This window comes from Pristiophorus japonicus, chromosome 3 (genome assembly GCF_044704955.1).
Source record: "Pristiophorus japonicus isolate sPriJap1 chromosome 3, sPriJap1.hap1, whole genome shotgun sequence".
NCBI lineage: Eukaryota > Metazoa > Chordata > Chondrichthyes > Pristiophoridae > Pristiophorus > Pristiophorus japonicus.
The window spans coordinates 249,868,699-250,157,056 of record NC_091979.1 but is presented as its reverse complement, the minus strand read 5'-3'; the positions used below and the strand labels follow the sequence as shown (position 1 = coordinate 250,157,056).

The 288,358-nt window shown below is 45.0% G+C and overlaps 1 protein-coding gene across 1 annotated transcript; it reads left to right on the top strand.

Annotated features, from left to right (window-relative positions):
- The first annotated feature begins 79,787 nt into the window (after window positions 1-79,787).
- On the top strand, window positions 79,788-251,183 carry cusr (Copper-only SOD repeat protein). The gene is made up of 10 exons (XM_070876507.1): window positions 79,788-79,839; window positions 80,053-82,135; window positions 93,584-93,683; window positions 204,661-204,744; window positions 205,969-206,070; window positions 212,292-212,430; window positions 224,096-224,219; window positions 230,712-230,836; window positions 242,845-242,928; window positions 247,137-251,183. Exons 1-10 carry the CDS (start codon window positions 79,800-79,802, stop codon window positions 247,238-247,240), a joined length of 2,985 nt encoding a protein of 994 aa, XP_070732608.1. The 5' UTR covers window positions 79,788-79,799; the 3' UTR covers window positions 247,241-251,183.
- Window positions 251,184-288,358: the final 37,175 nt, after the last annotated feature.

The window sequence follows — 288,358 nt, the reverse complement described above, 5'->3', positions numbered from 1 at the left end:
GGGGGCAGGCGGTCAAGTGGTCAAGAGAATGGTTTGTGAAACATGATGGCCTGGAGTTTCAGAGAGGTGCGCTGGGTTTTTTCAGCACAATTTTCCCGAACTCAGCCAAATCAGCACAAAAGATCGAGGAATTTCAAGCGCAAATTACGTTCAGCGCAATTTGAGTTTCCGTGATCTTTTGGGCTAGTTTAAAAAACATCACACTGGAAGCTGGCCCCGCCCACAAAGCTGGCCATGTTCATAGATCAAATTAATCATGTTGGCGAGTTTCTGCTTATTGTGCCCGTTTGCAGGCCTTCGAGAAGGCTCTTCACATTAAACTGTTAATTTTAGGTGCCAGAGCATTAATAGGCACCTCTGAAAAGCTTTTAAATATAAAAACAATAACATATTAAGGAACTGACTTCTGTACACTAATGAAACTAGTAAATGGTTTTGTATAGTTTTTTAAAGTCATTTTCAGTTATTTAAAATCAGGTTACTCACAGGTGGTGGATTGACACTCTGATTAAAAGTGCTTATTTTTGTGATCAACCCATTTTCAGCTGTGTTACCACTCTTAAATATATCAAGGATTATTTTTGAATGCAAATACATTTTTTTAAATTAAGTTCTAAAATGCTGCCTGATTGCGTTGGTTCATGGCAGATTTTATGTTCAGCAATATGCAAGTGATTTGAGCGGACACTTGAGCAAAAAAAAAATCACTTCTGAAAACTAGCGCAGTTTTGACCGCAATTTTCACCCAGATTTGCAATTGTGCCCAAAGTGGAAACTCCACCCCATGTCTTAATTGAGGGTGGTAAGGAGGAGGAAGGTTTGGCATTGTAACAATGGTAGTTAGGATGCAGTTTCTTTCTATGGTTCCTAATATTGGTGGAATGATGAAAAAAGGAGACATTGCACTTGCTGCTGGCATTATTGCCAAAATGCTGTCAGTTGGACATTGATGGCTGCATTCGGAAAAGCATTGAGACCGCAGTATATGCATTTGGAACATTGGCAGTTGTTTGTTAGAGGTACCTTTTTTGCAGCTGTTAACTCATTTTTGGTACATATACAAAAGCAATAATATTCATAGGAGGGCTGTATGCTCCACTGAAAAGTGCTGTGTAAATATTTCCTATGGCATTTCCAATGTAAAAATGTCTCCATTTTATGGTTACTTTTTCTTGTAGGTGACAGTTTAATAGGATTTCCAATGTTAATCTAATTACTGACCTGTAACAACTCATTGTTGCACCTAATGTACTACCATGTGGTGCTTTATTTTGTCTTCCTCAGAAATCACTCAAATTATCATTCACTCAAATTATCGTTCACTATTTTTGTTAAGAAACTTTTAATCTCCAAAATGAGGTCTTAAAAAAAAACTAGAAAATTCAAAAAATTACACAGTTCACAATAACATGATTAAATGTCTCCTTAGTTTATTATTGTGTTATAATTTGTATTTTTAATGCATTCATTAAACTTTTTGCTTGAAGGCTTCAGTCTCTCACAAAAGTCTGGGCTTGGACTTGTTATTTTTGCCCAGATATGTGACTCCGTTAGTTGAATACAGATTGTGCAATCTGAGAATGTGCAGTGTACCCAATTTTTTAGGATGCAGCAGTGTGATTTTGTCAACTGAACTGTTGTTTATTTTTTAGCTTCTGGAAGCTTCTGCTCACATTTATTTGAAAAAAGCTAGAGCAAAAATTTCAAAATCTTTACTCAATATAAGTTTATGTGAGATTTTTTAAACCCAGTCTGCCTTAAATAGCCTTTATTTAGAGAACACCGGACCCAAGCCAAACTAGAACATATCATCATCTTTCGGTATCCCTTCATTAATTCATGTTAATGTGGGAGCTTGCTGTGTGAAAATTGGCTGCTGCGATCTGTCAATGGTAGGAGAGCTTGCACCAAGGAGGTGACAGTGGATATAGAGTTTACTCCAAATACTTCCAACCTGCATAAAGTTGAAAAGTGCATTTCAAATCCTGAAGGCTCCAGCTTCTATGATTTAAAGGTGAACAGCTATGAAATGGTAGCTTTTATACCACTTTTGCAGCTGTCAACTATTCAGAGGAATGGAGAGTTATTGAAAACCTGACCAACATACCTGACGTGATCCACGAGCGCCAGGAGCCTCGTGAAAAAGCTGGAAAAATGGTTCGTACAGGTACATGGTAAAATGCTGCTTAAATACCTTTTAACAGGCTTTTAACTATGTCAATTGGCTGCCCCGCTGCTTGGTATCATGACTGTAAAGCGCAGGCAGACCCGGAATTAACATGGAGGCAGGTTGACAACGGGAGGGGGAAGGTCATGGCCTGTAGTGCCTGTCAGGAGTACTGTGTAGACAGAAGGAGCACTGGGTCCACAATAAAAAAAAATGTTGCCGACCTTTTCGGTGGCACCAGCTGGGCTAGGCCGCATCCACATCCATAAAACTGGAGTGGTGTGAGGTAAATGATTAATATATTCAAGGGGGTTAACGCCTGTTTAGGGCAGCCTCCTAGATGTCACCTGATAATTTGGTATGCCCAAAAAGCAGATGTAACATATATCAATTACTAAGGGGTGATTTGATTGAGGATTTTAGGATTTTGAAAGGAATTGTTAGGGTAGATAGAGAAACTATTTACGCTGGTGGGGAGTCTAGGACAAAGAGACATAATCAGGTCAAAATCAGAGCCTAGTCATCGGGAGAGAAGTTAGGAAACACATCTTCACACAAAGGTTGGTAGAAGTGTGGAACTCTTTCCCACAAAAAGTGATAGATGCTAGCTCAATTAATAATTTTAAATCTGAAATCAGTAGATTTTTGCTAGCCAAGGGTATTAAGAGATATGGAGCCAAGGTGAGTAGATACAGTTGGGATACAGATCAGCCATGATATCATTGAATGGCGGAACAGGCTCAAGGGACTGAATGACCTACTTATGTTCCTAAGTACCCCCTGATCTACAGATCGCAGATTGCATTCTGAATGCAGGATTCTATGGTTTGAGTCTTAAAAGATAAAATTGAGCAGGGCAACAGAAGAAAATATTTTAATCAGACCTAAGCTTTTTAGTATCCCTTCTGGGGATAATGTTAATAATATGCTTAATGCCGCCAAAATTAAAATTACTGTTTTATACAAATGCCCTATGATGTCACCATGCAAACATCATGATATGATGAAATCGCTAATTAATCTCAACAAACTCAGATCGGGTTTTGGAGGTACCAATATAAATCAGCCCTCAAAATATGAAGCAATTTACTCCGAGTTTGATTGATGGCTCCAACTCTTTTGTCATTAGGATATATTCATTAATATTAATTTGTCCCTATAAATTTGCTGATGAGGCATTAAATTAAAAATATGGTTATTTAAAATTATACCATTTCAGCGAAATGTAAATGCAAACATTACTGTTATGTCATTGTCTAAAGTTCATCATCTCAAAGTCAGTTTATCTGAAATTTGACAAATACCTCCTGGTGAAAGAATAGTCCAGTTATTACAGCACTGGCTAACCAACCAGATGATAATGGGTTTGAGTCAATGGGCCCAAGTTTCCACATGATTCGCGCCTGATTTTTAGGAGCAACTGGTGGAGAACGGACTATCTTAGAAATCGCAATTCTCCACATTTTTTTTTCTGCAGTTCTAGTTAGGTAGAACAGTTCTAGTTTAGAACAGAATTTTTTCTTCAAAAGGGGGCGTGTCCGGCCACTGACGCCTGATTTGAAAGTTTCCACAGTGAAAATGTACTCCAAACTAAAGTAGAATGGCGCCAGTGAAGATTTTTGTAGAACTGAAAAAACCTGTTCTACACATTAAAAAATCAGGCGCAGGTTACAAATTAGGCGTCCAGAACGAGGTGGGGGGGAAGGGAACTCATTAAATTTGACAATAAATCCTTATTTATACTTCTACAAATATTATACAAATAAATCCAACCTGAATAAACATTTATAAGCCAAGAAAAGATTAAATAAACCATCTTCCTACCTGTGTGAAAGTGCTTCAGCCAGGGAGAATTCTGCAGCTGTTCGTGCTGCTGAGCGAGGGAGGGAGAGAGAGGGAAGGGAGAGGGAGGGAGAGAGGGGAGAGAGGGAGGGAGGGAGAGAGAGAGAGAGAGAGAGAGAGAGAGGGGAGCGGGTGTCGGGTCGGGGGGAGGGAGCGGGTGTCGGGTCGGGGGGCGGGGGGGGGAGAGCGGGCCTCGGGTCGGGGAGCGGGCCTCGGGTTGGGGCGAGGGGGGGAGAGCGGGTCTCGGGTGTCGGGTCGGGGCGGGGGGGGGGGGGGGGAGAGCGGGTGTCGGGTCGGGTCAGGGCGGGGGGGGGAGCGGGTCTCGGGTGTCGGCGGGGGGGGGAGCGGGTGTCGGGTCGGGTAGGGTCTGGTCGGCGGGGGGGGGGGGGAGCGAGTGTCGGGTCTGGTCGGGCGGGGAGTAGGAGCTGGCCGTGGGAGGAGCCTCATTCACGCAGCCCCAGTGAGGCCATTGGGCCAGGGCTGGGGGCTGCGTGCTTCGGGCCCCTCCCACACAGTTCGGCGCCTGGAGCTACTGCACTTGCGTGCCGACTGTAGCGCGCATGTGCAGAGGTCCCGGCACTGTTTTCAGCGCAGGGACCTGGCTCCGCCCCCCCCACAGCTCGTGCCGGCTGCGCTGAGTGCCACAGGACCTGTAAGCCGGTGGAGACTACCGAGGATTTTTTAGGCCCAGCTCGGAGGGGCGCCCGTTTTTTTTCTTGTGGAAACTTGGGCCCAATGGGCTGCCTGATTTTCAATCTGTTATTGTAGTAAGGTAAGTGTTGTTAAATTATGGCTGCGCTGGTAGGTGAAGTCTTTATTATATTGTACTCTATTTTGTCGAGAAGATTGTAATTTTCTATGCTGTTATTTCTCAGCACACCGCAAGTTGACTGATCATAGAATAGCACTGATTATATTCATTAGATATTTGCGGAATGGATTTTTTTCTATTCCAACTGAAAGAGGTCGCGTGCAATCATTGGCCATGCATTGGTAAACATTGTAGGGTTGATTTTAACTTGCCCCACCTGGCAGAAATGGGGCAGTAGCTGAGTTGAAATTGCTGTGCACCATTTACTGCCTCATAACCGCTCCGCCATCATATTTTCTGGGCCTTCTGCTGGGCTGGTCAGCGCAGGCGCCCACCTGAATCAGCTGGGAGCCTTGTTTCATAGGATCAACTGGGTGGAACGTATACCATGCACACTCAACCCAGTTAAATTGGATGGTAAATAATGTGGGCCACTGCCACCCTCCCTGATCGCCTGCTTCCCCGGGCATACCTGCCTGCCACCTGGATCATTCTCCATGTCGCCCGATATTGTGCCGGACCAAAACCTCTGCTCTGCAGCAGGACGCCTGTTCGGAGCATGCAGCTTGCCAGCGGCATGATAATAAGGCTTACACCGCAAAATGTGTTGGGTGTTCTGTCCCCTGCCACTTCGTTCCATGCCTGGAGTTAAAATCTATCACTGTGTATTTTAACTTTATGTCCATGTGCAGCATTTTTTAAGTTTTACATGCGTACTACAGAATTTGCAGTGGGTGTGATAGCATACTCTGAGAGCACATAGTCATACCATCTTTGAAATGGACAGCAAGTTCAAGCTTTCCCGCATGTGCTAAATCCCGAACTTGCAATTGGTCAAGTTCTGACTTGACAGATTATCCACACCGACACTGCACTAGCACTGAAACCCTAATTGCTGGCGCAGATTTGGGCTAATTGCTCACAAACAGCCGAGCAATTACGTATGAAAATTTTACGGCCTGTTTCCACAGAGTAAGGAGTATAAAAAACCTTCATCTGATGCCTTATTGGATGCTTTTTTTTTCAATTCAGTGTCATACAGGAATGTTGTCGAACCTGAGGGGCCGATTTTGATGAACTTACTGCCCACTGCTGCCGACTGCCGCCGACATTCCTCTGCTCGAACCGCCCAGTGCCACTTTCGATGTGGCCTGGAGCGGGCGGGAAGGGAGAGCCGCCGGGAAGCGCCTGCCGACGTCAGCGGACAGCCGTTGCATGTAAGTAGGCTCCTGCCTGCCGAGATGCCAGATTGGTGCGGGCGGGAGTTGCGGCAGGACGGCGGTGGACTGCTGCAGGGAGGCTGCTCTGTCCTGAATGGTGAGTGTCAAGATCCTGTTAAAAAAAGAGATTGTGTGTGTGTAAGCTAAGGTAAAAAAGTGTAAAAAAGGTAAAAAAGTGAGAAAAAGGACAGTATTGATTACACACCTGTTGTAGGTTTTGCTTTGTATTCTACAAACTTCAGAAAGCATATAAAGCTGAGAGAGAAAGCAACAGAGTGTCGCCCCTTACTCTTGAAGTTCATTGTTAAAAAAGCACATGCTGAATTTTGAAGCAAACAGAGAGCCTCTATATTTTGTTGAGTTAGAAAATGTAAACATTGTAATGATTGACACTTGAAAAAGAAATTGACAGTTATAAAATAGAACTTTCTTACTGACACCTATGAGTGAGAGACTTGGGGCTCAATTTTCCCCAATGCCGTTTTTTTGCATATTTCCAGAGTCATGCCTGTTTTTTCTTGGCCCCAACTACTCCAAAAAAATAAGTAGTAGCACATTTCCCCATTCTATTTTTTGAAATTGGCGCCACGCAGCCTATCCTGCAGCTTAATGTCTGCACCGAAAAAATGATGTCCCCCTTCTGTGATTGCTATTGGCGCGCATGCCCAATACAGCTCCCGGTCTGCATTTGGCCATTTTAAAAGAGCCAGTTGTGTCTGCGAACTTTAATTCTCATTGGAAAAATCGGAGCTGCAATACAATATGCAACACGGCTCAAGGACCAAGAATTTCTTACAGGATGAAGTGGAGGCGCTAGTTACTGTGATTGAGACCAGATAACACGAGCTGGACACCAGCAGAGGTCACACAAAAGTTTCACCAAAAGAAATGAAGAAACGCTGGAACCAACTTGCAGACGATTACTGTGCAATGGTGACCACCCTGAGGTTTGGAGACCAGTGTAAAAAGAAGTGGCAGGACTTCGGTCAAGTAGTTAGTGCAAGTAATATTTTCATTTATTCAATGGAATTGCAATTGTAAATATGATCATCTGTATATGTCCCACCCAGCAGAAAGGCACTCTCCCTTAAAAAGTTATATTTTCATCTTTGTAGAGGAAGGTGGCACACAACAAATGGGAAAGAACTCGAACAGGAGGAGGCCCAGCAAATCTGTACCCACTGACATCCTTGGAAGAGAGGGTTGCTGCTTTGATGGGTCCTGCCTGGAGAAAAGCAACCACCTGGGCCCACACTCGAGGGAGAGGGTAAGTCCTGCAAATTCCACAGTCTGGCTTTGCTAAATGTTAAATACTACGCGGGCTAGCCATGCTTCGGTTCATGGGGATGTCTCCGTCAGCTACGTTTCGGTTGATGCAATGTGCTATCATTTATCGTGGTCTTCAAATCAGCCTGCTGCCTGCGCTGTGTGAGCTTACTCATGCCACCCACCCTGCCCCCTCCTCTGCTGCTAAGCATTTGTCTGTTCTGTTATATTTTGTAGAACTTGAGGCCAACCCTGGCAATGCAGAACAAGATTCAGATGCGGACAAGCCTGAAGAGGAGAACATCTTCCAATCCCACCTTCCAGACCAAGAGCATGGGGGTGAGGGAGAAGGTTGAGGGGGGGGGGGGTGATGAATGAAGCCCATTGAGGTGCCAGCCCTTTCCTGAGAGGTACGAGTGTTGTTGGGACATTCCATGGTTTCCCACAGTCCGAGGCTGGGGATTCCAGTGGGGTGCAGCGAGGCACACCCAAGGCCCCACCGTCCGAGGCTGCACGTCCCAATCGGATGCAGCGAGCCACACCCAGGATGATGAGGGTAAGGAGAGCTCGACAACGCTCTCCTGAGGTGCAGGATCTAATAGATGTGGTTCAGATGATGGCAATGAGTGCGGAGAGAACTGACCTCACACGATCACTCCTGGACACATCAGTGGGGTGGCTGATGAGGTATCGGGACTGTCGGGAGAAGTAACAACACTCTCTCATGAGAAATGAAAACACTGTCCGGGAACATGAGGGGGGGAAGGTCTCAGACAGCAGATACAATGTCGGTGCATGAGGAAGGGAATGTCGCAGGTAGCTGATGCGCTGTCAATGAACATGAGGGAGGGAATGTCGCAGGTAGTTGACACAGTGTCAGGGCACATGAGGGAGGGAATGTCGGAGTTAGCTGCTGCAATAAGGGAACATGCCCAGACCCTGCGGCCATTGACAGAATCAACTGCCACACCCACTCCAATCCCCAGACCAGCCTCTGAAAAGGCCCAAGCCAGGCCCTCCACATTACCCGCCTACCCACCCCCCCGCCCCCCCCCCCGCTCCAATCAAGAAGTGCGCATTAGCCGAGATGCTTGGGAGAATAAGCTTGGTACCAACCCGAGAAATGCTGCGCCACCGCCTGCGGGCAGGGGTGGATTCAACAAGACCAAGCGCAGCGGGCGGTCTTAGATTAAAGAGGAGAGATGGGTGCAGTCTTTCTTTGCTGCTGCTGTTGTTATTATTATTGTTACTGTTGTAACTGTTCTGAAATTAAAAGTTTTTTGTAACTTAGGTAAATTTACAAGTTTAAAAGTTTGTAAGTGGTCTTAGAGTTTGTAAGTGAAAGTTTGTAAGAGATCTTAATATTTTACATTATAACTGAATCACTTCCATAATTTTTCCATTATTAACACAACTTTTTGAAGTAAAGAGGAATCATTTCCATGATTTGTTCCATTAACACAACACAACTTTATGGAACAGGTCCAAACAGTAAACATGGTCCATTTGGAATAGTTGCCGCTGACCTTCAGGCAGCAAAGCGTTCACGGATGAGCTGCTGGCGCAAGGCTCAAGCAATCGTTAAAGGGGCACAACGGCCTGCCCTCCTCCGCCGTCGTAATTTGGGTTCAGGTAATTGCATGGGTTCCTTGTTCTCCTCCTCCTCCAAGTCATCTGCATCTTCCTCATCATCATCAGCCACTCTCACCTCAGGTGGGTCTTCTACTACCAGCTGCTGCTGCTTCATGATGGCTAAGCTATACAGCATGCAGCACACAATAGTGGACTGACCGACAATGTTAGGAGTATTGCAAGTAGCCTCTGGAATGGTCCAGGCATCGGAAACGCTGTTTCAAGATGCCAATGTTCCTCTCTATTATGTTGTGCGTCGCAATGTGCAACATATATTCCTGGTCAGCTTTCGTCCAGGTTATGTGTAGGGGTGTCATGAGCCAGGTGGTGAGGCCGTACTCTTTGTTTCCAACTCTTAGTAGCTAACTCTGCCCTTCTGGCAACTGCTGAAACATGGCAGATATAGCGCTCTCGCGTAGGATGAACGCATCATGGGTGCTCCCAGAGTATCTTGCATTAACTGACATGTCGTCACACAAGAGTTGCACATTAATGTAGTGGAAGCCTTTTCTGTTCCTGCACATCTTGGAATCCTCCAAAGGTGCTCACAAGGTGATGTGGATACAATCAATGCAGCCCTGTAACTTTCGGAAGCCAGCAATCCTGAAGAAGCCCACAGCCCTTTCACGCATTGCCTGGGTGGTCATGGGGAACTTTATGTAGTCAATCCTCTGGGCATATAGTGCAGCAGTCACCTGCTGAATGCAGATGTTGTGTTACATGTTGAGAAATGGAGCACACATCCTCAGTTGTGGCCTGAAACGATCGAAATACATAGAATGAAAGTGCAGCTGTAAGCGTCACTTCAACTGACAAAGCAGTCCTCCTGGCACTTCTAGGTTGTAGGTCTGCTTTTATTAACTCACAGATCTCAGTTACAACTTCTTTGCGGAAACACAGCATTCTGACACAGTCTGCATCACTCGGGTGCAGGTACGAACGTCTGTCTCGATATACCCTGTCATGTATTCACCTATCATTGTAACCCATGTATAAGCTGACCAAAGTTGTACACCTTGAGAACATTGACCACAAGAGGATGAACTTGTGGGAGACACTCCTAACCTGGACTTTCAGGTATAAAAGGGGAAGCTCCACCCACCTTCATCACTTGAGGTCTTGGTAATAAAGGTAACTGGTCACAGAGTGACCTTCTCTCGAGTATGGGCCTCGAGTGTATTTATACTATATAGTAAGGACATATCATTGGTGACGAGAAACTGGGATTTTAAACCACGCGAGCATGGCCACGAGCAGCACAGAAGAGAGGTACTGTGTTGGTGATGATTGGGATGACTTTATTGAGAGACGACAGCAAAGTTTTGTCACTAAGGAATGGTTGGGACAGTATTTGGCCGACAAACACAGGGCTCATCTCCTGACGGTTTGTGGATCCAGAACGTACTCCCTGATGAAGGACCTTCTAGCGCCAGAGAGGCCAGGGGACAAGACATTCGAAGAGCTCAGTAAGTTGATCGGGGAACACCTTAAGCCGGCGAGCAGCATGCACATGGCAAGACACCGGTTTTACATGCACCAGCGGCGAGAAGGGCAAAGCGTTCCAGACTTCGTGGCAGATCTCCGGCGACTGGCGAGCCTATGTAAGTTCACAGATGCATGCAGAGCGGAGATGCTGCGAGACTTTTTTATTGAGGGCATCGGGTACGCTGGGGTTTTCAGGAAACTGATTGAGACCAAAGACTTGACCTTGAAAGCGGCGGCTCTGATAGCCCAGACATTTATCTCAGAGGAGGAAGAGACCAGAATGATGTATGACACGAATCTTGGCTCAACTGCGGCAAATGACCAGGGAGTCAACATTGTTAATGCGGCACACAGTTCTCTAGGCAGACAAGGGCAATTGGACATGCCCCAGCATGTAGTCGAACCCAAAGGGGGAATTCAACAGAGACAATGGCTAGCTGAATGGTGATTCATGCCATCGCAAGGGACAATGCGGCCAGTAATGAGGCCATCAACACCTGTTAATGGTGCGCTTAAGGACAGTTACAGAGACAGTCAGAGACGATCGACTGGTAATGGACCTTTTGTTTCCAACAACGGGGCCTCCAGCTCATGCTGGAGATGTGGAGGCAAACACCCAACCAGAGCTTGCAGGTATCAGCAATATACCTGCAGAAACTGCAACGTCAGCGGTCACTTGGTGCGTATGTGCAGGAAGCCTGCAGCCAGGTTGATGTACGGGGAGGACGGGCCCAATGTAAGCCCTACGAGGCCAAATGAATACTGGAGGAAATCGCTGGAAGCTGAAGTTCAGCGAGTTCATGTGGAGCACATATACAGTTCATAAACCAGGACTCCACCAATAATGATGAAAGTGCTCCTCAATGGCATCACAGTATTAATGGAGCTAGATACGGGGGCCAGCCAGTCCCTGATGAGTATCAAACAGTTCGAAAGGTTGTGGGTGTCCAGGGCCAGGAGGCCAACATTATTGTCGATTGACGCACAGCTATGGACATATTCAAAGGAGATCATTCCGATGCTAGGAAGTGCCACGGTAGTTGTGACCCACAAAGATTCGGAGAACAGTTTGCCACTCTGGATTGTCCCGGAGGATGGTCCCGCACTACTGGGGAGGAGTTGGCTTGCTGTCATGAACTGGAAATGTGGCGATATCAATGCAATTTCTGTCCAGGTATCATGCTCACAGGTCCTGGACAAATTTGACTCATTTTTTCAACCCGGCATCGGCACTTTCATGGGGGCCAAGGTAGTGATTCACATAAACCTGGACAACAGACAGTTACACCACAAGGCCAGAGCGGTGCCGTACGTGATGCGGGAAAAGATAGAATGCGAATTGGACCGCCTGCTGAGGGAAGGCATCATCTCGCCAGTTGAATTCAGTGACTGGGCGAGCCCGATCGTGCCGGTGCTCAAGGCGGATGGGTCAGTCAGAATATGTGGCGATTGCAAGGCCACCATCAATCGGGTGTCACTCCAAGACCAGTAACCGCTACCGAGAGCGGAGGACCTCTTTGTGACGCTATCCGCTGGCAAACTTTTTTCAAAATTCAACCTGACCTCAGCTTACATGACCCAGGAGCTGGTGAGTGAGTCGAAGAAGCTGACCACCATCACAACATACAAGGGGTTGTTTGAGTATAACGGATGTTCGTTCAGGATTAGTTCGGCCGCGCGATCTTTCAGCGAAATATGGAAAGCCTCCTCAAGTCGATTCCAGGGACGGTGGTTTTTCAAGACGACATCCTCATCATGGGTCGCAATACTGAAGAACACCTCCACAACCTGGAGGAGGTGCTACGCAGACTGGACCATGTAGGGCTGCGACTGAAAAAGGCAAAGTGCGTCTTCTTAGCTCCAGAGGCAGAATTCCTGGGGAGGAGGGTATCAGCAGATGGGATCAGACCCACTGCGTCCAAAACGGAAGCAACCCAGAGAGCACCCAGACCCCATAACACAACAGAGCTGCATTCATTCCTGGGGCTCCTGAACTATTTTGGTAACTTTCTTCCCAAATTGAGCACGCTGTTCGAGCCGCTACACGTGCTCCTATGCAAAGGTCGCGATTAGGCCTGGGGGGACAGCCAGGAAAGGGCTTTTGATAGAGCACGCAACTTGTTGTGCTCCAACAAACTGTTAACGTTATATGACCCGTGTAAGAAACTTGTTCTAACGTGCGATGTGTCATCCTATGGGGGGTCGGGTGTGTGTTGCAGCATGTGAATGCCAATGGTCAGTTACAGCCGCTAACTTATGCCTCCAGAAGTCTGTGCCAGGCAGAAAGGGGCTGCGGGATGGTAGAAAAGGAAGCGCTAGCATGTGTATATGCAGTAAAAAAAAATGCAGCAGTACCTGTTTGGCAGGCAATTTGAGCTGGAGACAGATCACAAACCCTTAACGTCCCTTTTGGCCGACAAAAAGGACATAAATGCGAATGCATCGGCCCGCATACAGAGGTGAGCACTTACGTTATGACTACACAATTCGGCACAGACCGGGCACTGAAAACTGCGTCGATGCACTCAGCAGGCTCCCACTAGCCACAACTGAGGGGGAAACTGAGCATGATGCTGAGATGGTCATGGCTGTTGAAGCTTTCGAAAGCGAAGGCTGACCTGTGACAGCCCGTCAGTTTAAAGTCTGGACAAATAAAGACCCGCTACTGTCTTTACTTAAGAAATGTGTCCTGAATTGGGTCTGGGCAGCAACGTACAGGGCATGCCCTGAGGAATTTAAACTGTTTCATAGGCGCAAGGATGAACTCTTGATTCAGGCCGATTGCCTACTGTGGGGAAACCGAGTAGTCATGCCCCAGAGGGGCAGTGAGGTGTTTATCAGAGAACTTCACAATGAGCACCCGGGCATTGTCATGATGAAGGCAATTGCCAGGTCACACATTTGGTGGCCAGGGATAGATGCAGACCTGGAATTTTGTGTTCGCAGGTGCAACACGTGCTCAGCTGGGCAACGCACCCAGGGAAGCCCCCCTTAGCCCCTGGTCCTGGCCCGCCAAGCCATGGTCATGCATCCATGTGGGCTACGCAGGTCCATTCATGGGAAAAATTTTTTTGATTGCGGTAGATGCCTACTCCAAATGGATCGAGTGTGCCATTTTAAATTCAAGCACATCCTCTGCCATGATAGAAAGTCCACGGGCAACGTTCGCCGCCCATGGTCTACCGGATGTCTTGGTCAGCGACAATGGCCCGTGCTTCACAAGCACTGAATTCCAGGACTTCATGGCAGGCAATGGAATCAACCATGTCAGAATAGCACCGTTCAAGCCGGCCTCAAATGGCCAGGCGGAACAAGCAGTGCAGATAATCAAACAGGGGATGCACAGAATCCAAGGGGATTCCCTACAAAGCCGCTTATCACGCCTCCTGTTGGCCAATAGATCCCGACCACACTCGCTCACAGGGGTTCCACCCACAGAGCTGCTAATGAACAGGATGCTCAAAACCAGGTTATCCCTTATACACCCTACTCTGAAAGGAATGTGAGGACGTGATGTATTGATGTCAATGACCCTGTTTTTGTCCTTAATTACGCTGTAGGGCCCAAATGGCTTGCAGGCACTGATTGCCAAAGAGGGGAATAGGGTTTTGGTAGTTAAACTTACCAATGGACAAATCTGCTACAAACACGTGGATCAAACTAAAAGGAGGTTCAGCAACCCCATAGAAGCAGCAGAGGAAGAACACGACATAGAGTTTACTCCACCACAGGTGACTGAACACCGAAACCAAGTGAAGGAGAGCCCAGTCACTGTGGGCAGTCCGGACAAGCCTGAGGCACCGCAAACAGCAGACACTCAGGCCAGCGCCCAACAACCGGAGCCCCAACTCAGGCGCTCTACAAGGGAGCGTAAACCACCAGAGAGACTTAACCTGTGATCTCAATAAGACTTTGAGGGGGACGTGATGTCATGTATTCAACTATCATTGTAACCCATGTATAAGCTGACCTAAGTTGTACACCTTGAAAACATTGACCACAAGGGGGCGAACTTGTGGGAGACACTCCTAACCTGGACTTTCAGGTATAAAAGGGGAAGCTCCACCCACCTTCATCACTTGAGGTCTTGGTAATAAAGGTAACTGGTCACAGAGTGACCTTGTCTCGAGTATGGGCCTCGTGTGCATTTATACTGTATAGTAAGGACATATCATACCCAATGTGGGTAAGGCTTCCTGCCAGTTAAAGGTAACTATCCAGCTCTGAGATTCCTCATGCGATGACATCGAATCAATTGTCTGTTCCGTAGCACCATCATGCAAAAGGCTTGCACGAGGTAAGGCATTGTCAGTATTGCCCTCATGATTAAATTGTACCTTTGCAAAAAGCTCAAAACGGCAGGCAGGACAAGGTTCTTTGTTCTTTCTCTCCCCAAGGTCAATGCCCTATACGGACCACACCCAGGTTTGAGCATGCGCAACGATCGGGAACCCCCTGGGGCTTCATTTGATGCATAGTGTCATATTATAAGGCTTTTCATGCTTTCAGTTCGCCTTCCACACCACCTCTTCCCCCACCAATCCCCCCTCCGCCCCCCCCCGCCCTGCCCACCAGCTTCATTTGATGCATAGTGGCATAGTGTAAGGCTTCTCATGCCTTCAGTTCGCCTTCCACATCCCCCACCACCCCCCAGGCTTCTATTGAGCCCCCAGCCCCTGTGTCCAGGCGAGGGACCAATTCTGCCGGCCGACGCTCTGACCCTCGAGCCCGGTTTGGAGATGTTCGGTGATGGCGTGGCATTTTGAAAAAAAAATCCAAATTTAATGAATTGCATTACTATTCCATTTTCTACATTTTAAATTTAAAGAAATTAAGCTTCATGATGCATATTTATTGTGTTCTTGACTCTCTTCAAAACTTCGCCTAAAAACAATGGAAAGTAGGATCCTGAACTTAAGGAAAGGTAACTTCGATGGTATGAGGCGCGAATTGGCTAGAATAGACCGGCCAAGGATACTTAAAGGGTTGATGGTGGATAAGCAATGGCAAACATTTAAAGATCACATGGATGAACTTCAGCAATTGTACATCCCTGTGTAGAGTAAAAATAAAATGGGGAAGGTGGCTCAACCGTGGCTAACAAGAGAATTTAAGGATAGTGTTAAAACCAAGGAAGAGGCATATAAATTGGCTAGAAAAAGTAACAAACCTGAGGACTGGGAGAAAATTAGAATTCAACAGAGGAGGACTAAGGGTTTAATTAAGAGGAGGAAAATAGAGTACGAGAGGAAACTTGCAGGGAACATAAAAATTGACTGTAAAAGCTTCTATAAATATGTGAAGAGAAAAAGATTAGTAAAGACAAATGTAGGTCCCTTGCAGTCGGATTCAGATGAATTTATAATGGGGAACAAAGAAATGGCAGACCAATTGAACAAATAATTTGGTTCTGTCTTCACGAAGGAAGACACGACTAACCTTCTAATGTACTGGGGGACAGTGGGTCTAGTGAGAAGGAGGAACTGAGGGATATCCTTATTAGGCGGTAAATTGTGTTTGGGAAATTGATGGGCTTGAAGGCTGATAAATCCCCGGGGCCTGATAGTCTGCATCCCAGAGTACTTAAGGAAGTGGCCCTAGAAATAGTGGATGTATTGGTGATCATTTTCCAACAGTCTTATCGACTCTGGATCAGTTCCTATGGACTGGAGGGTAACTAATGCAACACCACTTTTTAAAAAAGAAGGGAGAGAGAAAATGGGTAATTATAGACCGGTTAGCCTGACATCAGTAGTGGGGAAAATGTTGGAATCAATCATTAAGGATGAAATAGCAGTGCATTTGGAAAGCAGTGACAGGATCGGTCCAAATCAGCATGGATTTATGAAGGGGAAATCATGCTTGACGAATCTTCTGGAATTTTTTGAGGATGTAACTAGCAGAGTGGACAAGGGAGAACCAGTGGATGTGGTGTATTTGGACTATCAAAAGGCTTTTGACAAAGTCCCGCACAAGAGATTGGTGTGCAAAGTCAAAGCGCATGGTATTGGGGGTAATATACTGACGTGGATAGAGAACTGGTTGGCAGACAGGAAGCAGAGAACCGGGATAAACAGGGCCTTTTCAGAATGGCAGGGAGTGACTAGTGGAGTGCCGCAGAGCTCAGTGCTGGGACCCCAGCTCTTTACAATATACATTAACGATTTGGATGAAGGAATTGAGTATAATATCTCCAAGTTTGCAGATGACACTAAACTGGGTGGTGGTGTGAGCTGTGAGGAGGACGCTAAGAGGCTGCAGGGTGACTTGGACAGGTTAGGTGAGTGGGCAAATGCATGGCAGATGTAGTATAATGTGGATAAATGTGAGGTTATCCATTTTGGGGGCAAAAACACAAAGGCAGAATATTATCTGAATGGCGGCAGATTAGGAAAAGGGGAGGTGCAATGAGACCTGGGTGTCATGGTTCATCAGTCATTGAAGGTTGGCATGCAGGTACAGGCAGTGAAGAAGCCAAATGGTATGTTGGCCTTCATAGATTGGAGATTTGAGTATAGGAGCTGGGAGGTCTTACTGTAGTTGTACAGGGCCTTTGTGAGGCCTCACCTGCAATATTGTGTTAGTTTTGGTCCCCTAATCTGAGGAAGGACGTTCTTGCTATTGAGGGAGTGCAGCGAAGGTTCACCAGATTAATTCCAGGGACGGCTGGACTGTCATATGAGGAGAGACTGGATCAACTGGGCCTTTATTCACTGGAGTTTAGAAGGATGAGAGGGGATCTCATAGAAACGTATAAGATTCTGACGGGATTGGACAGGTTAGATGCGGGAAGAATGTTCCCGATGTTGGGGAGGTCCAGAACCAGGGGACATAGTCTTACGATAAGGGTAGGCCATTTATGACTGAGATGAGGAGAAACTTCTTCACTCAGAGAGTTGTTAACCTATGGAATTCGCTGCCGCAGTGAGTTGTTGATGCCAGTTCATTGGATATATTCAAGAGAGAGTTAGATATGGCCCTTACGGTTAAGGGGATCAAGGGGTATGGAGAGAAAGCAGGAAAGGGGTACTGAGGGAATGATCAGCCATGATCTTATTGAATGGCGGTGCAGGCCCGAAGGGCTGAATGGCCTACTGCTGCACCTATTTTCTATGTTTCTATGTCTTTCTGTGCCAATTTTTTTGATGTGCGCTGGGGTTTTTTTAAGTGACCAGAAGGTTTTTCAGGACTGGTCACATATCCTGCCATAGGAGAAATGTAAGTTGACCAAACTTGCATAATTGTGAAAAACTGGCGCAGACATCAGGGTACGCCCCCATGGCGCAAAAAAAAAAACCTAACCTTAAAAAATCATAACTAACTGAGTTACACTGGTGCACAATCTTTGGGGAAACTTGGATTTTTAAATTTAAGCCAAAAAAAGCGGCATGCGCCAAAAAAAGGTACAAATCACTGGGGATAATTGAGCCCTATATAGATAGAGAAGTATATAGATTGTCTATCTTCATTTTAATTTGAAACCTGACAAAAAGTTGAACTTTGAGAGCAAACAAAGGGAGACAGGTAGGACAGGAAGATAGCAGAAAACAGCGTGAGAGTGGGGACCTCTGGCCTCTTTCCATCCACCCTTGCAGAAAGTCATTGGGAATGAGGGGTGTGTACATGGAAGGTTAAGTGTGAGGTTAATACCTGGGCAATTTTCCACTTTATTGGATAGATATCAGTGTTGTAGCTGTACTGGAATAGCTTGGCTGGAGACATATGACATATGACAAACTTGTAATCTAATGGCAAGCGAACTAGCCACAAGGCATGATTACATCAAGATTTTTAATGTATGCCAGCTATTAATTGAGCACACAGGATTGTCAAATGCATTTATTTTCACCAAATAGCACTATTGCCTCTATAGACAACCAAATGCATTTTTGACTACCACACATGCACTGATTCACAATCCATTCACACTATGATTTTCGGCTCTTTTGTGCCTCTGTTTGCGCCCCGCTAGGGCGGTAAATGCTGTTTCTGGGTGTAATGCCAGGCGTCTAGTATTTACCGCTTGGCCGGTAGATTCGGCTACTGTTTAGCGCTGGCGCAAAAACTTACCGCCTCGCCGTCCATTTTTACTGTGATGATGAAGTCAATCGTTGCGCTAGCACCCCAGATGGAACCTTCAGCCTTAATGCCTCATTTAACGCCCGTCCCAGGAAGCGCCTGAAAAAAACAGGCAGTCCTAGAGTGCAGCAGGCACAATTGAAGGCATATTTAAACGGAGGCTGGAGGATCAGACATCGCAGTTGTCAGTGACTGCTACGGTTGCGCACAGCACGCTGTGTGAGGCTCCGAATTTCAAATGGCACTTTTATGTGCCATGACAGTTTCAGTGCTGTGACAAGGTCAGTGAGAGAGTTGAATGGGAGCAATATTAGTTCACCAGCTGGTTGCTATTGACAGGCGCTTCAAGCTAGGAGAAGGATTCTTGTCCATGTCGGGCCACGGATTAGAAGAGGTCACAGACGTCTGGGGAGGAAGCGTTACCCGCCCCTCCCCCATGGGCTTACAGGAACCATCTCTCATACCTCCAGCTCTCTGAGGCGCAGTGCATTAGAAAGCTGCACTTCTGAAAGGAAGTGCTGACAGAGATATGCCAGCTTCTACACGCAGACCTACAGCCCACCAGCGCCAACAGGACTGTGCTGCCCGTCGAAGTGAAGATTGGCCTTATATCCCTCTGAGACCTTCCAGGCAGCAGCAGGGGACATATGCAGCATCTCTCAACACGCTGCACATAGCTGCATTCACCAGGTTACAAGGGCTCTGTACACCCGCAGAATGAACTTCATAAAGTTCCCAATGAGTCGGGACAGCCAGAATGAGAGGGTTTTAAGATTTGGAAGAATTGCAGGTTTCCTGAAGGTTCAAGGAGCCAACGCCTGCACATACGTTGTAATGCAAGCACCATTAAACAACGCAGAGGTATTCAGAAACCAGAAGAGATACCATTCCCTAAACGTCCAGCTGGTGTGCGACCACACGCAGCACTTCCTCATAGTGAATGTCCGCTATCCAGGGAGTGCACATGATGCTTTCATCTTGTGAGCAGTTTCTCACGAATGTTTCAGCGACAAAGGCAAGAGCAGGGCTGGCTGATCGGTGACAAAGGTTATGGCCTAGCCACTGGGCTCATGACACGCCTCCGCAACCCCACCACAGAAGCCGTGCAGCGCTACACTTAGAGCCATGCAGCCACCTACAACATCATTGAACAGACAATTGGCGTGTTCACGCATCGCTTCCGATGCCTGGACCGCTCTGGAGGCAGCCTTCAATGCTCCCCTCAACAGGTCTCTGAATTCATTGTAGTGTGCTGCATGCTGCACAATTTAGCCATCATGAGGGGCCAGGCATTCCCAGTGCGGATTGCAGGCCCACCTCAGGCGAGGGAGGACAATGAAGACGAGCCTGGTGCGGAACCGATTGCAGAGCCACCACATCAATGGGGAGGCAGTGTGGAGATGCTGCCGCAGCAAGAACCATACGTCTCCAGCTCATAATTGACTGGTTTGCTTGAATGGAAAGGTGGGGATGCAGAGAAGAACTGATACTCTGTACCACCATAAAGGCTCATCTACACTGAATTCTGGAATGAGACACATGACACAAATGGCAATGGTCAAATTAACATTTTTATAAAAATTAATAAAGAAACAATGCCCCCCCACAACAGCCCCAAACGATACAATGATCAAACAAAAACAAACTAAACAATAAACTGCGTTCAGCAGCAAGTCATTCCAAAAGAAGTAAATTGTTAAGAGACAGCTGTTTACATGTCTACTCATTGTACATCTATGCGTTAGCACAAGCTTGTGCCACACTTTAATGGCTCTTTCACAGATGTTCCCCTCTCTCCTTCCCAGCATCCCCCCCTGCCCCCCGCCACGCCTGCTCAATGAGACCTCAGTGCCTACAGCAAGGCTGCTAGAGGGCTGCTGTGTGGTGCGTGGGGGGGGGGCGGTACAGACAATGCAGACGGCGTATCAGGATGCCCTGGACCAGCTCTTGGCCTGGAAGCTTGACTGCGGACTGCTGCGCCTCACCATCGGTGGATGGAGTCACTGGTGTGTACCGTGTATGGTGCATTGTTGGAGAGTCAGTGGTGGGAGTCGGAATTCTGTCATCCTGAGGAAGGACAGCATCTTCCATTTCCTGGGAGCCACTGACATTCCAACGGGGTTGGACCTCAGCATCCGGAGCATGATGTGTCTCCACCACTTGCTGGTCTGCTTCAGCACTGTCCCTTCCCCTTTGGACAGTGGGAATGCAGAGAGGATGGCAGCAGTCATTGACTGCATCACATCAACAAGCTGCAGCGGAGCTTGTGCCTGCGATGCGCTCAAGGCTGCGACATGATCAAGAGCATGTGCCACGCACTCTGGAACTTCACTGTTGCTGCTGGAGGCCACCAGCCTTTGTGTGTGCAATGATGGCCTCTCTGAAATCCTGAGTCGCACCGACAATGCGTGACGCTGCCTCCGCAACAGTCGCAGAAAGCTTTTCGATGCTCTCTGGGATCCGTCCCAATGCATCCATGAGCTTATGGTGCATGCCTGTGTTGTCCCTGGACATTTACACCAAGTCCAGTTCCATGTGAGCCTTTCGTTGAGCAGTCCTACTTTGCCGACTCTCCTTCTGGATAGCTGGTCTGCGAGATTCCCCTCTTGCACTCCGTTGCTTTAGGCGACTGGAGACAGGAGCCTCTGAAGACTCAAACCCAGGAAAATTTACATTGTCCCCAGATGTCGTGTCTTGAGTCGGGGCAACTGGTGGGCTCTGCAGCCTCGTCATCACCGCCATGGCCAGATGTCGATGCATCACGGGAAGGCTGGTGCAATTGTGGCTGTTCTTCTGCAAGCACAAAAAATCATACGTGTGGTTAGCAGCAGGGGAGGGGGCAGAGTGATAAGAGGAAGGTGGCATTGTACATGTTCATTTGAAGACCTGGCGCCACTTCCTTATACGTATCAATGCAGTCTCTTCAGTTGCGCAATCCATTTACAAACTCTCACTATCCGAAGGGGGCTCAGCATCACCCCTGGCAACTGTCTAAGCTGTGCTCCTATAAGTGCCGACACCCATTCCTCAGCATCAGTGAGTGACAGAATTTGTGGTGGACCCCGCCCTGTGCGCAGCTGCTCCCTCCTGTTATGAGAGTGCTTCGACTGCAAAGACAAAAATAGTCGGGGTTCAGAAGGGTTCCTTTCCCGTTATGCCACGTATGCCTAACATACAGGTGAGACAGTGTGGATGTTCTAATGACTCCACTTCAATCTGTGTGAATGTTGCATGAGCTTTGTGAGTGATTTTTAGGAGGTGAGAGGGATGTAACATAGAGGCTGCAGGTGATCTTTATGAAACCCATAGCAGCAGCGGGAGTGTATTGCGAGGAAGGTTCTCAATGATTAAGGACCAGGTTTATGTGATCATTAGGAGGCAATGGGTAGAGAAGTCATCCTTCATCTTTCTTATGCATTGTGAAACCCACCCCACAGACTGCAAGACTTTTGGGAGGGACTATATGCATGAAAAACTTCACAAAGTAACTGAGATTCGTGATGGAAGGATGGGAGGCATACATAAATGTGAATGATACTCACCCTGATGACTTGGTAAGGTCATTGAACTAATTCCGACATTGTGTCCCAGTTCTGGGCAGTGTCTGCTGCAGAGATCTCCTGGGAAATCTCCTTCCACAGCTATTTAAAGATTGGTGGCAGTGGTCTGGCTCCCTCCGCAAGGTGGAGTGAGAACCATCTCCTCTCGACAGAGTGCACTAATCCCTCTGTAGCCTCATTTGAGAAGCGCCTGACACCCTGCCTTCCCTCCTGCTCCTCCATCTCTGCAGAAGTGGCTGAAATGGGGCCGTTCATATGTGCATGCGCGCAAGAAGCTGATGCACCCTATATTAGCATTTGCGCCTAGGAAAACAAAACTGTGCATGCACAAAATGGCCGCCTCCTTTACCGTCGCGAGTTTCGGCTCGGGCACACAAAATACGTTGTGCAACGTCTGAGTTAACATCAACGCTCCTCCATCTTAAATTTTAGACAAATCTTGCAGTCGAGGGTGCAAACTATTTTACCGCCCTGCCGCTATTAACGGCATGAAATTGCAAAAGCCCAATATCCAACCCAATGGCCCTGAAATTCCGGTTGGCAGCTTCTTTCGGCCGAACGCCTCCGACCGAAGAAATTTTACGAAATTACCTGGTGATCCCGGAGGCTTCTGGGATTCTGGTGAGGAGGCCTTCTCTTTCTGCGCTGCGGAATGTGCTCCCGTCCTCCAGGTTCCAACGCAGACGGGGCAATCAGGTACAGTATTCTCATTAATAGCAATGAGAACTCCGTATCTACGAATTCTCATTGCTATTAATGAGAAACAAAAACCCAAACCCACTAAACACCATACTAAAAAATAAAAAACACACCTCACATAATTAAAATTAATTGAAATGAAAGTTAATAAATGTCTCAGGAAAAAAATATATATTTTTCCAATTTTTAAAAATGTTTTGTAATTAGGGTTTAAAATAGATTTACCTTAGTGGACAGGGTTTTTAAACAGAAAAATGTGGTTTTAAATTTTATTTTTATATGTTTTTCATATGTTTTAAAACTCTTATGCTGGTAAAAGTAGGCTATGCGCCTGCTTTTACCAGGCGCAAGAGTTTTAAGGACATTTGCTGGGCAAGAGATGGGCAAATACCGCAGTCTTGCCTATGCGACTGCCCTTGCTGCTGAGATGCATGCGATCTGTCAAGCCAGAGCTTGACAGATCGGGAAAGCTGGTTTTTGGCGCATGCGCATTGCGCGCCGAAAACCGGCTTTTGCGATGCCTTCCTGGATCCGTACACACTCCGTACAAATCCAGGGAGGTCGGAATTTCAGGGCCAATTATTTAAAGAAACGAGAAACAGCATTACAATGAGTTTTTTAAAATGAGTTTTGTTGCATTTTCAACAAACAGTGGTTTGGGTGGACCATTTTGGAAATTAAACTAAGCTGAGTATTGAATGTACAATTTTATTAGATGCATTCTTGATTTAGAGAAATGGATAACCTGAAGTGCTGGCACCACCTGTGAGAAGCACCTGGACCTTGATTGTGTACATTGGGAAAGCACATTCTGTAGCAATAGCAGAAACATGAAACCACATAAAGGTTTAAATGGGATTAATTTGAAAAAATTAGTAATTTCAAGTGAAACGCAACACTGTTCAGTATGTTGACTTCATTCATCACCAGTATAATTTGTTCAGCAGTTTAATTTTGTGAGAAGTATTTTCCTCTATCCTGTTTTGAATGTCATATTTGTTTTATTACATAGAGATTTTAGGTTGTCATACATCATTATCTTTCAGAACTGCTGTTCCTTTTATTGTAATGAACCAGTAATACCGCAAATCTTATGTCAGTAGGAAATTTCACATTACACCTATTGTACTTCGCCAGTTTAATGATGTTACCAAGAACATGGGAGTAGACAAAGCAACTTGCTAGCCTGAAAAAAACCACATGCATACTGTTGGCACAATTCCTTTTATTAGCTGGTCATCTACAACAACAACTTGCATTTCTTTAGCACCTTAACTTAGTAAAGTGTCCCACGTCGCCTCACAGGAGCGTTATCAAACAAAATTTGACACCGAACCACATAGGAGATATTAGGACAGGTGACCAAAAGCTTGGTCAAAGAGGTAGGTTTTAAGGAGAGTTTTAAAGGAGGAGAGGTAGCGAGGTGGAGAAGTTTAGGGAGGGAATTCTAGAGCTTAGAGCCTAGGCAGCTGAAGGTATGGCTGCCAATGGAGGAGTGATGAAAATTGGGGATCTGCAAGAGACCAGAATTTGAGAGGAACACCGACATCTCGGAGGGTTGCAGGGTTGTAGGAGGGGCAAGTCCATGGAGGGATTTGAAAATAAGGATGAGAATTTTAAAATTGAGATATTGCTGGACCAGGAGCCAATGTAAGTCTGCGAGCACAAGGATGATGGGTAAATGGAACTTAGTGCGAATTAGTATGCAGTTTTGGATGAGCTCAAGTTTACCATAGATGCAAGGTGGAAGGCCGGCCAGGAAATTGTTATATATGCAGACTATAGAAAAACTCCCTGTGTAGTCACTGTATAGTTGCATAAGATGGAGACTTGTTACCTGATGTACTATCAATAAGGTTTACACTGTGTATATACAATGCTGGCACCACTAGAGGGTGCAACTGGTGGAGACCAGGGTTTCCTGCCCCTGTGGCAGGGGCTGTCCACCAGAGGGCACTGCGGTGGGAGACCTGAGGGTCTCCTGCATAGGTGTGCAGGGCCCAGTATAAAAGGTTGGCCACCATACTTGTGCCTCACTCTGGAGTTACGAATAAAGGACCAAGGTCACTACAGTTTGAGTACAATACATTGCCTCGTGGGGTCATTCATGAGTGCATTACAGACATAACAGAAAGCATTGGAATAGTCGAGTCTGGAGGTAACAAAGGCATGGATGAGTGTTTCAGCAGAAGATGAGCTGAGGTAGGAGCGGAGACGGGTGATGTTACGGAGGTGGAAGTTGGCAGTCTTGGTGATGGAGAGGATATGGGTTCGGAAGCTGAGATCAGCGCCAAATAGGACACTAAGGCTGTGAATGGTCTGGGAGTTCAGCCTCAGATAGTTGTCGGAGTGGGATGGAGTTGATGGCTAGGGAATAGAGTTTGTGGCAGGGACCGAAGATGTTAGCTTTGGTCTTTCCAATATTTAATTGGAGGACATTTCTGCTCATTCAATATTGATGATATTTAATTGTATGTATGTAACAAATTGTATAGATGAAGGCCTGAAACATTTTTAACCTCCCTTACCCCTGCACTGAGGGCAGTAGTCCATAATAGGATATAGTTGGCAGACAGGAAGCAGAGAGTTGGGATAAACGGGTCCTTTTTCAGAATGGCAGCCAGTGACTAGTGGGGTGCCACAGGGCTCACTGCTGGGACCCCAGCTATTTACAATATACATTAATGATTTAGATGAAGGAATTGAGTGTAATATCTCCAAGTTTGCGGAAGACACTAAGCTGGGTGATGGTGTGAGCTGTGAGGAGGATGCTAAGAGGCTGCAGGGTGACTTGGACACATTAGATGAGTGGGCAAATGCATGGCAGATGCAGTATAATGTGGATAAATGTGAGGTTATCCACTTTGGTGGCAAAAACACAAAGGCAGAATATTACCTGAATGGCGGCAGATTAGGAAAAGGGGAGGTGCAATGAGACCTGGGTGTCATGGTACATCAGTCATTGAAAGTTGGCATGCAGGTACAGCAGGCGGTGAAGAAGGCAAATGGTATGGTATGGTATGTATAGCTAGGGGATTTGAGTATAGGAGCAGGGAGGTCTTACTGCAGTTGTACAGGGCCTTAGTGAGGCCTCACCTGGAATATTGTGTTCAGTTTTGGTCTCCTAATTTGAGGAAGGACGTTCTTGCTATTGAGGGAGTGCAGCGAAGGTTCACCAGACTGATTCCCGTGATGGCAGGACTGACATATGAGGAGAGACTGGATCGACTGGGCCTGTATTCACTGGAGTTTAGAAGGATGAGAGGGGATCTCATAGAAACATATAAAATTCTGATGGGACAGGACGGGTTAGATGCAGGAAGAATGTTCCTGATGTTGGGGAAGTCCAGAACCAGGGGACACAGTCTAAGGATAAGGGGTAAGCCATTTAGGACTGAGATGAGGAGAAACTTCTTCACTCAGTGAGTTGTTAACCTGTGGAATTCCCTACCGCAGAGAGTTGTTCATGCCAGTTCATTGGATATATTCAAGAGGGAGTTAGATATGGCCCTTATGGCTAAAGGAATCAAGGGGTATGGAGAGAAAGCAGGAAAGGGGTACTGAGGTGAATGATCAGCCATGATCTTATTGAATGGTGGTGCAGGCTCGAAGGGTGAATGGCCTACTCCTGCACCTATTTTCTATGTTTCCATGTGTCACAGAGGTCTACAATCCTTCAATACCTCGTCCAAGTATCTTCACATATGAGCCTACCTAGTGTTTGTTGGTTAGTTATTTGACCATAGGACCATCAGAACGAGTCAGTTCCATGTCACCCAATATCCACACATGGATACTTGCAGCAGGATTAAACCTAGGACCTTCATGAGCTCCTTGATTTTAATTCCCTAAATAAATGTATGTATGGTGTTACACTGAGACATATAGGGGTCGAAATTTGGTTGTTACTGCCAGCTGATACTGCCTGGTAGAGGCGGCAACAGGGCATAAACGGCTAGGCGCTGGCATTAGACGGTGGTGCCACCTGATGGGAACTTTATTCTGCTTTTTCAAGGGTGCAAAGAATTGCCGCCTTGCCGACTACCGCCATGCAAATCCTGACATCAGTACACGAGCAACATTTCCTTGATGCCGGATTCGCCAAATTCACTTTTACCGCCTTACTTACCAGCTGGCAGGGAACATGCCACAAAAAGTTGCCGTTCACAAGTGAAGCTAAAGATTCTAGGGTGGTATTTAAAGGGAGTTGTAGCTAGACCGCAGAGGTCATGGTCAGTGCTGCCTTCTCTCCTCGCTGAGTGCATAGGTTGGTGTGCTGCGACTACTCAGTTTCACAACTAGCATTTCGCAAACATTGCTGGCTTTTGGTCGGATCCATTGGCGACTAGCATATTGCGGCTACCTTCTGCAACTTAATGGGGGCAGTGATGGCTCACCATGTCATCCAGTGGCAAAGACTTCAAATGTGCCGGCTACAGAGACGGCTTCAAGCCATTGTGGGTCCAGGCCAGAGGAGAGACCCCAGACCTCGGGGCAGGAGGCCGTACAGACGCAGGGTTTACTCTTACCTTGATATGTCCGAGGAGCAGTGCATAAGAAGGCTGCGGTTCCGCAAGGAGGTGGTCACCCAGCTCTGCCACCTCCTGCAGACATACCTCGAAGCTGACATCAGCACCAGGACCGTGCTGTCAGTGGCACTGAAAGTGACAGTAGCCCTCAACTTCTATGCAACTGGCTCCTTCCAGTCCTCTGTAGGCGATATATGCAACATCTCACAGTTTGCAGTACATTGCTGCATTCGCCAGGTGACCGACGCTCTCTACATCCGACGAATGGATTACATAAAGTTCAGCATGTCCAGGGAGAACCAGGATGAGCGCCTCCGTGGCTTTGCCAGGATAGCGCACTTCCCCATGGTTCAGGGGGCCATTGTTTGTATGCCCCGCCTCACAATGGAGAGGTGTTTCACAATCGAAAGGGCTACCACTCCCTCAAAGTTTAGCTGGTCTGAGATCATAGGCAGATTATCCTAGCTGTCAATGTACACTATCCTGGCAGCTGCCACGATGCCTTCACCTGCGGGAGATCAGTGTGCCACGACTGTTCCAGCCACTGCATGAAGGGCGTGGCTGGTTCATCGGCGACAAAGGATATGGTCTCGCCACCTGGCTGATGACACCCATCTGCAATCCCATCACACCTGCTGAGCAGCGCTAAAACATCAGCCATATCACAACCAGGACCATTTTAGAGCAAACTATCAGGGTTCTGAAGCAGCGTTTCCACTGCCCTGACAGCTCTGGAGGGGCATTTCAGTACTTACCTGATAAAGTCTCCATCTTCACCGTTGTGTACTGCATGCTGCACATCATGGCCATCATGAGACGTCAGCCATTACCAGCAGGGATGGGTGATGCACCTCAAGTGGATGACAAGATGTTGAGGAAGACGAAGAGCTTCAGCTAAGGAAGAGGAAGCCTGACACTATTGCGGCTGCAAGGGCTGCTAGACAGAGACTCATCATGCATTGATTCTCGTGAATGATGCGAGATGTGCCCAATGGCCAGCCTATTCACCTGGTGATCTGCTAAAGACATCGCACCCCACCCTCCAAGCATCCGTATATATAAATGGCAAGACAAAAATGTGATAAATTAAAATAATTTTTATTCACAACAAAACCATAATGTGCTGTAAAGAAGCACAAAAGGACGCCATCATCCACAGCAAAGAATAATGGAAACAAGACTGCTTGAAAAATTCTCACTCACATCCAAGTGCAACTATTTACATGAGTTCATATTTGAGCAAGATTACCATCTCTAGCCACTATCACACACATCTTTAGTGGGTCTTTCTGAGTGCTTTCCCACCCCTTCCCTTCTCCACCCTCCGATGCCTACTCCTCAATGGGGTCTCAGTACTTGCAGCAAGGCTGGCAGAAGGTTGACACCACTGCCACACTTGATGGCCTAGCAGGATGTTCCCCACCAGCTTGGGACCTGGAAGGCCCGGCTGCGGACTGCATCACCTCAGCTTGGGTGACAGCATTCTGTGGTAGATGGGTTGCAGAGAACGGAAGGGGCAAAAGTGGAATGATGTCATCCTGAGAGAGGCCATCAGGTTCCAACAGGTCCAACATGCTGCTACTTCCCCAGGGCAGAGCCTCAGCATCTGGAGCAAACTGGGTGAGCACAGATTGCTTACGCGCTTCGGCAATGTTGGGTCCCCATTGAACTGATGGGCCCCTTACACAATGGCAGCGGTCAGTACGTGCATGGCATCAAGTTGACGCTGCATGAGCACATTGATGCACAGAGCTGATTGATGCCACCATGCACTGACGACATGACAGTATGCAGGCCTACCATAGCGTCAGCCTGGTGCTCAATGGCCACTGCCACGTCAGCCATAGCCCATGCTACCATGTCTGGGGCCCCATGATCACTTGTCGCATCCAACATCCATTGGCATCTACCAAGGATGGGTTCCACAAGCTGCTGAGAGGCATGTGCAATAGTTGAGGTGGACTCCTCCATCCTCACAGCTAATGTATCAAGACTCTTGGGCACCCTTGCCAGTGCACCTAGTAGATCGCTCTGCATCCGCAATGACTGTCTTGCGTATCCTCTAATTCGGGCTCATCATCAGAGTGCTACTGAGCATCACTCAGGCGTGCACTCACCCTCCTGGTTTCCCCTCCCCCGTTGCTGCTGGCCACTGGGTCCTGGAGCATCACCTACCTCCATCTTTCCGACCACGTCTTCTGCCAAAAAACTGCTGTCCCCGCTCTCTGAGGCCGCTGGATCCTCTGTCACATCCAAAGAGGTATCCTCTGTCTCTTCCTCCTCTCCACCATCACCCGCAGTCGAAGGCTGATGTGCAGGCCCCTGGCCGTCTGAGTCATCATCTTAAAGCACAAAGCCAGCGAAGATTGTTTACCTGCAGGGGAGGGGGCCAGGACTGGGAAATGCATTGGGAACTGCCAGTCTCATGGAAAGTGGTGAAGGATTGTGGTGTCAGAGCTAAGTGGCCTGCTAGAGGCTGCAAAAGAACTCAATATACCGTCACTGTCCGGAAGGGGATCGCCTGACCCACTGCCACCGCACCGACTTGTGCGCTCATCAAGGCCAAGACGCGTTCCTCCACCGCAGTTATGAGTAGAGCTTAGAGTCCCCTCCCCTGGTCCACATTTGCTCTCTTCTATTGTGTGCAAGCTTGGCCTACAAGATTAAAGAGGATGTCAGAGTTAGTACCCTTACGTCCGTCTGTCTGAAGTGCCTTACATAGTTCGGAACATGTTAGTGTATGAAAGTCTTTAAAGGGCGATGTAACTTCCATTAGCTGCGAGTAATTGTGGCAATGCTTGAATGAGGAGGCGAGGACCTAACAGTAATGGTAAGATAGATAGATTTTTAACCAATAAGGGAATTACGGGTTACGGGGAGCGGGCGGGTAAGTGGAGCTGAGTCCACGGCCAGATCAGCCATGATCTTATTGAATGGCGGAGCAGGCTCGAGGGGCTAGATGGCCTACTCCTGTTCCTAATTCTTATGTTCTTATGTGTCTTCCAGACGGATATGAAGACTGATGAGGTAACAACATGAGGGGTGGGTCTCCACAACGGAGTAGGTAGGTTAACAGCGCATGCAGGCCCTTAGAGTGGGTGAGGCTGCAAATGCGAACCTTGCATTTGGCCTCAACCACATAGAGCATGGGGTCAGACACATTCACATTGAGGAGAAACTGCACACTGAGCTCAAAGCATGGCATGCTCAGGTTAATTTAAAATATACTCACCAAATTAGCCTAACATCTGTTGTTGGGAAAATGCTGGAGTCCATTATTAAGGAAACAGTAGGAGGACCTTTGGAAAAGCATAATTCAATCAAACATAGTCAACATAGTTTTATGAAAGGGAAATCATGCTTGACAAATTTGCTGGAGTTCTTTGAAGATGTAACGAGCAGGTGGCTAAGGGGGAACCAGTGGATGTGGTCTATTTGGATTTCCAGAAGGCATTCAATAATGTGCCACGTAAAAGGTTACTGCACAAGATAAAAGTTCACAGGGTTGGGGGTAATGCATGGTATTGTGTTCCTAACACAGATGAGACTGCACACAGTGAGGTTAAAGTAACAGTGACCTCAGTCTTTATTAAGACACTCCAGAGTGAGGAACAGGCCTTAGGGGCCGGCTTATATACAGTGCTCCCAAGGGATGCTGGGATCCCTTGGGACTTCAGGGGATGTGCTCCCTGGTGGCGGAACATGGGAATGCATGCTTTACAGATACACAACACATGGATAGTGGATTGGCTAACTAACAGAAAACAGAGAGTCGGGATAAATGGGTCATTTTCTGGTTGGCAAACAGTGACTAGTGGGGTGCTACAGGGATCGGTGCTGGGGCCTCAACTATTTACAGTCTACATTAATGACTTGGATGAAGGGACCGAGTGTAATGTAGCCAAGTTTGCTGATGATACAAAGATGGGTGGGAGAGCAAATTGTGAGGAGGACAGAAGAAATCTGCAAAAGGATATAGACAGGCTGTGAGTGGGCAAACATTTGGCAGATGGAGTATGTGGAAAAATGTGAGGTTATCCACTTTGGCAGAAAAAATAGAAAAGCAAATTATAATTTAAATGGAGAAAAATTGCAAAGTGCTGCAGTATAGAGGGATCTGGGGGTCCTTGTGCATGAAACACAAAACATTAGTATGCAGGGTACAGTAAGTAATCAGGAAGGCAAATAGAATGTTGGCTTTCATTGCAAGGTGGATGGAGTATAAAAGCAGAGAAGTCCTGCTTCGATTTGATTTTCGGGTTTGATTTTGATAATTTCCCATCGATAAATAGCCTGCTGCCACTCACTGTCAAGACTCTCGTATGAAGAATGGCCATCTACGTGAGGTAACTTGCACTTACAAGACTGTATTTTAACAATTATATGGCTTTGGAAAGGAATGGAGAACCATTAGTGGAAAGCTTAGGTCTTCTTAGTCTGTTTGACTCAGTACCATACCACTCACAGTTCACTTGACCATGGAACTACCAGGGGAGCCTAGTGAATGTCTGTGTAAAGGCAGGAACATGAACGTTGCTGACTACTGTCACTTTAAGGGTGACTGACAGTACAGGAAAATTTGACACTGTTATTTTCACTCACTTAACAATTTCTAACATAATTTAGCCAAGAAATGTTTACTAAGTCTGAGAACCTTTGGCACTACTCTCATTCAGAGTCACGTACTTCATAGGGGCATTGTAAATTGGTATTTTCACCTCTTTTTGGGTTCATTTTTCTGTGTATCATCTTGTTGGTGAACAGTTGCTGCTACATGCAAGGCTCAAATGCAATACAAGACGCTCCTCAGAGAGCTTGAGAGGCATTCAATAAAACTTCAACCTGGGCAAAATGCTGCTTTTTGTTAATGCTGGAATTTGTCATTGCTAATTGCAGGTCTTTCTGGTTCCTTGCATTTTGCTTCCTTTTTAGTTTAATTGCTGCTTAGTCACTCTAATTACTTTTGTTGAGCTAGTGTTCTGAACTGGCAGCAGATACACCAATCTGCAATTTTACTGCCCCCGAAAGTTGTAATTATTAATGTTAAATCCACCCAGCTTCTGGAAACATAAGAACATTTGAGACCATAGTGCTGTGTTCTGCTATGAACTTTTTGCAGAACTTCATGCCGAATACAAAAGTAGCACAGCCAAGACTACCTTCAGACACACACCACAGGTAAATGATCTGATGTTGGAGTAGAATTTTTTTATTGATTCCAATATAACAGCTTGAACTGGCACAGCACACCAAAAACTAATGAGCAGTATAGCAATATGTGTGTTGCAGGTTGAAATCGGCCATGCACAATTTGACGCTCTGGCTTCTTCTAAAATTCAGAGTGTTCCTGTACATATGCATGTATGGTAAGTACCAACACTTTTACACTGACTGTGCACAAGTGCTTAACCTTAACTATTAGAATCCAAGTGGAATATGTGTTGCATGTTGAGAAATGGTGCACACATCCCTAGTTGTGGCCTGGAATGATCCAGATGCATAGAATGAAAGTGCAGCTGTAACCTTCACTTCAACTGACAAAGCAATCCTCCTGACGCTTCTAGGTTGCAAATCTACTTTTACTAACTCACAGAACTCGGTTACAACTTCTTGCAGAAACGCAGCTTTCTCACACAGTCTGCATCATTCAGGTGCAGTTATGAATGCCTGTCTCGATATACCCGTCATCCTAAGTGCTCTGAGGTTCCTCATGTGATGATGTTGAATCAATTGTCTCCTCCGCAGCACCATGATGCAGAAGGCTTGCACAAGGTATGGCATTGTCAATATTGCCCCCATTAATTAAATTGTAGCTTTGCAAGAAACTCAAAACAACAGGACAAAGGACTTAAAGCTTCTTTCCGCTCTCTCTCCCCAAGGTCGACGCCTTAATATGGACCACACCCTGGTCTGCGCATGCGCAATAGTCTTGCTTAGAACCGGAAGCTAGGCATTCAATGAAGACATTTGGGGCAATGAAGTCTAATGCAATTCTTTAATTTTTGATTTTTTTCAAAGTACCACCTCACCACCGATCGAACGTCTCCTCAAAGGTCGGCCGGCAGAATCGCTCCCTCACCCGGACACAGGAGCTCGACGTCCACCCCCCGGGCTTCTTTTAAAGCTGCTATATAGGCTAAGGGTTCTCATCTCTTCAGTTCAGCTGACACCCCCCCCCCCCCACTCTCCCCACACTCCCAGGCTTCTTTTGAAGCTCCTGTTTAATCTAAGGGTTTTCATCCCTTCAGTTCGGCTTCCACACCTCCGCACCGCCCCCGCCCCCCAAACGGGCTTCTTTTGAAGCCGAACCTCTGTGTCCGGGCGAGGGAGCGATTCTGCCGGCCAATGCTCTGACCCTCGAGCCCGGTGAGGAGATGTTCGGTGATGGCATGATACTTTGAAAAAAAACTAAAATTAAAGAATTGCGTTAGACTTCCATTTTCCCCCTTTTGAGTTTGAAAAAATTAAGCTTCATGATGCATATTCTTTGTCTTCTTAACTCCCTCCAAAACTTCACCTAAAAACAATGGCATTATTCTTCACTGATTTTTTGATGTGCGCTGGTTTTTCTTAAGTGCGCAGAAGGTTTTTTGGGAGTAGTCACATCCGCCGTCCTAGGAAAAATGTAAGTTGGCCAAACTTGCTTAAATGTGAAAAACTGGCGCAGACATCTGGTTATGCCCCCTATGACGCAAAAAAATCCTAACCAAAAAAATCGTAACTAACTGAGTTACGCTGGCGCAGAAACTTTGGGGAAACGTGGATATTTTAATTTACACCAAAAAAAGCGGCGCACGCCAAAAAAACAACGCAGATAACTGGGGAAAATTGAGCCCCGTGAAAGTAAGAGTAAACTTGCTAAGAATCACAAGGAAAGAACTAGTAAATAAGCAGTGAGAGATATGGGAAGTTAGCGAGCTAGAGCTTGCAAAATAATTTTAATGGGCTCAAAAGAGGAAGCATAAAACCGTATTGTTGTTAGAATGTGTGCCAAAGGAGAAAATGTTTACACAGATGTTGGAGTCATTGACCATTTCAAAAGCAAAAGTATACTTTATAGGAGGCTGCTCCAGTAAATAAAATAGAAATTGTGTTATATATTTAAGAATTTTGGGGCAATTTTTAACTTCCACTTGCTCGTTCCTTGCCTGAAAAATGAGCGACTGGCAAAGGAAAATTTCGTGGTCACCTTGGAAACACCTTTGATGCCCAAGATCTGCCTGAATCAATTTTCAGGCAGGCCTTTAATAAGGTGCTAAACATTCTTGTCCAGATCGGGTGGGAAGCTGTTTAAATATGCAAATGAAAATCATACACCGGTTGGAGGACCCCGATTGCCATTTTCATTGACAAATAGAGGGAGGGTAGACTTTGCCCACAAGGCTCAGTTGTACCAGGTGTTGAGCGATTTAACCAGCGGTCCTTAAAGGGACTGCTGGAGGCTGCTCCAAAACAGCCTGTGAAATTTTTGTGGGGCCTGGAAGAGCAGGATTGCGGCCCCACAAATCTACAGCGGCTCGCTGCCAGTCCACTCTCATTCTCCCAGGGATAAACACGGCCCCCCGCCCCTACCACCAATCACCACCCAACAGGCCTGACCTGCCAGCCACCTCCTGTGCAGAAGCCGGATGATTTTCCGCCTTCTAAAAGCAGGGAGCTGCAGCAGAGAATCCATTTGGTGCCTGCAGCTTGGTGGTTGAATTTAAATGCTACCCGAACCTGTATCAAGTATTCAAAGGAGGGCCCAAGCCGTCAATATGAATACAAGTGTTCTGTGGGTTTTGTTTGAATATATGTTTGATTTGCAACTCTATTTAAGTTTACAAAATACATATTTAAATTTCCTTTCGCCCAGTCAAAATGTGAACATTTTTGTCTGAATTCTCTTCCTGGTGGCTAGTTAGCTGTGGGGCAGAACTTCAACCTGACCATGTGTCTCCACTACTGACCTGCTGAAATTTACTCTTGGCGCAGTCATTTGGTCATGCAGCTGACAGGGTTACAACCACTGGAGAGTGTGCTGGTGCAGACTTTAAAAGAGTGCAGCCAGTCAAAGGGGGCCATTACTTTTTCAGCAGCGCGAAGCACAACTGCTCGGATGGCTAATGGAGCAGTAGACTTGGGGGAAGGAAGGTCAGCAGCAGCGAGGACTCCCAGATTCACAGTTACATCTACAGAGGTGTTGCTGGCTGAAGTCCGGATCAATAGAGTTTGCCTGTTTGGCACTGAGGGCAGGAAGCCCCAAAAGAGGGTGATTCAGGTTGTTTGGGGGGAAGTTTCAGAAGCAGTCAGTACAACTTCCACCACCCCAAGAACTGCTACACAATGCAGGAAGAGGGTCAATGACCTCTCATTGATGGCTAAGGTACGGCAGGCACTTGTTTGTTAATCCACATGCTGTAATGCTGCTAGAAGCTTTACTCACCTCATTACTGTTCAAATACCTGGGTGTCAGGAAAATTCACTTATGCAAAGCACCAGCTAAACTCACAATCACAGTCACAAAGGCTTCTGTTAGTCTTTAAGGATAGTTCATATAAAGGGACATTTCTCATTATACATGCATTCATATGGAGCAAAAGCAAATCTCCATGACACTCAAGTTCCTTTAATATTGTCTTCTCTCTCCATAAGCAAAAGGTGGTGCACAATCGCTGACAGAGAATTGTAATTGGGGGAAGGAACATCACTATTGAAAACTACTGAGGCCACGTGAGCATGAAGCTCTACAAATAATTGACAGACAGGATAGATAGCAGCTCAAAACTGGGCATCCATGAGGCACTGTGGGTCATCAGCAGTAGCAGAATTGTATCCCATCACAATCTGTAACCTGGCATATCCCTACCATTGCCATCAAGCCAGGGGACCAACCCTGGTTCAATGAAGAGTGTAGAAAAACATGCCAGGAGCAACACCAGGTGTACCTGAAAATGAGGTGCCAACCTGGGGAAGCTGCAAGACAGGACTACATGCATGCTAAAAAGCAGAAGCAGTATGCTGTAGATAAGGCTAAGTGATCCCACAACCAATGGATTAGATTAAAGCTCTGTAGTTCTGCCACATCCAGTTGTGAATGGTGGTGGACAATTAAACAATTAACGGGAGGAGGAGGCTCCATGAATATCCCCATCCTCAATGATGATGAGTGCAAAAGAAAAGGCTGAAGTGTTTACAACTATCTTCAGCCAGAAGTGCCGAGTGGATGATCCATATCGGCCTCCTCCTAAGACCCCCCACTATTACAGAAGCCAGTCTTCAGCCAATTTGATTCACTCCATGTGATATCAAGAAACTGCTGAACGCAATGGATACAGCAAAGGCTATGGGCCCCGACAACATCCCAGCTGTTGTGCTGAAGACTTGTGCTCCAGAACTTGCCACGCCTCTAGCCAAGCTGTTCCACCCCATCCAACACCTTAAACATCCACTCCCTCCACCACCAACAATGTGGAAAACAGCCCAGGTATGCCCTGTCCACAAAAAGCAGGACAAATCCAATCCGGCCAATTACTGCCACATCAGTATACTCTCAATCATCAGCAAAGTGAAGTAAGGTGTCATCAACAGTGCTATCAAGTGGCACTTACTCACCAATAACTTGCTCACTGATGCCCAGTTTGAGTTCTGCTCCAGACCTCATTACAGCCTTGGTCCAAGCATGGACAAAAGAGCTGAATTCCAGAGGTGAGGTGAGTGTACCCTCGACATCAAGGCAGTATTTGACCGAGTGTGGCGTCAAGGAACCCCAGTAAAACTAAAGTCAATGGGAATCGGGGGGAAAACTCTCCACTGGCTGGAGTCATATCTAGCACAAAGGAATATGGTTGTGGTGGTTGGAGGTCAATCATCCCAGCCCCATGACATCGCTGCAGGAGTTCCTCAGGGCAGTGTCCTTGGCCCAACCATCTTCAGTTGCTTCATCAATGACATTCCTTCCATCATAAGGTCAGTAGTGGGAATGTTCGCTGATGACTGCACAATGTTCAATTTGCAACTCCTCAGATAATGAAGCACTCCATGGCTGCACACTGCAAGACTTGGACAACATTTAGGCTTGGGCTGATAAGTGGCAAATCACATTCACGCCACACAAATGCAAGGCAATGACTATCTCCAATGAGCGAGAGTCTAACCACTGCCCCATAACATTTAAAGGCATTACCATCGCCGAATCCCCTACCATCAACATCCTGGGGGTCACCATTGACGGAAACTTAACTGGACCAGCCACATAAACACTGTGGCAACAAGAGCCTGTCAGAGGCTGGGTATTCTGCGGTGCGTGTCTCATCTTCTGACTCCCCAAAGCCCTTCCACCATCTACAAGGCACAAGTCAGGAGTGTGATGGAATACTCTCCACTTGCTTGGATGATTGCAGTTTCAACAACACTCGAGAAGCTCAACACCAGGACAAAGCAGCCTGCTTGATTGGCACCCATCCAACACTTTAAACATTCACTCCCTCCACCACCGGCGTACCGTGGCTGCAGTGTGCAACATCTACAAGATGTACTGTAGCAACTCGCCAAGGCTTCTTTGACAGCACCTCCCAAACCCTCAAACTCTACCACCTAGAGGGCTGAGGGCAGCAAGCACATGGAAACACCACCATCTCCAAGTTCCCCTTCAAGTCACAACACCATCCTGATTTGGAAGCATATCGCTGTTCACTGGGTCAAAATCCTGGAACTCCCTCCCTAACAGCACTGTGGGAGTACCTTCACCACAAGGACTGCAGCGGTTCAAGAAGGTGGCTCGCCACCATCTTCTGAAAGGTAATTAGGGATGGGCAATAAATGCTGGCCTTGCTGGCGAAGCCCACATCCCAGGAACTAATTTAAAAAAAAAGAGGCTGTGGGAAACAGCGAGGCGACATCAGAAAGTTGGTCAAGGCAAGGCTCTTCGTAAGTAATGTCAGCTTCATGTGCTTTCCCAAAGTATTGCAGTATTGTATTTTCAAGTGCACTTGTCATTGCTTGCACAATTAAATAAGCTCAGCTCTGTTTTACATCATATGGAGTGACTTGGAGGAAAAAGCTGTCCACTCTGACAATCAATTTCTTGGACTTCCAGAGCCGTAGATAGTTCCATTTCCAGATTCTTAATTTCTGCCATTTAATCCCTACTCCATCTGGCATCTTTTAGTTGAGAGAAAGTAGTTAGTGAGTTACTTAACTGCTTGCTAATTCTGTTTGGCAGTTTACAATTTATGCTAGAGTCTAATGGAGTGTCTTCCAAACTCAAACATCATGTCAGCTGAAATATAGTGATGAGGGTTTTCTCTTTGAACTGTGCAGTTGCTACAGATTATTGAGATACTGAGGAAGGAGAGACATTCTGTGTGGTTCATGGGAAGTGAGGGATTGTCTATGAGAATTGTCTGAGATTCTAAATCCAAGAAAAATACATGGAGTAAAAATCCAAACTGATTGTTCCTGCCCACAATCTGAAAACACTTGTTAATACCTGCAGATGCATGTAAGCACACTATGTAAAATTCTCTTATAGCAGCAGGAGTATAGATTTGGAATGATCTGCCTGTAGTATAAATGTGGTGCTGCAAACCACTAGTCTCAGAATAGTCAGACAGTATAAAGGCAGTCTATCCAATGTGTAAGACATAGACTGAAGCTACTGTTTGCAGTGGTGAGTCATCTCTCTGAGGACACAATTATTTATTTACTCCATCGGTGACTTCAGTTACATGAACAGGATGTCAATTTTTTGAGCTGTTTAGAACTGATATTTGTATATTGAGAGAATTTCTTGGACTAAACTTACAAAAGTGAGCTACGTCAGAAATAAAACTGGATTGCTGTAGGTCTGTTAAAAATATTGAAATTGTTTTAGGTTTTGACTAAATATATTTGGCAACAAAGCAGAATTTTATTGAATTGTTGCCAAAAATAGTTAGTTTTTTGATGAGATAACAGAGAGGGTTAATGAGGGCAATGCGGTTGACGTGTACATGGATTTCCAAAAGGCATTTGATAAAGTGCCACATAATAGGCTTGCCAGCAAAGTTGAAGCCCATGCAATAAAGGGACAGTGGCAGCATGGATACGAAATTGGCTAAGTGACAGGAAACAGAGAGTATTGGTGAATGGTTGTTTTTCGGACTGGAGGAAGGTATATAGTGGTGTTCCCCAGAGATTGGTACTAGGGGACAACTGCTTTTCTTGTTATATTAATGACTTGGACTTGGGTGTGCAGTACACAATTTCAAAATTTGCAGATGACACAAATAGACTGAACAATGTCATCATCATCATCATAGGCAGTCCCTCGGAATCGAGGAAGACTTGTTTCCACTCCTGAAGTGAGTTCTTTGGTGCCTGAACAGTCCCAATATGAGAGCCACAGACTCTGTCACAGGGGGGCAGACAGTCGCCGAGGAAAGGGGTGGGTGGGACTGGTTTGCCACACGCTCCTTCTGCTGCCTACGCTTGACCTCTTCGCGCTCTCGGCGTTGAGACTCGAAGTGCTCCACTTAGGATGGTCTTTGGCCAGGGATTCCCAGATGTCAGTGGTAATGTTGCAGTTTATCAGGGAGGCTTTGAGGGTGTCCTTGTAACGTTTCCGCTGCCCACCTTTGGATCGTTTGCCATGAAGGAGTTCCGCATAAAGCCCTTGCTTTGGGAGTCTCGTGTCTGGTATGCGAACTGTGTGGCCTGTCCAGCGAAGCTGATCGAGTGTGGTCAGTGCTTCGATGCTGGGGATGTTGGCTTGGACGAGGACACTGATGTTGGTGCACCTGTCCTCCCAGGGGATTTGCAGGATCTTGTGGAGTGATACCGTGATAGACTTCAAGAAGTCATAGATAGGCTGGTGAAATGGGTGGGCACGCGGCAGATGAAATTTAATGCAGGAAGGTGCAAAGTGATACATGTTGGTAGGAAGAACGAGGAGAGAGGCAATATAAACTAAAGGGTACAATCCTAAAGGGGGTGCATGAACAGAGAGACCTGGGGATATATGTGCACAAATTGTTGAAGGTGACAGGGCAGGTAGAGAAAGTAGTTAAAAAAGCATACGGGTTCTTGAACTTTATAAATAGAGGCAGAGAGTACAAAACCAAGAAAGTTATGATGAACCTTTATAAAACACTCGTTCGGCCTTAGCTGGAGTATTGTGTCCAATTCTGGGCACCGCTCTTTAATAAGGATGTGAAAGCCTGAGAAAAGGTACAAAAAAGATTTACAAAAATGGTTCCAGGGATGAGGAAATTGAGTTACGTGGGTAGACTGGAGAAGCTGGAGTTACTCTCCTGGAGCAAAGAAGGTTGAGAGGAGATTTGATAGAGGTGTTCAAAATCACAAGGGGTCGAGACAGAGTAAATGGAGAGAAACTGATTCCGTTGGCAGAAGGGTCTTGAACTACAGGACACAGATTTAAGGTGATTGGCAAAAAAACCGAAGGCGATATGAGGAAGAACATTTTTACGCAGCAAGTGGTTAGGATCTGGAATTCACTGCCTGATAGAATGGTGGAGGCAGACTCAATCATGGCTTTCAAAAAAGAAAGGGATAAGAATATGAAGGAAAAAAAATTGCAGGGCTACGAGGATAGGGCAGGGAAGTGGGGACGAGCTGAAGTGCTCTTGCAGAGAGCCGGCACAGGCTCGACGGGCAGAATGGCCTCCTTCTGTGCTGTAACCATTCTATGATTCTATTCTATGATTCTGTTAGAAACATAGAAACATAGAAAATAGGTGCAGGAGTAGGCCATTCGGCCCTTCGAGCCTGCACCGCCATTCAATAAGATCATGGCTGATCATTCCCTCAGTATCCCTTTCTTGCTTTCTCTCCATAACCTTTGATCCCCTTAGCCGTAAGGGCCATATCTAACTCCCTCTTGAATATATCCAATGAACTGGCATCAACAACTCTCTGCGGCAGGGGAATTCCACAGGTTAACAACTCTCTGAGTGAAGAAGTTTCTCCTCATCTCAGTCCTTAATGGCCTACCCCTTATCCTAAGACAATGCCCCTAGTTCTGGACTTCCCCAACATCGGAACATTCTACCCGCATCTAACCTGTCCCATCCGATCAGAATCTTATACGTTTCTATGAGGTCCCCTCTCATCCTTCTAAACTCCAATGTATAAAGACCCAGTTGATCCAGTCTCTCCTCATATGTCAGTCCTGCCATCCCAGGAATCAGTCTGGTGAACCTTCGCTGCACTCCCTCAATAGCAAGAACGTCCTTCCTCAGATTAGGAGACCAAAACTGAACACAATATTCCAGGTGAGGCCTCACCAAGGCCCTGTACAACTGCAGTAAGACCTTCCTGCTCCTATACTCAAATCCCCGAGCTATGAAGGCCAACATACCATTTGCCTTCTTCACCGCCTGCTGTACCTGTGTGCCAACTTTCAATGACTGATGAACCAGGTCTCGTTGCACCTCCCCTTTTCCTAATCTGCCGCCATTTAGATAATATTCTGTCTTCGTGTTTTTGCCCCCAAAGTGGATAACCTCACATTTATCCACATTATACTGCATCTGTCATGCATTTGTCCACTCACCTGATAGAGAATTCAAACAGGCTGCATTTAGACAGACTGTGAAAATTCACAGACCCCCAAGTCAAGGCTGCTACATGCAATTCAGCATGTTGCATTAAGGCATCAATCAACTTGACATTTTAGGACCCTTGGGTAGCGAGCCAATTAAAAGGTTAAAAGACTATTAATTGAGCCAATAAGGTCAAAGAAGGCGAGTTCTTTTCTGTAAATTGATCCAGGTATAAGTACAGCCATTTTGACCATGTGGTCTCAGAAGGACAAAGACCTGGCTTAAAGCCAAGAGCTTGTTGCTGTCTGCCAAGAAATAAAGTGACATTAAAACTACAATTGGAGTTCGTATTTCATTGGAAATTAAGAGATCTAACACACCTAACATGTCCAAGTCACCCTGCAGCCTCCAAGCATCCCCCTCACAGCTCACATCGCCACCCAGTTTAGAGTCATCTGCAAACTTGGAGATATTACACTCAATTCCTTCATCCAAATCATTGATGTATATTGTAAAGAGCTGGGGTCCCAGCACTGAGCCCTACAGCACTCCACTAGTCACTGCCTGCCATTCTGAAATGGGCCCGTTTATCCTGACTCTCTGCTTCCTGTCTGCCAACCAGTTCTCTATCCACATCAGTATATTACCCCCAATACCATGTGTTTTAATTTTGCACACCAATCTCTTGTGTGGGACCTTGTCAAAAGCCTTTTGAAAGTCCAAATACACCATATCCACTGGTTCTCCCTTGTCCACTCTATTAGTTACATCCTCAAAAAATTCCAGAAGATTTGTCAAGCATGATTTCCCTTTCATAAATCCATGCTGACTTGGACCGATCCTGTCACTGCTTTCCAAATGCACTGCGATTTCATCCTTAATAATTGATTCCAACATTTTCCACACTACTGATATCAGGCTAACTGGTCTATAATTACCCGCTTTCTCTCTCCCTCCCTTTTTAAAAAGTGGTGTTACATTAGCTACCCTCCAGTCCATAGGAACTGATCCAGAATCTATAGAATGTTGGAAAATGATCACCAATGCATTCATTATTTCTAGGGCCACTTCCTTAAGTACTCTGGGATGCAGACTATCAGGCCCCAGGGATTTAGCGGCCTTCAATCCCATCAATTTCCCTAACACAATTTCCCGCCTAATAAGGATATCCTGCAGTTCCTCCTTCTCACTAGACACTCGGTCCCCTAGTACTTCCGGAAGGTTAGTTGTGTTTTCCTTCGTGAAGACAGAACCAAAGTATTTGTTCAATTGGTCTGTCATTTCTTTGTTCCCCATTATAAATTCACCTGAATCCGACTGCAAGGGACCTACGTTTGTCTTCACTAATCTTTTTCTCTTCACATATCTATAGAAGCTTTTGCAGTCAGTTTTTATGTTCCTGGCAAGCTTCCTCTCGTACTCTATTTTCCCCCTCTTAATTAAACCCTTTGTCGTCCTCTGCTGAATTCTAAATTTCTCCCAGTCCTCAGGTTTGCTGCTTTTTCTGGCCAATTTCTTGGATTTAACACTATCCTTAATTTCCTTGTTCGTCAAGGTTGAGCCACCTTCCCCATTTATTTTTTACTCCAGACAGGGATGTACAAACGCTGAAGTTCATCCATGTGATCTTTAAATGTTTGCCATTGCCTATCCACCGTCAACCCTTTAAGTATCATTTGCCAGTCTATTCTAGCCAATTCACGCTCAAACCATCGAAGTTACCTTTCCTTAAGTTCAGGACCCTAGTTTCTGAATTAACTGTCACTCTCCATCTTAATGAAGAATTCTACCATGTTATGGTCACTCTTCCCCAAGGGGCCTCGCACAATAAGATTGCTAATTAGTCCTTCCTCATTACACATCACCCAGTCTAGGATGGCCAGCTCCCTAGTTGGTTCCTCGACATATTGGTCTTGAAAACCATCCCTAATACACTCCAGGAAATCCTCCTCCACTGCATTGCTACCAGTTTGGTTAACCCAATCAATATGTAGATTCAAGTCACCCATGATAACTGCTGTAGCTTTATTGCATGCATCCCTAATTTCTTGTTTGATGCTGTCCCCAACCTTACTACTACTGTTTAGTGGTCTGTACACAACTCCCACTAGCGTTTTCTGCCCCTTGGTATTCCGTAGCTCCACCCATACCAATTCCACATCGTCCAAGCTTATGTCCTTTCTTACTATTGCATTAATTTCCTCTTTAACCAGCAATGCCACCCCGCCTCCTTTTCCTTTTTGTCTATCCTTCCTAAATGTTGAATAACCCTGGATGTTGAGTTCCCAGCCTTGGTCACCCTGGAGCCATGTCTCCGTGATGCCAATTACATCATACCCGTTAACTGCTATCTGCGCAGTTAATTTGTCCACCTTATTCCGAATACTCCTAGCATTGAGGCACAGAGCCTTCAGGCTTGCCTTTCTAACACACTTTGCTCTTTTAGAATTTTGGTATAATGTGGCCCTTTTAGCTTTTTGCCTTAGGTTTCTCTGCCCTGCACTTTTACTTTTCTTCTTTCTATCTTTTGCTTCTGCCCCCATTCTACTTCCCTCTGTCTCCCTGCATAGGTTCCCACCCCCCTGCCATATTAGTTTAACTCCTCCCCAACAGCACTAGCAAACAGTCCCCCTAGGATGTTGGTTCCGGTCCTGCCCAGGTGCAGACCATCTGGTTTGTACTGGTCCCCCAGAACCAGTTCCAATGTCCCAGGAATTTGAATCCCTCCCTTGTGCACCACTCCTAAAGCCACGTGTTCATCTGAGCTATCCTGTGATTCCTACTCTGATTAGCACGTGGCACTGGTAGCAATCCTGAGATTACTACTTTTGAGATCCCCCTTTTTAATTTAGCTCCGAGCTCCCTAAATTCGTCTTGGAGGACCTCATCACGTTTTTTACCTATATCGTTGCTACCTATATGCATCACGACAACTGGCTGTTCACCCTCCCTTTTCAGAATGCCCTGCACCCGCTCCGAGACATCCTTAACCCTTGCACCAGGGAGGCAACATACCATCCTGGAGTCTCGGTTGCGGCCGCAGAAACATCTATAATTGAATCCCCTGTCACTATAGCTCTCCCACTCTTTTTCCTGCCCTCCTGTGCAGCAGAGCCACCCAAGGTGCCATGAACCTGGCTGCTGCTGCCCTCCCCTGATGAGTCATCCCCCTCAACAGTACCCAAAGCGGTGTATCTGTTTTGCAGGGGGATGACCGCAGGGGACTCCTGCACTACCTTCCTTGCACTGTTCTTCCTGTTGGTCATCCATTCCCTATCTGGCTGTGTACCCTTTACCTGCGGTAAGACCAACTCACTAAACGTGCTATTCACATCATTCTCAGCATCGTGGATGCTCCAGAGTGAATCCACCCACAGCTCCAGTGCCGCAATGCGATCCGTCAGGAGCTGCAGGTGGATGCATTTCCCGCACACGTGGTCGTCAGGGACACCGGAAGCGTCCCTGACTTCCCACATAGTACAGGAGGAGCATAACACATGTCCGAGCTGTCCTGTCATGACTTAACCCTTAGATAAACTTAAATTGGCAACAACAATGTTAAAGGTTACTTACTGATATAGAAAAGAAAAAGAAATACTACTTGCCAATCACCAGCCAATCACTTACCCCCTTGGCTGTGATGTCACCTTTCGATTTGTTTCTACTTTTTTGCCTTCTCTCCCCGCTGCAACTGCACCAGCTGGCCTCTTGTAGGCCTCACCACGCTGCCGCTCTGCCTCCCGACTCCCTGCTGGGCCTCCTCTCCGACAGTTGCAACAGTTGCTATAACTGTTGCAAAAAAAAGTTCATTTCCAAAGGTGAAATACATTGAATACTGTTTTAAGAGTTAGCATTTATTTAGTGCCTTTACACATCTCAGAAATGTCCTAAAGCCTTTTACAATGAACTGCAGTCATTGTTGTCATGTAGGGAAACACAGCGGTGTTCCACAAACTGCTACGGATTGAATAATCTGCTCATCTGTTTTTTTGGTGCTGTTGGTTGAGAGAGGAAGGCTAGCCAGGATATCAAATCTCTCTCCTCCTCTTCGAATATTGCCATGGGATTTTTTACATCCAGTATGAACCACCAGAACCCATATACGAGGTCTCAGTTTAATATCTCATCTGAAGGATGGCACTTCCGACAATGCAGCAGTCACTCAGCATGGCATGTAAGTGTTTGTATCGATGAAGTGTTCAGTCCTGGAGTGGGGATTGAACCAATAAACTTCTGATTCAGAAGGTACCAACTGAGCCAATCTGACACCTGACTTGAGAGATGTATTGTTATACGCATGATGTTACATTGGTGAAATGCAATTCACTACAAAGGAGGTCAAAAATCTTTATTTGTCATTGGGTAAATGGACTGTGTGATTTGGTACTGTGCTACTCAGACTAGGAAAGTTCCAAAGTTTGATCCTGGGTTTTTGTTGCATCAGGTATGGAAGATTGAGCATTCTGATCACTCTGCCAGTTGTCTGCATGATGTATGTTGAAGACAAAAATTGGGGTCACGAAAGGCAAAGACAGCATCGGGCTTGGCCATAACAGCACCCACAATTTGTCAGCCAATACTCAGTACCTGAGCTTGCTAGGGAGAGTTATCGGAGGGTTGCTAGGATAGATGGAGAAATGAGAAAATTGATAAACATAACTAGAAATCAGTTACTTTCATGTTTAGGAATTGCAAGCATTTTATGCAGGATTTACCAGCAGATGTCACTCTTTGCATTTTCTTGACAATCTCTCACTTCTCAATATGCGGTTGAACTTAAAATACAGAGCTCCCTCACTGAAAGAAATGATTTTCTTGAGTTTACTAGAATAGGAGACAGATTATTTCTATAACATTCCTCAAATAAATAATAGTGGGAAACGTTATTGAATAAATTATATTTCAAAAACGAGGGAGTAGAAGTGACTCATAAGTGCACAAAATGCTGAAAATACTCTGCATGGTCAGGCAGCAACTGTGTCGAGAGAAACAAAGTTAATGTTTCAGGTCGATGACCTTTCATGAGAACTGGTAAAAAGTTAGAGATGTGACAGGTTTTAAGCCAATACAGAGGCAGGGAAAGGGTGGAGGGGAGGAAAGAACAAAAGGGAAAATCTGTGATAGGGTGGAAAGCAGGAGAGATTAAATGACAAAAGGGGTGATGATGCAAGGCAAAAGGGGGTGGTAATGGGACAAGTAAAGAAACAAAAGATGGGTCTAGAGGTGTAAATGGGAATATCAGAATCATTACCAACAGCTGCTCTCCAAAATGGAGGCAGTGATTATGATCTGAAATTGTTGAACTTATCGTTGAGCCCAGATGACTTTAGAGTGCCCAATTGAAAAATGAGGTGCTGTTCCTCAAGCTTACATTGAGCTTTATTGGAACATTGTAGGAGGCCGAGGACAGAGAGGTTAGAATGGAAGTGCGGCAGAAGCTCAGGTTCGCGCTTGCGGACTAAATGGAGGTATTCCGCAATAGCGATCACCCAATCTGTGTTTGGTCTCCCCAATGTAGAAGGACTGTATCATGAGCAGCAAATACAGCATATTATATTGAAAGAAGCGCAAGTAACTTGCTGTTTCACCTGGAAGGAGTGTTTGGGATCCTGGACGGTGGGAAGGGAGGAAGTAAAAGAGCAGGTGTTGCATCTCGTGCACTTGCATATAGAGGTGAGAGCAGAAGTGCTGGAAATGGGACAAACATGGTCGAGGACCTGTCAACCACGGTGGAGGGGAATCCTCGATTGAGAAAATGGAAAAACATATCGGAAGCACTGGTATGGAAGATGGCATCGTCAGAACAGATGCAACTGAGATGGCGAAATGCGGAGAATGGAATAGAGTCCTTAGAGGAAGCAGGATATGAAGTCAATGTAGCTGTGGGAGTCAGTGGGCTTATAGTGGTTATTGGTCGATAGCCTAGACCCAGAAATTGAGATAGATACGTCGAGGAAGGGAAGGCAAAAGTCAGAGATGAACCTTATGAAGATGAGGGAAAATTGGAAGCAAAGTTGATGAAATTTTCAAGTTCGGTGCGAGAGCAAGAAAAGACACCGATACAGTCATCAATGTACCAGATAAAGAAGTGAGGGAGTGGTTCTGAGTAGGACTGGAACAATGAATGTTCCACATATTCCACGAAAAGGCTGGCACAGCTAAGAACCATATGGGTTCCCATAGCAACATCTTTTATTTGGAGGAAGTGGGTGGAGTCAAAGGCATACTTGTTCAATATGAGAACCAAGTTCAGCCAGGCGGAGTAGGGTGGTGATGGACAGGAAGAAGCTCAGGGCACGTTCCCTATAAACTCCGCAGCCCGGAACTGGTCTTTGCAATGCAATTTTGCATGCGCAAAACTTTGAATGGGTCGCGTGGCCCCTTAAAGGGGCTGTGCACCCCCCAAAATTAGAGGGAACATTGTCCTCAGGCCATCCTGGTGGCGGGGGGGGGGGGGGGGTGTAAAGGGACTGGATGTCCATAGTGAAAAGGAAACTATTAAAGTGGCAGACGATGTCGGAAGAGTTGCGGATATAGGTGGGAAGAGTCTGGACAAGGGGAGAAAAAATGGAGTCCAGTTAGGAAGAAAGGTGGGTCAAGAACAGGCTGAAGCAATGGGTCTACCAGGCAGTCCTGTTTATGGATCTTGGGAAGGAGGTAGAAGCGGGCTCTGCAGGGTTGGAGGGCTCTGAGGTTGGAGGCTCTGGAGGGAAGATCTCCAGAGATGAGGTCAGTGACAATCTGGGAAAGGATGGCTTTATGGGATTATGGTCCAGGGGGTGGTAGGAGAGATGTCAGAGAGTTGGGCTAAAATTTTCTGTATCTGAGTAGGCTGGATGCGGGTGGTCTTCGTGGCAAGTCGTGACCCCATTGTTGCTTCCATCCTGCTGCATAAATCAACTTTGCGCAATACCTGGTCCTATACAGTATACTAAATTGAAAGAAATACAAGTAAATCGGTGTTTCACCTGGAAGAAGTGTTTGGGGCGGTGGGAAGGGAGGAGGTAAAAGGGCAGGTGTTGCATCTCCTGCGCTTGCGCGGGAAGGGAAGGGAGTGCTGGAGGTGATTGAGGAATGGACCTGAGTGTCGCGGAGGGAGATAGAGTAATGTTATCACTGGGTCTGTCACAAGTGAGCAAGAGCAGATGGAAGAGACAGGGACAGCAGTGGAAAGTCCTCTCCGGAGAGCGCGGGATGTTCCCAGCTCTGCTCAGCTGCATGCAGATGCTGAGCCTCGAGGGCCATCCAGAAAGAGGTGATCCTGTAGGTGTAGGAAGAAGTGTAAGAGGCTCTGACAGGTTTTGCGAGTGTGATGTCTGTAAATGTTCAGAGAATGGAGTGGTCCATCGCCAACATGAGCATCACCGTGTCGCAGGTGATGGTGACTGTAGGCTCTTCCATGGATAGGATAGGTCACAGACCTGAAATGTTAACAAATGCTGCCTGATTTGATGAGATTTCCAGCATTTTCTGTTTTTATTTCAGATTCCAGTATCCGCAGTATTTATCTTTTGTATTCGTAATCCAGAGGCCTGGACTAATGATCCAAAGATGTGAGTTCAAATCCCACCATGGCAATGGGGAATTTAAATTCAGATAATTAAATAAATCTGGAATAAAAAACTTGTATCAGTAATGGTGACCATGAAACTATTGGATTGTCGTAAAAGCCAATGTGGTTCACCCTAACATCCTTTAGGGAGGAAATCTGCTCTGGCCTATATGTGACTCCAGACCTACAGCAATGTGGTTGACTCTTAACTGCCCTCTGAAATGGCAGTAAAACACTCAATTGTAATAAACTGTTATAGAAAACAATAAGAGTAAAACTAGACGGACCACTCAGCATCGACCTTGGCACCGACTTCGGACACAACAAAGGCACACTCAGCCAAGTCCCCCTCACTTGTGTCAAAATTGGGACAGCTGTCAAGCAACAATCTGACATAGTCATACTCACAGAAACATACCTTTCAGCCAATGTCCCAGACTCCTCCATCATCATCCCTGGTTATGTCCTGTTCCACTGGCAGGACAGACCCATCAGAAGTGGCAGTACAGTGGTATACATTCGGGAGGGAGTGGCCCTGGGAGACCACAACATTGACTCCGAACCCCATGAAGTCTCATGGCTTCAGATCAAGCATGAGCAAGGAAACCTCCTGCTGATTATCACATACCGCCCTCCCTCAACTGATAAACCATGTTGAATACCACTTGAAAGAAGCACAGAATGTACTCTGGGTGAGGGACATCAATGTCCATCACCAAGAATGGCTCGGTGGCACCAATACTGACCAAGCTGGCAGAGTCCTGAAGGACATAGCTGCCAGACTGGGCCTGCGGCAGGTGGTGGGAGAACCAACACGAGGGAAAAACCGACTTGACCTCGTCCCCACCAATCTATCTGTCGCAGATACATCTGTCCATGACAGCATTGGTAGCAGTGACCAGCGCACAGTCCTTGTGGAGACGAAAACCTGTCTTCACACTGAGGACACTTGCCATTCTGTTGTGTAGCACTAGCACCATGCTAAATGGGATAGATTCCGATCAGAACTAGCAGCTCACAGCTGGGCATCCATGAGGCACTGTAGGCCATCAGCAGCAGCAGAATTGTACTCCACCACAATCTGTAACCTCATGGCCCTCACTCTACCGTTACCATCAAGCCAGGGGACCAACCCTGGTTCAATGAGGAGTGTAGAAGAGCATGCCAGGAGCAGCACCAGGCGTACCTAAAAATGAAGTACCAACCTGGGGAATCTACAACACATGCATGCTATAGACAGAGCTAAGCGATCCCGCAACCAATGGATCAAATCAAAGCTCTGCAGTCCTGCCAGATTCAACTGTGAATTAACAACTAACGGGAGGAGGAGACTCCATGAATATCCCCATTATCAATGATGGTGGAGCCCAGCATGCGAGTGCAAAAGACAACGCTGAAGGAAAAGCCAACCATCTTCAGCCAGATGATCCATATCGGCCTCCTCCTAACATCCCTACCATCACTGAAGCCAGGCTTCAGCCAATTTGGTTCATCACGTGATATCAAGAAACGGCTGAGTGCACTGGATACACCAAAGTCTACGGGCCCCGACAACATCCCGCTATCGTGCTGAAGACGGGCTCCAGAACTAGCCGCACCTTTAGCCAAGCTGTTCCAGTACAAATACAACACTGGCATTTACCCGAAAATGTGCATAATGCTCCCAAAAAGCAGGACAAATCAAATCCGGCCAATTACTGCCCCATCAGTCTACTCTCAATCATCAGCAAAATAAAGGAAGGTGTCGTCCACAGTGCTATCAAGTGGCACTTACTCACCAATAACCTACTCACCGATGCCCAGTATGGGTTCCGCCAGGACCACTCGGTTCCAGACCTCACTATAGTCTTGGTCCAAACAAGGACTAAAGGAGCTGAATTCCAAAGGTGAGGTGAGAGTGACTGCCCTTGACATCAAGGCAACATTTGACCGAGTGTGGCATCAAGGAGCCCTAGTAAAATTGTAGACAGGGGGAAAGCTCTCCACTGGCTGGAGTCATACCTAGCACAAAGGAAGATGGTTGTGATTGTTGGAGGTAAATCATCTCAGCCCCAGGACATCGCTGCAGGAGTTCCTCAGGGCAGTGTCCTCGGCTCAACATCTTCAGTTGCTTGACCTTCCCTCCATCATAAAGTCAGAAGTGGGGATTTTCACTGATGATTGCACAGTGTTTAATTCCATTCACAATTCCCCAGATATTGAAGTAATTCATGGCCGCACACAGCAAGACCTGGATAACATTCAAGCTTGGGCTGCTAAGTGGCAAGTAACATTCACGCCACACAACTGCCAGGCAATGACAATCTTCAACAAGCAAGAGTCTAACCATCGCCCCTTGACATTCAATGACATTACTGTTGCCGAATCCCACACGATCATCATCCTAGGGGTCACCATTGACCAGAAACCTAACTGGACCGGTTATGTATGAATAAAGAGTCTGACCAGATACTGTGAGCTCAAAGTAAAGTGTGACCGTAGTCTTTTATTACAGGTCTCCAGATACCTCTCCAGCCTGTGAGGCCTCCTTAAGTACAGGTGCTCCCAAGGGATTGTGGGATCCCTTGGGACTCCAGGGGATGAGCCCTCTGGTGGTTACTCAAGGAATTGACAGGTTTACATCGAAACATAGAAAATAGATGCAGGAGTAGACCATTCAGCCCTTCGAGCCTGCACCGCCATCTTTACATATATAACAGAACCAGCTCCACATAAATACTGTGGCTACAAGAGCAGATCAGAGGCTGGGTATTCAACGGTGAGTGTCTCACCTCCTGACTCCCCAATACCTTTCCACAATCTACAAGGCCCAAGTCAGGAGTGTGATGAATTACTCTTCACTTGCCTGGATGAGCACAGCTCCAACTATACTCAAGGTGCTTGACACCATCCAGGACAAAGTAGCACACTAGATTGACACCCCATCCACCACCTTAAACATTCACTCCCTCCACCACTGATGCACCATGTCTGCAGTGTGTCCCATCTACAAGATACACTGTAGCAACTCAACATGGCTTCGATAGCATCTCCCAAACCCGCAACCTCTACCACCTAGATAGACAAGGGCAGCAGGTGCATGGGAACACCATCACCTTCAAGTTCCCCTCCAAGTTACAAAACATTCTGACTTCGAAATATATCGCCATTCCTTCATCGCTGGGTCAAAATCCTGCAACTCCCTCCCTAACAGCACTGTGGGAGTACCTTTACCACACATACTGCAGCAATTCAATAAGGCAGCTCACTAGCATCTTCTCAAGGGCAATTAGGAGTGGGCAATAAATGCTGGCCTTGCCAGCGACGCCCACATCCCAGGAATGAATAAAATAAAATGGAGCACTCAGAAAGGAATGAGCAGGACTTTGCTTTTATGAGGAATCTTTATGACAAATTGTGGCTTTACATTGACTTGCAGAACATTGTAAAGCTTAGGGGAACTCTACTTACACCGCTTTCATCAATTTTCTTAAGGCTTTCGACCAAGTGTCTCATGTGGTCCTCATGATGAAGTTGGAAGCTTTAAAAGTACAAGGCCAAATCTTGGACTTTTTAATACCTAGATTTAGGAATGGGTATAGAACATGTCCAGAAAATTATAGTCCAGTCAGCTTAACATTGGTGGTAGGAAAAATAATGGAATCCCTAGTAAAGGACAAAATAGAATATCTAGAAACCAAAAATATAATAATGAATAGTCAGCATGGATTTCAAAGGGAAAGGTCTTGCTTGATCAATCTCATTAGATTTTTTGAAGAGGTAACAGAGAGAGTAGACAATGGTACTGAAGTAGATGTAATTTATCTAGATTTTCAAAAGGCCTTCGATAAAGTACCCCATAATAGACTGATGAACAAGATCCGAGAATGCAGAGTCAGGGAACAAGTAGCAGAATGGGATAGCTGGCTGGCTTCAAGACAGAAAGCGGAGAGTAGTGGTAAAAAGTAACTATTCACAGTGGCAGAAGGTGGGTAGTGGTGTTCCAAAAGGATCAGTGCTGGAAGCACTGTTGTTCACAATTTATGTTAACGATTTAGACTTTGGAATTTCTAATTTTGCTGATGACACTAAATTGGGAGCGATAGTCAATACTGAGGAGGACTACAACAAATTACAGGAGGACATTAATAAACTTGCAGAATAGGCATATAATTGCCAACTGAACTTCAACACAGATAAATGTGAGGTATTACATTTTGGTAGAAAGAATAGGGTGGTCACTTATTACTTGGAGGGTGAGAGTCTAGGTGGGATAGAGGAACAAAGGGATCTCGGAGTACAAATACACAAATCGCTAAATGTTGCGACAAAGGTTAGCAAGGCCATTAAAAAAAAAGCAAACCAAGCACTAGGATTTATTTCTAGAGGTATAGAATTGAAAAATAGGGAAGTTATGCTAAATCTGTATCGAACCTTGGTTAAACCACACTTAGAGTACTGTGTACAGTTCTGGTCGCCATATTATAAAAAGGATATAGAGGCACTGGAGTGAGTGCAGAGAAGATTTACAAGGATGATACCAGAAATGCGAGAGCATACATATCAGGAAAGGATGAACAGGCTGGGTCTCTTTTGTCTTGAAAAAAGAAGGCCGAGGGGTGATCTAATAGAGGTTATTAAAATTATGAAAGGTTTTGATAGAGTGGATACAGAGAGAATGTTTCTACTTGTGGGGAAGAGCATAACTAGAGGCCATCAATATAAGATAGTCACCAAGAAATCCAAAAGGTAATTCAGAAGAAAATTCTTTACCCAAAGAGTGGTGAGAATGTGGAACTCGCTACCACAGGGAGTGGTTGAAGTGAATAGTATAGATGCATTTAAGGGGAGGCTAGATAAGCATATGAGGGAGATGGGAATAGAGGGTTATGTGGATAGATTTCGATGAGGAAAGACGGGAGGAGGCTTAAGTGGACTGGTTGGGCCGAATGGCCTGTTTCTGTGCTGCATTTCCTATGCAATCCTAAATATTTAGCATCTTTAATACAGCTCCAAGATCCATATTAGGGTAGATTGGAGACTTAGTGAACCTATCTCACATTACATCAGTGACTACACTCCAAAAGTACTTCATTGGTTATAAAGCGCACTGAGATGTCCGATGGTCGTGAAAGGCGCTATATAAATGCAAGTCTTTCTTTTATCTTGAAAGAGGAATAAGGCAAGGTTGTACACTGTTGCCCATCCTATTCAATGTCTTCATTAAAGATGTTGTGGGTGGTGTTGTACAACATGTTTGGCCTCAGAGTTTTTGTTTCAGGCATATCTGACAATATTGCAGCATTCCTTTTCGCAGATGCTATTATGCGCCCTATTCACCATCATGAGCAATGGGCTAATGAGTGGGATATGGTGGATGTCGCCAAGTACAGTATTATGTCTTTGCATTGTTTGAGAAGGAACTTCAAAAGTATTGTTTGGAATTTATAAGTAACACATGCCTTAATTGTTGATTCCTGTCAGTACCTAGTTTGATGGGACAGGAGCAAGCTGAAACAATAGGCCTACCAGGCCACACCAGAAATGTAAACTTACCTGTTCGCTTTACAGAATCTGCCTGACCTGCTGAATCTATCCAGCATTTTCTGTTTTTGTTTCACATGTGCAGTTTTTTGCTTCTTATTCATACTGGGTAACGGAGCTATGCCCCTAAGGGTATAAAGTGAGTATTTCTAACTGTGCATACAAAAACACTATGGATATGCGTAGATTTATAAGTAGCTTGATTTCAGACTGTTAAACATAATGGGGCTTGTAATATCTTCAAGAAAGCACACAACACACAACCTGTAAGATGGCTGCAGGTTCCGGAGTCTTCTGACCTGCTGGTCAGGTGACCTGCTCTTTATTAAACAGCACTAGTTGCAGTAACACAGGCGTCCACAGTGTGGAGCTACAGACACTACACTTCTCCCTCCTTAAAGAGTTACTATAACAAACAATCATCATACATAACTTGCATGATTATACATAACAAAGGATATGGAATTATTTTGCCATATTTACAAATCAAGCTTATTTTCTGTTTCAAAGAGGATACCTTCGCTCTCGAACAGAACCTTCCAAACATGGTGTCGAATTTAAACTCATTCGAGGCTGATCCTGAGGGAAGTTTTCCTCCAAGGGATGCCCTTGATTTCCATTTGAACTCTCTCTAACTTCAGACTGTTTGTTTTTCTGACTCGGACTCAGATTTAAATTCTGACTTTCTCTTGGATTTGTTTCCAGTACTTTGGATGTAGGATATGCTACTAGTGTATCAAAACTATCTGATAAGTCAGAAATAATTGAATCACTCCCATCTTCAACTACTTCCATGTCTGTGGGTAAAATATGATCTATGTGAACAAACCTAACCTGTTCATTATCAAACATCTTGACCAAATATGTGCGAGGACCACATATCTTCACCATTCTTCCTGGTAACCACTTTACCCATTTATGGTGATGGTTCTTCACTCTCACCTTCTGATTTAATTTCACACTTCTCTCTTTTACTCTACCTCTGTCATGATTCTCTTTCTGTCTTAATTGTGTCTCTTCTACGGACTGTGCCAAGTTTGGTTTTAACAACGAGAATCTGGTTCGTGGCTGTTGTTTGAGAAACAACTCTGCTGGTGTTCTACCAGTAGTTCTGTGAGGTGTATTGCGATACCTTATTAGAAAATTAGCCAATTTGTGGTCCAATGACAACTGTTGTTTCTTTGGATTTAGATCCAACGTTTGTTGAATGAGGGCACGTTTTACAATTTGTACAGTACGCTCTGCTGCACCATTCGAAGCAGGGTGGTACGGTGGAACCTTGGTGTGTTTCACACCATTTTTGCTCGTGAACTGTGCAAATTCTTCTGAACAAATTGTGGTCCATTATCCAAAAAAAAAATTTTCTTCTGGGAGGCCAAATTAAGAAAATAATCTTCGCAAAATGTCAAATGTTTTACTTGTTGTTATTTTCCACATTGGAAACACCTCGACCCACTTCGAATGGCTATCAATCACAATGAACAATTGTTGTCGTTTTAGCTCAGCAAAATCGATATATAGCCTTTGCCACATCCTGGGAGGCCATTTCCATGGCTGTAATGGTACTGATGGTGGTTGCTTGCTTATCGATTGACATGTCGTACACTGACTGACAATGTACTCTATATCTTTATCAAGACCTGGCCACCATAAGTAACTGCGTGCAAAACTCTTGGTGAAGCACATTCCCAAGTGCTGGTCATGGAGGTCTCCTAATAATTTGGACCTGAATTTATTTGGTATAACCACTCTTGCACCCCACATGATACAATCTTTATCGACTGATAATTCATTCCTACAAATGAAGAATGGATGAATATCATTGTCTGTTACCTGGTTTGGCCATCCGTTTGCAATAAAGTCATACACCTTTGATATAATTGGGTCATGTTTGGTTGCCCTCCCAATCTCTTCAGCTGTGACTGGCAGTTCATTGATGTATGAAAAATAGAACACCTCGTCCCTATCGGGTGTAACTTGTGATGGGAAAGGCAATCTACACATAGCATCAGCATTACTGTGATCAGCTGATCATCTGTATTCAATATCATATGTATATGCTGACAAAATCAAAGCCCATCTCTGCATTCAGGCTGCAGCTAATGTTGGAACTGGGGACTTTGGATGGAGCATTGCTGTCAGGGACGTATGGTCCATAACGAGAGTAAACTTCCGATCATACAAATATTTGTGGAACTTCTTGACCCCAAAAATTAATGCCAAAGCTTCCCTTTCGATTTGCACATAATTACGCTCACTGGCAGTGAGAGTGCGTGAAGCAAAAGCAATTGGTCTCTCCTCCTCACAACGTAATACATGAGAGATTACTGTCCCAACTCCATATGGAGAGACATCACATGCTAGCTTGATCTCCTGAGATACGTCATAGTGAATTAGCATGGTGCTCTCTACCAAGTTGCTTTTACACTCCTTGAATGCTGTATCGCATTCTTCTGACCACTTCCAATGGACCTGTTTTTTCAATAGGTCATTCAGTGGATGTAATACTGTAGCCAAATTTGGTAGGAACTTCCCATAATAGTTCAAAAGACCCCAAAATGATCGAAGTTCAGTGACATTCTTGGGAGTGGGTACATTTGTGATTGCATCCAGCTTTCCCTTGGTTGGATGTAAACCATCTTTGTCTACTCTGTACCCTAAGTACTCCACTGAGTTATGAAATAACTCACACTTGCGAGCAGACACTTGTACTCTGTGCTTCTCTAGCCGTTTCAGGACTTCATTCAGTATGTTATTATGAATTTGCCTATTTGGTGCTGAAATTAGTATGTCATCTAAATAACATACTACCCCTTCAATACCTTGCAAAATCTGGTTCATTACCCTTTGGAATATGGCAGGGGCGGAAGACACTCCAAATGGTGTTGATATAGGCCTAGATAGGTATTTGTAGTCAAGCATGCCTTCGACTCCTCATCTAGTTCAAGCTGTAAGTAAGCATTCGTAAGATCCAACTTTGAGAAAATCTGCCCCCCTGTCAGTGTTGTGAACAAATCTTCTATATTTGGCAATGTATTGGGGACATTACCCTCTAGAACTTGGTTTACGGTTACTTTATAATCACCACACAATCTTATCTAACCATCGGACTTAGGTACAACAACAATGGGTGTAGCCCAATTACATCGATTTATCTTATAAATAAAGTTCTCAGTCTCTAGTCTTTTGAGTTCTTGCTCAACTTTCTCCTTGAGTGCATATGGTATGGAACGTGGCTTGCAGTAAACCGATCTCACGTCCTTCTGTACCCTGACACTCGCCTTGAAGCCTTAGATCAGACTGCCCGTTTCGCAGAACACCTTCGGATAATTCTTGATGACATCATCCTTTGACACAAATCTAATTTCAACACAAAAAATCTCACTCCAATCCAGCGTCAGTCATCCCAACCAATTTCTTCCTAGTAAGGCAGGCGTGTCTCCTGCCACAACTATTAGAGGCAAGCTCTGAACTTGATCCTTGTATTTCACTGGTACGGTGATACAACCCACCAACGGAATGTTCTCTCCCCAGTAGCCTCGCAACTCTATCTTGGCTTTCTCCAATGAGAAATCCCACAATTTGTCAAGGTATAGCGACTCCGGTCATCATCATCTTAGGCAGTCCCTCGAAGTGAGGATGACTTGCTTCCATGCCAAAAAGGAATGAATTCACAGGTGTTTCAATTAAGGCCCTAATATTCCAGATCTCGAACTCTTGGAGGGTGGAAGATGCCTGTGCTTGGATCTTTTTAACGTGGTGTTGTGGCCGTTGCACACCAGCCACAACATGGGCTTGACAGAACTTGGTCTTTGTCCAGTGGCAAGGATTACCCAAGACGACTGGTACTGCACACACGGATGCACCAGTGTCGATTTCCATGGGTATCTTGTATCCGGCAACATCTATGTGGATTATGATACTTTTCGAATCGCCGTCCGTTAACCTCGTGCTCCTGATGACGTTTAACTCTAACATCTCCTCATCCTGTTGTTGTTCTTCCATGCTATGTAGTCTCTGGGGATTTCTACTCATAGCTTTGAAAGCTGGTTTACCCTTCAGTCGGCATGCCTTCGCAAGATGCCCAGTTTTCCTGCAGATGAAACACTCTGCCTTCACATATGGACAACTTTGAGCAATGTGTTGTCCCAGGCACCGATAGTATGACATCAATGCTCTGTTCCCATTTCCAGTTTCTGAGACTTTGGGGCCCCACCGCCTTTTACTTTGAACCTGCAGGTGATTCACCTCGGTTGTCTGATGACTGAAATTAGTATAAAATTCTTGGGAATTTTGGTCGGCCATGCTCATCGACCTCGCTGTCTGACAAGTTAAATCAAAAGTCAAGTTAGGCGTCGTCAATAACTTTCTTCTGATCGCATCATTTTTCATCCCACAAACAAAGTGGTCTCACAATGCTCAGTTCTGAAAGTCTCTGAAATTACAGTGAATAGATAGCTTTTTTAATGCGACAATGTACTCACTGATATTTTCTTCGGCCTTCTGATTTCGTATTCCGAAACGATAACTTTCAGCAATTTCTAACGGAAAGGGGCTGTAATGTTGTTCTAACTTGGTTAGAATTTGTTTCAGCGTTGTATCCTTTGGCTTGTCTGGTACAAGCAAATTTATCAGCGTTTCATACAACCTGCGCCCGGCCTCAGTTAAGAATATAGCTCTTTTTTGTTCCAACACCGCCCGGTTATTGTCTTCATTACTGGGAATTTCGATGATATTTGCAGTGAAAAGCATTTCTAGCCGATCCACATACGCTCTGAAACTTTCACGGTCGCGTTGAAATGCCCCCAAATGTCCCATAACTCCCATGGGGCAACCATTTTGACTCTGGCAGTTTAACCAAGTGTGCTCATAATTTACCTCGGATTTGTAGTTGTTTCCAAAAACAGAGAAGCTCTCAAAGTCTCTCTGTCGGCTGGCTGAATCCTTCACCTACAAAAATTTCAGCTCTGTATCATCCGATTACATCCCATTCTCATCGCCAAATGTAATATCTTCAAGAGAGCACACAACACACAACCTGTAAGATGGCTGCATGTTCCAGAATCTTCTGACCTGCTGGTCAGGTGACCTGCTCTTTATTAAATAGCACTAGCTGCAGTAACACAGGCATCCACAGTGTGGAGCTACAGACATTACAGGGCTAGAATTCCTCAAGATTCAATCCTGGCACACTGGACTTTGCAGTCGATGGGAGGGCACCTAATTTTCATGGGACAGGCAGATGGAAGCACCCATCTAGGCCAACTCTAGCACCTGTCTGTCCCATGCAGCCAGAAACTTCAACACCTATTCATCATTGGCAGGAGGGTTGCCTGATCCCCGCCTTGCCACCCCCTCCCCACCCAACAATCCTACTCATGTTTGTCTCAGGGGGCCGATCGGCAAAAGTTAAAAATAAATTGCTTATGTTTCTTTTGGGCTGCTTCTTTCTGCATTTTAATTGGTATGATAGTGGACTTTGCTATTACAAGCAGAGAATATTTTCTTACATTTAGTTAATAGGTTATAGGATTAGAAACATAGAAAATAGGTGCAGGAGCAGGCCATTCGGCCCTTCGAGCATGCACCGCCGTTCAATATGATCATGGCTGATCACGCAACCTCAGTACCCCACCCCTGTCTTCTCTCCATACCCCCGATCCCTTTAGCTGTAAGGGCCACATCTAACTCCCTTTTGAATATGTCCAACGAACTGGACTCACCAACTTTCTGTGGCAGAGAATTCCACAGGTTCACAACTCTCTGGGTGAAAAAGTTTCTCTTCATCTCGGTTCTATATGGCTTACCCCTTATCTTTAGACTGTGACCCCTGGTTCTGGACTTTCCCAACATTCTTCCTGCATCTAACCTGTCCAGTCCCGTCAGAATTTTATATGTTTCTCTGAGATCCCTTCTCATTCTTCTAAATTCCAGTGGGTATAAGCCCAGCCGATCCAGTCTTTCCTCATATGTCAGTCTTGCCCTCTCGGGAATCAGTCTGGTGAACCTTCGCTGCACTCCCTCAATAGCAAGCACGTCCTTCCTCAGAGTAGGAGACCAAAACTGCACACAATACTCAAGGTGTGGTCTCACCAAGGCACTGTACAACTGCAGTAAGACCTCCCTGCACCTATACTCAAATCCCCTCGCTATGAAGGCCAGCATGCCATTTGCCTTCTTTACTGCCTGCTGTACCTGCATGCCTACCTTCAATGACTGATGAACCATGACACCCAGGTCTCGTTGCACCTCCCCTTTTACTAATCTGCCACCATTCAGATAATAATCTGCTTTCCTGTTTTTGCCACCAAAGTGGATAACCTCACATTTATCCACATTATACTGCATCTGCCATGCATTTGCCCATTCACCTAACCTGTCCAAGTCCCCCTACAGCCTCTTAGCATCCTCTTCGCAGCTCATACGGCCACCCAGCTTAGTGTCATCTGCAAACTTGGAGATATTACATTCAATTCTTTCATCTAAATCATTGATGTATATTGTAAATAGCTGGGGTCACAGCACTGAACCCTGTGGCACACCACTAGTCACTGCCTGCCATTCTGAAAAGGACCCGCTTATTCCCACTCTTTGCTTCCTGTCAGCCAACCAGTTCTCTATCCACGTCAATACATTACCCCCAATACTATGTGCCTTAATTTTGCACACTAATCTCTTGTGTTGGACCTTGTCAAAAGCCTTTTGAAAGTCCAAATACACCACATCAACTGGTTCTCCCTTATCCACTCTACTAGTTACATCCTCAAAAAGCTCTAGAAGATTTGTCAAGCATGATTTCCCTTTCATAAATCCATGCTGACTTGGACCGATCCTGTCACTGCTTTCCAAATGCGCTGCTATTACATCTTTAATAATTGATTACAGCATTTTCCCCACCACCAATGTCAGGCTAACCGGTCTATAATTCCCTGTTTTCTCTCTCCCTCCTTTTTTAAAAAGTGGGTTTATATTAGCTACCCTCCAATCCATAGGAACTGAACCAGAGTCCATGGAATGTTGGAAAATGACCACCAATGCATCTACTATTTCTCGGGCCACTTCCTTAAGTACTCTGGGATGCAGACTATCAGGCCCAGGGGATTTATCGGCTTTCAGTCCCTTCAATTTCCCTAACACTATTTCCTGACTAATAATGATTTCCCTCAGCTAGACCCTTGGTCCCCTAGTATTTTCGGGAGGTTATTCATGTCTTCCTACGTGAAGACAGAACCCAAGTATTTGTTCAATTGGTCTGCCATTTCCTTGTTCCCCATTATGAATTCACCTGATTCTGACTGCAAGGGACCTACATTAGTCTTCACGGATTATTTTCTCTTCACATATCTATAGAAGCTTTTGCAGTCAGTTTTTATGTTCCCTGCAAGCTTACTCTCGTACTCGATTTTCCCCCTCCTAATTAAACCCTTAGTCCTCCTCTGCTGAATTCTAAATTTCTCCCAGTCCTGAGGTTTGCTGCTTTTTTTGGCCAATTTATATGCCTCTTCTTTGGATTTAACACTATCTTTAATTTCCCTTGTTAGCCATGGTTGAGCCACCTTCCCTTTTTTATTCTTACGCCGCACAGGGATGTACAATTGTTATAGTTCATCCATGTGATGTTTAAATGTCTGCCACTGCCTATCCACCGTCAACCCTTTAAGTATCATTCTCCAGTCTATCCTAGCCAATTCACGTCTCATACCGTCGAAATTTCCTTTCTTTAAGTTCAGGACCCTAGTCTCTGAATTAACTGTGTCACTCTCCATCTTAATGAAGAATTCTACCATATTATGGTCACTCTTTTCCAAGGACCCCGCATGACCAGATTGCTAATTAATCCTCTCTCGTTACACAAGACCCAACCTAGAATGGCCTGCTCTCTAGTTGGTTCCTCGACATATTGGTCTAGAAAACTATCCCTTATACACTCCAGGAAATCCTCCTCCATAGTATTGCTACCAGTTTGGTTAGCCCAATCAATATGTAGATTAAAGTCACCCATAACTGCTGTACCCTTATTGCACGCGTCCCTAATTAACTGAATAGAATGGATACCAGAAATGTTTGTCAACCAAAATTGTTCTCAAGCAAATTTATGATTGAGACCAGTGCAGAGTTTATGAAGAAGCCCGCTCAGGATTGTACAACATATATCTATGCTCCATAAAACTGAAGCCAGTGATGCAGGTTACCAAAACCAACTAGGAATAAGAACTTGCTTTCATCACCTCAGAATATCCCAAAGCACTTTTGAAGTGTAGTCACTGTTCTAAGACAGGGACACATAGCAGCCAGTTTGTACACAGAAGTGAGATAATCGACCAGCTCATGGCCTAGAAATTGGTTCGAGTACCCGGAAAACGAATTAGGTCCCTATATAGCGGGCAGGAAGCTTGTGCACATTTCTGGCATGAAGTGGGGCGCCATATTGGGTAAGGACAAAAAATATGCATCCTCACCCGATAACTCCTTTGCATATGCAAAATAATGCACCCATCATCTAATTGAGGTCCCCTCGCCAAGACTGGATTGCCTTGCGGCAGCGTCCCAGAGCAAGTGCTGCCTCCCCTAGCCGAAGTCATTATCCCGGCGCAAGTGCTGCCTCCCCCAGCCGATGTCCGTTACCCCATCGCAAGTGCATGCCCTTACACCACTCCCCAGGCTCGGAGAAACAAAGTGGCCAGATAATTGCGGGGCCCCACTTCCGGTTCCGGTTTCAGGTGCGAGGCGGAGTCCAGAGGACGCAGACGCAGAAGGAACCGAAAAGTGTTAGTACAAATAGTCACTTCATACAGTCATTAGAAGCTCCTCTCAGTTCATTGTCTTTAGTTATTTAGCCCGGTAATCTGCTACATCTGCAAAAAAAGTGTGCCAGAGAGAATAAATGTGACTCTGGCATTGATCTTTAGAAGCTTATGGCACAGAAGGTGGCCATTTGGCTCATCATACCTGTGCTGCCTCTTGAAAGAGCAGTCTTGCTTAGTCTCTGCACATTTTGTCTGTAACCCTGTAAGTTCCTCATCCTTAAGTCCCTGTCCAACTCACTTTTAAAATAATTTGTGTAATCAGCTTCCAACACTTTTTCAGGTAGCGTGTTCCAGATCCCAAGAACTGTCTGAGTAAATATATTTCTCTTCATCTCTCCACTTTTGCCAATGATTTTGAATGCATGACCTCTAGTTAATGGCCCATTTACCAGAGGGAATCATTTTGTTCTATCTACTCTATCAAAAGCTCTCATCTTGAAAACCTCTATTAGGTCACCTCTTAACCTTTTCTGTTCCAAGGAGAACAGTCCTAACTTTTCCAACCTCTCTTCATAATGGGAGTCCTTCATCCCTGGTAGCATCCTGGTAAACCTTCTCTGCATCCTTTCTAAAGCCTTTACATCTTTCCTAAAGTATGGTTCTCAGAATTGTCCACAATACTCCAGCAGCTGAGCCTTAACCAGTGATTCATAAAGTTCGAGCATGAACTCTGCTTTTATATTTGATTCCTCTATTTATAAACCCAAGTAACCCATATGCCCTTTCAACTTGCCCTATCACCTTTAAGGATTTATGTATATGGACATCAAGGTCTCTCTGCTCATCTATACTTTTCCAAATCGTGGCATTTATAGTATATTGTCTTTCCATATTAGTCCTCCCAAAGTGCATCACTTTACACTTCTCCGCATTGAACTCCATCTGCCATGCTTCTGCCCATTTCACCATCCTATCTATGTCATCCTGAAGCCTATAAGTATCCTCATCACTATCTAGTATTTTGCCAAGTTTCATATCATTTGCAAACTTTATAATGCTGCTCCCTACTCCTGAGTCTAGGTTGTTTATCAAAATTACAAAGAGTTATAGACCAGAACTGACCCTTGGTGGGGGCACCACTGCACACTACCTCCCAATCTGGAAAAACATCCAATCACCACCACCCTTTGCTTACTGTCACTGAGCCAATTTTGTATCCTTTGGGATAGTTCCCATTTTTCCCTTAATTCCATGGGCTTCCATCTTCTTAATAATCCTCCTGTGTGACACATTGTCAAATGCCTTGCAAACGTTCATGGGCCCGAAATTCAGTACCGCTGGAAAGCTGGTGCTCTCCCCACCTTTTTGTGGCCATTAACGCCAAAATGTTTTTGTTGCTAGGCCACCCCACATTGAGCTCCAAAAGTGAACAAATGAGTTCTAGTGCTAATGAACCCTTCCAAAGTGGATTTTTCAGCGGCGTGGCTGTTAGCGTTATCACCGCTGAGAAATTCAGCATGCAAGTAAGGGTTTCTAACGAGCCAACTGCTCTCGGGCCTTTTTAAAGGCCAGGGTTTGCAGCAAGGCCCTGAGGGGGGATGGAGTTTGGAAAGATGGCTAGTGTAAGAGGTGCAAGGAGAGCTAACAGGTTCACTGATATGGAGCTGGAGACATTGATGGACGGTGTGGAAGACAGAAGAAGAATACTGTTTTCTGACATGGGGAGACCTGGCAGACAGGCAGTACATAATGCATGCAGGGAGATTGCAGGGGAGATGTCAGACACCTCCATATATGTGAGGACGCACCCTCCCAGGAGGGTGCTGGCCAGTCTGCACCCAGCCCTTCCAGCTCTGGGACGACAGGGATCGTCCTTCTCTTCCTGCGCCTCCTCCTCCTCAGGTGGTACTGCTGGCTCAACCTCCAGCGGCTGTTCCCTCATGGTGGCCAGGTTGTGCAGCATGCAGCAGACCATGACAATTATGGAGACCCATTGAAGAGAGTACTGCAAGGTGTCACCAGAGTGGTGCAGGCACTGGAGCCTCTGCTTAAGGTTGCCTGCGCACTGGCGATGATGCACCTGGTGGCACAATGGACATCATTGTATGCATGCTCTGGCGGTGTCCTGGGGTTCTGCAGTGAAGTGAGCAGCCAAGTAGACAGGGGATATCCCTTGTCCCCAAGCAGCCAACCGCAATCCTGATTCGGACCGGTGAAGACGGCGGGCACACTGGTCTGGTGCAGAATGAACGAATCATGGCTGCTGCCTCCCTCGCTGCCTGTCTGTGTGGTGCTGACGGCGGCGCCTTCTCCTGCATGCCATCCTGCTTCTGACCAGGTGTCGCCCTCCCAACACTCTTCCCTTCCTCAGGGTGAACCCTGCCAAGCAGGTCTCAACAACCCACAGGACTCCACTAAAGAGTCAGACCTGAAAGTATGTGAAAACTCTCATTCAGCAGGTTTAATGGAGCCAAAACAATGAATAAAACTATTTTAAAAGCAAAATACTGCGGATGATGGAATCTGACATAAAACACTAATAATTAATAAAACTATATGAAAACATAAATACTACGGATGATGCAATCTAAACTAAAAACACTAACAGTTAATAAAACTATATGAAAACATAAATACTACAGATGACACAATCTGAAATAAAAACACTAAAATTAATAAAACTATTTCCCTACCAAAGGGCCCTGATTGTGGCAACACTTCAGCGCTGTTGTGTACTTCGCGGGGGCACTGCCTGAAGCACTCCTATCTTTTTGGAGCTGAAAATCTCTGTCCTGGCTGCTTTCCAGCGGCCCGCATGCTGCAGACCTCACCGCTGTTTCCGGCGGAAGTGAGCATCGCTCTAACCCACCCAACCACCCAGCTGAATATGGCTCGGGGAGGGAAAAGATTTTTTTCGATCGGCCGCCCAAACCCTGCGGTAGCCGTTTCTTCGGGGACGGTGAATTTCGGCCCCCATATATACAACAACTGCTGCCTAGTTCAATCTTTTCTGTTACCGCATCAAAGAATTCAATCATGTTAATCAGACACGATTCGCCTTTCACAAATCCATATTACTGTTACTTCTTTCAATTTAGTATACTGTATTTGCTGTTCACGATGCAGTCTCCTCTACAATGGGGAGACCAAACAGATTGGGTGATCGCTTTGCTGAACACCTCCATTCAGTCTGCAAGCGTGACCTTGAGCTTCCGGTTACTTGCCATTTTAATTCTTCATCCTGCTCCCACATTGATCTCTTTGTCCTTAGCCTCCTACACTGTGCGATGAAACTCAACGGAAGCTTGAGAAACTGTACCTCATCTTTCGATTCGGCACTTTACAACCTTCTGGACTTAACACCGAGTTCAACAATTTCAGATCATAACAACTGCTATTTTTTTGGACAGCAGGTCTTGGTAATGGTTCTGCTGTTGCCATTTACAACACCTCTGTACAAAGAGGGATCAGGTCTTCACCCAGCAACTCTTGTGATTATGTAGCTGTCTGAGGACAGGAACCTCCTATGTATGGGATCAAAAGTGATGCTATTCTAAGATACTGAATATTTGCAATGATGGCGTCACTCATAGCTTCAGCTATTTCGACCCTAGTTTTCTTCAGCAATCTGGGATGCCGACCTATTTAGTATCTTCTTTCTATCCTATCCAATATCTCTACTTCCCCCTCCTCTACTGCAACATCATCTTCTTTTGTGAAGATAGATGCAAAGTACTAATTCAGTACTTCAGTCATGCCCTCTGCCTTCACAAGAAAATTTCCTTTTTTGTACCTATTTGGCCCCACTATTTCTTTAACTAACTGTTTACTTTTTATATATTTAAAAAATGTCTTTGGATTCCCTTTTGTGTTACCCACTAATCTTTTCTCATACTCTCTCTTTTTTCCTTTTTGTATCCTTTTTCAATTTCCCCTGATATTCTGCCTGGTTTTCAATTATATTTTGTACCTGACATTTATCATAAACCTTTTTCTGTTTTATTTTAACCTCTATTTCTTTTGTCATTCAGGGAGCTCTAGCTTTGAAATATCTGCACCTTGAAGGCCTGTTGTTGCTCATTTATTGTTTTCCTGGCCAATCTTTGTTTCCAGCCCACCTGTGATAGATCCCTTCTCAAATCAAACTAATTATATTATGATCACTATTACCCAGATGTTCTCCCACTACAATAAGCTCCACTTGCCCTACCTCACTCCCCAGAACTAAATCCAGCACTGCTTTCTTCCTCATTGGGCTAGATCCATACTGATTAAGGAAGTTCTCCTGTACACATTTTAGGAATTCTTCACCCACTTTGCTCTTTACTCTGTTTCCCCCTCCTGTCTAAATTAGGGTAATTGACATCCCCTACTATTGCTGCTCTATTATTTTCACATTTCTCTGAAATGTGCCTACAGATTTGCTCCTCTATCTCCTTCTCACTATTTGTGGGTCCATTGTAAACACCCAGCAATGTAACAGCTCATTTTCTGTTCCTTAACTCTAATCAAATAGATTCAGTCTTTGAACCCTCTGGTATATCGTTCCTCTGTATAACTGTAATATTATCCTTGATTAATACTGCCACTCCTCCTCTTGTCTTTTTTACTTCCCTATTTAGTTCATATTTCTGCCCATGTTTAAGCCAGGTCTCCATTATAGCAACTATGTCATAACCCCATGTGGCAACTTGCACCTGTAACTTGTCTACCTTATTTCCGTCACATTAACACCCATGCATTCCAATGCCATGATAGTTTACTTTGCTTCTTCCTCCATCTAATTCTTGCTCTTTCTACACTATTCTTTGTTCTATTTCTGTTCGTCCCTCCTAGCTTTCTATTCACCTTGTTGTTGTCATCTCTCTACTGCTGCATCCTAGTGCCACTCACCCCCCACCCCTACCAAATTAGTTTAAACCCTCTCTCATTGCACTAGTTAATCTCCCTGCTAGGACAATGGTCCCAGCCATGTTTCGGAACAACACATCCACCTTGTAATGGTCTCTCCTGCCCCAAAACGGGTCCCAATCCCACAGGAATCTGAAGCCCTCCCTCCTGCACCACTTCTCCAGCCATGCTTTCACCTACACTATCTTCCTGTTTCTGTACACACTAGTACATGGCACTGGGAGTAATCCAGAGATTACACCTTTGAGGTCCCGTTCTATAATCTTTTTCCAAGCTCCTGAAACTCAACCCTTTTCCTTTCTATGTCATTGGTTCTAACATGCACCATGACTTCTGGCTGTTCCCCTTCCTCTTGCAGAATGTCCCGCACCCGTTTAGTGATAATCGTTCTCAGGGAGGCAACACACTATTCAGGACTCGCATCTGCAGTTGGACAAACAACTGTCTATTCTCCAAACTATCGAATCCCCTATTAAATGTAGTATCTCCAAATTTGCGGATGACACTAAGTTGGGTGGCAGTGTGAGCTGCGAGGAGGAGGCTATGAGGCTGCAGAGTGACTTGGATAGGTTAGGTGAGTGGGCAAATGCATGGCAGATGAAGTATAATGTGGATAATTGTGAGGTTATCCACTTTGGTGGTAAAAACAGAGAGACAGACTATTATCTGAATGGTGACAGATTAGGAAAAGGGGAGGTGCAACGAGACCTAGGTGTCATGGTACATCAGTCATTGAAGGTTGGCATGCAGGTATAGCAGGCGGTTAAGAAAGCAAATGGCATGTTGGCCTTCATAGCGAGGGGATTTGAGTACAGGGGCAGGGAGGTGTTGCTACAGTTGTACAGGGCCTTGGTGAGGCCACACCTGGAGTATTGTGTACAATTTTGGTCTCCTAACCTGAGGAAGGACATTCTTGCTATTGAGGGAGTGCAGCGAAGGTTCACCAGACTGATTCCCGGGATGGTGGGACTGACCTATCAAGAAAGACTGGATCAACTGGGCTTGTATTCACTGGAGTTCAGAAGAATGAGAGGGGACCTCATAGAAACGTTTAAAATTCTGATGGGTTTAGAAAGGTTAGATGCAGGAAGAATGTTCCCAATGTTGGGGAAGTCCAGAACCAGGGGTCACAGTCTAAGAATAAAGGGTAAGCCACTTAGGACCGAGATGACGAGAAACTTCTTCACCCAGAGAGTGGTGAACCTGTGGAATTCTCTACCACAGAAAGTTGTTGAGGCCAATTCACTAAATATATTCAAAAAGGAGTTAGATGAAGTCCTTACTACTAGGGGAATCAAGGGGTATGGTGAGAAAGCAGGAATGGGGTACTGAAGTTGCATGTTCAGCCATGAACTCATTGAATGGCGGTGCAGGCTAGAAGGGCCGAATGGCCTACTCCTGCACCTATTTTTTATGTTTCTATGTTTCTAACAGCTGCATTTCTACACTTCCTTGTGTCCCCTGTGCAGCTGAATCTTCCAAGGTGCCATGGATTTTCTTCTGACTGTTTTACTCCGAGGTGTCATCACCTTCACTAGTGTTCAACATCAAATACAGGTTTGTGAGTGCTACATTCCCAGAGGACTCTTGCACTGCCTGCTTGTTCCTCCTGGTCTGCCTTGTGGTCACCGACTCCATCTCCTCCTGAACTCTCTGTAGCTGCAGGTTGACCACCTCCTGAAAAGTGCTAGCATCGAAACTCTCAGCTTTCTGTATGCACAATAGTGATGCCAACCTCCCTTGATCTCGAACTCGGGCATTTGGTGGTACTTCTTTCATATGTGATTTTCCAGGATGCAAAAACTGTTCTGGAGTTCCCACATGGCACAGGATATGCATGCAACGGGCTCCAGCTGTCCTGTCATGTTAGTTAACAGTTATTTCAAACTTTTTTTTAGGTTAAAGGCTATGGGCTAGATTTTCCATTATTTTGTCATGCATAACGCTCACTTATTGTCCATTTTAACGCTGAAATGAGGTGTAACGTCCAGATATCGCCCATTTAGCCACAAAATGGAAACTGACGCCCATTTTTTGGACACTTATTGCCGAGCATTAATGCCGGGAAAAAATATATATTGCCCGCCCACTTTTTTTGGGCAGAATCATCAGAATGGGCAAACCTAACGTCCGTAATATCACCCAGCGTTACTTTCGGCATGTAATTAACGCCGAGATTTAATAATACCAACCGTCCACTGTTTTTTGACGTAAAGATCACATTTGCCAAAACTAACGCCCAGTATATCGCCCAGTATATTACTTTCGGCACCTCGCACACATCTCGCTAGCAATATCACTTGCCGAGAAAAACGCTGGGAAAACTAACCGGAACTACTCACAGTGGTATGGCTGCCATGTTCTAAATCGCAGGTCGCATCATTTAAAAGGCTGCTCTGCTTCAACCTCGGGGGAGTTCGGATATACTCGGGAAGTGTTTGGAGCTGATGTGAACATCTGAACAAACATCTTTTGATACTGTGGACGATTGGAATTTACTAAGTGTCTTAGTGGGGACATTCATTTTTTGTGAACAATCAGTGGAAAACATAGCTATTGGAATGGGGCCTGTTATTTCTTACCCTCTCTTGATGACCACTCATATGCTGCAGACACGAGATGGCAGAAGGTACACTCAACAGCATCATGTGCCCAATGTAAGACGTGACAGACTGATGAGGAGGACCAGATGTTACACCCCCTGCAAATACAGGGAGAAGCAGTCTTACCTCAACTTGTGCGACACCACCTGCTTTAGGAGACTGCGCTTCCACAAAGAGGTTAGCAGTGAGATATGCCAGCTCATAAGAGGAGATCTGCAGTCTGCCAGCACCATCAGGACTGCACTGTCCGTCGAGGTCAAGGTCACCCCAGCACTTTCGTTCTACATGTCAGGTTCCTTTCAGGCTTCAGCTGGCAACATTTGCTGTATATCACAGCATGCCACACATTGCTGCATTAGACAGGTCACTGAAGTCCTGTACGCACGCAAGATGGATTTTATCAGCTTCCTTATGACCAGGGAAGCTCAGACTGAGAGGGCTTTAGGATTCTACCAAATTGCTAACTTCCCCAAAGTGCAGGGAGCAATAGACTGTAGATCGTGATGCGGGCACCTTTTCAGGATGCAGAGGTTTTCAGGAACTGCAAGGGATTCCACTCCCTGAATGTGCAACTCATTGTCGACCACCAGCAAATTATTATGGCAGTGAATGCTAAATTTCCAGACAGCATCCATGATGCTCACATCCTGCATGAGAGCACTGTATCTGACTTGTTTACCAATCAGGCACAAGGTCAATGCTGGATGCTTGGTGACAAAGGATATGGCCTCGCCACCTGGCTGATGACCCCACTGCCTGACACCCACACTGAAGCCGAGAAGCGATACAATGAGAGCCATACAGCCACTCGCAATATCGTCGAGAAAACCATTGGAGTGATTAAGCAGCGTTTTGGATGCCTGGACCACTCAGGAGGCGAGCTCCAATACCACCCTGAGCAGCTAGCTCAATTCATGGTGGTGTGCTCCATGCTGTACAACTTGGCTATCAGGAGGAGACAAGAATTGCCAGAAGGGTCTAACGATCCACCTCAGGAGAGAGAGAAAGAGGAGGACGAGGAGGTGGATGCTGACATCGGGCCAGACAATCAGGCTGATGCTGAAGCCATGCCCCCACCCCCCTGTAGACCACAGGAAAGGTCCCATGGTGGCATCATAGCTGCAATACTCTTACGTCAGGAGCTCATAAATGAGTGCTTTGCTTGAAAGAATGTTGGTGGTATTTACAAAGCTGACACACTGCTGGGTGTGCAAGTCATACATCAATGGTGGGCATCACCTTGGTGACAGTAAAGTTTAAGTTGATTCAAGTTAAATGTAATTATACCCTTTGATGTTAAGGAATCACCAGTGTGTAATGGTGCAGCTATCTGAGACAATGCGCAACAAGGTTATGTTAAATAAAAAACATTTAATCCGACCATTTGTCTGTACCATCATAAGTGTATCTGTAAAAACCACCCACCCCACCCCCACCCCAGCCCACAACAAATTTATCATATTTACATCGTTACAATGGTCCCCATTTCCAGCAAAACAGAACACAAATGCAAACCAACAAGGTAGCCCCCTCGCCCCGACCCTCCCATCAAAATAGGAGCAGCAACCTAAAAATATGCCCCAGACAACACCTGCGGCCGTGCACCTCACTTTCCTTCCCCCTCCCCCCCCCTGCTTCTCCTCCCCAACTCTACCCCTTCGCCTCCTGACCCCAAGCTGCCTGGCTGAGGAGCTCCTCAGGCAATGCTTCATTGGCAGGGGGGATGATGGCAGAACCGCTGCTTGGATGGATACGGGAGAGGGCGGTCCCGAGGTGGGAACGTGCTCCGAGCCAGAAGCAAGATTTTGCTCCTGGCTCTCATGTGTTGTTGGCAATGGGGGTGCAGCACCTTGGGGTGCAGTGCTGCGCTCTGGGACCACTGGGAGCCCTCTGCCACCAGTGTTCCTGGCTAACAGCTCCAGGGCCTCCTCCATCCCTTCCATGTTATGTATTATTTGTTGGACAAAAACTCGGTGCCAACTATGTTCTTGGTGCTTAGTAGGCTTTTTGCAATCTCCTTTGTGCCTCCCACAACAGCCAAACAAGCACACACCACACCCACACATGTTTTCAGTCCCTCTCTGCTCCCTCTCTCTCTGTCTCCTCTTCGGCACATGTAATGATGACCCCTGACCTCCTGAATTGCAGGAATCGAGTGTTGCCATGCCGTTGCTAAGGACAGTGACATTTTATGGCAGAAGGTCAGAGAGATTTAACGCTAACTCCCATTTAATTTCACTCGCGGTAACGCCCAATTTTTAAAATGGAGACTAGAGGCTTTGAAAATGGGCGACAGGCTGGCGATCTGAAAACCCATTTTACCGCCCATGCTGGAAATAACACCCATTTTTGAGCAATATGCACAAAAGTGTAAAATCTAGCCCTATGTAACTGTTTAGCTAACACATTGGGCCCAAGATTCCACATGATTTGCGCCTGATTTTTAGGAGCAACTGGTGGAGAACGGACTATCTTAGAAATCGCAATTCTCCACATTTTTTTTCTGCAGTTCTAGTCAGGTAGAACAGTTCTACTTTGGAACAGAATTTTTTCTTCAAAAGGGGGCGTGTCCGGCCACTGATGCCTGATTTGAAAGTTTCCACAGTGAAAACGTACTCCAAACTAAAGTAGAATGGAGCAAGTGAAGATTTTTGCAGAACTGAAAAAACCTGTTCTACACATTAAAAAATCAGGCGCAGGTTACAAATTAGGCGTCCAGAACGAGGTGGGGGGGAAGGGAAGTCATTAAATTCTATAATAAATCCTTATTTATACTTATACAAATATTATACAAATAAATCCAACCTGAATAAACATTTATAAGCAAAAAAAAGATTAAATAAACCATCTTCCTACCTGTGTGAAAGTGCTTCAGCCAGGGAGAATTCTGCAGCCGTTCGTGCCGCTGAGCGGGAGGGGGGGGGGGAGGAGAAAGCTGTTTGTTGCCGCGGAGGGGAGGGAGGGGAAGGAGACAGTGAGAAGGGTAGCCTCAGTGCTGATGGCAATGTGATTTTATTAAAAAATGTTCAAAAATTAAACAGCGACAAAGAACTACAAAAATGGCCGAGAGCCAATGTTTTTTTCACACTGAGCATGCGCGAACGCTCCAACGCGCACGTGCAGCGTTGCCGGCAGGAAAAAAGCTAATTTAAATAGTACCCGCCCCCTCCCGCTTACAAAATCGGTGCGAGTGTAGGCTCCGCCCCCCTGGGCGCTGCGCCAAACAGACAAGGAGCTGCAAAGCGCTCGAGAATAGCGCGGTTTTTTTCTGGCGCCGTTTTAGGCGCGAAAAACGGGCGCCCAGCTCGGAGCGGCGCCCGTTTTTTATCCTGTGGAAACTTGGGCCCTAAAACTCTAAAACGGCCACTAATCACTAAAAACACAACCAATAAATTAAATACTTACATTAACCATCATCATCATCATCATCATAGATAGTCCCTCGGAATTGAGGAAGACTTGCTTCTGAAGTGAGTTCTTTGGCAGCTGAACAGTCCAATACGAGAGCCACAGACTTTGTCACAGGTGGGACAGATAGTTGTTGAGGGACGGGTTGGGTGGAACTGGTTTGTCGCACGCTCTTTCCGCCATCTGCGTTTGATTTCTGCATACTCTCGCCGTTGAGACTCGAGGTGCTCAGCGCCCTCTCGGATGCACTTCCTCCGCTTTGGGCGGTCTTGGGCCAGGGATTCCCAGGTGTCAGTGGGGATGTTGCTCTTTATCAGGGAGGCTTTGAGGGTGTCCTTGTAGCGTTTCCGCTGCCCATCTTTGGCTCGTTTTCCATGAGAGAGCTCCAAGTAGAGCACTTGCTTTGGCATGCGGACTATGTGGCCTGCCTAGCAGAATTGATCAAGTGTGGTCAGTGCTTCAATGCTGGGGATGTTAGCCTGAATGTGGACGCTGATGTTGGTGCACCTGTCTCCCAGGGGATTTGTAGGATCTTGCGGAGACATCGTTGGTGATATTTCTCCAGCAACTTGAGGTGTCTACTGTACATGGTCCATGTCTCTAAGCCATACAGGAGGGCAGGTATTACTACAGCCCTGTAGACCATGAGCTTGGTGGCAGTTTTGAGGGCCTGGTCTTCAAACACTCTTTTCCTCAGGCGGCCGAAGGCTGCACTGGCGCACTGGAGGCGGTGTTGGATCTCATCGTCAATGTCTGCTCTTGTTGATAGGAGGCTCCCTAGATATGGGAAATGGTCCACGGTGTCCAGGGCCATGCCGTAGATCATGACGACTGGGGGGCAGTGCTGTGCGGTGAGGACAGGCTGGTGGAGGACCTTTGTCTTACGGATGTTTAGCGTAAGGCCCATGCTTTCGTATGCCTCAGTAAATACGTCGACTATGTCCTGGAGTGCAACACATTAACCAATAAACAAAATACTTACCTGCAACTTGCCTGCTCACTCCACGCTCTGTGCTGACAATTATGTCTCTTTTTGAGTTTTTCCCTCTGTTTGTCTGATATCTGCCGCTTTGCTTCTGGCTCTCCCACGCTGTTTAAACACAGGTTAGCAAGGCCATACAAAAAGCAAACCAAACATGAGGGTTTATTTCTAGAGGAATAGAATTGAAAAGTAGGGAAGTTATGCTGTATCGAACCTTGGTCAGACCACATGGAGTACTGCGTGCAGTTCTGATCACCATATCGTAAAAAGGATAAAGAGGCACTGGAGAGGATGAAGAGAAGATTTACAAGGATGATATCAGAAATGTGAGGGTATACATATGAGGAAAGGATGAACAGGCTGGGTCTCCAAAGCTCCATAAAATGAAATCACTACCAAAACTTTGCTTGGCTGCATTTAATGCTAAAGGCCTAATTTGTTTATTTAAACAAATTGAAGATTACTAGCTTTAAAGAACTGCAGTTCAACATGGGCAGTCCCTCGAAATCGAGGAAGACTTGTTTCCACTCTAAAAGTGAGTTCACAGATGACTGTACAGTCCAATACGAGAATTACAGTCACTGTCACAGGTGGGTACAGACAGTCGTTGAAGGAAAGGGTGGGTGGGAAGTCTGGTTTGCCGCACGCTCCTTCCGTTGCCTGCGCTTGTTTTCTGCATGCTCTCGGCGACGAGACTCGAGGTGCTCAGCGAACTGCAGTTAAAATGCTGTTGAGCATAGTTAGCCAGTGTCAGCTTGGGCTGAAGGTTGTTATAAAATCTCTCTCACAAAGGTGATGTCATTATACAGAATTAAAGCCCAAAGCTGCCAATTCTAATTTATTTGAAGTGAAACTCACTCATTTTTTGTTTAAAAATATGGCCTATTTTCATGTTTAGTGCTCCTAAGTGTTTCCAGTCTACTTCATTCTTTTCAGTGGTAAATCTCATCCATATCATAGAAACATAGAAACATAAAAAATAGGTGCAGGTGTAGGCCATTCGGCCCTTCGAGCCTGCACCTCTATTCAATAAGATCATGGCTGATCATTCCCTCAGTACCCCTTTCCTGCTTTCTCTCCATACCCCTTGATTCCTTTAGCCGTAAGGGCCATATCTAACTCCCTCTTGAATATATCCAATGAACTGGCATCAATAGCTCTCTGCGGTAGGGAATTCCACAGGTTAATAACTCTCTGAGTGAAGAAGTTTCTCCTCATCTCAGTCATAAATGGCCTACCCCTTATCCTAAGACAGTGTCCCCTGGTTTTGGACTTCCTCATCATCGGGAACATTCTTCCCGCATCTAACCTGTCCAGTTCCATCAGAATCTTTTAAGTTTCTATGAGATCCCCTCTCATCCTTCTAAACTCCAGTGTATAAAGGCCCAGTTGATCCAGTCTCTCCTCATATGTCAGTCCCGCCATCCCGGGAATCAGTCTGGTGAACCTTCGCTGCACTCCCTCAATAACAAGAATGTCCTTCCTCAGATTAGGAGACCAATACTGAACACAATATTCCAGGTGAGGCCTCACCAAGGCCCTGTGCAACTGCATTAAGCTCCCTGCTCCGATACTCAAATCCCCGAGCTATGAAGGCCAACATTACATTTGCCTTCTTCACAGCCTGCTGTACCTGTATGCCAACTTTCAATGACTGATGAACCATGACCCCCAGGTCTCATTGCACCTCCCCCTTTCCTAATCTGCCGCCATTCAGATAATATTCTGCCTTCGTGTTTTTGGCCCCAAAGTGGATAACCTCACATTTATCCACATTATACTGCATCTGCCATGCATTTGCCCACTCACCTAACCTGTCCAAGTCACTCTGCAGCCTTTTAGCGTCCTTCTCACAGCTCACACCGCCACCCACTTTAGTGTCATCTGCAAACGTGGAGATATTACACTCAATTCCTTCATCTAAATCATTAATGTATATTGTAAAGAGCTGGGGTCTCAGCACTGAGCACTGTGGTACTCCACTAGTCACTGCCTGCCATTCTGAAAAGGACCCATTTATCCCGACTCTCTGCTTCCTGTCTGCCAGCCAGTTCTCTATCCACGTCAGTACATTACCCCCAATACCATGTGCTTTGATTTTGCACACCAATCTCTTGTGTGGGACCTTGTCAAAAGCCTTTTGAAAGTCAAAATACATCACATCCACTGGTTCTCCCTTGTCCACTCTACTAGTTACATCCTCAAAAAATTCCAGAAGATTTGTCAAGCATGATTTCTCTTTCATAAATTCATGCTGACTTGGACCGATCCTGTCACTGCTTTCCAAATGCACTGCTATTTCATCTTTAATAATTGATTCCAGCATTTTCCCCACTACTGATGTCAGGCTAACTGGTCTATAATTACCTATTTTCTCTCTCCCTCCTTTTTTAAAAAGTGGGGTTATATTAGCTACCCTCCAATCCATAGGAACTGATCCAGAGTCTATAGAATGTTGGAAAATGACCACCAATGCATCCACTATTTCTAGGGCCACTTCCTTAAGTACTCTGGGATGCAGACTATCAGGCCCCGGGGATTTATCAGCCTTCAATCCCATCAATTTCCCTAACACAAGTTTCCGCTTTATAAGGATATCCTTCAATTCCTCCTTCTCACTAGACCCTCAGTCCCCTAGTATTTCCAGAAGGTTATTTGTGTCTTCCTTCGTGAAAACAGAACCAAAGTATTTGTTTAACTGGTCCGCCATTTCTTTGTTCCCCATTATAAATTCACCTGAATCTGACTGCAAGGGACCTACGTTTGTTTTCACTAAGCTTTTTCTCTTCACATATCTATAGAAGCTTTTGCAGTCAGTTTTAATGTTCCCAGCAAGCTTCCTCTCATAATCTATTTCCCCCCTCCTAATTAAACCCTTTGTCCTCCTCTGCTGTATTACAAAATTCTCCCAGTCCTCAGGTTTGCTGCTTTTTCTGGACAATTTATATGCCTCTTCCTTGGATTTAACACTATCCTTAATTTCCCTTGTTAGCCACGGTTGAGCCATCTTCCCCGTTTTATTTTTACTCCAGACAGGGATCTACAATTATTGAAGTTTATCCATGTGATCTTTAAATGTTTGCCATTGCCTATCCACCGTCAACCCTTTAAGTATCACTCACCAGTCTATTCTAGCCAATTCACGTCTCATACTATCGAAGTTACCTTTCCCCAAGTTCAGGACCCTGAATTAACTGTGTCATTCCCCATCTTAATAAAGAATTCTACCATATTATGGTCACTCTTCCCCAAAGGGTCTCGCACAACAAGATTTCCTAGATTGACAGCTCTGAAACAAAGAAAATAACTTGCATTTACCTTTCACGACCTCAGGACATCCCAATCCTGTTGCAGCCAATGAAGTACTTTTGAAGTATGGTCCCTGTTGTAATGTAGCAATTTGCACACAGCAAGCTCTCACAAACAGCAGTGGAATAAATTACCAGATCATCTGTTTTTGGTGTTGGTTGAGGGATAAATGTTGACCAAGTCACCAGGAGAACTCCCCTGCTCGTCTTGGTGTGGGGCTATAGGATCTTTTAAGTCTATCTGAGAGGGTGGACGGGACCTCCGTTTAACATCCCATCGCAAAGGTGACAGTATTGCACTAGATTATGTGTTTAAGTGGGGTTTGAATACATGACTTTTTGTTCCAGAGGTGAGAATGTTATCTTATGGCAAGGCTAATACTTTGCATCACGCTCCCTTTTGCAACCGCATGAAGAAAAATACAAATATATTTCCCTGAAACGCAGATTTCATGGTGATGTTCTGCATGCATGTCTGCCGTCCGTTTTCATTCTGTCTGGTTTAATGATTCATGCAGCGCGCAGCCCAGCATAACCTGGAAATCAGCCCCACAGAAAGTTATGAGCCACTGGTGACTTAATTCACAGCTGGAGTTACTGTTAAACTACAAAAAAACAACAGTATTCAACGGTTCAGAAAAAACGGGGGCACTGGCAATTCTACCAATATTGGGTTGACATAAATGAACATATCCTTGTATGAAAAAATATGTTTTCCAATAAAAAAAAGGCACAGGTTATGTTAAATTAAATTAAACAACATAAAAACAAGCTTTAAAATCTTCCATCTTTGAAAACCACATACAGATAGCCACAGCCACCGAAGTGGGCTGAGCAATATTTCAGCGACCCAATCGCAAGACAGTTATTCGAATGAGCCGAGCTATAAAACCGACTCGTGAAAGTTACGTCGAGTCCACATACATTGTATGATTCATTGGAGCCCCGTGGTCATGGCTTTAATATGGAGTGTGCTGTTTGTTGCAGCGTTCGGTAAGTAATCTTTATTCTTGACAGTACTTCAACTTGATTTTACAATACTTTTCTTTGAGATGCCTTGCCTTGTCAGGAATAAAACAATACTTCAGTGTTGCTTCCTTTCAGACTATTTTTGAACAGTTAACGTGAATGGATGTTGTTTTGTCAAGGAAGCTTTTATACCACAGCGCCAGGACGGAAAATAATTCCATTTTACTTTTTTTAAAGGATTGGTATCTTCCGAACGCTACATCGCTGATATAAACATGGTAGGAATTCGGGGAACAGTGGAGTTTAACACCACTTCTCAGTGGATCATAATAAATTTGCCGGCGACTTGCGGCCAATTTAACATTTCCTTGCATGAATTCCCAGTCATGTACGGCAATTCCGAGGACCCCTGCAACGAGTCAAACATCGGTGAGAAAATTTATGGATTCATGGCGAACAGTTCGAATGAGGCACTGATGGAGAGCCGGCTTTTTCAGCTCAAATCTAACCTCTCCGATCTGTCAGTCATTATCGAGGGCTGTGGAAACGCAAGTAAAGCGTGCGGCACTGTAAGGAAAGTTGGGAACACCAAGACCTGGCAGGGGAAATTTTTCTCCTCCATAGCCGGAGACGTCTACATCCGCCAGAATGATGGAGAGAGCTGGGCAAGGATACTGACCGATCTGATGGCGATTAACGACAGCGAGTTGGAAATGAACGTGTCTCTCTACCTGCAAGTCGGGGCAGCGAGCTGTACCCCACCAGCACAGATCAACGGGCCAAACAATTGGACATTGCTTGGCACGTTCAAAGTGGGCACCCCTTTAAATCCTGTAAAAAGTCGCAGTGATGGAGTCACACTACTAGACAGGAACCCCAAACAATTCCTGTACATGTACGATGGCACCGAGTGGTCTTGCACTGAAGTTCGGGCGGTAGAAGTAAAGCAGGTCTGGGCTTACATAGATATGAATGCTGTCAAAGGAATTTTCAAGTTTCGTCAAGTTTCCCCATTTGACACCACGGACTACACTGTGTCTCTGATGAATCTGCGGCAGCAGGCTAGTGCTTATCATGTCCACAATTTCCCAGTGCCTCAGCGCCGTACTCGAGATGATCAGCTTTGTGGAAATGATAATGTAGGAGGGCACTGGGATCCATTTGGGAAGGTTTCTTCCAGTCCTTCCTATCCCCGACACACAAATGAAACGCATGATCAGTATGAAATAGGGGACTTGAGTGGAAGACATGGCTTTTTAAAAGGACTGGACAAGTTTGAAAGCACTTTTCAGGACTGGAATCTCCCATTGTTTGGGCAGAATAGCATTGTTGGACGTTCTGTAGTTGTCCACCACCCCAATTCAACTCGATGGCTGTGTGCTACAATTGGATACCCTGGAGAAGTCATAACAGCAGTAGCCATATTTAAGAGCCCAGTGGCAGGAAGAATCATTTTTCGACAGCTGAAAAATAATCCCTATTCAGATTTATCCATTTTTATGGACCTTTCTTATGCCAGCTCATCTGTCGCTACAACAGTTGATCACCTTTGGCACGTTCATGAATATCCCATCAGTTCTGAGTTGGATTCTGACTCAAACATTTGCTTAAGTACCAAGGCTCATTTTAACCCTTTCAAAGTAGATGTTGGTAGTAAGTATAACATGGAGTGTAGCCCGGACTGCCCTTTCCGATGTGAAGTTGGTGACTATGCTAAGAAACATAAAACAATAAAACTCACCAACCTTACCGGAGCAGTAGACACCAAGTACTTCTTTACTGATCGTACTTCAGCACTTGCTGGGCCACTGTCCATTGTTCCTCGGTCAGTGGTCATTCATGGAAAAAATCACGTATCCTCTCGCTTAGCTTGTGCTAATGTAACTTTTCTTCGTCCAGCTTCAGTGGACATAGATTCATGGAAGGGTGTTGGAACAGTAAATGGAAATGTGAGATTTGAACAACTTTCTGATTTGGACCGTACTATTGTGTATGTTAAACTAACAGATCTGAATGGTGAAGCAGGAACTTACAACATCCACACACTTCCCATCAAAACCGATTCATCCAGCACCAATGCTTGTTCTGACACTAGTCTTAATGGCCGTTACAACCCATTCCCTGTGAATAGATCTTTGTACCCTGAGCCAGGCAATGGTACAGTTGATCAGTATGATGTTGGTGATATCAGTGGGAAATTTGGAACACTGACTGGTCTGAACCAAACAACTGAAAAGTACATGGACAGGAACATGCCCTTGTTTGGAACTCACAGCATTGTAAGACGCTCATTGGTTATTTATCAAGCAAACGGATCACGGTAAGTTCTACAAACATCAATTTTCCTGCTGCTTGAGGCTGATTCACTACTCTTCTCAATACTCTAGACATTTTAGGCTTTGAATTTTAGGTATCCAAAAGTATATTTTCGTTTCTCCCAATTTACTTCTCTCTTCAAAAAGGTGTCTTAAACAGGGATACCATTCCATGGGCACTGGCAGCTAGCTACTCACTACCTTGCCCAAGTGGCTGGTCTTTTTATGTGTAAGCCCAGATAGTGAGTGACAGCAACTGACTGAACTTTGGGCCGTGTTCTAGCCCAATCCTGTTTTGATCCAACCATGCATACTTTCCATCAGAGATCACTGGATGGAGATTTGGAATGAAAGCCCTGGCTGATAGGTCTCCTGCTAACTTTGAAGCATTGGTTCAACTGTGCTGCCATCCTGTGAAATCTGATAACAACACAAACTAGGGATCAATCATCGGACTTTCTTGATCTGTATGGCTCAATGGATTTCAAAGTTGGGGAGAAGTTAAACGAAAAGGTGGGAGTTTAGCATTGCAGGTACAGCAAGTGATCAGGAAGGCCAATGGAATCTTGGTCTTTATTGCAAAGGGGATGGAGTATAAAAGCAGGCAAGTCTTGGTACAGTTATACAGGGTATTGGTGAGGCCACACCTGGAATACTGCATGCAGTTTTGGTTTCCATACTTACGAAAGGACATACTTGCTTTCGAGATAGTTTAGAGAAGGTTCACTAGGTTGATTCTGGAGACGAGGGGGTTGACTTATGAGGAAAGGTTGAGTAGATTGGGCCTCTACTCATTGGAATTCAGAAGAATGCGAGGTGATCTTATTGAAATGTATAAGATTATGAGGGGGATTGAGAAGGTGGATGCAGAGAGGATGTTTTCGCTGATGAGGGAGACTAGAACTAGAGGGCATAATCTTAGAATAAGGTGCCGCCCATTTAAAACCGAGATGAGGAGAAATTTCTTCTGAGTTGTAAATCTGTGGAATTCGCTGCCTCAGAGAGCTGTGGAAGCTAAGACATTGAATAAATTTAAGACAGAAATAGACAGTTTCTTAAACGATAAGAGGTTACGGGTAGCGGGCAAGGAAGTGGATCTGAGTCCATCAGTCAGATCAGCCATGATCTTATTGAATGGCGGAGCAGGCTCAAGGGGCCATATGGCCTACTCCTGTTCCTATTTCTTACATTCTGGAATAAGAACATAAGAATATAATGCAGATCACTTGGCCTTGCATTCTGGAATGCTAAACTCCTACCTTTTTGCTTAACTTCTCCCCAACTTTGAAAAGCCTACAATCTAATTCTTCTAACGTGCCATTTGTTAACTCCTCTAATTATTTTCCTGTTGCTCTTTGGTGTCTGTTTATGAATCTGTGATGTGTCATGGGATATTTACTATGTTAACTGTTGTAATGTTGTAATTCCACTCCCTGTATCTAATTTTAAATCAACAACAGCATAAGCCTGCATTCGAGCCAGGAGGGAAAGTTGCCTTCAGCTGATTTGCACATATTTTATAAGGCTGAGTTCACCTGTTTGAACTGGGCAGACCTAGTGGTTTGAAATGACTGTTTTCAAGGCTGCTCCCATTGTCAGATGTAGGACTTATCCACTAATAACAATGTAAGTACTGACTGTGAGATGGAGACTGGCACTAGTGAGTTAAAAGCAATAGGTCAGTGTGGTCCGTAATATGATGGACCTATTCTACCTGTACCCCTCAAAAGATAAGTTCAAACTGCTGCTATCATGTGTTTTACTCACTAGCACCTTAAATGCTGGCTTTAAACAGGAATGTATTTAACATGTTATCGAATGAAGTGCTTGCTAATTGTGATACCAGCTGTTAACTTTCGCTATGGGTGGGGAGGTGAGGACTGGCAGAGATTCCATTAGATAGAGAGAGTCAAGGAATTGGGTGAAGACCGACACAGACTTGGGGTGCAGAGTATGCATGCACAGTGCATCTCTATGCTTCTTCCTCAGTGTCTAATAAAACTCTGGCAATGTCTTTCTAAAATGCTGACCATGCCTTCTGTCTAAAAATTGTTAAATATTAAGTGGGATCACGACTAGAATCTAACACTAAAATACAAGAACATTTGTTGCTCGATGATCATGTTTCCTTTTCCTGAAGAACAGAGACTGGTTCTTAAGCTCGTAAATCCATGTAATACTGCAGTTCTAGGCCAGAAGGTAATAAATTATTTAGAAAGATTACTTTGATATAGGTGGATCAATTGGTTGGGTTGACATCTTTAATGTTGATGTGTCACGTATTATATTTAGTGTCTTCTATTATTTCCCAAGAAGACATACTTTGCCTGTGATACAAAGTGAAAGTTTTGGGAGACTAGATATCATGGTCAAGAAATTGAATTGCGCCCGAATTGGGGCTTGACCCTGGTGCTGCACACTCTGTCCGCACCTGATAACCATGGAAAATAGGTCCGCTGGTCTCGTTCGTTTATTATCGGCAAGTGCTAATTGCAGCACTAGACATAACCAAGATCAGGCACATCCTGGATGCCTACGCAAGAAACTTTACTACTAAGGCGGGTGGCTCACTTCCACCGTGTAATAGTACACATACGCCGTCCGCCATAATCCAGAATGATACCAGGGCTTATGGGGTTAAACTATGAGGATAGGTTTGGCCTGTATTCCCTTGCGTATAGAAGATTGAGGGGTGATCTGATTGAGATGTTAAAGGATCTGATAGGCTAGATACGGAGAAACTATTTCCTCTGGCGAAAGAATCAGGAACAAGGGGGCATAACCTTAAAATTAGAGAGAGGTTATTGAGCAGCGAAATTAGAAAGCACTTTTTCACATGCTACGACAATTGGATCTGTCCAGACTGAGAGACACATTTTTGTTAGATAGGGGTATCAGGGATATGGAGTTGAAGTGCAGATCAGCCATTATCTAATTGAATGGTGAAGCAGGCTTGGGGGGCTGATTGGTCTACTCCTCTTCCTGTGGCCGGCAGCAGCCCGCAGATTTAATGCAGAGCTGGGAGGGGCACGAGTGCTTCTGCCGGCTCCCCAATAAGGTAAGCAAAATAGTCCAAAGTTACCCTGCTGGTGGCGGCCTCGGACCACTGATTTGACTGCCAACTGCCTGAAGAAACTGATAGCACATGATAGTTATGCACAACCAAATTTTGCAAAGGGGACTCAAACAGATGATAGGCCCTTTGCATATGCAAAAATGGGGCCGAATATCTGGTGCCACCCTGGTGCCTATGGAGGAGCCTGTACCACTTCTGATGTGGAATGAGCATACACCCACTATATTAATTAGATGCTTGACTGCCTGTTTTATACCTGTAAAACAGGTGTAGCGTGATCCAATTTATTGACCCATAATAGTAGTAGAAGTGATTTCACTGCCGTCGCTCTCCTGCACCAGCTTGAGCTGCTCCCTGGAGTGGTACAGGAGAGCGACGGCAGCGAAGAGGGCGACTGAATTGGACGTCATTAAGGTCCAGGTCGGTGATTGGAGCGTGGGCAGGTACAGCAGGAGCAGCGAGGTCGGGGCGAAGGAGTGGCGAGAGATCATGAAGCGACGTGATCGGGGCCCAGGAGAGGCATGAGTTCGAAGCCCAGAAGAGGCGTGGGCCCAGGGGCAGCACGGGCCAGCCCACATTACGATATGTGTGCGCACTAGGTCTGTGCAGCAGAGCTGGTCTCCAGTCGTTTTGGTTAATCCTTGCCACTGGACCAAGACCTAGCTCTGTCAAGCCCATATGGTAGCTGGTGTGCAGCGGCCACCACACGTTAAAAAGATCCACGCACAGGCATCTTCCAGCCTTCAACATGTAATTCAGGACCTGGAATATTAGGTCCTTCATTGAAACACCTGTGAACTCATCCCTTTCACAATACATCTCAGACGTCAGATGATATTGACAAATCACACGAGCACAGAATCAATACGTCACTATCTCCCACATTACAACAGTGACTACAAAAGTACTCCAATGGCTGTCATTCTCCAATACGACGACTGCCTACGATAAGTGATTTGTACTAAGGAGATATAAACCTATGTTTATGGAAAATCCTCTCACTTCCCTCCCCACCCCCGTTGTGATGTTGATGTGTCCTTTGTGTTTAATGCTTCCCACCCGCCGTCTCTGGCTGTGCCTGCACTAAACTTAACTCTAGGTAAGGTTTTTCAGAGCTTACAAAAGTGGACACTTACCCCATTCTAAGTTAGTTTCGCAGCCGAAACTTGCAAAACAGGCTTAAGTGGCTGGACACACCCCGTTTTGAAAAAAAATATCTGAACTAAAATGAACCTAAACTAACTCACTCGAACTGGAGTAAACTAAGTGCCTAGAATTGTAATTTCTAAGATACTCCAAACTAAACTAGTTGCTCCAAGAAAATTGGAGCAACTCCACCCGAAACTTGGACCCTCAGTGTGTGAATGCAGCTGGGATAACCTTGATTCTCAACAGTATTTCTTGGATCTGTTTCAATATATATATAAGAGGAAAGAGTAATAGTTGTGACACACCTAAAAGCTAGAAAGGGAAACGTGAAGGCTTATTGAATGGGGAGAAACTTGAGGTAACTTAGTGGTAAGATGAATATAGAAATTTCTTTGGCAGGAAACTCCCTGGAAAGGTATCTGGCATCAGCACCCAAGGATGTTAATATTCAGTTGTGCCCAGAAGTTCTTCCTATTGGCTAGTTGCCACGATGCTTAACTGCTGCCATGTAGTCTGACGTGCACAATATTACATAACCACTGCCAATTTCATACTCTGAGTTAATAAGGGATGTAACCGAATACTTCTCTTATTACAAATGTCACCTTGACATTACACGCCACAGGGAACTGAAATAAAATTCTGTCATTATTTTGCTCAATTGGAGCAATTTTCCTGGTCCGGCCTCAATAAATTAAAATTGCTGATCTGTCGGCAGTATAGTATAGTAGTATAGTATTAGGCAGTCCCTCCTATCGAGGTTGACCCGCTTCCACACCAAAAAGGGATGAGTTCACAGGTATTTCAATGAGAGACCTGACACTCTAGGTCTCGAACTACATATTGAAGGGTGGAAGATGCCCGTGCGTAGATTTTTTTAACATGGGGTGGCCGTTGCACACCAGCTACCACACGGGCTTGACCGAGCTAGGTCTTGATCCAGTGGCAAGGGTTAACCAAGACCACTGGAGACCAAGCTCTGCTGCACGGAACTAGTGCGCACACATGCTCCTACTATCCATAGATCGCCTACTATCCGTAGATCGCAGTGTGGGCTGGCCCATGCTGCTCCTGGGCCCTCGCCTTTCCTGGGCCCCGAACCCTCACCTCTCCTGGGCCCCGATCACGACGCACTTGGGCCCTGATCTCTCTCTGCTCCTTGCACCTGCTCCATGTGTGGGAAGGGATTCACAGATTCATCCAACCTGCTGACTCACCAGCGAGTTCACACTGGGGAGAGACCGTTCACCTGCTCAGTGTGTGGGAAGGGATTCATTCAGTCATCCGCCCTACTGACACACCAGCGAGTTCACAAGTGACTGCAGGGTTTGGATTCTGCTGTTATTCACATCCCTACTGAATTGTGTTCATTCTGTTAGTTGGCATTTGTTTCTGTTGTTAATAACCCTTCAACTCGGCTGGAGTTTAATATTTTGATATTTCAAATAACTGTCCATATTTGATGTCTCCAAGATAAGAGGAGACTAATTGATGTCCTGTTACTGACTGCTCCATTTTTGCCAGTGGTAAAGGAGCACTGTTAAGCAGCTCGCTGGCTGGAGGCGCGGGAAATCCAGCTGCTCCTCTCTGGAACTGACGGATCTTGATTTGCATACATTAATGAGGTTGCTATCTATTTTCGGCTTTTGTCACCTATTTCCCAGCCCACTTAACGGCAGATCACATGTCAATGGGATTGGAGCAATAGTCCTTCACTTTAATCTTGGTCTCGCTACTACCTACTCCTGCTAAAAAAAAATAGGACAGGAGCAAGACCCAACGTGTCTTCTGGAAAAGAAGGTTGTATCTTACTAATTTGATTGAATTTTTTGAACAAGTCACCAGGTTAGTTGATGATTGTAGCCGGGTAGACATTGTCTAGCTGGATTTTCAGAAAGTATTTGATAAGCTACCTCGCAATGGGTTACTCCACAATATAACATCATGTGGATTTAGTGGGATGCTGCTACAGGGGAACGCACACCAATTTCTATCCCAGAAATTATATCATTCAATTCACCTTCACCACTTTCTGAACTAAAATTATATTTTGTTTCTGTCAATATTCACCTTCCCATCTGGTTCCAGGTATTCCTGCCTACCCTCCTTTTGGGTGTTGCCATCAGCTGGTAAATGCAGTAGTATTGTAGGTGCACACATTTGCACAAATACAGCGTGAAGTTTACAGCATACACAACCTTGCAGGGTTGAAATAGTGCCTTTTGTGATCCCGAGTAAGTTTATCACACTGAAAAAATACAAGTAGCATTAACTGACCCAAAAATAAAGCAATATTTGGGCTGTTTTTTAATTCATTCTTGGGATATGGCAAGACCAGCATTTATTGCTCAACCCTTTTTCTTGAACTGTTGCAGGTTTTGTGGTGAAGTGTGTTGAAACAACCTATGGCGCAAACCACAACAGCATTTTTAAAAAAATGGTTCATTTGGAATGAACCAGTTGGGAGAAACATGTTAAATTATTCCACTTACAGTTTGGTGCAAAGAACTAATGCCCCCATTGTACATGATTTTCACACTGGGTGTAAATTCAGTATGAAAACTGGTGTCTATACCATTCCCTTTTGGTTTCACTATCTTCACCAAGCTCTTTTACATTGGTGTCAGTGGGGCTTTGTGCCACTGGATCCTGAAACACTGGTCTTGAGCAGGTAACAGCAATACTAATATAGGGCCCAAATTTCTCCAGGAGTTGCTCCGCTTTTTTTGGAGCAACTAAATTTTTTTTGGAGTAACTTAAAAATCACAATTCCCTCCATTTAATCTGCTCCAGTGTAAGTGAGTTAGTTAGGTTTTTTTAGTTTAGTTTTTTTTTCAAAAGGGGGTGTAACCAGGCATTTAAACCTGTTTTGGCCATTTAAGCAAGTTTAGCCAGCTCAAAGTTACTCTAAACTAACTTAGGCCAGCTTGTGTCCACTCTGAAAAACCTTGTGCTCTGAAAAAATAAGAAATCAGCGCAGGTAGCCAGAGATGGGCGGAGGGGGGGGCGGGGGGCGGTGTGGTGTGGTGAGAGGATTCTGAAATGTACTAATCACCTTCACAACATCAATAATAAATGAAAAATAAATCAACTACTAAAAAATAAAGCCCTACCTCGCCAATTGCAACGCACCGGCAAGCCCTTCAGCCAGGGCTAGGGGCGGGAGGCTTGCTCCTGCTCCCCCAGGCTCATCCAGCTCCTGCTCCCCAGGGCTCCTCCAGCTCCAGTTCTTGCTCCTCCAGTTCCAGCTCCCCCAAGCACCTCCTGCTCCTGCTCCCCCGGGCTGCTCCTGCTCCCTCGGGCAAATCTAAGTGAGCGCGGAAAGGCAGTGGCTGGCCTGTGCAGCAGGCCACTTGGCCCGGGATAGGGGCAATGTGCTTCGGGCCCCTCCCACACAGCCTGCAGAGCGTCACAGAGATACGGGCTGCGAGGAGCTACTGCACATGTGCGCACACTCTAGCGCGCATTTGCAGAGGTCCTGGCACTGTTTTCAGCGCCGGGACCTGGCGCCGACCCCAAATCCAGTTGCCACGCTGCGCCACCATCGAGGAGAGGCTGGGGAGTGGCCAAACTCGGCCTGAAGATTTTTGGTGCCTTTTTTGTTCCAGAAAAGAGGCGCACCTCTGGTGAGGGCGCCAGAAATCTGGACTGGCCAAATTTTGGCCCATAAATTGGTAACTCTGGCTGCCAGAAGGTACTTTTTTAGCTATGGTGAAGCAGATTAAGTGGGGCTGAAGCAATTGTATTGTGTTGGTTCAAATCTAAATGTTAATTTTTTCAGAATTGCTATTAATTGTTCTGCATGTTTGGAAAAGGTAAAAAATTCAGACTGCATTGATACCAGCAGCAGACATTGTTGCCAGTTTTCCACTACATCATATTGCACTATTTTATGGTTGCTAACTTTATACACCCAGCAGAAAACATGGGTCTTAGTGATTAGTATGTATGGACTTGGAAAGATTGCAGTAGCTCTGAGTGGTACCGGAGTTGGAATCATTCAACTGCAAAATTTTACACTCGCATAAATCTCTGGAATGAAACCATTAAACCCTTAATCTTTCTTTAATGAGGCATATTTGTCAGCTATGTAAAATATGCACAACTGTTATTCATCCTTTGCTATATTAACTGACAATTAGTGGAGTCTATCAAATAAGGTTACTTAACTCATAGTGATCAGGTCTCAGAGTTGTTCTCATTTCCTCTGAAATTAACAGCATCATGAAACATGTTCAGGATGCAACGCATGATGCAGCATGTACATGTGCAAATTCAGGAAAAGGTTGACATTTTTTAAGGTCATGGAAAATAGTGCAGCTTCCAACTGGGAGAAATTAACAAACACTCTGATCTAGATTCACATAACGGTATAGCAACAGGTTAAGGTATCACCAAGCCTTCAGGGAGTAAACCTTGAACGTTTGCATAATGAGCCATATCCTTCATAGCAACCCAGGACAACAGACTTCATAGAACAATAGCCATAAAGAACAAAACCTATCCCAGGGATTGGGTTAACCACAATAGAAGTAGTCACCTTGATCTTGCAGAGAAAAGGTTGCTGATCAGGCTCTGACTTAATGGGGGGAACTTTAATCCCCAAAATGGGTGTGTTGGGGTCAGGTGAGAGGTTAGAGTTAAAAATCTGAATCCTGACCCCAACCTGCCCACTTCTGGGTTTAATGAAGGCAGGATGGGGAGTGGGCAGCCAACCTGCTCGCAGGAGGCAGGTTGTCATTTAAATTATTATATTAAGGCCGTGTGCTTCATGGTGATCCATGTTTTAAAATTGAACTGCGGATGGGTTTCCCAGGCTTTGGGAAACCCGCCAACTGAAGGAAGTCGAGGACTGCTGGAGCCAGGATTTAAGTGCCTTTCCACTGACCTGCTGGATCCAGTGTTCCTTCCTCGCCAACCCAGCACGATCGGATATCAACCCACCCTTCCGACTTCGCTTCCCCACCTCTCTTTTTTTCCACCACCCCTGCCCCCCCTCCCGCCAACCCCCATATGGCCTCTGATCTCCTGTAATTGATTACATTTATTGTACTTTGATCAGCTAGTCAAAAACAAAGTAAAGTTATCTTTAGAACTGAAGCAACACAGTAGTCCTCAACTTCTGAAACAAATATTGGAAATTGAAACTAACAAGTCTCGTCATTCAAGTGTCAGTTTATTATTTCCAAACATTGCTTTTAACTTGTGTGAGACGTGAAACAGTTTGTCATTATTTTAAAACCTAGATTTTGAAATAATTCGTGAAAAGCTAGAGCAAAAATATAAATAGCAAAAATTAAATTTTTCTAAGAGTAAAACTAAAATACGACAACATTTGGTAAATTTCTTCTGAAGATGAGAAATAAAATTAAAACTCATGGGGCACAGATGAGACTAAAACTAAAACTAATTCAATGTCTAAAACAACTCTGGTTTTGAAGCATCTGACAAAGGGAATCGTCCACTACACCGTCTGCTGCTGCAGTAAGAATGTCACTGATGCACTGTTTTGCCATGCATGCAACTACATCAAGTTGAGCAATGGCGAACAGCGTGAACTCAAAAGATTCAACTCTTTTTTTTTATATTGTTGGGTTTCCTAAGGCGCAGGGCATTAATTGCTGTACTCGTGTAATCATCTGCATGCTTATCAACCATCCAGTATGCTGGAATAGGAAGGCTACTATACCATCAATTGGTGATTGCTTACAAGATAAATGTGCATCAGTGCACTCTTCCCAGGGAATATGTATAACACCTACATTATGAGCATATAAACATATGAAAATGATTGACGTATTCTAAAATTATATTTTATAAATTCAAGCTCTGGACTGCCATGCTTCACCTGCTGGAAGTGCACATCAGGAATTCTAATGGAGTGAATATCTGGGATACTTAAACAATGCTTCAGGCTCATTTAGAGTTGCATAATACCTTCCAAAGAAATGAGACAAAATAGTGACCATGCTGCACAATATGGACAGGGAGACTACCATGGGCATGAATTAGGGCAAGCCATGGAAGAGAATCAGAAGATAGAGGTATTGGACTATCAGCTGCAGTTAAGCACAGTCAAGGATTTGATTGGCTGTTTTTGGGATGCTTGGCATGGGGACATATGCCAAGTGATTGTAGTGCCTTTTGTCTTAACTGAAGTTTTATGACAAAGACCATCATTGGATCACAGTGGTTTTTGTAGCTAACTGGTGCTGCCTCTTGAGCTTAAATTAAGAAATATTGACCACATCTGAAAGGGCAATCACATTTATTCCCTTTGTAACTGTCTGAATGAATAATTTTTATGAGCTGTTCAAATGCCATACTGCCCATAATTATCTCTGGCTTCACAGCTTATCCTGGATCCATTACAGCATCTAACATTGACTAGCTACATATGTATAAGAGTGTACTATATTTTACTGAGTGTGCTGTTTCTGTCATCTGTGCATAACTACTGACTTCTATCTCTGCTATCCTATCTGTGTGTTTCCCTTGATGGAGTGAGACAAAGTTAAGGGGAGGATGGATAAAGAGCTTTCGGAGATATCAGTGGGTTCAGAAGGGTCTCTACTTTGATCACTGATCAGCATCAGTGTCTTGTGATGTTGCTGCACTAAACACTATGCTTTCTGTGAAGTACTTCACAAATGCTGCTGATATCAGTGCCAGCTGGCACTTCCTCCTTTATCTGACGCATGCCACATTCTCTTATTCTCCAGTGATCTCTGTGAATAGATTCCATGATCTCTGAGTAGAGCCCACCAGACAATGATGAGTTCTGCAAAGTCCTTGTAGTTGTCTTTAATCTTTAATCAAGAGAATCAAATCCAGCCCTCAGGACTTTGCATCAACGCTAAAACAAGAGTATAAATCAAATTTCAAGGTAATTTCTGCTTTGTACTAATGCTAAACTTGTGGAGTAAACATCCTAAAATTGTATTCACGTTGGATCAATTTTATACTTTAAGTCGTAGATTTAATTTCTTTGAGACTATAAGAGTAAGTCAAACTATACTCCATAGAATCCTACAGTTTCAGTCTTATCAAAATCTTGATATTGAGAAGTTTATTCTGTAGTTGACTTGGAGAGTCGGCACACTTTATAAAAGAAAATCTAGACATGAAGACTAATTGGAAGGTGAACTGTTGTACTGATTTTGACATGCTTCTCTTTTTTTTTTTCATCTTTTGGTTGCCACGATAATGCTGATGTTGGGGGGAAAAGTTTACAATGTGCAAATCTGCTTGCTGTGAAGGCTACAGATGGAGAGTATATTCGAGCCAAGGCAGTGTTTAATGGCATGGTGATGGGAACAATTACTCTGGTAAGGCTGTATATTTTTTTCAATTACTTTTTTTTCACATTTAAAGGTAAGATGGTTCCCTGTCCTGCTGGAGCAACATTGTAGAATTAAGGACCGGCACATTGTGATCATTTACATTTTCGTGATTGGTTTAATAATGTACATGAAGTTGCTCCTATTAAAAAAAAACACATATGCAATTCAGAATTCCCATAGCGCTCAGAAAAATGTCCAAAAAAGACACACATTTATCCTGAATTAACATAATGCTACATTTATGATTGTCTTCTACTGGTACTGTGTCCAAAGGGCCTAAAATTCTGCTATTGTTTTGGGCATTTCCAGTGCAGGGCGTTAGAATTTGGATGAAAAGTCAGATGTGCTAGACTTACACACTTTCTAAAAACATATGAGAAATTCTGATGGAACTAAGTGCTAGCAGAAGCTGTGCCCACACTAAAGTGGAGCATTTATGGAAATTACACGATAATGACAGCTGCTGTCCCAGAAATCCTGTCATTTACTCCAGAATTACACGTGACTTAACTTACACCTGTAGAAACAGAAGGTCACATTTTATGTGTGACTTTATCAAACTCATGATGTAACTGTACACAGTACTCCAACTAATAAGGTTTTATATAGGTTCACCATTACACCTCTACTTTTATATTCCATTGGTTAGAAATACACAACCAGTGTACACCTGAACCAAGAGGCCCAAGGATCGCTAGAAATTGGCTCTCTGGCCTGATCAGCATTCTCTGAGCAAGCTGCCAATGCTGCTTGCTCAGTCAGCAAGAAAAAACAATTTTGGGCTACCTAGCATACTGGCAGTGTCCTTGGATAATTTCTGGGGGGCAGGGAAGTTTGGAGTGTGTTATGGAGGGAAGGGGGAATTCGTGCATCCAATGGAGCACTGTTAGTCCTCCTGACTCCAAATGATGCTTATCTAGAAATATAGGATAGGTGTGATTCCTTGAAATATGCTGCACTTGTCTTGGCTTTTGCTGCCCTCTTTCTCTCCCAGGTTGCCTGCTTCTGTCAGTGCTGCCATTTATCAGAATCCTGGCTTTGGTCATGAAAAGGCTGATTTACAAGCTTGTAGACATTTTGGAGCTTATAATCCTTGGCTCCAATGGTTGTCCTGTAGCATGTCAGGCACAGGAGACCTGACTGAGGCAGGAATTCTGTCGAGACCCTGGAATGCTGGGTTTCTGCTTGGAATCCCACTGGTAGGAAATTTGTGCAGGGGACTGGGATAGGTTCAACTTTTTGTCTGCCCAAGCATGTCAAGGAGCGGAATCAAGAGAAGGGAAGTTTCTTGGCCTCAGTTACCTTATCAACCTAGTTGGATTCTGGACTGAACTTGGCATGCAGGTCTACTCTCGATGGAAATGGGAATACCCAGGGACCTATCCTGGATTACCCTGAAGAAAGTTGGCACCTTGGTCATTTTTGGCCCCCTTTTAAAGGCGGCTGACTGGGTTGCTTTTTTAAAAATTACCCTGGCTGCTGGTACCCGCTGTTAAGTAAATAGCTTGTCAGCACCCTTCTTCTGTGTCATAGTGGCTCAGGAACCTGCCACTGGCATTCAAATTAAGTGACTCTCTCCTGAGCTCCGATACTCTGCCTGAGTCAGCTGCATTGGGACCTGCTGCATTGCACTTTGACTGATGGAGTGTGACACTGGATTTCAGCCCCCTGTGCTTTTGGTATTTACTGTTCCTAGAGTTTTTCTGAAAATGCAAATAAATGCCTTTGACTCTTTTCACACTTTTTAAAAAGTGTGATACGGAAATTAAGAGTAGTGCATGACAAACACTGGCGATGTGACCGATAGGAAGCATAGGAGTTCAGAAGAATGAGAGGTGATCTTATCGAAAGATACAAGATAATAAGGAGGCGCGACAAGGTGGATGCAGAGGATATTTCCACTCATAGGGGAAACTAAAACTGGGGGACATAGTCTCAGAATAAGGGGCCGCCCATTTAAAACTGATGAGAAATTTCTTCTCTGAGTTGTAAATCTATGGAATTCTCTGCCCCAGAGAACTGTGGAGGCTAGGTCATTGAATATAGTTAAGGTGGAGTTAGACAGATTTTTGAGCGACAAGGGAATAAAGGGTTATGGGGAGTGGTCAGGGAAGTGGAGCTGAATCCAGGATCAGATCAGCCATAATCTTATTAAATGGCGGAGCAGGCTCGAGGGGCCAGGTGGCCTACTCCTGATCCTATTTCGTATGTGCTTAGATAAAGTTTTTAATATTACTAGCAGATCATCTGTGGCATTGCTTACTGAGAGTCAATGTTGCTTTGCTTTGTTGTGTTGTGTATATTATGAACAGTGATTTATGGTAATGAATAAGTCAAGTTATCATTTTTATAAAGACTATTTTGAGAGTGATAGTGAAATTTTTGCGCTTGAATTCTGTGGTCATACACATTTTTCCTTGCACACTAAATCAGTGGCCTTGATTATTGTTTCATTTTCAATTATCTATGTAATGTTTATCTTTTTTTGAAAATGCCAATATACATTGAAAAATGGTATGGGAGATAGAGTAGATTGCAGATATTTAGAAGTTGTGGAGACCATTCCATTTGATGTACTGTAGTAAAGATGCTGGAGCTGTCGAATAGTGTGACGGGAGTGGTAAAGTTTTGCAGGAATTAGGCATTTCCTGGTAGCTTAGGCATACAAGAGGATTCCTGGGAATATCGGGGGAGGAGGGTGCCAGGGTATGGCAGCAGTAAGAACTTTTGAAGTACTGTGGGATGGAGGTTTTGGGGCTTTTGGGAGGTTAGTGTAAAAAGGATGGTCCCAGATCCTCAAAACAGCAGGAAGTTCCTGGGATATGGCAGAGTTTAAGTTAACGCCTAGCAACTGGGAAGGGAATCTGTTGTTTGGAAGTGGGGGGGTGGGGGGCAGGATGGGTCCTAGGGTCTACAAACATTGACAAGATCTGTAACCAGAGGGGATACCATTTATAGGGTTGTGAGCATTAGTTGGCAGTGAGCCATGGGATATGGGAGTACTAGGACAGGGTCTCTGAGCATTGGGGATCTGGTAGTTGGGAGAGGAAGGTCCTGTGGTATGGTTGCGTTTAGAGCAGTGGTTTGGGGATCTGGAAGCACTAGGAGGGAGATGTCGGGGACTAGGATAGGGTGACTGTGTATGGAAGCATTGGGGAGGAGGGTGTAGAGATACCAGGAGGTGGATCATGGGGTCTTTGAGATCTGCTAGGTGTACATTTGGGTGCAGTAGCTCTGGGAGTCTTCGGGTGTGAGAAGACTGAGGGGTGCCAGATCTGCGAGCAGTGCAGGGTATCCCAATTTTATTAGGATAAAGAGGGGGATTCCAGTGTGTGGTAATACTAGGAAGTGAGATCCGATTGGAAGCAGCGAGTGGCAGCTGGGGAAGGAAGGTGAGAACAGGATGGAACCAAGACTGGCCAGAGAGGGGGAGAGAAAGCAGATGAAAAGCTGGGCTGGGAGACCAGGGCTAGCAGTCAACTGCATGTTTGAATCAGCCAAGTAGACAATATTTGGCTGGCATAAAGTTGGATATGATTGTGACATCAAGCATTACATGGGAGCATTAAAAAGTACATTAAAGGAAGTGTATAATTTGCACTACATACAATCTTTTAAATCGATCATATTATAGATAGAAATGTATTCCATGTTTGTTCTAACCTAAACTTGATGGTCAGCACCTACCAGTGCAGTACCCGTTCATGCTCATCAGCATAGTATGATACTTGGTATCACTTGAGATGATCTATTTTTTTGATGCACAGTTGCACGCAGCATAGCATCCATTGGCACATGATGCCACATATCAGTACGCCCACTGCTAATGTTGCTGAAGTGTTTAAACATTGCCTTAGTACAGCAGTGCCTTCACAATAACCGATGGACATAAGTGTCTAAGGTGCTTTTCTTTGAAACTCCAATTTCACAAAGTCCCAGTGTTATGTATGTATGTAGACTTTACCCAAATGTAAGACTTGCCACCAGGGGGCACACCTGTGGGAGACCTAAGGGTCACCTGTGCACCCTGGGGCAAGCAGGTATAAAAGGTGACTCACCATGCTGCTTCCTCACTCTCGAGTCTGAAATAAAGAGACCAAGGTCACAACAGTTTGAGCTTGCGATATAGTCCTGTGGGTTTATTTTGAACATAACAAATTGGCAATGAGTAATGGATCATGAACTTTCTCACGGTAATGGCTGCCATTGGTATTTTTGAGAGATTAGTTGAGGGTGATGATTGGGAAGCCTTCATTGAGTGCCTCGACTGGTACTTTGTGGCCAACGAATTGGACAAGGCTGAGATGGAAGCCAAGTGCAGGATGATTCTCCTCACCGTATGTAGGTCATCGGTATACGGCCTCCTAAAAACCTTGCTGGCACCGGTCAAAATAATGGACAAATCTTACGCAGAGCTCTGTACGCTGACTAAGGAACATCTCAAGCCAAAGGAGAGCATCCTGATGGCCAGGGTACCGCTTTTACACACACCGTCGCTCAGAGGGCCGGAACGTGGTGAGTTTTGTTGCTGACCTAAGACACCTTGCGGGGCAGTGCGACTTTGCAGGATCCTTGGGGGAAATGTTATGAGAGTTTTTCGTGCTTGGAATTGGCCACGAGGTCATCCTTTGCAAACTGCTGTCTGCCGAATCCCTAGATCTGAGCAAGGCCATCACGATAGCCCAAGCCTTTATATCCACGAGTGATAACACAAAACAGATATCTTCACAGAATCGAAGCTCACCGGCAAGCACCATGCACAAACTAATGTTTACAGCAGGCAGAACGGCACAGGGCAGGGCCCACATGGTTGCAGAGGCCAGACCTAGTCCTAGAGTGATTCAGAGTCTGCCGTGGGGCGTGAATGCGTATCACTTAGCACCATGTTGGCGCTGCGGGGACAGCCATAGAGCTCATCAATGTCTATTCAAGCTTAATGTGTGCAAGGGCTGTGGAACAATGGGGCACCTGCAGCAAATGTGCAAATGATCTCTGACTCACCACGTGGCAGAGTCAGGAGAGAACGACCGATCCAGCAAGGATCATGATGAACGAGCAGAAGAGGCAATTGAACCTGAGGGTGAAGAGGAAGTATATGGGATACATACCTTCACCACCAAAAGCCCTCCGATAATGTTAAAAGTTGAACTTAACGGCACTCCAGTCTCCATGGAACTTGACTTGCCCCCGTATCTATCAGTCATGAGCCAGAAGGCTTTCGAGAGGCTGTGGAGTGACGAGGCCAAGCGACCTGAGCTGATCCCGATTCAGGCAAAGCTGCGCAGCTACACCAAAGAACTGATACCAGTTACATAGAAACATAGAAAATAGGTGCAGGAGTAGGCCATTCAGCCCTTCTAGCCTGCACCGCCATTCAATGAGTTCATGGCTGAACATGCAACTTCAGTACCCACTTCCTGCTTTCTCGCCATACCCCTTGATCCCCCGAGTAGTAAGGACTTCACCTAACTTCCTTTTGAATATATTTAGTGAATTGGCCTCAACTACTTTCTGTGGTAGAGAATTCCACAGGTTCACCACTCTCTGGGTGAAGAAGTTTCTCCTCATCTCAGTCCTAAATGGCTTACCCCTTATCCTTAGACTGTGACCCCTGGTTCTGGACTTCCCCAACATTGGGAACATTCTTCCTGCATCTAACCTGTCTAAACCCATCAGAATTTTAAACGTTTCTATGAGGTCCCCTCTCATTCTTCTGAACTCCAGTGAATACAAGCCCAGTTGATCCAGTCTTTCTTGATAGGTCAGTCCCACCATCCCAGGAATCAGTCTGATGAATCTTCGCTGCACTCCCTCAATAGCAAGAATGTCCTTAAGTTAGGAGACCAAAACTGTACACAATACTCCAGGTGTGGCCTCACCAAGGCCCTGTACAACTGTAGCAACACCTCCCTGCCCCTGTACTCAAATCCCCTCGCTATGAAGGCCAACATGCCATTTGCTTTCTTATACCTGCATGCCAACCTTCAATGACTGATGTACCATGACACCCAGATCTCGTTGCACCTCCCCTTTTCCTAATCTGTCACCATTCAGATAATAGTCTGTCTCTCTGTTTTTACCACCAAAGTAGATAACCTCACATTTATCCACATTATACTTCATCTGCCATGCATTTGCCCACTCACCTAACCTATCCAAGTCACTCTGCAGCCTCATAGCATCCTCCTCGCAGCTCACACTGCCACCCAACTTGGTGTCATCCGCAAATTTGGAGATACTACATTTAATCCCCTTGCCTAAATCATTAATGTACAATGTAAACAGCTGGGGCCCCAGCACAGAACCTTGCGGTACCCCACTAGTCACTGCCTGCCATTCTGAAAAGTCCCCATTTACTCCTACTCTTTGCTTCCTGTCTGACAACCAGTTCTCAATCCATGTCAGCACACTACCCCCAATCTCATGTGCTTTAACTTTGCACATTAATCTCTTGTGTGGGACCTTGTCGAAAGCCTTCTGAAAGTCCAAATATACCACATCAACTGGTTCTCCCTTGTCCACTTTACTGGAAACATCCTCACAAAATTCCAGAAGGTTTGTCAAGCATGATTTCCCTTTCACAAATCCATGCTGACTTGGACCTATCATGTCACCATTTTCCAAATGCACTGCTATGACATCCTTAATAATTGATTCCATCATTTTACCCACTACTGAGGTCAGGCTGACCGGTCTATAATTCCCTGTTTTCTCTCTCCCTCCTTTTTTAAAAAGTGGGGTTACATTGGCTACCCTCCACTCCATAGGAACTGATCCAGAGTCAATGGAATGTTGGAAAATGACTGTCAATGCATCCGCTATTTCCAAGGCCACCTCCTTAAGTACTCTGGGATGCAGTCCACCAGGCCCTGGGGATTTATCGGCCTTCAATCCCATCAATTTCCCCAACACAATTTCCTGACTAATAAAGATTTCTCTCAGTTCCTCCTCCTTTACTAGACCCTCTGACCCCTTTTATATCCGGAAGGTTGTTGGTGTCCTCCTTAGTGAATACTGAACCAAAGTACTTGTTTAATTGGTCTGCCATTTCTTTGTTCCCCGTTATGACTTCCCCTGATTCTGACTGCAGGGGACCTATGTTTGTCTTTACTAACCTTTTTCTCTTTACATATCTATAGAAACTTTTGCAATCCGCCTTAATGTTCCCTGCAAGCTTCTTCTCGTACTCCATTTTCCCTGCCCTAATCAAACCCTTTGTCCTCCTCTGCTGAGTTCTAAATTTCTCCCAGTCCCCGGGTTCGCTGCTATTTCTGGCCAATTTGTATGCCACTTCCTTGGCTTTAATACTATCCCTGATTTCCCTAGATAGCCACGGTTGAGCCACCTTCCCTTTTTTATTTTTACGCCAGACAGGAATGTACAATTGTTGTAGTTCATCCATGCGGTCTCTAAATGTCTGCCATTGCCCATCCACAGTCAACCCCTTCAGTATCATTCGCCAATCTATCCTAGCCAATTCACACCTCATACCTTCAAAGTTGCCCTTCTTTAAGTTCTAGACCATGGTCTCTGAATTAACTGTTTCATTCTCCATCCTAATGCAGAATTCCACCATATTATGGTCACTCTTCCCCAAGGGGCCTCGCACAATGAGATTGCTAATTAATCCTCTCTCATTACACAACACCCAGTCTAAGATGGCCTCCCCCCTAGTTGGTTCCTCGACATATTGGTCTAGAAAACCATCCCTTATGCACTCCAGGAAATCCTCCTCCACCGTATTGCTTCCAGTTTGGCTCGCCCAATCTATGTGCATATTAAAGTCACCCATTATAACTGCTGCACCTTTATTGCATGCGCCCCTAATTTCCTGTTTGATACCCTCCCCAACATCAGTACTACTGTTTGGAGGTCTGTACACAACTCCCACTAATGTTTTTTGCCCTTTGGTGTTCTGCAGCTCTACCCATATAGATTCCACATCATCCAAGCTAATGTCCTTCCTAACTATTGCATTAATCTCCTCTTATTGGTAGTGCGGACATAAGAGTATTCCATGAGGGAGCAGTGCACGAATTACCACTGTGGATTGTTTCAGGTGATGGGCCAATGCTGCTTGGCAGGAGGTGGATGGGGAAGATTCGATGGAACTGGGAAGACCTCTGCGTACCCTCCGGCGAACGATGCCTCCTTTTCTCAAAGGCCGAGCAAACCCCCTCTTCCAGCTGAACACGCCATCGAAGTGCAGATCCCCGAGGCACAGGCCGTTCATCAGCACAAAGAAGTAAAGTTCAACCGAGTAGAGGTACAGGCGCGGTACCCACCATTGAAGCCGACGACCCCTTTCGCGACGGTGGAAGAGGCTCCAGGTCGACCATGCGGAGTGGGACTCTGGCCGAAATGATCCGAATGTGTCTTCCCGATGCCAGAGGCAAAATACCTGGGGAAGAAGATCACAGCAATCGGCATCATGGACACGGACGAAGGTGCGTCCAGGCCACGGGACGAGAGAGCACCCAGACCACGGGACGAGAGAGCGTCCAGACCACGGAAGGTCGCTGCAACGGAACGGAGGAATGTGTCGCCCAGCAAGGAAGATGACTGGGTTTGGGGCAAAGGTAAAGGGGCGGCCGTGGTGAAGGCCAGGAACCCACCACGCTCAAATAAATTGTGTACACCATGTAACCCGTGCGAGTGGTCTTTCGCAGTCATTGATGTACCATTGTATGGGGTTGGGGGTACCTCACAACAAGCCCAAGTAGCAGGCGAACACCAACCGGTCATATATGTATCTGACAAAGTACTTGTAACAAGTGATGTGTTATCACACGGGGTTGGGTGTGTTGTACAGCAAGCCAAAGCAGCGGGCGAACCCCAACCAGTTGTATATGTATCTAGCAAAGCATTCGTTGCAAGTGAGATGTTACCGGGAGTGTTGTGCAGCGAGCAAAAGTAGCGGGCAAGCCTCAAACGATTGAACACGTATCAAATAAGTTGAACAAAGCAGCAGCCTGTGTTCATGGGACTAAAGAGACGTACCAAAGAGTGTCCCAATATGTGCTCGAGTCAGACAAGCTGCTCATCCCACAAGCTTGGGAGAGCAGAGGCACCATTATTGATGCGTTGTTTCGAGAATGTCCAACACTGTGCACTGTAACATGATCCGCCATGGGCCAGGCACAGAGAGCGGCACCCATGCTCTCAGTTGGCCACCGTTGCCCACCCCGGGTGGAAACGGCACAGCCTGCAGACCCACTTGTGGTCGTGGAATTGCTAGAAAGCGAGGGGTCAACCGTAACGGCCCCCCAGCTTAGGACCTGGACCAGCCAGGATCCCATGTTACCGCCTGCCAAAGGTGAACTGCTAGACGGGATGTGACAACCTATCCGCCAAAAAGACGATAGACCCATCCTACGTTGCAAAGCAAGGCAGGGCGACTGCAAGCAGACGGTGATCCGGGGCCCCCATACTATGGCCCAATGTCCATGGGGACCACTAGGGCCACTACCGAAAGACTCAAGGCCATTGCGGCCATCCTGGGCTTACCAGACCTCAGGGTCAGCGCCCAAATCACTAAACCTAGCACCATGCATGCCATGGTAGACTCTCTACAGACCCTGCTATCCTGCGTGTTACGCAGACTAAATCACTCAGAACCGAGCCTTCTGCATTCCATCAGCAGAGAATGCCCCATAAGTGCACGGCCCCTCCACGCGACATCAGAATAAGTGATGTAGATCATGTTCAGGGCCCCAATCGGATCGCTAGCACCGCATTAGCCATGGGGGGGGTGGGGGGAATGGAGTGTATGTGATGAAAATGGAGTGTTTGATTATGAAACCATGTACCGGGCTAACGAGTAGAGCAGTGGGATGAGACCAAACGGCGAGCGACCAGGAACCACACTGTAAGGACCTGGCCCCCAGTGACCCACCAACATGATCAACTTTGCCGTCAACCACAAGGACAAACCCACCATGTCAAGACTTCAACCCAGGCGATCGACCCGGGGGTGCGGGGCGCCAGATCGCCTTAACTTGCATAATAAGACTTTGGGGGGGGGGGAGTGATGTTATGTATGGATGTAAGACTTGCCACCGGGGGCACACCTGTGGGAGACCTAAGGGTCACCTGTGCACCCTGTGGCAAGCAGGTATAAAAGGTGATTCACCATGCTGCTTCCTCACTCTAGAGTCTGAAATAAAGAGACCAAGGTCACAACAGTTTGAGCTTGCGATATAGTCCTGTGGATTTATTCTGAACATAACACCCAGATATATAGTCTAGCTACACAATAACATTTAGTGACACAAACATGCATCGAGGTTTTCCATCAATCTTACCATGTCAATGTGCGGCATTTCTGTAACCTTGGCAGTAGTTGGTCATCAAGTAGCCTTATTTCATTTGGCCGTCTGAAAAAACTGTTCTTGGCACGTGTGGGCTATCTCTCAAGGAGAGCAATTCATTTTTAATTTCGAACAAGCAATTGTAATTTCTAAATTCTTTTCACCTCACAAATATAGACAAACAAAATTACCGTAGGGTACACAGCAAAATTACATGAGTATCAGTTTTTTTTTGTGTTGTTGGTTGAGGGAATAGTGTACAGCAGGATCATTCTCTGCTCTTCAAATAATGCCACTGGATTTTATTATTGATTGAAACATCCCATGAAGGACAATACCATTGACAATGTAGAACTCCATTAGCACTGCATTGGGGTGTTAATTTAGATTATGTGCTTCAACATGTTGGCTCAAATGGCCTCCTTCTGGATAGCAGAGTGCATTGTTAACTGGCGCCATCTCTCTGGAAGGAAACCTGATAGCTCCACAAGAGAGAATTCTCCCCATTCCATTGCTGCTACTTGACTTTCCTCAAAACATGTATATAATTAAAGTTTATGTAAAGGTGCGAGGTGGAGTAATTTAGATTAATTTACTAAGCTTCACTGTTTGCATTTACTGTGTGTAGTTGGTGCCACTTTGGCCAATCTTTCCTGCCAGTTGAGCAATCTTGTGTCCCACAAGAGCCTTTCTACTCTTTCTCCTGAATATTATCGGATTAATTTCCAATGATATGTAGAGATTGCTGAATTTTGAAGGAAAATGATCTCCCATCTAGCACCCTTTGTACACTTAATCTCAGCAAAACTCTGCTGCCTCTATCATAACTCTCTCCAAGCTCCATGTCTGATAATGCTTCGCTTTAAAAATTTTCAGTCTTGTTTTCAAAACCCTCCATGGCTTCGCCTCCTCCCTACCTCTGTAACCTCTTCTAGCCCTCCAACCATCTGAGATCTCTGCTCTCCTCCAATTCTGAGCTCTTGCGCATCCCCGATTTTAATCACTCCACCGTTGGCAGCCGTGCCTTCAGAATTCAGTAACCTCTACATATCACTGGACTTCTCTACCTCTCTTTTCTCCTTTAAGATGCTCCTTAAAGCCTACCTCTTTGACCAAGCTTTTGGAAATTTGCCGTAATTTCTTATGTGGCTTGGTGTCAAATTTATTTGTTTTGTTTTAAAACACTTCTGCGAAGCGCCTTGGGATGTTTTACTACGTTAAAGGTGCTATATAAATGCAAGTTGTTGCTGTCTTGTAGGGTCTTCTTCATTATTTGAAGAAACATTCTCCACACGCTATACTCCCATCTGACCATTCCTTCAGGCAATGCGGAAAGTGCATGTGATATTTCATTTCAACTAGTTCTCAATAATACACAGCTACTCAAATATACAGCTCGTGCTTTTATGCCTTGTAGGAAGCCATCATCTGATGCTGGCATGCAGTGTTTTAAAAATTCATCTTCCCATTTCCTGATGCTCTACTGTTGATGATTCTTCTTTCTTTTTCTTTCATGACTTCAAGATGTTGAAAGAAGGGGGGAGGGATCTACGAGAAATGAAACCAGCCTAAATATTTTTTAAACAGGAAAGGATAGCAGGGAAAGAGTAAAGTAAGGGAGGACATTGATGGCCAGGGAATAGATAGTTAGAGAACTGAATCAGATGCCTGTGAAGATTTGTAAAAATAATTAGAGAACTGAATCAGATGACTGGCTTCCAACTAGAGTTGAGTAACGACACAACAGAGAGTCATGGTGAGTTACTTAAAACGACTTCCCTACTGTGAAAGAAAACCACTGGAGTGTGCCCACATCATACTCCCACATCATTTCTTAATAATTGTCATTGTGATTCATAACAATGGACACAAGAATATAACATTTGTAGGAACAGGGAAGGCCTTTAGAACATAAGAATTAGGAGCAGGAGTAGGCCATTCGGCCCCTCAAGCCTGCTCTGCCATTCAGTGAGATCATGGCTGATCTTCTACCTCAACTCCACTTTGCTGCACTATCCCCATATCCCTTGATTCCCATAATATCCAAAATCTATCTACCTCTGTCTTGAATTACTCAACGACTGAACCTTTACAGCCCTCTGGGGTAGAGAATTCCAAAGATTCACCACTCTCTGAGTGAAGAAGCTGCTCCTCATCTTAGTCCTAAATGGCCAACCCCTTATTCTGAAACTGTGACCCCTGGTTCTCGACTTCCACGACGACATACAAGCCATGATCCTGATGAACAGATCCACCACAGACCCAATCCACGTCCGGACGGGGATCAAGCAGGGCTGCGTCATTGTGTCAACCCTCTTCTTGATCTTCTTCGCTGCAATGCTTCATTTCACGCTCAACAAGCTCCCTGCTGGAGTGGAACTAAACTATAGAACTAGTGGGAACCTGTTCAACCTTTGTCACCTCCAGGCTAGATCCAAGACCGTCTGATCCTCTGTCATCGACCTACAGTATGCGGATGATGCTTGAGTCTGCACACATTCAGAGGCTGATCTCCAAGCCATCGTCAACATCTTCACCGAGGCATACAAAAGCATGGGCTTTACACTAAACATCCGTAAGACATAGATCCTCCACCAACCTAACCCTCCACACAGCACTACCCCCCCGGTCATCAGAATCCACGGCGCGGCCTTGGACAAGGTGGACCACTTTCCAGACCTCAGAAGCCTACTATCAGCAAGGGCAGGCATCGACGACTAGATCCAACACTGCCTCCAGTGCAGCCTTCGGTTGCCTGAGGAAGAGAGTGTTTGAGGATTAGGCCCTCAAATCTGGCACCAAGCTTATGTGCTACTGGACTGTAGTGATACCCGCCCTCCTGTATAGCTCAGGGACATGGACCATATACAGACACCTCAAATCGCTGGAGAAATACCACCAACGATATCTCTGCAAGATCCTGCAAATCCCCTGAGAGGATAGATGCACCAACGTCAGTGTTCTCGATCAGGCCCAGATCCCCAGCATCGAAGCACTGGCCACACTCGACCAGCGCCATTGGGCGGACCACATTGTCTGCATGCCTGACACAAGACTTTGAACGCAGGCGCTCTACTCTGAGCACCAGATGGGCAGAGGAGGTGTTTCAGGAACACCCTCAAAGCCTCCTTGATAAAGTGGAACATCCCCACCGACACCTGGGAATCCCTGGCCAAAGACCACCCTAAATGGAGGAAGAGCATCCAGGAGGGGCTGAGCACCTCGAGTCTCGTTACCGGGAGCATGCAGTAACCAAGCGCATGCAACCGAAGGAGCGTGCGGCAAACCAGACTCCCCACCCACCCTTTCCTTCAACGACTGTCTGTCCCACCTGTGACAGACTGTAATTCCCGTATTGGACTGTACAGTCACCTAAGAACTCCCTTTTAGAGTGGAAGCAAGTCTTCCTCGATTTCGAGGAACTGCTTATGATGATGACTCCCCAGTCAGAGGAAAGATCCTCCCTGCATCTACCCGGTCAAGCCATGTAAGAATTTTGTATCTATCAATGAGATCACCTCTCATTCATCTAAACTCTGGAGAATATAGGCCTAGTCTACACAATCTCTCCTCATCGGACAATCCCTCCATCCCATTTGGTAAACCTTCGTTGCAATCCCTCAATGGCAAGTATATCTTTCCTTTATATAACGAGACCAAACCTGTACACAATACTCCAGGTGTGGTCTCACCAGGGCCCTATATAATTGCAGTACAATGTCTTTACCCTTATTCTCAAATCCTCTTGTAATAAAGACCAACATTCTATTTGCTTTCTTAATTGCTTGCTGTACCTGCATGTTAACTTTGTGATTCGTGTACAAGGACCCTCTAAACAACAACATTTCCCAATCTCTCATCATTTTAAAAAATACTCTGCTTTTCTATTTTTCCTACCAAAATGGATAACTTCACATTTCTTCACATTATATTCCATTTGCCATGTTCTTGCCCACTCACTTAGCCTGTCTTTATCCCTTGAGATCTCTTTGCATCCTCCTCACAACTTACATTCCCACCTAACTTTGTTTCATCAGAAAACTTGGATATATTACATTTGTTCCCCTCATCTAAATCATTGATATAGATTGTGAATTGCTAGGGCCCAAGCACTGATCCTTGCGGCACCCCACCAATTACAGCCTGCCAATCCAAAAATGACCCGTTTATTCCTACTCTCTGTTTTCTGTCTGTTAACCAGTTCTCAATTCATGCTAGTATATTGTCCCAATCCCATGAGCCCTAATTTTGTTCAATAACCTCTTGTATGGCACCTTATCGAATGCCTTCTGAAAATCCAAATATACCACATCCCCTGGTTCTCCCTTATCTATTCTACTAGTTACAACCTCTAACTGATTTGTCAAAAGTGATTTCCCTTTCATAAATCCATGTTGACTCTGTCCAATCCTATTATTTTCTAGTGCCCTGTTACCATGTCTTAATACTATTTTCAAGCATTTTCCCTACTACTGATGTTAGGCTAGCTGGTCTGTAGTTTCTTGTTTTCTCTCGCCCCTCTTTCTTAAATAGCAGGGTTACATTAGCTCCCTTCCAATCTGCAGGAACCGTTCCAGAATTTATGGAATTTTGGAAGATGACAACCAGTGCATCCACTATCTCTATAGCCACCTCTTTATCACATCATTAGCCACATCAGTAGGTCGGGGCTCTTGGCGGGAGCAGCATGCGGAGGCCCGGCCTGGAAATCGGCACGGTCCCGGCCTGCAAGACCATCAGCCGGGGCTATTGGAGGGAGCAGCGTGCGGTGGCATACCACTGCAGGGAGCAGCACATTCTGCTGCAGGAGGGCGACGGCTGCGAAGCCAAGTCGCTGACTGCAGTGCGGGCAGGCACAGCAGGAGGAGTGAAGGAGCGCCAAGAGTTTGCAGAGGGAAGTGTCGAAATCTCGACCTCCGAAAAGAATGACTCCGACACTTACAGCTCCGGTAGAAGTTTCCTTTTTAATTTACTTGCTCGCAAGGGGTAGGTCACACTCAGTCAAGGGCTAAATGAACACCTCCGAAATGGTTCAGTTTAACAAGATATTTATACAGTAAAACCAAAATTATGGCCTCTCCCTGTGTATTGCTCTGTCTCACAGTCAGTGAATACAGATAAAGAGTTAATTACTATATCCTGGTCCTGACATGGTATCCAAATATTTCTTTTTTGTCAGGGTTATCAGAAAGCCAAACGGCCATTACTCCATGAGTCATAGGTAATGGGCTATCATCTGTCTTGTATTGTGTCAGGACTGTTCCAATTTCCTGGTCAGTTTATCTGTTTGCATCAAATGGATGAGGTCTCGGAAAGAGATAATGGCTAGAAGATAAGGGTGGGGTGACATGGAACTCCTGTAGTGTAGACAATAGGAGAGCACCATGGGGGGTTACTTGTCTCAGCATGACTTGTCTCCTAGCTGTCTGATGGCCATCAGCCATCTAACAGCAGGTTTAGCTGTTTATGCAAGCTGACTGCTAAAATGCAGAAAGTTCTGGAAGGGCCAGGACTCCATTTTAATCAAAAGGCACACAAATACCGTATGGTATCAGCTTAGATAAAAAATACTTTCCACAGAAGTGACCAGGGCCCAGGAGAGGCGTGAGTTTGGGGCTCAGAAGGGGCGAGGGCCCTGGGGCAGCACGGACCAGCCCACACTGTGATATGTGTGTGCGCTAGGTCCGTGCAGCAGAGCTGATCTCCAGTCGTCTTGGGTAATCCTTGCCACTGGACCAAGACCTAGCTCTGTCAAGCCTGTGTGGTGGCTGGTGCAATGGCCACCACACGTTAAAAAAAATCCATGCACTGGTACCTTCCACCTTTCAAGATGTAGTTCGGGATCAGGAATATTAGGTCCTTCATTGAAACACCTGTGAACGCATCCCTTTTTGGCGTGGAAGCAAGTCATCCTCACGTCAAGGGACTGCCTATGATGATGAAGATGATGAGCCACCTCTTTAAACCTTAGGATGTAGGCCATTAGGTCCAAGGGATTTATTGGCTTTCAGTCCCATTAATTTCACCAGTACTATTTTTTTACTAATACTAATTTCTTTCAGTTCCTCATTCTCACAAGACCCTTGGTACTCCACTATTTCCGGGAGGTTTCTTGTGTCTTCTTTGAAAACAGACACAAAGTATTTGTTTAATTTCTCTGCCATTTCCTTATTCTCCATTATAATTTCTCCTGTCTCAGCCTGTCGGGGACCCACATTTACTTTTGCTAATCTTTTCCTTTTTACATACCTATAGAAGCTTTTACAATCTGTTTTTATGTCTCTCGCTAGTTTACTCTCATTCTATTTTTCTTTTTTTAATCCATTTTTTGGTCCTCCTTTGCTGAATTCTAAAATCCTCCCAATCCTCAGGCAACATGTTCTTTTTGGCAACATTATAAGGCTTCCTTTGATCTAATACTTTCTTTAACTTCTGTTGTTAGCCATGGTTGGACCACTTTTCCTGTGGGGTTTTTTGTACCTTAAAGGAAAGTATGTTTGTTGTAAATGATGTATTAATTCTTTAAATGCTAACCATTGCTTGTCTACCATCATACCCTTTTAATGTAGTTTCCCAGTCTACCTTAGCCAACTCTCCCCTCATGCCTATGTAGTTTCCGTTGTTTAGATTCAAAACCCTAGTTTCGTATTTAACTAAATCACTTTCAAACGTAATGTGAAGTTCTATCATATTATGGTCACTCTCCCCTAAGGGCCCCTTTACCACAAGATTATTAATGAACCCTTTCTCATTGCACAATAGTAGATCTAAAATAGCCTGTTCTCTAGTTGGTTCCTCAACATACTGATCTAGAAAACCATTTTGTGTACATTCCATGAATTCGTCCTCCGCACTATTATTGCAAATTTAGTTTGCCCAGTCTATATATAGATTAAAGTCCCGCATGATTATTGTATTACCTTTGTTACATGCACCTCTACTTTCCTGATTTATACCGGTAGTGGGCCTATAAACCACTCCCACCAAATTTTTCTGCTCCTTTTTCTTAGGTCCACGCAAACTGATTCTACTTCTTGATTTTCAGAACTAAGCTCCTTTCTCTCTACTGTCTTTATCCCATCCTTTATTATCAGGGTTACCCCTCCTCCGTTTCCATTTTGCCTATCTCTTCGAAATGTTAAGTATCCTGCAATATTGATTCCCAACCTTGGACACTTTGTAACCATGTCTCCGTAATGACTTTTAGATCAAACATATTCATTTCTATCTGCGCTATTAATTCATCTATTTTGTTGTGAATGCTTCACGCAATCAGATATAGTGTCTTTAGCTTTGACTTTTTTTTCTTAATGTCATCTTAGTCAGTAATGCCCTATTACCTTTGTTATTCTCTCTGTCCCTTCCTGATCCACTCTGCTTATTATTACCCAAAACTCTGCTCTGTTCTGGAGCCTTGACATTTTCTCTTGCTGCTTTTAAGTTTACTCTTTCCTGAATCCTCCCTTTAGGTCTGACAAACTCTTCCATTTTATCCATCTTCCTTCTCACCATAATCTTTAACTCCTTGGGGTAAATTTTCAACTTGCTGCCCTGGCATGAAACTGGCATTCTGGATCGGCTTCTTATTATTGATACTGCCTGGTTTTAATTTCCAACTGGATAAAAAATAATAAAGGATCAATCACACTCATAGTGGTAGTTTGCAAACCATCTAATAGTGGAAGCGAGGTGCAGGAAGAAATATGCAAACAAATTAGGAAAATGAGTAAAAAAAACATAGAATAATATTCATGGGGGAATTTCAACTAACCAGATATTAATTGGACAGAAGAGGTAGGTAAAGGGATGGAGTTCCTACAGTGTGTGCAGGACTCCTTTCTAACCCAATATGTAAAAAGCCCAACAAGGGCGGATTTGCTATTGGGGAATGAACCAGAGCAGATAAGAGTGTAAAAGTAGGGCAGCATCTAGGCAATTGTGACCATAATAATTGAGAAAGACCTAAGTATAACAAAGACAAGGGAAATAGATAGGAGAAAAACTGATTTTGAGGGGTTGAGAATAGAACTTGGGAAATTAAAATGGATAACACTATTGGCAAACAGTGACATAGAACAGCAATGGGAAACATTTAATGTAGTGTTCAACAGAGTCCAGGAAAAAATATATTCCGCTAAAAAAACAAGAACAAACTAAATGCTAATGAGACATCATGGATGAATAAAGCAATAAGGGAGCAATTGAGGGTAAGGGAAGAGGCATACATTAAGTACATTCAGAGAAGAGCATGATTAGAGAGTATATAAAGGGATTAGGAGATAAGTAGAAAAAAACAATTAGGAAGGCAAAGGGGAACTATGAAATTAAATTATCAAGGAACATTAAAAAAATAGTAAAATATTTTACAGGCACGTAAATAAGGAGGGTTGGAATAGGATTTGGACCAATAAGAGATGGCCAGGATAATACCACAGGCAGCGATAGAGAGATGGCAGAGATATTAAATAATTACTTTGCTTCAGTATTTACCAGGGAGATAGAACAAGTGGACATCGGATGATGTGATTAGTAATGAGATAAGTGCATTTAAAATAAAACAAGGAGATACATTAAATAAACTAATGAAACTTTGAGGATAAAACCTCTGGGATGGACAGATTACATCCGTGCATTTTAAAAGAATCTTGGAAGAGATAGCAGAGCTTTACTACACATACTTAGTAATTCGTTAGAAAAAGGTATAGTGCCAGAGGACTGGTAGGTAGCTAACGTAATACCTATATTTAAGAAGGGAGATAAAATATTGTTGGAGTAAAAAAGGAGGCTTCTCTCTTTCAAGGTGGACTAACTGATATAGTTAATCAACACCCCGCCCAGCTCCCACTGAATAACGACCATGGAAGTAAACAAACGAAATCCCAGGTTCAATCGGCTATTAATTCGAGCAATTGCAAGGGAAGGTTCAGTCGTGGAACCTCTGAAATACAAGAGTTTTCAAGCATAATTTATACAGGTTTTGGAGAGGACCTATCCTCCTACAAAATCATCAATAGGTCTATTGTTATCAGTGAAGTTACATTGATTTGTCGACTCTTATCAGACGGGCTCTGAGTGGTACATGCAGCTGTCCATCTCTCATCATTGTTTTGTTCCATTTTGCCCTCTATCCCAGTCTACCCGACGCCTAGAGTGGTTGTACTGGCTTCTTTATCTCTTCCTCAGGGATCTTTAAACAAAACTGCTGACATCAGCTGTTTAAGTGTTACTAAGGTTAAGCTATAGTTTAATGCATATAAGTGTGCTATCCCTATATAAGCAAGTGTTACATACATAGGCAATTATACAGACCCGCCTAATACTGATAAGTTCACTATCTTCAGCATAATTCTGACCACCTATTTACAACCTTACAATTTATCCCTTACAAACATGTCCAGGGAACTATAGACCAATCAACTTAACATCGGTGGTTGGAAAAATAATGGAATCCCTACTAAAGGAGAAAATAGAAGAACATCTAGAAACCAAAAATATAATAATAAATAGTCAGCATGGATTTCAAAAGGGAAAATGTTGCTTGACCAACATCATTGAATTTTTTGAAGAGGTAACAGAGAGTAGACAAGGCAGTAGCTATAATTGATCTAGATTTTCACAAGTCCTTTGATAAGGTACCACATAATAGCCGAATGAATAAGGTCGGGGAATGCGGAGTCGGAGGACAAGTAGCAGAATGAATTGTTAACTGGCTTCAAGACAGAAAGGGTAGCCCTCACCATGCACTATTAAGCACTCAACCCTCTGCCACCATGTACACTGTTAAAACTATTAAAATTTCATTACACTACTTCAGTTTGATTCTTCTGCTAGTACCTCTTGACAGAAGCTTACAAAGTGTACCATTAGGTTTCAGAACAAGTTTCTTCCTCCTCCTGGCCAGGGCATAGACATAACTTGGAATATCGGATGGTCTATATATTAGATCAAGGATAAACCAAACATGAAACTTGATTATAAGAATAATTGCTTGCTGTTATCACAAATAACTGTGAATGAATATTGAAAAAAGTTGCTGTGTAAAACAAGTTTGCCTTTTCAAGAATTCTCTTTGGAATTGTCTGTATCATAACATTCCACCCTCTGAGTATAACCACAGTCGTGATTATGTGGTAGTTTCTCATTTTTAAAGGGGTTTTATCACCTCCTGGAGCACCTCTTTTGTAAGACGTCACTGCTAAGCTGCTCCTTTGGCATCAGTAACAAGTTTTCACATGTACTAGTGTTACCTTTTATTCCATGTGAAAGTTTTTACCATTTTTGTAATGGAACACAATTTTAAAAATATATATATGTATTATGTAGTGGCTGAGACATTTAAGCGCTACCCTTCATGCACAAAGTAACATTTTTTCCAAGGCACATCAGCTTCATTTCTATACACTCCAGCTACTACTGGAGTCCTAGTGGAGTTTTACTCAGCGTGACTTGACTTAATTATTGTAACCACAGTGCCTGTGAAGATTTGTAAAAATAATTAGAGAACTGAATCAGACGACTGGCTCCCAACCAGAGTTGAGCATACACCAGATAGTCATGGTGAGTTATTTAAAATGACTTCTCTTCTGAGAAAGAAAACCCCTGCAGTTTGCCCACATCATACTCCCACATCATTTCTTAATAATTGTCATTGTGATTCATAAGAATGGACACCAGAATATAACATTTTTAGGAACAGGAAAGGCCCTTAGAGCATAAGAATTAGGAGCAGGAGTCGGCCATTCGGCCCCTCGAGCCTGCTCTGCCATTCAATATTATGGCTGATGATCTACCTCAACTCCACTTTGCTGCACTATCCCCATATCCCTTGATTCCCTTAATATCCAAAATCTATCTATCTCTGTCTTGAATATACTTGACTGAGCCTCCACAGCCCTTGGGGGTAGAGAATTCCAAAGATTCACCACTCTCTGAGTGAAGAAGGTTCTCCTCATCTTAGTCCTAAATGGCTAACCTCTTATTCTGAGACTATGACCCTTGGTTCTAGACTTCCATGATGACTTGCAAGCCGTGATCCTGACAAATGGATCCACCACAGACCCAATCCACGTCTGGACCGGGGTCAAGCAGGGCTGCGTCATTGCGCCAACCCTCTTGATCTTCCTTGCTGCAATGCTCCATTTCACGCTCAACAAGCTCCCCACTGGAGTGGAACTAAACTATAGAACAAGTGGGAACCTGTTCAACCTTTGTTGCCTGCAGGCTAGATCCAAGACTGTCCCATCCTCTGTCGTCGAACTACAGTATGCGGATGACGCTTGCGTCTGCGCACATTCAGAGGCTGAACTGCAAGCTATTGTCAACATCTTCACCGAGGTGTACGAAAGCATGGGCCTTATACTAAACATCCGTAAGGCAACCCGACCTCGCCATATAGCACTGCCCCCCCGGTCATCAAAAGGGGCCTTGGACAACGTGGACCACTTTCCATACCTCGGAAGCCTACTATCAGCAAGGGCAGGCATTGATGACGAGATCCAACACTGCCTCCAGTGCGCCAGTGCAGCCTTCGTTCGCCTGATGAAGAGAGTGTTTGAGGATCAGGCCCTCAAATCTGGCACCAAGCTAATGGTCTAGTGATACCCGCCCTCCTGTATGGCTCAGAGACATGGACCATATACAGCAGACAGCTCAAATCACTGGAGAAATACCACCAATGATGACTCTGCAAGATCCTGCAAATCCCCTGGGAGAATAGATGCACTAATGTCAGTGTTCTCGATCAGGCCCAGATCTCCAGCATCGAAGCACTGACCACAATCAATCAGCTCCATTGGGCGGGCCACATTGTCCGCATGCCCGACACAAGACTTCCAAAGCAGGTGCTCTACTCTGAACTCCTGCACGGCAAACGAGCACCAGGTGGGCAGAGGAGGCATTTCAGGAACACCCTCAAAGCCTCCTTGATAAAGTGCAACATCCCCACTGACACCTGGAATCCCTGGCCAAAGACTGCCCTAAGTGGAGGAAGAGCATCCGGGAGGGCGCTGAGCACCTCGAGTCTCATCGCCGAGAGCATGCAGAAAACCAGTGCAGGCAGCGGAAGGAGCGTGCAGCAAACCAGAAAGGTACCCACCCTTTCCTTCAACAAATGTCTGTCCCACCCGTGACAGAGACTGTAATTCCCATATTGGACTGTACAGTCACCTGAGAATTAACTTTTTTAGAGTGGAAGCAAGCCTTCCTCGATTTTGAGGGACTGCCTATGATGATGACTCCCTAGTCAGAGGAAAGATCCTCCCTGCATCTACCCGGTCAAGCCCTGTAAGAATTTTGTATCTATCAATGAGATCGCCTCTCATTCTTCTAAACTCTCGAGAATATAGGCCTAGCCTACTCAATCTCTCCTCATCGGACAATCCCTCCATCCCATCTGGTAAACCTTTGTTGCAATCCCTCAATGGCAGATATATCTTTCCTTATGTAACGAGACTAAAACTGTACACAATACTCCAGGTGTGGTCTCACCAGGACCCTATATAATTGCAGTAAGACGTTTTTACTCTTATTCTCAAATCCTCTTGGAATAAAGGCCAACATTCTATTTGCTTTCTTAATTGTTTGCTGTACCTGCATGTTAACTTTGTGATGTGTACAAGGACATCCAGGTCCCTCTAAACAACAACATTTCCCAATCTCTCTCCATTTAAAAAATACTCTGCTTTTCTATTTTTCCAACCAAAATGGATAACTTCACATTATATTCCATTTGCCATGTTCTTGCCCACTCACTTAGCCTGTCTATATCCCCTTGAGGTCTCTTTGCATCCTCCTCACAACTTACATTCCCACCTAACTTTGTTTCATCAGAAAACTTGGATATATTACATTTGATTCCCTCATCCAAATGATTGATATAGATTGTGAATAGCTGGGGCCCAAGCACCGATCCTTGCGGCATCCAACCAGTTACAGCCTGCCAACCCGAAAATGATCCATTTATTCCTACTCTCTGTTTTCTGTCTGTTAACCAATCCTCAATGCATGCTAGTATATTGCCCCAATCCCATGAGCCCTAATTTTGTTCAATAACCTCTTGTATGGCATCTTATCGAATGCCTTCTGAAAATCCAAATACACCACATCCACTGGTTCTCCCTTATCTATTCTACTGGTTACAACCTCTAACAGATTTGTCAAAAATGATTTCTCTTTCCGAGTTGACTCTGTCCAATCCTATTATTTTCTAAGTGCCCTGTTACCATGTCTTAATCCTATATTCTAGCATTTTCCCTACTACTGGTCTGTACTTTACCGTTTTCTCTCGCCCTTCTTTCTTAAATAGCAGGGTTACATTAACTATCTTCCAATCTGTGGGAACTGTTCCCGAATCTATGGAATTTTGGAAGATGACAACCAGTATCCACTATCTTCTTGCAGTGGCTGATCGGGAGAAATTTACTCCCAAGCTCTCTTTTTGATTTCTTACTCGTACAATTACTTATCCACACTGAATTGCAAGTAGCATCTGCTGGCTCACTTCAATGTCCTGTCCAACACTTAGTCCTCAATCAACAGCACACTTTAAAAAAAAAACAGATGATCTGATCATTTTCACATTGCTGTCTGTGGAACTTTGCAGTGACTACACTTCAGTAGTAGTTAATTGGCTGTAAAGCACTTTGGAACGTCCTGTGGTTATGAAAGGCACTACATACATGCAAGTAATTCTTTCCAGTCCATCAATAGAAACAATATTTCCATTTCTGTCTCCGCTTTATTGCAATGTTTGCTTTTCTTTGACCCAGTTTACACGAATGTGTCAAAATTATCTCAGCTGTTAATCTGTGGAATTCTTTTACTTTACGAGCAATAGTGACATATATTACATATCAGTTTAAAAAAAAAATACTGTTCATTGCTTGTCAGTTTAAGACTTATTAATCTAAAATGCCAGACATTTCTGTAAACCAGTAAGACAATGGAGTATATTCATGGGTCTTGAAATGTTACTCTGTCATTTTAGGCAACATTTCGACACTGAATTGCTTTTTGTCTAATTTCAAATTGAACTGATCTTCTGATTCATCATACAAGACATTTTACCAATTATCCAGCTTTTGCTTCAAATACATTTGCAATTTAGCTGACAGGCAACAAAACAATAGGAAAACATCTCTTCTGAGAACACCTGCGTAAGCAGGGTCAGTGAGAAAACCGTCATCCATGTGGAGGAGACAGAGTCGAGCGTCAAAAGCAACTACATTGATTCAAGTTGCCCAACACCCAAGCTCGCAAAAATATCCCATTATCTACGTTCAGCTTAGCAGCAAACAGATTTGATGATTTCCATGGGAATGAGAAAATTGATATTTAAAAAAAAATCAGTGGATCGTTTTGTATTTGTAATCATTTTTCACCTTAAAATGGCAGTGTATCTTGAATAAATTGGGGCTGAAAATCTGCGGCCTTTGATCTCTGCATAAATGCTAGGATCGGCCCACTGGGAATCTCCACTGCTGACCCCACCAGACTCTCTGTGGTGGAGGAAGTTCCCTAATTTTAATAATCAAGATGGTGTCCACGGCACTATGATAAGGGAGGCTGCAAAATGTGGTGGGGGCTACCTGCTCCAAGATGAGTGTGGTGGTTACCAGGGCCCCCTTGGAAACATCCCACAGCATGGTCCATTGCTCGCTCTTTGTGAGGAGGCCAAGAAAATTAAGTGAGGGAAATTTATTCATGGGGTGCACATCATCACCCAGGCCTAGACATCTACATGATTCCCGCTTGTGCTCCTCTAATGGCTGGTAAACCTCCTATCACTATGCGTGCCAGCTGCTGCTGTTTCACCAGGCGGGGGATGAGGAGACTCGCATCTTGGAAATCCCTCCCCTTGGCCCCACCCCTCTGATGTGGGTGATCTTGTTTGGAATGGTAGAAGGATATCCCCTCCAAACAAGGCCCCACGGAAATGATGCCAGCAGGATTCCATTGGAAGGGCCATGGATTTTCAGACTTGGTGTATATCCCCTGAGACGTTCCTTCCCCTTTAAATGGAAAAAATCTCCTGTACAAAAAAAGATACAAATGAAATTCAGAAAGTATTTACAGAAACCATTATGCACATTCAATACATTTAAACTTAGACTGCTCCAATAGATTCTAGAATCAGTTTTGACATAGTACTGTGGTAATCCAGTAGTTATCTTACTAAAAAGAATATTGAAGGTAAAGTATTTTCAAAGATATTGCAGTCCAATTTAACTGATAGTTCAGTTGTGTTTTTAGTTCAATAACTTTATACGAGTTAATCCAGTAAAGGTTTAGAGATTCATTACAAATTGATTCCTGCCTGAGGGGGTTTATGGGTTCAACTTGCTACAGGAGACAGAATGAGTACATTGAAAATAAAAAGTAATATGATTGGTGATATGTCAGTCTTAATTTACTGATGGCATAAAGTTATTATTCATTTTTTTTTCAAATTCCGATAATTAGCTGATGGGCTAAGTTCCATCATACAATACACCACCAGGATTGATTTAAGGTAGGTGAGAATATTAGGTTGAATCAAGAATTGATTATTAGGTGATACAAGCTTGAATTTAAAAGATAATTGACTATTTGAATGTTTTTTTAATTCATTCGTGGGCGATCACTTTTATTGCCCATCCTAATTGCCATTGAGAAAATGGTGGTGAGCTACCTTCTTGAGCCACTGCGGTTAGTATGGTGAAGGTACTACCACTGTGCTGTTAGGTAGGGAGTTTCAGGATTTTGACCTACCACCGAGATGTCGTCTGGGCCTCTAGCTTTTTCTGTATCCAGTGTATTCAGCAGTTTCCTGATCTCACGTGGGAGTGAATTGAATTGGCTGGAGACTGGCTTCAGTGATGGTGAGAACCTCTGGAGGAGGTCGAGATGGATCATCCACTCTGCATTTTTGGCTGAAGATAGTTGCAAATGCTTGAGCCTTGTCTTTTGCACTCGTGAGCTGTGCTACAAAAATCATTAGGATGGGGATGTTCATGAAACCTCCTCCCGTTAGTTGTTTAATTGTCCACCAGCATTCACGACTAGATGTGGCAGGACAGCGGAGCTTTGATCTGATCTGTTGGTTGTGGGATCACTTTTGCTCTGTCTATAGTATGCTGCTTCCACTGTTTAGCATGCATGTAGTCCTGTATTGCATCTTCTCCAGGTTGGCATCTCATTTTTAGGTATGCCTGGTGCTGCTCCTGGTATGCTCTTCTACACTCCTCATTGAACCAGGGTTGGTCCCCTGGCTTGAAGGCAGTGGTAACGTGAGGGATATGCCAGACCATGAGGTTACAGATGGTGGTGGAATACAATTCTGCTGCTGTTGCTGCTGATGGCCCATGGCCCACAGTTAGGTCTGTTCTGAATTTATCACAGTGGTAGTGCCACACAACACAACGAGGGCATCCTCCGTGTGAAGATAAATCATTGTCTCTACATGGACTGTGTGGTGTGTCACTCTTATAGGGGCCAAGTTTCGGCCTGAGTTGCTCCTGTTTTTTTTGGAGCAACTGGTTTAGAATGGAGTATCTTAGAAATTTGAATTCTCGGCATTTAGTTTGCTCCAGCTCTAGTCAGTTAGAACAGTTTTCAAAGTTTAGGCAGTGAAAACTTACTCCAAACTAACTTAGGATGGAGTAAGTGAAGAATTTTGTATGTTCGAAAAAACCTTGTCTACACTTTAGAAAATGAGGAGTAGGGAACGAGGGAGGTGCGGTGGGGGGGGGGGGGGGGGAGGGAAGTAATTAAATTCTACAATCAATCAGCAGTCATACTTATACAAATATTATACAAATAAATCCAACCTGAATAAAAATTTATAAGCAAAGAAAAGATTAAATAATCCATGTTCCTACCTGTGTGAAACAGCAGCAGCCTGCGAGCTGCTGTGCTTCAGGCAGGCCTTTCATGTTGGAGAGAGGCAGGGGTGGCGTCAGTGTCTCGACGGCAGCCCCAACAGCGGCACCAAGCAGCCTTTGAGCTGAGCTGCGGTGCTTCAGGCAGGCCTTCATTCCGTCAGTGGCTGGCCGGCAGCCGAGGAATCAACACTCACGCAGCTTTCGAAGGGGGTTGAGGTTATTCGGCCATGCAATAGGAGCGGAGTCAGTGGCTGGCTGGCAGCCGAAGAATCAACACTCACGCAGCTTTCGAAGGGGGTTGAGGCCATTTGGCCACGTGATAGGGGCGGCGTCAGTGGCTCAATGGCAGTCGAAGATACAGCAGCAGCCTTTGAGCTGTGAGGGGACTGAGGCCATTTGGCCACGGGATAGGGGCATCGTCAGTGACTGGATGGCAGGCAAAGACACAGGAATCAAGCAGCTTTCGAGCTGCGAGGGGGACTGAGGCCATTTGGACGGAGAGGCAGCCACATAGACAGTTTTATACTTAAATTTTCATAATGGGTGCTGCATTGTCAACACCACGTATTATGCAATGGTTCGCCATCAATTCACTGCATAGGAGAGAACTGATTAGAGCTCACCACACCAGGAACGTCGTAGCCCGTAGGTTGATGGGCAGGAGACCTTACCCACGTCGACAATATCGAGCCAGGCGCTCGTACCTGGACATGAGCGAGGCCGATTTTGTGAAAAGGCTGCGTTTTCGCAGAGAAGTTGTCGCTGAGATCTGTGATATGGTGAGAGCAGATTTGCAGCCCAGAAGCAGAACGGCAACTGCCCTGTCTGTTGCAGTGAAGGTAACAGCTGCACTTTCTTTCTATGCTTCGGGATCGTTTCAGGCTACAACTGGAGATGTGTGCGCCATCTCTCAACGTGCAATACATGCCTGCATTTACCAGGTCACGGCTCTGTATGCACGAAGGAATGACTTCATCAATTTCCCAATGACCGCACAAGCAATCCATGAGAGGGCTGTGGGCTTCTTCAGGATTGCCAGCTTCCCAAAGGTACAGGGCTGCATTGATTGTACCCACATAGCCTTGCGAGCACCTGTGGAGGATTCTGAGCAGTACCGAAATAGGAAAGGTTTCCACTCTATCAATGTGCAGCTCGTGTGTGACGACAAGCAGCGCATCATGTCAGTCGATGCGAGATACCCTGGCAGCACCCACGATGCGTTCATCCTATGCGACAGCATTATATCGGACATGTTTGAGCAGCAGCTAGAAGGGTAGAGCTGGCTACTGGGAGACAAAGGGTACGGCCTGACCACCTGGCTCATGACGCCCCTACGTGTGACACGGACAGAAGCTGACCGTCAATACAACATGGCGCACATTGCGATGCGCAGCATCATTGAGAGGACCATTGGCATATTGAAACAGCGATTCTGATGCCTGGACCATTCTGGAGGATAGTTGCTATACTCTCCTCAGATTGTCGGTCACTTCACTGTTGTGTGCTGCATGCTTCATAACTTAGCCATCATGAGGCAGCAGGAGCTGGTAGTGGAACCAGAAGACCTATGTGACGGTCCAGTGCATGATAATATTACTGAAGAGCAGGATGTGGATGATAAAGATGATCAGGAAAGCATGCAAGTGCCTGATGCCGGAGCACGCGGTCGGAGGAGGGCCGTCCATCGTGCTCCTTTAACGATTGCTCGAGCCTTGCGCCAGCAGCTCATCCGTGAACGCTTCAACTACTGATGCCTGAGGGCTCTGCGACCACTTTTGCGCATGAACGTGTTTATTCTTTGCAGTTGTTCCTACATTGTGTTATATTAATGGAACATGAAACAGTTTTAATGAAAAATATTTTATTGAAAAGTTAACGTCACTGTAATAAAATATTTGTTGTATCAGACTATTCTTTTTAATATGACTCTTGAAGATCACTTAAAAACTTTAAGATCACTTATAAACTTGTAAAGTTACAAAAGTTACAAAACAATCGCAATGTAAAAAATCTTACACTCTTAAGATCACTTAAACTTCAAGATCACTTTTTAGGTGCAAAATTAAATAAGATACAAAAAAATGTGAGAGCATTTACACTATAAGATCACTTAAAAACCATAAGATCACTTATAAGTTGTAAAGTTACAAAACTTACAAAACAATTTCAATTTGAAAAACGCTACTACAGCTACATCAAGAACAAGAACAAAAGCAGCAAAGAAAGGCTGCAACCATCTCTCATCTATATCTCAGTGAATGTTCACTTCTTCATGGGGGTGTCATTTGATTGGCGGGGCTGTGTGCCCTTATTGCAGCAGCTACCTCAACCAGGCCCTCCCTGATGGCCTGTGCCGTCATTTGCATGCCCTCCCTGACGGCCTGTGCCGTCGATTGCACTCCCTCGGACATTCCCTCCCTAAGTTCCCTTGTCATTACTGCTATTTCTCCCATCAGGACCGTCAACTCTTCACCCACTGCACTGACGCCATCGATGAGTGATCGGGTAAGCTCATTGGTCTCCATACCCAACGCCACACACAACCTGATCCGCATCTGTTGCACGCTGCATCTCAGGAGAGCGTGTCTCCAATCTCCTTCTCCTCTGCCTGGGTCTGCCTCGTGGCACCACTACACTGGGAGGCGCGGGCACGGACGGTGGGACGCTCTGTGTTCCAGATGGCAGAACTAGAGGGAGAGGCTCGGGCTGGGATGGTGGGGTGCTCGGTGTTCCAGACGACAGCACTCGAGTGCGAGCCGTGGGCTGGGATGTTGGACGAATGGGTGTAAACTGCTCCATAATATCAGCAGCAGCACTGGGACCTGCAGTGTTGGAATCAAAACCATAGTAGGTGGAACCAGAACCTATGCGAGAGGGAGGCGTAGGCTCGGACGGTAGTGCACTGACTGTAGAATGCTGCATTATACCAGCAGCACCACTGGGACCCACAACATTGGAATCAAAACCATGGAAGGTGGAACCAAGATCTATGCTAGGGGTTGAAACTCTGATGCCCCTTGATGGGGGCTCATAAACATTAATTTGGAAGCTCTCCCCTGCAGACATTTCAGTCATCGCTGCCATCATCCAGTCTGGATCGTCCGCATCTGGTTGCACTGGTTCTTGTTCTGTACCCTCAGGATCCTCAGCAGCAGCATCGTCATCATCGTCATCATCATCTTCATCATGTTCTGCAAAATACATCAGAACAGTCAAATGTTTAACAGCAAGGGAGGGGACTGCATGGGTGGCATGAGTACTCTCACACATAGCAGGTCAGGCAGCAGGTTGATTTAAAGGGCCACGATGCATTTTCAGGACTTACCCTCTTCCTCGCGTGCGGGGCCAGCGTGTGCTGTACTGATTGTTTTTCTCCATGTACGACTCATCATAGCAGCTACCCTTTGTTCCAAGGGTGTCAGTGGATGCAGATTGGGTGTGCTTCCTCCTGTCCGAGTTGCCTCCCTTTTGTTGTGGGCCAATTTCTTCTGCAAAGAGTAAAATATAACTTTTTACAGAGTGTGTCAGTCTGCAAGGTGGGACATACAGATAGCCAGGTCACAATTACGATTAAATTAAAAATGGGAAATATTACTTACACTAACTACTTGACCAAGGTCGTGCCATTTCTTTTTACACTGGCTTCCAGATCTCATGGTATGAACCACTGCGCAGTAATCTTCTGCAACTTGGTTCCACCGTTTCTTCATTTCTTTGGGTGGCACTTTTATGCAACCTCTGTTGCTGGTATCTAGCTCCTGCCATCTCTGTTCAATGACATTGACTAATATCTCTACTTCCTCATGCAAGAAATTCTTTGTTCTTGGTGGACATTGATCCATTGCAAAATTGAATCGGCACTCCTATTTCTCAAAACACACAGTCCTTAATTTGCATGCACCAATGCAGCACCGGTTCTGCAAGTTTAGCAGTGAAAAGCTGAACTCACTGATTTCAGCAGGTGATTTATTCAACAGTGCTGCTAAAAGCACTCCCTCATACACAAAAATATCACAAACCTTTCCAGGGGTCCAAGAGACAAATCTTCACTTTTCCTCCAGTCCCTTTAAAAATAGCCGAGTGCCAATGTTTGTTTCACACTGCGCGTGCGCGCACGCTCCAACCCACACATGCAGGGTTGCCAGCAGGACATTGCCTCATTTAAATTAGACCCGCCCCCCACTGCTTACAGAATCGGCGCGAGTGTCTGGCTCCGTCCCCCGCTGTGATCTGCGCGCCGCGCCAAGCTGAGTTAGAGCTCCGAGGAGCAGGAGAATCTCGCAGTTTTTTTCCTGCGCACTTTTGAGCGCGAAGAACAGGCGTCCAGCTCTGGGCTGCACCGTTCTCAGCGCGGCCCGAAACTTGGGGCCAATAATACTGTCATTTTGACAAATGCATCTGCGACAGGTAGATTGGTGAGGATGATGTCAAAGTAGGATTTTCCCTTGTGTACGTTCTCTCACCACCTGCCACAAGCCTAGTCTGGCAGCTATGTCCTATGTCCTCAGCCAGCTCGGTCACTATTGGTGCTACTGAGCCACTCTTGGTGATGGACATTGAAGACCCCACCCAGAGTATTCTGTGCCCTTTCTATTCTCAGTGCTTTTTCTAAGTGGTGTTCAACATGGATGGTAGGAGGTAATCAGCAGGAGGTTTCCTTGCCCGTGTTTTACCTGATGCCATGAGACTTCATGGGGTCCGGAGTCAATGTTGAGGACTCCAAAGGCATCTCCCTCCCTCCCATATACCACTATGCTGCCACCTATGGTGAGTCTGTCCTACTGATGGTTTAGGACAATTTTTTATTCGTTCTAGAATGTGGGCATTGCTTGCAAGGCTGGCATTTATTGCCCATCCCTAATTACTCTTGAGAAAGTGGTGGTGAGCCACCTTTTTGAACCACTGCAGTCACTGTGGTGAAGAACATAAGAAATAGGAGCAGGAGTAGGCCACCTGCTCCGCCATTTAACAAGATCATGGCTGATCTGATCATGGACTCAGCTCCATTTCCCTGCCCGCTACCATAACCCTTTATTCCCTTATCCCCAAATGCCAGACACAAGACTCCCAAAGCAAGCGCTCTACTCGGAACTCCTTCACGGCAAGCAAGCCAAAGGTGGGCAGAGAAAATGTTACAAGGACACCCTCAAAGCCTCCCTGATAAAGTGCAACATCCCCACCGACACCTGGGAGTCCCTGGCCAAAGACCGCCCTAAGTTGAGGGAGTGCATCCGGGAGGGCGCTGAGCACCTCGAGTCTCATCGCCGAGAGCATGCAGAAATCAAGCGCAGGCAGCGGAAAGAGCGTGCGGCTTTTCTATTATTTCTGCCAAAGTGGATAACCTCACATTTTCCCACATTTTATACTCCATCTGCCAGATTTTTGCCCACTCACTTAGCCTGTCTATATCCCTTTGCAGATTTTTTGTGTCCTCCTCACAATTTGCTTTCCCACCCATCATTGTATCATCAGCAAACTTGGCTACATTACACTCGGTCCCTTCATCCACAGCATTAATATAGATTGTAAATAGTTGAGGTCCCAGCACAGATTCCTGCGGCAGCCCACTCGTTAATGTTTGCCAACCGGAAAATGACCCATTTATCACGTCTCTCTGTTTTTTGTTCGTTAGCCGATACTCTATCCATGCTAATCCCATGAACTTTTATCTTGTGCAGTAATCTTTTATGTGGCATCTTGTCAAATGCCTTCTGGAAATCCAAATACATCACATCCACTAGTTTCCCCCTTATCCACCCTGCTCGTTACATCCTCAAAGAACTCCAGTAAATTTGTCAAACATGATTTCCTTTTCATAAAACCATGCTGACTCTGCTTGATTGATTTATGCTTTTACAAATATCCCGCTATTGCTTCCTTAATAATGGACACCAGCATTTTCCCAATGACAGATGTTAGGCTAACTGGTCTATAGTTTCCTGCTTTTTGTCTGCCTCTTTTTTTAAATAGGGACATTACATTTGTGGTTTTCGAATCCACTGGGACCGCCCCAGAATCCAGGGTATTTTGGTAGATTACAACCAATGCATCCACTATCTCTGCAACCACTTCTTTTAAGACTCTAGGATGTAAGCCATCAGGTCCAGGGGACTTGTCCATCTTTAGTCCCATTATTTTACCGAGTACTACTTCATTAGTGACAGTGATTGTATTAAGTTCCTCCCTCCCTAGAGCCCCTTGATTATCCACTATTGGGATGTTTTTAATGTCTTCTACCGTGAAGACCGATATTTGTTCAATATCTCTGCCATTTCCCTGTTCTCCATTATTAATTCTCCAGTCTCATCCCCTAGGGGACCAACATTTACTTTAGCCACTCTTTCCCTTTTTATGTACCTGTAGAAACTCTTGCTATCTGTTTTTATATTTCGTGCTAGTTTACTTTCATAATCTATCTTCCTTTTCTTTAGTTGTTCTTTGTTGGCTTTTAAAAGTTTCCCAATCCTCTGGCCTCCCACTAGTCTTGGCCACATTGTATGCCCTTGTTTTCAATTTGATACCATCCCTTATTTCCTTAGTTAGCCACGGATGATTATCCCTTCTCTTACATCTTTCTTTCTCTTTCGGATATATTTTTGTTGTGAGTTATGAAATGTCTCCTTAAATGTCTGCCACTGCTCATCAACCGTCCCATACTTTAATCTATTTTCCCAGTCCACTTTAGCCAACTCGCCCTCAAACCTTTGTTGTCTCCTTTTTTTAAGCTTAGGGCACTGGTTAGAGATCCAATTTTTTCACTCTCCAATTAAATTTGAAATTCAACCATGTTATGGTCACTCATTCCTAGGAGATCATTTATTAATCCTGCCTCATTACACAGTACCAGATCTAAGATAGCCTGCTCCCTGGTTGGTTCCGCAATGTACTGTACAAGGAAACTATCCTGGATGCACTCTATGAACTCTTCCTCATGGCTACCCTGGCCAATTTGCTTTGTTGAATCAATTTGAAGGTTAAAATCGCCCATGATTATTGCCATTCCTTTTTTTACAAGCCTCCATTAGTTCTTGATTTATACTCTGTCCAACAGTGTAGCTACTGTTAGGGGGCCTATAGATTACGCCCACCAATGACTTTTTCCCCTTATTATTCTTCATCTTGTGTACGGAGAGAGGATTAATTAGCAATCTCATTGTGCGAGGCCCTTGGGGAAGAGTGACCATAATATGGTGGAATTCTGCATTAGGATGGAGAATGAAACAGTTAATTCAGAGACCATGGTCCAGAACTTAAAGAAGGGTAACTTTGAAGGTATGAGGCGTGAATTAGCTAGGATAGATTGGCGAATGATACTGAAGGGGTTGACTGTGGATGGGCAATGGCAGACATTTAGAGACCACATGGATGAACTACAACAATTGTACATTCCTGTCTGGCGTAAAAATAAAAAAGGGAAGGTGGCTCAACCGTGGCTATCAAGGGAAATCAGGGAAAGCATTAAAGCCAAGGAAGTGGCATACAAATTGGCCAGAAATAGCAGCGAACCCGGGGACTGGGAGAAATTTAGAACTCAGCAGAGGAGGACAAAGGGTTTGATTAGGGCAGGGAAAATGGGGTACGAGAAGCAGCTTGCAGGGAACATTAAGACGGATTGCAAAAGTTTCTATAGATATGTAAAGAGAAAAAGGTTAGTAAAGACAAACGTAGGTCCCCTGCAGTCAGAATCAGGGGAAGTCATAACGGGGAACAAAGAAATGGCGGACCAATTGAACAAGTACTTTGGTTCGGTATTCACTGAGGAGGACACAAACAACCTTCCGGATATAAAAGGGGTCGGAGGGTCTAGTAAGGAGGAGGAACTGAGGGAAATCCTTATTAGTCGGGAAATTGTGTTGGGGAAATTGATGGGATTGAAGGCCGATAAATCCCCAGGGCCTGATGGACTGCATCCCAGAGTACTTAAGGAGGTGGCCTTGGAAATAGTGGATGCATTGACAGTCATTTTCCAACATTCCATTGACTCTGGATCAGTTCCTATGGAGTGGAGGGTAGCCAATGTAACCCCACTTTTTAAAAAAGGAGGGAGAGAGAAAACAGGGAATTATAGACCGGTCAGCCTGACATCGGTAGTGGGTAAAATGATGGAATCAATTATTAAGGATGTCATAGCAGTGCATTTGGAAAGAGGTAATATGATAGGTCCAAGTCAGCATGGATTTGTGAAAGGGAAATCATGCTTGACAAATCTTCTGGAATTTTTTGAGGATGTTTCCAGTAGAGTGGACAAGGGAGAACCAGTTGATGTGGTATATTTGGACTTTCAGAAGGCTTTCGACAAGGTCCCACACAAGAGATTAGTGTGCAAAGTTAAAGCACATGGGATTGGGGGTAGTGTGCTGACATGGATTGAGAACTGGTTGTCAGACAGGAAGCAAAGAGTAGGAGTAAATGCGGACTTTTCAGAATGGCAGGCAGTGACTAGTGGGGTACCGCAAGGTTCTGTGCTGGGGCCCCAGCTGTTTACACTGTACATTAATGATTTAGACGAGGGGATTAAATGTAGTATCTCCAAATTTGCGGATGACACTAAGTTGGGTGGCAGTGTGAGCTGCGAGGAGGATGCTATGAGGCTGCAGAGCGACTTGGATAAGTTAGGTGAGTGGGCAAATGCATGGCAGATGAAGTATAATGTGGATAAATGTGAGGTTATCCACTTTGGTGGTAAAAATAGAGAGACAGACTATTATCTGAATGGTGACAGATTAGGAAAAGGGGAGGTGCAAAGAGACCTGGGTGTCATGGTACATCAGTCATTGAAGGTTGGCATGCAGGTACAGCAGGCGGTTAGGAAAGCAAATGGCATGTTGGCCTTCATAGCGAGGGGATTTGAGTACAGGGGCAGGGAGGTGTTGCTACAATTGTACAGGGCCTTGGTGAGGCCACACCTGGAGTATTGTGTACAGTTTTGGTCTCCTAACCTGAGGAAGGACATTCTTGCTATTGAGGGAGTGCAGCGAAGGTTCACCAGACTGATTCCCGGGATGGCGGGACTGACCTATCAAGAAAGACTGGATCAACTGGGCTTGTATTCACTGGAGTTCAGAAGAATGAGAGGGGACCTCATAGAAACGTTTAAAATTCTGACGGGGTTAGACAGGTTAGATGCAGGAAGAATGTTCCCAATGTTGGGGAAGTCCAGAACCAGGGGACACAGTCTAAGGATAAGGGGGAAGCCATTTAGGACCGAGATGAGGAGGAATTTCTTCACCCAGAGAGTGGTGAACCTGTGGAATTCTCTACCACAGAAAGTTGTTGAGGCCAATTCACTAAATATATTCAAAAAGGAGTTAGATGAAGTCCTTACTACTAGGGGAATCAAGGGGTAGGGTGAGAAAGCAGGAATGGGGTACTGAAGTTGCATGTTCAGCCATGAACTCATTGAATGGCGGTGCAGGCTAGAAGGGCCGAATGGCCTACTCCTGCACCTATTTTTTATGTTTCTATCTCTACCCAAACTGATTCAACATCTTGATCTTCTGAGCCAATATCTTTTCTCACTAACTGACTGATCTCATCCTTTATTAACAGTGCTACCCCACCTCCTTTACCTTTCTGTCTGTCCTTCCGAATTGTCAAATATTTAATTCCTGGTCACCTTGCAACAACGTCTCTGTAATGGCGAGCAGATCATACCCATTTGTGTCTATTTGTGCCGTCAACTCATTTATTTTGTTACGAATGCTACATGCATTCAGATAAAGAGCTTTTAAAATTTGGTTTTTTACCATTTTTTCAAGCTTTGAACCCACTTTCTGATTCACCTTTATGTTCATACATTCTGTCCTTTCTGGGCATGCTTTGGTTTTCATTTCCCCCAGTGCTACCCTGCTTTATTGCCTCCCATAGGTACTCCTTTAGGGCTAGATTTTCCCCAACAAGTTTTGTTGGCGCACTGACCTCAAGTGCGCTGACTTTGCATGCTGGAAACGGCGCTGGCAAAAACCCGTCCCATCCTGGCCGCTGCATGTTGAAGTGGGGGGGGCCGGAGCCAAACGCCTGCACCGAAAACACTGCCAGCACCTTCGTGCATGCGCAGTGGTGCCGGCCTCGACGTGCGCGCATGCGCAATAGACAGAAAAAGAAAACTTGGCTCCAGCAGCTGCAACTTCCCTCCCCTATTCCAGGCTGAATGGCCTCACACACAGGCCGGCCTGCTGCCTTTCCTGGGCAGACCTCGGCTGGCTCGGCGGGCTCTCCCCCCACCCCCCCCACATTAAATGCAACACCAGCAGCTTCTCGGGTAGCTCGGTGGGCTCTCTCTCCGTCCCCCGCCAAGCGATTAAATGCGCAGCAACTCCAGCAGCTGTAACTTCTCCGGTGGGTCTTCCCTCCCCTATCCCCGGCCGAATGGCCTCACACACAGGTCGGCCCGCTGCCTTTCCCGGGCAGACCTTCTTGGGTAACTCAGCAGGCTCTCCCCCGCCCTTTCCCTCCGATTAAACGCGCAGATCCAGCAACTGCAACTTCTCCGGTGGGTCTTCCCTCCCCTATCCCAGGCCGAATGGCCTCACACAGAGGCCGGCCGCCTTTCCCGGGCAGACTTTAAAGATAAGGTAGGATTTACTTCTTTTTTTATTGTATTTTATTGGTTTGAGCTTTTCCTTAATGTTTGCTGCTTGTATGTTGAGGTCCTTTCCAGTTCTCTTTTCTCCCCTATCCCTGCCCTACTGTCTGTTGAATGTGCGTTGCTTTTGCTTAACTACCCGCAAGGTTTTTAAAAGCTGGCCACATACGCTGACCTAAGTGGATCTGGAGTACTTTTTTGCTGGCCAAAGTGGCATAAATGGCCAAAACTGACGTAAGTGTCTGGGAATGCCCCTTTTTGAAAAAAAAACTGACCTAAAAAAAATTGTACCTAACTGACTTACTCAGGAGCAAATTTTTGGGGGAACATGGCATTTTCTTACTTACGCCAGAAAAAACAACTTACTCCAAAAAAATTGATGCAAGTCATGGCCAAAATTGGGCCCATAGGGCCCAAGTTTCAACCGGATTTGCTCCAATTTTTTTAGCAACTGGATTTGCTCCAATTTTTTTTGGAGTATCCTAGAAATTGCAATTCTCCACATTTAGTTTGCTCCAGTTCTAGTGAATTAGTTTAGTTTTGTTTTAGTTAAGTTTTTTATCAAAAGGGGGCGTGTCCAGCCACTTATGCCTGTTTTGCAAGTTTGAACTGCGTAAAGTTACTCCAAACTAAATTAGAACGAAGTGTCCACTTTTGTACGCCAGGAAAAACCTTATGAAGAAATCAGCGCAGCTAGCCAGAGATTGCTAGGGGGGGGGGGGACGGGAAGAAAGAGCAGTAATACCTTCACTTTTAAAAATAAAGAATCATAATCAATCAATCGGTCAATCAATAAAAGTTCTTACCTCACCTACTGCAGCACGCAACGCGTATCCGTTTGGCCAGGGGCTGGAAATCTTTCACCCAGCAGCAAAGAAAATCACGCAGCAACATGTCTTTGGCCGATCGGCCAGTGGCTAGGGGCGGGAAATCGATCACCCAGCAGCTCACTAAAGCACGCAGCAACATGTCTTTGGCCAATCGGCCAGTGGCTAGGGGCGGGAAATCGATTACCCAGCAGCTCACTAAAGCACGCAGCAGCATATCTTTGGCCGATCGGCCAGTAGCTGGGGCGGGAAATCGAACACCCAGCAGCTAAGTAAATCATGTGGCAGCATATCTTCGGGCATTCGGCCAGGGGCTCGGGGTGGGAAATCGATCACCCAGTAGCAAAGTAAATCACGCAGCAGCATATCTTTGGGCATTCGACTGGGGGCTAGGGGTGGGAAATCGATCACTCAGCAGCTCACCAAAGCACGCAGCAGCTTATCTTCGGCCGTTCGCCCAGGGGCTGGGTGCGGGAAATCGATCACCCAACAGTAAAATAAATCACGCAGCAGCATATCTTCAGCCGTTCGGCCAGTGGCTAAGGGCGGGAAATCGATCACCCAGCAGCAAAGTAAATCACGCAGCAGCATATCTTCGGGCATTCGGCCAGGGGCTAGGGGGCGGGAAAGCACTCACCCAGCAGCAAAATAAATCACGCAGCAGCATATCTTCGGCCGTTCGGCTAGGGGCTAGGGGGAGAAAGAAGTGACTTCACTGAAGGGGGGAGGGGGAGTGAACAAAAGATCTTTGGGTGTGGTCCATGTACCTTGTGTAGAGGGAGAAGGAGAAGTGGTGTGCTGCCATTTTGCACCATTGAACTTTGAAAGTTTAAGTTGTACTTCAAGTATGGGTGCTGCATTGCCAACACCTCAGATTTTGCAATGGTTCTGCATCAATGTGCTACGTAGGAGAGAATTGATTGGAGCTCATCGCATCAGGAACGTCATAGCCCGTAGGCTGTTGGCAGGAGGCCTTACCCACCTCAGCAGTTTCACGTCAGGCGTTCGTACCTGGACCTGAGTGAGGCTGATTATGTCAAAAGGCTGCGTTTCCGCAGAGAAGTTGTCGTTAAGATCTGTGAGTTGCTGAGACCAGATTTACAGGCGAGAACCAGAAGGTGGACTGCTTTGTCTGTTGAAGTGAAGGTTACAGCTGCACTTTCCTTTTATGCCTCGGAGTCGTTTCAAGCTACAACTGGAGATGTGTGTGCCATCTCTCAATGTGCAATACATGTCTGCATTCACCAGGTTACGGCTGCACTGTATGTCTGGAGGAATGACTTCATCAAGTTCCCAATGACCACCCAAGCAATTCATGACAGGGCTGTGGGGTTCTCAAGGATTGCTGGCTTCCCAAGGGTACAGGGCTGCATTGATTGCACCCACATCACCTTTCAAGCACCTGTGGAGGATCCCGAACAGTTCAGGAATAGCAAAGGCTTCCACTCCATTAATGTGCAGCTTGTGTGTGACAACATGCAGCGCATCATGTCAGTCGATGCAAGATACCCTGACAGCACCCATGATGTGTTCATCCTACGTGACAGCATTATATCTGACATGTTTGAGCAGCAGCCAGAAGGTCAGAGCTGGCAACTGGGAGACAAAGGGTACGGCCTGGCCACCTGGCTCATGATGCCCCTACACATAGCCCAGACGGAAGCTGACCAATACAACATGGCGCACATTACGACATGCAGCATTATAGAGAGGACCATTGGTATCTTGAAACATAGTTTCCGATACCGGGACCATTCCGGAGGCCACTTGCAATATTCTCTAGAGATTGTCGGCGAGTTCACTGTTGTGTGCTGCATGCTGCATAACTTGGCCATCATGAGGCAGCAGCAGCTGGTAGTGGAACAAGAAAAACCAGCTGCGGTGAGAGTGCCTGATGATACTGATCTGGATGATGACGATGATCAGGAAACCATGCAAGTGCCTGAGGCTGGAGCACGACGTCGGAGGAGGGCGGCCCATCGTGGTCCTTTAATGATTGCTCGAGCCTTGCGCCAGCAGCTCATCCTTGAACACCTGGGGGCTCAGCGACAACTGTTCCGCATGGACATGTTTATTTTTTGCAGTTGTTTCTAAATGTTGATTTGTGATAATGGAACATGATTCAGTTTTAATGTAAAATATATTTTATTGAAAAATTTACAATGTACTTCACTTTAGTATAATAAAATAATTCTTGTATCAAACTTTACTTTAATATGACTCTTTAAGATCACTTAAAAACTTTAAGATCACTTTTTTGCTGTATATTTAAATAACGTACAAAATGTGAGAGCATTTAGATTCGGAGATCACTTAAAAACCCTAAGATCACTTATAAAGTTGTAAAGTTACAAAACTTACAAAACAATTTCAATTTGAAAACAGTAACAACAGAAACATCAAAAACACAAACCAACAGCAGCAAAGAAAGGCTGCACCCATCTCTCATCCACATCTCGGTGAATGTGCACTTCTTTATGAGGGTGGCATTTGATTGGCCGGGCAGTGTGCCCTTATTGCAGCAGCTACCTCCATGAGGGCCTGTGCCGTCACTTGCATGCCCTCCTGATGGCCTGTGTCGTCACTTGCATGCCCTCCCTGATGGCCTGTGCCGTCATTTGCACTCCCTCTGACATTCCCTCCTTCAGTTCTCATGTCATTACTGCTAATTCCTATGGACTGGAGAGTAGCTAATGTAGCACCACTTTTTAAGAAAGGAGGGAAGAGAGAAAACGGGGAATTATAGACCGGTTCGTCTGACATCAGTGATGGAGAAAATGTTGGAATCAATTATTAAAGATGAAATAGCAGCGCATTTGGAAAGCAGTGACAGGATCGCTCCAAGTCAGCATGGATTTATGAAAGGGAAATCATGCTTAACAAATCTTCTAGAATTTTTTGAGGATGTAACTCGTAGAGTGGACAGGGGAGAACCAGTGGATGTGGTGTATTTGGACTTTCAAAAGGCTTTTGACAAGGTCCCACACAAGAGATTGGTGTGCAAAATTAAAGCACATGGTATTGGGAGTAATGTATTGACGTGGATAGAGAACTGGCTGGCAAACATGAAGCAGAGAGTCGCGATAAACGGGTCCTTTTCAAAATAGCAGGCAGTGACTAGTGGGGTGCCGCTGGGCTAAGTGCTGGGACCCCAGCTATTTACAATATATATCAATGATTTAGATGAAGGAATTGAGTGTAATGTCTCCAAGTTTGCAGATGACACTAAGCTGGGTGGCGGTGTGAGCTGTGAGGAGGATGCTAAGAGGCTGCAGGGTGACTTGGACAGGTTAGGTGAGTGGGCAAATGCATGGCAGATGCAGTATAATGTGGATAAATGTGAGGTTATCCACTTTGATGGCAAAAACACAAAGGCAGAATATTATCTGAATGGTGGCAGATTAAGAAAAGGGGAGGTGCAACGAGACCTGGGTGCCTTGGTACATCAGTCATTGAAAGTTGGCATGCAGGTACAGCAGGCGGTGAAGAAGGCAAATGGCATGTTCGCCTTCATAGCTAGGGGATTTGAATATTGGAGCAGGGAGGTCTTACTGCAGTTGTACAGGGCCTTGGTGAGGCCTCACCTGGAATATTGTGTTCAGTTTTGGTCTCCTAATCTGAGGAAGGACGTTCTTGCTATTGAGGGAGTGCAGCGAAGATTCACCAGACTGATTCCTGAGATGGCAGGACTGACATATGAGGCGAGACTGGATCGACTGGGCCTGTATTCACTGGAGTTTAGATGAATGAGAGGGGATCTCATAGAAACATATAAAATTCTGACGGGACTGGACAGGTTAGATGCAGGAAGAATGTTCCCGATGTTGGGGAAGTCCAGAACCTGGGGACACAGTCTAAGGATAAAGGGTAAGCCATTTATGATTGAGTTGAGGAGAAACTTCTTCACTCAGAGAGTTGTTAACCTGTGGAATTCCCTACCGCAGAGAGTTGTTGATGCCAGTTCGTTGGATATATTCAAGAGGGTGTTAGATATGGCCCTTACGGCTAAAGGGATCAAGGGGTATGGAGAGAAAGCAGGAAAGGGGTACTGAGGTGATGATCAACCATGATCTTATTGAATGGTGGTTCAGGCTCGAAGGGCCAAATGGCCTACTCCTGCACCTTTTTTTAATGTTTCTAATTCTCCCGACAGTCCCATTACTTCATCACCCACCGCATTGACGGTCTGCACGAGTGATCGGGTAAGGTCATTGGTCTCCACACCCAATGCCACAACCTCAACCACATCTGTTGAACGCTGCATCTCAGGAGAATGTGGTCGGATTCTCCTTCCCCTTGGCATGGGTCTGCCTTGCGGCACCCCTCCAGTGGAAGGCTCAGGCTGGTACAGTGGGGCCCTGGTTCTTTCAAGCAGAACCCCTCCAGTGGGAGGCACAGGCTGGGACGGTGGGGCCCGGGTGTTTCAAGCGGCACTCCTACAGTGGTAGGCGCAGGCTGGGATAGTGGGACACTGGGTGTTTCAAGCGGCACCCTACAGTGGTAGGCGCAGGCTGGGATGGTGGGACACTGGGTGTTTCAAGCTGCATTCCACCACTGCCGCCATCACCACCACCACCACTGGGACCCGCAGCCTCGGAAGGTATGAAACCAAGGAATGTCACATCAGAACTTAAAGCACTACGGAAGGATGAGGAGCTGCCGAAACCACGGAATGTCGGACCAGAACCAATGCAAATGTTTGGTAGACTGAGGTCCTGTAATATGGACTGATCCATATTACGATCAACATTCTCCCCGAACACATACCAATGAGCCCAGCATCCCAGCCTTGGTCTGGATCGTCCGCATCTGAATCTTCCTCTGCATCTTCAAGATATTCAGGATTGGCATCATGTTCTGCAAAATATAACAGAACAGTCAAATGGTTAGCAACACAGGAGGGGGGCAGGATGGGTGTCATGAGTAGTCTCACATGTAGCAGGCCAGGCAGCAGGTTGATTTGAAGGGCCACGATGCATTTTCAGGACTTACCCGCTCCCTCGCGCGTGGGCCCAGCTTGTGCTGTACTGATTGTTTTTCTCCATGTACGACTCATCAAAGCTGCAACCCTCTCTTCCAAGGGTGTCAGTGGATGCAGATTTGGCGGCCCTCCTCCTGTTCGAGTTGTTTCCCCTTTTGTTGTGGGACAATTTCTACTGCAAAGATTAAAATATAACTTTTTAGAGAGGGTGTCTTTCTGCAGGGTGGGATGTATACAGATGGTCACATTTACAATTGCAATTCCATTGAAAAATGAAAATATTACTTACACTAACTACTTGACCAAGGTCGTGCCATTTCTTTTTACATTGGCTTCCTGATCTTATGGTATGCACCAAAGTGCAGTAATCTTCTGCAACTTGGTTCCAGCGTTTCTTCATTTCTTTGGGTGCCACATTTGTGCGCCGTCTGTTGCTGGTGTCCAGCTCCTGCCATCTCTGCTCAGTGACATTAACTAGTATCTCCACTTCGTCATGCAAGAAATTCTTCGTTCTTGGTGCACGTTGTTGCATTGCTGTATTGAATTGACACTCAGTGATTTTTCAAAACACACAGTCCTTACTTTGCATGTACCTATGCAGTACTTCTTCTGGAAGTTTAGCAACAACACAGAGCACTCATTGGTTCCAACAGCTGATTTCCTCCACAGTACTGCTAACAGCACTCCTTCAGGCACAACAAATCAGAAGGCTTTCCACTACTCCATGCACCCAAAAATCAATTTGCAGCCTTTCCCTTTAAAGATGGCCGATTGCCAATGTTTCTGTACCATTGCGCATGCGCGCACGCTCCAACACGCATGTGCAACGCTGCCGTCACTCACAGACATGCTGGGCCCTAGCCCCGCCCCCATGTTAGCTGTGTAGACACAGCACGTCGATAGCTCCGCCCCTTGCAGCTCAAGCTGCGCTGCGCCGACTGGAATGGAGGCTTGAAGACAGTTCAGAATAGCAAGGTACTTTTGAGGTGCACTTTTAATTCTAAAAAATAGGCGGAAGGCTCGGAGATGCGCCATTCTAATGAACAGTTCAAACAGTTCATAGTGCTGTTGGGGCTTATTAATGGTACAATTGAATGGCTTGTGTAGTGTATGCAGCACTCAAATCACTGACTCCACGCAGTCTGGTGTTGTAGTAACTGCTGTGACCTTAGTCCTTTATTGTGTAACTCCAGAGTGCCTCTCAGGTGTGGTGGGCAGCCTTTTATACTCTGTCTTGCAGGTACCTTCAGGTCCCCCACCACAGCGCCCTCTGTGGCGCACCATTGTACTTAGACATTTAATGTACCTGGACAATACATAACATCTCACTCCCCCCCCCCTCCAGTTCCAGAAGCCATTGCCGGTGACCTCGGCCTTGTTCGTCCCGGTTGATTGTAGCCTCCGCTCCTGCCATTGTCCCAGTAACTCCCGCCTCTCCTGCGGCCGCCGTAGCCGCCACCACAGCCGCCGCTGTCCCGGCCTCAACCGTAGCCACGAACGCCACCCGACTTTTTCTCCGCATGGGTCCCCCCCTGGATTTGTCGGCCATCGATGGATTTCCCGTTCATCGCCTGCAGCGCTTCGCCGGCTTGCACCTCACCGATCGGCCCGTACTTGAAAAACTGCTCTTCCAGGGTCTGCTCGTCTGTGTGGGGATTTCTCCTCCAGTTCGGTCAGTGCTGCTCTTTGGGAACACGGGAGACAGCGGTCTGTGGAGGACTGAAGTCTTCCCAGCTCCCATGGACCTTCCCCATCCACCTCCTGCTGAGAAGCGTCAGCCCATCGCCTGCAATGACCCACAAAGGTAAACAGTGCGTCTCGCCCCCGTGAGATACCTGCACATCCGCTCTGCCAAGAACAGGTATCAGTTCCCTGGTATAGGTACGCAGCTTTGCCGTGACCGGGACCAGCTTGGGTCGTGCAGCTGGGTTGACCCACAGTTTATCAAAAGTTTCCTGACTCATCAACGATGGACCCGATCCAGTGTCCACTTCCATACTCACTGAGACTCCATTAATCTTGACTTCCATGGTCACTGGGGCCAAACCGTCGGTACACGTATACAGACGAAACACCTCGTCAAGGTGTGTGCCAAAATCACACGGCACTGTGAGTCTCCTGATGTACACAGCATATTTGATGACATCCTGGCCCTCAGGTCTGCAATGGTGGTAGAATTTGTGCCTGGCCGTGAGGATGCTCTCCTTCGGTTTCAGTTGGTCACGAATAAGTTCAATCAGCTCCTCATATGACTTGTCCTTGGCGCTTGCGGGTGCCAGCAAATCCCTGACGAGACAGTAAACCTCATCACCACAACTGGAAAGCAATATTGCCATACGCATCTCTCTCAGTGCGTCCGTGTTCCCCGTCAGGTCGTTTGCTGTAAAGTAGTACTTGAGCCTTTCCGTAAAGGCATCCCAATCATTGCCCACCGTAAAATCCTTTAATGAGCCCAGAGTAGCCAGTGTTGCGTGAAGCTCGTCCGTGTCCTCGTTGCCAATGTAGTGTATGCAGCACTCAAATCACTGATTCCACGCAGTCTGGTGTTGTAGTAACTGCTGTGACCTTAGTCCTTTATTGTGTAACTCCAGAGTGCCTCTCAGGTGTGGTGGGCAGCCTTTCATACTCTGTCTTGCAGGTACCTTCAGGTCTCCCACCACAACACCCTCTGTGGCGCACCATTGTACTTATACATTTAATGTACCCGGACAATACATAACAGCTTGCTCCTCCACTTCAGAGAGTAGTTAAGAGCCAACCACATTGCTGTGGGTCTGGAATTACCTATAGGCTAGACCAGGTAAGGATGGCAGATTTCCTTCCCTAAAGGACATTAGTGAAACAGATGGTTTTTTATGACAATCCGGTAGTTTCATTGTCACCATTACTGATACTAGCTTTTTATTCCAATTTAATTACCTAAATTTAAATTCCCCAGCTGCCCTGGTGGTATTTGAGCTCACGTCTCCGGATCATTAGTCCAGGCCTCTGGATTACTAGTCCAGTAATATAACCACTATGCTACTGTACTTGTTCTTCATCAGCATATGAATTCCTTGACAAAAAATGTTTATATAAAAACAGATTGATAGCCATGGGTAAAATAATATTCTCATTCCCGTGGGAACAAGCCTTTGGAAATGAGTAACAGTTCTACTTTCTCTCAGTATCGGTGCCTTGTTGCAGTATTTTGACAAGGTGTGCTTTTAAATGCCATTGAAGAGGTAATTTTAGCCACCATGTTACTAAAAATTGAGATCCGTAATCCTGAATGAAAAAGGAAGATGCTTATATTTATTTTCCATTATTATGTTGATGTTTTGACAGACTAATTTGTCAGTTTTCAGGCAGGTATTTAACTGCTAAACAAAGAAAAGTATACTGCACACTAACTCTTGGGATTTGGAGAGACAGTATCTTTTTGTTGGAGATGGGAACTAGAGAACAAAAAAGACAGAATGAATCAGCACATATCTGAATGCCAGAGAGGCTGTTTATTAGGAGAGGGGGACTGCAGTTTGAATTGGCCTTCAGTCTACCTTGTAATATCAGTGAGGAGAGCATTTGTGTGATGCAAGGTCAATAAAAGCCAGGAAACTCCAGTGCAGAAACCGATGTGCTTTAAACACTGAAATGGGAATTATTTGGAAACATTCCTGGAGTCATTGGTAATTTTTACCTAATTATGAAAGGATCAATGCCTTCCAATGTTAACCTTAAATGCCTTGTAATTACATTTTTTCCTTAAAACAGCACCATTTTTGTAGTGAGCAGTCGAGATTCACATAATTGGCAGTCACACGGCGTTCACATATGCACGCGCATTTTATTTTTCGAAAAGAGCTATATGTCGCATATCAATCAAATATCAATCTGTCTCTCTCTTTATCTGCATTATTAAAATTCTTGTGTGGTGCACTCTTCAACTGCGATCTCGCCAACCATGGCAAGTCCGAGGGCGCGGGTGGGGGGGCGGGTGGCGACCCCACTCCCGGCTCCAGCCTGCATTGTGCGAAGAATCTTTCCTAGATTGGACTTAAGCCGCTCTGCGAGGTTCCCAGACAATTAAAAGGAAACAGGTCTGATGACGTAATTTGATGCATCATCAGCCAGTTTCCTTACAGGGACCATGTCCACATTGATTTTGACAGTTGTGCTTCAGTGTCCAACAGTATTGAGGTGCTGCAAACACTGACAAGCACTGCACAGAGGTGCACGGCTGCACCCAGGCTCTTGCATTACTCCCTCCAGATGCTTATAGAGGGAGTCAGAGCATGCAGGGAGGTTCTCTTCCCTTCCAATGGGCAGAAGAGACCTCCCCAAGACACCAATGCAGCCTGGTTGCACATTGCACAGGAGGGTACAAGCAAGGATATCGTTGGGAGGACCTGGCTGCAGTGGTGCAAACCTTTCAATGATCTCAGTAGATCACGAAACGTTACTGCAAAGCCACACTCAACTTCCACCTACTGTGCCAATCATCACATCCCTATCACTCTTCCCTATCCTACTTCTGCACATCCTTACTCCCATCAACTTACCTAGCACCACCACCCATCCCTCTATATCTACATTCTCTCATTTCACTAGCCACACCTCACACTCACCCTCATCCTTGTCCAGTCATGCCAACTAATAACTCACAAGGATAAGCACTTGGGTCTTTTAGCCAATGTTCATGTAGAGTTTCTGCTAATGTGTTGTCAAACATTGAAATCTTTATTTTGAACACTTTGTGTTCTTGGACAGATTTGTGTGAACCTTTGGAAGAGGCTTAGTGAGTAGTAGTGAATGGTGAGACATAAGGGTAGCCCCCGCAATGGTGATGGGTGTGAAAGGAATGGTTTGGGCATTGCAACGATGCTTTATGGTGCAGATGTGGGGTGTTACTAACCTGGCGCATCATATGGCAGCCAGGATGTACAGCGTCAAGTGAAGTAAATCTGTCCATGGTGAGGCCATCCCTGGCGTCCCGGGTAGCAATGTGGTCGGGTGCTGATGCCCTGTGTCCTGTGCAGCATCAGGGGATTGTGGAAAAAGTTGGTGTTGTTGGTGGTGATGCTGGTGTGTTCAGTGATGTTGGGGCTGATCGTGGCAGGATTCTGAGGACCAAGGTGAGATTTTCTCAAGTGCATCAATGCTGATGGAATAGATGGCAGCTGAAGTTGAGATGACAGAAGCGATCTTTGAGTGGTGAGGGAGGTTGCTTCAAGGAGGTGACAGTGGATAGATAATTCACTGAAAACACTTCCAAACTGCATACAGCTGAAAAGTGTCTTCCAAATTCTGAAGGCTTCAGCTTCTGCGGTTGGAAAGTGAACAGCTGTGAAATGGTAGCTTTTATACCACTTCTGCAGCTGTCAACTAGTCAAAGCAATGGAGAGCCATTGAGACCCCGGCACACTTACCTGATGTGAAGCCTGAGTGACGGGAAGCTCCTGAAAAAATTAGAAAAATGGTAAGTACCTGGTAAAATTCTTTTTGAATACCTTTAAAGCACTTTTTAATGATGTTAATTGGCTGGCCCGCTGCTTGCTGTCGGGTCTGTGAACTGCAGCCAGACCCAGCACTTTGGAAACTGACAAGGAACTCTGATTCAGAGCAGACTTCTGCCCTGCTGTCAATCACACCTCCAATTGCATTCGCAGGGCTGGTAAGATTCCAGCCGCCTTGTCTGCAAATCTTATATCCTGTTGTCATGATTTTCTATTAGCCTTTTATGTCAACATTATGATGTGGGAAAACCGCATAGCAAGGTATTAACAATTTTAACATTAAAACTTCTTATATCAACATTGTTTCACATACGTTCATTGTTTTATGAATTTATAATTAACCAGTGCCTGCTTCTCCATTTTTTTTTGTTGGTTTATCCTTGTGTTTATTTATACAGTTGTGAGTGCTTGTTACTTTATCAGCCACAAAGTTGTGTTCGCTGCTGACCTTGAAGAAAGCTGTGTAAAAGATCTAGCGATCTCTGTGGCGTGGATTTCACCTTTCTCGATGTTAGTTTGCTTCTGATGCCAATTCCAGGGGATCTCCAGCATCAAGCAAGTGATGTCATCAACAGCAACAATAACAACTTGCATTTATATAGCATCTTTTAATGTAGTAAAATATCCCAAGGCGCTTCACAGAAGCATTATAAAACAAAATTTGACTCTGAGCCTACAAAAGGAGAAATTAGAGCAGGTGACCTAAAGCTTGATCAAAGAGGTAGGTTTTAAGAAGCGTCTTAAAGGAGGAATGGGAGGTAGAGAGGCTTGGCGAGGAAATTCCAGAGATTAGGGCCTTGGCTGCTGAAGGTTCGGCCACCAATGGTTGTGCGATTAAAATAAGGGGGCTAGACTTTCCCGAAAGCCCCTCACCGCCCGATTGCCACTCAGAAACACCGCTAACAGTCTGCAATTAACGCTGGCGAAAATTTCCACAATAAAGGTAAAAAATATTGCCTGGCGAGAAAATGGACCTTGCACCAATATTCTCGACGGTTTCTCGGCAGTTAACAGCGAAACTAGGTGTAATGGGTGATTCTTACCGGAATGGACGATAAGTACTTAAAATTTAGTCCGAGGTTGCGGTTGGATCTCGGGGGCGGGGGAAGAACTCAAAAAATATTTTTTCACAAACAAAAAATAAAAAGTTACAAAACATTTTCAAGACAATTTTTAACGTAATTGCTGTTTTAGAATTTTAAAAATAATTATAAAAAACCTTTAACTTACCTTTCTTTGCAGGGTACTCACTTACCACCCTGTTTCAGGCAGCTTTTCGTGGGCGGTTTCCTCGGCGGTGGGTATGGGCTTCCGTTGAGGCAAAACTTAGATACTGGCAGTTTTCTCGGCAGTGCACACAGATACACATGGGCGGTTTTCTCCCCGACGGTCTTTTCATAATGTGGGCAGAACTCTTTAAAAAGTAAAGAGGAAACTTTCGTCGGGCGGTTTTCCATCAAAAAACAGTTGTACCGTGGAGAAAACCGCCGAAAATGAAGGCGAAAGTTTAGCACAGGGATGCGTCAAGCAGGCTAAGCAGGCAATCATATTGAATAATTCTCAAAGACAGCAAACCAGGAAGTAAAATGCACTGATTATCCTTCATTTTTATAAATTTTACAGACAGTGAAATAAAGATTTGGACATAAGGTAAAAGCTGAAATATCATAAACTTAAAAGAAAAATATTTTTTATTATATTGAAAACCTATGACATTTTTATCATGAACAAATTTGACATTCCACAAATACAAAATTAGTTTTTCAGGGCTAGAGAGGTTGTTCATCAGTAATTATGGCTTAGCATGCCATTAAAAACCCAATTACACCTCATTCAAAAGGCTCAACTTTTTGGGGTTTTTTTTAAACAGTGATATTGCACTGTAAAAGGGGAAGTTCACGTCAGTTCAAATGATTTATAAAGATTGCGGTCTGCTGGGACTTCAACAGCATGCTCCGTGGGGAAGCAGGGAATCACTGTCAGTGTTTAACTGCGCATGCGCGGACGCCAGAAGTTGCTGTCAGTTTTGCAGATTAATGACGGTGAACGCTGACAGTTCCGCTGTCATTGCAATGGCAAAATCCAGGCTGGTGCCTGCTGCTTTGTTAACTTATGATTTTTTGGTATGCTTGCTGTTCTTTTGATTTTTAATTCACTGATGCTTGCTTCTCCATTAATTTATGAATTGACTGGTACCTCCTCATCATTAATTTATTGATTTGCTTAGTGTTTTATGAATTCACTCGTGCCTGTTTCTGCATACATTTATTGAATATTGTACCCACTAGTCTATGAATTTATTAATTCATCCTGCCTGCTTCTCCACTAATTTACTGCTGCACCCTGCCATTCATTTTTAATTCCTTGCAGTACGTGCTGCTCTATTGATTTTATTAATTTACTGGTGTCTTCTTAGCTCTGCTACAGTGTTTATCAGTAACTTCTTGTTGTTGACAATGAGTGTGTTATGTTGACTCTGTGATTCGCGTTTTCTTGTTGCAATTGTAAAGAGCCAAAAACCTATTTTATCATCTAAATTCCAGTTTATTCCATTTAATTTTTAATCTCCATATTATAATACTAGCATCTGTTTTAGTGTGCCCTACCATCCACATATTTGGGGAACATTGAGGAAAAAAAGTTTTCAGTATTGTACAGATCTTGACTCCCTGTGTGCAATGTCGCAGTGGATCTTGTAATAAACAATATAGAATTATATACACACATCCACTAGTGGATTTCTGGTGGTATTACTCACAGAAACTTGGATGATTTGTAAAGAAAGAAGTGTTATACCATGTAATTTACAATGTGATCTTCTAAGGCGAAGCAGTTTCCCTTTAAGGTCACTAAGTTTGATGTAAAACACAGGCTCAGGTCAGTCAGGATTAATTGTTGTTTAGCCAGTGGTACTTCACATGTTATACAGGTAATGTGAGTGTCAACGCCAGTGTACTCTTCAACTTCCACTGGTCACACAATTATTTTTTAAAGTGTCTGTAGCTCCTGTACTCGCTTTCCTCCCTCTGACTCTCCTCTCCCGGGCCCAAAAACGGCCCCTGTTGCTCTTCAGCTTCTTCCTCTGTCCCACAACTGTACAAAATCTCCCCTTCTACTCTCCTTCTGCAACTGAGTCTGCACAAAAAGTACTGGAATTCCAAAAACCCACCCCACATCTCTATGGGCCCTCTAACCCAGGACTTAGCCAGCTACTTCCTACTGTCTATTCTTCACACACAGATGTCCTGTGTGTTTTCTACTGCCTTCGGGACCCAGGCTTTCTTGCCTGCTTCCCTTTGCTGATGCTGACTTCACTTACTTCCCTGGTGCTTGATGCTGACTTCACATTCTCTTTTCTTGGCTCTGCTCCAAATCTCGGCGCATCTAGAATCATAGAAATTTACAGCACAGGAGGAGGCCATGCGACTCATCGTGTCTGTGCAAGCTGAAAAAGAGCTATCTGATCCCACTTTCCAGCTCTTGGTCCGTAACCTTGTAGATTATGGCACTTCAGGTACACATCCAAGTACTTTTTAAATGCTATGAGGGTTTCTGCCTCTACCACCCTTTCAGGCACTAAGTTCCAGACCCACACCACCCTCTGAATGAAAAATGTTCTCAACTCCCCTCTAATCCTTCTATGAAATTGAAATCTATGCTCCCTGGTTATTAACTCGGTCCTTCCTATCCATTCTACCTAGGGACCTCATAATTTTGTACACCTCAATAAAGTCTCCCCTCAGCCTGCTCAGTTCAAAAAAAAAAGAACCCCAGCCTATCCAACCTTCATAGCTAAAATTCTCCAGTCCTGGCAGCATTCTTGTAAATCTCCTCTCTACTCTCTAGTGCAATCACATCTTTCCTGTAATGTGGTGATCAGAACTGTACAGTACTCTAGCTGTGGCCTAACCAGTGTTTTATACAATTCAAGCATAACTTCCCTGCTCTTATATTCTACGCCACAGCTAATAAAGGAAAGTATTCCGTATGCCTTCTTGACCACCTTATCGACCTGTCCTGCTACCTTCAGGGATCTGTGGACATGCACTCCAAGGTCCCTATGTTCCTCTACATTTCTCAGTATTTTTTGGGCTTTGTGCTGTTACGTGGTATGCTGCAAAAATCAAAGCCCTTGCTGCTCCTCAGGCCGTTTAAACTTCAAGTACTTATTGTGTTAAATTGAAGTTACAGTGGTAAGCATAGGCGACTAAGGGAGAAGAATACAAAGGATGGCTAAGTGAGGAACATAACATTTTAATTTAAATCCTTTTTGCTTTGTACTGAAACTACTGGAAGCAATATAAGGAATTAGACAGCAGAGAAGAAACAGTCGGAACAAGAGAAAGGATATGGAAGACTCGGGAGGGGACAGCAGGTGGCAGATGCTTAGGGAGTAGACCAGAGGTCATGGGAGTTAATGGAGCAGATACTTGCTGTAAGCAACAATGCAAGAAATCCACTAGTGTACATTTTTTTAAAAAAGCTTTTTGAACAGTTAACCAGCACTGCGTATAAACAGGGATGTGGGAGCTCCTTCAAGATTTTAGACTCTGAGATTTTTATTTTGTGGGAACTTCATGTGGACTTTGTCAAACATGCTGAGCAATTGAATAATTTACTGATTCCAAACTCTCCCACATCAATCTGTAATGGTCTATGTGGCTGTGACAATCACAGTGGCATTAATTCAGCAAACTCGATCTCGCCATTGATTTTAATGGAGGGCGGAGCTATGATAATTATCTGCTCAACTTTTTTGGCAAGTGTGGAGCAGCGCAAAAGTTCCAGCAAATTATGGCATGGCATAAGTCACTCATGGCATAATCACCTGCTTCAGGTGCTAACCATCAATGCATCTTGGAGAAGGCTGAGCCAAGGTAGCAGTCCAGAGAAGGTCTGCTGTATCAGATTCCAACTGGCAATGAGCACTGCACCTTCATCAGACTGCTGCTGCTGATGCTTCTCCTGCTTATCTTGCTGATGTCCTTGATCTTCATCGGGGCTTTTGTCCTTTGGATCTCCTCATGAAGGCCTAAATTGTAAATCAAATTTGTACAGCACAAGGGCATAATCCTTGAGACATTCATCAGACCATACTTCAGGATGCCACTGAATTTATCCAGACACTAGAACCTCATCTTTAACGTTTCTATAGTATGCTCAATGATGACTGGAGAATGAATGAACCTCATGTGGTACTGCTTATCTGGGGTCATGGAAAAGAGCACATGTGTTATCAGCCATGGTGATGGAGGATAGCCTTGATCTCTGAGCAGTTGCACAATGACTTGCTTTTCTGGGTTATAGAGAGGTAGTATTGTGAATTGCCTTAAAATAAAGGCATTGCAGCAGCTCCCAGGAAAGCAAGCATTCACTTACAATGATGGTATGCTGCTGGTCACAAATCAGCTGTACGTTGAGAGATGGTAGAGTCTAAATTCAACATTGCTGCTCAATGAAAGGCCCTAAAACAGAAATGTGGTATTTGTAGAGTTGGAAGGAGCAGGAATACTCCGCCAGGCTCCACAAAGCAACTGCAGGTGTCCTGCCTTCGCTACCTCCTCCCAGACGTACCTGTGAGCCTCAACGCCGGACAGGCTCGGCAGGCGAGCTGCAACAGGGTGCCTGATTGGTGCCGGCAGCTCATCTATATTATTATGATGAGACCAGAGGACAAATCTAGTAGAGTCCTTGGGCCTCTCCATTCCAGCATGCCAATACTGTGTGCTGTTGAAACGTGCCGATTTGGGGTGCTAACAAATTTAGGCCATGGTATCTTTTCCTGTTGTTATACATAATGGCCATTGATAAAGTGAGCATGTATGGCCACATAGATGCAATCCATGACTTGGAACTTGGGGAATTAAAGCACATGCCCTGGTATTTCACCCTTGGTTGTCTGGAGGAAACTGATTAAATTGTTAACTCTGAAGGGTAATACATCGGTGACATCCTTGATTCAAATCTGTACAGCTGTTTGACTTTATCCAGTAGCAGCCTGGAATGATCGTGTGGCTTAATAATTAAGGACAATTGTGACTTTGATGAATTTGTTGGAGGTGGGCTACAGGTCTGCTTCCAGAATGTATCATAACTCTGTGGTCAAATGCAGATAAGAGTTCAGTCTCTCTATATATAATCTGGTGTAGGGATACTGGATGTTGGGTGCCATGCTCCTGCAGTGCTGCCTCACCAACCTGGCCTGCCTCCATTGCTCCTCCTCCTCCTCCTTCCCTACATTACAACAGCGACTACACTCCTAAAGTACTTCATTGGCAGTAAAGCGCTTTGAGACGTCCAGTGGTCATGAAAGGCACTATATAAATCCAAGTCTTTTTCTTTAAATGGCGCGATATCCCAATACACATCATCACGACCTGATTTCTGTGCATCTACCTAGAAATGGCTAGGCACTTCTGCCAGCTACTGGGAATACTGTCAAAAAGGAATGGACAGAAATATGGGCAAAGATATGGCATAACTGATATTCTCTCTGTTTCCCATTGCCATTTGCCTGATTAGCAGCACATTGGGTGGACAGCTGCAAGAACTCCAGCATGACTTCTGGAGCTTTGATCCTGAAATGAGCTTCTGACCACATATCCGGGCCATCACTAAGACTGCCTACTTCCACCTCCGTAACATCACCTGACTCCATCCCTGCCTCAGCCCGTCTGCTACTGAAACCCTCATCCATGCCTTTGTTACCTTTAGACTTGATTATTCCAACACACTCCTGGCTGGCCTCTCACATTCTACCCTCCGTAAACTTGAGGTCATCCAAAACTCTGCTGCCCATGCCCTAACGCATCAAGTCCCATTCACCCATCACCACTCGCTGACCTACATTAGCTCCCAGTTAAGCAATGCCTCGATTTAAAAAAAAAATCATCCTTGTTTTTAAATCTCTCCATGGCCTTGACCTCCCTGCCGTGCTTTCAGTTGCTAAGACCCTGAGCTCTGGAATTCCCTCCCTAAACCTCTCCACATCTCTATCTCTCGCTCCTCCTTTAACACCCTCTTTAAAACCTACCTCTTTGACAGCCCTAATATCTCCTTATGTGGCTTAGTGTCAAATTTTGTTTTATAATGCCCCTTTGAATTACCTCGGTATGTTTTACTATGTTAAACGCGCTATATAAATACAAGTTGTTGTTGTTTATACATGCACCATACTTGACCAGAAACTTAACTGGGCGAGTCACATAAATACTGTGGCTACACGAGCAGGTGAGTGGCTAGATATTGTGTGGCGAGTGAATCACTTTCTGACTCCCCTTCACCATCTACAAGGCCCAAGTCAGGAGTGTGACGGAATACTCACCACTTGCGTGAATGAGTGCAGCTCCAAAAGCAGTCAAGAAGCTTGACACCATCCAGGACAAAGCAGCCTGCTTGATTGACATCACATCCACCACCTTAAACATTCGCTCCCTCCACCACCAGTGCAGCGTGGCTGCATTGTGTACCATCTATAAGCTACACTGCAGAAACTTGCCAAGACTTCTTCGACAGCATCTCCCAAACCCACGGCCTCTACCATTTAGAAGAACAAGGGCAGCTGGTGCGTGGGAGCACCACCATTTCCAAGTTCCCATCCAAGTTACACATGTTCCTGACATGGAACCATTGTCACTGGGTCAAAATCCTGAAACTCACAACCAAACATTAACAGTTCAAGCACGTAACTCATCACCACATTAGGGATGGGCAATAAATGCCAGCCTTGCCGGCGACACCCACATCCGTGAATGAATAAAAAAAATAGTTTTTCCAGTTATGTAATTTAACCAGAAATCTAAATGGGTTAGATTCCACACCACAAAGTTTAATTTATCAGAAGTATTTTTTGAAATAGTCATCTGATAAAACTTGGCTCTCAACTTACCTGAAATATAGGTTTGGTTGGTGATCTGACTGAGAAATGCTGCTGTGTTATTGGGTATGTCGAGAACTTCAAAATTGTTACCAAATACTGAAAATCTTTTGACCTGCTTGCAAACTCTTTTATTTGTATGGAACAATCATGGCAAGTCACAATGAACTTGCAAGGGACAACATGGTAATTGGAAGAGATTATTGCAAAAATAGTAATAGAAGTGTTTCTTGGAGAGGTGAATAGTTCAGAAATGAAATGGTGATAAATTGTGGAGACAAGTGATGACAGCATGACATTATACCTTGGTCTGACTGAAATTTAGTTGTTATTAAAAAAATCTTTCAATCTCCTCCAATTTTCTCCACTCTTCTACTGAAAGCACAGATGTATATTAAGGTACAGTTGCATGACACAAGATGCCCTCCAGTCCTCCTCGAAAGGGCAATTCTTCTGTTATCCTGTTCTCCACCAATACCTATGCGCACTCTGCACCAATGATCCAAAATGAGAACCCTGCTATTCCTTCCCTCCAAACCCTGAGGGCACTGATGCAGTTGTGGTGCGAACATTATTGTCCTGATGGAACAGCTAACTCGGCATAAAACCTGGTCTTCTCATAATCTACGCAATGTAATTATCAATGTAACTATTACATAGAAACATAGAGACATAGAAAATAGGTGCAGGAGTAGGCCATTCGACCCTTCGAGCCTGCACCGCCATTCAATGAGTTCATGGCTGAACATGCAACTTCAGTACCCCATTCCTGCTTTCTCGCCATACCCCTTGATCCCCCGAGTAGTAAGGACTACATCTAACTCCTTCTTGAATATATTTAGTGAATTGGCCTCAACAACTTTCTGTGGTAGAGAATTCCACAGGTTCACCACTCTCTGGGTGAAGAAGTTTCTCCTCATCTCGGTCCTAAATGGCTTACCCCTTATCCTTAGACTGTGACCCCTGGTTCTGGACTTCCCCAACATTGGGAACATTCTTCCTGCATCGACCCTGTCTAAATCCGTCAGAATTTTAAACGTTTCTATGAGATCCCCTCTCATTCTTCTGAACTCCAGTGAATACAAGCCCAGTTGATCCAGTCTTTCCTGATATGTCAGTCCCGCCATCCCGAGAATCAGTCTGGTGAACCTTCGCTGCACTCCCTCAACAGCAAGAATGTCCCTCCTCAAGTTAGGAGACCAAAACTGTACACAATACTCCAGGTGTGGCCTCACCAAGGCCCTGTACAACTGTAGTAACACCTCCCTGCCGCTGTATTCAAATCCCCTCGCTATGAAGGCCAACATGCCATTTGCTTTCTTAATCGCCTGCTGTACCTGCATGCCAACCTTCAATGACTGATGTACCATGACACCCAGGTCTCGTTGCACCTCCCCTTTTCCTAATCTGTCACCATTCAGATAATAGTCTGTCTCTCTGTTTTTACCACCAAAATGGATAACCTCACATTATACTTCATCTGCCATGCATTTGCCCACTCACCTAACCTATCCAAGTCACTCTGCAGCCTCATAGCATCCTCCTCGCAGCTCACACTGCCACCCAACTTAGTGTCATCCGCAAATTTGGAGATACTACATTTAATCCCCTCGTCTAAATCATTAATGTACAATGTAAACAGCTGGGGCCCCAGCACAGAACCTTGCGGTACCCCACTAGTCACTGCCTGCCATTCTGAAAAGTACCCATTTACTCCTACTCTTTGCTTCCTGTCTGCCAACCAGTTCTCAATCCACGTCAGCACCCTATCCCCAATCCCATGTGCTTTAACTTTGCACATTAATCTCTTGCGTGGGACCTTGTCGAAAGCCTTCTGAAAGTCCAAATACACCACATCAACTGGTTCTCCCTTGTCCACTCTACTGGAAACATCCTCAAAAAATTCCAGAAGATTTGTCAAGCATGATTTCCCTTTCACAAATCCATGCTGACTTGGACCTATCATGTCACCATTTTCCAAATGCGCTGCTATGACATCCTTAATAATTGATTCCATCATTTTACCCACTACCGATGTCAGGCTGACCGGTCTATAATTCCCTGTTTTCTCTCTCTCCTTTTTTAAAAAGTGGGGTTACATTGGCTACCCTCCACTCCATAGGAACTGATCCAGAGTCTATGGAATGTTGGAAAATGACTGTCAAAACATCCGCTATTTCCAAGGCCACCTCCTTAAGTACTCTGGGATGCAGACCATCAGGCCCTGGGGATTTATCGGCCTTCAATCCCATCAATTTCCTCAACACAATTTCCCAACTAATAAGGATTTCCCTCAGTTCCTCCTTCTTACTAGACCCTCTGAACCCTTTTATATTCGGAAGGCTGTTTGTGTCCTCCTTAGTGAATACTGAACCAAAGTACTTGTTCAATTGGTCTGCCATTTCTTTGTTCCCCGTTATAACTTCCCCTGATTCTGACTGCAGGGGACCTCCATTTGTCTTTACTAACCTTTTTCTCTTTACATATCTATTGAAGCTTTTGCAGTCCGTCTTAATGTTCTCTGCAAGCTTCCCTGCCCTAATCAAACCCTTTGTCCTCCTCTGCCGAGTTCTAAATTTCTCCTAGTCCCCAGGTTCGCTGCTATTTCTGGCCAATTTGTATGCCACTTCCTTGGCTTTAATACTATCCCTGATTTCCCTTGATAGCCACGGTTGAGCCACCTTCCCTTTTTTATTTTTTACGCCAGACAGGAATGTACAATTGTTGTAGTTCATCCATGCGGTCTCTGAATGTCTGCCATTGCCCATCCACTGTCAACCCCTGAAGTATCATTCGGCAATCTATCCTAGCCAATTCACGCCTCACACCTTCAAAGTTACCCTTCTTTAAGTCCTGGACATGGTCTCTGAATTAACTGTTTCATTCTCCATCCTAATGTAGAATTCCACCACATTATGGTCACTCTTCCCCAAGGGGCCTCGCACAACAAGATTGCTAATTAATCTTCTCTCATTACACAACACCCAGTCTAAGATGGCCTTCCCCCTAGTTGGTTCCTCGACATATTGGTCTGGAAAACCATCCCTTATGCACTCTAGGAAATCCTCCTCCACCGTATTGCTTCCAGTTTGGTTAGCCCAATCTATATGCATATTAAATTCACCCATGATAACTGCTGCACCTTTATTGCATGCACCCCTAATTTCCTGTTTGATGCCCTCCTCAACATCACTACTACTGTTCGGAGGTCTGCACACAACTCCCACTAACGTTTTTTGCCCTTTGGACTCATAGAATGGTTACAGCACAGAAGGAGACCATTCGGCCCGTCGAGCTCGTGCCGGCTCTCTGCAAGAGCACTTCAGCTAGTCCCACTCCCCCACTCTTTCCCCGTAGCCCTACAAAAAAATGTCCTTCTTTTACTTATCCAATTCCCTTTAGAAAGCCATGATTGAATCTAGCTCCACCACCCTTTCAGGCAGTGCATTCTAGATCATAACCACTCGCTGCATAAAAAAGTTTTTCCCTCATGTCGTCTTTGGTTCTGCCAATCAGCTTAAATCTGTGTCCTCTGGTTCTTGACCCTTCCACCAATGGGAACAGTTTATCTCAACCTAGTCTGTCTAGACCCCTCATGATTTGGAACACCTCTATCAAATCTCCTCTCAATCTTTTCAGCTCCAAGGAGAACAACCCCAGCTTCTCAAGTCTATCCACATGTCAAGTCCCTCATCCCTGGAACCAATCTCATAAATGTTTTCTGCACCATCTCTAAGGTCTTCACATTTGTCCGAAAGCGCCTTGCCCAGAATTGGACACAAAGCTCCAGTTGAGGCTGAACAAGTATTTTATAAAGGTTCATCATAATTTCCTAGCTTTTAAACATAAGAACATAAGAAATAGGACCAGGAGTAGGCGATACGGCCCCTCGAGCCTGCTCCGCCATTCAATATCATGGTTGATCTGATCATGGACTCAGCTCCACTTCCCCGCCCGTTCCCCATAACCCCTTATCCCCTTATCGTTTAAGAAACTGTCTATTTCTGTCTTAAATTTATTCAATGTGCCAGCTTCCACAGTTCTCTGAGGCAGCAAATTCCACAGATTTACAACCCTCTGAGAGAAGAAATTTCTCCTCATCTCTGTTTTAAATGGTCGGCCCCTTATTCTAAGATCATGCCCTCTAGTTCTAGTCTCCCCCATCAGTGGAAACATCCTCTCTGCATCCACCTTGTCAAGCCCTCTCATAATCTTATACGTTTCGATAAGATCACCTCTCATTCTTCTGAATTCCAATGAGTAGAGGCCCAACCTACTCAATCTTTTCTCATGTCAACCCTTTCATCCCTGGAATCAACCTAGTGAACCTTCTCTGAACTGCCTCCAAAGCAAGTATGTCCTTTCATAAGTATGGAAACCAAAATTGCATGCAGTAGTCCAGGTGTGGCCTCACCAATACCTTATATAGCTGTAGTAAGACTTCCCTGCTTTTATACTCCATCCCCTTTGCAATAAAGGCCAAGATACCATTGGCCTTCCTGATTACTTGCTGTACCTGCATACTATCCTTTTGTGTTTCATGCACAAGTACCCCCAGGTCCCGCTGTACTGTGGCACTTTGCAATCTTTCTCCATTTAAATAATAACTTGCTCTTTTATTTTTTCCTGCCAAAGTGCATGACCTCACACTTTCCAACATTATACTCCATCTACCAAATTTTTGCCCACTCACTTACCCCGTCTATGTCCTTTTGCAAATTTTTGATGTCCTCCTCACACATTGCTTTTCCTCCCATCTTTGTATCGTCAGTAAACTTGGCTACGTTACACTCAGTCCCTTCTTCTAAGTCGTTAATATAGATTGTAAATAGTTGGGGTCCCAGCACTGATCCCTGCGGCACCCCACTAGTTACTGGTTACCAACCAGAGAATGAACCATTTATCCCGACTCTCTTTTCTGTTAGTTAGCCAATCCTCTATCCATGCTAATATATTACCCCCAACCCCATTAACTTTTATCTTGTGCAGTAACCTTTTATGTGGCACCTTGTCAAATGCCTTCTGGAAGTCCAAATACACCACATCCACTGGTTCCCCTTTATCCACCCTGTTCGTTACATCCTCAAAGAACTCCAGCAAATTTATCAAACATGACTTCCCCATCATAAATCCATGCTGACTCTGCCTGACCGAATTTTGCTTTTCCAAATGTCCTGCTACTGCTTCTTTATACTCTATGCCTCTATTTATGAAGCCCAGGATCCCATGTGCTTTTGTAACCGCTGTCTCAGCCTGCCCTGCCACTTTCAATGATTTGTGCACATATACTCCGAGGTCTCTTTGTTCATGCACCCCCTTTAGAATTGCACTTTCAGTTTATATTGCCTCTCCTCGTTCTTCCTACCAAAATGTATCACTTCGCACTTTTCTGCGTTAAATTTCATCTGCCATGTGTTTGCCCATTCCACTCCTCTTGAAGTCTATCACTCTATTTCCAAGTTTTGTGTCATCTGCATATTTTGAAATTGTGCTCTGTACACCCAAGTCCAAGTCGTTAATATATACATCAAGAAAAGCAGTGGTCCTTGTATCAGCCCCTGGGAAACACCACTCTATACCTTCCTCCAGTCTGAAAAACAACCATTCACCCGTCACTTAGCCAATTTTGTATCCATACTGTCATTGTCCCTTTTATTCCATGGGCTTCAACTGTGATGGCAAGCCTATTATGTGACACTTAATGAAACGCCTTTTGGAAGTCCATGTACACCACATCAACTGCATTGTCCTCATCAACCCTCTCTGTTACCACATCAAAAAACTCAATCAAGTTAGTTAAACGCGATTTGCATTTGACAAATCCATGCTGGCTTTCCTTAATTAATCCACACATGTCCAAGTGACTGTTACTTTTGACCTGGATTATCATTTCTAAAAGCTTCTCCACTACCAAGGTGAAACTAACCGGTCTCAAGTTACTGGGTTTATCCTTGCATCCTTTTTTGAACAAGGGTGTAACATTTGCAATTCTCCAGTCCTCTGGCATCACCCCTGTATCTAAGGGTGATTTGAAGACTATGGGCAGTACCTCCGCAATCTCCACCCTTGCCTCCTTCCTTATCCAGGATGCATCTCTTTTGTCATCCAGGGAGCTCAGGCTTTGGTTGCCCTACCAAGGCACTTTACAGTCTTCTGGACTTAACATTGAGTTAAACAACATCAGACCATAACCCCTGCCCCTATTTTTTTTTTATTCTCTTTTTTTCTGTTTCCTATGGCAGCTGTTGATGATCCTGTTATTTCCATTTACACCCTATCAAGACTCATCTTTTGTTTCTTAACTTGCCCCAATACCATCTCCTTTTGCCTTGCACCATCATCACTTTTGTCTCTTAATATCTTCTGCCTTCCACCCTATCACAGATATTCCTTTTTATTCTTTCCTCCCCTCCCTCCTTTCCCTGCCCCTACACTTGCTGAAAAACCTGTTACAGCTCTAATTTTTCCCAGTTCTGACGAAGAGTCATCGACCTGAAATGTTAACTGTGTTTCATCTCCACAGATGCTGCCTGACATGTTGAGTATTTCCAGCATTTTCTGTTTTGATTACTATCAGAAATAGAGTAGAGCTAGCTCAACATAGAATGAAAAATTCTCAGCAGGAGATCAGAAAACTGAGAATGTAGCAGCCAGAGACCAGATACTAGAATAGAGACCACGCAGCAGAGAATACAGTCTCTGTCGAAAACGGCGGTGACATTAAGAGGTCCAGAAGCAGCAGAGAAACTGACGTTGGTCGAGAGGAAAGTGCATTTCTGTCCAGGACCCACACAGCAGCAAAATAAAGCTATGAAACCAGCAGTGCATTGCAGTACAGTCAGAAGATCAGCACGTAACAGCAGTAGGTGCGGGATGCGCTGTAGGCTAGAAAAGTATCTCAAAAGCTCCAAAATCGGAAATAATCTGAACCATATGAACCTATCTGAACCAATATGAAAAAGACGTAGGGCTAGAATTTGCACTGGTCCACCACCCGGTTTCTCAGCGGTATTGGTCGTTTTGAGCGAGAACTGGGTCGGCGAAAAATTCCTCAGCTGAGGCACGCCAGCGTTTTTTGGGAAGGGGGGAGCGGACCACTGGTAAGCACCATCCACAGATCGCCCTGGCCCGATCTTTGGCTGAACGGGGACATGTAGGTAAGTATAAAAAAATGTGAAGCTGCCCACGAGGATCAGCACAGCTGGGCGGGTAGGTAAGTAGATTTGCAAGAAAAAGGCAAGTGATTGGGTTTTTACTATTTATTTTCAAAAGTGTGTTGGGAATGTTTTTTTTGATTTTTTTAGTTAGGTTTTTTGAAAAATTATTTTTATTCTTTTTCTCCTGTTAGGCCCAACCCACAGCCTTATAGATTTTTTAATTTATCGCCCGTTTTCTTTTGGCACCACCCAATCTAGCTAAAATTGAACTTTTTCGCCCAGATTGGGGGTGCAAGGCCCATATTTTTCGCTGGGCGGATTTTTTTTTTTCAGGACGTTTTCGCCAGCTATAATCTTCCCAGCCTTAGCATTTTTTTGGGCAGCAATCGGGCACTGGCGGCTTTGGGGAAACTCTAGCCCGTAGACCATTTTTGAGTTTCCTGTAAAAGTTTCTCAGTTCAAACATGACTATAGATAAGCTTTGCTGAAAGAAACTTTTATTACCAACACTCTTAGGAAAACCTTGGCTCAGACTGAAGCCTTTGTTACCTCTAGATTGGACTATTTCAACATTCTCCCGCGCCACCTCCCATCTTTGATAAACTTGATCTCATCCAAAACTCTGGCCATATCCTAACTCACAGCAAGTCCCACCATCACCCTTATGCTCGCTGACCTACATTGGTTCTTGGTTAAGCAATACCTCAATTTTAAAATTTGCACCCTTTTTTAAAAAACTCCCTCCGTGGCCTCCCCCTTCCTATCTCTGTAATCTCCTACAACCCTCCAAGATCTCTGCGCTCCTTCAATTCTAGCCTCTTGCGCGATCCCAATTTTAATCGCTCCACCATTAGCGGCTGTGCATTTAGTTCCGAATTCCCTCCCTAAATCTCTCCACCTCTCTTCCTTTACGATGCTCCTTAAAACCTACCTCTTTGACTAAGCTTTTGGTCATCTGCCCTTATATCTCCTTATCTGAGTCGGTTTCAGATTTTGTTTGATAACACTCTTGTGAAGTGCCTTAGGGTGTTTCATTACATTAAAGCCGCTATATAAATGTAAGTTGTTTTTGTCTTGTTATGGTCAATATAGGAGAACGCACTTCAGTAAATTGAAGCCATAACAGGAGTTTCTTTAAATTAAGAAATCTGGCTGAAGATCCAAGGTCCACAGAGCAGGCACGTAGGATAGGAAACAAAATAAATTAAGCAGTGATTAAATAATACCACACTATTTTTTAAACCGCTTTTAGTTGTAGGAAGAAGGAATGACTGACCTGGAATAATAATGCCATAGTTTTGAGGTCTTGGGAAAGACTGAATTAGAGAAGGAGATATGATGCTCCTGAAATTCCTGGACTGAAAGAGAGCGTGAGTCCCTTTATGACTTGGGAGGGGGGAGGAGGAGGACGGGATATGGGCCGGAATAAGCTTCACCAGGATTCCATCACATTTTGGGCCCAAGTTTCGGATGTCCTCCCAGAATGGCGCACTCCAAGAGGACCGCCTATTTTTTAGAATAAAAAAAGCGCCTAAAACTTACCTTGCGATCCTCCGAGTCCAGCAGACCTGTTTCACAGTCAACGCAGTACAGCACAAGCAGCTGTGGGCGGTAGCTGCACATGTGCGCAGTGGAGTCTGCACGCGTGCAGAGTAGCCCCTGGCCCTCCCAACGCGTCCTGTCTCTGTTCGCCGCCCCGATCCCGGGCCAAGTGGCCTGCCTGTCTCACTGTCCCTCACCTCCTCAGCGGCGGGGCCTCGCCCGAGCACCTCTTCGGTGGTGGACCCTGCCCAAACTGCACCTCTTCAGTGGCGAGCCCCGCCCAAGCACTTCTTCGGTGGTGGACCCCACCCGAGCAGCATCTCTTCGATGGCGGGCCTTGCCCGAACTACTCCCTGGTAGCGGGACCCACCCCACCAGCTCTTCGGCAGGCTGTTGGAGGGCTCCCGATGTTGCAGTAGGTGAGTAGAAACTTTAAATTTTTTATTTATTGATTGATTTTTTATTATTTTTATTTTTAAATTTTTAATATTTTTTGATTGATTTATTGATTTATTTATCATTTATTATTGATTTACTTTTTATTGGTAAAAGTGAAGTATTTAATGCTTTGTAAAATCCCCTAACTTCCCTCTAACTTCCCTTCCTCCCCCCATCTCTTGCTATCTGCGCCTAATTTCTAAAGTGTAGGCATGGTTTTTCTGAGCGTACAAAAATCGACACTCCGTTCTAAGTTAGTTTGGAGTAACTTTTCGTTGCCTAAACTTGCAAAACAAGCCCCCTTTTGAAAAAAAACGTACTAAAACGAAACTAACTAGAACTGGAGCAAACTAAATGCCGAGAATTGCGATTTCTAACATACTCCATACTTAACTAGTTGCTCCAATAAAATAGGAGCAACTCGAGCCGAAATTTGGGCCCTTAGAATGGTGCTTAAAATTCTGGACGGGGGCTGGACGGATCTTTTGCCCCGCTCTATGTTAAGGTTACATGTCCAGGAGAGTTCCCAGGCAGCCCTGGGAATTCCAAATTTTACACCCTTGAAAGGTCATGAGAGAGAACTCATGCCAGTTGAAATGTGGCATGAGTCACTTTGGGGTCTTCTGATGGCACTCGGGTAATCGATCCCAGAAAGGAGGAAGAATACGTCCGAAACAATTCTCTAAACCCCCGCCCAAGAATTTCACTGGTTTATTAGGCTCTGCATCTCAAATAAATTTCAGCTCCACTTACTGTGTGCTACATCTTAATCTTCCTGATTTAATTTAATATTCATCCTTCATGCGGAAGAATGGAAACAAATGGAAAGATCTGCTCCTTTGTCATTTTTACATTGCAGGAGCTATGTTTAGACTGTCACAAAAATATGACATCTGATCTATCTCATATTGAGGATAGTTTAGTCAGTAATGGTTTGGAGTCTTGCAGTGCTCATTATCAGATCTGTTCATCTTTTCCTGTTTCTCAATGCACAGCAGCCTGTGACCATCAGCAACCTGGTTCTTATCCTGTCTTTGCCATATGTACCTGTCAAACTGAAAGTACATGGATTACAGACAACTAGAGAAACAGAGGTAGTTGCCACGGCAATGTTTATTGAGAGTTAGCCAAAAGTACATTCATTATCTCGAGAATGCAATAATGATCAGACTAAAAGGGAATAAACAACAAATTAAAATTAGAAGACATTGACAGTTCATCATTCATTAACTTGTTAGCAAAATTAAAGGGATGGGATTAAAGGGACAGTTTCAGTGTGGATACGAAATTGGCTAAGGGACAGAAAGCAGAGAGTAGTGGTGAACGGTTGTTTCTCATATTGGGGGGAAGTATATAATGATGTTGCCCAGGACCACTGCTCTTTTTGATATATATTAATGACCTGGACTTGGGTATACAGGGCATAATTTCAAAGTTTGCTGATGATATAAAACTCTGAAATGTAATAAAACAGTGAAGAGGATTGTAAGAGATTTCAGGAGGACATAGACAGACTGGTGAAATGGGTATACTCGTGGTAAATTAAAATTAACGCAGAGTGGTGTGTAGTGATTCCTTTTGGTAGGAAGCATGAGTTGATGCAATATAAAATAAATGGTATAATTTTAAAGGGGGTGCAGAAATGAAGAGATCTGGGGGTGTATGTACACAATTTTTTTAAGGTAGCAGGACAAGTTGAGAAGGCTGTTAAAATGCATATGGGATCCTTGGCTTTATTAATAGAAACATAGACTATAAAAGTAAGGAAGTTATGCTAAACCCTTATAAAACACTGGTTAGGCCTCAGCTGGAGTATTGTGCTCAATTTTGGGTATCACACCTTTAGGAAGAATGTCAAGGCCTTAGCGAGGTTGCAGAAGAGATTTACTAGAATGGTACTAAGGATGAGGGACTTCAGTGATGTGGATAGACTGAAGAAGCTGGGGTTGTTCTCTTTGGAGCAGAGAAGGTTAGGAGGAAATGTGATATAGGTGTTCAAAATCTGTACTAGCACTCTTGCCTCTGAATCAGATGGTTGTGGATTCAAGTCCCACTCCAGAGACTTGAGCACATAATCTAGGCTGACACCGAGCGGGTGTTGCACTATCGGAGGTGCCGTCTCTCAATGAGACATTAAACCAAGACCGTGCCTGCCCTCACAGTGGACACAGATGATCCCACGGCACTATTTTAAAGAGCAGGGGGGTCCTCCCTGGTGTCTTGCCCAACCTTTATCCCTCAACCAAAATCACTAAAAAATAGATTATCTGGCCATTTATCTCATTGCTGTTTGTGGGACCTTGTTATGCTTCAACGTATCTGTATATCAGCTTAAATATTTTGGGCTCCAGTCTGAGGAGTGGGATTTGAATCCACAACCTTCTGACTTACAGTTGAGAGTGCTACCACTGAGCAACAGCTGGCACCTGGTGAAATAGCTTAGGCAAATTCCAAAAGTCAATTATTCCTTTCAGTGATGCTGCTGTGGGAGCTGTCGGATAGAAGGGTAGCTATTTTTCGAGCTGAGGATCATACTGCAGTCAAGAGGGATGCTAGAGTAGGCTAGATGGAGGGCTTAGAAAGAGTTAATGTTGTCTCACCTGCATAACATAGTTGCGACAGTCTCATAATCTCATCAGAAAGACAGCAGTGCAGCATTCCCTCAGCACTGCATTGGAGTATTGGTGTAGATTTTGTGCTCAAGTCTCTGGAGTGGGACGAGCCCACAATCTTCTGACTCTGAGGTGAGAGTGCTACCATTGAGCCACGGCTAACTCTGATCTCATCAAAAGGCTGTTTTGGGTGCATGCTTCCTGCCCTGCTCTGGAACTGTGACTATCAACTAATGTGTAGGAGTAAGTCAAAGGAATGTTGTTTTAGAATAGTTGTAAGATCCTTTGATTGCCAGTTATAACATTTAAAAAAAAATGAATTGGTTCTGGATATTTTTTTAAACAGCCAGCAAATTAAACCTTCTGTGAAATAAATTATAAATATGTAAGCTTTTGTCTTTTCAATGCCCCCTACTCCCCTACAGAGGGGTTGTTCATGTTGATGGCTGCAAATATAATGCGCTGCACATAGTGACACCACTATTCCTGGCCAGAATGGAGATGATTGGGTAATTTCCCCGTTAATCACACCTGGAGATGGCACTGCTGTAAGTGACTGGGATTGATTTGACGCACATAATTTGTTCACTGCATTTTGCTGGGGAAATAGTTGCAGTTTTGGTCATGAGTTCTATTTGCTGCGGTTTGTAGAGACTCTTTAATTCGACTCTGTAAATAGACTTCATTTGCTTTGTTTGCTGAGTAAACAGACTTTGTTTGCTGTAAAAAGGACAGTTCGCTGTAAATGTTGCCATAAGTCCCACCTCACCTTCAACTCATTGACTGACAGTGCAAGTCATTGGCCGACACAGTGGTGTCAGTAGACACTCGACTATAACAGGCTCATAAGTGCAGGTTACTGATGCCCGTCAAGGAAGTTTTCATGATTATTCATGCAGGAAATGGCCACCATTGATTGGCCAAAGTGAATGGAACAAAATAGAATAGATTCCATCTTATAGAATTGATCTTAGTCAATAGGGTTTTACACTTATGCAGGGAAAGTTATGGTTTTGTATGTAGAAACGTTGATCTGAAGCGAAATTTAATCCATTATTTGTTAATTTTAGGAAAGCACTAAAGACACATTCATAACTACCCATAACTTGCTGTAGGAGTGAATCTAACCGTGTCTGCTGTTAGTTAAACTTGCCCTTGCACGTTTAGATTTTTAATTTTTTTGCGTGGCAATTTGCTGATAATATCTCAGCGAGGGGAAACCAGGCAACTAGGACCTGAGTGAACAGAGCAAGCAACTGTGTATCTCCTTAACCAATCAGATTGAAGGATTGGGAAATAAACATCTCAAGGACTGAGTGGGTGAAGGCAATGCTAAATCAGGTACAAGAAGCGAAATAAAGAGTGGGAAAAAAAGATTAGATTAAAAGAGAGGCAAAACAAGACAAAGATAAAGATTTTTAAACTCTCCAACAATTAAAACCTGAAGGAATGAGAGTCCACACTTGTAATAATTAATTTTCAATGCCAGAGGTTGACTGGCAATAATTAACACTTATCATATTGTTAAAAGGGTGCTTAAACTGAAATGGACAATTCTTAATTTTCTGTGGTGAGTTTAGTTCATAGTTACTGCACAAGTACAGCAATTTCACACCATTCAATGCATTTCAATGGGGAGCCAGACAGCGAGCTGCTGGTTCTGCAAAGCTAACGGCAGAGCGGCGCATCTCGGACAGCAACTTTTGGATTTCCACGCATCTGCCATCGCCTAATATAGTGTGATGTTAATTTTAAGAAATATCTGACTGCCTACTTCCACCTCCGCCTCAGCTCATCTGTGGCTGAAACCCACATTCGTGATTTTGTTACCTCCTAGTCTCAACTATTTAAATGCTATCCTGGCTGGCTTCCCACGTTGCACCCTCCGTAAACTTGAGCTCATCTGAAACTCTGCTGCCCATATCATAACTCTCATCAAGTTCCACTCACCCATCACCCTTGTCCTGGCAGACTGACAATATCTCCTTATGTGGCTTGACTACAAATAAACAACAATAACAACTTGCATTTATATATAGCGCCTTCAACGTAGTAAAATGTCCCAAGGTACTTCACAGGAGCGTTATCAAACAAAATTAGACACCGAGCCACTTAAGGAGATATTAGGGCAGATGACTAAAAGTTTGGTCAAAGGTAGGTTTTAAGGAGCGTCTTAAAAGGAGGAAGGAGAGATAGAGAGGCGGAGAGGTTTAGGGAGAGAATTCCAGAGCTTGGGGCAAGCGAATGGTGGAGAAATGAAAATCATGGATGTACAAGAGGTCAGAATTGGAGCAGAGCAGAGATCTGAGTTATAGGACTGGGTGAGGTTACAGAGATAGGGAAGGACAAGGCCATGGAGGGATTTGAAAAGAAGGATAAGAATTTTCAAATCGTGACGTTGCCGGACCGGGGGCCAATGTTAGTTGGCAAACAGAGTTGATGGGTGAACAGGATTTGGTGCAAGTTAGTACAAGCAGTAAGAGATGATAATAACTACTTTGCATGATTAAATGTCCAGTCATTTTAGCAGAGTTGGTTGAAACATTTAGACTAAGATAGTGATATGATTGAACATGAAGTTGGATTTAGCACTAAAGCAGGAATAAGGTAGAAGTTATCTGTGCATTCTGAACAGGGAGCTAAGTAAGACAGCCAGATGTACTTCTTTTACATTAGCTCTTCACTAGACGCTCATCAAATGTGCGAGACATACCCCATAGAAACAACGCTAAGCCACATACAAACAAATTTGCATGTGAAAACCAGTTACCTTGGAGGGAGTTACAAGAAATTATACAATCAAACCTTGTAGACAGCATCATAAACTATGGGAGTGAAACTTGAGTGAATGATTTGCACAAGTTATCTGAAGCTTAATATAGTGTTTGTGACATTTTAATTATCTTCTGTCAAGTATTTATCCGTCAATACAATTTAAGCCTTATTTCTTGTGGTTTAATACTTAAGGTAACTTGATCTTGTTCTGGGAGCCAGGGATTGCAGATGGCAAGCATTGTGACCGAAGCAAATAGAAATCCATTGATCACTGGTGGAAGAAGTGATTTATTTTTCTGGGCTATTTAGTACATTTAATGCAATAATTGACTTGACTGAGCACCAAAATCCATCTTTTCTCTGCAGTGATTTGATCTGGTTATTCATACTTTATTTTGTAAATCTACTCATCAGGTCACCAGAAAGCTGCAACACAACAGAGTTCCTCAAATTTACTGAGGTTGTGTGATGCTGCCTGTCTACATTAGTTTGAATCAGTTATCTTTAAAACTTCAGAGCAAACATGATTTATTTGTAAAATTTAGCAGAAATGAAAATCTTTAAAATGAACTGGTCTATATTGTTGGATTGTGACCCCAACAGGGGCTCTTGGGAAGGTGCCATTGTGATTTCAACTTGCAGGCTGGTGAAAGATACTGCAGAACACTTGTTCCAGGAGGAGGTGCAGGTCATATCACAACCTTAGAGTGAATGTTTCAACCAACTTTGCTAAGCTGCCCAACAGCTGAAATTTGCTTTTTGTTGAACAGGTCAACTTCAGAATGAAATCGTAAACTGCTTTCGAGATTTATGTAATTAAATGGTTGCTAAGTGAACTGACAGAATGGAAAAGAAACATGGCTACCTTAATCATATTTTGTTCTAGATCAGCCCCTTTGTCAATGCCATCATTTTCATATTTTCCATCTGAACCTATTCATTATATAAATCTTGTTTTGTAATTGTATGTCTACAAATATTTAACGCAGGAGAAATCCAGCTCTAAAAAATACATTATAAGTGGTCAGCGAAGCTGAACCAATTATTCATTTACAACTATAATCATTGAAAGCCAGCCAAGTGCTTAGATTTAATCTATGAGGTGATAGAAATGAGCAACTTTCTATAATTATAACTAGATTTTCAACCTGCCACCTTGGTATCTAGCTGGTGTTGTGGATTGACTGTTTGTTACAGAAACTGTCCAAACATTTTCCACTGATATCAAGCCCTCAAAAAGCCCTTCTCAAAAGCCCTTCTTTAGAACAGATAAATGAAAGATGAGAAAGCACTTTAATTGAATCAGAAAAATGAGAGGAGGAAGAGGGAAACAAATACGCAAACACAGAGAATGTGTTGGTGGAATGTCCTTTAACATGCTTGAAAGCAAAACAAGAGATTGATATGACTGGCATGATCTTTGCATCAGCTGATTGCAAGAAGCAGGAAGGAGATTAAAGACAATGGAGAATCAAAGAATGTTGGACTACCCAAGGCAGTGAGAGGCACACTCAAGGTGTAACGATAGAAAACCTGGAAATCAGCTCTGGAAATAAAACACAAGGTGGATCCACCAGCATCCCCCCCCAAAAGTAGACAAAGAAAATATTGGTCTTCAGCTGAGAGGGCAAATGAAGTAAAACTGAAATAATAGAACTGGGCTGTATACAGTAACAGGAGTGTTGATGGTTAAGATAGGCTGGGAAGAGTTGTTATGTGTGAAGGCCCATACCTTTAGAAGGTAAACACATTTGTCTTAATTTGTATTGCTTTTTACAAGCTGAGGTTTTCTTGTTTGATAATGCATTTGTATTTGTGAGGGAAGTTTCCTTGGAACCTGATTGATGTTGAAATGGCCTATACAAAAACATTTAAAAAATTACAAGCAATTCCTAGTTGGAAGTCATTTTCCATTTAGTTTAAAGCTGGTTGGTTTGTATTCAAGCTGCATTTTGCTGTGTGAGCAAATCATATGGAATGCTTTCTGTAAAAACAGATTACACAAGCGTATAAATCCAATGAAAAGATCAGGGCCTAGAAATTCGATTGCGTAGCACCCATTGTTTGGGCACTACGGGTGCCGTTTTGGGTCATAAATGGCATCTGAGCAGCGCGCACACAGTTCTGATGCAGGCCACACTGGTCGCCACCTTAGTGAGTGTTGTGTAAGCAATAACTCAATAGACTGAATACTGTAAACTCCGAACAGGTACAAACTTGGCTCTACTTTATTAGGGCCCAAAGTGATTACATTACATGATGGCTTGCCTTTTATACCTGGGCCGCACACATGTGCGCACAGCCCAATGACCTCCGACAGTGGCGCCACCTGGTGGCTAGTAAACTCAAGCATACATACATGACAATATCCCCGTTTAAGATATTAGTAACAGTCTATTTACAAATTGAGACAGTCCGAGGCTTTCCGCTCCCGGGTTGAACATCTCAGTTCAACTCCAGCCTTGGGCGAGCGTTCGGAGTCTGTTATGACTAGGGGCTGGGTAGCCGATCTGATGGGAATGGCAATGACCACATCAGGGATTGAAAGTCTAGATTCATTGACCATGTCAGTGATTGAAAGTCCAGATTTATTGATGACAGTGGAGTCCTCTGATGACTGAGGTTTGGTCACTGATTGTGTCTTCCTCAGACTGTTCCGGTACATCCATGTGCCGCAGCTTTATCTTATCGACATATTTTCTGCATGTTTTCCCATTCTTGAGCTTAACAATAAACACTCTGTTACCTTCCTTGGCCGTAAAAGTACCGGCGATCCATTTGGGACCTTGACCATAATTCAGTACATACACAGGATCATTGATAGAAATGTTGCGTGACACAGTGGCGCGATCATGATACCCTTGCTGACTTTGACGTCTGTATTGGACAAGAGAGAGCCTGGTCTTGAGACCTCTCTTCATCAATAATTCAGCAGAGGAGACCCCGGTAAGCATATGGGATCTTGTCCTACAACTAAGCAATATGCGTGACAAGCGAGTTTGCAGTGAACCTTGAGTTACACGTTTCATACTCTGCTTGATGGTTTGGACTGCATGCTCTGCTTGTCCATTGGATGTAGGTTTGAATGGTGCTGACCTCACATGTTTGATACCATTGAATTTCATGAACTCTTGAAACTCCATATTGGTGAAACAAGATCCGTTGTCGCTTACAACGATGTCAGGCAGACCATGCATAGCAAACATGACACGAAGGCTCTCAATGGTAGCTGTGGATGTGCTGCATGACATGATTGTACACTCTATCCACTTGGAATAAGCATCCACCACAACTAAGAACATCTTTCCCAGGAAGGGACCTGCAATGTCGATGTGGATCCTGGACCATGATTTAGATGGCCATGACCACAGACTCAATGGCGATTCCACTGGTACTTTACTAAGCTGCATGCAAGTGTTGCACTGATGCACACATGATTCCAGATCAGTGTCAATTTCAGGCCACCATACATGAGACCTGGCAATGGCTTTCATCATGACAATACCAGGATGCGTGCTATGTCGATCATGCACAAATTTCTCTCTGCCTTTCTTGGGCAAAGCAGCATGATTACCCCACAGTATACAATCTGATTGAATGGATAGTTCGCCTTTGCGACAGATGTAAGGTTTGGTCTCCTCACACATTTGCTTGGGTATGGCAGACCAATCACCACTAAGGATTCAACGTTTCACAACTGATAATATCGGGTCCTGGCTGATCCAGCTCTTGTTGGGCTGTGACAGGGGTCCCTTCACTTTCAAAAGCATCCATGACTAACAGTAGGTCTGCCGGTTGTGGCGTTTCCACCTCCAGTGTGGGCAACGGCAGACGGCTCAATGCATTGGCCCAATTCCAAGTGCCAGGTCAATGGCAAATGACATAATCATAGGCAGATAATGTCAGCGCCCACCTCTGGATGTGGGACGATGCATTGGTATTGATACCTTTGTTTTCCGAAAACAATAAAATAAGTGGCTTGTGATCTGTTTCCAGTTCAAACCGAAGACCAAACAGGTACTGATGCATCTTTTTAACCCCATACACACAGGCTAATGCTTCTTTCTCTACCATTCTGTGGGCTCTTTCCGCCTTTGACAAACTTTTAGAAGCATATGCAACAGGTTGTAATTTGCCCGACTCATTAGCTTGTTGGAGCACGCAACCAACTCCATATGATGAAGCATCACAGGCCAATACTAGGCGCTTACACAGATCATAATGTACCAGCAGCTTGTTAGAGCAAAGCAGATTAGTAGCTTTCTCAAAAGCTCTATCTTGAGACGCACCCCAAATCCAGTTGTCGCTTTTTCTTAGCAGCATGTGCAGTGGCTCTAATAAGGTGCTCAATCTAGGTAAGAAATTACCGAAGTAGTTGAGTAGACCAAGGAACGAATGCAGCTCCGTCACATTCTGAGGCCTGGGTGCATTTTTGATGGCCTTGGTTTTCGAGTCCGTAGGCCTGATACCGTCAGCAGCAATTTTCCTCCCTAGGAATTTGACTTCCGATATCATGAAGAAGCACTTCGAGCGTTTCAGTCTGAGTCCCATTTTGTCCAGACGATGTAGAACCTCTTCCAGGTTGTTCAGATGTTCGGCGGAGTCACGACCTGTGACCAGTTTGTCATCTTGGAACACGACGGTTCAGGAGACGGACTTCAGTAGACTCTCCATGTTCCTCTGAAATATGGCTGCAGCCGAGCGAATTCCAAAAGGGCACCTGTTGTAGATAAACAGTTCTTTGAGTGTTGATGCACGTAAGTTTCTTCGACGTGTCGACCAGCTCCTGTTGTCATGTAGGCTGACGTCAGATCCAGTTTTGTGAATGACTTCCCCCCGGCTAGCATTGCAAACAGGTCATCAGCCTTCGGTAACAAGTATTGATCCTGTTTCGAAACTCGGTAACCTTGTAGTCTCCACAAATCTTGACAGTGCCATCACTTTTCAACGCGGGAACAATGGGGCTGGCCCATTCGTTAAATTCGACTGGTGATATGATCATGTTATGCTGGAGTCTCTCCAGTTCGATTTCGACTTCCTCTCTCATCATGTATGGAACTGCCCGAGCTTTATGATGGACGGGTCTTGCATCCGAGTCCACGTGGATCTGCACCTTGGCTCCCATGAAATTGCTAATGCCTGGTTCAAACAGCGAGGGGAACTTGCTCAGCACTTGAGCACATGGAGTATCCTCCTCCTCCGACAATGCTTTGATCTCGTTCCAGTTCCATTTGATTTTTTTTAACCAGTCCCTGCCAACAGCTCTGGACCATTGCTTGGAACAATCCATAACGGTAAATCATGAACCACACCATCATACGACACCTTGATTACTGCACTGCCAATCGCCGTTATGAGTTCTTTAGTGTATGTACGAAACTTGGCATTGACTGGACTCAGCTTAGGCCTCACAGCCTTAGTATCCCACAGCCTGTCGAATATCCTCTGGCTCATTATTGATTGACTCGCACCCGTGTCCAATTCCATCGATACCGGCACACCATTAAGTTTTACATTAATCATTATCGGTTGGCTCTTTGTTAGGAACAAATACAGTCCATACACTTCCTTCTCTGGTATCTCGGATTGCATATCCAGATCCACGCTAGACTGGTCATCATCCTCCACGTGGTGTGTCGCAGCACGCTTGCTCAGTTGCGGACACATGCGCTGGAGATGCCCCACTCTCGAACAGCCTTTACAAATATACTGTTTAAACCAACACTGATGCCGATGATTTTCCCCACAACGCCAACACGGTGATATCGGATTCATTCCCGTTGATGGACATTGAGCAGCCACAGGTTTCGCGTACGCAGTCGGGTAGGCCCTGCCATATACTGCTCTGCCAAACGACGATACTATCTTGTTTATAGGACTTGCTGAGTTCCGATTTTTCAATGATATCTGTTTTAAGCTTTTGTCTGTCGTGCATGATTGGACAATTGTGATGGCCTTGCCCAAATCCAGCGTCTCCGCCGCCAGTAGCTTACGCAGGATCGCCTCATGGTTGATACCGATTACAAATGCGTTGGCAGTATGTCTGCCAATGCAGTTTTGAACTTACACGGTCCAGCTAGATGTCTTAGGTCGGCAATGAATTCTGATACATCCTGGGCCTCAGCACGGACATGCTTATAGAATCGATACCTTGAGATGATGATGCCTTCATCTGGTTTGAGATGGTCACGTACCAGAGCACACAATGTTTCATAGTCCTTGTCCGTTGGATCTAAGGGCGAGAGGAAGTTCTTTGAGTCCATAGATTTTCAGACTGCAAACTGTGAGGAGGACCGCCCGGTGCCGAACTGCGTCTGTCTCTTCCTCCATTTTGATGGCCACGAAGTATTGGTTCAAGCGGGCTACAAAGTCTGTCCAATCTTCTCCCTCCACGAATCGCTCCAGAATTCCAATTGTGCTCATTTTTGCATGCGAAGGTTATTGTTACCTCGTCGCCAAATGTTGTGCACGCAATAACTCAATAGACTGAATACTGTAAACTCCTAACATATACAAACCTGGCTCTACTTTATTAGGGCCCAAAGTGATTACATTACAAGATGGCTGGCCTTTTATACCTGGGCTGCACACATGTGCACACAGCCCAATGACCTCCGACAGTGGCGCCACTTGGTGGCTAGTAAACCCAAACATACATACATGACAGTGAGGGTGGTAGTGACGGCGCTGGTACAGGTAGTTTATGCCAGAAGTATGTAGAGTAGACAGATCGTGATATCAAACATCGCGCAATGCTGATTTGATGCCAGTGCTGCCATTTTAGTCCTCAACGATGGAAGTAACGCCCTGTTCAAACCTCGCACAGCTGAACCTGCATTCCGCAGCTCCAAGGACCCCCTGCCAGTGATATTTAAAGGGATCAGCAACCACTCTAAAGTTAGTTGCTTTTTAATTTCTAGTGACTGTGTCAAGGGATTGGATGGGAGGGGGTGGGGAGGAGAAGGGCTCAAAGAGGGGGTGAGAGGAGTTCATTGGGAGAGATGGGGGGGGGAGGGGCTCAGAGAGGAGCTGAGGGGAGAGAGGAGAGAGGAGAGAGGAGAGAGGAGAGAGGCGAGGGAGGGAGAGAGGAGCTCGGAGACTGGGAGAGAGAGCTCGGAGAGGGGGGGAAGAGAGGAGCTCGGGGGCGGGACGAGGTCAGGAACTCGGCGGGGGGGTGGCAGGAGGTCAGGAACTCGAGATGGGGGAGGTGGGTACGAGGGTGTGGGAGAAGCTTAGGAACTTGGGGGTGGGGAGAGCAGCTTAAAAACCTATTTGAGGGGGTGGGGACCACTGTGATCATAGTAGGGAGGGGTGAGAAATGTGATCCAAGTCTAAAGGAGTGGGGAAGGGTGATAAGACCAAGAATGTGTTCCAGATGGGATGATAGATCAAGTTTTCCTGCTCTCTGTTAGGCCTGGATCACATTCTTTCACCCCCACCTCCTTTACACCTGCACCACTTCTTGCTCTCTTCTCTTCCCAGACCACAGTGGTTCAAGAAGGCAGTCCTCTCTCTCAAGGCCAACTAGGGATGGGCAATAAATAAATGAATTTTTAAAAATGAGAGCGTATTCTGTGTTGTTCCTGCCAACATGCATGATATGACATTACATTTGTGAGTTATTTGCTGGTCTCCTGGCCAGCCTCCCATCTTCCACTCTCAATGAAATTGAACTCATCTAAAACTCTGCTGCATGTATTCCAACACACAGTAAGTCCCGTTCACCCATCACTCGTTGACCTATATTGGTTCATGGTCCACCAACAACGTCCCTGCTGAACCGCACTGCCACGCAGCTGTCTTGTGGACCTGCGCAGGCTGCTGACTTGCTTGTGAATGGGAGATTTTGTGCATGTGTGAAAATTTGAATGGGCCATGCAGCCCGTTAAAGGGACCGCGCAGCATAAAAAAGATTAGAGGGAACATTATCCACCAACATCTTGATTTTAAAATTCTCATCCTAATGTTAAAATCCCTCCATGGCGTCAACCTTTCCTATCTGAACTTGAGAGGGTGAGCTCTGTCTGTTCTCTGATAGCAGTAGTGTTAGCATTGTCCCATTAATTGTTCCAGTACCATTTTTTCACCAATACTAATTGTATGAATTGCAGGATCTTGCGGAGGCAGCACTGGTGGGACTTCTCCAGCGCTTCGAGGTATCGACAGTACATGGTCCACTGAGCCATATAGGAGGGCTGGTATCACTACTGCCCTGTACACCATAAGCTTGGTGCCAGATTTGAGGTCCTGGTCTTCAAACACTCTCTTCCTCAGGGGGAGGCACACCCAAGGTGATAAGAGGGGAAAAATTGCAATTATAGAAAACCTACAAATCAGATGTGGAAATAAGACACAGGATGGATCCACCAGCACCTCCCTGCACCGCCACCCCCCCACCCCCGCCATCTCACTTCACCCCCCTCCCCAAATGTTGGCGAAGAAAATATTGGTCATCAGTTGAGAGGGCAGATGAATTAAAACTGAAATAATATGACTGGGTTGTATGCAGTAACAAGAGTGTTTATGGCAAGATAGGCTGGGAAGAGTTGTTATGTGTGAAGCCCATACCTTCAGAAGGTAAACAAGTTTGTGTTCATTTGTATTGTTTTTTACAAGCTGAGGTTTTCTTGTTTGATAACTCAGTTGTCTTTGTGAGGGAAGTTTCCTTGGAGCCTGATTGATATTGAAATGGCCTTTACAAAAACATTTTAAAAATTGCAAACAATTCCTAGCTGGAAGCCATTTTCCATTTAATTTAAAGCTAGTTGGTTTGCGATCAAGCTGCATTTTGCTGTATGGGCAAATCATATGGAATGTTTTCTGTAAAAACAGATTACACATGCAAATCAATCCAATGAAAAGATGTAGGCCGAGAAATTCAATTGCGTAGCACCCATTGGTTGGGCACTATGGGTGCCGTTTTGGGTCATGAATGGCATCCGAGAAGCGTGCACACAGTTCTGGTGCAGGCCGCACTGGTTGCAACCTTGGTGAGGATGGTAACGTGGCGCTGATAGTTTGCGTCAGAAGTATGTAGAATAAGGAGAATTTGAAATTAAACAGTGTGCAATGCTGATTTGACGCCAGTGCTGCCATTTTCGTCCTTAACACTGGAAGTAGCGCCCTGTTCTAACCTCGCACAGCTGAACATGCGTTCAGCGGCTGCAAGGAGCCCTGGCCAGCGATATTTAAAGGGATCAGCAAGCACTCTGAAGTTAGTTGCTTATTAATTTTGACTGGCTCTGTGTCAGGGGATCAATAGGAGGGGTGGGAAAGAGAGGGGATCAAAGGGAGGTGAGAGGAGCTAGGAAGAGGTGTTCGCAGGGCGCGAGGAGGGAGGGAAGAGGAGCTCGGAGAGGGGATAGAAGGTCAGGAACTCTGGGGGAGGTCAGGAACTCGGTGGTGGGGGTGTGGGCGGGGAGACAAGCTTAGAAACCTGTTTGAAGGGACGAGGAGCACCGTGAGAATAGTGGGGAAGGGGAAGAAATGTGATCCAAGTCGAAAGTAGTGGGGAATGTGTGTTGAGAGCAAGAATGTGATCCAGATGGGATGATAGATCACGTTCTCCTGCCCTCGGTTAGGCTTGGATCACATTCTTCCACCCCCTCGTCCTTTACACCTGCACAACATTCTTCCTCTCTTTCCCCCCCAGGCCACAGTGGTTCAAGAAGGCAGATACCACTCTCTCAAGGACAACTAGGGATGGGCAATAAATAAATGAATTTTTAAAAATGAGAGCATATTTTGTGTTGGTCCTGCCAACATGCATGACATGACATTGCATTTATGAATTTTTTGCGGACTCCTGGCCAGCCTCCCATCTTTCACCCTCAATAAAATTGGGCTCATCCAAAACTCTGTTGCATGTATTCCAACACACAGCAAGTCCCGTTCACCCATCACCCCTGAGCTCGTTGACTTACATTGGCACATGGTCCACCAACAATGTCTCTGCCAAGCCACGCGGCTGCGCTGCTGTCTTGAGGACCTGCGCAGGCTGCTTACCGGCTTATGAATGGGAGTTTTTGTGCATGAGAAAAATTTTGAATGGGTCGTACAACCCGTTAAAGGGACCGCGCACCACAAAAAAGATTAGAGGGAACATTGTTCAACAACGTCTTGATTTTAAAATTCTTATCCTCATATTAAAATCTCTCTGTGGCATCACCCCTTCCATAGAAACATAGAAACTTAGAAAATAGGTGCAGGAGTAGGCCATTCGGCCCTTCGAGTCTGCACCACCATTCAATAAGATCATGGTTGGTCGTCACCTCAGTACCCCTTTCCTGCTTTCTCCCCATACCCCTTGATCCCTTTAGCCATATCTAACCCCCTCTTGAATATATCCAATGAACTGGCATCAACAACTCTCTGTGTAGGGAATTCCACAGATTAACAACTCTCTGAGTGAAGAAGTTTTTCCTCATCTCAGTCCTAAATGGCCTACCCCTTATCCTAAGACTGTGTCCTCTGGTTCTGGACTTTCCCATCATCGGGAACATTCTTCCCGCATCTAACCTGTCCAGTCCAGTCAGAATCTTGTAAGTTTCTATGAGATCCCCTCTCATCCTTCTAAACTCCAGTGTATAAAGGCCCAGTTGATCCAGCCTCCTCATATATCAGTCCTGCCATCCTGGGAATCAGTCTGGTGAACCTTCGCTGCACTCCCTCAATAGCAAGAACGTCCTTCTTCAGATTAGGAGACCAAAACTGAACACAATATTCCAGGTGAGGCCTCGCCAAGGCCCTGTACAACTGCACTAAGACCTCCCTGCTCCTATACTCAAATCCCCTAGCTATGAAGGCCAACATACCATTTGCCTTCTTCACTGCCTGCTGTACCTGCATGCCAACTTTCAATGACTGATGAACCATGACCCAGGTCTCATTGCACCTCCCCCTTTCCTAATCTGCCGCCATTCAGATAATATTCTGCCTTCGTGTTTTTGCCCCCAAAGTGGATAACCTCACATTTATCCACATTATACTGCATCTGCCATACCTAGTCACCTAACCTGTCCAAGTCACCCTGCAGCCTTTTAGTATCCTCCTCACAGCTCACACCATCACCCAGTTTAGTGTAATCTGCAAACTTGGAGATATTACATTCAATTCCTTCATCTAAATCATTAAATGTATATTGTAAAGAGCTGGGGTCCCAGCACTGAGCCCTGCGGCCCCCCACCAGTTACTGCCTGCCATTCTGAAAAGGACCTGTTTATCCTGACTCTCTGCTTCCTGTCTGCCAACCAGTTCTCTATCCACATCAATACATTAACACCCAATACCATGTGCTTTGATTTTGCACACCAATCTCTTGTGTGGGACCTTGTCAAAAGCCTTTTGAAAGTCCAAATACACCACATCCACTGGTTCTCCCTTGTCCACTCTACTAGTAACATCCTCAAAAAATTCCAGAAGATTTGTCAGGCATGATTTCCCTTTCATAAATCCATGCTGACTTGGACCGATCCTGTCACTGCTTTCCAAATGCGCTGCTATTTCATCTTTAAAAATTGATTCCAACATTTTCTCCACTACTAATGTCAGGTTAATCGGTCTATAATTACCCGTTTTCTCTCACCCTTTTTTAAACAGTGGTGTTACATTAGCTACCCTCCAGTCCACAGGAACTGATCCAGAATCGATAGACTGTTGGAAAATGATCACCAATGCATCCACTATTTCTATGGCCATTTCTTTAAGTACTCTGGCTTGCAGATAATCAGGCCCTGGGGATTTATCGGCCTTCAATCCCATCAATTTCCCTAACACAATTGATAAGGATATCCTTCAGTTCCTCCTTCTCACTAGATCCTCAGTCCCCTAGTATTTCCGGAGGGTTACTTGTGTCTTTCTTCGTGAAAACAGAACCAAAGTATTTATTTAACTGGTCTGCCATTTCTTTGTTCCCCATTATAAATTCATCTGAATCTGACTGCAAGGGACCTACGTTTGTTTTCACTAATCTTTTTCTCTTCACATATCTATAGAAGCTTTTGCAGTCAGTTTTTATGTTCCCAGCAAGCTTCCTCTCATATTCTATTTTCCCCCTCCTAATTAAACCCTTTGTCCTCCTCTGCTGTATTACAAAATTCTCCCAGTCCTCAGGTTTGCTGCTTTTTCTGGCCAATTTATATGCCTCTTCCTTGGATGTAACACTATTCTTAATTTCCCTTGTTAGCCACGGTTGAGCCACCTTCCCAGTTTTATTTTTACTCCAGACAGGGATGTACAATTGTTGAAGTTCATCCATGTGATCTTTAAATGTTTGCCATTGCCTATCCACCGTCAACCTTTTAAGTATCACTCGCCAGTCTATTCTAGCCAATTCACGTCTCATACCATCGAAGTTACCTATCCCCAAGTTCAGGACCCTAGTCTCTGAATTAACTGTGTCACTCTCCATCTTAATAAAGAATTCTACCATATTATGGTCACTCTTCCCCAATTGTTAATTAATCCTTTCTCATTACACATCACCTAGTCTAGGATGGCCAGCCCTCTAGTTGGTTCCTCGACATATTGGTCTAGAAAACCATCCCTAATACACTCCAGGAAATCCTCCTCCACCGCATTGCTACCAGTTTTGTTAGCCTAGTCAATATGTAGATTATAGTCGCCCATGAAAACTGCTGTGCCTTTATTGCACACATCCCTAATTTCTTGTATGATGCTGTCCCCATCCTCATTACTACTGTTTGGTGGTCTGTACACAACTCCCGCTAGCGTTTTCTGTCCTTTTGGTATTCAGTAGCCCCACCCATACAGATTCCACATCATCCAAGCTAATGTCCTTCCTTACTATTGCATTAATTTCCTCTTTTTAACCAGCAATGTCACCCCACCTCCTTTTCCTTTCTGTCTATCCTTCCTAAATGTTGAATACCCAGATGTTGAGTTCCCAGCCTTGGTCACCCTGGTTCCAATCTGAACTTGAGAGGGTGAGCCCTGTCTGTTCTCTGAAAGCAGTAGTGTTAGCACTGTGAGCTCTGGAACCTGGCTGTCACAATGACTGGATCAAATTAGACATTGCAGAGATCTTGATTGCTCTCCAGCAGGTAAATCAAATTGCACATTCCAGACAAAATGTTAGGTGTATCTTGTCCTCCAAGAGGACCAACTAGAAATCTGGTGTTGCAAATACATGCTGCCATAATATTTGACCCATCTTGTATTCCACCTAAACAACATTCTGAATGGCTTGTGAATCTCTGGGAGGTAACCTTTGTAAGATTAATCTAATTTCAGATCAATAAAATATAAATTCCACCAAAATTCCTCTTTGGCCAAATAGGCAAAAGCCCCAAAATGTTGAGGACCGAATGCTTGGTTTAAAAAAAACATAACAAAAGGGCTTTGGAGAGGCTTTTGAAAGCAGATGGCAAGACTCGAGGAATCCGGCAAATTTGGTGAGATGAAGGATCATCAGAATACATTTTAATTAATAGGTGGCAGTAGATGTTTCCAGTCTGCAATGTGATCTTAAAGGGTTTTGACAATATTTATAGGGGTCGAAATTCGGTTGTGGACGCCACCCGTTACTGCCGGTGGTAGGCGGCAAACAGGCAGCAAAGACCTACCGTCGTCATTAAGCGGCGTCCACGCCCCAGCTGAAATTGAGAATGCTCTTTGGCAGAGGCACCAGCTAATGCCACCTGCGTGGTGACATCATCAAGCGTACAATGCCTCTGTCGCGATATTTGCTTTGTACAACTGCTGTACTGGCAGGCGGCCGTACAACCTGAAAAAAGTGGTGGTTAAAGAGCGGTTCTCGGGCGGAATTGCCCAGAAAGAAAGATAAGTTATTCTCTTTATTTATTTCTACATGTTTTCATTAGTTTTAAGAGTGGGGACTTTGTGTGTGTGTGTGTGTGGATCGGAGAAGTTTTTTTTTAATCCCTTTTCTTTCCGTTTCTTTTCCTAGCATGGCGGTTGTCTCCTATTGCGAAATTGACGAGGCCTCCTGAGCTTCCGCCCTGTTGGTGCTGAGGATGAGTGTGCAATGCCACTTTTTAGCGCTGCTCTCTCATCTTTCGGTGTTAATACTGAATTTAGCAATTTGATGCTGCACCTAACGCCCGGCGCTAAATTCAGCATTCAGGCGGTGACACTGCCTCAAAAACAGCCATAATCAATTTCAACCCCACAAGTGCTTAATCCTGACCTAGGAGAAACATCAGGCTACGTGTCAGAGGTCGCAGATGATACACTGACATTAAGGGGTAGCACTGTGGCAAAAAGAACTAGGCACCCAAGCAGTATGTATTTTAATTAAAATCGTGATTGCATGAAAAATAGTGGCCTGAAATTGCTGCTGATTGTTAGCGGCGTATTTCTGAAAAAATGGCGCCCGCCTGCTTCCGACGTAGGACATGACGGCCGCCATTCTGGTGAGGTCCATAGCGATGCCATTGCCAGTGCTGACCCCTCAAACTCAAATGAGTCGATCATGATGTCAATGCCTGATTTGACGCATGACTGCTATTTTTGATGTCGCTGCGTGCCATAATGCCCTCTCCAAACCATGCATGGAAGAACATGCATGTAGCAGCACTGCAGAGACACTGTCAGTACTTCTTAAAGACTCATGCACATCTTTCAGATTAGTTTGGATTTCAGCTTTTGGATTAAAAAAATATATATATTATTGAAGTACTGACTTGGTGCAATATATTTAAAAAGTTGTTAAAGTGCACAGGGAACGCTGCTGGATGCTTGCAAGGCATTGGATGGTGAAGGAAGGCCTCTGAGAAGACAGAAAATGCTGGAAATATTCAGCAGTTCAGGTAGCATCTGTGGAGAGAGCAACAGAGTAAACGCTTCAGGTTGAGATGCTCCCTGACTTGCTGAGTATTTCCAGCATTTTCTGTTATTTCAGGTTTCAAGCATCCACAGTATTTTGCCTCTGAGAAGATCACTTACTCACAGTGTTGGGGAGGAGGAGGAGGAGGAGGAACGACAACAACAACAAGGAGAACGTGGGCTTCCCAGGTGTCTGTTGGTGTCGGGGAGGCCTCGAGGGTGTCCCTGTAACGTTTCCGCTGCCCACCTCTGGCTCCTGTACCTTTGCCCTCCGAAAGAGCACTTGCTTTGGGAGTCCCATGTCTGGCATGCGGACTACGTGGTCTGCCCAGCGAAGCTGACCGAGTATGGTCAGTGCTTCAATACTGGGGATGTTAGCTTGAATGAGGATGTTGGTGTGCCTGTTCTCCCAGGTGATTTGTAGGATCTTGCGGTGACATCATTGGTCATATTTCTCCAGCAACTTGAGGTGTCTACTGTACATGGTCCATGTCTCTGAGCCATACAGGAGGGCAGGTATTACTACAGCCCTGTAGACCATGAGCTTGGTGGCAGTTTTGAGGGCCTGGTCTTCATATACTTTTCCTCAGGTGGCCGAAGGCTGCACTGGTGCACTGGAGGCTATGTTGGATCGTGTCGTCGATGCCTGCTCTTGTTGATAGGAGGCTCCCGAGATATGAGAAGTGGTCCATGGTGTCGAGGGCCGCGCCGTGGATCTTGATGACTTTGGGGGCAGTGCTGTGTGGTGAGGACAGGCTGGTGGAGGACCTTTATCTTACGGATGTTTAGCGTAAGGCCCATGCTTTCGTATACCTCAGTAAATACGTCGACTATGTCCTGGAGTGCAGCCTCTGTATGTGCGCAGACGCAGGCGTCACCCGCGTACTGTAGCTCAACGATAGAGGTTGGGTTAGTCTTGGAGGATCTGGCCTGGAGACGGTGCAGGTTGAACAGGTTCCCAGTGGTTCAGTAGTTTAGTTCCACTCCAGCGGGGAGCTTGTTGACTGTGAGATGGAGCATGACGGCGAGAAAGATTGAGAAGAGGGTTGGGGCGATGACACAGCCCTGCTTGACCCCAGTCCGGATGTGGATTGGGTCTGTGATGGATCCGTTGGTAAGGATCATGGCCTCCATGACGTCGGAGGATGGTGACGAACATTTGGGGGCATCCGAAACGAAGGAGGATGCTCCATAGACCCTCGCGGTTGACAGTGTCAAAGGCCTTTGTAAGGTTGAAGAAGGCCATGTATAAGGGCTGGGTTCGACTGGGTCGCCAACAGGCAGCCTCATGCCCCCTCTTGTGTGTCAGGCTGCTGGTCCAGTCGAAACCCTCCCTGGTGGCCCAGTGGACCGAACTAAAAACTTTGCAGCGGCCCTCCCCTTTAACTAAAGGGGAGGGATGGTCTGACCCGCCCACACTTCCACCATGTTGATGACACGACATCCGCCCCGAACGACAAAAATCAAGCCCTGAATATCTCCGGATTCTCTGCCGCATGGATTGGGGCGGAGAATTTTTTTTTAAATGGTAGGTGTGCCCCGTTTGGGGTGGGGCTCAATTTCGGCCCCTTAATGCTTATTGTTTTCAGAATGCAGTTCTCAGGGCTAGAGATTGGCTGATTTTTTTTTAGGTGGCAATTCCCCTTTAAGGGCTTGGGACTGCTTTCTAAAATAACAGCCTCACTTTAAGAAAAGGCTGCCTCGCTCCAGGGATGCTACGGCCACGCTACATTGGGCCTCCTGCTGTGTGCACATTGTCATGCAAGATAAGGACATTGTCATGCAAGATAAGGGCTTTGTCAAGCAAGATGAGGGCTTTGTCATGCAAGATGAGGGCTCATGGAGTTGGGGATAATGTAATAGCATGGATTGAGAGCATGCAGAAACCAAGCGCAGGCAACGGAAGGAGCGTGCGGCAAACCAGTCCCACCCACCCTTTCCTTCAACGACTGTCCCGCCTGTGACAGAGACTGTAATTCTCGTATTGGACTGTTTAGTCATCTAAGAACTCATTTTTAGAGTGGAAGCAAGTCTTCCACTAGAGGTTGTTTCCACTGGTCGGGGAGACTAGAACTAGGGCACAGCCTCAAAATACGGGGGAGCCAATTTAAAACCGAGTTGAGAAGGGATTTCTTCTCCCAGAGGGTTGTGAATCTATGGAATTCTCTGCCCAAGGAAGCAGTTGAGGCTAGCTCATTGAATGTATTCAAGTCACAGATAGATAGTGTCATGTATTCAACCAGCATTGTAACCTATGTATAAACTGACTTAAGTTGTACACCGTGAGAACAATGACCACTAGGTGGGAGACACTCCTAACCTGGACCTTCAGGTATAAAAGGGGAAGCTCCACCCACCTTCATCACTTGAGTGCTAAGGAATAAAGGACAGGTCACAGACTGACCTCTCAAGCATGGGCCTCGTGTGCATTTATACTGTGTAGTAAGGACGTATCAATGGTGACAAGAAACTGGGATTTAAACCACGCGAGCATGGCCACTAGCAGAACAGACGAGAGGTACTGTGTTAAGGAATGGTTGGGACAGAGATTCAACATTGTTAAAGCAGCACACAGTTCTCCTGGCAGACAAGGGCAGTCAGGCATGCCCCAACATGTAGTCGAACCCAGAGGGGGAGTTCGACAGAGACAATGGCAAGCTGAACAGCGATTCACGCCATTGCAAGGGACAATGCGGCCAGTAATGGGGCCATCAACACCTGTTAATGGTGCACTCAAGGACAATAACAGGGGCAGTCAGGGACGATCGACTGGCAAGGGACCTTTTGTTTCAAACCGCAACTCATGCTGGAGGCATGGTGGCATACATTCAGCCGGAGTTTGCAGAATGAGCAAAATACCTGCAGAAATGGACACTGGGGGAAATCACTGGAAGTGGAAGTTCAGCGAGTTCATGTGGAGCACGTATACGGTTCTTACACCATCGATAATGATGAAAGTGCTCCTCAATGGCATCCCAGTATCAATGGAGTTGGACACGGGTGCCAGCCAGTCCCTGATGGGTATCAAACAATTCGAAAAGTTGTGGGCATCCAAGGCCAGGAGTCCAAAATTATCGCCGATTGACGCACAGCTACGGACAGACACAAAGCAGATCATTCCGGTGCTAGGCAGTGCCACAGTAGTCGTGACCCACAAAGATTCGGAGAACAGGTTGCCACTCTGGATTGTCCCAGGGGATGGTCCCGCACTACTGGGGAGGAGTTGGCTTGCTGTCATGAACTGGAAATGGGGCGATGTCAATGCAATTTCCTCTGGAGCGAGTATCATGCTCACAGATCCTGGACAAATTTGACTCATTATTTCAACCCGGCATTGGCACTTTCATGGGGGCCAAGGTAGTGATTCACATAAACCCGGACGCCAGACCAGTACACCACAAGGCCAGAGCGGTGCGGGAAAAGATAGAAGGCGAATTGGACCGCCTGTTGAGGGAAGGCATCATCTCGCCAGTCGAATTCAGTGACTGGGCGAGTCCGATTGTGCCGGTGCTCAAGGCGGATGAGTCGGTCAGGATATGTGGCGATTGCAAGGCCACCATCAATCGGGTGTCACTCCAAGACCAGTACCTTCTTTGCGACGCTATCCAAATGGCAAACTTTTTTCAAAATTGGTCCTGACCTCAGCTTACATGACCCAGGAGCTGGCGAGTGAGTCGAAGAAGCTGACCACCATCACGACACACAAGGGGTTGTTTGAGTACAACAGATGTCCGTTCGGGATTCGCTCGGCCGCCGCGACATTCCAACGAAATATGGAAAGCCTCCTCAAGTCGATTCCAGGGACGGTGGTTTTTCAGGACGACATCCTCATTACGGGTCACGATACTGAAGAACACCTGCATAACCTGGAGGAGGTGCTATGCAGACTGGACCGGGTAGGTCTGCGACTGAAAAAGGCGAAGTGCGTCTTCCTAGCTCCAGAGGTAGAATTCCTGGGGATGAGGGTAGCAGCAGACGGGATCAGCCCGACTGCATCCAAGACGGAAGCAATCCAGAGAGCACCCAGACCCTGTAACACGACGGAGCTGCGTTCGTTCCTGGGGCTCCTGAACTATTTTGGTAACTTTCTTTCCAAATTGAGCACGCTGCTAGAGCCGCGACACGTGCTCCTACGCAAAGGTCGCGAATGGGTCTGGGGGGACAGCCAGGAAAGGGCTTTTAATAGAGCACGCAATTTGTTATGTTCCAACAATCTGTTAACGCAATATGACCCATGTAAGAAACTTGTGTTAACGTGCGATGCGTCGTCCTATGGTGTCGGGTGTGTGTTGCAGCATGTCAATGCCAAGGGTCAGTTACAGCCGGTAGCTTATGCCTCCAGGAGTCTGTCCCAGGCAGAAAGGGGCTACGGGATGGTAGAAAAGGAGGCGCTCGCATGTGTATATGCGGTAAAGAAAATGCACCAGTACCTGTTTGGCAGGAAATTTGAGCTGGAGACAGATCACAAACCCCTAACGTCCCTTTTGGCCGACAACAAGGCCATAAATGCAAATGCATCGGCCCGCATACAGAGGTGGGCACTCACGTTAGCTGTCTATGACTACACAATTCGGCATAGACCAGGCACCGAAAACTGCGCCGATGCACTCAGCAGGCTCCCACTAGCCACCACTGAGGGGGCTATCGAGCATGGTGCTGAGATGGTTATGGCTGTTGAAGCTTTCGGAAGCGAAGGCTCACCCGTGACAGCCCGTCAGATTAAAGTCTGGACAAATAGAGACCCGCTATTGTCTCTAGTCAAGAAATGTGTCCTGAATGGGGACTGGGCAGCCACGTACAGGGCATGCCCTGAGAAATTTAAACCATTTCACAGGCGCAAGGATGAACTCTCGATTCAGGCCGATTGCCTACTGTGGGGAAACCGCGTAGTCATGCCCCATATGGGCAGAGAGGTGTTCATCAGAGAACTCCACAATGGACACTCGGGCATTGTCACGATGAAGGCAATTGCCAGGTCACACGTTTGGTGGCCAGGGATAGACGCAGATCTGGAACTTTGTGTTCGCAGGTGCAACACGTGTGCCCAGCTGGGCCATGCGCCCAGGGAAGCCCCCCTTAGCCCCTGGCCATGGCCCGCCAAGCCTTAGTCACGCATCCATGTGGACTACGCAGGTCCTTTCATGGGGAAAATGTTTTTGGTTGTAGTAGAAGCCTACTCCAAATGGATCGAGTGTGACATTTTAAATTCAAGCACATCCTCTGCCACGGTAGAAAGTCTACGGGCAATGTTCGCCGCCCACGGTCTACCGGACATCTTGGTCAGCGACAATGGCCCGTGCTTCACAAGCACTGAATTCCAGGACTTCATGGCAGGTAATGGAATTAACCATGTTAGAACGGCACCATTCAAGCCGGCCTCAAACGGCCAGGCAGAACGAGCAGTGCAGATAATCAAACAGGGGATGCTCAGATTCCAAGGGGGTTCCCTACAAACCCGCTTATCACACCTCCTGTTGGCCTATAGATCCCGACCACACTCGCTCACAGGGGTTCCACCCGCAGAGCTACTAATGAAAAGGACGCTCAAAACCCGATTATCCCTTATACACCCCACCATGAAAGAAATTGTCGAGAGCAGGCGCCAGTCACAATATCACTACCATGACAGGAATGCGAGGGCGCGATGTATTGATGTAAATGATCCTGTTTTTGTCCTCAACTACGCTGCAGGGCCCAAATGGCTCGCAGGCACTGTGGTTGCCAAAGAGGGAAATAGGATTCTGGTAGTTAAACTTACCAATGGACAAATTTGCCGCAAACATGTGGATCAAACAAAAAGGAGGTTCAGCAACCCCATAGAAGAAGCAGAGGAAGAACACGATATAGAGTTCACTCCACCACAGGTGACCGAACACCGGAACCAAAGGGAGGAGAGCCCAGTCACTGTGGGCAGTCCGGACAGGCCTGAGGCACTGCAAGCAGCAGACACTCAGGCCAGCGCCCAACAACCGGAGCCCCAACTCAGGCGCTCTACAAGGGAGCGTAAACCACCAGAGAGACTCAACCTGTGATCCCAATAAGACTTTGGCGGGGTGGTGATGTCATGTAGTCAACCAGCATTGTAACCCATGTATAAACTGACCTAAGTTGTACACCGTGAGAACACTGACCACTAGGTGGGAGACACTCCTAACCTGGACCTTCAGGTATAAAAGGTGAAGCTCCACCCACCTTCATCACTTGAGTGCTAAGGAATAAAGGACAGGTCACAGACTGACCTTCTCTCAAGCATGGGCCTCGTGTGCATTTATACTGTGTAGTAAGGACGTATCAGATAGATTTTTAACCAATAAGGGAATTAAGGGTTACGGGGAACGTGCGGGTAAGTGGAGCTGAGTCCACGGCCAGATCAGCCATGATCTTGTTGAATGGCGGAGCAGGCTCGAGGGGCTAGATGGCCTACTCCTGTTCCTAGTTCTTATGTTCTTCCTCGAGGGACTGCCTATGATGATGAATAGCATGGATAGAGGATTGGTTAATGGACAGAAAACAGAGAGTAGGGATAAACTGGTCATTTTCAGATTGGCAGGCTGGAACTCGTGGGGTGCTGCAAGGACCGGTGCTTGGGCCTCAGTTATTTACAATTTATATTAATGACTTAGATGGAGGAACCAAGTGTAAAGTATCCAGCTTTGTTGACTATACAAAGTTAGGTGGGAAAGTGAGCTGTGAGGAGTACACAAAGAGCCTGCAAAGGGATATAGACAAGTTAAGTGAGTGGGCAATAAGGTGGTAGATGGATTATAATGTGGGGAAATGTGAGGTTATTCATTTTGTTAGGAAGAATAGAAAAACAGAATATTTTTTAAAGGTGAGAAACTATTAAATGTTGTTGTACAGAGAGATTTAGGTATCCTCATACAGGAATCACAGTGAGTTAGCATGCAGGTACAACAAGCAATTCGGAAGGCAAATAGCACGTTAGCCTTTATTGCAAGGGTATTTGGAGTACAAGAGTAAGCCAATCTTGCTACAATTGTACAGGGTTTTGGGGAGACCACATCTGAAGTACCTTTCACAGGTTTGGTCTCCTTATCTGAGGAAGGATATAATTGCCTTTGAGGCAGTGCAATGAAGGTTAACTAGATTGATTCCTGGGTTGAGAGGGTTGCCCTATGAAGAGAGATTGAGTAGATTGGGCCTAAAGTCTCTGGAGTTTAGAAGAATGAGAGGTGATTTCATTGAAACATATACTGAGGGGGATTGATAGGATAGATGCTGAGAGGCTGTTTCCCCTGGCTGAAGAGTCTAGACCTAGGGGGCATAGTCTCAGGATAAGGGGTCAGGCTTTTAAGACTGAGACGAGGAGGAATTTCTTCACTCAGAGGGTGGTGAATCTTTGGAATTCTTTACCTCAAAGTGCTGTGGATGCTGAGTCGTTGAGTATATTCAAGGCTGAGATAGTTAGAATTTTGGACTATAGGGGAATCAAGAGATATGCAGATTAGGTGGGAAAGTGTTGAGATCAAAGATCAGCCATGAGCTTATTGAGTGGTGGAGCAGGCTCGAGGGGCCATATGGCTTACTCCTGTTCCTAATTCTTATGTTCTTACAGCCTGAGGCAGCGCTTTACTCGCTAGGCAATGCTCTCCAATCATTCAAATCAGCAGGCAGCACCAAAATAACGGTGCAGCCTACGATCTTTATTACGAGCGCGAGCAAACCTCGCCCGTGGTGACACTGCCTGTTTTCAGGCCTTATCAGATTTCTCGGCCATTGTGTGTGTTGACATTTTTGGCAAAATTTTGATATGGCTTTGAGGATATGGCATGAATGGAAGCTTTTTGAGTTGATGCACAGGGAGAAAGGTCTTCAGCTGCTGCTTAGCCTAGGTCCCAGGAAAACGTACAGGTATCATCAGCCATAATTGTTGAGGATCTACCCAGAGTCTTGTTTTTCTGTGGTAAACAGTGGTGGCATGGTAGACTGCCTTAAAATAAAGGCATTGTAGCAGCTCCCAGGGAAGCAAGGACTTCCATTATATTCCGCTCCTGGCTTACAACAAGCTGCACCTTGCAAAACCAGTAACCCTTCCTGACTATGTACCTGTGATCATTGATGAAAGTAGCATGTATTGCCATGTGGGTACAATCTATGAATTCTTGGACCTATGGAACTTCTGTCCCTCAGTAAAATTGCAATGCCCTGACATGTGGTGCCAGTTCTCTATCGGAGCTGAATGAAATTACTACCTTTAGAGAATAATGCATTTGTGCACAGCTGTTTGGCTTATGTTCCATATGTCCCCAGTGACAGCTGGAAATGACTCCCTGGCATAGAAGTTAAGGGCTGTTGGAGTACTTCTGCCTGAATATTATGGCGTAGAGCTCACCAGTCTGACCTTCCTCCATTGCTCCTCTTTTTCCAAGAAGCAATGATAGAGCAGAATTCCCAATGGGCAAGCCATTGAGCTAGTCCTCTCTGTAAAGCGAAGGTGGGGCTGGGGGGTGGGGGAAAGTTGGGGTGGGAGGAAGATTAGCAGCACCTCAGCTAATGGCACAGATGGCAAAATAGGTGGCAATAACAGAAAAACAAAAATAAATCGACAATCATAATGCTTTTAACAGCATCTGTAAATGGTCACTTTAAACTTACTTCTGCCTTGAAGGTAACAAGTAACAACCCTGTAGCAGAATGAGCATATATGAAAATGCACCTGCTGAAAAATAAATAAGCACTTCCAGTGGGCTGCTGGAAATGATGGTGCAAAATATAATGGATGGAAAAGTAGGCCTCATTTCCTGCATCAAACATCAGGCTTTTGTGACTTAGGCTGTAGAGGCCCTAACAGGAATAAAATGAAAGTTGTCTCAAGAAACTTGTTAGATTTTTCAAGTCAGCATCAAACCATCACCCTGAATGTTTGTCTATTTTGGAAGAGGAAACCTTTGCTGGACTTCCAGCCCATATTATTCTACAAGGTGAATGGCAACGTGCATACTTCCGAATATCTTCAAGATAGATGAAACCTCATCAGCCCTGGAATGCTTCTCCAAGTCTTCATTTCATCTTTAACCAAATGACAACAGTAACTGGAGCACTGGAGCTGGACCGGCACCAGTAAGGTGCTCGGGGTTGGGGGGCGGGGGGAGGGGAGCGGGATCGGCAAAGCCACTCGAGAGTGGGGGGGGAGTGGGACCAGCAAAGCACTCGAGAGTGGGGGGGGAGTGGGACTAGCAAAGCACACTGGGGGGGGGCGGGGGAGTGGGACCGGCACTCGGGACTCGTGGCGGGCAGGGGAGCTGGCAAGGGGCTCGGGATGGGCGGGGAAAGCAGACCGGGAGGCCCTTCGGCCTGGGATGAGGGCAGGAATCGGCACCGGCATTGGGTGGGGGTGGAGGGGGGGCACTTTAATAATTGGAAGTAAGTTGTTGCACTATATTTTAATGTGTCTTTAAGTTGATGCAATGTGTATTAATGTATTGGGAGCTGGCTGTGTATTTCACTTTCCAGCCTCAGCTCGCATTGTGTCCCTGGTTACCGTGGCAACCCAATCTTTTTGGCGCAGATCAAGGCTCCACCCCCAAAACTAAAGGACAGGTTAGGCTGCGCCAAAATGAAGAAATCCAATGGGGAAACATAGAACATTTTTGGGGGCATACTTGGGCCCCCCAAAATGGGTGTAACTCTTCAAGTACGCCATAAAAAAGCTTTAGGGAAAATTGAGCCTATAATATCCAGCATAAATTTTGTCCACAACATCACTGAAGCTATTTGGGTGTGGGTTAAATCTATTACAACCTTGTAACTCGGTGTGATGATGTTTGTTTTCCAATCCTGTGAAATTTGATAGTTGGAGCTTATAAACACTGTTGAAACAAAAGCTTGATAACCTGTCCTATTAGTTCATGTTAAATACAAGCAGCCTTGTTAATTCCAGCCTCCTGGGAAAATTATTTTTGCTCTGGTAGAAATTATTTTGCTTTCTTCACCAGGTGTGATTTTGTTTGAGGAAATGGACTTACAGGAGACTCAATATTTCCATTACATTCAGGGTAATTTTCAGTAATGTAGAGTAAGTTGCTAAAATGCTGCACCTTGCTTTCCTAAACCAACGTTTGCTGATATAGTCAGACTCTCCTAGAGAGATCCATAACAAATTGATGCAAGCCTTTCCTGTTTTTGTCCTTTATTTCTTACTGTCATTTTCCTACAAGAACTCCCAGTTGGTTAACTTCTTATGCCCCAGTAACATTTTATACTTCTGTTTTGTCAATGTACGGATATCCAGGTTAAAAAAATTGGAGCCGGGCTTCCTGCAAGAATTCCCTTCTTGTTTCATGGAGGATGAAGTACAGGTTCAGATGAAAAAAGCCCTTTGGCCTATTTGATTTTGAATAGTAACTCTCACATCTCCAGCACAGCAATTAGTTGTTAAAAAAAAAAATGAGACCAGTGTCCTTGCCATAGCCACCCTTCCTAGCAATCCATTCCAGCTGTTGATCACAACCTGTGTAAATAAATACTTTCTGCTGTCCTTCCTAAACTTGGCATACACAACCCTGAATAGTGCCAATTTTCCCTGTTGCCCTGGCATATCAGGAAATATAGTAGTGGATTCCAACCGTTTATGCTGGGTTCTGGATCTGACTGCAGGAGAGCAGATTTGATGATCTCAGTTAAATCTGCAAACCCTGAGGAATAATGTCATGAATCTCTTGGAAGCCAGTGGTCATCGTTCTCTCCAAAATGGGCCTCCAACTTCTGAAGGCCAATGATCAAAGCAGCCACGTGGAATGCATTGATTGGTTTAGAGGCCTTTCTGTCAGGAGGTTCGGTACAGTGGTTTCTGGTGCTGCCACTCACTCCAGGTAGCACAACAATGTGTTGAATATTTCTCAGATATTGGCACTGAAAATGGCGTTGGATTCCCATCATGACTTGTGCCATCTGTCGGAGGTCCTCGGTTCCATCAGAATTTCAGGCCCACTGTGTTTGCTGATCAAAGTGGAAAGAGCCCCAAAATATCTCATTAAGTATGAAGCTAGCCCTGTATAGCAGAAAGTAATTCCCCCACACACCACAGTTATGGATAAAAGTTACATTTTTCTGTTGTGTGCCACTGAAGAAACATGTTAGAATGTAATAGCTAACACATGAAGTAAATCATTTTCCATTACTTGCCAGTGTTGAATTACATTGTTTTATAATGTAACATTGCTTCTTTCAATTTCCTTCTTGATCACATTTCCCTGCTATCACGATTACCCTGTATTCTAAATATATATGTATATATTGTTTTGCTTTAATATCTCCTTGGTATGCTTATACAACATATTGAGGTTGTGTCAGGAAGAGATGTGTAAACAAAAGATGGCGTGGTGACGTGGATTATAATTACAACCTTATGCACACACTTACATATTTATATCGGCTAAAAGTACTAGGGCTGGAAACCCACAGGGTTTCACGGGGTTTCCTGGTCTTGCACTGTAACTCTGGGAGTTTTCCTTAGTGCCTTGAAAAGAGCGGAATTTCTGTCCACCCATTTCAAAGCAAATAACAGGCCAGATATTCCCAGGCATGCCAGTAGTTTCTGATCCTGTTCCATTGCGGGGACCTGGTACGTCCGGTGAGTTGAGACGTACGGATGTCCTCAAAGGTGCATGTAAGCCCCCGTAGTGGTTGCAGGCCAGGCAAGCAGCCTGGACTTGTAAAGATTTAGGTGATTCAGGGCCACTATCTCATTCCCTGGGGTGTGATGTGAGGAGGTGGGCAGTGGAATTTTGGCAGCTGTTTCTAAGCTGTTACCACAGTGATGTCATCTTTATGAACAGGTCCTAAACAAGAAACTCAGATTTCTCAGCAAAATTGAGCACGACAGCAGAAACTGTGGGCTGCATTTTTACAATTATTCTTTTGTATTTGAAAGGATTTGTGTTTTGTTCAAGGTTTTATTTGAAAATTGCACTTCTGAAATTAGTCAAAAATAATTTGTTAATCACTTAGAAAATCTAACATTGAGGCATTTTTTTATAATCCCATTTGACAGTCTCATAGTGGTAACTGTACGAGCGGCAGTATTGATGCCATTGTTGATAGTTCATCTCTGGGTTGTGGGGATAGAGTTTCTTGCTTGCAAGGCATAAATTCATCAATGGTTGAGCACCTTCCACACTTTGGAGATTAAATAACATCTTGTATGCAACATGCAAAGCTGAACAAGGGGTCACTGTAAGGGACAAGTTGGAGACATCAAAAACTCCTGTAACTTGATAATATGCTGTAATTCCCTTTAGGGCCTAAACCTTGTAAGTCCAGTTTGATGAAGCATACGTTTAGAAAAGTACATTTCACATTGTACTATTGAATAGTAAAAGAATACTATTGAATAGAAAAATACAGGTACAGCGTCGAGAATCGGGATCTAAGCCGCACCGGATTCTGCGTATTTCCAGACTTCGCGAATTTGGAAATGCCCGAGTCCAGGTTCGTGTATTTCTGGTCTTCGGAATGTCATTTGACGTCCCGAGTCCGGAAACGCCTGGGCCAAGCAACGGATCGGCCCAGATGCCTGCAACGTCAATGGTGAAAGCAGCACAAGCAGAATGCTCCAATACTTTAAAAGACAAATCGAAACACAGAGTAAAGCAGACGGAGAACGGGAACATACTCACAATACCTAGGTAGGGGAGGGAACGAGCGGCGGGGGTGCGGGGTTGTTAGCCTGAGGCAGGGGCGTGGTCGGCGGCGGCCCGAGGCTGGGGAGAGGTCGGCGGTGGCCCGGGGCGGGGGTCCGGATTCCGGAACATAGTTTCTGGATTCCGGATGACTCCATCACGGATCGTCCCGGATTCCGGAACTGTACGGATTCCGGAACTCCGGATTATCGACGCTTTACCTGTAATACAATAGGTAAACAATGCATTTCGAGACTCGGATTGTTGAATTATTTAATGGGCTAAATGCACCTCAGCTGGCCTGTGATTACAGCCTTCTCAAGGTTGGGGCAGCCTGAGGAATGTATTCATTGAATATTTGCTGACTGTTCAATCAGCTTTTTGTTTTGAACAGAGCAGAATGGCAATCATGTATGAGTCAGTAAAGTGATACAAAAATATGGTTAAGTGATCCTATAGTGTTCATAAGGATTGCCTGACAAATCACTTGCTTGGTTTTGAGTACATTTGTTACTTATGTACAAATCCGTTTTCTGCAGTTTTCCCTCTCCATTATTACTAGTGCAAGAGCGCAGACTAAACATACATGACCAATTGATTTAAAACCTTTGAAAATAAACTGGATTTTGATTTAAGTCATTTAGCCATTTCTAACAAACATTATAAGTGAAGTCAAGCACATTTAACTGTGCCTATGGGTCTGCAGGGAAGGAGGATATAAACTAAGAATGGCTGAGCATAACTTTCGTGGGATTAACAAGACAGAAAGGTGTGGAAGCTTGTGGTTGGGTGCAGTGACTATATAGGTGTGCAACCATTAACCTTGGTGGCGGCACTGTGTAACTGACTTCACCATCACCCATGGGTAGAGGAGAGTGTCTCATCAGCAGCTCTATGGCTTTATCATAGGGGAATGAACTGTTTGAGGTTGGGGATTCCATCTCTGGAGGCCTTCCTCCTGCAGCCAGTGTGTGCAAGCTTCTTCTGCAACAAGATTGAAAGAATTAGCTAAGGGCAAGAAACTGAGCACAGTCTCCCTGATGGCACTGAAAAGCTGTTGTAAGAAATCTGGTGATATCACCCTGTTAAAATGGAGGAAGGGGTATTAAGGTTCTGCATGCAAGTAACAGCTGTGTAAAATCTAGTGCCTCCCTTAACCAGAGTGTAATATGAAGTGTTAGTTGTGGAGCTCTTCATTTCAAAGGGCGAATAATGCTCTGATGAAAAGGGAAAGGGGCCGGCTCATTATCTTGCCTGGCCTTGTCAGATTATTCTGGGGGTGAGGCAGGTAGCATGAATGAAACTATTTTTTGAAGCTTCAACCCAAGGAGACCAAGCAGTTTCTCCTCTGCTGAATCTCCTGGAGGTCAGTCTCATAGAAGTTTTATATTTTTTTTGTCCTTTTGAAATGGCTTTTTCCTTTCTCTGCCAGATCTGGCAGTGGAAGACATTCTTGAAAAACAGGACAGAATCAAGCATGAGCCATCCAGTCCAGCCACCAGCCACAATGAGCCAAGCACTTTCCTTCTTAACTGCTGCTACTAACCTGCTGCTGCAATCTGTAGCCAGACTTAACTTTTTAAAGATTGCATTCTAATTTTCAAGCACCCCAGCATAGTCTTCCCATTTTGTCAGGGGATTTGTGCTGGAGAACCGCCAGTGAGTTGACCAAGGAAATCCTGGCAGGATCAGCACTGCATTGCACCAGTGGGCACCCTCATTGCTGCAAATGCAGTGCAATTCACCTTGTTGAATCTTGGGGCGGATGGGTTGCACATGTATGAATAAATGCCATTTCAGCAAAAAATGGACTGTTGCTCCTCTGGGCTCCTTACCTCCCCAAAATGATGAATTATGTGAAAGTCTCTTAACTTAGCAGTAATGGAATTAGTTCTTAATTTTGACTGCTTGTGTCTTCAAATGTGTTCGACTTTACGATTTAACAAATGCAACTTACAAAGGCCCTGATATTTACAACAACAAGTTACATTTATATAGTGTCTTTAATGTTGAAAAACACCCTAAGGCGCTTCACAGGAGCCTTTTCAAACAGAATTTGACACCGAACCACATAAGGAAATATTAAGGCAGATGGTCAAAGAGATAAGTTTTAAGGAGCTTCTTTAAGGAATAATGAGAGGTAGAGAGGCTTAGGGAGGGAATTTCAGACCTTAGGGCCTCGACAGCCGCCAATGGTGGAGCGATTAAAATCGTGAATGCGCAAGAGGCCAGAATTGGAGGAGCGCAGATATCTCTGAGGGTTGTGGGGCTGGAGGCGGTTATAGAGATAGGGAGGGGTGATACCATGGAGGGATTTGAAAACAAGAATGAGAATTTTTAAATTGAGGTGTTACTGGACCAGGAACCAATGTAGATCAACAAGCACACATACAAAATTCTTACAGGGCTTGACAGAGTAGATGCAGGGAGGATATTTTACCTGGCTGGGGAGGCTAGAACTAGGAGTCACAATCTCAAAATAAGGGGTTGGCCGTTTAGCACTGAGATGAGGAGAAATTTCTTCACTGAGAGGATGGTGAATCTTTGGAATTCTCCACCCTAGAGGGCTGTGGATGCTTAGTCGTTGCATATTCAAGGCAGAGATTGATAGATTTTGGAATATTAAGGGATTCAAGGGATATGGGGATAGTACAGGAAAGTGGAGTTGAGGTAGAAGATCAGCCATGATGCCATTGAATAACAGAGCAGACTCCTAATTCATGTTCTTATGATGGGTGAACGATACTTGGAGCAAGTCAGGATAAGGGTGACAGAGTTTGGATAAGCTTATTTTATGGAGGGTGGAAGTTGGGAGGCCAGCCAGGAGTGCATTGGAATAATCAAGTCTAGAGGTAACAAATGCATGGCTGAAGGTTTCAGCAGATGAGCTGAGGCAGGGGCAGAGTCGGCCAATTTATGGAGGTGGAAATAGGCGGTTTTGGTGATGTCGCACATATGTGGTCGGAAGCTCATCTCGGGTGCGGGGGAGCACGGTAGCACGTGTAAACCCCAGAAAGGCGGCGGTCCTACCAATATTAACCTCATTAACATTTTCTTCTTCCATTTCCCACCCGGCAGCTGGCCAGATGAAAAACCAGCTGCAGGAGACTGCAGCGACGATCTCGGCAATCGGGGGAGATCAGGGTTTGGAATCGGGGGTTAGTGAGAGTGGGTCAGAGCACAACAGGAGGCTCGAGATTAGAGCTTGGTTGGGGGGGGTTGGGGGTATCGTCAATTGTGGCAGTGAGGAGAGGCTGCGATTGGCCGAAGGCTTCCTTGAGGGCCCGGGGGCAGCACTCCTGCTCCTAGCCCACAAGGAGTGTTCTAAAAAGCACTAACTGGCTGGAGCTAGTGGCACTCACATCCATTTCATAGTCAGGGTTACTAAGCCCTGGGAAACTTGGCTCCCAACGCACCGTGGGAGCCTGATTTAAATATGCTAATTTAAGATGGGACAGACGCATGCCTCGCAATTCACCACCATAAAAATAGTTGGGGAGGCAGTCCCTGATTTTTAATTTTAAACACCCCACCCCCACCGCACGACCCTCTCCAGCCTATAGTGGAGGGTGGGGTAATATTGAGGCCACAGTGTTTCTCCCAATCGATATCTGCAAATGAAAAGTCAGTTGGATTGTATTGACTGCTGTTTGGGTAGCAAAGATCTGTTTTCATTTGCACACGACTTCCCATAAGGAATGAATCAGCAAACCTGGCAACGTACAACTGAATAGAAGGTAAAGAAAAATCTTCTATTCCCTCTAACAATAGACTGAAATAGAATACAGAATTTCTGAACTCTTTTTTTGGAAACAAAAGTAAGGGGATACTACATCGGTATATGAGAACAAGACCAGCAGTACATAACCCAACATATTCAAATATTCTGGTAGCTGAAGCCTTAAATCTAAAATTACTCTTCATTTTAAACAGATTTGTTTGAAGTTGTAGGCAATATAGTTTTTTCTTTGCATGCTTCACTATATTTTGCTTCAGCCAAATGTACTGAACCTTAATTGAGTTATATTTTTCTCATTTTCCTCCTGCACTATTTTCCCTTTACCCGTCTTGTGTTGAAGGCTGCAACCCACTCTTGAATAATGGCTTTTGCTGGATTCCCAGGATACAAATCATTGGTTAGGCTACAGTTAGAATATTGGGGCAAATTTTCCTCTTCACTGTATGGGTAGAGTGGTTTGCCTGCCCATTAAGAAAACTGCCTGATTTTGATTCCATTGATTTCAGTGGGTGATCCGCACCGCCAGATGACTGTCCATGCAGCGAAGACAAAAAGTTTAATTATGGACACCTTGCTTGGAAAACTACTTCGTGATCATTGAAAGGGTGCAGAAGAGATTCACCAACATAATAAGAGGTTGTAGTTATGAGGAGAGACTAGAGAAACTGGGGCTCTTTTAATTGCAACAAAGAAGGTTAAGAGGAGTGATATTGGTGCTCAAAATTGAGGGATTTGAGAAGGTAAATATGGAGAAACCACTGGTTAATGAGTTGGTAATTAGAGAGCATAAATTAAAATCATCACTGAAGGAAGAGATTAAGAGAATTTTAATTTATGCAGAGAATTGTTAAGACATGGAATACCTCACCAGGAACAATGATGGAAGCTGAATCCATAATAGCTTTTAAAAAGGAAATAGATAAATATTTGAAAAAGAAAGCTTAAAAAAGTATGAAGAAAGAGCAGGAAAATTGAACTAAATGGAAAGCTCTTTCAGCAGATGCAATGGGCTGAATGGCCTCCTTTTCTGTAAAATCGTATGATTCTCATCCAAAATTGCCATTGTCGCTCTGGATACAAATAACTATAGATGATTCAATTGTGGGGCCTATTACAAATGAGTCCTGGTTGTATTTGAAGTTCACTTGCATACTTCCAGCAGAGTTCACTCCAAAGATGGAAGAAAAGAAAGTACTTGCATTTATATAACACTTTATAACTGATATTCCAAAGTGCATCACACCCATTGAATTATCCTAATCCATTAAAATTGCCTCAGTTTAATGTTTCACAAGAAGGAGACTACGCTACACTTGTTCAGTGCTGCTCTCAAGTGGCAGCATAGATAATACATTTAAATGCTAGATTGGGTCCTGGATTAAGAACCATCAAATGAACAATTAATATAAGATCTCTGGCTAATTCCTTGATCTGGGGTTCTAGGGCTCAATTTTCCACATGGGTGATTGTTGGCCCAGTTGAAGAGGTACGCACGATTTTTTAGTGGCCCAAATGCGGTAAAGAAAAAAAAATCCAAGTTTCGCTGGAATTAACTTTGAATTTGGAGCGGCGCAGATTGGCCTTAAGTTTTGTGGGTGGAGCTTAAAGCCTGCACCAAAAACTGCTGTTACTAGGGTAACGAGGGATGCTCAGAAGGGCTGAGGTCTGAAACTGAAAAAGGGCTGAGGCTGGGCTGGGAACTGAAGCCACTGCCATCCTGGGCCGAAAGGACCCTGTATCAGCCCGGGAAGGCAGCAGGCCGGTGCAGGATCCTATCGGCCTGGGAAGGCAGCGGGCCGGTGCGGGGTCCTATCGGCCCAGGATAGGTGCGAGCTGGTGCGGGATCCTTTCGGCCTGGGATGGCAGCGGGCCGGTCCACACCTATCCTGGGCTGAAATGACCCACCTACCTGCCCTGTCTTCAGCTCCTCTGAACAATGGAGTCTTTTCTCTGCCAATTTTCTCTTCTCTGCGCTGATTTCCTTAAGTGTCGGGAAGGTTTTTCACAAGCGTGCAGTGCGCGTTTTAGAAAAAAAATCGTACTTGGCCAAACTCACTTAAATGGCCAGAAGTGGCGCACCCGGCAGATTCCGCCCCCAGTGACGTAAAGAAATCTGGAACTAAAAAAATTGGACGTACCTACTTTAGAACGCGCAGAAATTTTGGCCACACTTGCAGATTATTATCTGCTCCAAAAAAAAAGCTGCATACGCCAAAAGAGCAGCGCAGAATGGTGCCCAAAATTGAGCCCCTAAAGTCAACTGTAGAAATTTGTTGCATCCTTTGGAGATTAGTTAATTTAGCACAGGCTTTGGAACAAATTGAGCCTTCCTAGTTTATCTGGCTCAGTCGATGCCAGATGATTTTTTTTGGAAGTCATTGAGACAGAGGGAAAGCCCTGTATTTTTATATTTAAAAACATACAAGAATAGAAATTCTTAGTAGCGTGTTGCACTGCTGCAACTTCTGCCTGCCACTTTGGCCTCCTTATGGCCCTGTCCCAAATCCTGGGAATGGGGTAATTAAAAAGGTGGGATTTGGTGACCACACCTGTACCAACACAACAGTGGCAACCACTCATTGTGACCATCAGAAAATCAGAATGGCATGTTGCCATGCCAGTGGAAATTGTAGTAGGCTACTTAGGCCAAAGATCCAAGGCAAGATTTTTCACTTGCCTTTTGCTTACATACTGGCGGGCTCACATTCTAAAAATAATCGATTCCCCCTGAGATGCCTTTGGATACTGACACTGTGGGGCTCACTTGCGGGCCAGAATGACACCTACGGCAGGTCTAAGTTGCCTGGGAATAGCCCCAGACATGTCCCCAAACTGCTACCAAATTGTAAGGAGCAGGTAGATGAAGTATCTGCTTCCGTCTTTGGCAGAATTTGCTGGGCTTGGCATCATGCAGTAGATCTATGTTCTGCCCTAAATTATTCTGCCTCCGTTGATGCCTCATCAGAATTTTGGCCCACGAACGAGCAAAATTTCTTTCTTAATAGTCTTTGATTTTATCCTACTAATTTGGTGATGCCCTAAAAAAATGTCACCTACCATTATTAAGTTTGTGTGCTGTTTATAAGAAGCAAGCTCTAATCACCACACTTTGGCCGGAATCTTACCAGCCCTGTGAGTGGGAGTTTAGAGGCGGGCCCGCTGTCAAAATGGCCATGATTGACAGCAGGGCGGTCGTCCGCTTTGAATCCACCTCCTTGTGAATTTCCAAAGTGCCGGTTCTGGCTGCGGATTGCAGACCCAGCACTAAGCAACGTGTCAGGCAATTGTGCTAGTTAACAAGTTATTTAAAGCTATTTAAGCAGCGCTTTACCAGGTCTAAAGTTCTCCAAGTTTTTTTTTTTACAAGGTTCACGCCCCTCAGGGATCACGTCAGATAAGTGTGTCAGGTTCTCAACAAATTGGTTAACTTGTTGACAGCTACAGAAGTGCTATAAAAGCTACCATTTCACAGAATTTCCAATCACAGAAGCTGGAGCTGTCAGGATTTGGATTACATTTTTCAGCTTTATGGAGGTTTGAAGTGTTTGCAGTGAAATGTCTATCCAGTGTCACCTCCTTGGAGCAACCTCTCTCACCATTGACACATCACTTCTGGCATCTCAACTTCAGCTGCCATCTATTCGATCAGTGTCGGTGCCCTTGAAAAAAATCTCACCTTGGTTCTCAGAATCTCACCACGATCAGTCCCAACACCAACATCACTAGGCACACCAGCATCACCAACAACAACACCAACCTTCTCCACAATCACCTGATGCTGCACAGGACACAGGGCATCAGCACCCGACCACATTGCTTTTGGGACACCAGGGATGACCACACCATGGCCAGATTTACTTCTCTTGACACTGACACCCTGGCTGCCATATGATGTGCCAGGTTGGCACCACCCCACATCAAGAACATAAACTATCCCTACAATGCCCAAGCCATTCCTTTCACACTCGGCACCATTGGGGGGGGGGGGGGGGTACCGTTATGTCTTGCCATTCACTGCAACTCACTAAGCCACTTCCAAAGGTGCACACAGATCTGTTCAAGAACGCAAAGTGTTGATAATCTAGATTGTAATGTTTGACAACACATTAGCAGAAACTGTACATGAACATTGGTGATAACACCCAAGTGCCTACCCTTGTGTGTTGTTAGTTGATATGATTGGACAAGGATGAGGATGAGTGTGAGGGGTGGCTAGTGAGATGTGGATGTGATAATGTAGATAGAGGTGGAGGTGCATTGGTATGAGTAAGGATGTGCAGGAGAGGGGTAGGGAATGCAGAGTGATGGGGATGTGATGAGTGGCACAGCAGGATGAGGTTGAGTGTGGCTTTGCAGTAACATTTCGTATTCCTCTGAGAACATTGAAAGGTTTGCGCCACTGCAGCCAGGTCCTCCTGGCGACATCCCTGCTTGTGCCCTCTGTGCAATGTGCGACTGGGCTGCATTGGTATCCTGGGGAGGTCTCTTCTGCCCATTGGAAGGGAAGAGAACCTCTCTGCATGCTGTGACTCCCTCCATAAACACCCGGAGGGAGTCATGGGAGAGCCTGGATGCAGCCATGCACCTTTGTGCTGTGATTGGCAGTGTTTGCAGCACCTCAGTGCTGTAGAACACTGACAGCACAACTGTCAAAATGTATGTGGGCATGGTACCTTTAAGGGAACTGGCTGATGACGTGTCATCACACTGACTTCCTTTTAATTGGCCTGGAACCAATCATAGTAAAATCATGCCGGAGGCCCGGATCAACACAGCTGCGGGGTTGGGACTTGCCAAGGATGTCGGCCGCCCCAGACCCACCAAAGTTGGTAAAATCCAGCCCTTTCAATCTATTTGTATTGCATAACATATGGTAACAAATGCTGTGCAATTATTTTATATTCTCCATGTTCAAAATTATTTCTGAATCAACGACAGCATTAAACTGAAACTAGATTGGACAGTCTCGAAACACATGAATTTGAGACGGGAAAATATGTGGACTATGCATATACATACACTAAACCTTCCAAAAATCTCAGCAACAAAGTGTAGGATTCTAAGATATGGAATAATGTGACATTTGGATCGGATTAAGAAAACCTTGAGAATTAACAATGACTTGAGGAGAGATTAGAACCTTCATGGTTTAAGATCAGATTTATTTAGCTATCAAAGCTATTAATTCAGGTTATGTCCCTGGGTTGAGTGACATGTTAGCAAGGCAGCTTTGGCTTCAGCAACATAAACAAAAATGCATGTCCAATGCAAAGTTCAGTCTATAATTTTCAAGTACAATAAAAACAGGAAAAGAGTAAGTGCAGTATGTACTTATTTTCTATGATAACAATTTCACCATATGAGCATACAAATGTTTTTCCATCATCCTCCCCTTTTCTAGTGGATTAAAAAATTTAATCAGTTTGTTTCAGTCAGGCAATTTTAACAGTAGTGCACTGTGAGGAATATAAATATGAAGAAAGACTTGAAAACTATTTTTTTTGTTAGAACAATGCAGATTATAAGGTAGAAGTGTTTAAATTTACAAAAGGCTGAGAGAGGGTAGATAGAGGCAGACTGTTTCTAGTAGTTGAGGGGTCAAGAATATAAGATTCAATGTAAAAGATTTCAAACAGAGGTCAGGAGAAACTTCACGGAGTTGTGAGGCTATGGAATTCACGTACAGGATTTGTTGTTGAGGCAGAAGCTGTGTCACCATTCAAGGTTAAATTGAATAGTTGGTGAGCAAAGGGGAATGAAGGGGATATGGCAACAGGGTAGATAAATGTGGTTGGGACTATTTGCTCACAAGAAGTGACAATGCTGATAGGGACTGGTTGGGTCAAATGGTTTGTTTTGTGTTGTAATTTCTGTACACATTGGGTGTAATTGTCAATGAAATCAATGACGAAATCACAATTCTTAGTCAGGAAACTAGGTGCAGTTTACTGTCGCTTTCATGTCAAATCAAAGTGGTTTTGGGTGCACATTGATATAAAATATAGCCCCATAACTTGGGCATAAAGTGAGGTGGTGTGAGACACCACCAAGCCCCCACCCACCAAGTGGACAACTCGCACCACTTTGAATTCACGGTGACTGCGGTATGATTCCAGCCTGGTGTGAAGCTTATGTTTCAAAACTGTTTACTGAGCCTCTGGGAATTTATAAAACTTTGAATGGAATGTTGTTACTGTTATTTGAAAGTGCAAGCTCCCACTGCCTTCTCTTAAAATAAAAAAATTAGTTGCTTGAGGAGTGGAATACATCAAAACTTTAGTTTGGTGTTGGTCAGACTTAGGCCAATGTGCACAATAGCAAGGGTCTCCTATGTGCACCTGGCATATAGCAAGTTTCAGGCTGTTTGTCACAATACGGCATAACTGGAATGATTTGCCGAGGAAAGAATGTTATTTGTAGGATTTTGCTCAATTATCAGCACTTCAAGTGTCCCTGTCCTATGAATGTTAATTTGTTGCTAGCATTATTTTGGTACGATTGTGTAAATTCCTGGATTCTTTTACCTCAATCTGGTTCAGTAAAATTACTGAGTCGAATACCTCTTGTGCTTTGAACAAAGCAATCTTTATTACCGGCCAGTAAGACCTATCAGACAGAAGATATACTCTCTGGATAGAGCGTACACACTCCCTACGGATAGGTGAAGTTACATCGTAAAGCGTTAACAGTTATACAGTTTTGAAATCAGATAACAAAATACAAATGGATTGACAGTCTAACTCAGCCACTCATTAGTCAATCTATATGAGATGTTCTTCTTGAAAGCTCAAGCATTGCCTCTAAATGTTTCAATCTAATGGTGTGACTATTTCATGTTACAATTAGATGTCATTGGCAGGAGTAGTGACTTGAAACCTTGAGACAGACTGTTAGCTATGCTGATGTTGCACTATTTGCAATCTGACATTCTCCCAGCTATTCTTCCATGGCTTATACATTTTCATATATCCCGTTTACTTTACTGTCCTTAATTCCATATATTCCGTTCAGATATCCACAATTGCATCCATGTGTTAGAATGTTCCCTGTAACTTTTTTTTAGCCCTGTGCAGCCCCAGGCCATTCAAAATATCACGCACGCACGGTTTTTACATTGAAAAGCTGGCTGCATGGGTTCCCTGGAGCGCTGCGCAGCCACACAGCTTAAAGGGAACATTTTCGGATATCGATTTCAGGGATGGTTGATGTCATTGGCGAGTCCCGACCCCGCAGCTGTGGTGATCCGGGCCTCCGACATGATTTTATCTTGATTGGGTTTGTTAAGCCCACCCTGCGAGGTTCCAGGCCAATTAAAAGGAAGCGGGGTCTGATGATATCATCTGATGACATGTCATCAGCCGGTTTTCTTTAGTTGAAGGAGAGCTGTCACCACAAAGCTAGGGTCAGTGGTCATTGACTCTGGTCACTTTATAGTAGAGCATGCACCAAAGTAATGTTACTTTTGTTAGTATCATTCAGCAAAAAAATAGTAGAACAAGGTTGTTGTTGTTGCCGTAACAGAAAAGGAGCAAATAAGAGAAAAGGATGATGTGAAAAGGTTGTAGAATGTAGAAATCATCATTATCATCATAGGCAGTCCCTCGGAATTGAGGAAGACTTGCTTCCCCTCTTAAAATGAGTCCTTAGGTGGCTGAACAATCCAATTCGAGAACCACAGTCCCTGTCACAAGTGGGACAGATAGTCGTTGAGGGAAAGGGACAGGTTTGCCGCATGCTCTTTCCGCTGCCTGCGCTTGATTTCTACAAGCTCTCAGCGATGACTCGAGGTGCTCTGCGCCCTCCCGGATGCACTTCCTCCACTTAGGGCGGTCATTGGCCAGGGACTCCCAGGTGTCCGTGGGGATGTTGCACTTTTTCAGGGAGGCTTTGAGGGGTCCCTGTAACGTTTCCTCTGCCCACCTTTGGCTCATTTGCCATGAAGGGAGTTCCGAGTAGAGCGCTTGCTTTGGGAGTCTCGTGTCTGGCATGCGAATGATGTGGCCTGCCCAGCAGAGCTGATCAAGTGTGGTCAGTGCTTCAATGCTGGGGATGTTGGCTTGATCGAGGATGCTAATGTTGGTGAGTCTGTCCTCCCAGGGATTTGAAGGATCTTGCGGAGGCATGCAGAAATATAATGCAGCCAGAAGATCATATACTAATATTCCTTCCAGTGAACAGTGACCAGTCCTTTTTGTTACCTCCGCCTTCCACACTCTAGATATGAAAGATTATTACAGGAAATATGCAGAATAAAAAAGTGGAAATGATGTGTTTTCTGTTGGAATTGTTAATGTTTTACACACCCTCCTTTGATTTCCAGATGCAACAGGTCTTCCCAGATGGGAGTTCAAGTGACACAACTATGGAAGTAGCCCTTAAGCCAGCTAAGCCGAATGCAGATGGTGTAAGTGCCAACATTATTCAATGCATTGCTTTTCATCTTGAGCCAGATAAACTTCAAATTAGTTCCAAGATCACTGTTGCAGTTCAGTTTTCACTGAAAAGAATTATGGGTTCATGGGTTGCCAGAAGCACATTACAAAGCTGTTTCTAGATAAAGGAATAAATGATACAAACACAGTTTGATCCATTCTGTCGAATTCTAATGTACCGCAGAATATCCCCTTGCACTTCATGCACTGTACAAAATTTGTCATTAAATTATTTTCATCTAAAAATCTATGTTTATAACATCAATATATTCTTGCTAATATTTCTGTAATGTTAAATTTATATGGTAAATTAAATGGTATTTTTATGGCAAATTTATTTCAAATTTTCTCTTTCACCCCCCCCCCCCCCCCCACCCCTCCGCCCTCCTGTAGTTAATCCCCTTCATTAACTTTCTTGGGAGAAACCTTAAGAATGTAAATGAGAAAAGGCCATGCATCCCATCAATTTTGTATCTTCGACAGATCTTTAACCTATCATGGGCTCTATCACACCTATTCAATGTCACGAAGGAAAGCTATGCATAAATAGTACCTAAACCCAAGCAATATTCATCAAATCCTACCTTCCCACTATTCCTGGCCTACGACTTTTTCTAAAAAAGAAAAAACATTCCTTTTTTTATTATTTATTCTTGGGATATGAACGTCACCAGCAAGACTGGTATTAATTGCCCATCCCTGGTTGCCTTGAGAAGGTGGCGGTGGGCCTCCTTCTTGAAGAGCTGCAAGTTATTCTTTGTAGTGGTTTGATACAACTGAGTGGCTTGCTAGGCCACTTCAGAGGTCATATAAGAATCATTCACATTGGTGTGGAACTGGAGTAACATATAGACCAGACCGTAGTTTTCCCAACAAATCTGGAAGCTTCATGGTCACTTTTACTGATACCAGCTTTTTAATTTCAGATTTTTAAAACTGAATTAAAATTCTCAAACTGCCATGGTGGGATTTGAACTTGGGTTATGGATTATAATGTTGATTATTAGTCCAGTAACATAACTATTACCCTACTATACCCTATATCTTATAATGTCTCAGGATGAAAAAATGTCTTTACTTCCAACAAATTACTTTTTGAAATGGAATTCTGTAGGCGAGTATGGGGAGAATATTAATAATGCAGTTATAAAGATATTGGTTTCTACATTATGCAATGGGATTTGATTACTCCACAGATTAATGATCTCAAATGGCATGTTCATACCAATCCTCGACAGAACACTGAGAACTGCAATGGTGTAGGAGGACACTATAATCCTTACAATATAGATACAGAGGTAAGTGGTGTCTCGCTTTAATCCCTTGATGCAGGCTACAAAAAGCAAAACAGAACTTATACTGCGGTTATAGTTAGGCACTCATCTTTTGATAATACGTAGTATTAAAGTATTAATTAATATTATTAAAGACATGAATTAATATTTTACTTTGTGTGGAAAGTTAAAAATTATTTTATTAAATTATCATTGGTTTTTATGACATTTTAATAAAACATATTTAAGTTTACATAGAAAGTAAAATAAACCACTAAGTCTATTTAAATTAATTTGATGGATCGATGGAAAACAAGGAATGGACAGATAGCGATAACTGTCTTCCAAATTAGACCCCTCCCTATAAAAATAGTTCTAAAATGAAAACAGACCAAGTTCAACCATGAACTCATTGAATGGTGGTGCAGGCTCGAAGGGCCGAATGGCCTACTCCTGCACCTATTTTCCATGTTTCTATGTTAATAAGGGCTGCCTTTACTCAATAGACAGTATGGGATACTGAGGCTTCACCATTCTGTGATTACTCACCATGAGCAATGATTCTAAGCGAGACAAGAAAGAGTACAGTCAGTTCCCTCACACCCAGATGAAATTCGTCATAGACACATAGCCCTTCATCTGATGCTTGGCTGACGATTGACAGAACTTCCACAATTGAATAATCAAGTATGAGTAACAGGGGCAACCTTATTTTCAACTAATGACTTTTTGGCTGGGAGTTTATAGGCCCCCAAATAATAACTTCATGGTGGGGCGGGCAATAATCAAGGGAATAATGGAGGCATGTGAAAAAGGAACAGCAGTAATCATGGAGGATTTTAACCTACATATCGATTGGTCAAATCAAATCGCACGGGGTAGCCTGGAGGAGGAATTCATAGAATGCATACGGGATTGTTTCTTAGAACAGTATGTTACAGAACCTACAAGGGAGCAAGCTATCTTAGATCTGGTCCTGTGTAATGAGACAGGAAAAATAAACGATCTCCTAGAAAAAGATCTTCTTGGAATGAGTGATCACACTATGGTTGAATTTGTAATACAGATTGAGGGTGAGGAAGTAGTGTCTCAAACGAGCGTACTATGCTTAAACAAAGGGGACTACAGTGGGATGAGGGCAGAGTTGGCTAAAGTAGACTGGAAACACAGACTAAACGGTGGCACAATTGAGGAACAGTGGAGGACTTTTAAGGAGCTCTTTCATAGTACTCAACAAAAATATACTCCAGTGATAAAGAAGGGCGGTAAGAGAAGGGATAACTAGCCGTGGATAACCAAGGAAATAAAGGAGAGTATCAAATTAAAGACCAATGCGTATAAGGTGGCCAAGGTTAGTGGGAAACTAGAAGATTGGGAAAATTTTAAACAACAGCAAAGAATGACTGAGAAAGCAATAAAGAAAGGAAAGATAGATTACGAAGGTAAACTTGCGCAAAACATAAAAACAGATAGTAAAAGCTTTTACAGATATATAAAATGGAAAAGAGTGACTAAAATAAATGTTGGTCCCTTAGAAGATGAGAAGGGGGATTTAATAATGGGAAATGTGGAAATGGCTGAGACCTTAAACAATTATTTTGCTTCGGTCTTCACAGTGGAAGACACAAAAATCATGCCAAAAATTGCTGGTCACAGGAATGTGGGAAGGGAGGACCTGGAGACAATCATTATCACGAGGGGGGTAGTGCTGGACAGGCTAATGTGACTCAAGGTAGACAAGTCCCCTAGTCCTGATGAAATGCATCCCAGGGTATTAAAAGAGATGGCGGAAGTTATAGCAGATGCATTCGTTATAATCTACCAAAATTCTCTGGACTCTGGGGAGGTACTAGTGGATTGGAAAGCAACTAATGTAACGCCTCTGTTTAAAAAAAGGGGGCAGACAAAAGGCAGATAACTATAGGCCTTTAACATCTGTAGTGGGGAAAATGCTTGAAACTATCATTAAGGAAGAAATAGCGGGACATCTAGATAGGAATAGTGCAATCAAGCAGACGCAGCATTGATTCATGAAGGGGAAATCATGTTTAACTAATTTACTGGAATTCTTTGAGGATATAACAAGCATGGTGGATAGAGGTGTACCGATGGATGTGGTGTATTTAGATTTCCAAAAGGCATTCGATAAGGTGCCACATAAAAGGTTACTGCAGAAGATAAAGGTACGTGGAGTCAGAGGAAATGCATTAGCATGGATAGAGAATTGGCTGGCTAACAGAAAGCAGAGAGTCGGGATAAATGGGTCCTTTTTGGGTTGGAAATCGGTGGTTAGTGATGTACCACAGGGATCGGTGCTGGGACCACAACTATTTACAATAAACATAGATGACCTGGAAGAGGGGACAGAGTGTAGTGTAACAAAATTTGCAGTTGATACAAAGATTAGTGGGAAAGCGGGTTGTGTAGAGGACAGAGAGAGGCTGCAAGGAGATTTAGATAGGTTAAGCGAATGGGCTAAGGTTTGGCAGATGGAATACAATGTCGGAAAGTGTGAGGTCATCCACCTTGGGGAAAAAAAACAGTAAAAGGGAATATTATTTGAAAGGGGAGAAATTACAACATGCTGAGGTGCAGAGGGACCTGGGGATCCTTGTGCATGAATCTCAAAAAGTTAGTTTGCAGGTGCAGCAGGTAATCAGGAAGGCGAATGGAATGTTGGCCTTCATTGCGAGAGGGATGGAGTACAAAAGCAGGGAGGTCCTTCTGCAACTGTATAGGTTATTGGTGAGGCCGCACCTGGAGTATTGAGTGCAGTTTAGGTCACCTTACTTAAGGAAGGATATACTAGCTTTGGAGGGGGTACAGAGACAGAGGCTGATTCCAGAGCTGAGGGGGTTACCTTATGATGATAGATTGAGTAGACTGGGTCTTTACTCGTTGGAGTTCAGAAGGATGAGGGGTGATCTTTTAGAAACATTTAAAATAATGAAAGAGATAGACAAGATAGAGGCGGTGAGGTTGTTTCCACTTGTCGGGGAGACTAGAACTAGAGGGCACAGCCTCAAAATACGGGGAGCCAATTTAAAACCGAGTTGAGAAGGAATTTCTTCTCCCAGAGGGTTGTGAATCTGTGGAATTCTCTGCCCAAGGAAGCAGTTGAGGCTAGCTTATTGAATGTATTCAAGTCACAGATAGATAGATTTTTAACCAATAAGGGAATTGAGGGTTATGGGGAGCGGGCGGGTAAGTGGAGCTGAGTCCACGGCCAGATCAGCCATGATCTTGTTGAATGGCGGAGCAGGCTCGAGGGGCTAGATGGCCCACTCCTGTTCCTAATTCTTATGCTCTTATGTTCTTATGTCAATTGCTTAACAGCTTGAACTTCTGGGCCGACCAGAAATGTCTGTGTTTTATCAATTGTTAAAAAAGCTGCTTCCTTAGAAAGAACCTGATCTATCATCATCATCTTTCAATGTTATTACTCCTTGTGGAGTATAAATCTTCTACTACTTTTTGCCATTGACTCTGTTTTGGACAACCACTTCCAACTGATCCCATGTGTCGTACGCTCTTTTTACTTTAGCGCCCACAGTTCTGTGGCCACTGTTTTTTGGTCTGCCTAGTTTTTTTTATTCTGTGGGGATTCTATTTGATCAACAGTTATTTATTGTGACATAGGTTTGGGGTTTTCTAAGGGTATGTCCAATCCAATTTCCGTCTTATTTGCAACTCTATTCTATCCTGTTCAGCTCTTTCCCACAGTTCCACATTCTTGATGCTCTCTGGTCAGCGAATCCCCAAGGTTGTTTATAGACATTTATTGACAAATATCTGTAATTTGTTTGTCATGGTCTTTGTTTCGCTCCGCGTTTCTGCTCTGTACAAAAGCATTGATTTGACATTGGTGTGAAAAATGCAAAGTTTCATCTTAAGAGTTTAAGTTTAGGACATCCAAATTTGCTGATATATAGCTTGGATTTTTTAAAGTACCAAATTCTTTACACTTTGTTTCTGGTTTTTAAGTTAATTATTTATTCATTGCCAATATTTACCTATTTTGTGAATCTTTATCTCAGCCTTTAATTGTTAATTGAGATCATTATCACTGTTCGATTGCTGTAGCTTGCATAATATTCTGTTGCACCATAATAAAACTTTGTGATATATCATATAATTGCTGTTGTATCAGCACTGTTCTAACAAAAGGTTATAATTTGGAATGTGACTATTCAGTGACTCTTAGATTCCAGCAACAAAATTCCATCCCTAACGTTTGTGCAGTTCCTGAACTGGGATCAAATGCTTTTGTTTCTGTCGATAATGAAGTGTATACTTTCCTGCTATAGTCTATGAAGCACTCTGTGGATTCCATTTGCTATGTATCTCGCCCTTGATATTGCACAGAATCAACTTTATGAACTTTTTAATGTCAACAAATGAGCAGCAAAAACAGCCATTTTCACAAGGAAACAGACAACTCTTGTTTCTGAGTTGTGGCTTTGGCATGGTTGTGAAACAAAACATGCTGAGCTTGATAGTGCGACTTTCCTGTTTTTCAGTGAGAAACGGTACTTTGTGTTAAAATTTTACTTCGGTGTTTTTTGGAAAAGTTGTGTAGCAGGAAACCAAGGGGAAATCATTAATGACAACCAGTGTGCGCATCCAAATATTATTGGATGAAAAATGTCAGTAAGTAGCAGTTTACTACAAAATAAATCACTGAATGACCTCAGCGCGGCATGACTCACATGTGCAAAAGAGGTAAACTTTTCCACATTTGTCAAACTTAGTGTAAATAAAAAAAAAATAAAGACTTGCATTTAGTTCTACCAGTGGGCCCTGGAAGAAGTAAATTACAGCTCGAATAATCACTCCCTATTGAAAATCAAAATAACGAGGAGCTTTCTTATATTCTGTTGAATATATCATGCCACAAACATAGCATAAGCTGTTCGAGTTTTTCAGGCAGCAGAGGTTGTTGCCTCGGTCACCTGTGCATGAATCCAGTGCTGCACAAAATTATAGGGGCCGAAATAAGGCCCGCATCGAGTGGCCGCCGTGTTGCAGTCCAATGGCCATCCCGACCTAAATTCAGCTTGGGGATTTTTCGGCCTGTCCCCACTTCCACCCCGCTGCTGCCAACCGCCGCAAGCGCGTCATCAAAGCACGCACACTGATGTCCCGTACCTCTAGCATACTCCGCCCCAAATTTACCTGGCAAAATCATTTTTCTGTCGGCGCATCTTATCCTGTGTATGTGCGGCCTTGCAGCACGACGGCCCTTTAAGAGGAGGGCACACTGCTGCGGCTGTCATCTTTTTATTTTTGCCGGCCGACTTTCCGATCGGCTGGCCAATTATTGCCCAAAATTGGTAGTGACAGCGGCAGAGACTCGATCCCGCCCCAACTTCCGCCCCTCAGGAGGACTTAATGCCGCATTTCCACCCCCATAATGACTGACTTCCAGTCCGACACTAAAAAAAATTCTAAGTGCAGAAAATCGCTCGGAAGGCCGCCTCATCACACCCGGCGATAAAACTAGGTAAAAAATCGTAGGTGCGATAGCTTTCTGGCATGCCTGAATTTCGGCCACACAGAGTTAAAGCCAAATATTTTTCTCTGCTTATTAGTTCCAATGATTCCGGAAACATGTTTACATGCTAATGAATTCATCAACAGAGAAAAATCAGCAAAAGCATACAAGAATAAATGTCTTGAAGGCTCTATGTCATCATTTGAAATAGTTGGCTAACCAGCCATCTTCCTGACATGGTGGCCTAGAAATGAGCCTGTGCAGCACCTGTTTTTCAGGCACGAAACGGCCATCTAATCCTCCAATTTGGTGAGCAGGAAGCACACACTCGTTACGAGCCGGAGAATAGCCATCTGCCATGTTGGTAAATGCCAAATAATTGATGTGCAATGCCCACGTCTGAAACAGGCATTCAGCCCTTTGCATGTGCAAATAACGCCTGCTTGAGGCCCCCAGCACAAGATTGGTTTGGCCTGAGGGAATATAAGGGTAGCCTCAGGCCTCATTGTTCAGGCGTACGAATCATGAGTGGGCCTGAATTTCTCGGCCCATGTATAGTGCGACAATGTAAGTGCCCATGCATGGTAGGTGACATGATATCACTATGGCTTTATGATAAAATGATGCTCTGTTTCCAAATTCAGATTTACCAACTGGAAGACGGTCAATAGATTACAGGCAATGTTTTAACCCTAGATCACTGGATATCATTGTAAATTAATTAATCCATTTTTTTCACTTACGTTTGCAGGCCAGCTACCAGCGCAGCTGTTCTTTATCGCCTTTGCATTGTGAAGTGGGAGACTTATACTCCAAACAGGGCCCCATTAGTCTTGGGAACAGGAATTTGAAGAATGACGTCAATCTGCCACTTAACGGAGATTTTACTGGTAGGTTTATGCCAAATATGTGGGCATATGTTTACTAAACTGTCAATCACTAGCATTACAGTGTGTGAGCTGGAAAATGTTTTGGGTTGGATTTTCTCGGGTCCCACCTGGCACACTGGAGTTTTAATTCCACAGCTTTGGTGCGACGTCAGGGGCGGGTTCACTGCCCTGAAGTCAGCCTGATTGACAGGCTGGCTTCCATTTGTGCGGGGAACTCGGACAAGGAGGCCACAGCAACAAATAAGTGCTGGGCCCGGGATTTGGGGGGGGGTCCAATCTGCTGGAGGAGTGGAGGGTGGTTCCAGGCCTTGGGGGGGCGGGGCGGAGTCCGATCCCTGTCCCCGGGGTGGGAGGGAGTTGCAATTCATGGGGTGGGGAACTGATCCCAGACCCAGGCGCCGAATCACGATTGGAGGGGCGGAGGGAGTGGGGGTGTTGTCCGGTCCCTATGAAGGGTCGGATCCCCGACCATGGGGAGGGCCAGGCTGATGGCGGGGAAGCTTGGGGACCGGGCCACCAGGAATCCCGAGTCCTGGGATCCCCGGCCGCCTGCAGTAACACCTGCAAAGCAGATTAAAGCAGAGGCTTCAGGCCGCATTATAATATTTAAATTGCCAACCTGCCTCCTGGCAGCGGGTTGACACACCGCCACCCTGTCCCACCTGAGTAAAAGGTGAAGTGCGCGGGTTGGGATTGGGGTTTACATTTTTTCAACTTTCACTTCCAAGCCTCCAACTCATTCATTCATACCTCTGAAAATTCTGGCCTTTGTGTTTGTTTTTTAACATCTAAATAGTTTTTACTTGTAATGCATGCCTTTATTTTGAAAAATATGGCTGGTATATATATTTTATCAATGACTTGGATGGAGGAATAAAATGTATCCCAAATAAAAAAAGAAAATGCTAAAAATACTCAGCAGTTGAGGTAGTATCTATAGAGAGAGAAATGAAGTTAGGGTTTCAGGTCGATGCCCTTTCATCAGTTGTATATGAAAGTTGCGGATGACACTAGTTCGCAAGGCATAGTAAGTAGTGCAGAAAGGGAGCAGGAGCTTACAGAGGGATAGATTAAGTGAGTGGGCAGAACTATGGCAAATGGAGTTCAATGAGGGGAAGTGTGATGTCAACACTTTGGATCCAAGAAAGACAAATCAGAGTATTTTCTAAATGATTAGAAACTAGGAACTGTGGAGGAGCAAAAAGATTTGGATGTCCACGTATCCAAATCACGAAAAGATAGTGGACAGATACAAAAAGCAACCAAAAAGGAATGTTCATAGAATCATAGACTAGTACAGCACAGAAAGGAGGCCATTCGGTCCATCGAGTCTATTGTGTCTGTAAGCACTCTAGTAATGACTCCATGAGGCAGGGTATTATACTTGAACTGTGGTGACCTTAGTCCATTTGTTACAGCTCCTGAGTGAGGGTACAGCATGGTGAGCTCCCTTTTATACCTGGTTACCTGTCGTGTACAGGTGACCCCTCTGGTGGTACAAGCATAGTGTATAGTGTGTGAAGGTACATCCAGTAGTCTTATGTATCTGTACATTGAGTGTATAGGGAGTATACTTATATTATACATACACATCACTCTCCCCTAAGTCTTGTGTCATTGGCCTTTGCATTGTGTGCTCTGGCCCTAGACTTGAGTGCCCAAAGCCCTTGCGCCTTGTCTATGCTTTGGCTTGGCTCTCTCCCAGTTGACCCCCAAGTCCTTTTTGCCGCAACATGGGAAATTGTCAGCAGTGGACGGTTTGAGGTTGCAGTGGGGGTTGAGTGGGTTCTGGGTGTGATCCATGTGTGTCCATGGCTACATACATCCATTTCCTCCCCCCCCCCCCCCATACATAGACCATGTGTGTGGCTCAACACCTGCATGTGCATACATGTACAGACAGAAAGAACAAAAAATACATAGGATTAATTACATCATTGTTTGGGTTTTGCAGTAGTGGAAGAAGTACATTTTACAGGTAAGGTACATACATGGTATCACAATCTTGCCCCTGGGGTTGTGTAGGTGCAGGTGGGTGAGGACGCTAGTTCCAGAGTGACCGGACTGTGTCCAGGTTGTCTGATGGCGGTGCTGCAGCCCCTGCCAGCTGGGTGGGCTCGGATCGCTCACCTGGCTGAGTCTCAGGGCCTTTGCTGTTGGCTAGTGGTGGGCAGAGCCACAGGAGTGTGTGGCCTCCCTGTCCTACTTTGAGGGCTTTGGTGTCTCTTTGCTGCCCTTCTGCAATAGTGGGAGCCTGGTCATCCCAGGTCCCATTGGGAGAGCTGGAGGGTGCTAGCTTCTTGCTCCCGGTACTGACCCTGGTGGCCAGAGAGGTAGAGCCGATCAGGAGCAGGGTACTGGTAGTGGTGCCTTTGCTGATCGCTGGCCCTGCAGCTGGTATGCTCCCTCTGTGTGTGGCCACGCTCCCTGGGGCATGACATTGGTCCCGGAGGTGCAGGCTACATGGTCGGGTAGCCCGCTGGACCTGGGTGCTTCTGACGGGAGGTTGCCCATGGTTTTGTCGGCATGCATGTAGAACCTGGCATCGCACATCATAACTTCATTTACTCTCACAATACATTGGTTCCGACCGCAATTGCCTGACTTAGCATGGTTAGTTACATTTACATACTTGAATTTATCAATGACATCTCTTACATATGTATCACTGACATCGCTGTATAAAGAGTGGAACTGTCCCTTTAATTGTGGGTTGCCGGTCTCCTTTAAGCGGGCCTTGCAATCTTTACCCCAATCCGGTTCGCTGCTCGGCATCACGTGTTGCTGCATCAACGCTGCCCCTCATGGTCTGGCCACAGACATCTTTACTTCAGGCGCTTCACCGCATGGTTCGGGCGCCATCTTCTTTCTCTCCACGAAGTAGGCTGCGGTGACCCTTTTCTCCCCAGGTTCTGCCATAGAAGCAGGGAAGTTGCCTTCTGCGCCGATTTTCTTCCTCTAGTGTCCTACCACTGGACTCTGGAAGGTGAGGTCGGGTCGTTTCGGCTGGATCATCTCGCAGTTGGGTTGTGCGGTCTGTGTCGTCTCCACGTAGTCGAGTTGAGCAGCTGGTTTCTCAGGTGCTGTGCTGGATCCAACTTCGGGGCCATGGAGGAAGTCGATCGCCGGAGGCTGGAGGTTATCCCAGCTCCAACGGATCTTTTACATCCATCTTCTTCCTAGCAGCGTTGGACCATCACCAGCAACGATCCACAAAGCTAACTTGTGCATTGCGCCATCCAGGGACACCTGGACATCCACGCTGCCAACGACTGGGATGGTGTCGTTTGTGTTGGTGAGCAACTTCATTTGGATCGGGATAATTTTAGGTCGTTCAACTGGATTGTCCTAGGATTTCTCAAAGGCCGCCTGATACATCAGTGACTGGCTCGCCCCTGTGTCCACCTCCATCGTGACTGGAACATCGTTGATTTCGACTTCCATTTTCAATGGAAAACTCTCGGTGGTGCAGGTAAACACTCAGTACACCTCATCGTGGGGCTGAGCTGCCTCATGGACTCTCTCTTCATCGTCGCTGGAGTCCGGATGATCAGCCAACTCTTCATCGACTCGGTGAGTACAATTTCTCTTGCACATTCGCTGGAGGTGGCCCTTCGTGTTACAGCCTTTGCATGTATAGTCTTTGTAGCGACACTGGTGGGCCCTGTGATTTCCTCCACAGCGCCAGCATGGGGTTAGCTGGTTGGCCCCATGTGGCGGACTCAGGTTATGGGACTCGGGGTTCTGTTCGCTCTTCCATGAGAGAGCGACTGCTTGCAGCAGCCTTGCCTCTAAAAGGCGTCAGTCGGTTCACAGTACTTGCCGAGTTAGAGTCCTGGGGGTGAGTCATCCACTTGGAATCGCAGGCTGAGATCATTGACGCCTGGCTCACGTTAATTGCCTTCTGCAGGGTGACCGTGGTGTCTGCAGAGACCTGTCTGTGGAGAAAGCCCTCGTGGCCGAATCCAATAACGAAGATGTCCCGCAACGCTTCAGTAGGTGGTCGCCGAAATCACACAGTGCAGCCAATCGTCTGAGGTCTGCAGCATATTTTACGATTTCTTGGCCTTTGGGCCGCCCGTGGGTGTAGAATCGGTGCCTAGCTGTGAGGATGCTCTCTTTAGGTTTGAGCTGTTCCTGTATTGTCATTATGAGCTCCGCATATGTTTTGGTTTCCCAATCTTCCCCATCGGTGAATTGTTGAAACGTGCCAAGGTTAGCCATTTTCGTGTGGAAATTTGTAATCTCGTCGCCAGTTATTGTGTCTCTAAGCACTCTAGTAATGGCTCCACAAGGCAGGGTATTGTACTTCAACCTGTGGTGACCTTAGTCCATTTATTACAGCTCCTGAGTGAGGATACAGCATGGTGAGTTCCCTTTTATACCTGGTTCCCTGACGTGTACAGGTGACCCCTAGGTCTCCACCAGTTGCACCCTCTGGTGGTACAAGCATAGTGTATACGATGTGAATATATATCCAGTAGTCTTATGTAACTGTACATTGAGTATACTTACATTATACATACACAACAGAGTCTGTGTTGGCTCTTTCGAAGAACAATCCAGTTAGTCCCACTCCCCCACTCTTTCCTATATCCCTGCAAATCTTTCTCCTTCAAGTATTTATCCAATTCCCTTTTGAAAGCCGCTATTGAAACTATCCACCACCCTATCTGGCAGTGCATTCCAAATCCTAACCACTTGTTGCGTAAAAAGGTTTTTCCTCATGTCACTCTGGTTCTTTTGCCAATCACCTTAAATCTGTGCCCTCTGTTTAGTGACCCTTCAGCCATTTGAAACAGCTTATTATTAACTCTATCTAAACCCTTCATGATTTTAAACACCTCTATCAAATCACCTCTTAGCCTTGTCTGCTCTAAGGAGAACAACCCCAGTCTATCCATGCAACTGTAATCCCTCATCCCCAGAACCATTCTAGTAAATCTCTTCTGTAACCTTCTCCAGAGCCTTCACATCCTTTCTAAAGTGTGGTGCCCAGAATTGGACACAAAACTCCAGCTGGGGCCGAACTAGTATTTTGTCGAAGTTTAGCATAACTTCCTGGCTTTTGTACTATATGGGGGGAAAATTACCCTTTTTTATAGCCCCATTAGCGCCTCTGTGGGGTGCTAATGGGGTACAACGAGGGTATCGCCTGGAGGGTTGGGCGGGGGGGGGGGGCGTTATGTCGATAGCGCACGACCAATGATTTGCACCCCAGGCCAGTGCACGCACGGTGAGACGTTATCACCGCCCGGCGCCAACCCTTCACCGCTTGGCGCTGACCTTTTTTGTGCCCCGTGGGGGTAATTGCACCGTGGGAGTGAGGTCGGCACTGGGCGGTGCCCCCGACAGTTTTGTGGGACGTGAAGCTGCCGGTGGCTGGGCGGTGCGGCCGCCTTTAGAGAGGAGGGTATGCCGCCGTGGCTGCTATTTTGTTTTAATTGTCGGTCGACTCCTGAGTTAGCCCGATAAAGGTGGCCGCCGATTCGGCCGGACCGCCAACAGGCAGCCTGACACCTCTTCTTGGCTGCCGGGCAGTTGGCCCGGCTGAACCTCTCCATGATAGCCCAGTGGGCGCGACGGGGGCCTCATCATGTCTCGCAGCATCCCTCCCCTTTAAGTGAAGGGGAGGGATGTTGCGACACGTCAGCGCCATGCAGCACGTCCGCGTCACGCTGATGGAATCCGCCTCGCTCCCGCCCCGCTACTGCCTTGAACAGTGCCAGGGATCACCAGGAGGCTTTTAAAAAAAACGAAGAGCTGAATTGCTCAACTCTTCCTCCCCATGGTAATAATTCGAATTATCCGCCCGAAACAAGGCGGAGGGCAATTTCGCCGCCTATGCCTCTACTTATAAAGCCCAGGCTCCCATATGCTTTATTAACTGCTTTGTTAACCTGTCCTGCCACCTTCAGAGGTTTGTGTACAAATACCCCGGGTCTCTCTGTTCTTGCACCCCCTTTAAAGTTGTACCATTTAGTCTGTATGGTCTCTCCTCATTCTTCCGACCAAAATGTATCACCTCACACATCTCTTTGTTGAATTTAATTTGCCACGTGTCCACCCATCCCACCAGCCTGTCTATGTCCTCCTGAAGTCTGTTACCGTCTCTCACAATGTTTACTACATTTTCAAGTTGCGTGTCACCTGCAAATTTCTAAATTATGCCCTGTACCCCCAAGTCCAAGTCATTAATGTATATCAAAAATAGCAGTGGTCCTAGTATTGAATCCTGGGGAACACTCCTTCCAGTCTGAGTCTCCAGCCATTCACCACAACTCTCTATTTTCTATCCCTTAGCCAATATTATATCCATGCTGCTCCTGTCCCTTTTATTCCATCGGCTTCAATTTTGCTAACAAGCCTACTATGTGATACTTTATCAAATGGCTTTTGAAAGTCCATATACATAACATCAACTGCACTGCTCTCATCCACCCTCTCTGATACCTCATCAAAAAACTCAGTCAGGTTAGTCAAACATGATTTGCCCTCAACAAATCCATGCTGCCTCTCCTTTATTAGTCCATGCTTGTCCAAATGGCTGTTAATTTTCTCCCAGATTATTGTTCCTTTCCCGCCACCAACATAGAAGTGACTGGCCTGTAATGATCAGGTTTATCCTTTTTTTGAACAAGTGTGTAACATTTGCAATCTTCCAGTCCTCTGGTACTACCCCTGTAACTAAGGAGGATTGGAGAATTGCAGACAGCACCTCCGCAATGTCTACCCTTGCTTCCCTCAGCAACTTAGGATGCATCCCATCTGGACCGGATGAATTCACTTTAAGTACTGCCAGCACTTTTAGTATCTCCTCTGTATCTGTTTTTATCTTATCCATTATCCTGACAACCTCCTCGGTTACCATAGCTTTGGCAAAGTCCTCCTCCTTGGTAAACGCCGATGCAAAGTAATCATTTAGTACCTCAGTCATACCTTTTGCCTCCTCCAGTAGGTCTCCATTTTGTTCCCTAATTGGCCCCACCACTCCTCGGGCAGCCCTTTTACTGTTAATATGCCTATTGAGGATCTTTGGATTCCCTTTTTTGTTAGCCGCCAATTTATTCTCGTACTGTCTCTTTGGCGCTCTTATTTCCTTTTTCATTTCTCCTCTGTACTTTTTATATTCAGCCTGATTCTGCTTTGTATTATCAAGCTGACATCTGTCATTTGCCCCCTTTTTCTGCTTCACTCTAACTCCTTCGTCATCCAGGGAGCTCTAGCTTTGCTTGCCCTCCCTTTTCCTTCTTATGGGATTGTACCCAGACTGTACTCGAACCATCTCCTCTTTATAGGCCACCCATTGCTCCATTACATTTCTGCCTGCCAGTCTTTGACTCCAATTTACCTGAGCCAGATCCCTCCTCAATTTGCTGAAATTAGCCCTCCTCCAGTTAAGTGTTTTTATTCTAGATTGCTCCTTGTCTTTCTCCATAACTAATTTAAACTTTGATACTATGATCACTATTCACGAGATGATCTCCCACTGTGACATTCTCCACTTGACCCACTTCATTCCCCAGGACTAGATTCAGCAATGCCTCCTTCCTCATTGGGCAGGAAACATACTGATCAAGAAAATACTCTTGAATACACATCAAAAATTCCTCCCCTTCTCTGCTCTTAACACAATCAATATCTTATTCAATATTGGGGTTGTTTAAGTCTCTTATTATCACCACTCAATGGGCCCAAATGTCCCCACCCACTTAGAACGGCGTATTTACCATGATACGCCGATTTTGTGGGGGAAAAAACGCGTCGAAAAATGACCGTCCTAATTTGGCCGCTCCTGGATCTTTGTGGTCCCGTGGCGTGGCGCTGCAAAACCTGCGGGGGGGCGGCGCTTGGGCCGCGCTTGCTCAGCGCAGATGACAGAGGGGCGGGGCGGGGCTTGGGCCCAGCATGTCCTCGAGTGCCGGCAGGGGGACGCATAACCGTTTGAGCGTACGCGCATGCGCAATGCGCGTTAAAACGTGCGCGCATGGGGCAGCAACCGTGGCAATCGGCCATTTAAAGGGAGAGCGTCCTCAGTGCCTCAGCAACATTGGCAATGGGCCATATTTCAAGGTAAGGTGTGAGTAGTGATTTTTGGATGGCTGAGGGAGTGGAAAGGAGTGCTGCATAGGTGCATGAAAGGCCAGGACTGTGTGTTTTCAAGATTACCTGAGTGTAAATCTAATGACGCAAGAGTGTGCAACAAGAACGAAGAATTTCTTGCATGAGGAAGTGGGGAAACTAGTCACTGTCATTGAGAACAGATGGCAGGAGCTGGATATCAGTAAGAGTGATCCCACAAAAGTGCCATCCAAAGAAATGAGGGGACGCTGGAACCTAGTTGCAGAAGAATACTCCGCAGGGTGAATACCACAAAATCTGGAAGCCAGTGTAAAAAGAAATGGCAGGACGTTGGTCAAGTCGTGAGTGTAAGTAATATCTTCATTTTTAAATGGAATTTCAATTGTAACTGTGACCATCTGTATATGCCCCACCCATCAGAAGCACACCATGTGTCAAAAGTTATATTTTCATCTTTGCAGAAGAAATTGGCCCACAACTAAAGGGGAAGAATTAGAACAGGAGGAGGGCCACCAAATCTGCACCAACTAACACCCCTGGAACAGAGGGTCGCTGCCTTGCTGAGTCGCACCTGCAGAAAAAGAATCAGCTCTGCACAAGCTGGGCTCACACGCGAGGGTAAGGTCAATCATGAAAATGCATCGTCGCCCTTCAAATCAACCTGCTGACTGGCCTGCCACACTTGAGACTACTCATGCCACCCATCCTGCCCCTCCTGTGTTGCTAACCATTTGACTGTTCTGTTGTATTTTGCAGAACAAGAAGACAATCCTGAACATCCTGAAGATCCACAAGAAGATCCAGATACGTGCGCTCCAGACCAAGGCGGGTGGGGGAAAGACGGGTGCATGGATATGTGTTCACGGGAGAATGCTGATCGTGATATGGATCAGTCCATAGTACAGAGCATCACTTTTCCAGACACCTCCATGAGCTCTGCTACGACATTCCATGGTTTCACACCTTCCAAGGTTGTGGGTCCCAGTGGCAGTGGTGGAATGCAGCTTGGAACACCCAGTGCCCCACCGTCCCAGCCTCCGTCTCGCACTGGAGGGGTGCTGCTAGGCAGATCCACGGTGAGGGGAAGGAGAAACCGACAAGGCTTTCATCAGATGTTCATCAGGTTAAGTCATTGGGTGAGGAGACCAATGTCCTTACCCGATCACTCGTGCCACCGTCAGTGGGGTGCATGATGAGGTAGCGGCACTGTCGGGAGAAATATCAGCACTGAGACGTTAACTGAGGGCGGGCATGTCAGAGGAAGTGCAAACGATGGCAGAGGCCATGAGGGAGCTAGCTGCTGCAATAAGGGTACACAGCCCGGACAATCAAATGCCACTCCCACTGCAACTCCCGCACCAGCCTCTGTTGAGACCCAAGCCGGGCCCCCAACGCCCCACCCCCCCCACCACCATTACCGCCCCTATGAAGAAGTGCACATTACCCGAGATGTGGGTGAGAGATGGGTGCAGTCTTTCTTTGCTGTTGTTGTTGTTGTTGTTGAAGTGCATTGTAAACTTTCGAATAAAAGATATTTTGCATTAAAACTGAATCATGTTCCATTAGCACCATACAACATTTAGGAACAACTGTAAAAACTAAACATCCCTCACCCCTACAGTCATGCATGCCTGCCGCCCCTAGCGCTGGCCGAAGGGCGGCAGGCATGCATTCTGCAGTTGGCAAGGTAGGACTGCTCTATTTTCAGTAGCTGATTTATCTTTCATTTATTTTTGATGATATTGTGAAGATGTTGTGCTGAAGATGTTGTGAAGTTGTGCTGATGTTGTGAAGGTGTTTAGTGCTTTAGAATCCTCTAACTCACTCCGCCCCCCTCCCCCCCCATCTCTGGCTACCTGCACTGATTTCTTAAATGTAGTTAAGGTTTTTCTGTGCCTACAAAAGTGGCCACATACACTGGCCTAAGTTAGTTTGGAGTAACTTTTAGCTGGCCAAATTTGCTTCGATGGCCAAAACAAGTGTAAGTGGCTGGTAAAATGCTCCTTTTTGGAGAAAAAATACTAAACTTAAAAAAAAAACCTAACTGAATTGCACTGGAGCAAATTAAATGGGGAAATTTGCAATTTTTAAGTCACTTAAAAAAAAAAGCTACTTGCTCCAAAAAAAGCAGGGCAACTCCTTGGAAAATTTTGCATCTCTCTATAGTTCTTGCATCTCTCAGTAATTTCTTTGCAAATTCCCACCATTTGGTGGCCTATAAAATACACCTTGTAGCGTAATGCCTCTTTATTATTTCTTAACCTGTTAGCCTCTCTGTCAAAGAGGCCGGGATATAAAAGGGAGGAATTTATGATTCGGTTGCATAGAGCCTTGGCCAGATCCCATCTGGAGTACTGCGTTCAGTTCTAGGCACTGCATCTCAGAAAAGATATATTGGCCTTGGAGGGAGTGCAACGAAGATTCACCTGAATGATATTGGGGCTAAAAGCTTTAAATTATGAGGACAGGTTGCATCAACTTGACTTGTATTCCCTTGGGCAGAGAAGATTGAGAGGTGATCTTATTGAGGTGTTTAAAATTATAAAAAGATTCAATAGGGTAGATAAAGAAAAAATATTTACTCTAGTTGGGGAATCCAGAACAAGGGGCATAATCTTAAAATTAGAGCCAGGCATTCAGTAGAAACCTAGAACTCTCTTCCCCTAAAAGGCTGTGGATGCTGGGTTAATTGAAACTTTCATGACTGAGATCGATAGATCTTTGTTATGTAAGGGTATTAAGAGATATGGAGCAAGGGCGGGTAAATGAGGTTGAGGTACAGATCAGCCATGAGCAGAAGTGGTAATACACAGAATTAGAAGAAAGCCTTATCTCTGTTCTTTCCTTCCTGCATTGGAGATAACTTTATAGAGTATCGTCCAATGCCTTGGAATTCAGAATTGTAACTGATGCCAGTCCTTCCTTCAATTTTTGATTATTCAATTTTCCATTATCCTTGTGATGCTGCATATTATTACCCTTATACTTTTATTGTGACAAGTAATCTATGGTTTACATGAAGTTGGCCTCGGACTGATCGATTTGACGATGATCAGTCCTCTACAAGATCATCATTAATATAGCACCAAAAGAGGTGCTAGGACTTGAGCTGCACCTGAAAATTCCTAAGCCAACTAAAACATGTGCAAAGTACACACCCTTTTTTCCAGCCTGTGGAACTGTCAACCAGACATTGCCATCGAATGGACCTCTGCCAATATTTGCAGAAGTGCAAATGCAGTTAGAAGTTACTTGCAACACTAGGGTTGATGGTGTGTTCATGTTTTACTATTGAATAGAAAGTAATTGTCTTTTTAAATGAAAGGACAAAAATGCAGAAATAAACTTGAAAAAGAACAGATAATGTTACATAAAAACAGAAAATGTTGGAAATATTCAGCAGGTCGGGCAATATCTGTGGAGAGAGAAAGGTCATTGATCTGATACGTTAACTGTTTCACTCTCCACAGATGTTGCCTGACCTGCTGAGTATTTCCAGCATTTTCTATTTTTATTTCAGATTTCCAGCATCTGCAGTATTTTGCTTTTGAGATAATGTTATAATCGGTTTCTTTATTTCTAGTTGTGGGCAGATCAGTGGTGATTCACAATCAAGAGTCTAGTAAAACCTTAATGGACTGTGCTAACATTGTCGCTGACTTTCCAGTGAAAACACTTGTTTTTCCAAATGTGCGCTCATTCAGCAGGTAAGCATTGGACTAAAATGGAAAGTTAGGGGTTGGTTACATAGTATAGTATTTACAGCACAGTAACAGGCCATTTGGCCCAACAGGTCCATGCCAGTGTTTAAGCTCCACACGAGCTCACTCCCACCCTTCTTCTGCTCACCCAATCAACATATCCTTCTATTCCTTTCTCCTTCATGTGTTTATCTAGATTCCCCTTAAATGTATCGATGCTACTCGCCTCAACTACTCCTTGTAGTAGAGAGTTCTGTATTCTTACCACTCTCTGGATAAAAAGGTTTCTCCTGAATTCCCTATTGTGTTTATTAGTGACTAGCTTACATTTATGGCCACTAGTTCTGGTCTCCCCGACAAGTGGGAACATCCTCTCTACGTGTACCCCACCAAACCTTTCATAACCTTAAAGGCCTCTATCAGGCCACTCCTCAATCTTCATCTTTTCCAAAGTAAAGAACCCCAGCCTGTTCAATATTTCCTGATAGGTATAAACTCCCAGTTCTGGTATTATTCTAGTAAATCACTTTTGCACCTTCTCCAGCACCTCGACATCCCTTTTATAATATCGAGACTAGAAGTAATCACAGTACTCCAAGTGTGGTCTAACTAAGCTTCTTTAAAAATTTAACATAACCGCTCTGCTTTTCAATTCAAGTCTAGAAATGAACCCCAGTGTTTTGTTTGCTTTTTTATGGCCTTATGTGTCGCTACTTTAGGTAACTTGTGTATCTGTATCCCCAGATACCTCTGCCCCTCTACCCCATTTAGACACTTATTTTTCAAGGAGTATGTGGCCTTCTTATTTTCCTTATAAAATGTACAACCTCACATTTATCTATATTGAAGTTCATTTGCCAATTACAGCCCAGTCACAGTCCTCCTCTATATTAACTACACCACTCAAATTTGGTATCATCCAGAAATTTTAAAATTGTACTTCCAATTCCTGAGTCCAAATCATTTATGTAAATGGTGAACAACAGTGATCCCAGCACTGATCCTTTTGGAACACCACTTCCCACTTTTTGCCAGTGTGAGTAACGACCTTTAACCCTTACTCTCTGTTTTCTGTTTTGTAGCCTGCTAACCATACTGCTACTTTTTCCCTGACTCAACATGTTCTGACCCTAGTCATGAGTCTACTATGCATACTTATTGAAAACCTTTTGGAAGTCCAAATATATTATGTCTACTGCGTTACCCTTATCTACTTTTTCTGTTACTTCTTCAAAGACTTCAATAAGTTTGGTCAAACATGACCTTCCCTGACTATTCTTTCTTATATTTTCAGTTTCTAGAAGTTTTTCCATTACATCTTTGAGTAAAAATTCCATTATCTTTCCTATCCCTGACATTAAGCTAATTGGTCTATAGTTCCTTGGACTTGTCTATCTCCCTTTTTAAATATAGGAATCACATTTAGCGGTCTGCCAGTCCTCTGGCACTATTCCCCTTTTCAATGAATTTTTATATATATATGTAATCATGCCTCTGCTATCTCTTCCCTAACTTCTTTTAATATGCGTGGATGCAATCCATCTGGGCCAGGGGTTTTATCCTCCCTAAGCTTGATTTGTTTATCAGTTATCTTCCCCCGCCCCCTCTATCTTAAATGTCTTTATATATTTTTTGATCTCTTCTAATGTCATAACTCAACTACATAACAAAGTAGTCAAGATATATTTAAAATTATAGGAGGAAAATGTGAATCTTACAATTATAAAATGAAATGAACAAAAGAAAGGTCTCACTCTACCTGTCATAGAGTGGCCACCTGATGATGCCTCTATTTTGCTACTAGACCTTTGTGTCCACTCTCTTTCCCTCTCCTTTTCAGACACTGACTGTGCTTCAGTTCCACGTTGGAACTCTCACTGCTGCTTCAAGCCCAAACTTGGAGCCTTTGATGGAACAGGTGGCAGCCTACTGTATTTCACTAGATTTCCTTTTTTGTAAGCAGATAAAACAGTGGTAATTTGAAATAAAAACATAAAATTCTGGTAACCCTCAGTAGGTCCCATTTGTGGAGAGAGAAACAGAGTTAATATTTCAGGTGTTACCCTTTCATCAGAATTGCATAAATCAAAATAGTGGTAATTTGTCACTTTCATAATTTTCTTCCAATAAAAATCTAAGATACGATCCCTCACAGTTCATTATTAATGCTTTTAAGTGATTCCTCTCCACTGAATGACCCATCTTAGGAAAACTATTTTTTTAACCTGCTCATGAGTCCAATTGGCAGTTAGGTGGAGTCAATCCTCCTTCTGTTGCTGCCCCTCATACTCGAAAGGGAAGAGCCAGGTGAGGACCAGGAAGAGATGAAAAACAAGAAAAATAAGGTTACACATTGCACATACCCATAAAGAATGTGCTCCAAATTTCTTCCCCACCCCAATAAAAAAAACCTTAACATGAATGAAAACCATTTGTTGAACAGAAACAAGATGCTTTAGTTCCTTTATTCTAAAATAATGTTTTATTTTAATGGTACTTCTGCTTTCAATGGTTACTGCATGGTATAAATGTACTATATTGTACTTTCCCCAATTTCTATTCCTGATTTGTTTATAATAAAAGTAAAACTAAAAAAAAAATGGCAGAAATGGTACTAGGAAAGTAGCGACTGCACTCCATTAAGCTGTCAGATTGGCTTGGTTCCTGGAATAAATTCTAGTTAACATCAGGTGGAGGGGAGATTTGTGTTGCAGCAGATGGTGTTTCTGCCGCCATGCACACTTTTACAACATTGCTTTCATGTTCATTTTTAATGAAAATTTTATATAAAATTAAATATGCTTAACACCAGATGGTTTGGGAGATGGAATTGCTTCACAAGTTGTGTGCACAACAGTTTGCATTTTTATAGCGCCTATAACATAGAAAAACTTTCAAAGACGCTTCACAGAGGTGGAATCAGACAAAAAATGGATGGCATACAAAAGAAGGAGATATGAGGAAGTGGGTTTTAAAGAAGATCTTAAAGGAGGAAAGGGAGGTGGAGAGGCAGAAGGATTTAGGGAAGGAATTCCAGAGCATGAGGCCTACACAACTGAAGGGACGGCTGTCAATGATACGGAAGAGAAGGGGGAATAAACATGAGGCCAGAATCAGTCAGAGGAACAGAGAATTATGGGGAAGGGGGGGGCTTGTATGGCTGGAGGAGGTTACAAAGATCAGGAGGGGCAAGACCATGAAGGGATTAAACATGAATGTATTATCATTTTAAAGTAGTGGTGATGGGGACCAGGAGCCAATGTAAGTCAATAAGGACAGGAATGATGGGAGAGTGGGACTTGTTGCAGAATCGGATATGGACAGCAGAGTATTGGGTGAGTGAAATTTAGAGGATGGGGGCTGACCAAGAAATTAAGGGAAAATACTTCCAAGTGGGTGCAGCTAGAGTTTAGTCAGCAACATTTACCAGCACAGAGCACCAGCAAGCTCTCACAAACAGAAATCACATGATGCCCAGATAATCTGTTTTTTAGTGATGTTGGTTGAGGGATAAATATTGGCCAGGACACCGGGGAGGACTCCCTTGCTCTTCTTCGATATAATGCCATGGGATTGCTTATGTCCACCTAGGAGGGCAGGAATTCCCAAGCAGTAACATTCTTCACCTTGATCAGACTAATAATAGACAAGTGGTTGCACATATAACCATTGTTAAATAGGAATATAGGCCATTCATAAGAACATAATAAATAGGAGTAGGCTATTTGGCCCCTCGAGCCTGCTCTGCCATTCAATAAGATCATGGCTGATCTGATCTTGGCCTCAATTCCACTTCCCTGCCTGCTCCTCATAACCCTTGACTCGTATCGTTCAAATATCATTTAGCCCCGAAGCCTGTTGCAGTTCTCCTCCAATACAGAACTGTACCCTTTAACAGAAAGAAGTGTATGATTTTAAAAAAGAGTTTAACATTCATAGGATTAGAAATTGCTATGCATTGCACCCATTTTTGGGACGTAAATTGGGTGCAAAGCATGCCAGTTTAGCAGCGGAACGGCCTGTGGCCATTTTACACAGATGTTGTTGTCCTGGGCGAATGCCTAAAAACAGGCATTAGGCCTCTTGATATGTAAATGAGGAACATAATCGAACTCTCCTGCTCACTCCCCATACTCTTTAATATTCCTCTTTTTCAAACAATTAATTCCTTTTCTGTGACTCTTCTGACGCCATCCACCACTTTAACAGTTTCAAGTTTTCTGGCGCCAACCATCTTCATTTCTACACTGAGAGAATTCTATATTCTAATCATCCTTTTGTGAATAAATATTTTCTAACCTCCCTATGAATTCTTTCTGTGATTATCTTAAATTTGTATCTTCTCACTGGAAACAATCTATTACTATTTATCATTTTGAAGTCACTCCTTTACTACTTTAGCTGATGTGAAAAAATGCCCTAACTTGAATCCGACTCTGAATCCAGACAGATTTGATGAATGTTCTCTTTCTGGCAGTTGTAATGCCTGAAACAAATTCGAGACAATCTCATAGTTCCCCAACCCCGCACAACCTGCTTCTACCTCCTTCCCAAGATCCACAAACAGAACTGCCCTGGTAGACCCATCATTTCAGCCTGTTCTTCCTGTCTCGACTCTTTTTTTCTTAGCCTAGTCCCTTCCCACCTACATCTGTGACTCTTCCGACGCCATCCACCATTTTAACAGTTTCAAGTTTTCAGGTGCCAACCATCTCCTTTTCACTATGGACGTCCAATCTCTCCACATCTCCATCCCCCACCAGGACGGCCTGAGGGTGCTCTGCTTCTTCCTTGAACAGAGGTCCAACCAGTCACTATCCACCACCACTCTCCTCTGCCTGGCTGAACTTGTTCTCACATTGAACAACCTTTCCTTTGACTCCACTCACTTCCTCCAAATTAAAGGTGTTGCTATGGGAATCCATAGGTCTTAGCTATGCCTGCCTTTTCGTGGGATATGTGGAACATTCTTTGTTGCAGTTTTACTCAGGTCCCCTCCTTCACCTATTTTCCCAGTACATTGATGACTGTATCGGTGCCGTTTCCTGCTCTCGCCCTGACTTAGAAAATGTCATTCAGTTTGCTTCCAATTTCCACCTTTCCCTCACCTTCACATGGTCCATCTCCGACTCTTCCTTTCCTCGGCTTTACTGTCTCCATTTCTGGGGATAGGCTATCGACAAACATCCACTATAAGCCCACTGACTCCCACAGCTACCTGGACTACACTTCCTCCCACCCCGCATCCTATAAGGACTCCATTCCATTCTCGCTGTTTCTCCATCGCATCTGTTCTGACAATACCATACTAGTGCATCCGATATGTCTTCCTTTTTCCTCAACCGAGGATTCCCCTCTACCATGGTTGACACAGCCTACGACCATGTCTGTTCCATTTCCCTCCCTCCCAAAACCACAATAGGGTTCCCCTTGTCCTCACCTTTCACCCCACCAGTCTCCACGTTTAACAGATCATTCTCTGCCACCTCCAGTGTGATTCCACCACAAAACACATCTCCCCCTCCCCTTTCAGCATTCCAAAGGGACCATTCCCTCCGCAACAATCTGGTCCACTCCTCAATCACCCGCAACACCCACTCCGTTCCTGCAGCACCTTTCCGTGCAAGCACAGAAGATACAACATCTGGCCTTTTACCTCCACCCTTCCCACTATCCAGGGCCCCAAACACTTTGTCCAGATTAACCAGCGATTTACTTATACTTCTTGCAATTTAGTATACTCACGATGTGATACATTGGGAAGACCAAACACAGATTGGGTGACCGCTTTGCGGAACACCTCCATTCGGTCTGTAAGTGCGACCCCAAGTTTCCGGTCGCCTGTCACTTTAATTCTTCACTCCACTAACACTCTGAACTCTCTGTCCTCGGCCTCCTGCACTGTTCCAACAAAGTTCAATGTAAGCTCGATGAACAGCACCTCGTCTTTCGATTAGACATTTTACAGTCTTCTGGACTCAACATCGAGTTCAACAATTTCAGACCATAACCTCTGCCCCTATTTTTTTTACATGGCAGTTGTTGATGATTCTGCCATTCCCATTTACACCTCTTCTAAACTCATCTTTTGTTTCTTTACTTGTCCCATTGTTATCTCCTTTTGCTTTGTACTATCATACCTTTTGTCATTGAATCACTCCTGCCTTCCACCCTATTACAGACCCTTTTGTTCTTTTCGCCCCTCCCCCCTTTCCCTGCCCCGGCACTTGCTTGAAATCTGTTACATTTCTCAATTTTTCCAGTTCTGACGAAAAATCATCGACCTGAAACTCTGTTCTCTTTCCACAGATGCTGCCTAACCTGCTGAGTATTTGCAGCATTTTCTGTTTTTATTTCAGGACAATCTCAGTTCAGTTCCTAGTAGATGTGAGTCCACAGCTTAACGTTCTCGACGGTTTGGCATTTAATTATCAGGATTTGCCAGTGTCACAAGTTGCACACTGAATGTAATAAATTGAAATGTGTTTCTCTTTCTAGGTATGAATTCCGCAGAATTGTTGCTGAGGTTCTGGTGATTCCTGTCTGGAGAGTAACTATTTTACCAGGGGGCCCATCTGCAGCCAACACAGAGAAGTGCCAGCAAATCACTTTCTACATGGCAGGCAAGTGTTCAGACACGTTCTATTGAACAGTTGCAATATTTATATGAGAAAAAGTAAAAATATTCTAAAGGTGTCTCAATAATCTTGCCTTCAGTTAGCTCTGCTAACTCTTCACCCAATCCCAGCTTGATGTCTAAATTTATTCCTTTCCCACCCCTGTTGAAGATATTTTATTAAATTAAAGGAACTATCTAAGTTTTCGTTGTTGCAACAAAGAGTAAAAGGATTTTATGTAATGCTTGAAAATGCAGTAAGTCCGATGCAAAAACATTTAACTGATTGGGTTCAGGTTGGAAAAATAATAAAGTGCATTTTCTTTCAAGGATATTTACTTGTGTTCCACATCAACAACACCATTAACCATAAATATGAAGCATTCCGAAGTTATTTTTGCTACATTTCTAGGGTAGGGTATTATGGAGGGTGTGTATGCGAAGGGTAACCCACATTTCCTACCACTGCTAAACACACTGGGGTGAATATTCACTTTTACTGCCAGGCAGTAACAGATTGGCTGCCTATTTACACACTGCCTGATTTATGTTTGCATTTGGAAAAGAAAGTCAGGTGGGGTATAAAACATACAACCCACTTCTCTCTGGCAGTGAAAGTGAAAGCTCATCCCTCTATTTTCATGCGCTGCCTGTTATCTGTTTGAGGTAGTGTATATGGAACAATGTAAAACTACAAACAAAACTCTCATTAAACACACAAAGAAAGTAAAATAATAATATACAGCAGTTAACCAAGTATAAAGAAAAATTTCAAAAAGCACCAGCTGCACTATACTCTCACCCCATCAAAACAAGCAAGTAAATAACTTAATTCAAGGTTAAAATACAAAAGAACAGCAGCTTTTGAAGGTGGCACGTGTTAAGCTGCTTCTTACTAATTTGCCAAAGAGCCTTGAAGTGGCCCAGTGAAGATTCTAAATGATGTGTTGATAATGGCCGTAAGAATCATCTGTCCCAGTTAATTAGGTGAGGAAGGTACGGAGGCTGAGAACCAATTATGATTCAAGGTCATTAGGTTTCAAAAACCATGGACCACTTGTAAAAGCTACAATTTACTTATAAAAGTTACCACAAATAGCTCAGGGTCATAATTGTAGACAGAATGGAGGTGTTTAGCAGAGTGGTCAGCTAATCTGTGTTTAGTTTTTCTAATATAGAGGAAACTGCACAATGAGCGGTGATTAGAAGAAGTGCATGTAAATTGCTGTCTCACATGGAAGGACCGTTTGGGGCCCTAGGCAACGGGATGGGAAGAAGTGAATGGGCAGTGTTGAATCTCTTGCGTTTGCATGGAAAGATGCCAGGGCAAGATTGACTAGAAGTTGGGATGATGGAGGACTGAACCATGGCATGATTCTTCTGTAAAGTAGAGAGGGGAGGTGTGGTTGGTGCTGGGATCATGTTGTTGAGTGTGGAAATGGTGCAAGATGATTTGGTGAATAAAGAGGTTGGCAAGGACCAGTGGGACTCTGTCACAGCATGAAAGGTCAGAGCAGAAGTACAGGAAATTAAATGGACTTAGTCAAGGGCCCTGTTGACCACTAAATGGGGAATCATTGGCTAACGAAAAAGGGCAACATTTCAGAAGCTTTGGTGCAGAAAGCACAGTTATCAGAAGAGCTGTGACAATAATGGAGAAAATGAGGGAATGAGATAGAGGGGGAAATTTTGAAACCTCCCACCCAGCAGAAACAGGGTAGTAGCGCCCCAAAAACAGAGCGGAATGACTTATTGAGTAGGACTGGAACAAAGAGTGTTCCACATATCCTGCAAAAAGGCAAGGATGGTTGGAACCCATGCAGGTTCCCATAGCAACACCTTTTGATCTGGAAGAAGTGAGTGGAATTAAGAGAAGCTGCTCAAGGTAAGAACAAGTTCAGCTGGCCATAGGAGGGAATTAGGGAATGGGGACTAGTTGCTCAAGGAAAATGTAGAAGGCTTGCAGGCCATCGCAGTTAGGAATGGAGGTGTAGAGTGACTACGTCTACGATGAAAAGAAGACAACTGGGGCTGAATGATCTGAAATCATTAAAGTGGTAGAGGACATCAAAGAAGTTGCAAATGTAGATAGGCAGTGATTGGACAATAGGGTGAAAGAAGAGTGTCGAGATGAGAGAAAATTCGTTCCGTGGGACAGGAACAAGCTGGCAAGATTGACTAATCAGGACAGTCCTATTTGTGTACCTTGGGGAGTTGAGAGAAACAGACTTTGAGATTGGGGAACTATGAGATTAGAGGCAATGGGAAGAAGATCCCCAGTAGAGCTGAGATCAATACCAGTCAGAGAAATAATTGCTTGGTATTTGTAGTGAGGTCATGGACGTCATGGCCAACACTTATCCCTCAACCAACATTACTCAAAACAGATTATCTGGTCATTATCACATTGCTGTTTATGGGAGCTTGCGGTGCACAAATTGGCTGCCGTGTTTCCTACATTACAACACTTCAAAAATACTTCATTGGCTGTAAAGCACTTTGGGACGTTCTGACGTTGTGAAAGATGCAATATAAATGCAAGTCTTTTATTTTTCTTTCTAAGGTAGGAGAAGTCGGGGTGTTCTTCCTCCAAACAGCAGCAAACTCTATTTTGTCAGGTCTGATAATGATGATGGGGTTAGCACTGAGTGGAAAAACTGAATTATTCAATATCACAGTGGCGGTTCAGAATGAAAATATTGAGTTAAGAAGCCAAAGAGAGGGGTCCAGGTCAATAGCAAAGGTTGGAGAGGGAGGGCAGATAAAATTGAAGTAAAACGGATCAGGAGGTAGGCGTCATCGAAGAGTTCTTTGAGTTTCTTGTCAGAAAGGAATTTATTTTTACTGGAATTGTTCACTGTTCTAACAAAGCTGAATGCAATCTTCAAGAACATATCTCGGCCTAGTAACTGGATCGAGCAGTGCTTGTTATTCAGGTGGAAAATAGGCACTGAAGGGTTCAATACAGCGCGTAGCGTGCACGCTCTCATTCTGCGCCTGGTATGTGCTGCACACCATATTGGTTAGTCCAGGGCAACCCCCTGAAACAGGCATTCCAAGAGGCAGTGCACCTGTCAAGAAGGTGACCATCAGCTGACGCTGGCACTGAAACAACCGTGAGTCTGGCAGAGGGGGAGGAGATATCGGGAGGGGGTGAACGGTAGTCAGCGGCAGCCCTCAGTTTTAATGTAGAGCTAGAGGAAGAACCCCTGCCTATGCAAATTTGAGGCCTAATGCCTCTTTGAGGCCCCTTTCTGAAATTGGTTCGTGCCTGACCACAGCATATGCTGTGAATGCTGCGATCAGTTTTCTCACGTACTCAGCAGCCAAACCAGCGCTCTTTAAAGGGACATTCTTGAGGCTGCCACTGAGATACTTACCTGTATGTGGATGCCAGGAGGAGCAGGAATTCTTCCTCTAGCTCTACGTTAAAACTGAAGGCTGCCGCTGACCACCGCTCACCCCCTCCTGATATCCTCCCCCTCTGCCAGACTCACGGTTGTTTTAGTGCCAGCGTCGGCGGATGGTCACCTTCTTGACAGGTGCACTGCCTCTTGGAGTGTGGCTGGTGTTCTCAGCATGTCAGTTGTGTCCCGATGATGCAAGAAGACCAATTTTGCGCGGTCCTCTTACTCATCAGTTGTGGTGTGGAGGTTTGCATTTGCCGCTGGGTTTGCCCCCAAAGTCATGCGCAAACCAATTTCACATTCTCCTCGGCACCTTGCAACCCTCTGGCCTGATCACTGACTTCAATGACTTAAGGCTTCAGTTTTATCTTCATATTCAAACCTGTTTTAATATCATACCTGACCACATCTAGTAGCCATTCGGTAGAGGATGGGAGGAAAGAAAATTTCCATGATTTTTTTTTAAATGAAGAAGAAATCAACAACACTGCAGCCAAATTTGACTTGAGCTCAAGTCAGCATAACTGAACCAATGAATAAACCGAACTATCATTTAATCAGTTCTTCCGTGTGCAGTTTAAATCAGAACTAAAGGACATCAACCACACCGAATGATAGTTTGGTTTATTCATTGGTTCAGTTATGCTGACTTGAGCTCAAGTCAGATTTGGCTGCAGTGTTGTTGATTTCTTCTTCATTTAAAAAAAAAATCATGGAAATTTTCTCTCCTCCCTCCTCTACCGAATGGCTACTAGATGTGGTCAGGTATGATATTAAAACAGGTTTGAATATGAAGATAATACTGAAGCCTTAAGTCATGTTTTTTAGTTTGATGAGGTTCAAACCATATTAGCCAGCACACAGCATTAAAAACACTTTGCAATTAGTCTCTTAAAGTAGCAAATTGATAATTAAGTTAGATACTGATTCAGTGAATCAGTTTCCCTTTCATCTTGTCTAAAACTGCTTCTTGCCAATTTATGTTCCTTATTTTGTTAACAATCAATTCCATTTTCTTATGCTTTTTGGTTTAACATTATTTTACTCATCACAGCTCTTATTGGCCTGCACATTTATAGCTAAACCTAAAGAATGATTTTGTAACAAAAATCTAGGAATATGATGCCCAAAATTCGCCACCATTTAGCTCCAAATTTTTGGAGGTATCAGTGTTTTTTGGAGCTAAGTTAATTTTGCAAGTTTCGCCAATGGGTAACAGATAACAGCTGATTTTTTTTAGTTAAGGTTTTTATGACGTCACTCGGGGTCATAACGTTTTTTTCCCCGTTTTTGCGAGTTTCGCCAACAAGCATTTTTTCAAAAACGGCGCTGGGGACCACTGGCGACCGTCTTGGAAAAACCTTACCAAATCGGAGTCAGATAGAAATCGGCGTTACAAATGCCATCTCGTTTATCTCCCTCGGCTGGACACAGGAGCTCGGCGCTGGGCTTCCAAAAGAAGCCCAGGGGGGAGGTGGTAGCCAAGCCGGGGAGAGGGGCGGCAGCAGCGCAGACCTTTGGGCTGGGGAGAGGGGCGGCAGCAGCGCAGACCTTTGGGCTGGGGAGAGGGGCGGCAGCAGCGCAGACCTTTGGGCTGGGGAGAGGGGCGGCAGCAGCGCAGACCTTTGGGCTGGGGAGAGGGGCGGCAGCAGCGCAGATCTTTGGGCTGGGGAGAGGGGCGGCAGCAGCAGGGACCTTTGGGCTGGGGAGAGGGGCGGCAGCAGCAGGGACCTTTGGGCTGGGGAGAGGGGCGGCAGCAGCAGGGACCTTTGGGCTGGGGAGAGGGGCGGCAGCAGCAGGGACCTTTGGGCTGGGGAGAGGGGTGGCAGCAGCGCAGACCTTTGGGCTGGGGAGAGGGGCGGCAGCAGCGCAGACCTTTGGGCTGGGGAGAGGGGCGGCAGCAGCAGGGACCTTTGGGCTGGGGAGAGGGGCGGCAGCAGCGCAGACCTTTGGGCTGGGGAGAGGGGCGGCAGCAGCGCAGACCTTTGGGCTGGGGAGAGGGGCGGCAGCAGCGCAGACCTTTGGGCTGGGGAGAGGGGCGGCAGCAGCGCAGACCTTTGGGCTGGGGAGAGGGGCGGCAGCAGCAGGGACCTTTTGGTTCCACAAGATCCAGTTGACCTCTGCTACTTTGCTCAAGTGGCCTTTGACAATGTGCTGGCAAGCTAATACATTCGGTGGGACATCAGGGACGAGCCCAATGCCGTCCTTTCCCGATGCCCACACACATGCACGTTCCAGCAGGGCTCACTAGAGAGTGAGCAGAAGTGGAAAACTTGGCAATTTTCTCCCATGTAGCTCAAAGAAATTGAGACTAATTGTAGCACAGCTACTACGTCAAGTTAGCTCAGTTGCTAGTACTCTTGCGAATAAGTCAGAAGATTGTAAATTCAACTTCAAGCCAAGCACATAATCTAGCTGACAGTGCAGTACTGAGGAGTTATTATTGGAGGTGCTGTTGTTGAATAGGGGCAGCAGCAGCGTGGAGCTTTTGGCCGGGGTTATGGGCGGCAGTGGGGATAGGGGCAGAAAATGTTGGAAATCTCAGCGAGTTGGCATGGGATAAATCAGCACGGGTTAGCTACAGAGTAAAATTGTACAATTACACGTTACCATGGAAACCTAAATGCTTGGGCGTGCGCAGAACGGGGCCTCAGTTTTTCGGCACTATCAATTTGCTCCACCCACAGAAGCTAAGGTCTTTTTGCGCGCCGCCAAATTCAAAGAGAAAAATGGCGAAACTTTGGAATTTTTTTGCCGCTACTTCGCCTTAAAAAAATCGGCCGTTAATCTTAAATAGCGCCAAAAAAAGGCAATATGGAATTTTGGGCCCATGGAAAAGCTGTTTAGCACATTTGGCTCCTTTAATGATCCAGGTCTTATTCCAGGAAGGAGTTTGGCCATTTATGATTTTTAAAAATCTATCCCAAACTCTCATCCTTTGGCTTCGTTGATGGCGTATAACTCCTTTATCTGCTACTTTAAAGAGGCGCCATTTATTTTAAACAGGTTAACATCTCTCTTCAAATAATGGCCATCCGATTTTTATGCAAAGATATAAAACATCCAAATATTTGCAAGATAATTTCAAGGACTTTGTAGTGAATGAAGGACACAAGATCACAATTATGGACAAGGTAGGCCATCCAGAGCGATCTTAACATGCACCCATTGTACATAAGAACATAAGAAATAGGAGCAGGAGAAGGCCATACGGCCCTTCGAGCCTGCTCCACCATTTAATACAATCATGGCTGATCCGATCATGGACTCAGGTCCACTTCCCTACCCGCTCTCCATAACGCCTTATTCCCTTATCGTTTAAGAAACTGTATATTTCTGTCTTAAATTTATTCAATGTCCCAGCTTCCATAGCTCTCTGAGGCAGTGAATTCCACAGATCCACAAGCCTCTGAGAGAAGAAATTTCTCCTCATCTCTGTTTTAAATGGGCGGCCCCTTATTCTAATATTATGCCCTCTAGTTCTAGTCTCCCCTATCAGTGGAAATATCCTCTCTGCATCCACCTTGTCAAACCCCCACATAATCTTATACGTTCGATAAGATCACCTCTCATTCTTCTGAATTCCAATGAATAGAGGTCCAACCTACTCAACCTTTCCTCATACGTCAACCCCCTCATCTCTGGAATCAACCCTGTGAACCTTCTCTGAACTGCCTCCAAAGCAAGTATATCCTTTCGTAGTATCCAATTGGTTCAGGGTGTTTGCCTCCATGACTCTAATTGGACATTTATTCCACACATTTATCATTCTTTGTGTGAAGAAGTATTTCCTGATATCCAATTGCTGTGCTTTGCTTGATCTAGGAATCCATGATACTAATACTGGGGGTACCCAAAATGAGACCATGTTCCCAGTGATAACATCCTAAGCTTTATGAACACAAAAACATTGCTAAAAAGTTTTTTTTCTCGAAAAAGCATCTTAAATACCCAAACCTGTAGGGATTGATACCTGATCAGAATAATTTTCTTATCACCATGACTTTTCTTTTTGAATCTGCTATTATTTTGACAAGTAGACTGATGGGTGGAGGAGCTGTCTGACAGTACAGCACTTTGGTGAGCTAACACTGCTGTAGTAAGGTAGGACGTGGGTTATGTCATCGTGGCTTGTTCCTTGGTGAATTGCTAATCTTATCTAGGCCTGCTCAAGAGGAGGGGTTCAGGGCTTCCATGGGGAGTGCTATGCTCATAATAAAGTGATGCATCTGAGTACTGTAGACATGAGTAAGTGTGACCTTAGCTCCTTTATTTAAACTCCAGAGTGCAGGTACAGCATGGGAGACCTGCTTGTATACAGTGCTCCCAAGAGCAGTATGATACAGGTTGCCTAGGGTTACATACATAACAGGGAGGAAGTAATTAGTCAGAAGCCAAGCTAATTTACAGCTCTGACACGTACTCAGTAGCAATTGACTCCAAAGCACTTTCAGCAGAGGCCTGGGAACAAACTGATTGATTTACCTCTCAGTAAGAGAATAGTGTGTGAATGTGTGGCAGTTTGGGAAGCGGAGAAACACTGAAAAAGGAAATAACTTACAAAATGGGGATTTAAAAAAAAACTGTCTGCTGCATAATTCCAATGTGCTGTTCATGGATTTTAACTTTGAATCAAAATGTCGCCAAAATAATCCTGAGGGAAGATTTCTTATGGTCGCTGTATGTCAGCAATGTTCTAAACATACCAAGAAGATTTCTTCTAATTGCTATCTCTGGTGAGATTGTAAACATATTTTTTTAGAATGCTTTTGTAATTTGAACATAAGAACTCTCCCTGCTATATATACAATGTTGTTAATGAGGAAAATAATTTTTAGAGAAAATCCCCTGACTCTTTTGGTAAACACTTGTACGTTGGATCTGAAAAATACTGAAAAATGATGTATTGCTATATTTTTGTATCTAGTGAAAGTTGTACCATTAGAACTCTGAAACAGTGAAATCTATATAAAATGGGCATTTGTTAACATTTTTTGTTTTTAAAAAAAAATAGTATTTTAGTCACTGGAGATTGGTCAGATTTTAACTGCAGCTAGTGTTTGGTAGGTGGTGTAAGTTAGAAACCCACCCGCTGCTCAAAACATTTGGCCCAGGATATCTTAACAGCAGATAAGTAGTGGGATCGGCTGTCGTGCTATTCGTGGGGGACCTGCGATTGTGGAGGTGGGGGAGGGTGATTGGTGAAATTATTCAGGGGAGACATAAATTTCCACAGGAGCACTCCTGCTTCTCCTGGCTCAATAAGAAAAGTAAAACAAAAAAATTAAAAACATATCTTTTAAAGCCTCTTGTGACCCAGCTTTCTTGCTGGTTTGGCCTGGTGGAAAATGTACTGCTGCTTTCCACTCGGGCTGCCTGATAAACATTGCAGTCAGGTCCTGATGACGTCATCGGGATTTGGCATTCACATGCTAAAAAGGACCCGCCAGCTTTGCCGCAGGCGCACTTGAGCAGGTGAAAATTGCGAGAGGTTAGCTCCCAGCGGCTCCAAGGCAGGTACTTGACTGTGGCGGTATTAATTATCTACCTGGTGGGTAGGGGTTAAAATTGCCTCCAGAGTATCTGATTCAGCCTCGTGAGTTGATGGGTCGTTCACTACTGTTATGTGCTGTCTAATTATATATGGCTCAAATAAACATTGGGGCTAATTTTCAACTTCAGTGGAATGAAAATTGGACGGGTTCCACAGGGGGTGGACAATCTGCTCTGCCAGGTTACCACCCAAGTGGTGAAGTTGAAAATTACATTCAATTGTGTCAGGTCAAACATGGAACCATCTTTGCAGATTAGCTGACCTGCCACAGTATAAAAGTACCTTAAAATCCTCTCTGAATGCAGTACAGGAAAACATCTTTAACGTGTGTTCCTGTGAAATCATTTTGCAGTAATGGTAAAAGTAATATTTGCAATGTTGTATACTGTTAAAGAACTTAATTATTTTGATGTTCAAGTAGCTATTGGATAACCTGGCAACACAGCACTGGTCTGGAAATGTGCTGTGCTGTGGATCTTTGATTTTCTACACTGCGTCTGTGACTTTTGTGATCTTGTGCAGATGCCAAGTCTATACCATTTAGCAGTCAGCCTGAGACTGACATAGACAAAGACCTAGGAACAGAGAATAGGAGGGTAATTTAAAATGAGAAGAGGGTATCATTTAAAATAGCTTCTTATGCTTCACTTACATTATTTATGTAATATAGTTCTTTTGTACTGATAATACTTCTGCTGTTCTCTCTATCTGCTACCCCCGCAACAAACTTTCTGCTCATAAGCTCTTAAACCATTTTCCACCAGACCAAGGAGACATTGTTTAATTTCCACTGGGAACAAGTTATTTCTTTATAATCTGTGTAACTGGAGAACTCTGCAACTGTTACTTAACGCCAATAGCTGCAGATGGACTCTTTCTCTCTTCATTTTACTTTCAGGAACTCCCTATATGTTCTGCTCATTTGGTCCTTTAAAATGTGGAAATAATAAGCAAAAAGGGATCATTTGATGCAGTTCTGCCTCATACTCATAGGAGCTTCTATTGCATGTTGATTGCATCTTGGAAGAAGTTCCTGTTGAAAATATGAGTGAACTATTCCTATTGCATGGGGCTAGAACCTCCACTTTTGTGCTTATCGGCCAAAAATGGGCTTTATTTCCGGCATAGGCGTTAAAAAAGGGTTTTCAGATCGCCAGTTTCTTGCCCATTCTCAAAACACCTAGTTTACATTTTTGAAAATGGGCGTTACCGCGAGCAATATCAAAGGGCAGTCGCGTAAAATTTTTCTGACCTTCTACCATAAAGCGTGGCCGTCCTTAGTAATGGCATGGCAATGCTCGATTCCCGCGATTCAGGAGGTCAAGGGTCATCATAACATGCGCAGAAGAGGAGACAGAGAGAGAGGGAGCTCAGAGGCGCTGAAAGCGTGTGTGGTTGTGGTGTTTGGTTGTTGTGGGGGGCACGACGGAGATTCACCAGCAGCAAAAAGCCTACTAAGCACCAAGAACATAGTTGGCACCGAGTTTTTGTCCAACAAGTAAGATATAACATGAAAGAGATGGAGGAGGCCCTGGAGCTGGTAGCCAGGAACACTGGTGCCAGAGGGCCCCCAGTGGTCCCGGAGCGCCGCACTGCACCCCAAGATGACCCACCTCCATTGCCAACCACACATGAGAGCCAGGAGTAACATCTTGCTTATGGCTCGGAGCACACTCCCACCTCAGGACCGTCCTCTTCCGTATACGTCCAAGTAGCGCTTCAGCCGTCACCCTCCCCCCCCGCCCCCATTGAAGCATCGCCTGAGGACCTTCTCGGCCAGGCAGCTTGGAGTCAGGAGAGGAAGTGGTAGAGATGGGGAGGAGAAGCGGGCGGGGGGGGGGGGGGGGGCGGTGGGGGAGAGTTGGTTTGTACAGAAATACTGATGATTTCAGACTAATGTTCGGTTTAAATGTTTTTTATTTAAACAAAACCTTGTAACACATTGGCACAAATAGCTGCACCATTACATGCTGGTGATTCCTTAATCTGTTTTAGTGATGTTAGTTGAGGGATAAATTTTGGCCAGGACACCAGGAGAACACTCCTGCTCTCTTCAAATAGTGCCATGGACCTTTTACGTCCACCCAAGGGGGCATATGGGGCCTTGGTTTAACATCTCATCTGAAAAAAGGCACCTTTGACAGTGCAGCACTCCCTTGGTACAGTACTGACGTGTCAGCCTAGATTATGTGCTCAAGTGACTGGAATGGGGCTTAAGCCAAGGCTGACAATGTTTGCGGTTAAGTGCATGGGCAAGAGGGTGGCAGATGAATTATAATGAAGCAAAATTTGAAGTTATCCACTTTGGTAGGAAAAATTGCAGAGCAGAATATTTTTTAAATGGTGAGAAACTGGGAAATGTTGGTATTCAGAGGGACCTGGGTGTCCTTGTACATGAATCACAGAAAGTTAACATGCAAGCAATTAGAAAAGCAAATGGTATGTTAGCTTTTATTACAAAAGGATTGGAGTATAAGAGTAAAGAAGTCTTTATTGCAATTATATAAAGCCTTGGTAAGTCAACACCAGGAGCACTGTGTACAGTTTTGGTCTCCTTACCGAAGGAAGGATATATTTGCCTTAGAGGGAGTGCAACAAAGGTTCACTAGACTGATTCCTGGGATGGGTTGATTGTCCTTTGAGGAGAGAGTGAGTAGACAAGGCCTATATTCCCTAGCGTTTAGAAGAGTGAGAGGTGATGTCATTGAAACATATACAATTCTTAAGGGGTTGATAGAGTAGATGTTGAGAGAATGTTTCCCCTGGTAGAACTAGAGGTCACAGCCTCAGAATAAGGGGTTGGCCATTTAGGACTGAGATGATCGTTGAGTATATTCAAGATAGAGATCGATAGATTTTTGGATACTAAAGGAATCAAGGATTATGGGGAAAGTGCGACAAGGTGGAGTTGATGTAGAAAATCAGCCATGATCTCACTGAATGGCGGAGCAGGCTCGAGAAGGGGCATGGCCTACTCCTGCTCCTATTTCTTATGTTCTTATGTTCCCCAATGCTATATCAGTTCTAATTCAGAACATTTTTTCCTCTTTTCAGGAGATGTTGACAAGAGCAAACTGGACAATTTAGAGCACCAAGATAAACTGGGTAAATTCAAAGCCTCCAAAACATGTACAACAGGTATGTTACTGTGTTAGCTTTATAAATTCTTAAAGATATATGTTTTTGGTGCTTTGTTAAGTAACTAATGACAATGGTGGAGAATGAATCAAGTCTCCATTCCAATGTTATTGCAGCTCACACTACATAAGTGCATACTTGATCAATACTGGAGTATAGAACTCCAGTGTATCAATTCCATTCTCTCACATGTAGGCCAGTATTCATTCAAGCTTAGAACTCCATTATATCACCCAAAGTAAAGATGTAAATTGTATTCAACTGCATCATTCTATCACTTGCACAGTATTAGTGATGTATGATGAGGCGTTGCTGTGTATATCCTGGCTCAGACGGTGTGCAATTTACAGAAGCTTTTACAATATTCTATGACTCGGTGAGACAGTACGTTAGTACGCTGCCATTTCACCTCTCATAAGATTGAAATTTCCTATCGCTGATGGTTGTACGGGTTCTCCATTAAATGAGCTTTTCAGCAGCCTCAGTCCAGTTCCTCGTGGATAAAGAACTACAGGTAAAGACTGCCTATGACTGAGCACTAATTGTCACCCAAGCAGCAGTTTTGTTCAGATATAACGAGGATGGCTAGAATAGGAAATTAAAATGTTACACTGGTGGGGTAGTATTTTTCTCAGGTTAAAGTGAATTATTTGAGCAACGTAAAAACTAATTCTGCATGTAACTCATGCTGCCTGGGAGTGCATGATTCTCACCCAGCGTGCACAATGTACAAGATGCAAATAACCTTCTGGAAATACTAGGGGACCGAGGGTCTAGTGAGAAGGAGGAACTGAAGGAAATCCTTATTAGTCAGGAAATTGTGTTAGGGAAATTGATGGGATTGAAGTCTGATAAATTCCCAGGGCCTGATAATCTGCATCCCAGAGTACTTAAGGAAGTGGCCCTAGAAATATTGGATGCATTAGTGATCATTTTACAACAGTCAATCGACTCTGGATCAGTTCCTATGGAACATTAGGGTAGCTAATGTAACACCACTTTTTAAGAAAGGAGGGAGAGAGAAAATGGGGAATTATAGACCAGTTAGCCTGTCATCAGTAGTGGGGAAAATGTTGGAATCAATTACTAAAGATGAAATAGCAGCGCATTTGGAAAGCAGTGACAGGATCGGTCCAAGTCAGCATGGATTTATGAAAGGGAAATCATGCTTGACAAATCTTCTAGAATTTTTTGAGGATGTAACTAGTAGCATGGACAAGGGAGAACCAGTGAATGTGGTGTATTTGGACTTTCAAAAGGCTTTTGACAAGGTCCCACACAAGAGATTGGTGTGCAAAATTAAAGGACATGCTATTGGGGGTAATGTATTGACGTGGATAGAGAACTGGTTGGCAGACAGGAAACAGAGAGTCGGAATAAATGGGCCCTTTTCAGAATGGCAGGCAGTGATTAGTGGGGTGCCGCAGGGCTAAGTGCTGGGACCCGAGCTATTTACAATATATATCAATGATTTAGATGAAGGAATTGAGTGTAATATCTCCAAGTTTGCAGATGACACTGTTATGTATTGTCCAGGTACATTAAATGTATAAGTACAATGGTGCGCCACAGAGGGCGCTGTGGTGGGAGACCTGAAAGTACCTGCAAGACAGAGTATAAAAGGCTGCCCACCACACCTGAGAGGCACTCTGGAGTTACACAATAAAGGACTAAGGTCACAGCAGTTACTCATGCCAGCAAGCTCAAGATGGTGGCGAGCTCTACAGAGAAAGGCAAGCAGAGCAACTAAAATGGTGGCACCCAGTGGAAGCCTCGTGGGATCCACAAGATGGCGTCTTAAAAGGGAAATGCACCCGGGAGTCTTAAAAGGGCCTTACACCGTTGGCGGTCCCCACAAAGAAACTTTTGTAAGACAAGAGCGAGTCTAAATGAGAAATGTGATTTGTGTGATGACGGATTTATGATAAGAGTTAATATTTTAATGCTGAATGGTTACTGTGTTTAAAATAATGGATATGAATTACGAAAAGAGTTAATACCACGAGGTACAAGTAAAAGGGTTAATGAATCCGTGACTAACATGACTAATGGACTAATGGTTCAGCGGCTGCAGATGAGCCGCTAAGGCGACTACCTTCTGAGAACAGAGGCAACGCACTAGTTGCGATACCCGGTCTCAGGGCAGCCCATTACCTCGGGCAAAAAGGGGCGGTATATCGCCACTGTACCTCACCCAGAGGAGCTGGGATTAAATAACAGTTCAGTGTACCTGCAACCTTTTGACATAACATCTGTACCATATAATATATGTACAATACAAATAAGGACTGCAAATACCACATGCTTGCACCGGATCGCAAGCATAATCTCCACATGGGGGAGAAGAGGGAAGTGGATGGTCATGGACTCACACTCACAAATCAACCAGGACAAACAAGGCCGAGGTTGCTGACAATGGCTTTTGGAACTGGGGGGGGTGGGGTGGAGTGAGATATTATGTATTGTCCAGGTACATTAAATGTATAAGTACAATGATGAGCCACAGAGGGCGCAGTGGTGGGAGACCTGAAAGTACCTGCAAGACAGAGTATAAAAGGCTGTCCACCACACCTGAGGGGCACTCTGGAGTTACACAATAAAGGACTAAGGTCACAGCAGTTACTACAACACCAGATTGTGTGGAGTCAGTGATTTAGCTGCTACATACATCACAGACACTAAGCTGGGTGGCAGTGTTAGCTGTGAGGAGGATGCTAAGAGGCTGCAGGGTGACTTGGACAGATTAGGTGAGTGGACAAATGCATGGCAGATGCAGTATAATGTGGATATATGTGAGGCTATCCACTTTAGTGGAAAAAACATGAAGGCAAAATATTATCTGAATGGTGGCAGATTAGGAAAAGGGGAGGTGCAACGAGATATGGGTATCATGGTACATCAGTCATTGAAAGGTGGCATGCATGTACAGCAGGCGGTGAAGAAGGCAAATGGCATGTTGGCCTTCATAGCTAGGGGATTTGAGTATAGGAGCAGGGAGGTCTTAGTGCAGTTGTACAGGGCCTTGGTGAGGCCTCACCTGGAATATTGTATTCAGTTTTGGTCTCCTAATCTGAGGAAGGACATTCTTGCTATTGAGGGAGTGCAGCGAAGGTTCACCAGACTGATTCCCGGGATGGCAGGACTGACTGGATCGACTGGGCCTGTATTCACTGGAGTTTAGAAGGATGAGAGGGGATCTCATAGAAACATATAAAATTTTGACGGGACTGAACAGATTAGATGCAGGAAGAATGTTCCTGATGTTGGGGAGGTCCAGAACCAGGAGACACAGTCTAAGGATAAAGGGTAGGCCATTTAGGACCGAGATCAGGAGAAACTTCTTCACTCAGAGAGTTGTTAACCTGTGGAATTCTTTTCCGCAGAGAGTTGTTGATGCCAGTTCGTTGGATATATTCAAGAGGGAGTTAGATATGGCCCTTACGGCTAAAGGGATCAAGGGGTATGGAGAGAAAGCAGGAAAGGGGTACTGAGGTGAATGATCAGCCATGATCTTATTGAATGGTGGTGCAGGCTCGAAGGGCCAAATGGTTTACTCCTGCATCTATTTTCTATGTTTCTATGTTTCTTTTTTTACAATATGGAAAAATGTTCTGTTTCCCAGCACTGACATTATTCACACTACTGACTGTAATGTTAAAAAAAAATCACATTGCTTTGACACTGGATAGGCTGTGTTGGAGTATTGGTCACCTATTGTATGTCAAAAAACTGAGATTTAAAATATTTAACATGGCCCAGAGGCAAGGCTCAGTGGAGCTTTGAGCTGTTATGTTGAATTCTTGATCTAAGCTGTACTATCGCAAGGAGGAACTGAAGAAGTCCAGCCCCATGTACACTAGGAGCTAGGGAAAATCAGCAAGCCAGGTACTCCACTCTTGTAAACGTCCTTATGACTAGTTGTCGGCTTCTCTTGATGGCAGTTTAGGAGCAAATCTCTAGCTTGTCTAAAATGATTTGTGGGACAAAGAAAGAATATAATTTTTTTTTAAAAGAGAGGCAAAGATGGATATTCCTAAACTATCTTAACATTTAAAAGTATCTAGTTATGTCTTGTAAATTGCCTGATTAAGTGGTAACGCAGTCTGGGCTGCAGTCATGCAGATAACAATATACACGAGACAAATTTATTTTTTCTCATTGTTGATGAATGGATGGAATAATTGTACTTTCTTTGTGATTTTTAACAGGTCCTAATGATGCAGCTCCAAGCCTTTTCCTGAATGTCGAGCAATTTGTTTTCTGGATACTGACTCTGATGATGCAGCTTGTCCTGTACAGTGTATTTGAATAGTTACATTGCAAATGGTGTCAGCCATTTGCTTCAGCACCTCCATCTGGTCCAGAATGCTGTCTTTGTGACAAAAGAATATCATGTAATACATTTAAATAAACCCAGGGGTTTTTCTTCTGTTGATTTCCTTATATTGCACCAAATGGTCCATTTTTAGACATGCACTTTATTTTCCTATGAATCAATGTTTATTGCCCTGAAATTAGGATTTTTAAATATTAGTGTATCAATATTTAAAGTTCTCAAGAAATTCATTTGCCTACTATTTTAAAGACTCCAGTTAACGCCTCAATTAAAGCAGCGGACAAAGAAAGATCATACCAACACAGTAAGTATTCATACACTAATATTCAGAGTGTAATTTTAAAGCATCAGAGATCTAAGGTGTCATAAAATAATGAACTCAAGGAATGTATTTTTGGTAAATATTATATGTCATAGTAGGTCATATAAGAACACATGCTTGAATAAGATTCAAGACTGTATTCTATTATGTGTGTTATATAAACAGATGGAAAGTTGACCACATCATACTTTAGAGAGAAATTGAACAGATATATAGTTCTGAAACCATACTGGTAGAAACAGTATATATTCAGCACAATGAAGATTCAAGATGAGCCTTGAACTGTGTAAAATGCATATGCAGTACGACTTGTGCAAGTGTATGACACTTGTGCAGAGAACGATTATAAGCCTTGTGTGTACCTGCATTCTCTTTATCTGTACACTCTATGATTTCCTCAAAAAATTATATTATTCAAGCACAACATGCCCTTTATATGATTAGACCATGCTTCTGCAAGTGTTCACTAATTTCATTTATATAATGAACTCTCGAACTTTATCTACAACAGATGTAAGACTAATTAGCTTCTCATTTACTGGCTTTTCACTTTACCCATTCTTGAACAGAGGTGTAACATGGCTTTTGGACAATCCCTGTTTCCGAAGACTTTTTGAAAATTATGTTTAAAATTGTGCTAGCTCCTTCCCAACCCCCTTCAGTATTCTGGGACAGTTCTACTTTTGGTCCCATTGATTATTTATCTGCAATAGCGCTTTGTCCATATCTTCTTCAGTTACTCCTGCATTCCCACTTCCACCTGAGTCTGTGAAAACTGTGGCAAGTTACCTTCAAGCACAAGATGGACTCATTATCTCTATCCTTTTACTGCTGATTTGCCTGTAAAAGTGCTTTCTCTTTATATCGACTACCATATTTCTTATTTGCCTTTTCAATCTCTCGTTTTAATGATTGACATACTGCAACTTTATCCATAAATAATTTGCAGGAAATTCTATGCCAGTGAATATTGTATACATATTTTATATTGCCAATAATGGTTTACTGACATATAAACTACATTGTGAGTTTTTAAGCCCTGTAGTTTAGATGCAGTAAGTCAATTTATTTGTCAGGAAACCACTGCTTGCAATATTTTTACCCTGTTTATACCATATTTATTTGTGAAATTCATAAAACGGCTCCCGAGGTAACTTATGGGAGAAATAAACCAGTCCTGGAGCAACCACAAGTACAATATAATTTCAGTAACACCAGATAAATAAAAGTTATTCTAACAGATTTCTACATATATTTACCAAAGTACCTATGAGTTCATTGCAGCTTCCTCTATTTTTGTCTTAATGTTTTGCTTTTAATTATATTTGTTACATAAACATGAAAAAAATGTTGCATTTGAAAATTGATGCTGTGCTATCTGAAATTAATCACTTAGGTCAACAGATTTTATGTACAGTCATGACATTTTTATGTAGATTAGAATATTGCTGTTTTTGTTCTAAGGAGCCTAAAGTTGATTTGACCTAATTAGCTAGTTTGAATTGGTTAATCTGTATATGTGTATGTGACTTTCCAGAGAGACAATGGGAAATAATCTATTGTAATTATCTTTGTATTGGCTATTTTAGATATCAAATGACATATGAATTGTTTGGGAATTTCAGAAGCAAGTACTGTGTTTGGCTAAATCTGAAAACAGAAATAAAATCAGGTATTGGACTAATATGAGGGTAGTTTTCACCTTGACCACTTGGGCAATAACCCGGTGGAGGGGATTGCCAACCCATTATAGAACCTGCTTGATTTTTATTTTAATTGAAATCGGGCTGGTTCTATCAGAGGCGGGCACCAATTTACCGCCCGAGTAGTGAAGGTGAAAATGACCCCATATGGATTGAAAAAAGGCAAAACAGAATTCAGAATTAGAGTTGCAAAATGATAAGTATTGGGAACTCTTTTACCAATGCCATTGATACTAATTGGAGTTGCTTCGTATTGCCTCACTGTAATGTTTCTCATCTATTTAAATGCTGCCTGTTTTGCATTGTAGAAGTTGATCTTTGATAAGTGCCTTTAAAAGTTTGGCGATGGGGAACAATAGCTCAGAGTGGTGACATGTATGTGACAACAGCAGTAGTGCCTGGACCCAGAATGTTTGGTGCAAAATCTCATTTTTTTTCTTCTGAACAGTTTTACAAAATGTAATCTTTTTATGTACAAGATTTTACATTCATATTGGATTTTCAAAACTACCCACGAGATGTTATTATAAAAATGATGGCAAGACTCATGCTTTCTATTCGCCAGTTTTTTTTCCCATTTTCTCTTCCTTCCTGAAGGTGCTGACTGATGCTCCAGGCTGGTGTTTCCAGGAGCACCAGCAGTTCTCTGATACCTCATCAAAGTGACTGTGCTTCACTTGACAGTGAGCTCTGGCAGGCTATTGACCATGGACAACATCACAACCAAACTTGATTTTATTCTCACCCTACATCCACCTTCCATGCAAATCACGGGATACGATTCAGAAATTGGTACCCTGTCTGATTTATTTCACCTCAGTAATGCAGGGCATTGAGATCAATTGTAGAATCCACCATGAATTAATGGCTTGTAAACCGTGAACTTCTGATGGAAAATTGGGTAATTATAGTTTTAGCGAATACCATTTCTTCTCTACTCTTCCTCCACTCTTTCAATATCATAGTAATTATGAAACAGTCACTTTCTGTAGTGCAAAATCTTATAATGTAACACTGACGCACAAATAAGAGACACAGCTGCAATGTCAGTGACCACACCACCCACATTAAGATGTATTGATTCCTTCTGCTTTTTCACACCTACCTATTTAGTTAGGGAAGCCTTATGAATTTACTTAGTTCTAAGTAATGATTGGTGTTGTACAATTACACAATGTCTCGCTTTGTTGGGTACCAATTCCCCAAAATTCAGGCAGTTCAAATACTTAAAAATATATATTAGTTTGATCTAAAGTAATTAATTTGGGAAGAGAATTTATTTTATTTTACGGAAGCCATTTTTATATTAGACTTTTAAGTTGGATTTCAGGATCCCGGCATCGATGAATTGGCTGCTGACATTTGTGCTGATAATTCCAGTTTCCAGAGACTGACACAGACCTGCAGACCAAATTAAAGCTGGGACTGCCATTGAAACTGGATTCAACAGCAGAAACACTGGAATCTGTCTCATTGGAAGACCAATACAAGAGGCCCTTCAATTTCCGAGTTTGGGGTATCCTATTACAATAAGCATACATAATTTTACCATGTGTACAGCAGCAGGCTCCAACCTTTCATTCTTTGAATTCAGCTTATTCTTTTGCTGGTGTGGTATTGATGCGAAAGCAGGAAACCCAGAAACCTTCCATTCAATGTTGTGACTGTGCAGAGGCTAATTTAACAGTTTCAGTTAGGAATTGTCTATCTTGTTAAAAGGAACAGTGCATAGTACAAGTGCTTGGGAAGGGTATTAGTGTGGTAGTAGATATAGGTCACACACTTGAGACTACGAGTGTATGCCATTTGTTTCTCTTCAATTTTTACATTTTACTATCCATTAAAAGTCTTTAAAGGAGACAAAGAGCCAGAACAGATGTGTATATTTTTTGTTGCGTTATCATGTGCAAGTCACGCATTAAAGTTTTGGCAACACAACAGCATGTTTCTGTGTGTATTACTTCAGCACTTAAATGTTTGTCAAACAAACAGAAAAGTTTTGCCAAACACTCAAGAAGATTATGTATCCTTAAATTTTAAGGATTTAGGATGAATCTTTACAGTAGATAAATGTTCCTTTCTCTCAGACACTCAAACATAATATGGGTCTTCACTGATAGTACCCACGCTGGCAAAAGTCCCTATTTTGTAACTCTTGCTGACTAGGAACATAATTCAAAATGTTATAATGTTCAAAGTTTTGGCAGAGGAAAGTGTTGCTTGGGTATTTCAAAAAGTATCAGAGTGAATCAGGGTGCATCAACATTAAAGCAACATACTTGTTTTTAAATTATTCCTGCAGTTGGGAACATCTATTTATAATTATTAATAAATCTTCCATCTGAGCACTCTTTTATGTATATGTTCCCATTATAAATTTCTACATCCCGTTTATAATGGAAACTATGTAAACATACCACACTAATTGTATTTTCCAGCCGTTGAAGGTGCTAGAAGGAGGAGGGTGTCATTACTGTGTGACAAGTTGTCAAAACCAGTTTCTATTTATAAATATGGAAATATAAATTTAAAATAGTGGAAATATAAAAATAAGACAATATATGACTTTAAAATGGGAACTGAATTATGTCTGCATGCCATAGAAACATAGAAACATAGAAAATAGGTGCAGGAGTAGTCATTCGGTCCTTCGAGCCTGCACCGCCATTCAATGAGTTCATGGCTGAACATGCAACTTCAGTACCCCATTCCTGCTTTCGCACCATACCCCTTGATCCCCCTAGTAGTAAGGACTACATCTAACTCCTTTTTGAATATATTTAGTGAATTGGCCTCAACAACTTTCTGTGGTAGAGAATTCCACAGGTTCACCACTCCCTGGGTGAAGATGTTTCTCCTCATCTCGGTCCTAAGTGGCTTACCCTTTATCCTTAGACTGTGACCCCTGGTTCTGGACTTCCCCAACATTGGGAACATTCTTCCTGCATCTAACCTGTCAAAACCCGTCAGAATTTTAAACGTTTCTATGAGATCCCCTCTCATTCTTCTGAACTCCAGTGAATACAAGCCCAGTTGATCCAGTCTTTCCTGATATGTCAGTCCCGCCTTTCCGGGAATCAGTCTGGTGAACCTTCGCTGCACTCCCTCAACAGTAAGAACGTCCCTCCTCAAGTTAGGAGACCAAAACTGTACACAATACTCCAGGTGTGGCCTCACCAGGGCCCTGTATAACTGTAGTAACACCTCCCTGCCCCTGTACTCAAAAACCCCTCGCTATTTGCTTTCTTAACCGCCTGCTGTACCTGCATGCCAACCTTCAGTGACTGATGTACCATGACACCCAGGTCTCGTTGCACCTTCCCTTTTCCTAATCTGTCACCATTCAGATAATAGACTGTCTCTCTGTTTTTACAACCAAAGTGGACAACCTCACATTTGTCCACATTATACTTCATCTGCCATGCATTTGCCCACTCACCAAACCTATCCAAGTCATTCTGCAGCCTCATAGCATCCTCCTCGCAGCTCACACTGCCACCCAACTTACTGTCATCTGCAAATTTGGAGATACAACATTTAATCCCCTCGTCTAAATCATTAATGTACAATGTAAACAGCTGGGGCCCCAGCACAGAACCTTGCGGTACCCCATTAGTCACTGCCTGCCATTCTGAAAAGTACCCATTTACTCCTACTCTTTGCTTCCTGTCTGCCAACCAGTTCTCAATCCACGTCAGCACCCTACCCCCAATCCCATGTGCTTTAACTTTGCACATTAATCTCTTGTGTGGGACCTTCTCGAAAGCCTTCTGAAAGTCCAAATACACCACATCAACTGGTTCCCCCTTGTCCACTCTACTGGAAACATCTTCAAAAAATTCCAGAAGATTTGTCAAGCATGATTTCTCTTTCACAAATCCATGCTGACTTGGACCTATCATGTCACCTCTTTCCAAATGCGCTGCGATGACATCCTTAATAATTAATTCCATCATTTTACCCACTACCGATGTCAGGCTAACCGGTCCATAATTCCCTATTTTCTCTCTCCCTCCTTTTTTAAAAAGTGGGGTTACATTGGCTACCCTCCACTCCATAGGAACTGATTCAGAGCCTATGGAATGTTGGAAAATGACTGTCAATGCATCCGCTATTTCCAAGGCCGCCTCCTTAAGTACTCTGGGATGCAGACCATCAGGCCCTGGGGATTTATCGGCCTTCAATCCCATCAATTTCCCCAACACAATTTCCTGACTAATAAGGATTTCCCTCAGTTCCTCCTTACTAGACCCTCTGACCCCTTTTATATCCGGAAGGTTGTTTGTGTCCTCCTTAGTGAATACCGAACCAAAGTACTTGTTCAGTTGGTCTGCCATTTCTTTGTTCCCAGTTATGACTTCCCCTCATACTGACTGCAGGGGATCTATGTTTGTCTTTACTAATCTTTTCCTCTTTATATATCTATCGAAGCTTTTGCGGTCCGTCTTAATGTTCCCTGCAAGCTTCCTCTCGTACTTTATTTTCCCTGCCCGAATCAAACCCTTTGTCCTCCTCTGCTGAGTTCTAAATTTCTCCCAGTCCTCGGATTCACTGCTATTTCTGGCCAATTTGTATGCCACTTCCTTGGCTTTAATACTATCCCTGATTTCCCTTGATAGCCACGGTTGAGCCACCTTCACTTTTTAATTTTTACGCCAGATAGGGATGTACAATTGTTGTAGTTCATCCATGCGGTCTCTAAATGTCTGCCATTGCCCATCCACTGTCAACCCCTTAAGTATCATTCGCCAATTTATCCTAGCTAATTCACATTTCATACCTTCAAAATTACCCTTCTTTAAGTTGTGAACCATGGTCATTCTCCATCCTAATGTAGAATTCCACCATATTATGGTCACTCTTCCCCAAGGGACCTCGCACAATGAGATTGCTAATTAATCCTCTCTCATTACACAACACCCAGTTTAAGATGGCCTCCCCCCTAGTTGGTTCCTCGACATATTGGTCTAGAAAACCATCCCTTATGCACTCTAGGAAATCCTCCTCCACCGTATTGTTTCCAGTTTGGTTAGCCCAATCTATATGCATATTAGTCACCCAAGATAACTGCTGCACCTTTATTGCATGCACCCCGAATTTCCTGTTTGATGCCCTCCCCAACATCACTACTGCTGTTTGGAGGTCTGTACACAACTCCCACTAGCGTTTTCTGCCCTTTGGTATTCTGCAGCTCCACCCATACCGATTCCACATCATCCAAGCTAATGTCTTTCCTTACAATTGCATTAATTTCCTCTTTAACCACCAGGCCACCCCGCCTCCTTTTCCTTTCTGTCTATCCTTCCTAAATGTTGAATACCCTTGGATGTTGAGTTCCCAGCCTTGGTCACCCTGGTCAAACCATCTGCCACCCTTCAATCCCAATTCACCTGAAGACAACACTTGGGCTGAGCTTGTCTCGCAGCTTACTGCATCTTTAAAATTGAGCCTATATATGGACTAGGTTTAGAGGATGGTTAGTTACAACGCTGACCATTGATACAAGACTGCTCAATGTTAAGTGCCTGTAAATTTTGTAAATATTTTGAGTTAATTAAATGTTCTTAAATAGATAGTCATTCAACATGCATTGCTTTGTGTGGTAGATAACATTGTCAGGATGGCTCTTGTCTCCTATATTGTTTTGTTTTTGCGTATATAGTGTAGCTCATGTCCAAATTCAAAACAGGAATAATGTAGAAAAGGTGATGGACCTTTTTATTGCTGGTGTTGCCGACAGTGGTAATAGGTCTTATCAGAAGATGCCACCACCTTGGTCAAACTGGCATCAGTTGCCACCATTCCACTGTTGTAAAGCAAGATTCTCAACTCCACAGATTCACTTGACATAACACAGTTAACAGCAAAGCTATGAATTCAAATCAGTGATAAATATCTATAGAAACTGTTGGCTGTGGTCGGTTGCTGCCGCGATGGTGATGTTCTTCTTTCCTTCAGGACTTCGAGGCTGGAGAAGTTAGTTTACAATTGTCGCGTTGGTTTCTCTCCCTTCTTGGTGACATAAGTGTGGTCTCAGTTGTATGGCAAAGTATGTCATACCCTCTGTTGAAACAGGGGGCCAGTTATACGGTTTGAGTTGTTCTAATCTTGGCACCAAATTAGTTCAGAATTCTTTGTTTAAGTTTGTCGGGCTTGACTCTTTGTAATATTTTGGCGGGCTCATTAAAAGTTAATATCTTTTAGGTGGTTGATGTTCGAAAACTGTTTCCTGATGGAAATATTAGCTTGGTAATCGCTTGGTTAGCTTGGTCCTTTTGTGCTTAGTTTTTCGCATACAGGCTGTAGTGGGCCCTTTGTTCTTATTCATGTTGAAGATGGCTTTTCTCAATTTGGTTTGATGGCTGGCCATCTCTGAATTATTGTTGTAATGTAAATGTCTCTTGTGGAGAAGGGTTTTCAAATGTCCATTCCTCCAAACAAGTTAACTTAGTCCCAACATCCAAACAATTCTAATAATCAAGTGGGCTTCTTTTGTTCCAAAATTTGATTAAAGTTCGTAGTTTCTTCCATAAGCACTTTAGGATTTCAAACTTTTTGGTAGATAGTCCCAAATTTAATTTTCTTTCGGGTGAGCCCAAACACTGTGGGCTTCTCGTGAATTTTGCATTCTTTCAGTCCCCCCTGTTGACACTCCACACTCTTGAGTGTCAATCAAGGTATGCAAAATTCCTGCTCCCGAGAGTCAACCTTCCCTGCATTTACACTAGCTAAACATTAACGCGCATCCTCCGTTGAAATGCAATGCAATTTACAGGCGAATACGATCATTACAATTCGGTTACAGCATAGAGGAGGTACGATGCCCCTCCTTTACTCGGTTTTCACAGTAAGTTAACGGTATACAGTCAAACACAACCTTAAGTAAAGTAAAATAAAAGCACATAGTCAAACACATTTTAAGTTACATAAAAGGTCCATAGTCGAACACATTCTCAAGTAACATAAAGGTCCATAGCCAAACACATTTTAAGTTCAGTAAAATAAAAACACATAGTCAAACACATTCTAAGTAACACTCTTACCACACTCGAGATTTTGCAGTTTACAGCAGTTAAAATCAAACACAAATTAAACATGGTAGCATGGTGTCACCCTTCCTTGCGCGATTCCCAAGTTCGACCAAGGAGCGTACAGCACCCTTTGGTGCCTGACCTGACAGTCTCTGCATTTCACTCGGCAAGTGAGACACCATAAGTAAAGAATAATCGCGAGTTGACAGATAACTAAAGTGTGGGAAGCAATTCGGAACCAGACTGGGACTTCTATATTTCTGAAAAGGTCCCACCAAAGGCGGAATGGTGATCTCGATAATCTTTTTCCCTATCTCAATTGTTTTCTGTTCGAGAGTGTAGACGTGTTTTTGTGAGATAATTACAGCTTTTAGCAGAGCAGTAAGATGTTCGGGCAGAGGGGGAATTGCATAGCCAAAATGTACAACATAATCCTGCAGGTTTGTAATGTTTTCCTTCACAGTAAGGTGGACAGTGGAGGGTTCAGGAATGGGGACAATCCGTTCCTGGGTCACTTGAACTGATGCCTCAGGTTTGAAGCAAAAACTGTTGTCACTCACCGGGCACCAGAAGTGTCCATGTTGGTAGTGGGGCACACTGGTGGTGACACAATATGTCCCAGCCCCCTATGTATGTTACCTGTGGAGGGACATGGTCTTGTGCCATTACCTCCATGGTGCAGTTAATAGGCTGTGCACCAGCAGCTTTAAACCCACACTGTGACTTTGAATGGGCACTCAAGTACTGGGGACACAGTATTACGTGTGCACCCCGGCTCCGGCACCCGGAGAGGTCAGTACCCGTTACAGCGTGTTCCCACTTTATGACATAGGGTGGGACCACTGCGAAACGAATATGTGCACCTCCATGAATAACTCCAATGTTCCCCACCCGGTATACCTGTCATGTATCTCACACTACTGTATATAACTGCATCTTACCATGCTATACATGACTGTAACTAGATATGACCTGTAACCACAAGCATACTTTACCACCAGGGGCGCACTTGCAGGAGACACTGCATACCTGTTCCACACAGATATATAAAGGCAGGTCTCAGGCAAGTGTGGCACTCGAGAGCTGTGAAATAAAGGTGCAGGTCCAGAGTGACCTTGACTTCAGCATGTGCCTCGTGTAAGTCTGTACTGCAGGGTCAGGACTTTACAGTGGCGATGAGTTACAGGATCACAGAATCCACAGAATGGCTACCAATGGCTCAGATGAGAAATACAATGCTGGAGACAATTGGGAGGACATTATAGAAAGGCTCTAGCAAAGCTTTGTAACCAAAGACTGGTTGGGCGACAATAAGGCAGACAAAAGAAGAGCCCATCTCTTGACCAGCTGTGGCTCGAAAACATATGCCTCCATGAAGGACCTGCTGGCACCCGAGAAACCAGCAAGCAAGTCATTTGAGGAGTTGAGCACACCAGTGAGAGATCACCTGAAGCCAGCGAGCAGCCTACACATGGCCAGACACAGGTTCTACACGCTGTTTGGGCCAGAGCATACCCGACTGTGGCGGAACTTCAGAGGCTGGCTAGTTTATGTGAGTTCTCCGATGAACTAAGGAGAGAAGTACTGAGAGACCTTTATTGAAGGAAGAGGCCACGCAGGCATATTCCGAAAGCTTATGGAGACCAAGAACTTGACGCTAGAGGCAGCAGCACTGGTCGCACAGACATTCTTGGCAGGAGAAGACGAAACGAGGTTGATCTATACTGCAGGTACGACAACTAACGAAACATCAGAACAAGGGGTTCACAGCGTGAAACGAGTCGCTACCCCCACACACAGACAAAGGCAGGAGAGCAGGCCTTCAACAGCAGGCAGTGGTGCCAGAAGCCATCAAGGGCCACATGAACGGCCGTTCACACCTCATCAACCTACAATGCGAGCAATCAACTACAAACTGAGAGAAGCTCAAGAGAGATCAACCAGACGCAGCTCATCCTTTGGAAACAATGGAAGCGGTCTGCTGGAGATGTGGGGAAAGGCACTCCACAAGGGGGTGTCGATTTCAGCATGCTGTTTGCAGAAACTGCAACTATACAGGGCATCTGGCTCGCATATGCAGAAAAACAGCAGCTCGGATGGTATACGAATCGGAAGGGTCGGAAAGTGAACCAGAAGAAGGTGGGGACAGTGCCCGGGACACCGAGGTACAGCGGGTCAACACGATCAATGTCCACTGTTCTTACAACAAGACACCTCTAATAATGATGACGGTCCTACTCAACGGGATACCCGTCAACATGGAACTGGACACGGGAGCTAGTCAATCTCTCATGAGCGTCCAACAATTTGAACAGCTGTGGCCGCACAAAAGCAACAGACCAAAACTCACAAGGATCGACACCAAACTAAGGACCTATACGAAATAAATCGTCCCAGTCCTTGGCAGCGCCATGCTCTCAGTCACACACAAAGGGACGGTGAACCGACTTCCCCTGTGGATTGTCCCCGGAGATCTCCCAGCACTGTTGGGGAGAAGCTGGCTGGTAAATCTAAATTGGAAATGGGATGATGTTCATTCTATGTCAGAGGAACGGACCTCCTGCTCAACAATTCTAAGTCGTTTTGAACATCTCTTTCAGCCAGGTGTGGGCACCTTCAAAGGGGTTAATGTTAAAATCTACATCACACAGAATGCCAGACTGGTCCATCACAAGGCTAGAGCTGTGCCTTATGTGATGAGGAAAAAGATTGAACATGAACTGGACCGGCTTCTGCGGGAAGGCATTATCTCACCCGTGGAATTTAGCAAGTCCCATCGTCCCCATCATGGAGCCTGATGGATCGGTACGAATCTGTGGGGATTACAAGTCTACCATAAACAGAGTCTCCCTACAGAACCAATACCCGCTGCCCAGAGCGGAGGACCTATTTGTTAAATTGGCTGGAGGAAAACTTTTCTCAAAACTACATCTCACATCTGCGTATATGACGCAAGAACTGACCAACAAATCTAAGCTACTCACCACCATCATCACACATCGAGGCCTTTTCATGTACAATCGATGTCTATTCGGCATCAGGTCGGCAGCTGCTATATTCCAGCGCAACATGGAGAGTCTGCTCAAGTCCATCCCGGGGACGGTTGTGTTTCAAGATGACATACTCATCACGGGCAGGGACACCGACTCCCATCTCCGCAATTTGGAGGAAGTACTAAGTCGATTGGATCGGGTAGGCCAAAGAGTTAAAAAATCCAAGTGACTGTTTCTTGCGCCCGAGGTTGAATTTTTGGGCAGAAGGATTGCCGCTGATGGAATCCGCCCAACAGAATCAAAAACCGAAGCAATTCTTCTGGCACCCAGGCCCCGGAATGTCTCGGAACTGCGCGCCTTACTTTGGGAACTTTATGCAGAACTTGAGCACGCTGCTGGAGCCTCTCCACGTGCTACTCAAAGGGGTGCGATTGGTTTTGGGGGGAAGCCCAAGAACGCGCCTTCAATAAGTCACACAACCTTCTATGTTCCAAGAGTGTTTTAGCCTTTTTTGACCCAGGTAAAAAGCTAGTTCTTACATGTGATGTGTCAGCGTACGGGTCGGGTGCGTTTTACAGCATGTCAATGATGCGGGTAAATTACAACCCATTGCTTATGCCTCCTGGTCACTTTTGCGGGCGGAGCGCGGGTACGGTATGGTTGAGAAGGAGGTGCTCGCGTGCGTGTACGGCGTCAAAAAGATGCACCAATACCTTTTCGGGGCCAAGTTTGCGTTAGAAACCGACCACAAACCCTGTCACGTCCCTGCTATCCGAGTGCAAGGCAATAAACGCCAACGCCTCAGCGTGCATTCAGCGGTGGGCACTCAGGCTGACGTCTTACGACTGCACAATAAGGCACAGACCATGCACAGACAACTGTGCCGACGCGCTTAGCAGGCTACCCCTGGCGACCACGGAAGGGTCCGACAAACAGTACTGTGAGATGGTCATGGCAATCAATGCCTTTGAATCCACAGGTTCGCCCATGACGGCTCGCCAAATCAGAGCTTGGACGACCAGCGACCCCACATTATCCTTAGTCAAAAGATATGTTTTAACTGGTGACTGGGCAGAGGCTCGTGATGTCTGCCCCGAGGAGATCAAACCTTTCCATAGGCTCATGCATGAACTGTTACTACAAGCAGACTGCCTGATGTGGGGCAGCCGAGTAGTTATGCCCTTGAGAGGCAGAGAGGCATTTGTCCGGGAGCTCCACTGCGAGCACCCGGGGATCGTTCACATGAAGGCCATAGCCAGATCCCACGTCTGGTGGCCTGGTATTGATGCGGACTTGGAGCTCTGCGTCCGGCGGTGCACCATTTGTGCCCAACTCAGTAATGCCCCCAGGGAGGCCCCCCCTGAGCCCCTGGCCCACCAAACAGTGGTCGTGGGTGCATGCGACTATGCAGGCCCATTCATGGGCAAAATGTTCATCGTAGTCGTCGATGCATTTTCAAAATGGATCGAGTGCACCATTTTAAACTCGAGCACGACCTTCACCACTGTGGAGAGCCTCAGAACCATGTTTGCAACGCACGGAATTCTGACATATTGGTCAGTGATAATGGTCCGTGCTTCACCAGTGCAGACTTTCAAGATTTCATAGTTGACCACGGCATAAATCAGGTTAAGACCACACCATTCAAGCCGGCCTCCAATGACCAGCTGGAGCGAGCAGCGCAAATCGTTAAACAAGGCATGCTAAAAATCCAAGGTCCCACACTGCAGAGCCGCCTGTCACGACTGCTGCTGGCATACAGATCTCGTCCGCATTCGTTGACTGGGGTTCCCCCCGCGCAACTATTGATGAAACGGACCTTAACTACTAGGCTCTCGTTAATCCTCCCAGACATGCATGAAATTGTAGAGGCAAAGCGGCGGAAGCTAACTGAGTACCATGACTGAAATTCGACGGGGAAGTGGAATGAGATAGGGGACAAAGTGTTTGTGCTAAACTATGGCAGGGATCCCAAATAGCTTGCAGTAACAGTAACAGGCAAGGAAGGAAACAGGCTCCTGGTTGTACAAATGGACAATGGCCAAACCTGCCGGAGGCATGTAGACCAAGTCAAAAGTAGATTCACCAACAACACTGCAGAACCAGAGGCAGACTACAATGTGGAACTCACACCACACCTGGTGGACAGACAGAGGGAACAACCTGAGGAAAGGGCAGTCTCAACAGACAGCCCAGGCGAGATACCAACAATCATACTGAACGAAACAGACAGCCCAGGTGAGATACCAGCAATCACACCAAAAGAAAAACAGGCACCAAGGCAAACAACTGAACCACAACTAAGAAGCTCCATGCGAGAGCGTAGACCACCTGAGAGACTGAATCTATAAAGACAATAAGACCTTGGGGGAGGGTGATGTCATGTATCTCACACTACTGTATATAACTGCATCTTACCATGCTATACATGACTGTAACTAGATATGACCTGTAACCACAAGCATACTTTACCACCAGGGGTACACTTGCAAGAGACACTGCATACCTGTTCTACACAGGTATATAAAGGCAGGTTTCATACAAGTGTGGCACTCGAGAGCTGTGAAATAAAGGTGCAGGCCCAGAGTGACCTTGACTTCAGCATGTGCCTCGTGTAAGTCTGTACTGCAGGGTCAGGACTTTACAATACCGGTGCGGGTCGGGCTGTCCCACCCATGACCGGCATCCTTAGTACGATTTCCATAATGGTGTGGTTAGATTTCCCACAGTCTACTGGGACAGGGTAGACTTCAGAGGCTAGGCAGAGCTGGCACGGGCTTAGTGAATTGCTGTATGGGTGGAGGGCTGCGAGATGCTTGTTCCTGATCCAAGAGGGGACTACACCTTGTTTGAAATCCTCCAGGTTGTTGCGGCCCTCGCCCAACAACCATGCCTCATATAGTACGCACACCTTGTTCGAAGCGTTTTTATCCTCCCATATGAGTGCATTCACTGTCTGTGCATGTTTTTCCAGCTCAGCCACTATTTCTTTTAAATGGACAGTCATAGCCTGGTACTCGTGCACTTCTGAACCTACTACTGTATTCTCTTGTTTCACGATTTTTCTCAATTGGTTCTTTGAACCGTTTATCTGTGTTTGCAGTACTATGTCATCTAGGCTATTTATTACAGAGAGTCCTGTATTGTCGGCAGTGAAAACATCATTTATGATTCCCCTTCTAGGTCTCCCCGAGCCCATGGTGTTCCTAGCCTTTAGTGTGTATAGGTCTGCTTTGTCTACATTTCCAAAGTCTAACTCATAACATTTCTTGAACATGTCACTAAGTAGGGCCTGGTATAGCAGCTCTGTTTCCTTCAGACACCATGCAGGCAGGTATACCTCGGTAAGGTTTAAAATTACTGAAGCTACTGCATAATGTACCCCCTGGTATAACACCTTTTCAGTCGGTACCAATACTAATCCATTCCCAGGTCCCTTGGTGGTGGTAGGACACCTTTCTATTACTGTGCGTATTGGCGGGGTTGTGGGCAGAAGTATCTTGATGTGTGCTCTTAGTTCGGTGGCGTTAATTGGGAGTGGAGAGTGTGGGACTGCGCACCCGTGTAGGCTAGAATCCCACCCCTTCATCTTGCCATTGCTTGGCAAAGGCGATTGATATGCCTGCGGAACAAATATTCTCTGATCCCCACATGCAAACATAAATTCCTTGTTCGGATTCCCACCATTTGTCCCAACACACTTTTACTCCGACCAGTGTCCCCGTGATGGTGCGGTACGTTTCATTACCAAGTTTTTCCCAGTACAATTCCTGGTCCCATGCGTCCTTGCTGAGTTTTCTGAGCCACCACCATCTTCCCAGGGGAATGTTTCCTTTGCAAGTCAAACATACACGTTTTCCCTCTGTAACACTGACTCGGGCAGCGATGATTCGTATCTGAGGGCATGGAACTGAGGCCTCCCTGTAGGTAAAACCTTCCTGGCTGGAGTAACGGGCAGAGTTAGATCCCAGCCACCCTGGCCATCTTCCCTCGTGGGCGTAAACGACGAGTTTTTCCACGCCTGGGGTTACGATCGGTGCTCTTTCTCCTGAACACGTCTCCTCGGTTGCCACTGCTCATCCTTATCAGGGCAAGCAGGAACATGATCCTTCTCATGCTGCTCTCTTTCCGAAAGGGGCACATAAAACAGATTGCCTCGCCCTGAGAAAGCTCTCTGGCTTGACAAAGATGACCGGATTCCATATTGGCTTCTCTTCCTTTCAGACATAGTATAGTCTTTAGCGACTGGCTGTCTTATTCAGTTCCTTGTGGACTGATGTCTCCTTCTAACTTTTATCTCACAGCCACTTGGCTTGTTATCTCACCGGTGTTTCCTTAATAGCCATACTGGTAGGTTCTTCCTACTCCCGGGTATTACCCTGCCTGTGCCTCTTTTAACAGCTGCACAGGTAGATTCTTTCCCTTACCACAGTTAACTAACATATATATACTATCATTACACAGATAATCTTACACTACTCTAAATTATTCACTAAGCATACATAAATCCACATCGTACTATATATGTACATCTGCCACTCGTCTCCGGGTGGCCAGGTTAATTCCTGCCTTCTTTCTTTCTTTTTCTTCCGCTGGGTGTCCAGTGAGGTTGGTAATAGGTCGGCCGGCACCGCCGGACCCGGGGTGTCCTGACTGGAGGTGGGTTCGAGTCCCACACTATCGGGGGAATTTCCCCTCCGGTGCTGCAGCACACCACTCCTTTGGCGGTGGCTGCCTGGTTCGTCTCTTCCCCTGGAGGTTCTGCCTGGTTGAGCGCTACAGGCTGAGGACTCTCACTTGGACCGCTAACTCTTCTGAGGGTCCCTCTTGCCCGAGGCTACCGGCTGGGTGTCCCTGCTCGCGGGCTGGTATCTGACCTTCGGTACCCTTTTGCGGCTGGTCCCTCTCCCGGGGCTGAACCATTCAAATTGGAGCGCTGGTGACCACGGTGTCTTTGGCCATGGTGTGCGGGGAGTCCTTCTTAAGGCTCCGGCTGCTTGGGGTGCGTCCGAGCCCCAAATGATTGGGGGGACAGCTCCTCCAGTAACACAGTCCACCGCCCCTCTAGGTACAGTCTCTGGGTCTGCCACGTCCCCTGTGGGAATTCCACAGTCGGGGGCTGTTGGCTGGGGGCCTCTGTCTTTAGTACGGTTTATTGTTTTTGGCTGTTCCTTATGATTTGTTGCTGCCCCTGGATTGAAAAGTTTGCACTGATTTATGTGGAACCACTTTGTTCGGCGGGGCAATTTTATGGCATAGACCATGGGGCTTGCCTTGTTGACAATGTGGTACGGTCCCATATACAGTGCCTCAAAGACCCCCTACTCTAGCGTAGTTCCTTACCATAATCTGGTCCCCTATCTCCCACTCGTGGTGTTTGCGGGGCTCTAGCAGCAATTAGTTGCTCCAATGCTGTTTTCCCATGTTGTTAGCAGCTTGCCAGTGAATCTGTTTAAGGTGCTCAAACAGATTCCTGACAAAGCTTTCCTGGTTCGCTTCCCTAAGCTGACTTTCCGTGAGTACCAGGGCTAACACATGGGTGGGGGTTCACATGGCTCTGCCGGTCATGAGCTCATACGGGGAGTAGCCCGTGCTATTTGACTGGCTGGCTCGGATCCCCATGAGGACCAGTGGCAAGACGTCTACCCACCCTTTGGGTGAGTCCCCTGTCTCTTTGCGCAGCCTTTCTTTGATGGTGCGGTTTAAACGCTCCACAGGCCCGGATGACTGCAGGTTGTGGGCGACATGCCATTTTCCTTTGATGCCGAGCACCTTAAGGGTCTCCTGCATCACCTGCCCAGTGAAGTGGCTCCCTTGGTCGGACTCCACGTATTATGATAGTCCCCATCGGGAGAACACTTCTCCGACCAGGACCCTAGCTGTTCCCAGGGCAGTGGCTGTTTGGCATGGGAAGGCTTCCACCCATTTGATGAATACGTCCACCAATACTAGGCAATACTTGTAGCCTCCATGGGCAGTGGGTAGGGGCCCGATGTAATCGATTTGGATCGACTGCCAGGATCCCTCTACCCTCCTGATATGTCCCATAGACACCTTTCTTTTCTGGGGGTCGGGATTGTTGACCACGCACACCAGACAGCTAACACAGAACTCGCGGACGTCTTCCCTGAGTCCTGGCCACCACCCTGCCTGTTCCACTCGTTGCCAGATGGTCTCAGGTCAGGGATGTCCTGCTCCTGGACCCTTGTGGGCCAGCTGGAGGAATTCTCTCGGGTGTTGTTGCGGTACTACCCATTGCTCCCCCCTGAATAGCATGCCTTTTTTAATGGCAATTGTTGCGGTGCCGTACAGGCTGTCTATCCTTTCCCCTTTAGCTCACGTGTGCAGGACAGTTTTGAGGACGGGGTCTTGGGTCTGAACCATTTTTAGGTCCAGGGGCAAAGCTATCCCTGCCTTCCCTGCCGTCCCAATCCTGCCCCTAACCGCTGCAATGGGTCCTGGATTGTACAGATCCCAGAGCTTGCCCGTGCGGGCACCTTGCTTGGCCAGCATGTCAGCTTGCTGGTTTCCCTCGCTACGGGGTTCAGTGGTGGAATGTGCCTTCACCTTGTGTATGTAGATATTCCCTTCTTCCCCTACGGCTTTCATGATCTTTTCCAGTAGGGGCTTAATTGCCAGGGGTCTCCCATCTGCGGATGTATATCCGCAGCGGGACCAAATAGCCAGGTACTCTGTACACGAATTGCATGTGAACATACTGTCCGAGCAAATCGTGTATGGAGTAGGGAATTCTTCGGGGTGTGTGATTGCATACACTGCAGACAGTTCAGTTTAATCGCCAGGGCAATGCCTGCCTCGGGGTCATAAACTCCGCAGCCTGTGAGTCGTTCACCCGCAGATACTGTGCTTGAACCGTCCACATAGATCTCTCGGCCTGTGGGGTGTAACCCAGCCTGAAAGCCTATGTTAATTTCCCATACCCCTTCTACGGAACACTGGTGGGCTATTCCTGGATAAATCATGTTAACTTGCTGAGACCCTTTACCCTTAGGTCCATTTTGGAGAGGAGCAGGGTCCAGCGAGCAATGCGGGCACTGCTCACTGTCCCGTCCTTGATTCTCCCATCCAGGAGCATTTGGGTGGGTGTATGGTGGGTAAGGAGTGTGATAGGGGACCCCCCTGTGAAGATCAGTGATCTTTTCACAGCCCAGTGAGTGGCTAGGAGGTGCCGCTCACAGTTGGAGTATCCCTTCTCCACGTCCGTGAGTATCCTGGAGGAGTAGACCACTGGTCTCAGCCGGTCGTGCCGCTCTTGGAGCAGTACTGCGCTCAGGCTGTCCCCACTGGCTGCTACCTCCAGGAAAAGCTCTTTACCCTCATCAATGGCCCCTAGAGCTGGCACGGTCTGCAGGTCTTTCTTGAGTTGGATAAATGCTGCCTCACAACCTTTGTTCCATTCCCACTCCACTCCCTTGTGTAGGAGTCGGAGCAGAGGGGCTGCTGTGGCTGCATAATCCTCAATGAAATCTCTGCAGTACCTGGTTAGCCCTAGAAAAGATTTTACTCCTGTCACTGTGTTGGGGGCAGGTAACTTCTGCACTGCTTCTCTTCTAGCTTTGTCAATGGCTCTTTCCCCAGCGCGCACAGCCAGTCCCAGGAACTTTACCTCCTTCAGGCCGATCTGTGTCTTCTTGGGGTTTACTTTAAATCCCTCTTCTTTCAGCAGCTCCAGCAAGCCAGCCAGCAGTGGGCCTTGCTCCTCCCCCTCATTGGTGAACAGGAGCAGGTCATCCACATACTGTACAAGCTGCTGGGGTCTGCTGAAGCTCTTTAAACAGTTGGCCATACACTGGTAAAAAATACGAGGGCTGTTGTGGAAGCTCTGAGGGAGACAGTTCCAAGTGTATTGCTGTCCTTTAAAGGTAAAAGCAAACTTGCACTGATCTTCCCTTCTTAAAGGTATGGACCAGAACCCGTTGGAAATATCCAGCACCGTAAAGGTGGTCGCGGCGGCTGGGATACTTCCAATGAGTTCGGCGACAGCAGCAACGGTGTGCACAGGTGGTGATGTTGCGGTTGAGTACTCGATAGTCCACTGTGGCTCTCCAGGAGTTGTCCGGTTTCTTAACCGGCCACAATGGAGAGTTCACATGGGTAGCTATTGGTCTCAATACCCTCTGTTTAACTAAAGAACCCAAGGCTGTTTCCATGTCTGCCTCCGCTCCCTGGGGAAGTTGTACTGTTTCTGTGGTCAGGTCATGGGGTCCCCATCTATGCTAACCTCAACCTCGTTTATTCTCCCACAGTCGTGTTTGTGAGTGGCAAAAGCTGCAAGGTTTTTCCTCACATATTCTTGGTATTCTATTGGAGTGTTACTGACCAGTGATTCAAGGTCGTAACCCTTCTTGGGCTTCATGGTTCACACCGTCCTTTTTCCCTGTTTTCCCGGGATAACCATCACCTCACTCTCTTGTCCCGTACAGACTGACCCCCAAAGACAGTGGTTTCTTAAATCCACTAGGATCCTGTGGCCAAGGATGAAGTCAGCTCCCAGGATCCCTCTCCCTTCCTGCTCCCATTTCATCAGGACACAAGTCCACTTAATGTGGAGTGTACCTAAGTGAATGGAGAGCGGAACGGAGAATGAGCCAGACTGTTCAGTGCCCGTGAAACCCATCAAGCTGTAGGGGACCCCGTTAGACAGAGGTGAGGTGGCGGGGTTAGCTGCATAGACAAGGGTGCTTGAGGCACTGGTGTCCAGCAGGTAAGTCCCTTTCACCTTTTCCACTTCCATCTGAACGGTCGGTCTCCCCGACACAGCATACGCGAGGGAATACAGGTGGACAGTCACGGTTTTGGTTGGGAGGGGGCAGATGGGATTTCGGGACCGGTGGCGGTGGCTACCTTCCCAGGGCCATCTAACATGGTTCGGAGTGCGGTTAGGAAAATATCGAATGAGTGGGGAGGTACTGGTTTATCTGTCTCCGTCTTTTGGGCAGAGGCTGGAGAATTCTTTCCTGCACTACTCTTCCATGGATTTCTACAATCTTTTCTCCAGTGCCCACTTTTTCCGCAACCGAAGCAGGTACGTTTTGTATCGGAGGGGTTGCCCTCTTATCTTGGCTAGGTCGGATTTCGGGATCCCTTCACTTTTGTGGGAACTCTTCTGTCCCTCTGCCATTTCTTTAGGCTAGGGTCAGTTGCCTAAGCACTCACTGTTCGGTGGCTTGGGGATCTCTGGGGTCGAACCAGGCCTCAGCCTTGGTTCTTATTCTAGGTAAACTGTTAGCTACTAGGCTTTGGAGCCAGTGTGCTAACTCGTCCGGGCTTATGTTTTCTCTTGTCTATGTCCCGACTATAGGTGGTCTGGTACACAGACCACAGTCGGTCTGCGAAAGCCTGGGGGGTTTCCCCTGCGAGCTGCACCGTTTGCTCCACTCTGGAGAAGGGACTACCGTCATTGCAGCCCATGGCTTCCAAAATGTCTTTCTGGACGGCAGCAAGTGTTCTCCGTCCCCTTTTGCAGCGAGGGACTGGTGCAGTTTGATGTCTAGGGATAGGAGGAGCATCTTTCTGCCATTTCTGCATCGTCACACCCATTATTATCCCTTGCCTGTTCCACCTCCATAAAGTGAACCGAGGGGTCTCCCTTTGGAGTTAGCTTTCCCAGGTGGCTTATCATAACCCTAAGCTGGTGGGGAGTGTGGGGGGCCACAAACTGACTTTCCAGGGGCCCTGGACCCCAGGCAAGGGTGTGCGGGCCAAGCTTCTGTTGCCGGACCGGGCACATTGGCCCTGGTTCTGGCTCTCCCTGTTCTGGCTCGCCTCCCTCACCTCCCTGCGGCCAAGCCGATCTGAAACTCGGTGCCACAGGTGGTGGTGGTTCACTATCCCTGTCCGCCCCGCAACTGATTTGCCCCTCCTGCTGCTGAACCAGTGTAGTCACCAGTGCCACAGGTGGTGGCCGGGTAGTTTCCTCCTTCTCTTCCAGGTTTACCTGGGGCGTACACAGGCTTATTAGGCACACCGTGCCTTTTGCCTTGGATAGAGCACGGTTTAAACTTTTAATTTGTTGCTGGCAGGGACCGTGGTCTCCCGATTCAAACCCATTAGTGCTAGCTACTTTATATACTGCCTACACATCTTTTAATCTTTCCTGGAGCTCTTTAACTTGTAGGGTGAGGCGAGTGCTTTCCTCCCTCAGTGACTTTTCATTATTTTTGGCCTCGGTAACCTGACATTGAAAATAGTCCTGACTGTTTTTAAACCTTTCCGTTATCTGGGTCCTTTCCTGTTTTAGCTTACGGAGTTCTCCCCATAATCTATCTTCTGCCATGACCCATTCCTGATAGTTTTCTGCGCATTCCCATAACTCTGCCTGTAGTGTCTCATTGGTTTTATCTAGGAGTTGGACCTGTCGCTGTAGATAGACCAACCAGATTGCCTTCGCTACTGTTTCTTTGTGATCTTTGCTTGTTGTCCACTGGGCTGTAGCGTCAGCTGGATGCTCAGTGTGCAATAAACTAAGCACCTATTCCTTAGTGACATTCACTTTCTTATACACATAGGAGGAAATCCTCTCTTCTATTTTGGTTCTTTGCCCCAAACCAGCACTCTCTGCATCACACCCCTTGTATCAGAATCCTTCTGCGGTCGCCATTTTATAGGGGGGTGGTCCCGGGGGTCAGGTTCATCTCTGACCAACTTGAGCAGTTTGAATCGCTCCCACTCCCTTGGGTTCTAGACTCTGGATTTATTTGGGGGAATGTGACAAAGTGCAAAGGACAACTGGTTTGATGCAAAAGAACTTTGATTTTATTACAGTCAAGAAAAATACAATGTCAAACTTATAATCACTCAAATAAAGAACAATACATTACACATTATGGGGAGGGGGGTCAGTAAAATTACACCTCCCACCTCCCAATACCTAATTCTAGCTAGGTTAGACTCCAGGGCAGGCAGGGACTATGCTTACCAATCCTTTCTGGTTAGTTAGCGATAGTTCGCGATTTCGGGGTTTGTTGAAATCTGTAGATTCTGCTTTCCGTACCCCGAACGTCGGAGAAGACTTTTAGCTGCGCAATCTTCAGTTGGGTTGAGTCCGCTGATGCGGTAAGGCGCGTTTTGGACCTATGGGATAAGTACCCGGTTTTCTTCGTTAGAATTAGGTTCCAAGTCACTTTAGGTAATGTTTTCACCTGTTGGTAGTCAGGCTTTAGTTTGTAGAGTGGAAACTTTTCGATTCTCTTTTTTTTCCGTTGGAGTTTTGTTTTGAGTTTGGTCGATCGCGGTGGTTTTCTGTTGATACCACGTTGGCTGTGGTCGGTTGCTGCTGCGATGGTGATATTCTTCCTTCCTTCAGGACTTTGAGGCTGGAGAAGTTAGTTTACAACTGTAACGTTGGTTTCTCTCCCTTCTTGATGACACAAGCGTGGTCTCGGTTGTACGGCAAAGTATGTCATACCCTCTGTTGAAACAGGGGGCCAGTTACACAGTTTGAGTTGTTCTAATCTTGGCGCCAAATCAGTTCAGAATTCTTTGTTTAAATTTGGCGGGCTTGAATCTTCTTTGTAATATTTTGGTGGGCTCGTTGAAAGTTAATATGTTTTGGGTGGGTTAAGTTCGAAAACTGTTTCCACAGTGCATAGTACAAGCGCTTGAAAAGTGCATAGTACAAGTGCTCGGGAAGGGTATTGGTGTGGTAGTAGATATAGGTCACACACTTGAGACTACTAGTGTATGCCATTTGTTTCTCTTCAATTTTTACATTTTACTATCCATTAAAAGTCTTTAAAGGAGACAAAGAGCCAGAACAGATGTGTATATTTTTTGTTGAGTTATCATGTGCAAGTCACGCATTAACGTTTTGGCAACACAACAGCATGTTTCTGTGTGTATTACTTCAGCACTTAAATGTTTGTCAAACAAACAGAAAAGTTTTGCCAAACATTCAAGAAGATTGTGTATCCTTAAATTTTAAGGATTTAGGATGAATCTTTACAGTAGATAAATGTTCCTTTCTCTCAGACACTCAAACATAATATGGGCCTTCACTGATAGTACCCCACGCTGACAAAAGTCCCTATTTTGTAACTCTTGCTGACTAGGAAAATAATTCAAAATGTTATAATGTTCAAAGTTTTGGCAGAGGAAAGTATTGCTTGAGTATTTCAAACAGTATCAGAGTGAATCAGGGTGCATCAACATTAAAGCAACATACTTGTTTTTAAATTATTCCTGCAGTTGGGAACATCTATTTATAATATATTAATAAATCTTCCATCTGAGCACTCCTTTGTATGTGTTACCATTATAAATTTCTACATCCCGTTTATAATGGAAACTATGTAAACATACCACACTAATTGTATTTTCCAGCCATTGGAGGTGCTAATAGGAGGAGGGTGCCATTATTGTGTGACAAGTTGTCAAATCCAGTTTCTATTATAAATATGTAAATATAAATTTAAAATAGTGAAAATATAAAAATAAGACAATGTATGACTAAAATGGGAACTGAATTATGTCTGCATGTCCTGGTCAAATCATCTGCCACCCTTCAATCCCGATTCACCTGAAGACAACACTTGGGCTGAGCTTGTCTTGCAGCTTACTGCATCTTTAAAATTGAGCCTATATATGGATTAGGTTTAGAGGATGGTTAGTTACAACGCTGAACATTGATACAAGACTGCTCAATGTTAAGTGCCTGTAAATTTTGTAAATATTTTGAGTTAATTAAATGTTCTTAAATAGATAGTCATTCAACATGCATTGCTTTGTGTGGTAGATAACATTGTCAGGATGGCTCTTGTCTCCTATATTGTTTTGTTTTTGCGTATATAGTGTAGCTCATGTCCAAATTCAAAACAGGAATAATGTAGAAAAGGTGATGGACCTTTTTATTGCTGGTGTTGACTACAGTGGTAATAGGTCTTACCAGAAGATGCCGCCACCTTGGTCAAACTGGCATCAGTTGCCACCATTCCACTGTTGTAAAGCAAGATTCTCAACTCCACAGATTCACTTGACATAACACAGTTAACAGCAATGTTATGAATTCAAATCAGTGATAAATGTCTCTAAAAATTGATGTCTTCAGACTCTCTGATAATGACTCCAGAAGACAATGTGTAGCACTTGAACTGTAGTGACCTTAGTCCATTTAATGTAACTCCAAAGTGAGGAGTGGCCTGCCTTTTATACTTGGCCTGGCACACCTGTACAGGTAACCTACAAGTCTCCCACTGCAGTGCCCTCTGTTGGCACACCTTGTAATAGTACAAGCAGTAACCATGTAGGATACATGACATTACTCTTCCCCCAAGTCCTTCGTGCAAATCTTCTTTGCATGGACTGTGCTCTGGGCATAGCTCTATCTGGTTGACCCTTGGAGGGTCATTTCCATCTTGGGTAAGTAGGTGGTGTTTAGTTGGCAGTAAAGGTGCTGGTGGTTTCTGTTTGTGCATCCATGACCACTCCATTCTCTCCCCCTCTCCTCCCCCCCGACCCCCCTCCCACATACAGATTGTGCCATTGGCTCATTACATTCATATACATTCGAGTCCAAAAAAAAATTGCATTTACATTATTACATTCGTGGTACCGTAGTGAGGCAAGTACATTTGAATGGTGAGGTACATACTTGGAATAAGATTGGAACCAGAGGACAAACTCGTGCAAGAACTGCTGGATGGTGTTCAGGTAGTCTGGTGGTGGCGCGGTGCCCAGTGCTGGCAGTTGTAAGGGGGTGGTCCCGGGGGTCAGGTTCACCTCTGACCAACTTGAGCGGTTCAAATCGCTCCCACTCCCTTGGGTTCTAGACTCTGGATTTATTTGGGGGATGTGACAAAGTGCAAAGGACAACTGGTTTGATGCAAAAGAACTTTGATTTTATTACAGTCAAGAAAAATACAATGTCAAATTTATAAGCACTCTAATAAAGATCAATACATTACACATTCAAAGGTGGGGAGGGTACAGTAAAATTACAACTCCCACCTCCAAATACCTAATTTTAGCTAGGGCAGGCAGGGACTATGCTTACCAATCCTTTCTGGTTAGTTAGCGGTAGTTCGAGATTTCGGGGTTTGTTGAAATCTGTAGGTTCTGCTTGCCGTACCCCGAATGTCAGAGAAGACTTTTAGCTGCGCAATCTTCAGTTGGGTTGAGTCCGTTGATGCGGTAAGGTGCGTTTTGGACCTATGGGGTAAGTACCCAGTTTTCTTCGTTAGTAATAGGTTCCAAGTCTCTTTAGGTAATGTTTTCACCTGTTGGTAGTCAGGTCTTAGATTGTAGAGTGGAAACTTTTCGATTCTTTGGTTTCTTCCCGTTGGAGTTTTGTTTTGAGTTTGGTCGATCACGGTGGTTTTCCGTTGATACCATGTTGGCTGTGGTCGGTTGCTGTCGCGATGTTCTTCCTTCCTTCAGGACTTCAGGACGTCGAAGCTGGAGAAGTTAGTTTACAACTGTCGTGTTGGTTTCTCTCCCTTCTTGGTGACATAAGTGTGGTCTCGGTTGTATGACAAAGTATGTCATACCCTCTGTTGAAACAGGGGGCCAGTTATATGGTTTGAGTTGTTCTATTCTTGGCACCAAATTAGTTCAAAATTCTTTGTTTAAATTTGGCGGGCTTGACTCTTTGTAATATTTTGGCGGGCTCATTAAAAGTTAATATGTTTTGGGTGGGTTGATGTTCGAAAACTGGTAATCGCAATATCCTTTTGTGCTTAGTTTTTCGCAAACAGACTGTAGTGGGCCCTTTGTTCTTATTCCTGTTGAAGATGGCTTTTCTCAGTTTGGTTTGATGGCTGGCCATCTCTGAATTATTGTTGTAATGTAAATGTCTCTTGTGGAGAAGGGTTTTCGAATGTCGATTCCTCCAGACAAGTTAACTTAGTCCCAACACCCAGACAATTCTAATAATCAAGTGGGCTTCTTTTGTTCCCTAGGCCCACCCACAGGCTTGAATTTGTCTTGTAAAAGTCCAAAATTTGATTAAAGTTCGTAATTTTTTCCATAAACACTTTAGGATTTCAAACTTTTCAGTAGATAGTCCCAAATTAAATTTCCTTTCGCGTGAGCCCAAATACTGGGGGGTTCTGGTGAATTTTGCATCCTTTCACAGTGGGAACCCAGTTGGCTCAAGTTGCCTGCTCTCAGGACTATCACCGTTGCTCCTAGGGTCGGTCAGGTTCATAGATGCCTGTGATCTCCCTGTCCTCTCCTTGCGCCCCGGGTCGCTGCTGCTCCCTGAGGAGCAGTCGTCTAGCAGTGCACAGGGAACTGCTGACTCGCTTGCCTGGGCGTTATTTGGTTTAGGATCCTGGCTGGTCCCAGTCCCTTTTGGGAGAGCCATTGCGGGTGACCCTTTGTTCCCGGGTGTGGCCTTGGTGGCGATAGGGTTTGACGACTGCTCCTTAGCGCGGTTTGCTCTTTCAGGCTCGTGGCGATTGGTGCTATTGAGTGCCTGAGAGGTGGAGCCTATCGGGGGCTGGGTATCGATACCGGTGCCGTTGCCCTCCTGAGATCGTTTGCTCTGCAGCTTGTATATATTAGCTGCTTGTGGCCACACTCCGTGGTGCATCACTTTGGTCCCAGGGACGCAGGCTACAGCATTGGGTAGCTCGCTGGATCTGTGTGCTCCCGATGTGTGTTTGCCCGCTGCATTGACTGTATGCAGTTGAAATCCTACATCGCACAATGTTTCATTACTCATTTTAAATAACCTGTAGCTCCGATCGCAATTACGTGACTTTTCTTTGCTTATTGCATGTACACAACTCTGATCATCAATTACACATTTTACATCTAACTCACAGTTGCTGTTACATTGATTGAGAGTGTGGAACTGTCTCTTTAAGTGTGGTGAGTTGCAGGCCTTCTTTAAGAGAGCCCTGCTATCTTTATCCCAATCCTCTTCTTCGCTTGGTGCCATGTGTTGCTCCATCAGCGCTGCATCTCGTGGTCTGGCCACCGCCATCTTTTTCTTCAGCGCCTCGCCTCGTGGTTTGGGCACTATCTTCCCTCCATGATATCGACTGCTGTGATCCTCTTTTCCTCGGGTTCTGCCACCAATCTGGATCTGATTTTCTTCCTCCAGAATCCTGCCACTGGAGCCTGAAAGGTGCGTTCGGGTCGTCTCAGCTGGATCATCTCCACATAGTTGTGCTGAGCGGTCTGTGCCTCAGGTGCTGTGCTGGTCTGATCTCTAGTGCCGGATCCAACCTCAGGTGAAGGCTTGTTTTGCCTCAGAGTGGAGGACGTCGATAGCTGGAGGAATGAAATCTTCCCAGCTCCAATGGATCTTCTCCATTCACCTTCTTCCGAGTAGCGTTGGTTCATCACCTGCAACAATCTACAGTGGTAACTTGTGCACCGTGCCATCATGGAGTACCTTTACATCCACACTACCAACAACTGGGATAAGTTTATTTGTGTAGGTGCGCAGCTTTGCCTGAACCGGGACCAACATTCAGCCTGACTGTCCCATAGCCTCTCAAAGACTTCTTGATTCATTACTGACAAGCTCGCCCCCGTGTCCACTTCCATGAAGACTGGAACGCCATTTATCTCGACTTCCATCCTCAATGGAGAACATTCGGTGGTGCAGGTAAACATGCCATATACCTCATCGTGGGGCTGAGCTGCCTTTCTGACCATTGCTTCATAATCTGCGCTGGATTCATGGCCATCTGCAGACTCTTCATCAACACAGTGAGTCATATTTCTTTTATACATTCGCTGGAGGTGGCCCTTTGTGCTGCAGCCTTTACTAGTCTTTAAAATGGCACTGGTGAGCCCTGTGATTCCCTCCGCAACGCCAGCATGGTGCTACTCGATTAGCCCCCCTCGGCGGACTCTGAGTTAAGGGACTCGGGAGCCTGTTCTCTCTCCCCTGAGAAGACTCATGTTCTATAATCCAGCCTCTCAAAAGCGCGATTATGTGCACAGTACTTGCCGGGTTTGAGTCCTGAGGATGAATCATCCACCTAGAGCCGCAGATCGAGGTCATGAATGCTTGGCTCACGGAGATAGGCTTCTGCAGTGTGACTGGTATCCACAGATAGTAACTTATGAAGAAGGCCCTCTTGGCCGATTCCGATGACAAAGATATCCCCCAGCGCTTCAGTGAGGTGGTTGCCGAAATCACAATGTGCCGCCAGCCTTCTGAGGTCTGCAGCATATTTTGTGATTTCCTGGCCTTCGGGCCGTCGGTGTGTATAAAACCGGTGTCTGGCTGTGAGGATGCTCTCTTTGGGCTTGAGTTGTTCTTGGATCAGTGTTACAAGCTCCTCATACATCTTGGTCATTGTCTTCGCTGGTGCCAGCAAAATTCTAAAGGGTCAAAGTGTATTAATAAGACAAGCCTGAAGGCTCTGTGCCTCAATGCGAGGAGTATTCGGAATAAGGTGGGCGAATTAACTGCGCAGATAGCAGTTAATGGACATGATGTAATTGGCATCACAGAGACATGGCTCCAGGGTGACCAAGGCTGGGAACTCAACATCCAGGGGTATTCAACATTTAGGTAGGATAGACAGAAAGGAAAAGGAGGTGGGGTGGTGTTGCTGGTTAAAGAGGAAATTAATGCAATCTTAAGGAAGGACATTAGCTTGGATGATGTGGAATCGGTATGGGTGAAGCTATGGAATACCAAGGGGCAGAAAACGCTAGTGGGAGTTGTGTACAGACCACCAAACAATAGTAGTGAGGTTGGGGACAGCATCAAGCAAGATATTACGAATGCATGCAATAAAGGTACAGCAGTTATCATGGGTGACTTTAATCTACATGTTGATTGGGCTAACCAGACTGGTAGCAATGCGGTGGAGGAGGATTTCCTGGAGTGTATTAGGGATGGTTTTCGAGACCAATATGTCGAGGAACCAACTAGAGGGCTGGCCATCCTAGACTGGGTGATGTTTAATGAAAAAGGACTAATTAGCAATCTTGTTGTGCGAGGCCCCTTGGGGAAGAGCGACCATAATATGGTAGAATTCTTTATTAAGATGGAGAGTGACACAGTTAATTCAGAGACTAGGGTCCTGAACTTAAGGAAAGGTAATTTCGATGGTATGAGACGTGAATTGGCTAGAATAGACTGCCGATTGTTACTTGAAGGGTTGACGGTGGATAGGCAATGGCAAACATTTAAAGATCACATGGATGAACTTCAACAATTGTACATCCCTGTCTGGAGTAAAAATAAAACGGGGGAAGTGGCTCAACCGTGGCTAACAAGGAAAATTAAGGATAGTGTTAAATCCAAGGAAGAGGCATATACATTGGCTAGAAAGAGCAGCAAACCTGAGGACTGGGAGAAATTTAGAATTCAGCAGAGGAGGATAAAGGTTTTAATTAGGAGGGGGAAAATAGAGTATGAGAGGAAGCTTGCTGGGAACATAAAAACTGACTGCAAAAGCTTCTAAAGTTATGTGAAGAGAAAAAGATTAGTGAAAACAAATGTAAGTCCCTTGCAGTCAGATTCAGGTGAATTTATAATGGGGAACAAAGAAATGGCGGATCAGTTAAACAAATACTTTGGTTCTGTCTTCATGAAGGAAGACACAAATAACCTTCGGGAAATACTAGGGGACCGAGGGTCTAGTGAGAAGGAGGAACTGAAGGAAATCCTTATTAGGTGGGAAATTGTGTTCGGGAAATTGATGGGATTGAAGGCCGATAAATCCCCGGGGCCTGATAGTCTGCATCCCAGAGTACTTAAGGAAGTAGCCCTAGAAATAGTGAATGCATTGGTGATCATTTTCCAACAGTCTATCAACTCTGGATCGGTTCCTATGGACTGGAGGGTAGCAAATATAACACCACTTTTAAAGAAAGGCGGGAGAGAGAAAACAGGTAATTATAGACCGGTTGGCCTGACATCAGTAGTGGGGAAAATGTTGGAATCAATTATTAAAGATGAAATAGCAGCACATTTGGAAAGCAGTGACGGGATCGGTCCAAGTCAGCATGGATTTATGAAAGGGAAATCCTGCTGGACAAATCTTCTAGAATTTTTTCAGGATGTAACTAGTCGAGTGGACAAGGGAGAACCAGTGGATATGGTATATTTGGACTTTCAAAAGGCTTTTGACAAGGTCCCACACAAGAGATTGGTGTGCAAAATCAAAGCACATGGTATTGGGGGTAATGTACTGACGTGGATAGAGAACTGGTTGGCAGACAGGCAGCAGAGAGTTGGGATAAACGGGTCCTTTTCAGAATGGCAGGCAGTGACTAGTGGGGTGCCGCAAGGCTCAGTGCTGGGACCCTAGCTATTTACAATCTACATTAATGATTTGGATGAGGGAATTGAGTGTAATATCTCCAAGTTTGCAGATGACACTAAGCTGGGTTGCGGTGTGAACTGTGAGGAGGATGCTAAAAGGCTGCAGGGTAACTTGGACAGGTTAGGTGAGTGGGCAAATGCGTGGCAGATGCAGTATAATGTGGATAAATGTGAGGTTATCCACTTTGATCGCAAAAACGCGAAGGATGAATATTATCTGAATGGCGGCAGATTAGGAAAAGGGGAGGTGCAACGAGACCTGGGTTCATGGTACATCAGTCATTGAAAGTTGACATGCAGGTACAGCAGGCGGTGAAGAAGGCAAATGGTATGTTGGCCTTCATAGTTAGGGGATTTGAGTATAGGAGCAGGGAGGTCTTACTGCAGTTGTGCAGAGCCTTGGTGAGGCCCCACCTGGAATATTGTGTTCAGTTTTGGTCTCCTAATCTGAGGAAGGACATTCTTGCTATTGAGGGAGTGCAGCGAAGGTTCACCAGACTGATTCCCGGGATGGCAGGACTGACATATGAGGAGAGACTGGATCGACTGGGCCTGTATTCACTGGAGTTTAGAAGGATGCGAGGGGATCTCACAGAAACATATAAAATTCTGACGGGACTGGACAGGTTAGATGCAGGTAGAATGTTCCTGATGTTGGGGAAGTCCAGAACCAGGGGTCACAGTCTAAGGATAAGCGGTAAGCCATTTAGGACTTAGATGAGGAGAAACTTCTTCACTCAGAGAGTTGTTAACCTGTGGAATTCCCTACCGCAGAGAGTTGTTGATGCCAGTTCATTGGATATATTCAAGAGGGAGTTAGATATGGTCCTTATGGCTAAAGTGATCAAGGTGTATGGAGAGAAAGCGGGGAAGGGGTACTGAGGTGAATGATCAGCCATGATCTTATTGAATGGTGGCTCGAAGGGCTGAATGGCCTACTCCTGCACCTATTTTCTATGTTTCTATGTTTCTATGTCCCTGACGAGGCCATAGACGGTGGGCCACAACTGGTTAGCAGAATAGCTCTGCGCTTATCAACCAGTGTGGTTGGATTAAACATAGAAACATAGAAAATAGGTGCAGGAGCAGGCCATTCAGCCCTTCTAGCCTGCACCGCCATTCAATGAGTTCATGGCTGAACATGAAACTTCAGTACCCCATTCCTGCTTTCTCGCCATACCCCTTGATCCCCCGAGTAGTAAGGACTTCATCTAACTCCCTTTTGAATATATTTAGTGAATTGGCCTCAACTACTTTCTGTGATAGAGAATTCCACAGGTTCACCACTCTCTGGGTGAAGAAGTTTCTCCTCATCTCGGTCCTAAATGGCTTACCCCTTATCCTTAGACTGTGACCCCTGGTTCTGGACTTCCCCAACATTGGGAACATTCTTCCTCCATCTAACCTGTCAGAATTTTAAACGTTTCTATGAGGTCCCCTCTCATTCTTCTGAACTCCAGTGAATACAAGCCCAGTTGATCCAGTCTTTCTTGATAGGTCAGTCCCACCATCCCGGGAATCAGTCTGGTGAATCTTCGCTGCACTCCCTCAATAGCAAGAATGTCCTTCCTCAAGTTAGGAGACCAAAACTGTATACAATACTCCAGGTGTGGCCTCACCAAGGCCCTGTACAACTGTAGCAACACCTCCCTGCCCCTGTACTCAAATCCCCTCGCTATGAAGGCCAACATGCCATTTGCTTTCTTAACTGCCTGCTGTACCTGCATGCCAACCTTCAATGACTGATGTACCATGACACCCAGGTCTCGTTGCACCTTCCCTTTTCCTAATCTGTCACCATTCAGATAATAGTCTGTCTCTCTGTTTTTACCACCAAAGTGGATAACCTCACATTTATCCACATTATACTTCATCTGCCATTCATTTGCCCACTCACCTAACCTATCCAAGTCACTCTGCAGCCTCATAGCATCCTCCTCGCAGCTCACACTGTCACCCAACTTAGTGTCATCCGCAAATTTGGAGATACTACATTTAATCCCCTCGTCTAAATCATTAATGTACAATGTAAACAGCTAGGGTCCCAGCACAGAACCTTGCGGTACCCCACTAGTCACTGCCTGCCATTCTGAAAAGTACCCATTTACTCCTACTCTTTGCTTCCTGTCTGACAACCAGTTCTCAATCCACGTCAGCACAATACCCCCAATCCCATGTGCTTTAACTTTGCACATTAATCTCTTGTGTGGGACCTTGTCGAAAGCTTTCTGAAAGTCCAAATATACCATATCAACTGGTTCTCCTTTGTCCACTTTACTGGAAACATCCTCAAAATTCCAGAAGATTTGTCAAGCATGATTTCCCTTTCACAGGTCCAAGTCAGCATGGATTTATCATGTCACCATTTTCCAAATGCGCTGCTATGACATCCTTAATAATTGATTCCATCATTTTACCCACTACTGAGGTCAGGCTGACCGGTCTATAATTCCCTGTTTTCTCTCTCCCTCCTTTTTTAAAAAGTGGGGTTACATTGGCTACCCTCCACTCCATAGGAACTGATCCAGAGTCAATGGAATGTTGGAAAATGACTGTCAATGCATCCGCTATTTCCAAGGCAACCTCCTTAAGTACTCTGGGATGCAGTCCATCAGGCCCTGGAGATTTATCGGCCTTCAATCCCATCAATTTCCCCAACACAATTTCCCGACTAATAAGGATTTCCCTTCAGTTTCTCCTCCTTACTAGACCCTCTGACCCCTTTTATATCCGGAAGGTTGTTTGTGTCCTCCTTAGTGAATACCGAACCAAAGTACTTGTTCAATTGGTCTGCCATTTCTTTGTTCCCCGTTATGACTTCCCCTGATTCTGACTGCAGGGGACCTATGTTTGTCTTTACTAACCTTTTTCTCTTTACATATCTATAGAAACTTTTGCAATCCGCCTTAATGTTCCCTGCAAGCTTCTTCTCGTACTCCATTTTCCCTGCCCTAATCAAACCCTTTGTCCTCCTCTGCTGAGTTCTAAATTTCTCCCAGTCCCCGGGTTCGCTGCTATTTCTGGCCAATTTGTATGCCACTTCCTTGGCTTTAATACTATCCCTGATTTCCCTTGATAGCCACGGTTGAGCCACCTTCCCTTTTTTATTTTTACGCCAGACAGGAATGTACAATTGTTGTAATTCATCCATGCGGTCTCTAAATGTCTGCCATTGCCCATCCACAGTCAACCCCTTATGTATCATTCGCCAATCTATCCTAGCCAATTCACGCTTCATACCTTCAAAGTTACCCTTCTTTAAGTTCTGGACCATGGTCTCTGAATTAACTGTTTCATTCTCCATCCTAATGCAGAATTCCACCATATTATGGTCACTCTTCCCCAAGGGGCCTCGCACAATGAGATTGCTAATTAATCCTCTCTCATTACACAACACCCAGTCTAAGATGGCCTCCCCCCTAGTTGGTTCCTCGACATATTGGTCTAGAAAACCATCCCTTATGCACTCCAGGAAATCCTCCTCCACTGTATTGCTTCCAGTTTGGCTAGCCCAATCTATGTGCATATTAAAGTCACCCATTATAACTGCTGCACCTTTATTGCATGCACCCCTAATTTCCTGTTTGATGCCCTCCCCAACATCAGTACTACTGTTTGGAGGTCTGTACACAACTCCCACTAACGTTTTTTGCCCTTTGGTGTTCTGCAGCTCTACCCATATAGATTCCACATCATCCAAGCTAATGTCTTTCCTAACTATTGCATTAATCTCCTCTTTAACCAGCAATGCTACCCCACCTCCTTTTCCTTTTATTCTATCCTTCCTGAATGTTGAATACCCCTGGATGTTGAGTTCCCAGCCCTGATCATCCTGGAGCCATGTCTCCGTAATCCCAATCACATCATATTTCTTAACATCTATTTGCACAGTTAATTCATCCACCTTATTGCGAATACTCCTTGCATTAAGACACAAAGCTTTCAGGCTTGTTTTTTTAACACCCTTTGTCCTTTTAGAATTTTGCTGTGCAGGTTGTCGCCTGCCAGGTTGTTTGCTGTGAAGAAATGGTCGAGCCTCTACACAAAGGCATCCCAATCATCACCATCAGCGAACTGCTGCAACATACCAAAGTTCTCCATTTTTGCGTGAAGGTCCGTAATGTTGTCGCCAATTATTATGTCTTCAGATGCTCTGATAATGACTCCACGAGACAATGTGTAGTACTTGAACTGTAGTGACCTTAGTCCATTTAATGTAACTCCAGAGTGAGGATCACACATGGTGGCCTGTCATTTATACCAGGCCTGGCACACCTGTACAGGTAACCTACAAGTCTCTCACTGCAGTGCCCTCTGGTGACAAACCTTGTAATAGTACAAGCAGTAACCATGTCGGATACATGACAGAAACCATGTGTGTTGCTCTAGTTTTCATTTAATTCTGTATGGTGTTGATGCAATTTCCTGGTTACAAACTGTAAAGTCCTGTCCCTGCAGTACAGATTCACACGAGGCACATGCTGAAGTCAAGGTCACTCAGGACCTGCACCTTTATTACACAACTCTCGAATGCCACACTTGCCTGAGACCTGTCCTTGCATACCTGTCTGGGACAGGTATCCAGTGTCTCCTGCAAGCGCACCCCTGGTGGTAAGGTAAGCTAGTGGTTACAGGTCATCTCTAGTTACAGTCATGTATAGCATGGTAAGATACAGTTATGTACAGTAGTGTGAGATACATGACATCACCCTCCCCCAAGGTCTTATTGTCTTCATAGGTTCAGTCTCTCAGGTGGTCTACGCTCTCGCGTGGAGCGTCTTAGTTGTGGTTCAGTTGTTTGCCTTGGTGCCTGTTTTTCTTTCGGTGTGATTGCTGGTATCTCGCCTGGGCTGTCTGTTTCATTCAGTATGATTGTTGGTGTTTCACCTGGGCTGTCTGTTGGGATTGCCCTTTCCTCAGGTTGTTCCTTCTGTCTGTCCACCAGGTGTGGTGTGACTTCAACATTGTAGTCTGCTTCTGGTTCAGCAGTGTTGTTAGTAAATCTACTTTTGACTTGGTCTACATGCCTCCGGCAGGTTTGGCCATTGTCCATTTGTACCACCAGTAGCCTGTTTCCTTCCTTGTCTGTTACTGTCCCTGCAAGCCATTTGGGATCCCTATCATAGTTTAGCACAAACACTTTGTCTCCTATCTCATTCCACTTCCCCGTCGAATTTCGATCATGGTACTCGGTTAGCTTACGGTGGTTTGCCTCAACGATTTCATGCATGTCTGGGAGAATTAATGAGAGCCTTGTCTTTAAGGACCGTTTCATCAATAGTTGCGCGGGGGGAACTCCAGTCAATGAATGCAGACGAGATCTGTATGCCAGCAGCAGTCACGACAGGCAGCCCTGCAGCGTGGGACCTTGGATTTTGAGCATGCCTTGTTTAAAGATCTGCACTGTTCACTCCGCCTGGCCATTGGAGGCCGGCTTGAACGGTGCCGTCCTAAAGTGATTTATGCCGTGGTCACTCATAAAATCTTGGAATTCTGCGCTGATGAAGCACGGACCATTATCACTGACCAATATGTCAGGAATGCCGTGCGTTGCGAACATGGTTCCAAGGCTCTCCACAGTGGTGGAGGTGGTGCTCAAGTTTAAAATGGTGCGTTCGATCCACTTGGAAAATGCATCTACAACTACGAGGAACATTTTGCCCATGAATGGGCCCGCATAGTCTATGTGCACCCGCGACCACAGTTTGGTGGGCCAGGGCCAGGGGTTCACGGGGGTCTCCCTGAGGGCATTACTGAGTTGGGCACAAATGCTGCACCGTCGGACGCAGAGCTCCAAGTCTGCGTCAATGCCAGGCCACCAGTCGTGGGATCTGGCTATGGCCTTCATGAGAATGATCCCCGGGTGCTTGCGGTGGAGTTCCCAGACAAATGCCTCTCTGCCTCGCAGAGGCATAACTACTCGGCTGCCCCACGTCAGGCAATCTGCTTGTAGTGACAGCTCATGCATGCGCCTATGGAAAGGTTTGATCTCCTCGGGGCAGGCATCGCGAGCCTCTGCCCAGTCACATCTTTTTACTAAGGATAATGTGGGGTCGCTGGTCATCCAGGCTCTGATTTGGCGAGCCACCATGGGCGAACCTGTAGACTCAAAGGCATTGATTGCCATGACTATCTTACAGTCCTGTTCGTCAGACCCTTCCGTGGTCGCCAGGGGTAGCCTGCTAAGCGCGTCGGCACAGTTGCCTGTGGCTGGTCTGTGCCTTATGGTGTAATCGTAAGAGGCCAGTATGAGTGCTCACCGTTGAATGCACGCCGAGGCATCGGCGTTTATTGCCTTGCTCTCGGATAGTCGGGACGTGAGGGGCTTGTGGTCAGTTTCTAATGCGAACTTGGCCCCGAAACGGTATTGGTGCATCTTTTTGACGCCGTACACGCACGCAAGCGCCTCCTTCTCAACCATACCGTACCCGCGCTCCGCCCGCGAAAGTGACCAGGAGGCATAAGCAATGGGTTGTAATTTACCCGCATCATTGACATGCTGTAAAACGCACCCGACCCCGTATGCTGACGCATCACATGTAAGAACTAGCTTTTTACCTGGGTCAAAAAAGGCTAAAACACTCTTGGAACATAGAAGGTTGCGTGCCTTATTGAAGGCGCGTTCTTGGGCTTCCCCCCAAAACCAATCGCACCCCTTTCTGAGTAGCACGTGGAGAGGCTCCAGCAGCGTGCTCAAGTTCTGCATAAAGTTCCCAAAGTAATTGAGTAGCCCGAGAAAGGCGTGCAGTTCCGCGACATTCCAGGGCCTGGGTGCCAGACGAATTGCTTCGGTTTTTGATTCTGTTGGGCGGATTCCATCAGCGGCAATCCTTCTGCCCAAAAATTCAACCTCGGGCGTGAAAAACAGGCACTTGGATTTCTTAACTCTTAGGCCTACCCGATCCAATCGACTTAGTACTTTCTCCAAATTGCGGAGATGGGAGTCGGTGTCCCTGCCCGTGATGAGTATGTCATCTTGAAACACAATCGTCCCCGGGATGGACTTGAGCAGACTCTCCATGTTGCGCTGGAATATAGCAGCTGCCAACCTGATGCCGAATGGGCATTGATTGTACATGAAAAGGCCTCGATGTGTGTTGATGGTGGTGAGTAGGTTAGACTAGTTGGTCAATTCTTGGGTCATTTACGCAGATGTGAGATCTAGTTTTGAGAAAAGTTTTCCTCCAGCCAATGTGGCAAATAGGTCCTCCGCTCTGGGCAGCGGGTATTGGTCCTGTAGGGAGACTCTGTTTATGGTAGATTTATAGTCCCCACAGATTCATACGGATCCATCAGGCTTCATGACCGGGACGATGGGACTTGCCCAGTCGCTAAATTCCATGGGTGAGATAATGCCTTCCCGCAGAAGCCGGTCCAGTTTGTGTTCAATCTTTTCCCTCATCACATAGGGCACAGCTCTAGCCTTGTGATGGACCGGTCTAACATCCTGTGTGATATAGATTTTGACTTTAGCCCCTTTGAAGGTGCCCACACCTGGCTGAAAGAGATGTTCAAATCAACTTAGAACTGTTGAGCAAGAGGTCCATTCCTCTGACGACATGGCATGAACATCATCCCATTTCCAGTTTAGTTTTGCCAGCCAGCTTCTCCCCAGCAATGCTGGGAGATCTCTGGGGACAATCCACAGGGGAAGTCAGTTCACTGTCCCTTTGTTTGTGACTGAGAGCATGGTGCTGCCAAGGACTGGGACGATTTCTTTGGTATAGGTCCTTAGTTTGTGTCGACCCTTGTGAGCTTTGGTCTGTCTCTTTTGTGCGGCCACAGCTGTTCAAATTGTTGAGCGCTCATGAAAGATTGACTCGCTCCCGTATCCAGCTCCATGTTGACAGGTATCCCGTTGAATAGGACCCTCATCATTATTGGAGGCGTCTTGTTGTAAGAGCAGTGTTGATCGTGTTGATCTGCTGTACCTCGGTGTCCTGGGTACTGTCCCCACCGTCTTCTGGTCCGCTTTCCAATTCTTCCAATTCATATACCAGCCGAGCTGCCGTTTTTCTGCACATGCGGGCCAGATGTCCTGTATAGTCGCAGTTTCTGCAAACAGCATACTGAAATCGACACCCCCTTGATGAGTGCCTTCCCCCACATCTCCAGCACAGACCGCTTCCATTGTTTCCAAAGGATGAGCTGCATCTGGCTGATCTCTCTTGAGCTTCTCTCAGTTTGTAGTTGATTGCTCGCATTGTGGGTTGATGAGGTGTGAATGGCCATTCATGTGGCCCTTGATGGCTTCTGGCATCACTGCCTGCTGTTGAGGGCCTGCTCTCCTGCCTTTGTCTATATGTGGGGTTGGCAGCTTGTTTCACGCTGTGAACCCCTTGTTTCGATGTTTCGTTAGTTGTCGTACCCGCAGTATAGATCAACCTCGTTTCTTCTTCTCCTGCCAAGAATGTCTGTGCAACCAGTGCTGCTGCCTCTCGGGTCAAGTTCTTGGTCTCTATGAGCTTTCGGAATATGCCTGCATGGCCTATTCCCTCAATAAAAAAGTCTCTCAGTACTTCTCTCCTTTGTTCATCGGAGAACTCACATAAGCTAGCCTACCTCCGAAGTTCCGCCACGAAGTCGGGTATGCTCTGGCCCACACAACATCTGCAGTTGTAGATCCTGTGTCTAGCCATGTGTAGGCTGCTCGCTGGCTTCAGGTGGTCTCTTACCAGTGTGCTCAACTCTTCAAATGACTTGCTTGCTGATTTCTCAGATGCCAGCATTAAGGCGTATGTTTTCGCGCCACAGCTGGTCAAGAGATGGGCTCTTCTCTTGTCTGCCTTATCGTCGCCTAACCAGTCTTTGGTTACGAAGGTTTGCTGGAGCCTTTCTATTAAGTTCTACCAATTATTTTCAGCATTGTATTTTTCACCTGAGCCGTTGGTCGCCATTCTGTGGATTCTGTGATCGCGTAACTATCGCCACTGTAAAGTCCTGTCCCTGCAGTAGACTCACACGAGGCACATACTGAAGTCAAGGTCACTCAGGACCTGCATCTTTATTACACAGCTCTCGAATGCCACACTTGCCTGAGACCTGTCCTTATATACTTGTCTGGGACAGATATCTCGTGTCTCCTGCAAGCGCACCCCTGGTGGTAAGGTAAGCTAGTGGTTACAGGTCATCTCTAGTTACAGTTATGTATAGCATGGTAAGATACAGTTATGTACAGTCGTGTGAGATACATGACACAAATGAACATCCACAATGAACATCTTGACATGTTTTGAGTCTATTTTTACTTCTTTTCCAATCTTCCACTCCTCTTGAAGATGCTGATTCATGTTGGAGCAGGGGTGAATAGGTGGAGGGCAAGTCAGAGGAGCTCCATCCAGTTACCCTCCCAACTGGCCAGTTCCCATGAGTACAATCAGTATTGTCAAGCTATTCAAATGTAGCGAAAAGGAGCAGGAACCCTCAGTGATTTTCTTCGTCCTAATCTGGAGGCACAGTCCAATTCTTTGTCCCCACTGGGAGCAGCTAGTACTTCACAGATCACACCTGGGAGTTGGGATCTTGATTTTTATGGCTGAGTAACACCACATTCAGTGTATTTATCTGCTGAGTCACAAGGGGCTTTTGCATTGACATTTACTTGACTGGATATAACTTCAATGGAAATAAAAATGGGGAGAGATGTAAATCTGATTCTCTAAAACTCGTTTCACACTATCGCACAGTCAAAATTATCCCTGCATGTTTACATTACATTTACTTTTCTTTCATATTTAATATACTTTCAAATGTTCTCTTTTTGCATGACTGACTCTTTTCTTAGTAG

Bases quoted from the DNA above. Each gene is read 5' to 3' on its own strand.
- cusr (XM_070876507.1), top strand. From the start codon at position 79,800: ATGGCTTTAATATGGAGTGTGCTGTTTGTTGCAGCGTTCG. The intron at 212,431-224,095 runs GTAGGTTTATGC...CTTTATTTCTAG, and splicing joins ACTTAACGGAGATTTTACTG to TTGTGGGCAGATCAGTGGTG. The intron at 224,220-230,711 runs GTAAGCATTGGA...TTCTCTTTCTAG, and splicing joins AATGTGCGCTCATTCAGCAG to GTATGAATTCCGCAGAATTG.